Raw genomic sequence first — 272,717 nt, 5'->3', positions numbered from 1 at the left:
ACAACGATGCTTTTCACCAAATGCGGCTTGTGTTATTGACCTTAAACCTAGTTTTCACTCAGGGAAGCGCTTTTCCAATTCTCACCAACTTATTGATCATAACCCCAAACAACGATGCTTTTCACCAATTGCGGCTTGTGTTATTGGCCATAAACCTAGTTTTCATTCAGCGAAGCGCTTTTCCAATTCTCACCAACTTATTGGTCATAAACCCAAATAAGAATACTTTTTTCCAATTGCGGCTTGCTTTATTGGCCTTAACCCTCAGGGAAGCGTTTTTCGATACCTCGACAGCTCAAATGGTCTTAACCCTAGCCCTAAGTAACTTTTTCGAGATGGGACGAACATTTTTTCAGATAGAAAAAAAGAAATTTCCTCCTACACGTGGCCCTATGGAACTTTTAGTAGTTAAAGTAACAATAACATCACAATCAAAAGTCAGATTGCCAAAAAGTGATCATATTTGCAAACTTAAAACCGCCACGATAGCACATTCGAATATTGAGTAGGAACGAAAAGAAAATGAAACACAATTCGATTATACGAATGTTTAAATGACTTCAAATGTCTTCATTTCTTCTGTTTTTGGGTACCACGCACGTCTGTCCCCTCGTCCGCCATCACTTCAGCTCGGGCATTATCACACTGCAAACAACAAGCAGGTTATAAAGGATAGTCGCACAAACCACAGTAAAAGAGAAAACAAAACTGTTCCGCTGTACATTTCTCGTCCATGGACGTGGCATCCAGTGTTTTACTTACTTCGTTACATCCTTTAACTGGCATCACTTTCTGGGTGCGACTGCGAAGCAGGCATGTCTCCTTGTCCGCCACCACTTCAGCTGGGGCATTATCATACTGCAAACAACAAGCAGGTTATAAAGGATAGTCGCACAAACTACACGAGATGAGAAAACAAACCTGTTCCGCTGTACATTTCTTTTCCAACGTCGCGGCAACCACTGTGTTACTTTCTTCTTTACTTTCTTCAACTGGAATCTCTTTCTGGGTGCAGTCACTCATATTGTCCATGCTTTCAAGTTTGAAATCTTAAAGCTCCAACCCTAGCAAAGGAAATAAAAAATACACGTGTCAGGGTTAAGGCTACAGTGATGCAAGGGATTCCGCTGCTAATATAGCCTTTAACAAACGTAAACTGTCCGGCGTTACAGCTAGTTTTGAGCTATTGATACTCCTATGCGCTATGTTTCGACAGATGTCTTAACCTTTTGTACAATGCTGTACTTGAAACAATTTCTCTTTCCTCTCTAACTATACTCCAATCGTCAAACTTAAACGCTGTTACTTCCACGACTGACTGCCACAAATGAGTGCCATAACATCTCGCGCGAACATCTCGCGCGAACATTTCGCGCCAACATCTCGCGGGAAAAATGGCATAGACATCTTTGGCGCCACGTCACAGACATCTTGTGACAAAGCATTTTTTAAAGGTTATGCGCCCTTAAAATTGAGCGTTAGAAAGGTTAGAAGCTAACATTGCCAAGTTGTTTCCTTTTTAGAACAATGTTTTGGACAATTACAAAGCAATTTCGACCGAAATTCAAGCCGACAATAAATTATGGGGTAAGGCGTTTTCCAACGGTTGGATCTGGAAAATTGTTTCGTTGTCGATAAAAAAAACGACCAAGTCTTAGGGTAAGGATCAGTTAGTATTTCGTAATTAGAAAATGGTCGCATGTTATAATTTCGTAAATATCTCCTTTGTCACGCAATAAAGAGCGGTCAAAGTTTGGCAACCCAGAACACTCGATATCCAGGTTATGTGTACCCAAATACAACTTTCAAACGTAGCACGTTTTTGAGTTTAAAACCGAAATGCAAATATCAAAATTAAAGATTAATTAAACGTCTGCAGCACATTTCCCTTCCGTCACGATGTTTGTCGTCGGTAGAGCTGTTTCTTGAACGCACAAAATCACGTTTACACTCGCACAAACAAAAGGTTAAGCGGAAAAACTGTTCGAAATTCTGCAGGCGTTTACGGAAAAAACTAAAAAACGTAAGCCGCTGAAAGTTTACCTCCACATCAGCGAGCTCCTTCTCCTTCTGTGTCCCGACTTTCGTGGCGATCTGCCTTTGCAATCGCGACATAGATACCTATCTTTAAAACTGCTTCGTAAAAACTCCTTGGTGCAAGGAATACCTCTCCTAATATAGCCTTGAGCAAACGTAAACAGTCCGGCGTTACAGCAATTTTTGAGCTATTGATACTCCTATGCGCTATGTTTCGCCACAGGTCTTAACCTTTTATCCGATGCTGTATTTGAAACAACTTCTTTTTCCTCTCTAACTGTACTCCAATCGTCAAACTGAAACGCTGTTACTTCCACGACTGACTGCCCCAAATGACTGCCCTAACATCTCGCGCGAAAATCTCTCACAAGCATGTCGCGCCAACATCTCGCGGGAAAAAATGGCATAGAAATCATTGGCGCGACGGCATAGACATCTTATGACAAAGCATTTCTTGGAGTTAGGGTGAATGCGCCCTTAAAATTGAGCGTTAGAAACGTTAGAAGCTAATATTGACAAGTTTTTTCCGTTGTGGTACAATGTTTTGGACAATTGCAAAGCTATTTCGACCGAAAACAAGCCGACAATTATTTCTGGGGTAAGGCGTTTTCCAAACGACTAAGTCTCAGGGTAAGGATCAGTTAGTATTTCGTAATTAGAAAATGCTACATTTCGCGCCAACACCTCGTGGGAAAAAAATGGCATAGAAATCTTTGTCGCGACGGCATAGACATCTTATGACAAAACATTTTTTAAGGGTTAGGGTGAATGCGCCGTTAAATTGGAGCGTTAGAAACGTTAGAAGTTAATATTGGTAAGTTGTTTCCGTTGTGGTACAATGTTTTGGACAATTACAAAGCTATTTCGACCGAAAAACAAGCTGACAATAATTTCTGGGGTAGGGCGTTTTCGAACGGTTGGATCTAGAAATTTGTTTCGTTGCCGATAAAAAAACGACTAAGTCTTAGGGTAAGGATCAGTTAGTATTTCGTAATTAGAACATTATACGGTCGAATGTTATAATTTTGTAAATATCTCCTTTGTCACTCGATAAAAAGCGGTCAAAGTTTGGGAAATCGGAACATTCGATATCCAGGTTACGTGTACCCAAATACAACTTTTAAACCTAGCACGTTTTTGAGTTTACAATCGAAATGCAAATATCAAAATTAAAGATAAATTAAACATCTGCAGCACATTTCCGACCCGTCACGATGTTTGTCGTCGGTAGAGATGTTTCTTGAACGCACAAAATCACGTTTACACTCGCACAAACAAAAGTTTAAGCGGAAAAACTGTTCGAAATTCTGCAGGCGTTTACAGACAAAATAAAGAACGTACGCCGCTGAAAGTTGACCTCCACATCAGCGAGCTCCTTTTCCTCCCGTGTCCCGACTTTCGTGGCGATCTGTATTTGCGATCGTGAGTGAGAGACCTATTTGTAACAATGCTTCGTTAAAACTCAAAATGATCTAACCCCAGAAACGCAATTTCAAACAGGTGTAACTCGTCCGTTTTTAAGGAAAAACCACTCAAAATCGAGTATGTTTAAGATGGTAACAGTGTGCGTCTGCAACGCGAGTTTGGTTGAATTTCTTCAAGTAGAATTTGTGTTAGAGCACTTTGGGTTTGAAAAATGCTTTGTCTTGAGAATCGTCTGTGATCTCTACTTGGGTCGACCCGATGTGGATTTGGACAAGTCGTCAAAATTTGAAATCGATTTTTACGCCTTGAAATTAACTACACTTATTCTTACAATAATGTTTGCTACCCGGCCGGAAGGACGTTCCCCTACACCCTAGAATAAGGGAGATATAGACCCCCAAACTTTCAGGGTTAGATCAATACGACCGGTCGCATCTGGAAAAATGGTTCCATATATTTGAGGGGCTAGGGTTAGGGGTAAAGCGCCCTTAAAATTGAGGGCTAGTGTCGTAGGAAAGGTTATCTGGATTAGTTCTTCATCCTGGAACGGTAGGAGATGGGAATTGGGAAACCAATACGATTGAAATCACACAGTCCGCAAGTCTTGGGGTTAGGACATTAGGGTTGGTCAGACCACGAAAAATGCTTCGTTACGTGAGTGCACTTTGTAGAATATCTCCTTATCCTTTACTCAGACGTGGCTCAGAGTTTTGCGAGGATATGTTTTCGATAAGACTGTGTGGTGATTTAGATTTCAACCTCCTATTGCACGCCATTACCAAAAAACGAAACCTGTGCTTTTAAATGACTTTAACCGCTGTCGTCCGACTTTGAAACCCAAAAAAACTCGGCAGACCGAGCGACAACATTGTACGGCTTATAATAAGGAAGTTACGAAGGTTCAAAATATCCACGGCCTTTGAGCGGTCTCGAAAAAAAGTTAAAGTGTTGGGGTAAAGACTTTTCGGGTTTGTCAGACCACGAAAAATGTTTCGTTACGTTCACTTGGTAAATATCTCCTCTGTTACTCGATAAAAAGCGGTCAAAGTTTGGGAACACGGATCACTCAATATCCAGGTTACGTGTACCCAAATACAACTTTCAAACGTAGCAAGCTTTTGAGTTTACAACCGAAAACCAAATATCAAAATTAAAGATTAATTAAACGTCTGCAGCACATTTCTGACCCGTGACGATGTTTGTCGTCGGTAGAGCTGTTTTTTGAACGCACAAAATCACGTTTATATTCGCACAAACAAAAGTTTAAGCGGAAAAACTGTTCGATTTTCTGCTGGTGTTTACGGACAAAATAAAGAACGTACGCCGCTGAAAGTTGACCTCCATATCAGCGAGCTCCTTCTCCTTCCGTGTCCCGACTTTCGTGGCGATCTGTATTTGCGATCGTGAGTGAGAGACCTATTTGTAACAATGCTTCGTTAAAACTCAAAATGATCTAACCCCAGAAACGCAATTTCAAACAGGTGTAACTCGTCCGTTTTTAAGGAAAAACCACTCAAAATCGAGTATGTTTAAGATGGTAACAATGTGCGTCGGCAACGCGAGTTTGGTTGAATTTCTTCAAGTAGAATTTGTGTTAGAGCACTTTGGGTTTGAAAAATGCTTTGTCTTGAGAATCGTCTGTGATCTCTACATGGGTCGACCCGATGTGGATTTGGACAAGTCGTCAAAATTTGAAATCGATTTTTACGCCTTCAAATTAACTACACATATTCTTACAATGATGTTTGCTCCCCGGCCGGAAGGACGTTCCCCTGCACCCTAGAATAAGGGAGATATAGACCCCCAAACTTTTAGGGTTAGATCAATACGACCAGTCGCATCTGGAAAATTGGTTCCATGTAATTGAGGGGCTAGGGTTAGGGGTAAAGCGCCCTTAAAATTGAGGGCTAGTGTTGTAGGAAAGGTTATCAGGATTAGTTCTTCATCCTGGAAGGGTAGGAGAGGGGCATTGGGAAACCAATACGATCGAAATCACACAGTACACAATTGTTGGGGTTAGGACATTAGGGTTTGTCAGACCACGAAAGATGCTTCGTTACGTGCGTGCACTTTGTACAATATTTCCTTATCCTTTGATTAGACGTGATTCAGAATTTGGCGAGGGCAATTTTTCGATGAGGGTGTGTGGTGATTTAGATTTCAACCTCCTATTGCACGCCATTACCAAAAAACGAAACCTGTGCTTTTAAATGACTTTAACCGCTGTCGTCCGACTTTGAAACCCAAAAAAACTCGGCAGACCGAGCGACAACATTGTACGGCTTATAATAAGGAAGTTACGAAGGTTCAAAATATCCACGGCCTTTGAGCGGTCTCGAAAAAAAGTTAAAGTGTTGGGGTAAAGACTTTTCGGGTTTGTCAGACCACGAAAAATGTTTCGTTACGTTCACTTGGTAAATATCTCCTCTGTTACTCGATAAAAAGCGGTCAAAGTTTGGGAACACGGATCACTCAATATCCAGGTTACGTGTACCCAAATACAACTTTCAAACGTAGCAAGCTTTTGAGTTTACAACCGAAAACCAAATATCAAAATTAAAGATTAATTAAACGTCTGCAGCACATTTCTGACCCGTGACGATGTTTGTCGTCGGTAGAGCTGTTTTTTGAACGCACAAAATCACGTTTATATTCGCACAAACAAAAGTTTAAGCGGAAAAACTGTTCGATTTTCTGCTGGTGTTTACGGACAAAATAAAGAACGTACGCCGCTGAAAGTTGACCTCCATATCAGCGAGCTCCTTCTCCTTCCGTGTCCCGACTTTCGTGGCGATCTGTATTTGCGATCGTGAGTGAGAGACCTATTTGTAACAATGCTTCGTTAAAACTCAAAATGATCTAACCCCAGAAACGCAATTTCAAACAGGTGTAACTCGTCCGTTTTTAAGGAAAAACCACTCAAAATCGAGTATGTTTAAGATGGTAACAATGTGCGTCGGCAACGCGAGTTTGGTTGAATTTCTTCAAGTAGAATTTGTGTTAGAGCACTTTGGGTTTGAAAAATGCTTTGTCTTGAGAATCGTCTGTGATCTCTACATGGGTCGACCCGATGTGGATTTGGACAAGTCGTCAAAATTTGAAATCGATTTTTACGCCTTCAAATTAACTACACATATTCTTACAATGATGTTTGCTCCCCGGCCGGAAGGACGTTCCCCTGCACCCTAGAATAAGGGAGATATAGACCCCCAAACTTTTAGGGTTAGATCAATACGACCAGTCGCATCTGGAAAAATGGTTCCATGTAATTGAGGGGCTAGGGTTAGGGGTAAAGCGCCCTTAAAATTGAGGGCTAGTGTTGTAGGAAAGGTTATCAGGATTAGTTCTTCATCCTGGAAGGGTAGGAGAGGGGCATTGGGAAACCAATACGATCGAAATCACACAGTACACAATTGTTGGGGTTAGGACATTAGGGTTTGTCAGACCACGAAAGATGCTTCGTTACGTGCGTGCACTTTGTACAATATTTCCTTATCCTTTGATTAGACGTGATTCAGAATTTGGCGAGGGCAATTTTTCGATGAGGGTGTGTGGTGATTTAGATTTCAACCTCCTATTGCACGCCATTACCAAAAAACGAAACCTGTGCTTTTAAATGACTTTAACCGCTGTCGTCCGACTTTGAAACCCAAAAAAACTCGGCAGACCGAGCGACAACATTGTACGGCTTATAATAAGGAAGTTACGAAGGTTCAAAATATCCACGGCCTTTGAGCGGTCTCGAAAAAAAGTTAAAGTGTTGGGGTAAAGACTTTTCGGGTTTGTCAGACCACGAAAAATGTTTCGTTACGTTCACTTGGTAAATATCTCCTCTGTTACTCGATAAAAAGCGGTCAAAGTTTGGGAACACGGATCACTCAATATCCAGGTTACGTGTACCCAAATACAACTTTCAAACGTAGCAAGCTTTTGAGTTTACAACCGAAAACCAAATATCAAAATTAAAGATTAATTAAACGTCTGCAGCACATTTCTGACCCGTGACGATGTTTGTCGTCGGTAGAGCTGTTTTTTGAACGCACAAAATCACGTTTATATTCGCACAAACAAAAGTTTAAGCGGAAAAACTGTTCGATTTTCTGCTGGTGTTTACGGACAAAATAAAGAACGTACGCCGCTGAAAGTTGACCTCCATATCAGCGAGCTCCTTCTCCTTCCGTGTCCCGACTTTCGTGGCGATCTGTATTTGCGATCGTGAGTGAGAGACCTATTTGTAACAATGCTTCGTTAAAACTCAAAATGATCTAACCCCAGAAACGCAATTTCAAACAGGTGTAACTCGTCCGTTTTTAAGGAAAAACCACTCAAAATCGAGTATGTTTAAGATGGTAACAATGTGCGTCGGCAACGCGAGTTTGGTTGAATTTCTTCAAGTAGAATTTGTGTTAGAGCACTTTGGGTTTGAAAAATGCTTTGTCTTGAGAATCGTCTGTGATCTCTACATGGGTCGACCCGATGTGGATTTGGACAAGTCGTCAAAATTTGAAATCGATTTTTACGCCTTCAAATTAACTACACATATTCTTACAATGATGTTTGCTCCCCGGCCGGAAGGACGTTCCCCTGCACCCTAGAATAAGGGAGATATAGACCCCCAAACTTTTAGGGTTAGATCAATACGACCAGTCGCATCTGGAAAAATGGTTCCATGTAATTGAGGGGCTAGGGTTAGGGGTAAAGCGCCCTTAAAATTGAGGGCTAGTGTTGTAGGAAAGGTTATCAGGATTAGTTCTTCATCCTGGAAGGGTAGGAGAGGGGCATTGGGAAACCAATACGATCGAAATCACACAGTACACAATTGTTGGGGTTAGGACATTAGGGTTTGTCAGACCACGAAAGATGCTTCGTTACGTGCGTGCACTTTGTACAATATTTCCTTATCCTTTGATTAGACGTGATTCAGAATTTGGCGAGGGCAATTTTTCGATGAGGGTGTGTGGTGATTTCCATTTCAACCTCCTATTGTACACCGTTACCGAAAAACGAAACCTGTGCTTTTAAACGAATTTAACCGCTGTCGTACGACTTGGAGACACAAAAAAACCACTACAGAGAAAGCGGCATATTTGTACGACTTATAATAAAAAAGATACAAAGGTTCTAAATTTTTTTCGTTAGTGTTGGGTCTAGGAATTTTACGGTGTGTCAGATCACGAAAAATGTTTCGTTACGTGCACTTTGTCGAATATTTCCTTATCCTTTATTCAGACGCGACTCAGAGTTTGGCAAGGATATTGTTTCGATAAGAGTAAGTGGTGATTTCGATTTTAACCTCCTATTGTACGCCGTTACGAAGAAACGAAACCTGTGCTTTTAAATGAATTTAACCGCCATCGTCCGCCTCAGAGAAGCAAAAAACCTCTGCAGACAAAGCCACGTAATTGTACGCGTTATAATAAGGAAGATACAAAGGTTCAAAATTTCCACAGCAATTAGAGTGGTCTCGAATAAAGTTAAAGTTTTGGGGTAAAGAATTTTACGGTGTGTCAGACCACGAATATCGTTACGTTACGTTCACTTTGTGGAATATTTCCTTAACCTCTATTCAGACGTGACTCTGAGTTTGGCGAGGGTATTTTTTCGATCAAAGTGTGTGGTGATTTCGATTTCAACCTCCTATTGTACGCCGTTACCAAGAAACGAAACCTGAGCTTTTAACTGAATTTAACCGCTATCGGCCGCCTCAGAGAAGCAAAAAACTTCTGCAGACAAAGCCACGTAATTGTACGGGATATATAAAGGAAGATACAAAGGTTCAAAATTTCCACGGCTTTTAAAGTGGTCTCGAATAAAGTTAAAGTGTTGGGGTAATGAATTTTACGGTGTGTCAGACCACGAATATCGTTACGTTATGTTCACTTTGTCGAATACTTCCTTAACCTTTATTCAGACGTGACTCTGAGTTTGGCGAGGGTATTTTTTCGATCAGAGTGTGTGGTGATTTCGATTTCAACCTCCTATTGTACACCGTTAACAAGAATCGAAACCCGAGCTTTTAACTGAATTTAACCGCTATCGGCCGCCTCAGAGAAGCAAAAAACTTCTGCAGACAAAGCCACGTAATTGTACGGTATATAATAAGGAAGATACAAAGGTTCAAAATTTCCACGGCTTTTAAAGTGGTCTCGAATAAAGTTAAAGTGTTGGGGTAATGAATTTTACGGTGTGTCAGACCACGAATATCGTTACGTTACGTGCACTGTGTAGAATATTTCCTAATCCTTTATTCAGACGTGACTCTGAGTTTGGCGAGGGTATTTTTTCGATCAGAGTGTGTGGTGATTTCGATTTCAACCTCCTACTGTACGCCGTTATCCAGGAACAAAAACTGTGCTTTTAAATGAATTTAACCGCTATCGTCCGACAAAGAGAAGCAAAAAACCTCTACAGGCAAAGCGACGTAAATGTACGGGTTATAATGAGGAAGATACATAGGTTCAAAATTTCCACGGCCTTCTGAGTGGTCTCGAATAAGATTAAAGTGTTGGGGTAAAGACTTTTCGGGTTTGTCAGACCACGAAAAATGTTTCGTTACCTTCACTTTGTGCAATATTTCCTTACCATTTATTCAGACGAGACTCTGCGTTTGGCGAGGGTATTTTTTTGATCGGAGTGTGTGGTGATTTCGATTTCAACCTCCTATTGTACGCCGTTATCCAGGAACAAAACCTTTTAAATGCTTCGCGTAGTTTCGGGTTTAGGGCTTTCAGTTCAGTGGCAATAGTAGAAGTGGGTCATTTCAAACGAAAATAACGAAGCAATTTTCCGAATTCCCCTCATAAAAAGTGGTTCCGAGAAGAAAATACACCAACGTAACATTTTCCAAACGCATTTAGAAAAATGTAACCGCTGTGACCCCAGGGTTAAGTCAGTGAAATTTCGAAAAATGCTTCGTGGCAAGTAACATTTTCTAAATAGGACGTATTTTTTTCGAGATGCCAGTAACATTTTCCAGATTTTCTGGAAAATTGTCTCGTAAAAAAAATTTTGGCGCCAGTGGCACGTAACATTTTCGAAATAGGACGTATTTTTTTCGAGATAGGTACGAAGCAATTTTCATCTGCCCATGGCCCTAACCCTAACCCTAACCCTAACCCTAACCCTAACCCTAACCCTAACCCTAACCCTAACCCTAACCCTAACCCTAACCCTAACCCTAACCCTAACCCTAACCCTAACCCTAACCCTAACCCTAACCCTAACCCTAACCCTAACCCTAACCCTAACCCTAACCCTAACCCTAACCCTAACCCTAACCCTAACCCTAACCCTAACCCTAACCCTAACCCTAACCCTAACCCTAACCCTAACCCTAACCCTAACCCTAACCCTAACCCTAACCCTAACCCTTACCCTAACCCTAACCCTAACCCTAACCCTAACCCTAACCCTAACCCTAACCCTAACCCTAACCCAATAAATTAAACAGAATACCGGTTTCCAAATCTTCAGAGTAAGGACTTAAGGACCGGTCGCATCTGGCAAAATGACTCCATTTAATTGAGGGGTTAGGGTTTAGGGGTGAAAGCGCCCTTAAAATTGAGGGTTAGAATCGTAGGAAATGGTGTCTGGACAAGTTGTCCATGGTGGAATTGTACTCTACGTTATAATATAAATACAATACCAGTTTCCAAATCTTCAGGGTTAGGACTTAATGACCGGTCGAATCTGGCAAAATCACTCCATTTAATTGAGGGGTTAGAATTAGGGGTGTAACCCCCTTAAAAATGAGGGTTAGCATCGTAGGAAATGGTGTCTGGACAAGTTCTCTATGGTGGAATTGTTTTCTACAATATAAATTAATAACAATACCGGTTTCCGAATCTTCAGGGTTAGAACTTAATGTCCGGTCGCATCTGGCAAAATGGCTCCATTTAATTGATGGGTGAGGGTTAGGGGTGAAAGCGCGCTTTAAACTTGAGGTTTAGCACCGTAGGAATGTGCGTATGGAAAAGTTGTTCATCGTGGAGCTGTTCTCTACGATCTAAAATAAATGCAATAAAAGATTCTAAAATTATAGCGTTAGAATCTAATGTCCGTTTGCATCTGGCAAAATGACTCCATTTAATTCATGGGTTAGGGTTAGGGGTGAAATCGCTTTTAAAATTGAGGGTTAGCTTCGTAGGAAATGGTGTCTGGACAAGTTCTCTATGGTGGAATTGTTCTCTACCCAATAAATTAAATACAATACTGGTTTCCAAATATTCAGGATTAGGACTTAATGACCGGTCGCATCTGGCAAAATGACTCCATTTAATTGAGGGGTTAGCGTTATGGGTGAAATCGCTTTTAAAATTGAGGGATAGCTTCGTAGGAAATGTTGTCTGGACAAGTTTTCCATGGTGGAATTGTACTCTACGATATAACATAAATACAATACCGGTTTCCAAATATTCAGGATTAGGACTTAATGACCGGTCGCATCTGGCAAAATGACTCCATTTAATTGAGGGGTTAGGGGTGAAAATGCCATTAAAATTGAAGGTAACATCGTAAGAAATGGTGTCTGGACAAGTTCTCTATGGTGGAATTGTACTCTACGTTATAAAATAAATACAATACCAGTTTCCAAATCTTCAGGGTTAGGACTTAATGACCGGTCGCATCTGGAAAAATGACTCCATTTAATTGAGGGGTTAGGGTTAGGAGTGAAAGCCCCTTAAAATTGAGGGTTAGCATCGTAGGAAATGGTGTCTGGACAAGTTCTGCATGGTGGAATTGTACTCTACATTATAATATAAATACAATACCGGTTTCCAAATCTTCAGGGTTAGGACTTAATGACCGGTCGCATCTGGCAAAATGACTCCATTTAATTGAGGGGTTAGGGTTAGGGGTGAAATCGATTTTAAAAATGAAGGTTAGAAACGTAGGAGATGGTGTCTGGTCAAGTTCTCCATGGTGGAATTGTACTCTACGATATAACATAAATACAATACCGGTTTCCAAATATTCAAGGTTAGGACTTAATGACTGGTCGCATCTGGCAAAATCACTCCAATTAATTGAGGGGTTAGGGTTAGGGGTGAAATCGATTTTAAAAATGAAGGTTAGAAACGTAGGAGTTAGTGTCTGGTCAAGTTCTCCATGGTGGAATTGTACTCTACGATATAACATAAGTTCAATACCGGTTTCCAAACATTCAGGGTTAGGAGTTAATGACCGGTCGCATCTGACAAAATGACTCCATTTAATTGAAGGGTTAGGGTTAGGGGTGAAAATGCCATTAAAATTGAAGGTTAGCATCGAAGGAAATGGTGTCTGGACAAGTTCTCCATGGTGGAATTGTACTCTACGTTATAAAATAAATACAATACCAGTTTCCAAATCTTCAGTGTTAGGACTTAATGACCGGTTGCATCTGACAAAATGACTCCATTTAATTGAGGGGTTAGGGTTAGGGGTGAAAACTCCTTAAAATTGAGGGTTAGCATCGTAGGAAATGGTGTCTGGACAAGTTCTCCATGGTGGAATTGCACTCTACATTATAATATAAATACAATACCGGTTTCCAAATCTTCAGGGTTAGGACTTAATGACCGGTCGCATCTGGCAAAATGACTCCATTTAATTGAGGGGTTAGGGTTAGGGGTGAAATCGATTTTAAAAATGAAGGTTAGAAACGTAGGAGATGGTGTCTGGTCAAGTTCTCCTTGGTGGAATTGTACTCTACGATATAACATAAATACAATACCGGTTTCCAAATATTCAGGGTTTGGACTTGATGACCGGTCGCATCTGGCAAAATGACTCTATTTAATTGAGGGGTTAGGGTTAGGGGTGAAAGCCCCTTAAAATTGAGGGTTAGCATCGTAGGAAATGGTGTCTGGACAAGTTCTCCATGGTGGAATTGTACTTTACGATATAATATAAATACAATACCGGTTTCCAAATATTCGGTGTTAAGACTTAATGACCGTCGCAACTGGCAAAATGACTCCATTTAATTGAGGGGTAACGGTTAGGGGTGAAATCGCTTTTAAAATTGAGGGTTAGCATCGTAGGAAACGGTGTCGGGACAAGTTCTCTATGGTGGGATTGTTCTCTACCATATAACATAAATACAATAGCGGTTTCCGAATCTTCAAGGTTAGGACTTAATGACTGGTCGCATCTGGCAAAATCACTCCAATTAATTGAGGGGTTAGGGTTAGGGGTGAAATCGATTTTAAAAATAAAGGTTAGAAACGTAGGAGTTGGTGTCTGGTCAAGTTCTCCATGGTGGAATTGTACTCTACGATATAACATAAATTCAATACCGGTTTCCAAACATTCAGGGTTAGGACTTAATGACCGGTCGCATCTGGCAAAATGACTCCATTTAATTGGGGGGTTAGGGTTAGGGGTGAAAGCCCCTTAAAATTGAGGGTTAGCATCGTAGGAAATGGTGTCTGGACAAGTTCTGCATGGTGGAATTGTACTCTACATTATAATATAAATACAATACCGGTTTCCAAATCTTCAGGGTTAGGACTTAATGACCGGTCGCATCTGGCAAAATGACTCCATTTAATTGAGGGGTTAGGGTTAGGGATGAAAACGATTTTAAAAATGAAGGTTAGAAACGTAGGAGATGGTGTCTGGTCAAGTTCTCCATGGTGGAATTGTACTCTACGATATAACATAAATACAATACCGGTTTCCAAATATTCAAGGTTAGGACTTAATGACTGGTCGCATCTGGCAAAATCACTCCAATTAATTGAGGGGTTAAGGTTAGGGGTGAAATCGATTTTAAAAATAAAGGTTAGAAACGTAGGAGTTGGTGTCCTGTAAAGTTCTCCACGGTGGAATTGTACTCTACGATATAACATAAATTCAATACCGGTTTCCAAACATTCAGGGTTGGGACTTAATGACCGGTCGCATCTGGCAAAATGACTCCATTTAATTGAGGGGTTAGGGTTAGGGGTGAAAATGCCATTAAAATTGAAGGTTAGCATCGTAGGAAATGGTGTCTGGACAAGTTCTCTATGATGGAATTGTACTCTACGTTATGAAATAAATACAATACCAGTTTCCAAATATTCAGGGTTAGGACTTAATGACCGGTCGCATTTGGCAAAATGACTCCATTTAATTGAGGGGTTAGGGTTAGGGGTGATAGCCCCTTATAATTGAGGGTTAGCATCGTAGGAAATGGTGTCTGGACAAGTTCTCTATGGTGGAATTGTTTTCTACAATATAAATTAAATACAAGACCGGTTTCCGAATCTTCAGGGGTAGAACTTAATGACCGGTCGCATCTGGCAAAATGACTCCATTTAATTGATGGGTGAGGGTTAGGGGTGAAAGCGCGCCTTATACTTGATGTTTAGCACCGTAGGAATGTGCGTATGGAAAAGTTATTCATCGTGGAGCTGTTCTCTACGATCTAAAATAAATGCAATAACATTTTCTAAAATTATAGTGTTAGAACCTAATGTCCGTTTGCATCTGGCAATTTAACTCCATTTAATTGAGGGGTTAGGGTTAGGGGTGAAATCGCTTTTAAAATTTGAGGGTTAGCATCGTAGGAAATGGTATCTGGACAAGTTCTACATGGTGGAGCTGTTATCTACCATATATATTAAATACAATACCGGTTTCCAAATATTCAGGGTTAGGACTTAATGACCGGTCGAATCTGGCAAAATTACTCCATTTAATTGAGGGGTTAGGGTTAGGGAAGAAAGTGCCCTTAAAATTGAGGGTTAGCATCGTAGGAAATGGTGTCTGGAAAAGTTCTCTATGGTGGAGCTGTTATCTACCATATATATTAAATACAATACCGGTTTCCAAATATTCCGGGTTAGGACTTAATGACCGGTCGAATCTGGCAAAATGACTCCATTTAATTGAGGGGTTAGGGTTAGGGGTGAAATCACCCTTAAATTTGAGGGTTAGCATCGTAGGAAATGGTGTCGGGACAAGTTCTCTATGGTGGAATTGTTCTCAACCATATAAATTAAATACAATACCGGTTTCCAAATATTCCGGGTAAGGACTTAATGACCTGTCGTATCTGGCAAAATGACTCCATTTAATTGGGGGGTCAGGGTTAGGAGTGAAATCGCTTTTAAAATTGAGGGTTAGAAACGTAGGAGATGGTGTCTGGACAACTTCTACATGGTGGAATTGTACTCTGCGATATAATATAAATACAATACCGGTTTCCGAATCTTCAGTGGTAGAACTTAATGACCGGTCGCATCTGGCAAAATGACTCCATTTAATTGGGGGGGTGAGGGTTAGGGGTGAAAGCGCGCCTTAAACTTGAGGTTTAGCACCGTAGGAATGCGCGTATGGAAAAGTTGTTCATCGTGGAGCTGTTCTCTACGATCTAAAATAAATGAAGTAACGGTTTCTAAAATTATAGTGTTAGAACCTAATGTCCGTTTGCATCTGGCAAAATGACTTCATTTAATTGAGGGGTTAGGGTTAGGGGTGAAATCGCTTTTAAAATTTGAGGGTTAGCATCGTAGGAAATGGTGTCTGGACAAGTTCTGTATGGTGGAATTGTTCTCTACCAAATAAACTAAATACAATACCGGTTTCTAAATCTTCAGGGTTAGGACTTATTGACCAGCGGCATCTGGCAAAATGACTCCATTTCATAGAGGGGTTAGGTTTAGGGTGAAAGCGCGCATTAAAGTTGAGGTTTTGCATCGTAGGAAGGAGCGTATGGAAAAGTTTTTCATCGTGGAGCTGTTCTTTACGATCTAAAATAAATACAATACCTGTTTCTAAATTTGTAGGGTTAGAACCTAATGTCCGGTCGAATCTGGCAAAATCACTCCATTTAATTGAGAGGTTAGGGTTAGGGGTGAAATCGCTTTTAAAATTGACAGTTATCATCGTAGGAAATGGTGTCTGGACAAGTTCTCTATGGTGGAATTGTTCTCTACCAAATAAATTAAATACAATACCGGTTTCTAAATCTTCAGGGTTAGGACTTATTGACCAGCAGCATCTGGCAAAATGACTCCAATTCATAGAGGGGTTAGGTTTAGGGTAAAAGCGCGCATTAAAGTTAAGGTTTTGCATCGTAGGAAGGAGCGTATGGAAAAGTTTTTCATCGTGGAGCTGTTCTTTACGATCTAAAATAAATACAATACCGGTTTCTAAATTTGTAAGGTTAGAACCTAATGTCCGTTTGCATCTGGCAAAATGACTCCATTTAATTGAGGGGTTAGGGTTAGGGGAGAAATCGCTTTTAAAATTGACGGTTAGCATCGTAGGAAATGGTGTCTTGACAAGTTCTCTATGGTGGAATTGTTTTCTACCAAATAAATTAAATATAACACCGGTTTCTAAATTTTCAGGGTTAGGACTTAATGACCGGTCGCATCTGGCAAAATGACTCCATTTAATGGAGGGGTGAGGGTTAGGGGTGAAAGCGCGCCTTAAACTTGAGGTTTAGCACCGTAGGAATGTGCGTATGGAAAAATTGTCAACGTGGAGCTGTTCTCTACGATCTAAAATAAATGCAATAACAGTTTCTAAAATTATAGTGTTAGAACCTAATGTCCGTTTGCATCTGGCAAAATGACTCCATTTAATTGAGGGCTTAGGGTTTGGGTGAAATCGCTTTTAAAATTTGATGGTTAGCATCGTAGGAAATGGTGTCTAGACAAGTTCTCTATGGTGGAATTGTTCGCTACCCAATAAGTTAAATAGAATACCGGTTTCCAAATCTTCAGAGTAAGGACTTAATGACCGGTCGCATCTGGCAAAATGACTCCATTTAATTGAGGGGTTAGGGTTAGGGGTGAAAGCGCCCTTAAAATTGAGGGTTAGAATCGTAGGAAATGGTGTCTGGACAAGTTGTCCATGGTGGAATTGTACTCTACGTTATAATATAAATACAATACCAGTTTCCAAATCTTCAGGGTTAGGACTTAATGACCGGTCGCATCTGGCAAAATCACTCCATTTAATTGAGGGGTTAGAATTAGGGTTGTAACCCCCTTAAAAATGAGGGTTAGCATCGTAGGAAATGGTGTCTGGACAAGTTTTCTATGGTGGAATTGTTTTCTACAATATAAATTAATAACAATACCGGTTTCCGAATCTTCAGGGGTAGAACTTAATGTCCGGTCGCATCTGGCAAAATGGCTCCATTTATTTGATGGGTGAGGGTTAGGGGTGAAAGCGCGCCTTAAACTTGAAGTTTAGCACCGTAGGAATGTGCGTATGGAAAAGTTGTTCATCGTGGAGCTGTTCTCTACGATCTAAAATAAATGCAATAAAAGATTCTAAAATTATAGTGTTAGAATCTAATGTCCGTTTGCATCTGGCAAAATGACTCCATTTAATTGATTGGTTAGGGTTAGGGGTGAAATCGCCCTTAAAATTGAAGGTAACATCGTAGGAAATGGTGTCTGGACAAGTTCTCCATGGTGGAATTGTACTCTACGATATAACATAAATTCAATACCGGTTTCCAAACATTCAGGGTTAGGACTTAATGACCGGTCGCATCTGACAAAATGACTCCATTTAATTGAGGGGTTAGGGTTAGGGGTGAAAACTCCTTAAAATTGAGGGTTAGCATCGTAGGAAATGGTGTCTGGACAAGTTCTGCATGGTGGAATTGTACTCTACATTATAATATAAATACAATACCGGTTTCCAAATCTTCAGGGTTAGGACTTAATGACCGGTCGCATCTGGCAAAATGACTCCATTTAATTGAGGGGTTAGGGTTAGGGGTGAAATCGATTTTAAAAATGAAGGTTAGAAACGTAGGAGATGGTGTCTGGTCAAGTTCTCCATGGTGGAATTGTACTCTACGATATAACATAAATACAATACCGGTTTCCAAATATTCAAGGTTAGGACTTAATGACTGGTCGCATCTGGCAAAATCACTCCAATTAATTGAGGGGTTAGGGTTAGGGGTGAAATCGATTTTAAAAATGAAGGTTAGAAACGTAGGAGTTAGTGTCTGGTCAAGTTCTCCATGGTGGAATTGTACTCTACGATATAACATAAGTTCAATACCGGTTTCCAAACATTCAGGGTTAGGAGTTAATGACCGGTCGCATCTGACAAAATGACTCCATTTAATTGAAGGGTTAGGGTTAGGGGTGAAAATGCCATTAAAATTGAAGGTTAGCATCGAAGGAAATGGTGTCTGGACAAGTTCTCTATGGTGGAATTGTACTCTACGTTATAAAATAAATACAATACCAGTTTCCAAATCTTCAGTGTTAGGACTTAATGACCGGTTGCATCTGACAAAATGACTCCATTTAATTGAGGGGTTAGGGTTAGGGGTGAAAACTCCTTAAAATTGAGGGTTAGCATCGTAGGAAATGGTGTCTGGACAAGTTCTCCATGGTGGAATTGCACTCTACATTATAATATAAATACAATACCGGTTTCCAAATCTTCAGGGTTAGGACTTAATGACCGGTCGCATCTGGCAAAATGACTCCATTTAATTGAGGGGTTAGGGTTAGGGGTGAAATCGATTTTAAAAATGAAGGTTAGAAACGTAGGAGATGGTGTCTGGTCAAGTTCTCCTTGGTGGAATTGTACTCTACGATATAACATAAATACAATACCGGTTTCCAAATATTCAGGGTTTGGACTTGATGACCGGTCGCATCTGGCAAAATGACTCTATTTAATTGAGGGGTTAGGGTTAGGGGTGAAAGCCCCTTAAAATTGAGGGTTAGCATCGTAGGAAATGGTGTCTGGACAAGTTCTCCATGGTGGAATTGTACTTTACGATATAATATAAATACAATACCGGTTTCCAAATATTCGGTGTTAAGACTTAATGACCGTCGCAACTGGCAAAATGACTCCATTTAATTGAGGGGTAACGGTTAGGGGTGAAATCGCTTTTAAAATTGAGGGTTAGCATCGTAGGAAACGGTGTCGGGACAAGTTCTCTATGGTGGGATTGTTCTCTACCATATAACATAAATACAATAGCGGTTTCCGAATCTTCAAGGTTAGGACTTAATGACTGGTCGCATCTGGCAAAATCACTCCAATTAATTGAGGGGTTAGGGTTAGGGGTGAAATCGATTTTAAAAATAAAGGTTAGAAACGTAGGAGTTGGTGTCTGGTCAAGTTCTCCATGGTGGAATTGTACTCTACGATATAACATAAATTCAATACCGGTTTCCAAACATTCAGGGTTAGGACTTAATGACCGGTCGCATCTGGCAAAATGACTCCATTTAATTGAGGGGTTAGGGTTAGGGGTGAAAGCCCCTTAAAATTGAGGGTTAGCATCGTAGGAAATGGTGTCTGGACAAGTTCTGCATGGTGGAATTGTACTCTACATTATAATATAAATACAATACCGGTTTCCAAATCTTCAGGGTTAGGACTTAATGACCGGTCGCATCTGGCAAAATGACTCCATTTAATTGAGGGGTTAGGGTTAGGGATGAAAACGATTTTAAAAATGAAGGTTAGAAACGTAGGAGATGGTGTCTGGTCAAGTTCTCCATGGTGGAATTGTACTCTACGATATAACATAAATACAATACCGGTTTCCAAATATTCAAGGTTAGGACTTAATGACTGGTCGCATCTGGCAAAATCACTCCAATTAATTGAGGGGTTAAGGTTAGGGGTGAAATCGATTTTAAAAATAAAGGTTAGAAACGTAGGAGTTGGTGTCCTGTAAAGTTCTCCACGGTGGAATTGTACTCTACGATATAACATAAATTCAATACCGGTTTCCAAACATTCAGGGTTGGGACTTAATGACCGGTCGCATCTGGCAAAATGACTCCATTTAATTGAGGGGTTAGGGTTAGGGGTGAAAATGCCATTAAAATTGAAGGTTAGCATCGTAGGAAATGGTGTCTGGACAAGTTCTCTATGATGGAATTGTACTCTACGTTATGAAATAAATACAATACCAGTTTCCAAATATTCAGGGTTAGGACTTAATGACCGGTCGCATTTGGCAAAATGACTCCATTTAATTGAGGGGTTAGGGTTAGGGGTGATAGCCCCTTATAATTGAGGGTTAGCATCGTAGGAAATGGTGTCTGGACAAGTTCTCTATGGTGGAATTGTTTTCTACAATATAAATTAAATACAAGACCGGTTTCCGAATCTTCAGGGGTAGAACTTAATGACCGGTCGCATCTGGCAAAATGACTCCATTTAATTGATGGGTGAGGGTTAGGGGTGAAAGCGCGCCTTATACTTGATGTTTAGCACCGTAGGAATGTGCGTATGGAAAAGTTATTCATCGTGGAGCTGTTCTCTACGATCTAAAATAAATGCAATAACATTTTCTAAAATTATAGTGTTAGAACCTAATGTCCGTTTGCATCTGGCAATTTAACTCCATTTAATTGAGGGGTTAGGGTTAGGGGTGAAATCGCTTTTAAAATTTGAGGGTTAGCATCGTAGGAAATGGTATCTGGACAAGTTCTACATGGTGGAGCTGTTATCTACCATATATATTAAATACAATACCGGTTTCCAAATATTCAGGGTTAGGACTTAATGACCGGTCGAATCTGGCAAAATGACTCCATTTAATTGAGGGGTTAGGGTTAGGGAAGAAAGTGCCCTTAAAATTGAGGGTTAGCATCGTAGGAAATGGTGTCTGGAAAAGTTCTCTATGGTGGAGCTGTTATCTACCATATATATTAAATACAATACCGGTTTCCAAATATTCCGGGTTAGGACTTAATGACCGGTCGAATCTGGCAAAATGACTCCATTTAATTGAGGGGTTAGGGTTAGGGGTGAAATCACCCTTAAATTTGAGGGTTAGCATCGTAGGAAATGGTGTCGGGACAAGTTCTCTATGGTGGAATTGTTCTCAACCATATAAATTAAATACAATACCGGTTTCCAAATATTCAGGGTAAGGACTTAATGACCTGTCGTATCTGGCAAAATGACTCCATTTAATTGGGGGGTCAGGGTTAGGAGTGAAATCGCTTTTAAAATTGAGGGTTAGAAACGTAGGAGATGGTGTCTGGACAACTTCTACATGGTGGAATTGTACTCTGCGATATAATATAAATACAATACCGGTTTCCGAATCTTCAGTGGTAGAACTTAATGACCGGTCGCATCTGGCAAAATGACTCCATTTAATTGGGGGGGTGAGGGTTAGGGGTGAAAGCGCGCCTTAAACTTGAGGTTTAGCACCGTAGGAATGCGCGTATGGAAAAGTTGTTCATCGTGGAGCTGTTCTCTACGATCTAAAATAAATGAAGTAACGGTTTCTAAAATTATAGTGTTAGAACCTAATGTCCGTTTGCATCTGGCAAAATGACTTCATTTAATTGAGGGGTTAGGGTTAGGGGTGAAATCGCTTTTAAAATTTGAGGGTTAGCATCGTAGGAAATGGTGTCTGGACAAGTTCTGTATGGTGGAATTGTTCTCTACCAAATAAACTAAATACAATACCGGTTTCTAAATCTTCAGGGTTAGGACTTATTGACCAGCGGCATCTGGCAAAATGACTCCATTTCATAGAGGGGTTAGGTTTAGGGTGAAAGCGCGCATTAAAGTTGAGGTTTTGCATCGTAGGAAGGAGCGTATGGAAAAGTTTTTCATCGTGGAGCTGTTCTTTACGATCTAAAATAAATACAATACCTGTTTCTAAATTTGTAGGGTTAGAACCTAATGTCCGGTCGAATCTGGCAAAATCACTCCATTTAATTGAGAGGTTAGGGTTAGGGGTGAAATCGCTTTTAAAATTGACAGTTATCATCGTAGGAAATGGTGTCTGGACAAGTTCTCTATGGTGGAATTGTTCTCTACCAAATAAATTAAATACAATACCGGTTTCTAAAATCTTCAGGGTTAGGACTTATTGACCAGCAGCATCTGGCAAAATGACTCCAATTCATAGAGGGGTTAGGTTTAGGGTAAAAGCGCGCATTAAAGTTAAGGTTTTGCATCGTAGGAAGGAGCGTATGGAAAAGTTTTTCATCGTGGAGCTGTTCTTTACGATCTAAAATAAATACAATACCGGTTTCTAAATTTGTAAGGTTAGAACCTAATGTCCGTTTGCATCTGGCAAAATGACTCCATTTAATTGAGGGGTTAGGGTTAGGGGAGAAATCGCTTTTAAAATTGACGGTTAGCATCGTAGGAAATGGTGTCTTGACAAGTTCTCTATGGTGGAATTGTTTTCTACCAAATAAATTAAATATAACACCGGTTTCTAAATTTTCAGGGTTAGGACTTAATGACCGGTCGCATCTGGCAAAATGACTCCATTTAATGGAGGGGTGAGGGTTAGGGGTGAAAGCGCGCCTTAAACTTGAGGTTTAGCACCGTAGGAATGTGCGTATGGAAAAATTGTCAACGTGGAGCTGTTCTCTACGATCTAAAATAAATGCAATAACAATTTCTAAAATTATAGTGTTAGAACCTAATGTCCGTTTGCATCTGGCAAAATGACTCCATTTAATTGAGGGCTTAGGGTTTGGGTGAAATCGCTTTTAAAATTTGATGGTTAGCATCGTAGGAAATGGTGTCTAGACAAGTTCTCTATGGTGGAATTGTTCGCTACCCAATAAGTTAAATAGAATACCGGTTTCCAAATCTTCAGAGTAAGGACTTAATGACCGGTCGCATCTGGCAAAATGACTCCATTTAATTGAGGGGTTAGGGTTAGGGGTGAAAGCGCCCTTAAAATTGAGGGTTAGAATCGTAGGAAATGGTGTCTGGACAAGTTGTCCATGGTGGAATTGTACTCTACGTTATAATATAAATACAATACCAGTTTCCAAATCTTCAGGGTTAGGACTTAATGACCGGTCGCATCTGGCAAAATCACTCCATTTAATTGAGGGGTTAGAATTAGGGTTGTAACCCCCTTAAAAATGAGGGTTAGCATCGTAGGAAATGGTGTCTGGACAAGTTTTCTATGGTGGAATTGTTTTCTACAATATAAATTAATAACAATACCGGTTTCCGAATCTTCAGGGGTAGAACTTAATGTCCGGTCGCATCTGGCAAAATGGCTCCATTTATTTGATGGGTGAGGGTTAGGGGTGAAAGCGCGCCTTAAACTTGAAGTTTAGCACCGTAGGAATGTGCGTATGGAAAAGTTGTTCATCGTGGAGCTGTTCTCTACGATCTAAAATAAATGCAATAAAAGATTCTAAAATTATAGTGTTAGAATCTAATGTCCGTTTGCATCTGGCAAAATGACTCCATTTAATTGATTGGTTAGGGTTAGGGGTGAAATCGCCCTTAAAATTGAAGGTAACATCGTAGGAAATGGTGTCTGGACAAGTTCTCCATGGTGGAATTGTACTCTACGATATAACATAAATTCAATACCGGTTTCCAAACATTCAGGGTTAGGACTTAATGACCGGTCGCATCTGACAAAATGACTCCATTTAATTGAGGGGTTAGGGTTAGGGGTGAAAACTCCTTAAAATTGAGGGTTAGCATCGTAGGAAATGGTGTCTGGACAAAGTCTCCATTGTGGAATTGCACTCTACATTATAATATAAATACAATACCGGTTTCCAAATCTTCAGGGTTAGGACTTAATGACCGGTCGCATCTGGCAAAATGACTCCATTTAATTGAGGGGTTAGGGTTAGGGGTGAAATCGATTTTAAAAATGAAGGTTAGAAACGTAGGAGATGGTGTCTGGTCAAGTTCTCCTTGATGGAATTGTACTCTACGATATAACATAAATACAATACCGGTTTCCAAATATTCAGGGTTAGGACTTAATGACCTGTCGCATCTGGCAAAATCACTCCAATTAATTGAAGGGTTAGGGTTAGGGGTGAAATCGATTTTAAAAATGAAGGTTAGAAACGAAGGAATTAGTGTCTGGTCAAGTTCTCCATGGTGGAATTGTACTCTACGATATAACATAAATTCAATACCGGTTTCCAAACATTCAGGGTTAGGACTTAATGAGCGGTCGCATCTGACAAAATGACTCCATTTAATTGAAGGGTTAGGGTTAGGGGTGAAAATGCCATTAAAATTGAAGGCTAGCATCGAAGGAAATGGTGTCTGGACAAGTTCTCCATGGTGGAATTGTACTGTACGTTATAAAATAAATACAATACCAGTTTCCAAATCTTCAAGGTTAGGACTTAATGACCGGTCGCATCTGGCAAAATGACTCCATTTAATTGAGGGGTTAGGGTTAGGGGTGAAAACTCCTTAAAATTGAGGGTTAGCATCGTAGGAAATGGTGTCTGGACAAAGTCTCCATGGTGGAATTGCACTCTACATTATAATATAAATAAAATACCGGTTTCCAATTCTTCAGGGTTAGGACTTAATGACCGGTCGCATCAGGCAAAATGACTCCATTTAATTGAGGGGTTAGGGTTAGGGGTGAAATCGATTTTAAAAATGAAGGTTAGAAACGTAGGAGATGGTGTCTGGTCAAGTTCTCCTTGGTGAAATTGTTCTCTACCCAATAAATTAAATACAATACCGGTTTCCAAATATTCAGGGTTTGGACTTAATGACCGGTCGCATCTAGCAAAATGACTCCATTTAATTGAGGGGTTAGGGTTAGGGGTGAAAGCCTCTTAAAATTGAGGGTTAGCATCGTAGGAAATGGTGTCTGGACAAGTTCTCCATGGTGGAATTGTACTTAACGATATAATATAAATACAATACCGGTTTCCAAATATTCGGTGTTAAGACTTAATGACCGTCGCAACTGGCAAAATGACTCCATTTAATTGAGGGGTTAGGGTTAGGGGTGAAATCGATTTTAAAAATAAAGGTTAGAAACGTAGGAGTTGGTGTCCAGTAAAGTTCTCCATGGTGGAATTGTACTCTACGATATAACATAAATTCAATACCGGTTTCCAAACATTCAGGGTTGGGACTTAATGACCGGTCGCATCTGGCAAAATGACTCCATTTAATTGAGGGGTTAGGGTTAGGGGTGAAAATGCCATTAAAATTGAAGGTTAGCATTGTAGGAAATGGTGTCTGGACAAGTTCTCTATGGTGGAATTGTACTCTACGTTATGAAATAAATACAATACCAGTTTCCAAATATTCAGGGTTAGGACTTAATGACCGGTCGCATTTGGCAAAATGACTCCATTTAATTGAGGGGTTAGGGTTAGGGGTGACAGCTCCTTAAAATTGAGGGTTAGCATCGTAGGAAATGGTGTCTGGACAAGTTCTCTATGGTGGAATTGTACTCTACAATATAAATTAAATACAATACCGGTTTCCGAATCTTCAGGGGTAGAACTTAATGACCAGTCGCATCTGGCAAAATGACTCCATTTAATTGATGGGTGAGGGTTAGGGGTGAAAGCGCGCCTTAAACTTGAGGTTTAGCACCGTAGGAATGTGCGTATGGAAAAGTTATTCATCGTGGAGCTGTTCGCTACGATCTAAAATAAATGCAATAACATTTTCTAAAATTATAGTGTTAGAACCTAATGTCCGTTTGCATCTGGCAATTTGACTCCATTTAATTAAGGGGTTAGGGTTAGGGGTGAAATCGCTTTTAAAATTTGAAGGTTAGCATCGTAGGAAATGGTATCTGGACAAGTCCTCTATGGTGGAATTGTTCTCTACCAAATAAATTAAATAAAATACCGGTTTCCAAATCTTCAGGGTAAGGACTTAATGACCGGTCGCATCTGGCAAAATGACTGCATTTAAATGAGAGTTAGGGTTAGGGGTGAAAGCGCCCTTAAAATTGAGGCTTAGTATCGTAGAAATTGGTGTCTGGACAAGTTCTCCATGGTGGAATTGTACTCTACGATGTAATATAAATACAATAACGGTTTCCAAATATTCGGGGTTAGGACTTAATGACCCGTCGCAACTGGCAAAATGACTCCATTTAATTGAGGGGTTAGGGTTAGTGGTGAAATCGCTTTTAAAATTGAGGGTTAGCATCGTAGGAAATGGTGTCTGGACAAGTTCTCTATGGTGGAATTGTTCTCTACCCAATAAATTAAATACAATACCGGTTTCCAAACATTCAGGGTTAAGACTTAATGACAGGTCGAATCTGGCAAAATGACTCCATTTAATTGAGAGGTTAGGGTTAGGGAAAAAAGTGCCCTTAAAATTGAGGGTTAGCATCGTAGGAAATGGTGTCTGGAAAAGTTCTCTATGGTGGAGCTGTTATCTACCATATATATTAAATACAATACCGGTTTCCAAATATTCAGGGGTAGGACTTAATGACAGGTCGAATCTGGCAAAATGACTCCATTTAATTGAAGGGTTAGGGTTAGGGGTAAAATCGCCCTTAAATTTGAGGGTTAGCATCGTAGGAAATGGTGTCTGGACAAGTTCTCCATGGTGGAATTGTTCTCTACCCAATAAATTAAATACAATACCGGTTTCCAAACATTCAGGGTTAAGACTTAATGACAGGTCGAATCTGGCAAAATGACTCCATTTAATTGAGAGGTTAGGGTTAGGGAAAAAAGTGCCCTTAAAATTGAGGGTTAGCATCGTAGGAAATGGTGTCTGGACAAGTTCTCTATGGTGGAGCTGTTATCTACCATATATATTAAATACAATACCGGTTTCCAAATATTCAGGGGTAGGACTTAATGACAGGTCGAATCTGGCAAAATGACTCCATTTAATTGAGGGGTTAGGGTTAGGGGTAAAATCGCCCTTAAATTTGAGGGTTAGCATCGTAGGAAATGTTGTCTGGACAAGTTTTGCAAGGTGGAATTGTACTCTACGATATAACATAAATACAATACCGGTTTCCAAATAATCAGGATTAGGACTTAATGACCGGTCGCATCTGGCAAAATGACTCCATTTAATTGAGGGGTTAGGGTTAGGGGTGAAAATGCCATTAAAATTGAAGGTAACATCGTAGGAAATGGTGTTTGGACAAGTTCTCCATGGTGGAATTGTACTCTACGATATAACATAAATACAATACCGGTTTCCAAATAATCAGGATTAGGACTTAATGACCGGTCGCATCTGGCAAAATGACTCCATTTAATTGATGGGTGAGGGTTAGGGGTGAAAGCGCGCCTTATACTTGATGTTTAGCACCGTAGGAATGTGCGTATGGAAAAGTTATTCATCGTGGAGCTGTTCTCTACGATCTAAAATAAATGCAATAACATTTTCTAAAATTATAGTGTTAGAACCTAATGTCCGTTTGCATCTGGCAATTTAACTCCATTTAATTGAGGGGTTAGGGTTAGGGGTGAAATCGCTTTTAAAATTTGAGGGTTACCATCGTAGGAAATGGTATCTGGACAAGTTCTACATGGTGGAGCTGTTATCTACCATATATATTAAATACAATACCGGTTTCCAAATATTCAGGGTTAGGACTTAATGACCGGTCGAATCTGGCAAAATGACTCCATTTAATTGAGGGGTTAGAGTTAGGGAAGAAAGTGCCCTTAAAATTGAGGGTTAGCATCGTAGGAAATGGTGTCTGGAAAAGTACTCTATGGTGGAGCTGTTATCTACCATATATATTAAATACAATACCGGTTTCCAAATATTCCGGGTTAGGACTTAATGACCGGTCGAATCTGGCAAAATGACTCCATTTAATTGAAGGGTTAAGGTTAGGGGTGAAAATGCCATTAAAATTGAAGGTTAGCATCGAAGGAAATGGTGTCTGGACAAGTTCTCCATGGTGGAATTGTACTCTACGTTATAAAATAAATACAATACCAGTTTCCAAATCTTCAGTGTTAGGACTTAATGACCGGTTGCATCTGACAAAATGACTCCATTTAATTGAGGGGTTAGGGTTAGGGGTGAAAACTCCTTAAAATTGAGGGTTAGCATCGTAGGAAATGGTGTCTGGACAAGTTCTCCATGGTGGAATTGCACTCTACATTATAATATAAATACAATACCGGTTTCCAAATCTTCAGGGTTAGGACTTAATGACCGGTCGCATCTGGCAAAATGACTCCATTTAATTGAGGGGTTAGGGTTAGGGGTGAAATCGATTTTAAAAATGAAGGTTAGAAACGTAGGAGATGGTGTCTGGTCAAGTTCTCCTTGGTGGAATTGTACTCTACGATATAACATAAATACAATACCGGTTTCCAAATATTCAGGGTTTGGACTTGATGACCGGTCGCATCTGGCAAAATGACTCTATTTAATTGAGGGGTTAGGGTTAGGGGTGAAAGCCCCTTAAAATTGAGGGTTAGCATCGTAGGAAATGGTGTCTGGACAAGTTCTCCATGGTGGAATTGTACTTTACGATATAATATAAATACAATACCGGTTTCCAAATATTCGGTGTTAAGACTTAATGACCGTCGCAACTGGCAAAATGACTCCATTTAATTGAGGGGTAACGGTTAGGGGTGAAATCGCTTTTAAAATTGAGGGTTAGCATCGTAGGAAACGGTGTCGGGACAAGTTCTCTATGGTGGGATTGTTCTCTACCATATAACATAAATACAATAGCGGTTTCCGAATCTTCAAGGTTAGGACTTAATGACTGGTCGCATCTGGCAAAATCACTCCAATTAATTGATTGGTTAGGGTTAGGGGTGAAATCGATTTTAAAAATAAAGGTTAGAAACGTAGGAGTTGGTGTCTGGTCAAGTTCTCCATGGTGGAATTGTACTCTACGATATAACATAAATTCAATACCGGTTTCCAAACATTCAGGGTTAGGACTTAATGACCGGTCGCATCTGGCAAAATGACTCCATTTAATTGAGGGGTTAGGGTTAGGGGTGAAAGCCCCTTAAAATTGAGGGTTAGCATCGTAGGAAATGGTGTCTGGACAAGTTCTGCATGGTGGAATAGTACTCTACATTATAATATAAATACAATACCGGTTTCCAAATCTTCAGGGTTAGGACTTAATGACCGGTCGCATCTGGCAAAATGACTCCATTTAATTGAGGGGTTAGGGTTAGGGATGAAAACGATTTTAAAAATGAAGGTTAGAAACGTAGGAGATGGTGTCTGGTCAAGTTCTCCATGGTGGAATTGTACTCTACGATATAACATAAATACAATACCGGTTTCCAAATATTCAAGGTTAGGACTTAATGACTGGTCGCATCTGGCAAAATCACTCCAATTAATTGAGGGGTTAAGGTTAGGGGTGAAATCGATTTTAAAAATAAAGGTTAGAAACGTAGGAGTTGGTGTCCTGTAAAGTTCTCCACGGTGGAATTGTACTCTACGATATAACATAAATTCAATACCGGTTTCCAAACATTCAGGGTTGGGACTTAATGACCGGTCGCATCTGGCAAAATGACTCCATTTAATTGAGGGGTTAGGGTTAGGGGTGAAAATGCCATTAAAATTGAAGGTTAGCATCGTAGGAAATGGTGTCTGGACAAGTTCTCTATGATGGAATTGTACTCTACGTTATGAAATAAATACAATACCAGTTTCCAAATATTCAGGGTTAGGACTTAATGACCGGTCGCATTTGGCAAAATGACTCCATTTAATTGAGGGGTTAGGGTTAGGGGTGATAGCCCCTTAAAATTGAGGGTTAGCATCGTAGGAAATGGTGTCTGGACAAGTTCTCTATGGTGGAATTGTTTTCTACAATATAAATTAAATACAAGACCGGTTTCCGAATCTTCAGGGGTAGAACTTAATGACCGGTCGCATCTGGCAAAATGACTCCATTTAATTGATGGGTGAGGGTTAGGGGTGAAAGCGCGCCTTATACTTGATGTTTAGCACCGTAGGAATGTGCGTATGGAAAAGTTATTCATCGTGGAGCTGTTCTCTACGATCTAAAATAAATGCAATTACATTTTCTAAAATTATAGTGTTAGAACCTAATGTCCGTTTGCATCTGGCAATTTAACTCCATTTAATTGAGGGGTTAGGGTTAGGGGTGAAATCGCTTTTAAAATTTGAGGGTTAGCATCGTAGGAAATGGTATCTGGACAAGTTCTACATGGTGGAGCTGTTATCTACCATATATATTAAATACAATACCGGTTTCCAAATATTCAGGGTTAGGACTTAATGACCGGTCGAATCTGGCAAAATGACTCCATTTAATTGAGGGGTTAGGGTTAGGGAAGAAAGTGCCCTTAAAATTGAGGGTTAGCATCGTAGGAAATGGTGTCTGGAAAAGTTCTCTATGGTGGAGCTGTTATCTACCATATATATTAAATACAATACCGGTTTCCAAATATTCCGGGTTAGGACTTAATGACCTGTCGAATCTGGCAAAATGACTCCATTTAATTGAGGGATTAGGGTTAGGGGTGAAATCACCCTTAAATTTGAGGGTTAGCATCGTAGGAAATGGTGTCGGGACAAGTTCTCTATGGTGGAATTGTTCTCAACCATATAAATTAAATACAATACCGGTTTCCAAATATTCAGGGTAAGGACTTAATGACCTGTCGTATCTGGCAAAATGACTCCATTTAATTGGGGGGTCAGGGTTAGGAGTGAAATCGCTTTTAAAATTGAGGGTTAGAAACGTAGGAGATGGTGTCTGGTCAAGTTCTCCTTGGTGGAATTGTACTCTACGATATAACATAAATACAATACCGGTTTCCAAATATTCAGGGTTTGGACTTGATGACCGGTCGCATCTGGCAAAATGACTCTATTTAATTGAGGGGTTAGGGTTAGGGGTGAAAGCCCCTTAAAATTGAGGGTTTGCATCGTAGGAAATGGTGTCTGGACAAGTTCTCCATGGTGGAATTGTACTTTACGATATAATATAAATACAATACCGGTTTCCAAATATTCGGTGTTAAGACTTAATGACCGTCGCAACTGGCAAAATGACTCCATTTAATTGAGGGGTAACGGTTAGGGGTGAAATCGCTTTTAAAATTGAGGGTTAGCATCGTAGGAAACGGTGTCGGGACAAGTTCTCTATGGTGGGATTGTTCTCTACCATATAACATAAATACAATAGCGGTTTCCGAATCTTCAAGGTTAGGACTTAATTACTGGTCGCATCTGGCAAAATCACTCCAATTAATTGAGGGGTTAGGGTTAGGGGTGAAATCGATTTTAAAAATAAAGGTTAGAAACGTAGGAGTTGGTGTCTGGTCAAGTTCTCCATGGTGGAATTGTACTCTACGATATAACATAAATTCAATACCGGTTTCCAAACATTCAGGGTTAGGACTTAATGACCGGTCGCATCTGGCAAAATGACTCCATTTAATTGAGGGGTTAGGGTTAGGGGTGAAAGCCCCTTAAAATTGAGGGTTAGCATCGTAGGAAATGGTGTCTGGACAAGTTCTGCATGGTGGAATTGTACTCTACATTATAATATAAATACAATACCGGTTTCCAAATCTTCAGGGTTAGGACTTAATGACCGGTCGCATCTGGCAAAATGACTCCATTTAATTGAGGGGTTAGGGTTAGGGATGAAAACGATTTTAAAAATGAAGGTTAGAAACGTAGGAGATGGTGTCTGGTCAAGTTCTCCATGGTGGAATTGTACTCTACGATATAACATAAATACAATACCGGTTTCCAAATATTCAAGGTTAGGACTTAATGACTGGTCGCATCTGGCAAAATCACTCCAATTAATTGAGGGGTTAAGGTTAGGGGTGAAATCGATTTTAAAAATAAAGGTTAGAAACGTAGGAGTTGGTGTCCTGTAAAGTTCTCCACGGTGGAATTGTACTCTACGATATAACATAAATTCAATACCGGTTTCCAAACATTCAGGGTTGGGACTTAATGACCGGTCGCATCTGGCAAAATGACTCCATTTAATTGAGGGGTTAGGGTTAGGGGTGAATTTGCCATTAAAATTGAAGGTTAGCATCGTAGGAAATGGTGTCTGGACAAGTCCTCTATGATGGAATTGTACTCTACGTTATGAAATAAATACAATACCAGTTTCCAAATATTCAGGGTTAGGACTTAATGACCGGTCGCATTTGGCAAAATGACTCCATTTAATTGAGGGGTTAGGGTTAGGGGTGATAGCCCCTTAAAATTGAGGGTTAGCATCGTAGGAAATGGTGTCTGGACAAGTTCTCTATGGTGGACTTGTTTTCTACAATATAAATTAAATACAAGACCGGTTTCCGAATCTTCAGGGGTAGAACTTAATGACCGGTCGCATCTGGCAAAATGACTCCATTTAATTGATGGGTGAGGGTTAGGGGTGAAAGCGCGCCTTATACTTGATGTTTAGCACCGTAGGAATGTGCATATGGAAAAGTTATTCATCGTGGAGCTGTTCTCTACGATCTAAAATAAATGCAATTACATTTTCTAAAATTATAGTGTTAGAACCTAATGTCCGTTTGCATCTGGCAATTTAACTCCATTTAATTGAGGGGTTAAGGTTAGGGGTGAAATCGCTTTTAAAATTTGAGGGTTAGCATCGTAGGAAATGGTATCTGGACAAGTTCTACATGGTGGAGCTGTTATCTACCATATATATTAAAAACAATACCGGTTTCCAAATATTCAGGGTTAGGACTTAATGACCGGTCGAATCTGGCAAAATGACTCCATTTAATTGAGGGGTTAGGGTTAGGGAAGAAAGTGCCCTTAAAATTGAGGGTTAGCATCGTAGGAAATGGTGTCTGGAAAAGTTCTCTATGGTGGAGCTGTTATCTACCATATATATTAAATACAATACCGGTTTCCAAATATTCCGGGTTAGGACTTAATGACCGGTCGAATCTGGCAAAATGACTCCATTTAATTGAGGGGTTAGGGTTAGGGGTGAAATCACCCTTAAAATTGAGGGTTAGCATCGTAGGAAATGGTGTCGGGACAAGTTCTCTATGGTGGAATTGTTCTCAACCATATAAATTAAATACAATACCGGTTTCCAAATATTCAGGGTAAGGACTTAATGACCTGTCGTATCTGGCAAAATGACTCCATTTAATTGGGGGGTCAGGGTTAGGAGTGAAATCGCTTTTAAAATTGAGGGTTAGAAACATAGGAGATGGTGTCTGGACAACTTCTACATGGTGGAATTGTACTCTGCGATATAATATAAATACAATACCGGTTTCCGAATCTTCAGTGGTAGAACTTAATGACCGGTCGCATCTGGCAAAATGACTCCATTTAATTGGGGGGGTGAGGGTTAGGGGTGAAAGCGCGCCTTAAACTTGAGGTTTAGCACCGTAGGAATGCGCGTATGGAAAAGTTGTTCATCGTGGAGCTGTTCTCTACGATCTAAAATAAATGAAGTAACGGTTTCTAAAATTATAGTGTTAGAACCTAATGTCCGTTTGCATCTGGCAAAATGACTTCATTTAATTGAGGGGTTAGGGTTAGGGGTGAAATCGCTTTTAAAATTTGAGGGTTAGCATCGTAGGAAATGGTGTCTGGACAAGTTCTGTATGGTGGAATTGTTCTCTACCAAATAAACTAAATACAATACCGGTTTCTAAATCTTCAGGGTTAGGACTTATTGACCAGCGGCATCTGGAAAAATGACTCCATTTCATAGAGGGGTTAGGTTTAGGGTGAAAGCGCGCATTAAAGTTGAGGTTTTGCATCGTAGGAAGGAGCGTATGGAAAAGTTTTTCATCGTGGAGCTGTTCTTTACGATCTAAAATAAATACAATACCTGTTTCTAAATTTGTAGGGTTAGAACCTAATGTCCGGTCGAATCTGGCAAAATCACTCCATTTAATTGAGGGGTTAGGGTTAGGGGTGAAATCGCTTTTAAAATTGACAGTTATCATCGTAGGAAATGGTGTCTGGACAAGTTCTCTATGGTGGAATTGTTCTCTACCAAATAAATTAAATACAATACCGGTTTCTAAATCTTCAGGGTTAGGACTTATTGACCAGCAGCATCTGGCAAAATGACTCCAATTCATAGAGGGGTTAGGTTTAGGGTAAAAGCGCGCATTAAAGTTAAGGTTTTGCATCGTAGGAAGGAGCGTATGGAAAAGTTTTTCATCGTGGAGCTGTTCTTTACGATCTAAAATAAATACAATACCGGTTTCTAAATTTGTAAGGTTAGAACCTAATGTCCGTTTGCATCTGGCAAAATGACTCCATTTAATTGAGGGGTTAGGGTTAGGGGAGAAATCGCTTTTAAAATTGACGGTTAGCATCGTAGGAAATGGTGTCTTGACAAGTTCTCTATGGTGGAATTGTTTTCTACCAAATAAATTAAATATAACACCGGTTTCTAAATTTTCAGGGTTAGGACTTAATGACCGGTCGCATCTGGCAAAATGACTCCATTTAATGGAGGGGTGAGGGTTAGGGGTGAAAGCGCGCCTTAAACTTGAGGTTTAGCACCGTAGGAATGTGCGTATGGAAAAATTGTCAACGTGGAGCTGTTCTCTACGATCTAAAATAAATGCAATAACAGTTTCTAAAATTATAGTGTTAGAACCTAATGTCCGTTTGCATCTGGCAAAATGACTCCATTTAATTGAGGGCTTAGGGTTTGGGTGAAATCGCTTTTAAAATTTGATGGTTAGCATCGTAGGAAATGGTGTCTAGACAAGTTCTCTATGGTGGAATTGTTCGCTACCCAATAAGTTAAATAGAATACCGGTTTCCAAATCTTCAGAGTAAGGACTTAATGACCGGTCGCATCTGGCAAAATGACTCCATTTAATTGAGGGGTTAGGGTTAGGGGTGAAAGCGCCCTTAAAATTGAGGGTTAGAATCGTAGGAAATGGTGTCTGGACAAGTTGTCCATGGTGGAATTGTACTCTACGTTATAATATAAATACAATACCAGTTTCCAAATCTTCAGGGTTAGGACTTAATGACCGGTCGCATCTGGCAAAATCACTCCATTTAATTGAGGGGTTAGAATTAGGGTTGTAACCCCCTTAAAAATGAGGGTTAGCATCGTAGGAAATGGTGTCTGGACAAGTTTTCTATGGTGGAATTGTTTTCTACAATATAAATTAATAACAATACCGGTTTCCGAATCTTCAGGGGTAGAACTTAATGTCCGGTCGCATCTGGCAAAATGGCTCCATTTATTTGATGGGTGAGGGTTAGGGGTGAAAGCGCGCCTTAAACTTGAGGTTTAGCACCGTAGGAATGTGCGTATGGAAAAGTTGTTCATCGTGGAGCTGTTCTCTACGATCTAAAACAAATGCAATAAAAGATTTTAAAATTATAGTGTTAGAATCTAATGTCCGTTTGCATCTGGCAAAATGACTCCATTTAATTGATTGGTTAGGGTTAGGGGTGAAATCGCTTTTAAAATTGAAGGTAACATCGTAGGAAATGGTGTCTGGACAAGTTCTCCATGGTGGAATTGTACTCTACGATATAACATAAATTCAATACCGGTTTCCAAACATTCAGGGTTAGGACTTAATGACCGGTCGCATCTGACAAAATGACTCCATTTAATTGAGGGGTTAGGGTTAGGGGTGAAAACTCCTTAAAATTGAGGGTTAGCATCGTAGGAAATGGTGTCTGGACAAAGTCTCCATTGTGGAATTGCACTCTACATTATAATATAAATACAATACCGGTTTCCAAATCTTCAGGGTTAGGACTTAATGACCGGTCGCATCTGGCAAAATGACTCCATTTAATTGAGGGGTTAGGGTTAGGGGTGAAATCGATTTTAAAAATGAAGGTTAGAAACGTAGGAGATGGTGTCTGGTCAAGTTCTCCTTGGTGGAATTGTACTCTACGATATAACATAAATACAATACCGGTTTCCAAATATTCAGGGTTAGGACTTAATGACCTGTCGCATCTGGCAAAATCACTCCAATTAATTGAAGGGTTAGGGTTAGGGGTGAAATCGATTTTAAAAATGAAGGTTAGAAACGAAGGAATTAGTGTCTGGTCAAGTTCTCCATGGTGGAATTGTACTCTACGTTATAAAATAAATACAATACCAGTTTCCAAATCTTCAAGGTTAGGACTTAATGACCGGTCGCATCTGGCAAAATGACTCCATTTAATTGAGGGGTTAGGGTTAGGGGTGAAAACTCCTTAAAATTGAGGGTTAGCATCGTAGGAAATGGTGTCTGGACAAAGTCTCCATGGTGGAATTGCACTCTACATTATAATATAAATAAAATACCGGTTTCCAATTCTTCAGGGTTAGGACTTAATGACCGGTCGCATCAGGCAAAATGACTCCATTTAATTGAGGGGTTAGGGTTAGGGGTGAAATCGATTTTTAAAATGAAGGTTAGAAACGTAGGAGATGGTGTCTGGTCAAGTTCTCCTTGGTGAAATTGTTCTCTACCCAATAAATTAAATACAATACCGGTTTCCAAATATTCAGGGTTTGGACTTAATGACCGGTCGCATCTAGCAAAATGACTCCATTTAATTGAGGGGTTAGGGTTAGGGGTGAAAGCCCCTTAAAATTGAGGGTTAGCATCGTAGGAAATGGTGTCTGGACAAGTTCTCCATGGTGGAATTGTACTTAACGATATAATATAAATACAATACCGGTTTCCAAATATTCGGTGTTAAGACTTAATGACCGTCGCAACTGGCAAAATGACTCCATTTAATTGAGGGGTTAGGGTTAGGGGTGAAATCGATTTTAAAAATAAAGGTTAGAAACGTAGGAGTTGGTGTCCAGTAAAGTTCTCCATGGTGGAATTGTACTCTACGATATAACATAAATTCAATACCGGTTTCCAAACATTCAGGGTTGGGACTTAATGACCGGTCGCATCTGGCAAAATGACTCCATTTAATTGAGGGGTTAGGGTTAGGGGTGAAAATGCCATTAAAATTGAAGGTTAGCATTGTAGGAAATGGTGTCTGGACAAGTTCTCTATGGTGGAATTGTACTCTACGTTATGAAATAAATACAATACCAGTTTCCAAATATTCAGGGTTAGGACTTAATGACCGGTCGCATTTGGCAAAATGACTCCATTTAATTGAGGGGTTAGGGTTAGGGGTGACAGCTCCTTAAAATTGAGGGTTAGCATCGTAGGAAATGGTGTCTGGACAAGTTCTCTATGGTGGAATTGTACTCTACAATATAAATTAAATACAATACCGGTTTCCGAATCTTCAGGGGTAGAACTTAATGACCAGTCGCATCTGGCAAAATGACTCCATTTAATTGATGGGTGAGGGTTAGGGGTGAAAGCGCGCCTTAAACTTGAGGTTTAGCACCGTAGGAATGTGCGTATGGAAAAGTTATTCATCGTGGAGCTGTTCTCTACGATCTAAAATAAATGCAATAACATTTTCTAAAATTATAGTGTTAGAACCTAATGTCCGTTTGCATCTGGCAATTTGACTCCATTTAATTAAGGGGTTAGGGTTAGGGGTGAAATCGCTTTTAAAATTTGAAGGTTAGCATCGTAGGAAATGGTATCTGGACAAGTCCTCTATGGTGGAATTGTTCTCTACCAAATAAATTAAATAAAATACCGGTTTCCAAATCTTCAGGGTAAGGACTTAATGACCGGTCGCATCTGGCAAAATGACTGCATTTAAATGAGGGTTAGGGTTAGGGGTGAAAGCGCCCTTAAAATTGAGGCTTAGTATCGTAGAAATTGGTGTCTGGACAAGTTCTCCATGGTGGAATTGTACTCTTCGATATAATATAAATACAATAACGGTTTCCAAATATTCGGGGTTAGGACTTAATGACCCGTCGCAACTGGCAAAATGACTCCATTTAATTGAGGGGTTAGGGTTAGTGGTGAAATCGCTTTTAAAATTGAGGGTTAGCATCGTAGGAAATGGTGTCTGGACAAGTTCTCTATGGTGGAATTGTTCTCTACCCAATAAATTAAATACAATACCGGTTTCCAAACATTCAGGGTTAAGACTTAATGACAGGTCGAATCTGGCAAAATGACTCCATTTAATTGAGAGGTTAGGGTTAGGGAAAAAAGTGCCCTTAAAATTGAGGGTTAGCATCGTAGGAAATGGTGTCTGGAAAAGTTCTCTATGGTGGAGCTGTTATCTACCATATATATTAAATACAATACCGGTTTCCAAATATTCAGGGGTAGGACTTAATGACAGGTCGAATCTGGCAAAATGACTCCATTTAATTGAGGGGTTAGGGTTAGGGGTAAAATCGCCCTTAAATTTGAGGGTTAGCATCGTAGGAAATGGTGTCTGGACAAGTTCTCCATGGTGGAATTGTTCTCTACCCAATAAATTAAATACAATACCGGTTTCCAAACATTCAGGGTTAAGACTTAATGACAAGTCGAATCTGGCAAAATGACTCCATTTAATTGAGAGGTTAGGGTTAGGGAAAAAAGTGCCCTTAAAATTGAGGGTTAGCATCGTAGGAAATGGTGTCTGGACAAGTTCTCTATGGTGGAGCTGTTATCTACCATATATATTAAATACAATACCGGTTTCCAAATATTCAGGGGTAGGACTTAATGACAGGTCGAATCTGGCAAAATGACTCCATTTAATTGAGGGGTTAGGGTTAGGGGTAAAATCGCCCTTAAATTTGAGGGTTAGCATCGTAGGAAATGTTGTCTGGACAAGTTTTCCAAGGTGGAATTGTACTCTACGATATAACATAAATACAATACCGGTTTCCAAATAATCAGGATTAGGACTTAATGACCGGTCGCATCTGGCAAAATGACTCCATTTAATTGAGGGGTTAGGGTTAGGGGTGAAAATGCCATTAAAATTGAAGGTAACATCGTAGGAAATGGTGTTTGGACAAGTTCTCCATGGTGGAATTGTACTCTACGATATAACATAAATACAATACCGGTTTCCAAATAATCAGGATTAGGACTTAATGACCGGTCGCATCTGGCAAAATGACTCCATTTAATTGATGGGTGAGGGTTAGGGGTGAAAGCGCGCCTTATACTTGATGTTTAGCACCGTAGGAATGTGCGTATGGAAAAGTTATTCATCGTGGAGCTGTTCTCTACGATCTAAAATAAATGCAATAACATTTTCTAAAATTATAGTGTTAGAACCTAATGTCCGTTTGCATCTGGCAATTTAACTCCATTTAATTGAGGGGTTAGGGTTAGGGGTGAAATCGCTTTTAAAATTTGAGGGTTAGCATCGTAGGAAATGGTATCTGGACAAGTTCTACATGGTGGAGCTGTTATCTACCATATATATTAAATACAATACCGGTTTCCAAATATTCAGGGTTAGGACTTAATGACCGGTCGAATCTGGCAAAATGACTCCATTTAATTGCGGGGTTAGGGTTAGGGAAGAAAGTGCCCTTAAAATTGAGGGTTAGCATCGTAGGAAATGGTGTCTGGAAAAGTTCTCTATGGTGGAGCTGTTATCTACCATATATATTAAATACAATACCGGTTTCCAAATATTCCGGGTTAGGACTTAATGACCGGTCGAATCTGGCAAAATGACTCCATTTAATTGAGGGGTTAGGGTTAGGGGTGAAATCACCCTTAAATTTGAGGGTTAGCATCGTAGGAAATGGTGTCGGGACAAGTTCTCTATGGTGGAATTGTTCTCAACCATATAAATTAAATACAATACCGGTTTCCAAATATTCAGGGTAAGGACTTAATGACCGGTCGTATCTGGCAAAATGACTCCATTTAATTGGGGGGTCAGGGTTAGGAGTGAAATCGCTTTTAAAATTGAGGGTTAGAAACGTAGGAGATGGTGTCTGGACAAGTTCTACATGGTGGAATTGTACTCTGCGATATAATATAAATACAATACCGGTTTCCGAATCTTCAGTGGTAGAACTTAATGACCGGTCGCATCTGGCAAAATGACTCCATTTAATTGGGGGGGTGAGGGTTAGGGGTGAAAGCGCGCCTTAAACTTGAGGTTTAGCACCGTAGGAATGCGCGTATGGAAAAGTTGTTCATCGTGGAGCTGTTCTCTACGATCTAAAATAAATGAAGTAACGGTTTCTAAAATTATAGTGTTAGAACCTAATGTCCGTTTGCATCTGGCAAAATGACTTCATTTAATTGAGGGGTTAGGGTTAGGGGTGAAATCGCTTTTAAAATTTGAGGGTTAGCATCGTAGGAAATGGTGTCTGGACAAGTTCTCTATGGTGGAATTGTTCTCTACCAAATAAATTAAATACAATACCGGTTTCCAAAGGTTTAGGTTTAGGACTTAATAACCGGTCGCATCTGGCAAAATGACTCCATTTAATTGAGTGGTTAGGGTTAGGGGAGAAAGCCCCCTAAAGTTGAGGGTTAGCATCGTAGGAAATGGTGTCTTGACAAATTCTCCATGGTGGAATTGTACTCTACGATCTAATATAAATACAATACCGGTTATCGAATCTTCAGGGGTAGAACTTAATGACCGGTCGCATCTGGCAAAATGTCTCCATTTAATTGATGGGTGAGGGTTAGGGGTGACAGCCTCTTAAAATTGAGAGTTAGCATCGTGGGAAATGGTGTCTGGACAAGTTCTCTATGGTGGAATTGTTTTCTACAATATAAATTAAATACAATACCGGTTTCCGAATCTTCAGGGGTAGACCTTAATGACCGGTCGCATCTGGCAAAATGACTCCATTTAATTGATGGGTGAGGGTTAGGGGTGAAAGCGCGCCTTAAACTTGAGGTTTAGCACCGTAGGAATGTGCGTATGGAAAAGTTGTTCATCGTGGAGCTGTTCTCTACGAACTAAAATAAATGCAATAGCAGTTTCTAAAATTATAATGTTAGAACCTAATGTCCGTTTGCATCTGGTAATTTGACTCCATTTAATTGAGAGGTTAGGGTTAGGGGTGAAATCGCTTTTAAAATTTGAGGGTTAGCATCGTAGGAAATAGTGTCTTGACAAATTCTCCATGGTGGAATTGTACTCTACGATCTAATATAAATACAATACCGGTTATCGAATCTTCAGGGGTAGAACTTAATGACCGGTCGCATCTGGCAAAATGTCTCCATTTAATTGATGGGTGAGGGTTAGGGGTGACAGCCTCTTAAAATTGAGAGTTAGCATCGTGGGAAATGGTGTCTGGACAAGTTCTATATGGTGGAATTGTTTTCTACAATATAAATTAAATACAATACCGGTTTCCGAATCTTCAGGGGTAGAACTTAATGACCGGTCGCATCTGGCAAAATGACTCCATTTAATTGATGGGTGAGGGTTAGGGGTGAAAGCGCGCCTTAAACTTGAGGTTTAGCACCGTAGGAATGTGCGTATGGAAAAGTTGTTCATCGTGGAGCTGTTCTCTACGAACTAAAATAAATGCAATAGCAGTTTCTAAAATTATAATGTTAGAACCTAATGTCCGTTTGCATCTGGTAATTTGACTCCATTTAATTGAGAGGTTAGGGTTAGGGGTGAAATCGCTTTTAAAATTTGAGGGTTAGCATCGTAGGAAATAGTATCTGGACAAGTTCTCTATGGTGGAATTGTTCTCTACCAAATAAATTAAATACAATACCGGTTTCCAAATCTTCAGGGTAAGGACTTAATAACCGGTCGCATCTGGCAAAATGACTGCATTTAAATGAGGGGTTAGGGTTAGGGGTGAAAGCGCCCTTAAAATTGAGGCTTAGTATCGTAGGAAATGGTGTCTGGACAAGTTCTCCATGGTGGAATTGTACTCTACGATATAATATAAATACAATACCGGTTTCCAAATCTTTGGGGTTAGGACTTAATGACCGGTCGAATATGTCAAAATGACTCCATTTAATTGAGGGGTTAGGGTTAGGTGTGAAATCGCTTTTAAAATTGAGGGTTAGCATCGTAGGAAACGGTGTTTCGACAATTTCTACATGGTGGAATTGTTCTTTACCCAATAAATTAAATACAATACTGGTTTCCAAATATTCAGGGTTAGGACTTAATGACCGGTCGAATCTGGCAAAATGACTCCATTTAATTAAAGGGTTAGGGTTAGGGGTGAAAGCGCCCTTAAAGTTGAGGGTTAGCATCGTAGGAAGTGGTGTCTGGACAAGTTCTCTTTGGTGGAATTGTTCTCTACCATATAAATTAAATACAATACCGGTTTCCGAATATTCAGGGTTAGGACTTAATGACCGGTCGAATCTGGCAAAATGACTCCATTTAATTGAGGGGTTAGGGTTAGGGGAGAAATCGCTTTTAAAATTGAGGGTTAGCATCGTAGGAAATGGTGTCTGGAAAAGTTCTATATAGTGGAATTGTTCTCTACCAAATAAATTAAATACAATACCGGTTTCCAAAGATTTAGGTTTAGGACTTAATAACCGGTCGCATCTGGCAAAATGACTCCATTTAATTGAGTGGTTAGGGTTAGGGGAGAAAGCCCCCTAAAGTTGAGGGTTAGCATCGTAGGAAATGGTGTCTTGACAAATTCTCCATGGTGGAATTGTACTCTACGATCTAATATAAATACAATACCGGTTATCGAATCTTCAGGGGTAGAACTTAATGACCGGTCGCATCTGGCAAAATGTCTCCATTTAATTGATGGGTGAGGGTTAGGGGTGACAGCCCCTTAAAATTGAGGGTTAGTATCGTAGGAAATGGTGTCTGGACAAGTTCTCTATGGTGGAATTGTTCTCTACAATATAAATTAAATACAATACCGGTTTCCGAATCTTCAGGGGTAGAACTTAATGACCGGTCGCATCTGGCAAAATGACTCCATTTAATTGAGGGGTTAGGGTTAGGGGTGAAAGCGCGCCTTTAACTTGAATTTTAGCACCGTAGGAATGTACGTATGGAAAAGTTGTTCATTGTGGAGCTGTTCTCTTCGATCTAAAATAAATGCATTAACAGTTTCTAAAATTATAGTGTTAGAACCTAATTTCCGTTTGCATCTGGCAATATGACTCCATTTAATTGAGGGGTTAGGGTTAGGGGTGAAAGCGCCCTTAAAATTGAGGCTTAGTATCGTAGGAAATGGTGTCTGGACAAGTTCTCCATGGTGGAATTGTACTCTACGATATAATATAAATACAATACCGGTTTCCAAATCTTTGGGGTTAGGACTTAATGACCGGTCGAATATGTCAAAATGACTCCATTTAATTGAGGGGTTAGGGTTAGGTGTGAAATCGCTTTTAAAATTGAGGGTTAGCATCGTAGGAAACGGTGTTTCGACAATTTCTACATGGTGGAATTGTTCTCTACCCAATAAATTAAATACAATACTGGTTTCCAAATATTCAGGGTTAGGACTTAATGACCGGTCGAATCTGGCAAAATGACTCCATTTAATTAAAGGGTTAGGGTTAGGGGTGAAAGCGCCCTTAAAGTTGAGGGTTAGCATCGTAGGAAGTGGTGTCTGGACAAGTTCTCTTTGGTGGAATTGTTCTCAACCATATAAATTAAATACAATACCGGTTTCCAAATATTCAGGGTAAAGACTTAATGACCGGTCGTATCTGGCAAAATGACTCCATTTAATTGTGGGGTCAGGGTTAGGAGTGAAATCGCTTTTAAAATTGAGGGTTAGAAACGTAGGAGATGGTGTCTGGACAAGTTCTCCATGGTGGAATTGTACTCTACGATATAATATAAATACAATACCGGTTTCCGAATCTTCAGTGGTAGAACTTAATGACCGGTCGCATCTGGCAAAATGACTCCATTTAATTGGGGGGTGAGGGTTATGGGTGAAAGCACGCCTTAAACTTGAGGTTTAGCACCGTAGGAATGCGCGTATGGAAAAGTTGTTCATCGTGGAGCTGTTCTCTACGATCTAAAATAAATGAAGTAACGGTTTCTAAAATTATAGTGTTAGAACCTAATGTCCGTTTGCATCTGGCAATTTAACTCCATTTAATTGAGGGGTTAGGGTTAGGGGTGAAATCGCTTTTAAAATTTGAGGGTTAGCATCGTAGGAAATGGTGTCTTGACAAATTCTCCATGGTGGAATTGTACTCTACGATCTAATATAAATACAATACCGGTTATCGAATCTTCAGGGGTAGAACTTAATGACCGGTCGCATCTGGCAAAATGTCTCCATTTAATTGATGGGTGAGGGTTAGGGGTGACAGCCTCTTAAAATTGAGAGTTAGCATCGTGGGAAATGGTGTCTGGACAAGTTCTATATGGTGGAATTGTTTTCTACAATATAAATTAAATACAATACCGGTTTCCGAATCTTCAGGGGTAGAACTTAATGACCGGTCGCATCTGGCAAAATGACTCCATTTAATTGATGGGTGAGGGTTAGGGGTGAAAGCGCGCCTTAAACTTGAGGTTTAGCACCGTAGGAATGTGCGTATGGAAAAGTTGTTCATCGTGGAGCTGTTCTCTACGAACTAAAATAAATGCAATAGCAGTTTCTAAAATTATAATGTTAGAACCTAATGTCCGTTTGCATCTGGTAATTTGACTCCATTTAATTGAGAGGTTAGGGTTAGGGGTGAAATCGCTTTTAAAATTTGAGGGTTAGCATCGTAGGAAATAGTATCTGGACAAGTTCTCTATGGTGGAATTGTTCTCTACCAAATAAATTAAATACAATACTGGTTTCCAAATATTCAGGGTTAGGACTTAATGACCGGTCGAATCTGGCAAAATGACTCCATTTAATTAAAGGGTTAGGGTTAGGGGTGAAAGCGCCCTTAAAGTTGAGGGTTAGCATCGTAGGAAGTGGTGTCTGGACAAGTTCTCTTTGGTGGAATTGTTCTCTACCATATAAATTAAATACAATACCGGTTTCCGAATATTCAGGGTTAGGACTTAATGACCGGTCGAATCTGGCAAAATGACTCCATTTAATTGAGGGGTTAGGGTTAGGGGAGAAATCGCTTTTAAAATTGAGGGTTAGCATCGTAGGAAATGGTGTCTGGAAAAGTTCTATATAGTGGAATTGTTCTCTACCAAATAAATTAAATACAATACCGGTTTCCAAAGATTTAGGTTTAGGACTTAATAACCGGTCGCATCTGGCAAAATGACTCCATTTAATTGAGTGGTTAGGGTTAGGGGAGAAAGCCCCCTAAAGTTGAGGGTTAGCATCGTAGGAAATGGTGTCTTGACAAATTCTCCATGGTGGAATTGTACTCTACGATCTAATATAAATACAATACCGGTTATCGAATCTTCAGGGGTAGAACTTAATGACCGGTCGCATCTGGCAAAATGTCTCCATTTAATTGATGGGTGAGGGTTAGGGGTGACAGCCCCTTAAAATTGAGGGTTAGTATCGTAGGAAATGGTGTCTGGACAAGTTCTCTATGGTGGAATTGTTCTCTACAATATAAATTAAATACAATACCGGTTTCCGAATCTTCAGGGGTAGAACTTAATGACCGGTCGCATCTGGCAAAATGACTCCATTTAATTGAGGGGTTAGGGTTAGGGGTGAAAGCGCGCCTTTAACTTGAATTTTAGCACCGTAGGAATGTACGTATGGAAAAGTTGTTCATTGTGGAGCTGTTCTCTTCGATCTAAAATAAATGCATTAACAGTTTCTAAAATTATAGTGTTAGAACCTAATTTCCGTTTGCATCTGGCAATATGACTCCATTTAATTGAGGGGTTAGGGTTAGGGGTGAAAGCGCCCTTAAAATTGAGGCTTAGTATCGTAGGAAATGGTGTCTGGACAAGTTCTCCATGGTGGAATTGTACTCTACGATATAATATAAATACAATACCGGTTTCCAAATCTTTGGGGTTAGGACTTAATGACCGGTCGAATATGTCAAAATGACTCCATTTAATTGAGGGGTTAGGGTTAGGTGTGAAATCGCTTTTAAAATTGAGGGTTAGCATCGTAGGAAACGGTGTTTCGACAATTTCTACATGGTGGAATTGTTCTCTACCCAATAAATTAAATACAATACTGGTTTCCAAATATTCAGGGTTAGGACTTAATGACCGGTCGAATCTGGCAAAATGACTCCATTTAATTAAAGGGTTAGGGTTAGGGGTGAAAGCGCCCTTAAAGTTGAGGGTTAGCATCGTAGGAAGTGGTGTCTGGACAAGTTCTCTTTGGTGGAATTGTTCTCAACCATATAAATTAAATACAATACCGGTTTCCAAATATTCAGGGTAAAGACTTAATGACCGGTCGTATCTGGCAAAATGACTCCATTTAATTGTGGGGTCAGGGTTAGGAGTGAAATCGCTTTTAAAATTGAGGGTTAGAAACGTAGGAGATGGTGTCTGGACAAGTTCTCCATGGTGGAATTGTACTCTACGATATAATATAAATACAATACCGGGTTCCGAATCTTCAGTGGTAGAACTTAATGACCGGTCGCATCTGGCAAAATGACTCCATTTAATTGGGGGGTGAGGGTTATGGGTGAAAGCACGCCTTAAACTTGAGGTTTAGCACCGTAGGAATGCGCGTATGGAAAAGTTGTTCATCGTGGAGCTGTTCTCTACGATCTAAAATAAATGAAGTAACGGTTTCTAAAATTATAGTGTTAGAACCTAATGTCCGTTTGCATCTGGCAATTTAACTCCATTTAATTGAGGGGTTAGGGTTAGGGGTGAAATCGCTTTTAAAATTTGAGGGTTAGCATCGTAGGAAATGGTGTCTTGACAAATTCTCCATGGTGGAATTGTACTCTACGATCTAATATAAATACAATACCGGTTATCGAATCTTCAGGGGTAGAACTTAATGACCGGTCGCATCTGGCAAAATGTCTCCATTTAATTGATGGGTGAGGGTTAGGGGTGACAGCCTCTTAAAATTGAGAGTTAGCATCGTGGGAAATGGTGTCTGGACAAGTTCTATATGGTGGAATTGTTTTCTACAATATAAATTAAATACAATACCGGTTTCCGAATCTTCAGGGGTAGAACTTAATGACCGGTCGCATCTGGCAAAATGACTCCATTTAATTGATGGGTGAGGGTTAGGGGTGAAAGCGCGCCTTAAACTTGAGGTTTAGCACCGTAGGAATGTGCGTATGGAAAAGTTGTTCATCGTGGAGCTGTTCTCTACGAACTAAAATAAATGCAATAGCAGTTTCTAAAATTATAATGTTAGAACCTAATGTCCGTTTGCATCTGGTAATTTGACTCCATTTAATTGAGAGGTTAGGGTTAGGGGTGAAATCGCTTTTAAAATTTGAGGGTTAGCATCGTAGGAAATAGTATCTGGACAAGTTCTCTATGGTGGAATTGTTCTCTACCAAATAAATTAAATACAATACTGGTTTCCAAATATTCAGGGTTAGGACTTAATGACCGGTCGAATCTGGCAAAATGACTCCATTTAATTAAAGGGTTAGGGTTAGGGGTGAAAGCGCCCTTAAAGTTGAGGGTTAGCATCGTAGGAAGTGGTGTCTGGACAAGTTCTCTTTGGTGGAATTGTTCTCTACCATATAAATTAAATACAATACCGGTTTCCGAATATTCAGGGTTAGGACTTAATGACCGGTCGAATCTGGCAAAATGACTCCATTTAATTGAGGGGTTAGGGTTAGGGGAGAAATCGCTTTTAAAATTGAGGGTTAGCATCGTAGGAAATGGTGTCTGGAAAAGTTCTATATAGTGGAATTGTTCTCTACCAAATAAATTAAATACAATACCGGTTTCCAAAGATTTAGGTTTAGGACTTAATAACCGGTCGCATCTGGCAAAATGACTCCATTTAATTGAGTGGTTAGGGTTAGGGGAGAAAGCCCCCTAAAGTTGAGGGTTAGCATCGTAGGAAATGGTGTCTTGACAAATTCTCCATGGTGGAATTGTACTCTACGATCTAATATAAATACAATACCGGTTATCGAATCTTCAGGGGTAGAACTTAATGACCGGTCGCATCTGGCAAAATGTCTCCATTTAATTGATGGGTGAGGGTTAGGGGTGACAGCCCCTTAAAATTGAGGGTTAGTATCGTAGGAAATGGTGTCTGGACAAGTTCTCTATGGTGGAATTGTTCTCTACAATATAAATTAAATACAATACCGGTTTCCGAATCTTCAGGGGTAGAACTTAATGACCGGTCGCATCTGGCAAAATGACTCCATTTAATTGAGGGGTTAGGGTTAGGGGTGAAAGCGCGCCTTTAACTTGAATTTTAGCACCGTAGGAATGTACGTATGGAAAAGTTGTTCATTGTGGAGCTGTTCTCTTCGATCTAAAATAAATGCATTAACAGTTTCTAAAATTATAGTGTTAGAACCTAATTTCCGTTTGCATCTGGCAATATGACTCCATTTAATTGAGGGGTTAGGGTTAGGGGTGAAAGCGCCCTTAAAATTGAGGCTTAGTATCGTAGGAAATGGTGTCTGGACAAGTTCTCCATGGTGGAATTGTACTCTACGATATAATATAAATACAATACCGGTTTCCAAATCTTTGGGGTTAGGACTTAATGACCGGTCGAATATGTCAAAATGACTCCATTTAATTGAGGGGTTAGGGTTAGGTGTGAAATCGCTTTTAAAATTGAGGGTTAGCATCGTAGGAAACGGTGTTTCGACAATTTCTACATGGTGGAATTGTTCTCTACCCAATAAATTAAATACAATACTGGTTTCCAAATATTCAGGGTTAGGACTTAATGACCGGTCGAATCTGGCAAAATGACTCCATTTAATTAAAGGGTTAGGGTTAGGGGTGAAAGCGCCCTTAAAGTTGAGGGTTAGCATCGTAGGAAGTGGTGTCTGGACAAGTTCTCTTTGGTGGAATTGTTCTCAACCATATAAATTAAATACAATACCGGTTTCCAAATATTCAGGGTAAAGACTTAATGACCGGTCGTATCTGGCAAAATGACTCCATTTAATTGTGGGGTCAGGGTTAGGAGTGAAATCGCTTTTAAAATTGAGGGTTAGAAACGTAGGAGATGGTGTCTGGACAAGTTCTCCATGGTGGAATTGTACTCTACGATATAATATAAATACAATACCGGTTTCCGAATCTTCAGTGGTAGAACTTAATGACCGGTCGCATCTGGCAAAATGACTCCATTTAATTGGGGGGTGAGGGTTATGGGTGAAAGCACGCCTTAAACTTGAGGTTTAGCACCGTAGGAATGCGCGTATGGAAAAGTTGTTCATCGTGGAGCTGTTCTCTACGATCTAAAATAAATGAAGTAACGGTTTCTAAAATTATAGTGTTAGAACCTAATGTCCGTTTGCATCTGGCAATTTAACTCCATTTAATTGAGGGGTTAGGGTTAGGGGTGAAATCGCTTTTAAAATTTGAGGGTTAGCATCGTAGGAAATGGTGTCTTGACAAATTCTCCATGGTGGAATTGTACTCTACGATCTAATATAAATACAATACCGGTTATCGAATCTTCAGGGGTAGAACTTAATGACCGGTCGCATCTGGCAAAATGTCTCCATTTAATTGATGGGTGAGGGTTAGGGGTGACAGCCTCTTAAAATTGAGAGTTAGCATCGTGGGAAATGGTGTCTGGACAAGTTCTATATGGTGGAATTGTTTTCTACAATATAAATTAAATACAATACCGGTTTCCGAATCTTCAGGGGTAGAACTTAATGACCGGTCGCATCTGGCAAAATGACTCCATTTAATTGATGGGTGAGGGTTAGGGGTGAAAGCGCGCCTTAAACTTGAGGTTTAGCACCGTAGGAATGTGCGTATGGAAAAGTTGTTCATCGTGGAGCTGTTCTCTACGAACTAAAATAAATGCAATAGCAGTTTCTAAAATTATAATGTTAGAACCTAATGTCCGTTTGCATCTGGTAATTTGACTCCATTTAATTGAGAGGTTAGGGTTAGGGGTGAAATCGCTTTTAAAATTTGAGGGTTAGCATCGTAGGAAATAGTATCTGGACAAGTTCTCTATGGTGGAATTGTTCTCTACCAAATAAATTAAATACAATACCGGTTTCCAAATCTTCAGGGTAAGGACTTAATAACCGGTCGCATCTGGCAAAATGACTGCATTTAAATGAGGGGTTAGGGTTAGGGGTGAAAGCGCCCTTAAAATTGAGGCTTAGTATCGTAGGAAATGGTGTCTGGACAAGTTCTCCATGGTGGAATTGTACTCTACGATATAATATAAATACAATACCGGTTTCCAAATCTTTGGGGTTAGGACTTAATGACCGGTCGAATATGTCAAAATGACTCCATTTAATTGAGGGGTTAGGGTTAGGTGTGAAATCGCTTTTAAAATTGAGGGTTAGCATCGTAGGAAACGGTGTTTCGACAATTTCTACATGGTGGAATTGTTCTCTACCCAATAAATTAAATACAATACTGGTTTCCAAATATTCAGGGTTAGGACTTAATGACCGGTCGAAACTGGCAAAATGACTCCATTTAATTAAAGGGTTAGGGTTAGGGGTGAAAGCGCCCTTAAAGTTGAGGGTTAGCATCGTAGGAAGTGGTGTCTGGACAAGTTCTCTTTGGTGGAATTGTTCTCTACCATATAAATTAAATACAATACCGGTTTCCGAATATTCAGGGTTAGGACTTAATGACCGGTCGAATCTGGCAAAATGACTCCATTTAATTGAGGGGTTAGGGTTAGGGGAGAAATCGCTTTTAAAATTGAGGGTTAGCATCGTAGGAAATGGTGTCTGGAAAAGTTCTATATAGTGGAATTGTTCTCTACCAAATAAATTAAATACAATACCGGTTTCCAAAGATTTAGGTTTAGGACTTAATAACCGGTCGCATCTGGCAAAATGACTCCATTTAATTGAGTGGTTAGGGTTAGGGGAGAAAGCCCCCTAAAGTTGAGGGTTAGCATCGTAGGAAATGGTGTCTTGACAAATTCTCCATGGTGGAATTGTACTCTACGATCTAATATAAATACAATACCGGTTATCGAATCTTCAGGGGTAGAACTTAATGACCGGTCGCATCTGGCAAAATGTCTCCATTTAATTGATGGGTGAGGGTTAGGGGTGACAGCCCCTTAAAATTGAGGGTTAGTATCGTAGGAAATGGTGTCTGGACAAGTTCTCTATGGTGGAATTGTTTTCTACAATATAAATTAAATACAATACCGGTTTCCGAATCTTCAGGGGTAGAACTTAATGACCGGTCGCATCTGGCAAAATGACTCCATTTAATTGAGGGGTTAGGGTTAGGGGTGAAAGCGCGCCTTTAACTTGAATTTTAGCACCGTAGGAATGTACGTATGGAAAAGTTGTTCATTGTGGAGCTGTTCTCTTCGATCTAAAATAAATGCATTAACAGTTTCTAAAATTATAGTGTTAGAACCTAATTTCCGTTTGCATCTGGCAATATGACTCCATTTAATTGAGGGGTTAGGGTTAGGGGTGAAAGTGCCCTTAAAATTGAGGGTTAGCATCGTAGGAAATGGTGTCTGGACAAGTTCTCTATGGTGGAATTGTTCTCTACCATATAAATTAAATACAATACCGGTTTCCAAATATTCAGGGTTAGGACTTAATTACCGGTCGAATCTGGCAAAATTACTCCATTTAATTGATGGGTGAGGGTTAGGGGTGAAAGCGCGCCTTAAACTTGAGGTTTAGCACCGTAGGAATGTGCGTATGGAAAAGTTGTTCATCGTGGAGCTGTTCTCTACGATCTAAAATAATCGCAATAACAGTTTCTAAAATTATAATGTTAGAACCTAATGTCCGCTTGCATCTGGTAAATTGACTCCATTTAATTGAGAGGTTAGGGTTAGGGGTGAAATCGCTTTTAAAATTTGAGGGTTAGCATCGCAGGAAATGGTATCTGGACAAGTTCTCTATGGTGGAATTGTTCTTTACCAAATAAATTAAATACAATACCGGTTTCCAAATCTTCAGGGTAAGGACTTAATGACCGGTCGCATCTGGCAAAATGACTGCATTTAAATGAGGGGTTAGGGTTAGAAGTGAAAGCGCCCTTAAAATTGAGGCTTAGTATCGTAGGAAATGGTGTCTGGACAAGTTCTCCATGGTGGAATTGTACTCTACGATATAATATAAATACAAACCGGTTTCCAAATCTTCGGGGTTAGGACTTAATGACCGGTCGAATATGTCAAAATGACTCCATTTAATTGAGGGGTTAGGGTTAGGGGTGAAATCGCTTTTAAAATTGAGGGTTAGCATCGTAGGAAACGGTGTCTCGACAATTTCTACATGGTGGAATTGTTCTCTACCCAATAAATTAAATACAATACTGGTTTCCAAATATTCAGGGTTAGGACTTAATGACCGGTCGAATCTGGCAAAATGACTCCATTTAATTGAAGGGTTAGGGTTAGGGGTGAAAGCGCCCTTAAAGTTGAGGGTTAGCATCGTAGGAAGTGGTGTCTGGACAAGTTCTCTTTGGTGGAATTGTTCTCTACCATATAAATTAAATACAATACCGGTTTCCAAATATTCAGGGTTAGGACTTAATGACCGGTCGAATCTGGCAAAATGACTCCATTTAATTGAGGGGTTAGGGTTAGGGGTGAAATCGCTTTTAAAATTGAAGGTTAGCATCGTAGGAAATGGTGTCTTGACAAATTCTCCATGGTGGAATTGTACTCTACGATCTAATATAAATACAATACCGGTTATCGAATCTTCAGGGGTAGAACTTAATGACCGGTCGCATCTGGCAAAATGTTTCCATTTAATTGATGGGTGAGGGTTAGGGTTGACAGCCCCTTAAAATTGAGGGTTAGTATCGTAGGAAATGGTGTCTGGACAAGTTCTCTATGGTGGAATTGTTTTCTACAATATAAATTAAATACAATACCGGTTTCCGAATCTTCAGGGGTAGAACTTAATGACCGGTCGCATCTGGCAAAATGACTCCATTTAATTGAGGGGTTAAGGTTAGGGGTGAAAGCGCGCCTTTAACTTGAATTTTAGCACCGTAGGAATGTACGTATGGAAAAGTTGTTCATTGTGGAGCTGTTCTCTACGATCTAAAATAAATGCAATAACAGTTTCTAAAATTATAGTGTTAGAACCTAATTTCCGTTTGCATCTGGCAATATGACTCCATTTAATTGAGGGGTTAGGGTTAGGGGTGAAAGTGCCCTTAAAATTGAGGGTTAGCATCGTAGGAAATGGTGTCTGGACAAGTTCTCTATGATGGAATTGTTCTCTACCATATAAATTAAATACAATACCGGTTTCCAAATATTCAGGGTTAGGACTTAATAACCGGTCGAATCTGGCAAAATGACTCCATTTAATTGAGGGGTTAGGGTTAGGGGTGAAATCGTTTTTAAAATTGAGGGTTAGCATCGTAGGAAATGGTGTCTGGACAAGTTCTCCATGGTGGAATTGTTCTCTACCATATAAATTAAATACAATACCGGTTTCCAAATAATCAGGGTTAGGACTTAATGACCGGTCGAATCTGGCAAAATGACTCCATTTAATTGAGGGGTTAGGGTTAGGGGTGAAATCGCTTTTAAAATTGAAGGTTAGCATCGTAGGAAATGGTGTCTGGAAAAGTTCTATATAGTGGAATTGTTCTCTACCAAATAAATTAAATACAATACCGGTTTTCAATTATTTAGGGTTAGGACTTAATAACCGGTCGAATCTGGCAAAATGACTCCATTTAATTGAGGGGTTAGGGTTAGGGGTGAAAATGCCATTAAAATTGAAGGTTAGCATCGTAGGAAATGGTGTCTGGACAAGTTCTCTATGGTGGAATTGTACTCTACGTTATGAAATAAATACAATACCAGTTTCCAAATTTTCAGGGTTAGGACTTAATGACCGGTCGCATTTGGCAAAATGACTCCATTTAATTGAGGGGTTAGGGTTAGGGGTGACAGCCCCTTAAAATTGAGGGTTAGCATCGTAGGAAATGGTGTCTGGACAAGTTCTCTATGGTGGAATTGTTTTCTACAATATAAATTAAATACAATACCGGTTTCCGAATCTTCAGGGGTAGAACTTAATGACCAGTCGCATCTGGCAAAATGACTCCATTTAATTGATGGGTGAGGGTTAGGGGTGAAAGCGCGCCTTAAACTTGAGGTTTAGCACCGTAGGAATGTGCGTATGGAAAAGTTATTCATCGTGGAGCTGTTCTCTACGATCTAAAATAAATGCAATAACATTTTCTAAAATTATAGTGTTAGAACCTAATGTCCGTTTGCATCTGGCAATTTGACTCCATTTAATTAAGGGGTTAGGGTTAGGGGTGAAATCGCTTTTAAAATTTGAGGGTTAGCATCGTAGGAAATGGTATCTGGACAAGTCCTCTATGTTGGAATTGTTCTCTACCAAATAAATTAAATACAATACCGGTTTCCAAATCTTCAGGGTAAGGACTTAATGACCGGTCGCATCTGGCAAAATGACTGCATTTAAATGAGGGTTAGGGTTAGGGGTGAAAGCGCCCTTAAAATTGAGGCTTAGTATCGTAGGAATTGGTGTCTGGACAAGTTCTCTATGGTGGAATTGTACTCTACGATGTAATATAAATACAATAACGGTTTCCAAATATTCGGGGTTAGGACTTAATGACCCGTCGCATCTGGCAAAATGACTCCATTTAATTGAGGGGTTAGGGTTAGTGGTGAAATCGCTTTTAAAATTGAGGGTTAGCATCGTAGGAAATGGTGTCTGGACAAGTTCTCTATGTTGGAATTGTTCTCTACCCAATAAATTAAATACAATACCGGTTTCCAAACATTCAGGGTTAAGACTTAATGACAGGTCGAATCTGGCAAAATGACTCCATTTAATTGAGAGGTTAGGGTTAGGGAAGAAAGTGCCCTTAAAATTGAGGGTTAGCATCGTAGGAAATGGTGTCGGGACAAGTTCTCTATGGTGGAATTGTTCTCAACCATATAAATTAAATACAATACCGGTTTCCAAATATTCAGGGTAAAGACTTAATGACCGGTCGTATCTGGCAAAATGACTCCATTTAATTGTGGGGTCAGGGTTAGGAGTGAAATCGCTTTTAAAATTGAGGGTTAGAAACGTAGGAGATGGTGTCTGGACAAGTTCTCCATGGTGGAATTGTACTCTACGATATAATATAAATACAATACCGGTTTCCGAATCTTCAGTGGTAGAACTTAATGACCGGTCGCATCTGGCAAAATGACTCCATTTAATTGGGGGGTGAGGGTTATGGGTGAAAGCACGCCTTAAACTTGAGGTTTAGCACCGTAGGAATGCGCGTATGGAAAAGTTGTTCATCGTGGAGCTGTTCTCTACGATCTAAAATGAATGAAGTAACGGTTTCTAAAATTATAGTGTTAGAACCTAATGTCCGTTTGCTTCTGGCAAAATGACTTCATTTAATTGAAGGGTTAGGGTTAGGGGTGAAATTGCTTTTAAAATTTGAGGGTTAGCATCGTAGGAAATGGTGTCTGGACAAGTTCTCTATGGTGGAATTGTTCTCTACCAAATAAATTAAATACAATACCGGTTTCCAAAGGTTTAGGTTTAGGACTTAATAACCGGTCGCATCTGGCAAAATGACTCCATTTAATTGAGGGGTTAGGGTTAGGGGAGAAAGCCCCCTAAAGTTGAGGGTTAGCATCGTAGGAAATGGTGTCTTGACAAATTCTCCATGGTGGAATTGTACTCTACGATCTAATATAAATACAATACCGGTTATCGAATCTTCAGGGGTAGAACTTAATGACCGGTCGCATCTGGCAAAATGTCTCCATTTAATTGATGGGTGAGGGTTAGGGGTGACAGCCTCTTAAAATTGAGAGTTAGCATCGTGGGAAATGGTGTCTGGACAAGTTCTCTATGGTGGAATTGTTTTCTACAATATAAATTAAATACAATACCGGTTTCCGAATCTTCAGGGGTAGAACTTAATGACCGGTCGCATCTGGCAAAATGACTCCATTTAATTGATGGGTGAGGGTTAGGGGTGAAAGCGCGCCTTAAACTTGAGGTTTAGCACCGTAGGAATGTGCGTATGGAAAAGTTGTTCATCGTGGAGCTGTTCTCTACGAACTAAAATAAATGCAATAGCAGTTTCTAAAATTATAATGTTAGAACCTAATGTCCGTTTGCATCTGGTAATTTGACTCCATTTAATTGAGAGGTTAGGGTTAGGGGTGAAATCGCTTTTAAAATTTGAGGGTTAGCATCGTAGGAAATGGTATCTGGACAAGTTCTCTATGGTGGAATTGTTCTCTACCAAATAAATTAAATACAATACCGGTTTCCAAATCTTCAGGGTAAGGACTTAATAACCGGTCGCATCTGGCAAAATGACTGCATTTAAATGAGGGGTTAGGGTTAGGGGTGAAAGCGCCCTTAAAATTGAGGCTTAGTATCGTAGGAAATGGTGTCTGGACAAGTTCTCCATGGTGGAATTGTACTCTACGATATAATATAAATACAATACCGGTTTCCAAATCTTTGGGGTTAGGACTTAATGACCGGTCGAATATGTCAAAATGACTCCATTTAATTGAGGGGTTAGGGTTAGGTGTGAAATCGCTTTTAAAATTGAGGGTTAGCATCGTAGGAAACGGTGTTTCGACAATTTCTACATGGTGGAATTGTTCTCTACCCAATAAATTAAATACAATACTGGTTTCCAAATATTCAGGGTTAGGACTTAATGACCGGTCGAATCTGGCAAAATGACTCCATTTAATTAAAGGGTTAGGGTTAGGGGTGAAAGCGCCCTTAAAGTTGAGGGTTAGCATCGTAGGAAGTGGTGTCTGGACAAGTTCTCTTTGGTGGAATTGTTCTCTACCATATAAATTAAATACAATACCGGTTTCCGAATATTCAGGGTTAGGACTTAATAACCGGTCGCATCTGGCAAAATGACTCCATTTAATTGAGTGGTTAGGGTTAGGGGAGAAAGCCCCCTAAAGTTGAGGGTTAGCATCGTAGGAAATGGTGTCTGGACAAGTTCTCTATGGTGGAATTGTTCTCTACAATATAAATTAAATACAATACCGGTTTCCGAATCTTCAGGGGTAGAACTTAATGACCGGTCGCATCTGGCAAAATGACTCCATTTAATTGAGGGGTTAGGGTTAGGGGTGAAAGCGCGCCTTTAACTTGAATTTTAGCACCGTAGGAATGTACGTATGGAAAAGTTGTTCATTGTGGAGCTGTTCTCTTCGATCTAAAATAAATGCATTAACAGTTTCTAAAATTATAGTGTTAGAACCTAATTTCCGTTTGCATCTGGCAATATGACTCCATTTAATTGAGGGGTTAGGGTTAGGGGTGAAAGTGCCCTTAAAATTGAGGGTTAGCATCGTAGGAAATGGTGTCTGGACAAGTACTCTATGGTGGAATTGTTCTCTACCATATAAATTAAATACAATACCGGTTTCCAAATATTCAGGGTTAAGACTTAATTACCGGTCGAATCTGGCAAAATTACTCCATTTAATTGATGGGTGAGGGTTAGGGGTGAAAGCGCGCCTTAAACTTGAGGTTTAGCACCGTAGGAATGTGCGTATGGAAAAGTTGTTCATCGTGGAGCTGTTCTCTACGATCTAAAATAATCGCAATAACAGTTTCTAAAATTATAATGTTAGAACCTAATGTCCGCTTGCATCTGGTAAATTGACTCCATTTAATTGAGAGGTTAGGGTTAGGGGTGAAATCGCTTTTAAAATTTGAGGGTTAGCATCGCAGGAAATGGTATCTGGACAAGTTCTCTATGGTGGAATTGTTCTTTACCAAATAAATTAAATACAATACCGGTTTCCAAATCTTCAGGGTAAGGACTTAATGACCGGTCGCATCTGGCAAAATGACTGCATTTAAATGAGGGGTTAGGGTTAGAAGTGAAAGCGCCCTTAAAATTGAGGCTTAGTATCGTAGGAAATGGTGTCTGGACAAGTTCTCCATGGTGGAATTGTACTCTACGATATAATATAAATACAAACCGGTTTCCAAATCTTCGGGGTTAGGACTTAATGACCGGTCGAATATGTCAAAATGACTCCATTTAATTGAGGGGTTAAGGTTAGGGGTGAAATCGCTTTTAAAATTGAGGGTTAGCATCGTAGGAAACGGTGTCTCGACAATTTCTACATGGTGGAATTGTTCTCTACCCAATAAATTAAATACAATACTGGTTTCCAAATATTCAGGGTTAGGACTTAATGACCGGTCGAATCTGGCAAAATGACTCCATTTAATTGAAGGGTTAGGGTTAGGGGTGAAAGCGCCCTTAAAGTTGAGGGTTAGCATCGTAGGAAGTGGTGTCTGGACAAGTTCTCTTTGGTGGAATTGTTCTCTACCATATAAATTAAATACAATACCGGTTTCCAAATATTCAGGGTTAGGACTTAATGACCGGTCGAATCTGGCAAAATGACTCCATTTAATTGAGGGGTTAGGGTTAGGGGTGAAATCGCTTTTAAAATTGAGGGTTAGCATCGTAGGAAATGGTGTCTTGACAAATTCTCCATGGTGGAATTGTACTCTACGATCTAATATAAATACAATACCGGTTATCGAATCTTCAGGGGTAGAACTTAATGACCGGTCGCATCTGGCAAAATGACTCCATTTAATTGATGGGTGAGGGTTAGGGTTGACAGCCCCTTAAAATTGAGGGTTAGTATCGTAGGAAATGGTGTCTGGACAAGTTCTCTATGGTGGAATTGTTTTCTACAATATAAATTAAATACAATACCGGTTTCCGAATCTTCAGGGGTAGAACTTAATGACCGGTCGCATCTGGCAAAATGACTCCATTTAATTGAGGGGTTAAGGTTAGGGGTGAAAGCGCGCCTTTAACTTGAATTTTAGCACCGTAGGAATGTACGTATGGAAAAGTTGTTCATTGTGGAGCTGTTCTCTACGATCTAAAATAAATGCAATAACAGTTTCTAAAATTATAGTGTTAGAACCTAATTTCCGTTTGCATCTGGCAATATGACTCCATTTAATTGAGGGGTTAGGGTTAGGGGTGAAAGTGCCCTTAAAATTGAGGGTTAGCATCGTAGGAAATGGTGTCTGGACAAGTTCTCTATGATGGAATTGTTCTCTACCATATAAATTAAATACAATACCGGTTTCCAAATATTCAGGGTTAGGACTTAATAACCGGTCGAATCTGGCAAAATGACTCCATTTAATTGAGGGGTTAGGGTTAGGGGTGAAATCGTTTTTAAAATTGAGGGTTAGCATCGTAGGAAATGGTGTCTGGACAAGTTCTCCATGGTGGAATTGTTCTCTACCATATAAATTAAATACAATACCGGTTTCCAAATAATCAGGGTTAGGACTTAATGACCGGTCGAATCTGGCAAAATGACTCCATTTAATTGAGGGATTAGGGTTAGGGGTGAAATCGCTTTTAAAATTGAAGGTTAGCATCGTAGGAAATGGTGTCTGGAAAAGTTCTCTATAGTGGAATTGTTCTCTACCAAATAAATTAAATACAATACCGGTTTTCAATTATTTAGGGTTAGGACTTAATAACCGGTCGAATCTGGCAAAAAGACTCCATTTCATTGATGGGTTAGGGTTAGGGGAGAAATCGATTTTAAAAATGAGGGTTAGAAGCGTAGGAAATGGTGTCTGGATAAGTTCTCCATGGTGGAATTGTACTCTACGATCTAATATAAATACAATACCGGTTGTCGAATCTTCAGGGGTAGAACTTAATGACCGGTCGCATCTGGCAAAATGTCTCCATTTAATTGATGGGTGAGGGTTAGGTGTGACAGCCCCTTAAAATTGAGGGTTAGTATCGTAGGAAATGTTGTCTGGACAAGTTCTCTATGGTGGAATTGTTTTCTACAATATAAATTAAATACAATACGGGTTTCCGAATCTTCAGGGGTAGAACTTAATGACCGGTCGCATCTGGCAAAATGTCTCCAATTAATTTATGGGTGAGGGTTAGGGGTGAAAGCGCGCCTTAATCTTGAGATTTAGCACCGTAGGAATGCGCGAATGGAAAAGTTGTTTATCGTGGAGCTGTTCTCTACGATCTAAAATAAATGAAGTAACGGTTTCTAAATTTATAATGTTAGAACCTAATGTCCGTTTGCATCTGGCAAAATGACTCCATTTAATTGAGGGGTTAGGGTTAGGGGTGAAACGTCAGCCTACCAATAAAATTCAACAAATTTTCTGCTCCACCACCCCATCCCTGGTGGTTTAACGTAGCCATTTGACAATTAGGTAGTAATTTGTTAATTCTCACTGACAAAAAATTGCATAACTTACAAATGTCTACGGAGTTACAAATTGTAAAATGTATCTGACAATGTGCACGGGTAGCCATTTGTCAAAAAGTATGGTCTCTGGCAAATTGCTACGAATTTTGCAGCCAATTGTAAAATACAAGTAGCCATTTGGCAGACCCTAATTATCAAATGACTACACAAGCTTAGAAATTTGGCTGGGCAATTCACAAATGGCTACATAATTGACAAAGTGCTACCGTAGCAGATTGTTATTTGTCAAAAGGTATGGTCTCTAACAAATGGCTACGAATTTTGTAGCCAATTGTGAAATACAAGTAACCATTTGGCAAATCCTAATTATCAAATGACTACACAATCTTAGAAACTTGGCTGGGCAATTAAAAAATGGCTACAGAATTGACAAAGTGGTACCGTAGCAGATTGTCATTTGTCAAAAGGTGTGGTCTTTAACAAATTGCTACGAATTTTGTAGCCAATTGTGAAATACAAATTGCCATTTGACAAGCTCTAATTATCAAATGACTACACAAGCTTAGAAATTTGGCTGGGCAATTCACAAATGGCAAAATGACTCCATTTAATATTACTCATTTACGCACTAATAAAATTACTAACTATTCTCTTTCGTTCTCTACTCAACGTCAGCTGGTTTTCCGCACAGTGGGGGCGCGGTGTAACAAGAAAAATTTCTAGAAATGTGTCAATGCGTAATAAATGAATTGCAGCTGCGTTATACTGCAGTAATTGGCACTGATCGCATAAAACGCACAAAAGTTATAGCTTCAGGGTAGTTGTATTGTAGAGTATTTCGATACCAAACCATTCAACAAATATTGTATATAGCTGTGTCATGGAAGCGTCTTTATTTTTTTCTTCATTTACTTTAGTGAGCAATTCACTTTATCTGCTAAACTTTTCTGCAGCATTCTGTTCTACAAGATGGACGTAATTGTACAGAAGTAAAAGCGACTATGAAGCTGCCACGGCACGGTTAAAACGAACGAAGTACTGTTTATTGTTTCATAACCTAGTGATAGGAATTGCGAACCTCTGTCCGAATTAAGCGGATAATTATCCAAATTAACGGGTGTTTTTTACGTTCAATTTTTACTTTTGTTCCGTTCCCGAGCATTTTGGCCGAATAAAGCTGTTTTCCGGGTTATCCGGTTTCCGAATTAAGCGGATTCGTGTAAAAACATAAAATAGGATAAAATATACTTCTAATCAACGTTATTTGCGACATCAGCCAGGCTACAAGTTTTTGCTTTTTATAAAAATCCTAGACTTGTTGGTTATGCTAACCTAACACTTATAGCACAATTGTATTTCTATTCATGTTTTAGACTTAGTGCTCTGCCACTTTTTTCTGCCTACGGATCGCTGTGAGCATGTTCTTTGTTCCACCATACGTCCTACTTTTAGTTCTGTGAAGCTTACGGCAAAAATGAACGAAATTCTTATACGCATTATTCAATCATTAATTATATATTATCTATTCTTTATTTATCTTTCGTTTTTCATTTTATTTGCATCAAAAAAACGAAATAGATCTAACAAAATTAGCAGCAACGATTACTGAATATACTTCTATTTGACACATAATAATTAATCAAAAACGTTAAAATTTTCAACCATGCAGTTGAGTAAAGTATATAGCCTGTGCTTTTCCGCACCCTTTTCTAGGTTTGCAGTCGTTATCCTCTTTAAACGGTTCGCATGCGTCGTCCCAAGGTTAATTTTGGTCATTATGTTTGTCTGTACAGACAGACACCAGAGAATGGAAAACACTTCCAACAAAGTATATACAGTCGAATCCGGTTAATTGTGCTACACTTGTTTTGCCCTGTATCTGTTACGTTTGTCCCTTGCGGCCGATTGCGCGTTTCCATGGTTAATTAAGTACATGTGTCTTTTTATCGACGTGTGTCCGACAAGTAGTTGACAGTTTTGTAGTGGTGGTCCTGAGATGAGCTGTGTGAAGACAAACTTAACTTAACTGCTTTTAAATAAAACATATGCCTGGAATTCTAAGAGTGAGATAAGCAAAACATAACAATTGCATAGTCAATTTTCCAAGCCTTTTTATGCGATTAAACGAATTATGCGTTTATGAGAAGTGCAAATTCCACTAATTTTCTTACTTGACGTGCGACGCTGGTCACGTGTAAAGACGTCAACACGCAAAACACTAACTTTTATTGTGTGTAGCGATCATTCATTCATTCAAGCACGCAAAAGATGAAAACATGCTTTCTTGCATTTGTGTTTTTAAGCGCACAAATGTGGCCATGTCCGCCCCTTCAAACTGTAGTCGTTGGCGAATTGTATGAAGTGCATGCAGAACTTCTTTATTTTTTTGGTGTTGTCACAGCGATTGCGTCAGCAGAGCTTTCTTTATTATTGTCGTCTTTTTCAACTTGTTTGTTTCGTAAACTTCTTCACATATTACGGCATCATCTTAACGCAACGCTTAGCCTTAAATGAAACTAAAACAGTGCAAATGTTAATGTCTGTGTATTGACAGCCACGTGTTAATGCTTAAATTGAGAATGGTTGGTTTCATTGTTTTGTAACAAAGCGCAGTACAAGTCACAAAGCTTACGCATTGCGTGTGCGCTGCCAGAACGAAAAATTAAAATTGTCTTCGAAGCAGTGCAAAAGTTAAGTTTCGTTCTAAGCCAATTTCAACCTGGTTTATATGAAAGTTTAACAAACTGCAACATTTAAGCAAAAGTTTATTGAACTCAATGTAGGATGAAGTACAATACATTTGTGAACTTCATTTTGTCGAAGTTTTACTCAGATGAAGTAAAACACTAAAAATTCAACAATTTAGTTTCGTTACAACTCTGATATATTCCGGTATTGAACCATTAGGCCGTAAATTTGCAAAAAACTATTAATGGACTCCCCTATTCCCCCCCTTTATTCCATTGGCTTCATAGTCTTGCATGATAATTTTCCTAATCTCTGATCATAACAGAATATGAAACCATTAATATAGCTTTAGTCATTCATGATTGAAACTTAATGGTTAAAACATTTAAAGTTAGAAAAAATATATAATGCAATGCTTTTGAGCAGGTTTGGTCAATTTTTTTTCTAAACTTCCAGTGAAATTCTCTGAAAATATTTAGAGCAGAGGTAACATTTCGTTCGGGGACGCGCCGGATGTGACGATTTTATTTCGAGAACGAAACGTCGCATGTTCTCTTACAGAAATCGCGTGCTGGTGCACTTTATTACTTAATTTAAGCAATCTCCCCGTAATAGCTCTTTTCCCACGACCTCAAGGAGCAGCGAAGTTATCCCTGGGCGCGAAAACGATCGCTCGCGTGTTTGGTGGGAAAATTCGACATAAATCTGGAAACGCGCGAAGGGTAAACCTTCGCGGACCCATAATGCAGCCGTTGCCGATTCGGATGTTTCCATTGATTCTGTAGCTTCGCATCCATTCTGGAAACAGTATAAAGGTAACTATTGATTTGTTACTTTCCAACTGCGCTGAGGTCGTGAGGTCGTCACACGTCGCCAACTCCATTGTGCGGCATGACAGACCACGTGCGGCATCACGCATGACAGACCACAATGAAGTTACAAAGAAGACGCGAATATTGCAGTTATATTGACCGGGGAAGGCGTGATTGGCCACGGTCGCAGTACGTGGAACAGTTGCACTTTCAAAACGGAGAAACTCGAAATTTTTTTTCAGTTTGAAAACTTGTCTTGGCTGAGTTAGTTGTGAGTTAGTTAGTTAATTTATGCCCCACTCTAAGTTTTCTCTTCAATTAACCTTATCCTAACCAGACTCGAGTTTACTAAAATTTACTAAAAAACTAGGCTAAAAAACTAGGACCCCGTACACACACTTTCAATCGTAAATTATTAGAAAACTATGCGTCGTAAACTGATCGGATTTTTACAGGTTAGTAGAAAAATCAATTAGCTTCCTGTGTACATCATAATTGTAATACTAAAGAAAGTGCATTTCGTGTAAATTAAGTATTTCTTCAAGTGATACATTTCTAGAAGTTTTTCTTTGTTACGCCGCCTTCCCGCTATGCTTAATTGCCTGTAAAATCAGCTGACTTCGAGAAGAGAACACATCCATAGCAAAAAAAAAAGTTTTCTTGGCGGCGGGAACTCCATAAATAGCATTTTTAAGTTGCTAAATTTTTTTTGTTTTAGATCATACGTGTCAAACTCCCGGCCCGCGGGCCACATCCGGCCCGCTTTACATTAAAACTTGGCCCACAATGCTATTTTATACATAGAACTATTTCTGGCCCGCGAGATCATTGTATAGTAAAACTTACTTTTTTCAAGCAAGAAACAAGATTATAACAAATCGTAAAATACAGCAGCACAGCAGTTGCCCCACAATACGACAGAATAAATCGATTTATTCCAACGCTTGTAATCTGGGCTGCTTTTTTCTTTATTGTTTGTTAATTCTTTAATGCTTTTGCAAAGAGAAAAATGAAACATACCGATGTAAGAGAAGAATAATCAAAAATAGCCCAGTCAAAAATCGTCAAAAACATCAAAAATTTGGTGTTGTTTCGCTGCCTGTTCCAACTCATGTTTCTTGTCACGAAATGTTCAATCAAGTTTTATCCTTGACCGGCCCGCGGCGTTAAATAAGTTTTGAGTTTTGGCTTCTGGTGCGATTGAGTTTGACAACCCTGTTTTAGATTGTTTTCAGTAAACTGATTTAAGTTAATCTTAAAATGCGGAAAGTGTTGAAATTTTTTGATTAGAATGTTTGATGTGAAAGACTGTCTTTGTAACTTACACAATCCCTTGGAAGACTTTTTTCTCGTATCGAAGTGAGTGAAAAAGTCCATTTACAAGACAAGACTATGCCTGAAACGTAAGGAATATACAAATTTATTATTAATATTTTTTTTATTATCAAATCGGCCGTCGTTGTTCACCTCTCGAGCGATGATTACTGAGCTAGACGGTGTGCTTGTTTGGATTGACACAAACATTTTTATTTATTTTTTGGAAGGTCGTAATTTTACCTTAAGAGTGGAAAACTTACCTTTTTACAATGCAATTGTATCGGGCAAACAAACACATTTGTCGCCGCGTCAATATTGACATTTGCTTTATATATCGCAATATAACCCAAAACTGATCCTACTTTCTACGCAGGACAATCAAGCAGCAGATTTCTTGTCCAGAGCTATCACACCAGTAATATCGCGCATCCTGGTACTCGCGCCTCAATCAAGCTCATTGAGGAACGTTTTCTTGACAATACAGCAAAGCAGAAACACCCGTTAACTATGTTACAAATTAACCATTTTCGACAATGGTGTAAAATAAATGTCAATTACAGCCTGGTCGTTTTCAAGCGATCAACTTTTTAAACTATGAATTCAGAAAGCATAGATGAAATATTGGTTTCGACGAGACATATTGGCTTTTCACTGTGTGCTTTACCCTTGTTCCATTTAGGCAACATATGTTTGTGACACATTAGCCTGTGATCGACTGTGTTCAGTGTTAGGCAAGAAGTAACTATTACCAAATATATCTCGCATCGTATACGGGTATCAAATTGCCAAAAAGTATGGTATCTGGAAAATGGCTACGCATTTTGTAGCCATTTCCAGATTAACTTGCAAATCACTACTCCAAATTAGAAATTTAACTGGACAACTCGCAAAAGGCTATTGTATTGCACAGCGTTTAACTTTTGCAATTTTAATTTTGTGGATAGTAAAGAAACAAATTGCAATAATTTTGATTAAAAAAGTGTTTTAGGTAAAGAACCACAAGATGAAGCCAGACAAGTCTATTTTTTGAATTTCGATTCATCTGCGTCAAATGGTGAAAGCGTTTTATTGCAGTAAAATATTGTGTTTACTGTTTCAAATTCGTAACGCGTAAAAAGGCTGTGTGTTAGTGATTGTTGGTAGGCCCAACGTCGAATCGTGTAAGATTGTAGTTAGCGCGCCAACCTAGGTCCGACGAAGATTTTATGTTGCAATTTGATACCCATATACGTTGCGAGATACATTTGGTAATTGTTACTTCGTGCAATTTGATACCCGTATAAGTTGCGAGATACATTTGGTAATTGTTACTTCGTGCAATTTGATACCCGTATAAGTTGCAAGATACATTTGGTAATTGTTACTTCGTGCAATTTGATACCCGTATAGATTGCGAGATACATTTGGTAATTGTTACTTCGTGCAATTTGATACCCGTATACGTTGCGAGATACATTTGGTATTTGTTACTTCGTGCAAATTAATACCCGTATAAGTTGCGAGATACATTTGGTAATTGTTACTTCGTGCAATTTGATACTCGTATAAGTTGCGAGATACATTTGGTAATTGTTACTTCGTGCAATTTGATACCCGTATACGTTGCGAGATACATTTGGTAATTGTTACTTCGTGCAATTTGATACCCGTATACGTTGCGAGATACATTTGGTAATTGTTACTTCGTGCAATTTGATACCCGTATAAATTGCGAGATACATTTGGTAATTGTTACTTCGTGCAATTTGATACCCGTATACGTTGCGAGATACATTTGGTACTAATTACTTCGTGCAAATTAATACCCGTATAAGTTGCGAGATACATTTGGTAATTGTTACTTCGTGCAATTTGATACCAGTATAAGTTGCGAGATACATTTGGTATTTGTTACTTCGTGCAAATTGATACCCGTATACGTTGCGAGATACATTTGGTAATTGTTACTTCGTGCAATTTGATACCCGTATACGTTGCGAGATACATTTGGTAATTGTTACTTCGTGCAATTTGATACCCGTATAAGTTGCGAGATACATTTGGTAATTGTTACTTCGTGCAATTTGATACCCGTATACGTTGCGAGATACATTTGGTAATTGTTACTTCGTGCAATTTGATATCCGTATACGTTGCGAGATACATTTGGTAATTGTTACTTCGTGCAATTTGATACCCGTATACGTTGCGAGATACATTTGGTACTAGTTACTTCGTGCAAATTAATACCCGTATAAGTTGCGAGATACATTTGGTAATTGTTACTTCGTACAATTTGATACCCGTATAGATTGCTAGATACATTTGGTACTAGTTACTTCGTGCAAATTAATACCCGTATAAGTTGCGAGATACATTTGGTAATTGTTACTTCGTGCCATTTGATACCCGTAAAAGTTGCGAGATACATTTGATAATTGTTACTTCGTGCAATTTGATACCCGTATAAGTTGCGAGATACATTTGGTAATTTTTACATCGTGCAACTTAATACCAGTATACGTTGCGAGATACATTTGGTAATTGTTACTTCGTGCAATTTGATACCCGTATAAGTTGCGAGATACATTTGGTAATTGTTACTTCGTGCAACTTGATACCCGTATAAGTTGCAAGATACATTTGGTAATTGTTACTTCGTGCAATTTGATACCCGTATAGGTTGCGAGATACATTTGGTAATTGTTACTTCGTGCAATTTGATACCCGTATAAGTTGCGAGATACATTTGGTAATTTTTACATCGTGCAACTTAAAACCAGTATACGTTGCGAGATACATTTGGTAATTGTTACTTCGTGCAATTTGATACCCGTATAAGTTGCGAGATACATTTGGTAATTGTTACTTCGTGCAATTTGATACCCGTATAAGTTGCAAGATACATTTAGTAATTATTACTTTGTGCAATTTGATACCCGTATAAGTTTCGAGATACATTTGGTAATTGTTACTTCGTGCAATTTGATACCCGTATACGTTGCGAGATACATTTAGTACTAGTTACTTCGTGCATATTTGCACCCATGCGAATTATAACTTACAAAACTTACGTTTTACCCGTGCGAATTATACAAATACGCACGAAGTAACTATTACCAAATGTATATCGCAACGTTGCGGGTATTAAATTGCACGAAGTAACAATTACCAAATGTATCTCGCAACGTAGACGGGTATCAAATTGCACGAAGTAAAAATTACCAAATGTATCTTGCATCGTATACGGGTATCAAATTGCCAAAAAGTATGTTATGTGGAAAATGGCTACGCATTTTGTAGCCATTTCCAGATTAACTTGCAAATCACTACTCCAAATTAGAAATTTAACTGAGCAACTCGAGATAGGCTATTGTATTGCACAGCGTTTAACTTTTGCAATTTTAATTTTGTGGATAGTAAAGAAACAAATTGCAATAATTTTGATTAAAAAAGTGTTTTAGGTAAAGAACCGTAAGATGAAGCCAGACAAGTCTATTTTTTGAATTTCGATTCACCTGCGTCAAGTGGTGAAAGCGTTTTATTGCAGTAAAATATTGTGTTTGCTGTTTCAAATTTGTGAAAATTTATCTTTTTCTCAAGCGCGTAAAAACGCTGTGTGTTAGTGATTGTTTGTAGGCCCAGCGTCGAATCGTGTAAGATTGTAGTTAGCGCGCCAACCTAGGTCCGACGAATATTTTTTGTTGCAATTTGATATCCGTATACGTTGCGAGATACATTTGGTAATTGTTACTTCGTGCAATTTGATACCCGTATAAGTTGTGAGATACATTTGGTAATTATTACTACAGTACGTGAAATTTGATACCGGTATATGTTGCGAGATACATTTGGTAATTTTTACTTCGTGCAATTTGATACCCGTATACGTTGCGAGATACATTTGGTAATAGTTACTTCGTGCATACTTGTACCCGTGCGAATTATAACTTACAAAACTTACGTTTGTACCCGTGGGAATTATACAAATATGCACGAAGTAACTATTACCAATTGATTTGCAATTTGATACCCGTATACGTTGCGAGATACATTTGGTAATTGTTACTTCGTGCAATTTGATACCCGTATAAGTTGCAAGATACATTTGGTAATGTTTATATCGTGCAACTTAATACCCGTATACGTTGCGAGATACATTTGGTAATTGTTACTTCGTGCATATTTGTACCCGTGCGAATTATAACTTACAAAAATTACGAACGCAATGCGAATGAAATTAATGTTTTGCTTTGGTACCTCAAGACACTTACTGTAGATATATTATTATATATAACAAATATTATTATTATATAAAAGAAATCTATGGCTATACTTTGCTGTTTCTGCAGATTATACGTAGAAATTATACATCGAAAAACTAAACCTTGATATTAGGTAATTTAGTGCAGATAATGTTTGTAGTCGTGCGTAGTCGTGCGTAGTCGTGCGTAGTCGTGCGTAGTCGTGCGTAGTCGTGCGTAGTCGTGCGTAGTCGTGCGTAGTCGTGCGTAGTTGAGCGTAGTCGAGCGTACGCGAGCAAAGCCGAGTTGAGCATTGTCGAGCGTACGCGGGCAAAGCCCAACAGATTTGTAGTCTGTCGCCTTAACCACTCGACCGCGACAATTTTGCTTAATGTGCAATGCAAATAGACAAAATCTATTGTCTAGTCGAGCGTAGTCGAGCGTAGTCTAGCGTAGTGGAGCGTAGTAGAGCGTAGTAGAGCGTAGTAGAGCGTAGTGGAGCGTAGTGGAGCGTAGTGGAGCGTAGTGGAGCGTAGTGGAGCGTAGTAGAGCGTAGTGGAGCGTAGTGGAGCGAAGTGGTGCGAAGTGGAGCGAAGTGGAGCGTAGTCTAGCGAAGTAGAGCGTAGTCTAGCGTAGTCTAGCGTAGTCTAGCGTAGTCTAGCGTAATCTAGCGTAGTAGAGCGTAGTAGAGCGTAGTCTAGCGTAGTAGAGCGTAGTAGAGCGTAGTAGAGCGTAGTAGAGCGTAGTAGAGCGTAGTAGAGCGTAGTTAAGCGTAGTTAAGCATAGTTAAGCGTAGTCTAGCGTAGTCTACTGTGGTGGAGCGTTCAGATGCCATCTGACCTGTGTGACGGAATGCTTTCGGTTTGAGGTCGCGGTAAATTTTTCGCCACCTCCGGCCAACTTCAACCCTCGCTGCATCCATTTTTCCGCAAACTACTTTGCTCATTTATGGGGAAAATTATTTCAAATTTCTTTTCCGTTGAACCGGACAAGGTTGTCCAGCCCTTCGATTCATCTGCGTCAAGTGGTGAAAGCGTTTTATTGCAGTAAAATATTGTGTTTGCTGTTTCAAATTCGTAACGCGTAAAAACGCTGTGTGTTAGTGATTGTTGGTAGGCCCAACGTCGAATCGTGTAAGATTGTAGTTAGCGCGCCAACCTAGGTCCGACGAAGATTTTATGTTGCAATTTGATACCCGTATACGTTGCGAGATACATTTGGTAATTGTTACTTCGTGCAATTTGATACCCGTATAAGTTGCGATATACATTTGGTAATTGTTACTTCGTGCAATTTGATACCCGTACAAGTTGCGAGATACATTTGGTAATTGTTACTTCGTGCAATTTGATACCCGTATAAGTTGCGATATACATTTGGTAATTGTTACTTAGTGCAATTTGATACCGTTTTATTGCAGTAAAATATTGTGTTTGCTGTTTCAAATTCGTAACGCGTAAAACGCTATGTGTTAGCGTTTGTTGGTAGGCCCAACGTCGAATCGTGTAAGATTGTAGTTAGCGTTACTTCATGCAATTTGATACCCGTATAAGTTGCGATATAAATTTAATAGATTTAAATAAATTAAACGTAGTCGCGCGTAGTGGAGCGTAGTAACAATTACCAAATGAAGTAACAATTACGAAGTAACAATTACGAAGTAACAATTACCAAATGTATCTCGCATCGTATACGGATATCAAATTGCCAAAAAGTATGGTATCTAGAAAATGGCTACGCATTTTGTAGTCATTTCCAGATTAACTTGCAAATCACTACTCCAAATTAGAAATTTAACTGGGCAACTCGAAAAAGGCTATTGTATTGCACAGCGTTTAACTTTTGCAATTTTAATTTTGTTGATAGTAAAGAAACAAATTGCAATAATTTTGATTAAAAAAGTGTTTTAGGTAAAGAACCGCAAGATGAAGCCAGACAAGTGCACGACAATTTTGCTTAATGTGCAATGCAAAGAGACAAAATCTATTGTCTAGTTTAGCGTAGTCGGGCGTAGTCGGGCGTAGTCGAGCGTAGTCGAGCGTAGTCGTGCGTAGTCGTGCGTAGTCGTGCGTAGTCGTGCGTAGTAGGGCGTAGTCGTGCGTAGTCGCGCGTAGTCGCGCGTAGTAGAGCGTAGTAGAGCGTAGTAGAGCGTAGTAACGAAGTAACAGTTAACAAATGTATCTCGCAACGTTGCGGGTATTAAATTGCACGAAGTAAAAATTACCAAATGTATCTCGCAACGTATACGGGTATCAAATTTCACGGAGTAAAAATTACCAAATGTATCTCGCATCGTATGCATCGTAGGAAATGGTGTGTGGACAAGTTCTTTATGGTGGAATTGATCTCTACCAAATAAATTAAAAACAATACCGGTTCCTAAATGTTCAGGGTTAGGACTTATTGACCATCGGCATCTGGCAAAATTGGTAACTTTTAACTTGGTAACTTTAACTGGTAACAACAATTTATAACTTGTAAATCAACAGAATTTACAGAACGCATAGCTACGCACCCTTTTTGGCAACTTTGTAGGACTGATTATGTCCACGTCGTCATCAGATGACGACTTTTGTGACAGAATGCTTTCAGTTTGAGGTCGCGGTAACTTTTTCGCCAACTCCGGCCACCTCCGGCCAACTTCAACCCTCGCTGCATCCTTTTTTCAGCAAACTACTTTGCTCATTTATGGGGAAAATTATTTCAAATTTCTTTTCCGTTGAACCGGACAAGGTTGTCCAGCCCTTCCTTCAACCAGCCAGGCATAACAATTGTTGCATCCCCATATTTTGCGAATGTTTTGTGATCTTGCACTTGCATTAAAAACATCCCTTTTTTAATAGTTTTCTACATGAAAGGAGAATGTGGTGACTTACCCGAATAATCCAACGTCCTTTCCTGGTCCGGCAGCCATGGTTAAGTTCTTCCACGAGCATGTTGCGGACCGCACTTGGCCGCTGCGAGTTTTTGGTTATCTGATAGGCCATGAGGATTTCCCCATGGTCCTTCTCACCTCCGCTCCGGGATCGTTTTCCCAGACTACATGTTTGTAGAATATAGTGAGTTACTGTATCAACGAAAAATGAAACAATCAATATTAGAACTGAACAGTACCTCACTCCACGTGCGTTGCTGAGAAGTGAAGGTCAGTCTGAGAAGTGAACTGGGTTGATTGCATTTCATGCTTGAGTGATCACATGCGAATTTATGATTTGCAAAGGGAATTATCTACACAGCATACCATGCAAAATTTAAAAGTGCTTGCCTGCCATAATTTTCCAAAAACAACAAATACAATTTTACGTATAGCAGCGATAGAAACGCAAGATAGAAATGGCCACGCAGATTTTTACAAGATCATAGTTCGTTGTTTCTTCTACGAATCAATTTAAATTTTGTTTTAATTTCATCATTCATTTTTATTTCAAAGGCAAATTTATTAAGATTCGATTTTAATTAAAGCAAATTTAAACTGTTAAAGATTTATACTTATCGTCCCATCTTGGTTTACCACGGTCATCCAAGATGGGACAAAAAGGGCCCAGCAGACTTCTAGTCTCTCGTCTTAACCACTCGGCCACGACAACTGTGCTTAATGTTCAATGCAAATAGATAAAATCGCACTTTTCTCGAATCACTTATGGAAGCGTGATTTTAATTCCACGTTGTCGGCGGGATTCGAACCTACGCTGGCAAGGCCCAACAGATTAAAAGTCTGTCGCCTTAACCACTCGGCCACGACAACTGTGCTTATTGTTTAATGCAATTAGATAAAATCGCACTTTCCGCAAATCACTTATGGAAGCATGATTTCAATTCCGCGGGCAGAGCCAAACAGATTTCGAATCTGTCGCCTTAACCACTCGGCCACGACAACTGTGATTAATGTGCAATGCAAATAGACAAAATCTATTGTCTAGTCGAGCGTAGTCGAGCGTAGGTAAGCATAGTCTAGCGTGGTGGAGCGTTCTGACGTCAGCTTTCAGCTCCGTCATGCAAATCGACAGCTCAGACGATCAGAAAAAGCCGAGCACCATTAAAAAGGTTCGCGTACTATTTCGGTTGATATGGCATTGTTAATAAAAATAATAACCAAAAATACAGTTTCACGATTGAGAACTTATCCAGACACCATTTCCTACGATACTAACCCTCACTTTTAAGGGCGCTTTCACCCCTAACCCTAACCCCTCTATGAAATGGAGTCATTTTGCCAGATGCCGCTGGTCAATAAGTCCTAACCCTGAACATTTAGGAACCGGTATTGTTTTTAATTTATTTGGTAGAGATCAATTCCACCATAAAGAACTTGTCCAGACACCATTTCCTACGATGCTAACCCTCAATTTTAAAAGCGATTTCACCCCTAACCCTTCAATTAAATGGAATCATTTTGCCAGATGCGACCAGTCATTAATTCCTTACCCTGAAAATTTGGAAATCTGTATTTTCTTTAATTTATTTGGTAGAGATCAATTCCACCATAGAGAACTTGTCCAGACACCATTTCCTACGATGCTAACCCTAATGGAAAAAGGCTTTACTGTAAACCCGCTTTACGGGTTTTGCGTCACACTACTTACGTTGCATGTCTTGAAGGCATCTCATAACATATCTTGAATGAAGCACTTTGTTAACATCGTCGGTCCGAATTGCGTTCCTTCTATCGCTCTCCCAGATTTCGTGGCGTCCACAAATATTTTCGGCAACATCAAAGTTTGAACAAAACTTTAAACAAACCAATAACATACCGCTCCTGGTGACGTCTCCGGTGAAACTCGTTCCACTGCTTGATCCGTGTCATGGTTGGTTGATAATCAAAGCTGCATTCTGCCGCATACCTCATAGTTAAGAATTTTATGAATGCAACTATTGCGGCATTGTGCGCAATGAAGGTTGAAGGCTTGCACTTGCCTTCCTCAAGCAACTGCCAATGTAGTCTGTATTAAACGCAACAAATCACAAATATAGCAAATTCTACGCAGGTACTTACTTTAACGTGCTTTTCTATGTATGTGTCCAAGCTGAAAGCGTGCAAATCCTCAAAACTGCAGTTAGAAACTATTCTTTGCAGAATATATTTCTGCTTTTCCGCATCGGCCAAGCGTTTTCCCCTCCGTCGACGGATTGCAAATAAAGCGAGAAATTTCTGAAGCAGGCAGTCCAGGAAAAACGGACTGTTCGGTTCAGGCGACTGAACGGACAATAAGTGTTATAACTAGGGCCATATTGATTTTGACCTAAAAAAAATTTTTTTGACTTTATTTTTATCAAATTTTTAACCTAACGAAATTGCTTTTTTGTAGAGGCCACAGTTCTTCCTCCAGTTACCCAAACTTAATATTTTGTCAATTTCAGACCCAAACGTAATATTTTGTCGAAAAGTCAAGGTGTTTTATGGATTATAAAAAGTGTGTCGTGTTTTTTGGCGATAGATTTAGGTAGCTTGTGTTATTTTGTCCTTGTGAAAAGGGCACTGTGCCTCGATTTTCTCCGCATGGTAAATTCTAATAAACAGCAAATTAAACAGGAAATGCTTGTTGTTGCTCCAATCCAGCTTGATGAGCGAAGAAGAGCGTAGTAGAGCGTAGTAGAGCGTAGTAGAGCGTAGTAGAGCGTAGGTAAGCATAGTCTAGCGTGGTGGAGCGTTCTGACGTCAGCTTTCAGCTCCGTCATGCAAATCGACAGCTCAGACGATCAGAAAAAGCCGAGCACCATTAAAAAGGTTCGCGTACTATTTCGGTTGATATGGCATTGTTAATAAAAATAATAACCAAAAATACAGTTTCACGATTGAGAACTTATCCAGACACCATTTCCTACGATACTAACCCTCAATTTTAAGGGCGCTTTCACCCCTAACCCTAACCCCTCTATGAAATGGAGTCATTTTGCCAGATGCCGCTGGTCAATAAGTCCTAACTCTGAACATTTAGGAACCGGTATTGTATTTAATTTATTTGGTAGAGATCAATTCCACCATAAAGAACTTGTCCAGACACCATTTCCTACGATGCTAACCCTCAATTTTAAAAGCGATTTCACCCTAAACCCTAACCCCTCAATTAAATGGAGTCATTTTGCCAGATGCGACCGGTCACTAATTCCTAACCCTGAAAATTTGGAAACCAGTACTGTCTTTAATTTATTTGGTAGAGAACAATTCCACCATAGAGAACTTGTCCAGACACCATTTCCTACGATGCTAACCCTAATGGAAAAAGGCTTTACTGTAAACCCGCTTTACGGGTTTTGCGTCACACTACTTACGTTGCATGTCTTGAAGGTATCTCATAACATATCTTGAATGAAGCACTTTGTTAACATCGTCGGTCCGAATTGCGTTCGTTCTATCGCTCTCCCTGATTTCGTGGCCTCTACAAATATTTTCGGCAAGATCAAAGTTTGAACAAAACTTTAAACAAACCAATAACATACCGCTCCTGTTGACGTTTCCGGTAAAACTCGTTCCACTGCTTGATACGTATAGTCGAACGTAGTCGATCGTAGTCGAGCGTAGTCGAGCGTAGTAGAGCGTAGTAGAGCGTAGTAGAGCGTAGTAGAGCGTAGTCGAGCGTAGTCGAGCGTAGTCTAGCGTAGTGGAGCGTAGTAGAGCGTAGGTAAGCATAGTCTAGCGTGGTGGAGCGTTCTGACGTCAGCTTTCATCTCCGTCATGCAAATCGACAACTCAGACGATCAGAAAAAGCCGAGCACCATTAAAAAGGTTCGCGTACTATTTCGGTCGATATGGCATTGTTAATAACCAAAAATACAGTTTTACGATTGAGAACTTATCCAGACACCATTTCCTACGATACTAACCCTCACTTTTAAGGGCGTTTTCACCCCTAACCCCTCTATGAAATGGAGTCATTTTGCCAGATGCCGATGGTCAATAAGTCCTAACCCTGAACATTTAGGAACCGGTATTGTTTTTAATTTATTTGGTAGAGATCAATTCCACCATAAAGAACTTGTCCACACACCATTTCCTACGATGCATACGATGCGAGATACATTTGGTAATTTTTACTCCGTGAAATTTGATACCCGTATACGTTGCGAGATACATTTGGTAATTTTTACTTCGTGCAATTTAATACCCGCAACGTTGCGAGATACATTTGTTAACTGTTACTTCGTTACTACGCTCTACTACGCTCTACTACGCTCTACTACGCGCGACTACGCGCGACTACGCACGACTACGCCCTACTACGCACGACTACGCTCGACTACGCTCGACTACGCCCGACTACGCCCGACTACGCTAAACTAGACAATAGATTTTGTTTCTTTGCATTGCACATTAAGCAAAATTGTCGTGCACTTGTCTGGCTTCATCTTGCGGTTCTTTACCTAAAACACTTTTTTAATCAAAATTATTGCAATTTGTTTCTTTACTATCAACAAAATTAAAATTGCAAAAGTTAAACGCTGTGCAATACAATAGCCTTTTTCGAGTTGCCCAGTTAAATTTCTAATTGGGAGTAGTGATTTGCAAGTTAATCTGGAAATGACTACAAAATGCGTAGCCATTTTCTAGATACCATACTTTTTGGCAATTTGATATCCGTATACGATGCGAGATACATTTGGTAATTGTTACTTCGTAATTGTTACTTCGTAATTGTTACTTCGTAATTGTTACTTCATTTGGTAATTGTTACTACGCTCCACTACGCGCGACTACGTTTAATTTATTTAAATCTATTAAATTTATATCGCAACTTATACGGGTATCAAATTGCATGAAGTAACAATTACCAAATGTATCTCGCAACTTATACGGGTATCAAATTGCACGAAGTAACGCTAACTACAATCTTACACGATTCGACGTTGGGCCTACCAACAAACGCTAACACATAGCGTTTTACGCGTTACGAATTTGAAACAGCAAACACAATATTTTACTGCAATAAAACGGTATCAAATTGCACTAAGTAACAATTACCAAATGTATATCGCAACTTATACGGGTATCAAATTGCACGAAGTAACAATTACCAAATGTATCTCGCAACTTGTACGGGTATCAAATTGCACGAAGTAACAATTACCAAATGTATATCGCAACTTATACGGGTATCAAATTGCACGAAGTAACAATTACCAAATGTATCTCGCAACGTATACGGGTATCAAATTGCAACATAAAATCTTCGTCGGACCTAGGTTGGCGCGCTAACTACAATCTTACACGATTCGACGTTGGGCCTACCAACAATCACTAACACACAGCGTTTTTACGCGTTACGAATTTGAAACAGCAAACACAATATTTTACTGCAATAAAACGCTTTCACCACTTGACGCAGATGAATCGAAGGGCTGGACAACCTTGTCCGGTTCAACGGAAAAGAAATTTGAAATAATTTTCCCCATAAATGAGCAAAGTAGTTTGCGGAAAAATGGATGCAGCGAGGGTTGAAGTTGGCCGGAGGTGGCGAAAAATTTACCGCGACCTCAAACCGAAAGCATTCCGTCACACAGGTCGTCATCTAATGAAGACATGGACACGATCATCAGTCCTACAAAGTTGCCAAAAAGGGTGCGTAGCTATGCGTTCTGTAAATTCTGTTGATTTACAAGTTATAAATTGTTGTCGTTTTATTTGTAGCTTATTAAATGAAAAAAAAAAGAAAATTCCGAAGAACTTTAAGGATTTAACTTTTTTATGTATAGAAACCGATATTGAGTTGCATTTTTATTTTTTTTAATATTTTTTACATTAATTGGTAAGTTGTTCCATGTCTGCTGTTTTAAGAGCCTCGCCGACTCAACGTCCGAAGTCGTGGCTGCCCAAGAAATAGTGGCGTCAGTAATGCTAGAACGCATCGACAGTTAGTCTGTGAGTAACATGGCTTGAACTTATGCGAGATTTAAAAAATTACCATGCTCTATGTAAACTGTGATGACTTAAAATGCTTTGTTTTATGATGAAAGCGAAAAGAAAAGTATCGAACGGGAATCAGAAGAAGAGAAGGAAGAGGCAGCAGGGCAAGAAGTGTCGGAGAGAAAAGAAGACGAGATGGTGGTGGATGAAAGGGAATCTCACGGGTTAGAAGGTGAAGCGGAGCATAGTGGTGCAGAGGAGGTGCCGGGGAAGAAGCGTCACCACAGAAGAAAGGCAAAATACTGCAGGTATGGTTTTTATTTAGCTGCCCTGAAAACATTATTTCCTAGTTTATTTTGTGACTTTTATGTTTTTAAGCATATGCGAAAAAATGGTGATGAATGTTGGTCGTCATTGCAGAGACATTCATAAAATATCATAAAATGAGCTGTCTGGTGAAGGGAAGAAAAAGTGCCCCTTATGTGATAAATATGTAAAGCATCTGGTGAAACACCTGAAAGGTGCGAAACATGATAAGGATGACACACAAGTGAAGGAGCTAGTAATGTCACTTGATAAACGGCGACGTGATAATACAGCAAAGGTAATTGCTTGTCTAGATATGTATGTAGCAATATTTAAAGAGAAGAAGTGCTTCACAAACATGCTGCGCTTTTAGTTGTATTTGTATTGTTATAACACTTATTGTCTGTTCAGTCGCCTGAACCGAACAGTCCGTTTTTCCTGGACTGCCTGCTTCAGAAATTTCTCGCTTTTTTTGCAATCCGTCTACGGAGGGGAAAAACGCTTGGCCGATGCGGAAAAGCAGAAATATATTCTGCAAAGAATAGTTTCTAACTGCAGTTTTGAGGATTTGCACGCTTTCAGCTTGGACACATACATAGAAAAGCACGTTAAAGTAAGTACCTGCGTAGAATTTGCTATATTTGTGATTTGTTGCGTTTAATACAGACTACATTGGCAGTTGCTTGAGGAAGGCAAGTGCAAGCCTTCAACCTTCATTGCGCACAATGCCGCAATAGTTGCATTCATAAAATTCTTAACTATGAGGCATGCGGCAGAATGCAGCTTTGATTATCAACCAATCAATCAATTTTTCGCCACCTCCGGCCAACTTCAACCCTCACTGCATCTATTTTTCCGCAAACTACTTTGCTCATTTATGGGGAAAATTATTTCAAATTTCTTTTCCGTTGAACCGGACAAGATTGTCCAGCCCTTCGATTCATCTGCGTCAAGTGGTGAAAGCATTTTATTGGAGTAAAATATTGTGTTTGCTGTTTCAAATTCGTAACGCGTAAAAACGCTGTGTGTTAGTGATTGTTGGTAGGCCCAACGTCGAATCGTGTAAGATTGTAGTTAGCGCGCCAACCTAGGTCCGACGAAGATTTTATGTTGCAATTTGATACCCGTATACGTTGCGAGATACATTTGGTAATTGTTACTTCGTGCAATTTGATACCCGTATAAGTTGCGATATACATTTGGTAATTATTACTTCGTGCAATTTGATACCCGTACAAGTTGCGAGATACATTTGGTAATTGTTACTTCGTGCAATTTGATACCCGTATAAGTTTCGATATACATTTGGTAATTGTTACTTAGTGCAATTTGATACCCGTATAAGTTGCGAGATACATTTGGTAATTGTTACTTCATGCAATTTGATACCCGTATAAGTTGCGATATAAATTTAATAGATTTAAATAAATTAAACGTAGTCGCGCGTAGCAGAGCGTAGTCGCGCGTAGTGGAGCGTAGTAGAGCGTAGTCTTGGGTAGTCTTGCGTAGTAGAGCGTAGTCTTGCGTAGTAGAGCGTAGTAGAGCGTAGTAGAGCGTAGTAGAGCGTAGTAGAGCGTAGTAGAGCGTAGTAGAGCGTAGTAGAGCGTAGTAGAGCGTAGTAGAGCGTAGTAGAGCGTAGTAGAGCGTAGTAGAGCGTAGTCGAGCGTAGTCGAGCGTAGTCGAGCGTAGTGGAGCGTAGTAGAGCGTAGTTAAGCATAGTCTTGCGTAGTGGAGCGTTCAGACGTCAGCTTTCAGCTTTCAGCTCCATCATGCAAATCGACAGCTCAGACGATCAGAAAAAGCCGAGCACCATTAAAAAGGTTCGCGTACCATTTCGGTCCATATGGCATTGCTAATAACCAGAAATACAGTTTCACGATGGACAAGCTACAAATAAAACGACAACAATATATAACTTGTAAATCAACAGAATTTACAGAACGCATAGCTACGCACCCTTTTTAGCATTTTTGAAGGACTGATGATCGTGTCCATGTCTTCATCAGATGACGACCTGTGTGACGGAATGCTTTCGGTTTGAGGTCGCGGTAAATTTTTCGCCACCTCCGGCCAACTTCAACCCTCGCTGCATCCATTTTTCCGCAAACTACTTTGCTCATTTATGGGGAAAATTATTTCAAATTTCTTTTCCGTTGAACCGGACAAGGTTGTCCAGCCCTTCGATTCATCTGCGTCAAGTGGTGAAAGCGTTTTATTGCAGTAAAATATTGTGTTTGCTGTTTCAAATTCGTAACGCGTAAAACGCTGTGTGTTAGCGTTTGTTGGTAGGCCCAACGTCGAATCGTGTAAGATTGTAGTTAGCGTTACTTCGTGCAATTTGATACCCGTATAAGTTGCAAGATACATTTGGTAATTGTTACTTCATGCAATTTGATACCCGTATACGTTGCGAGATACTTTTGGTAATTGTTACTTCGTGCAATTTGATACCCGTATACGTTGCGAGATACATTTGGTAATTGTTACTTCTTGCAATTTGATACCCGTATAGGTTGCGAGATACATTTGGTAATTGTTACTTCGTGCAATTTGATACCAGTATAAGTTGCGAGATACATTTGGTAATTTTTACTTCGTGCCTATTTGTACCCGTGCGAATTATAACTTACAAAACTTACGTTTGTACCCATGCGAATTATACAAATATGCACGAAGTAACTATTACCAAATATATCTCGCAACGTATACAAGTATCAAACTGCACGACGTAAAAATTACCAAATGTATCTCGCAACGTATACGGGTATCAAATTGAACGAAGTAACAATTACCAAATGTATCTCGCATCGTTTACGGATATCAAATTGCCAAAAAGTATGGTATCTAGTAAATGGCTACGCATTTTGTAGTCATTTCCAGATTAACTTGCAAATCACTACTCCAAATTAGAAATTTAACTGGGCAACTCGAAAAAGGCTATTGTATTGCACAGCGTTTAACTTTTGCAATTTTAATTTTGTTGATAGTAAAGAAACAAATTGCAATAATTTTGATTAAAAAAGTGTTTTAGGTAAAGAACCGCAAGATGAAGCCAGACAAGTGCACGACAATTTTGCTTAATGTGCAATGCAAATAGACAAAATCTATTGTCTAGTTTAGCGTAGTCGGGCGTAATCGGGCGTAGTCGGGCGTAGTCGTGCGTAGTCGTGCGTAGTCGTGCGTAGTCGTGCGTAGTCGTGCGTAGTCGTGCGTAGTCGTGCGTATTCGTGCGTAGTAGGGCGTAGTAGAGAGTAGTAGAGCGTAGTAGGGCGTAGTAGAGCGTAGTAGAGCGTAGTAGAGCGTAGTAGAGCGTAGTAGAGCGTAGTAGAGCGTAGTAGAGCGTAGTCATGCGTAGTCATGCGTAGTCATGCGTAGTCATGCGTAGTCTTGCGTAGTCTTGCGTAGTCTTGCGTAGTCTTGCGTAGTAGAGCGTAGTAGAGCGTAGTCGAGCGTAGTCGAGCGTAGTAGAGCGTAGTCGAGCGTAGTAGAGCGTATTCGAGCGTAGTCGAGCGTAGTGGAGCGTAGTAGAGCGTAGGTAAGCATAGTCTAGCGTTGTGGAGCGTTCTGACGTCAGCTTTCATCTCCGTCATGCAAATCGACAACTCAGACGATCAGAAAAAGCCGAGCACCATTAAAAAGGTTCGCGTACTATTTCGGTCGATATGGCATTGTTAATAACCAAAAATACAGTTTCACGATTGAGAACTTATCCAGACACCATTTCCTACGATACTAACCCTCACTTTTAAGGGCGCTTTCAACCCTAACCCTAACCCTTCTATGAAATGGAGTCATTTTGCCAGATGCGACCGGTCATTAATTCCTTACCCTGAAAATTTGGAAACCGGTATTTTCTTTAATTTATTTGGTAGAGATCAATTCCACCATAGAGAACTTGTCCAGACACCATTTCCTACGATGCTAACCCTAATGGAAAAAGGCTTTACTGTAAACCCGCTCTACGGGTTTTGCGTCACACTACTTACGTTGCATGTCTTGAAGGCATCTCATAACATATCTTGAATGAAGCACTTTGTTAACATCGTCGGTCCGAATTGCGTTCCTTCTATCGTTCTCCCAGATTTCGTGGCCTCTACAAATATTTTCGGCAACATCAAAGTTTGAACAAAACTTTAAACAAACCAATAACATACCGCTCCTGGTGACGTTTCCGGTAAAACTCGTTCCACTGCTTGATCCGTGTCATGGTTGGTTGATAATCAAAGCTGCACTCTGCCGCATGCCTCATAGTTAAAAATTTTATGGATGCAATTATTGCGGCATTGTGCGCAATGAAGGTTGAAGGCTTGCACTTGCCTTCCTCAAGCAACTGCCAATGTAGTCTGTATTAAACGCAACAAATCACAAATATAGCAAATTCTACACAGGTACTTACTTTAACGTGCTTTTCTATGTATGTATCCAAGCTGAAAGCGTGCAAATCCTCAAAACTGCAGATAGAAACTATTCTTTGCAGAATAGATTTCTGCTTTTCCGCATAGGCCAAGCGTTTTTCCCCTCCGTAGACGGATTGCAAATAAAGCGAGAAATTTCTGAAGCAGGCAGTCCAGGAAAAACGGACTGTTCGGTTCAGGCGACTGAACAGACAATAAGTGTTATAACAATACAAATACAACTAAAAGCGCAGCATGTTTGTGAAGCACTTCTTCTCTTTAAATATTGCTACATACATATCTAGACAAGCAATTACCTTTGCTGTATTATCACGTCGCCGTTTATCAAGTGACATTACTAGCTCCTTCACTTGTGTGTCATCCTTATCATGTTTCGCACCTTTCCGGTGTTTCACCAGATGCTTTACATATTTATCGCATAAGGGGCACTTTTTCTTCCCTTCACCAGACAACACATTGTATGATATTTTATGAATGTCTCTGCAATGACGACCAACATTCATCACCATTTTTTCGCATATGCTTAAAAACATAAAAGTCACAAAATAAACTAGGAAATAATGTTTTCAGGGCAGCTAAATAAAAACCATACCTGCAGTATTTTGCCTTTCTTCTGTGGTGACGCTTCTTCCCCGGCACCTCCTCTGCACCACTATGCTCCGCTTCACCTTCTAACCCGTCAGATTCCCTTTCATCCACCACCATCTCGTCTTCTTTTCTCTCCGACACTTCTTGCCCTGCTGCCTCTTCCATCTCTTCTTCTGATTCCCGTTCGATACTTTTCTTTTCGCTTTCATCATAAAACAAAGCATTTTAAGTCATCACAGTTTGCATAGAGCATGGTAATTTTTAAAATCTCGCATAAGTTCAAGCCATGTTACTCACAGACTAACTGTCGATGCGTTCTAGCATTACTGACGCCACTATTTCTTGGGCAGCCACGACTTCGGACGTTGAGTCGGCGAGGCTCCTAAAACAGCAGACATGGAACAACTTACCAATTAATGTAAAAAATATTAAAAAAAATAAAAATGCAACTCAAATTCGGTTTCTATACATAAAAAAAAACAATTTGAATGCTAACATTAAGTGGCTTACTTATAATCAAGAGGTAATTCCTGGCCAACCGCGCCCATACTTTCGATTGTGCTTTAGGCGAAATTAGACCTCTGTAGGTCTTTATCTTTAATTGAATAATTGCGGCCCTCTTGAACTGAGCTGCAAAAGAAACATTTTCACCTTTTTCCGCTACTAACTGGCACACACTTTACGAAAAAATCTTTACGAATTTGTGTCAAGAACAGAGTGAAAGAAAAAGTGAAAACTCTTACCCAAAACCTTGTACTAACGATCTCATTTTCTTCTTTCGAGTTTCAGTATAACCAGGCTCTGCATCCTTAAAGTTCTTCGGAATTTTCTTTTTTTTTTCATTTAATAAGCTACAAATAAAACGACAACAATTTATAACTTGTAAATCAACAGAATTTACAGAACGCATAGCTACGCACCCTTTTTGGCAACTTTGTAGGACTGATTATCGTGTCCACGTCGTCATCAGATGACGACTTTTGTGACAGAATGCTTTCAGTTTGAGGTCGCGGTAACTTTTTCGCCAACTCCGGCCACCTCCGGCCAACTTCAACCCTCGCTGCATCCTTTTTTCAGCAAACTACTTTGCTCATTTATGGGGAAAATTATTTCAAATTTCTTTTCCGTTGAACCGGACAAGGTTGTCCAGCCCTTCCTTCAACCAGCCAGGCATAACAATTGTTGCATCCCCATATTTTGCGAATGTTTTGTGATCTTGCACTTGCATTAAAAACATCCCTTTTTTAATAGTTTTCTACATGAAAGGAGAATGTGGTGACTTACCCGAATAATCCAACGTCCTTTCCTGGTCCGGCAGCCATGGTTAAGTTCTTCCACGAGCATGTTGCGGACCGCACTTGGCCGCTGCGAGTTTTTGGTTATCTGATAGGCCATGAGGATTTCCCCATGGTCCTTCTCACCTCCGCTCCGGGATCGTTTTCCCAGACTACATGTTTGTAGAATATAGTGAGTTACTGTATCAACGAAAAATGAAACAATCAATATTAGAACTGAACAGTACCTCACTCCACGTGCGTTGCTGAGAAGTGAAGGTCAGTCTGAGAAGTGAACTGGGTTGATTGCATTTCATGCTTGAGTGATCACATGCGAATTTATGATTTGCAAAGGGAATTATCTACACAGCATACCATGCAAAATTTAAAAGTGCTTGCCTGCCATAATTTTCCAAAAACAACAAATACAATTTTACGTATAGCAGCGATAGAAACGCAAGATAGAAATGGCCACGCAGATTTTTACAAGATCATAGTTCGTTGTTTCTTCTACGAATCAATTTAAATTTTGTTTTAATTTCATCATTCATTTTTATTTCAAAGGCAAATTTATTAAGATTCGATTTTAATTAAAGCAAATTTAAACTGTTAAAGATTTATACTTATCGTCCCATCTTGGTTTACCACGGTCATCCAAGATGGGACAAAAAGGGCCCAGCAGACTTCTAGTCTCTCGTCTTAACCACTCGGCCACGACAACTGTGCTTAATGTTCAATGCAAATAGATAAAATCGCACTTTTCTCGAATCACTTATGGAAGCGTGATTTTAATTCCACGTTGTCGGCGGGATTCGAACCTACGCTGGCAAGGCCCAACAGATTAAAAGTCTGTCGCCTTAACCACTCGGCCACGACAACTGTGCTTATTGTTTAATGCAATTAGATAAAATCGCACTTTCCGCAAATCACTTATGGAAGCATGATTTCAATTCCGCGGGCAGAGCCAAACAGATTTCGAATCTGTCGCCTTAACCACTCGGCCACGACAACTGTGATTAATGTGCAATGCAAATAGACAAAATCTATTGTCTAGTCGAGCGTAGTCGAGCGTAGTCGAGCGTAGGTAAGCATAGTCTAGCGTGGTGGAGCGTTCTGACGTCAGCTTTCAGCTCCGTCATGCAAATCGACAGCTCAGACGATCAGAAAAAGCCGAGCACCATTAAAAAGGTTCGCGTACTATTTCGGTTGATATGGCATTGTTAATAAAAATAATAACCAAAAATACAGTTTCACGATTGAGAACTTATCCAGACACCATTTCCTACGATACTAACCCTCACTTTTAAGGGCGCTTTCACCCCTAACCCTAACCCCTCTATGAAATGGAGTCATTTTGCCAGATGCCGCTGGTCAATAAGTCCTAACCCTGAACATTTAGGAACCGGTATTGTTTTTAATTTATTTGGTAGAGATCAATTCCACCATAAAGAACTTGTCCAGACACCATTTCCTACGATGCTAACCCTCAATTTTAAAAGCGATTTCACCCCTAACCCTTCAATTAAATGGAATCATTTTGCCAGATGCGACCAGTCATTAATTCCTTACCCTGAAAATTTGGAAATCTGTATTTTCTTTAATTTATTTGGTAGAGATCAATTCCACCATAGAGAACTTGTCCAGACACCATTTCCTACGATGCTAACCCTAATGGAAAAAGGCTTTACTGTAAACCCGCTTTACGGGTTTTGCGTCACACTACTTACGTTGCATGTCTTGAAGGCATCTCATAACATATCTTGAATGAAGCACTTTGTTAACATCGTCGGTCCGAATTGCGTTCCTTCTATCGCTCTCCCTGATTTCGTGGCGTCTACAAATATTTTCGGCAACATCAAAGTTTGAACAAAACTTTAAACAAACCAATAACTAGGGCCATTTTTATATGACGTTAAAAAATCAATAATATGACTTTATTTTTTGGAGAATATGACTTTATATGACTTTATGTGAAAATCGTGTATTTTTACATGCGAACAATGTCACTCACGTAACTAAAGAGTAAAACATACGCAACATAACAGTAATACACATCCATTTCTATTTTAAACCGCTGTTGTAGTACAGTTTCATGTAGTGTGGAATGTTAGAGTCTTTGAAGTTACGATTTGGACGTAAAAATGACTTTAGTAATGAAAATGAGCGCTCCACAGACGCTGATGTGGGTTGACACTTCTGCAGTTTTGCATAAAGCGCTGGTGAAATGTCTTGTAGCTCCATAATTTGTTTCACATCGTTTTTGTCCAATCGCTTCTTAATGTAATTTTTGAGCTCAAGCGGATCTTTTCCGAAATCAAGGGCATTTAGATCAGCATGGGCCTCTTTGATGGTGTACGTACAACTTTCCATTTTGAGTATTAAGTTTGAAATATTGTTTTAGTGGAGGCATATTTCTGTTAACTGACTAGTCAACTTCGGATCGTTGACTGAATTTTTGACGCTCTTTACAATAACTCCTTCACCTTCCCATGCATTGACTATTTCTATTGACTATTAGGGGAGATTGTGAAGTCCTTAAATTCATTTACAATCGCTTTGACTTTCGCTGCATTTGATTCTTTCACTTTTGGCATGCTGAACCAGATATTCTCTCTATGTCTAAGTCTCTGTATATATTTAACTGTTATATTCTTCAGTTTGCTACTAGTTGTACTGTATTTGTATAATTATAAGTAGACCAAGGTTGAGCTTTTTAGCTTGCCTACCCGCTGACTGAACTTCACATGACGTCCCACTTCAATGCACAGATGTAGAACAGATTGTGTTGCAACACAATGCAATGTGTGACCTCATAAAATATAGGTCTGTGACTGTAAGTGTTATGTAGGCTAATCCTACAGTTTGCCTTCGTTCAATCTGAAATTGCCTTACTTTCTTAGTACTTAATTGCTTCACCGCTTAAATTGGTACTTTTTATTTAAAGTATACAACGATATGACTTTATAACTAAAAAATATGACTATATAACTTAAAAAGCTGATTTATGACCTAACCAGGAAAATATGACTTCATAACTTTCTTAATATACCTCATAGGGATGCGGTTTTTGCGTTAAAATTGATTTCACGACTTACTGATGCATAGAAAAAAATATGACTTTAATGACTTTAAATGGCCTTAATAATGACGAGTTATTCGTCCTAAACTGTTTGGTTTTCCGATTTAAAGCTGTACGCTCCACAATTTGCCAATAACACTCAATGCTACAGCACGGCTATGTTTTAGAAAACGAAGTATCATAATAAACAAAAAAAACACTTACGCTTAGGTCTACTTTTACCGACCATGGCTACGTTATAGCCAAATATTTTGCATTAATTTAAGTTTAAATGAAACGTTTTGTATTTTTTGAATGCTACTTTCGTAATTTGGATACTGTTTTTCTTTCATCCCATTTGCTTCTAAAACTTATAACCTATGTGTGTCTTTTTTAGGTGTTTTTCAGCACACTGTTCTTAAACACACCCTTCTATTGGACGAGCTATTTCACAAGTTTTGGCCGGCTGTAGAGACTGGGAAGGGGGAAGAAATGAAAGACGAAGTGAATTCAGTGATTCTGGTGGAAGCACTGAACCTGTGTCTTCAGAGTCTTCCCCAGAAGATACCACTCGGTTGGACACAGCCTGACAGACAGCTTTGAGGAACAATTCTGTGCATGCTATTTTCATTTCACATTCCATGACATTTTCATTTTAATAAACGCTTTATTTTGATCTTTAAACGCAGTGCTGTTTTGATAAAACAAATTTGAAAGGTGTAATCTGGTTTGACCTGTTGCCATACGCCAGGTAGCCTATTTATCCAGTGCGTTTCATTGGCATTTATCTTAGGGCCAGCTTGGTGAACTTGGGCATCTATATCTGGCCGGTTAACTTTACAAACATAAGCCAGATATATATCTAGGACGTTTCATTGGCATTTATCTTAGGACCTAACTTGGACCTATGATAAATTATCTATGGCAAATGAAAATTTTTATGACTGAGTTGGACTCATTTTGAAACAATTGAACCGTTTAAATCAGCTTAAACTAGTTTGCTAATACTTGGAAACATTTTGACCTATTTGGACAAATTCGGAAATATTTAAACCGGTTTGGAAATATTTTTGACAAATTTGGACACATTAGGAAATATTTAAACCGGTTTGATCTTGTTTGGAAATATTCGGAAACAATTTGATATATTTGGACAAGTTTGGAAACATTTGGACAAAGTTGGACACATTTAAACTGGTTTGGAGACATTTGGAAACAGTTTGAGATAATCAAACTTGTTTGTAATCATTTCGAAACATTTGAACCAATTTAAACTGGTTTGCAAATACTTTGCGGAGGTTACTGCTGTCAGTCTTAACTTATGTTATTCGGACTTAATTTACCTGCCGAATTAATGATCTGACTCCGTGGTTGCGTGCGGTTAGAAATCTCTAACCTTAACGTGTTACTACTGTTACTAGCCGAAAGCTATTACGATTAACAGATACAGTTTATCAGAAACAATCCTTTATTGTAGGAACTGTACAGGTTCCGATTATTATGACCCAAGCACAAACTTAGCATTCACCAATTAAAACAAGTCTAACAAATTACATTCTAACACGACTGACGTAATACGTTCGTACGATTCGGTATCTCTCTGTCTGGGCGCCTACACGCACAGAAGTTTAAGCTTATAACAGCGTAGAGCGCTTGTGAACGGAAATATTCAACACAAAATACACGCATATTTCAGAATGTGTGAACGATAAAAGCAAAGCGTTGGCAAATGGGAATTATTTACAGTTAAAACTCGGATGTTATGAATCACCTGGTAACGTACTAAACGGCGCTTTCACATAAAGTTATTTAGTGCAAGTTTCCAAATATTGCATAACGATTGCAGTTTGTAAAGTTGTGACTGCAGCCGAATTGCATCTGCATTGCAAATATTAAATGCTAGCTGTAGGTTTATCAATGAACAATGTTTAAATGGCGCATATGTTTCCACAATTGGTATAATGGTATTGGATGTGGCTCCCAAGCCACTACATTCCTCCCCCGCTACGGAAGGCAAAAAAATTGGCAATTAAAAACTAACATCCTGATTACGCGGGTAGCACAAAAATAACACAATGATTATGTACAGATAACAGAGTAATTACAGTTTTGCAGTTTTGCCGTTTTGCAACCACCCTCTGCTACCAGTTGGTGGGTGTCTCACACATCAATCGGTGTTTCAGATAACTTTTGAACTGTTCGTAAGCCTGGGTTCCAAGTGGCGTTGTGTTTCTCAGGTGGAGGAAAAACCGTAGCAAGTCGGTTGCCTGGACAGCAGCTGTGGCTCCTATCATTGTGAAGATTTTTGTCTCGCAACTAATCTGTGGAACGAGATCGAACATTGTTTCCAGTCGTTGGAACCAAAGCTCCAGGTCTTCTGCCGAAGTGGTTGGTGGTGATGGAAGTGCTAGGACCTTTGCTGAAATGTCTGAATGTTTGGTTAAATGTGAAATGTCTGGTGCCAATATCTCATAATATTTGTAAATCGGATGATGTACTGTTTGTTTCAAAAACGCCATCTCCCGCCGCCCAGGAAGGGGGTAATTCGAGCCTTGTTCTCCCGGTCTGATGATCGACGGTTGTGGAGCGGGGGCCGGCTGTTCATCCGGTGAGTCTGGTGAATCAGGAATCGGTGGGTCGTGCATCGCGAGGCTCTGTAGATTTTCGTATTCCACGCTGGCTAGCGCAATTGCGACGTCTGGTGGTAACGCTTTGAGAAATTTTGCACGAATTAGTTTAACCACTGGCGGAGTAAGATTCTCTTGACCTACTGCACTCATCAATTCCCGCATTAGATGTTTGGGTGACTGACCATGCAGCGTGAGGTCAGCCAACAAAAAATCCAAATGATCCTCACGTTTATCAAAGTTCCTCAAAATTTCGTTGATCAAGATATCGTAGCAGTCCTGAGCCGACGCGGAAGGCAAACGAAGTAATGCGAGGTCTGTAGCCGGTATTGCTTCTACTGCTAGCAAGTAACGGTTTGTTTGCGAAGCGATGCGATACAGAGAAAATTTGTGTTCCAGGTGGGAGATCCATGCTTCGGGATTGAATTTCCAAAAGGTAGGAAGCTTGACGTGTGAAAACAAATCGTTCCTCGAGGTAGTGTCCTGTGTCCGCACACTTATCAGTTCTTTCCTGTCAGCCCCCAGACCAGAGGATCCGGCCGCCTCATTGCTGGAGGGCTCTGCCGATCGTTCTTCGTTTTCGCTTGACATGGTCGTATCCTGAATTGACTCGACGGGCCGTGTGGTTAATCGTGTGCTAATGTGATACTCTGACTTAGCTTTGCCAGTGAAGAACGGGGCTGTAGGGATTGTTGAAACACGTCGTGTCCACGTCGGTTGTCACCAAAATGCGGAGGTTACTGCTGTCAGTCTTAACTTATGTTATTCGGACTTAATTTACCTGCCGAATTAATGATCTGACTCCGTGGTTGCGTGCGGTTAGAAATCTCTAACCTTAACGTGTTACTACTGTTACTAGCCGAAAGCTATTACGATTAACAGATACAGTTTATCAGAAACAATCCTTTATTGTAGGAACTGTACAGGTTCCGATTATTATGACCCAAGCACAAACTTAGCATTCACCAATTAAAACAAGTCTAACAAATTACATTCTAACACGACTGACGTAATACGTTCGTACGATTCGGTATCTCTCTGTCTGGGCGCCTACACGCACAGAAGTTTAAGCTTATAACAGCGTAGAGCGCTTGTGAACGGAAATATTCAACACAAAATACACGCATATTTCAGAATGTGTGAACGATAAAAGCAAAGCGTTGGCAAATGGGAATTATTTACAGTTAAAACTCGGATGTTATGAATCACCTGGTAACGTACTAAACGGCGCTTTCACATAAAGTTATTTAGTGCAAGTTTCCAAATATTGCATAACGATTGCAGTTTGTAAAGTTGTGACTGCAGCCGAATTGCATCTGCATTGCAAATATTAAATGCTAGCTGTAGGTTTATCAATGAACAATGTTTAAATGGTGCATATGTTTCCACAATTGGTATAATGGTATTGGATGTGGCTCCCAAGCCACTACAACTTCACACATTTTGACAGGTTTGGAGACATTTGGAAATATTTGAGCACGTGATACGGTTACATCACTGACCTGGCCTGGTCACGACTTAGCAGACCTACGCCTTTAGACGAAGTGTCAGATGTGGAGAAAGATCGCGAACTGTTTAGGGGCTCCTACCCCACGACTATGCTGAGAAGAAGAAGTAGGTTTCGAAATGAAAGAGAGAGAGAAATTTGTGCGTATCAATGAAAAATTTCATTTCGTATCTTACCGAAAAGCGCAAAGCACGAAAAACAAGACATTTGTTTTTTATTTAAACTGGTCACAAAGAAATGATCAAAAATTCGCAATTAAGCGTCGAATTCGTTGTCATCGTTTCCCATCGTGACGGAATCCTAAAAAAACAATCATTTTTCGAACTCATTTCTACTTTGAGTGGAGACAAATTTTATACCTGGCTGTAGATGATCGGGTTTGTGAAGCCTCCTGTTGCCTGCCTCGAGGATCCGGAGGAAAACGGAACTTTGATGTCCGGCACTTTCATGTCCCCGCGCCTGTAGAAGTAGAAAGCGACACCGCCCCCGACAACAATGAACAAGACGGCGATGACGATCCCCGCGATCGCGCCCCCGTCCAATCCGCCGCCACCCCCGCCTATTTAATGACCACGTCACAAGAACGCAACAAGAGCTAACTTGAACAACGGCTTAAAAGCTTGAAACTGACCTGGCTGGTTTATGATGGTCGGGCCATTGGTTGTTGTCGTGACCACAACGGGCGGAGTGGTCGTCGTTTCCCCGTGTCCGGAGGTGGTCGTCGTCCCAGGCTTCACAGTTGTTGTTGTCGGAAAGTCAGGGGGGAGAGTCGGAGGGTTCACTTCAAAAACATCATTGTACAGTCGTAACAATGTGATTGTTAACGTCCCAACTAAGTGTTGCACCAACCAACGCAGCATCTTCGATCTGTCGGTCCACCACATTTGCCGGACTCGTAGCTCCCGGAGGCGCAGTAATTGCTGTCGTACTGGCACGTCCCGTAGCCCCCCGCCTCGCATTGCTCGTCGCCCGTCTCCCACTCAGTCACTTGATCGTTACCTGACCAGCGTGGAGTATTATTACGTCATAGATTGTGACCAAACGGCAAACAATAACAAACTTACAGACGTCATCATCGGATGCGCAGGAGAAGCAGCATTGGCTCTCGGCGCCGCCGCTGCAAAGATTCGTCTCGTAGCCGAGCTCGCACGACACGTAGCGATAATCCTTGCACGTTCCACCCTTCTCGATGCAGGCCGAGTCAGCTACGAAGAACGGGCATCACTAAATATGACGAAATACATACGTCACAAACGCTGACCTCAAGTTACCTTTGGAATAAAAGCAAGGGTGAGGTCCTGACCCCGCCTCGTCCCAGCAGCAACCACGTGAAATGCACTCATATTCACTTATTCCGTCATAACCGCAATCGTCACGTTGATCGATGGGGTAAGCACAGGTCGAGTATGCTGAAATAACAACCGTGGAATTTCGCGAATGGCCTAAGTCTTATTCGGCGTCATATCAGAGAACAAAGAATACTTTTGTGTTTCTTGCAGATGAAGCCCCTCGTCGTGGAGCAAAACGCGTCATTCCAGCCCCCGTTTGTATAAAGCTCGACGCAAGCTTCGCCGGTTTCACCGGAATCGCTGGGTTCGCCCTCCGCCCATTTGGTGAAGTCGAGCGGGGTCTTATCGATCCAATCCCATCCTCCTGCAGCAGAGGAGACCATTATCCCGCAACAAACACATAATTACCATGACAACCCACCCCATCCGTTCCTTTGCAATCCAATCCAGACGTTCTTCTGGTCGGTCCAGCTGACGAACGCTTTGTTCTCGATGTCGCTGTGTATGCTGGCCAGGTATCCCATCCTGTTCTGGCATTCCTTGTCTGCGTCACCCCACGACCTGAGGTCGATTGAGTTGTGACCTGAGGTCAAGTTCAACGCTGTTAGTGACCGGCCACTTTTAGACAAACCTTTGACATATATCGCGCACAAACGTTGGACTTGCCTGGTGTAACTAGGTAACAATAATCACCCAGGGCCGCCCAGTGTTCCTCGCACGTCCCGGCACCGGGGTCTTGAACAGGGATTGTCACTGAAACAACGACATCATATCAACAACAGATCTTACAACAGGGCAACTGGAGCAATGGTGCGAGGCCTACAACGCTTTCCCGAAGATCAATCTCCATTAACTTTATCGGCGCGCAAGGCACGTGGCGAGCACCAAGCACTCTACGACGAGCGGGCTCGTGCCCCTGGTTGCGGCACCAACGCAGCCAGAACATTGTCGATGGGAAGCCAATAACTAAAACCCACATGTTTCGTGTTTGCAGATGAATGGAAACCTCATCGACTGACACTCGCTCTCTGACATCATCATCCACGTGCCGTGAGTATCCATGACAACGCAACCAGTGGTCGATGCGGGGATCTGGGGCTCGTTAGTGCCCCACCTAGTGTAGAATGTAGGTGATTGGTCAGACCATTTGAACGAATTCTCTCCGGTTGTCGTATTCTGCAAAAACAACCCATTGTTAGGTCATCGTGGTTGAACAAAGGCATTGTCTGGTATAATATTTAACAAACCAGTTCGTAATACATCCCCAGGTAAATGTACTGGAAAGCTGCGTCGGTTTGTGGCCAGAAGAAAGTCTGCAGGAAGTTGTTTTCGTAGACGTTCCACACACTCGCCAGGTCCATTGTGAATCCTGAGCAACATTTAAGCCGTTAAAGTAGAATGAAACCCGAGAAAGTTGCTCGACCAAGCATCGAGGGTCACCTGACACCTGCCCCTCAGCCCGGCACTTGTCTCTGGCATCCTTCCAACTCATCTGGTCAATGCTCAACGAATAGACTTTGTAACACCCGGTATCCCATTGGACGAAATCGTGGCCTGACGGACACTTCGAATTATCACCCTGGTATTCTAAAAAGCATAAGATGTTGATGTGATCACGTGATGATTGTTTGCAGGAATCGGGGAAGAACCTGGAGAGAAGTCGGTGCTCTTTTCTCTGGAGCAGAAGAAGGGAAGAGTCTCCTTGCATCTGTAATCATTCCACTGCCCAGCATCCTTCGCCTCCCACCGCAACTCAGCGCACTCTTCTCCCTGTATGACGTCATCACATGTCATAAAGCTCTCGTAAGCAACGTCATCGAACTCACCCCTTCAGAATTGTTGGGTTCTCCGGGTGCCCAGTTCGTGTATTGCACGTCAGAGTTGTCGGACCATTTAAACTGGAGGTCGGACCCCCGTGAGTTCAGACCAATCCAAATGTTGGACGGACAAGCAAACAATTGTGACGTCAGGAAAGCTGAAAATAGGATATTATGACGTAATAAATATGTTAATTAATACTTCCGCTTTGAAGTGTGTTACTCACCGCTGTAATATTCGTTGGTAATAGAAGCGAGGAAGCCGTTGTTGCTCTCACAATAGGCCTCAGAGTCTTCCCAATTGCTCCTCAAGCTCTGATCAGTGAATCCAACCTCCAAGAAACATTTGCTTCCATACGGAAGCCAGTTCTGAAGGAAAGATAAAGAGCATCGATGAATAACCATCCAGCCATGGCGGAGGTCAATTGTCGTTGACCTCGCTAGATGATGAGTTTCAACAACACCATCAACATCATACTCACGTAAGGGCAACCCCCTGGCAATACGGGGGTCGGGTCAGGGGTCATAGGTTGCGCACCAACGAACTTTTGGCAAATAAAACCAAAGGTCAATCCACAGTTTGAGTCAGACCAAAGACCTGCAGCAGCAACACGAGTTAGCTGGGAGTGATATTGAATGACAAAGCAGCTTCGTTTATAACCTACCATTGCTCGCCGCCGCCTCGACGCACAATTCCTGGCCAAAGTTGTCATTGGGTTGCCCGCCGGCCTGCCAGTTTTCAAAGACCACTGGGGAACCATCCACCCAAAGAAAAGGACCATTCATGGTGTCTTGAACCAAACCAATCCATAAGTTGGTGACACCAGTCTTGCTTGCCTAAATGACGAAACCATAAGTTATAATTACTTTCATATAACAAGAAATGGGCTGGGAATGAACCACTGGTAGAAAGGTGCACGAGCTTGAGAAAAGGGGTTGATGACGTAAATAAAGCAAAACGAATGCTTCTGGGAACATCCACCACATAACAATGGGATATTAAATCATTTTAAACTAACCTTGATTTTGTAAAGGTTTATAAATTTTAAACGGCTCTGACGACTTACTCGACCGGTTATGAATTGCTGCTCATCTAATGACGTAATTGACACAAGGCTGCCACCAAGCGACTGGCAGTAAGTATTGGATTGATGCCAGCTCTGTACTGGGGAGTTGCCAAAATAATAACACTTCTGTTGGCCAGAAGGGTTGGTGTAAGCAACCCAGTCTACGTCACTTCCGCAAATCTGAGGAGCTGGAAAACACAAGTGCACGAATAAACTTCTATCTGACGTCATAATGGCAGTCGCAATGAAACGAGGAGCAATCAAGTGGCCATTTCGTCGAATAAGTTTTACTTACACAAAGTTCCAGCTGGAAAGGTGGCGGGTGTGACAAGATCTTTGCCTGTAAAAGTAAAAATAAAACCTGAGCATAGTGATCAGTGAATCGAGATTTTGTGAAACAAAGCAAACCTCTTTCCACTTTGCACACCCAATTCCTCACAGAGTCACAGTTTAGATCATTCCAGTAAATGTTTCCTGGGTAAAACGTAGCTTCGACACAATCTTCTCTGCCATTGTGATTGTTTGGTTCATCATCACCCTGAAAATATTTCCAACTTTCATTTATACGCGCAATACCAAACAAACCCATGTAATGAAAAGACTGAATTGAGATCAGATCTTCAAATATTAATTTTGTTGAGTTGTCAAGATGCTGTCACCCAATTTGTGTAAGCGAGCGGTGTCTTGTCGGACCAGCCGTATGTGCCGTCCATCTCCCTCTTTAAGCCAATCCAGACCGCGTAGTTCCCGTTCAAACCCCTGAAACATTGAGTTAAAACAATCACAGGCAAGTGGTGAAGGGGCAAAAGTGAGCTTGGCAGAGTCCGAATTTTGCGGACTCACTGTATGGCTGAGGCGATAATCGCTTCTTCCTGTGGACTGTGGATGCTGGCCAGCACTGATCCTTGCGACTCGCAATGAAGCTTCGCTTGCTCCCAACTCAGTTGATCAGCGACATCTATAAGTTCGTTGATCTTTGACAAAATGATGAAATGTTAGACAGAAATAAAGAGCAGAAGCCGTAGGTGGGTAGAAATGTCACCTGGTAACAGAACGTGCCGTTGTTGTAACCGTACCAGCCGAATGGACAGTTTCCATTGGGGCTCGGTGTGGTGGGCCCTTGGGGGGTTGTGTAACCCTCTCGAGGAATCTCACACACCCTGAAAAATTAACAACAAAATCGAGTTAAAAGGCGAATGAGTTATATGATGTTGCTGTGAAGACAATCTCGCCGAACCTGTACTCAGGTGACCCACATCCCACTGGGTCGGCTTGCGACCATAAACCGTTGTCTTTGTTGAGCACAATGCAGCCAACCTGGCCACTCTCTACGCCCTCGCATGGGACAGGGTGGTTGGTGTAAACTGCGTCAGCGGAACACCACGGACCTCCTGCAACAATGAAAATCGTTGCTAATGTGCCCAGTGATGTGGAGATTTAATGAAATCTCGAACTTGCAACAACTCAAGCTTTTGACTTCAACGTGCACGAAAGTATGACGTCATAACAAGACAAATAAAGAGACTTAAATCTGAACAAAATCTCTTTGCCGTTACAGTGTTGGCTACGACGACTGGGGTACAGGTCTTATGTATATTTGGCATGAATCCATTCATATGTGGATTCGTGGATTAATTGTTCAAAAAGTAGTGAACCGTAGCCAATACACTCGCGCCATAAGTGTTGGTTAAATAAATATGCCAAAGGATTATGTTTGTGTGAGCCTGGCACTATAAGGACTATAGCAAACGCACAAAGAAATGCCGGTTGCAAATAATGGGACAGGAGAGAGTTTGAATCAAAATAACTGGTTGTATTTGATTTAATTAACAAGCATCGCACTGTGTAGATTATCTGCTACGTGATTCTGTCGGTTTTTCTCGTTTAATGACGTTTTGATTTTTGTGTTTTTTTTTCCTGCAGTTTCCGGGGTTAAGTGTCAAACAGGGTCAGCACGTCGGGCGCCGACTGTGGAAACGACTAACTTTGTAGCGATTGTAGTGAAAATTACGAAGCAATATAAATCTTTCAGCTGATATGAAACAAGCTCTCTGGCCATCACATGCTTTGTGTTTATTTGCGCAGACGTTTACATTTGGGCAGATCTGAGAGTGAAAACTGTCGAGGTTCGGGTTCTGCACTTCCCTGATATTGTCACTCTGGTAACTATTGCGTGAAAACTAGACTCACCGATCAGCTCATAGGGTCTCCCCTTCGAAATGCAGGTGTAGTACTCAACCCCCTCATAGAGAAATGGAAAGACACATTTGTGAAGGATGTCTGCAAATACGAGATGTTTTATTCGTTCATGACTAATTATCCACTCAGCAAGAACATCAACATCTTACATGGTTGGTCTCTATCCCAAGCAGTAAAGGTCACAAGCTCCCCTGAAGACCATCTAAACACCAGGGAACCACTTGGTTCAACGAATGCTCCAAGCCCGATGTAGAAGTTTTGATCAATATCTGGGTGGGAGGTCTGCGCGGCTTGACTTGCCACAAACATTTGTTCATGGTAGCTCGTGATTGCAGCAAGATGGCCGCCCTGGTCCCTGATAAAGTGCAAGGACATGAAGATATTTATCCCGAGAGCAAGATCCTCTCAGCACCTCTAGAACTTACGAGCAAAAGTCCTCCGCATTGGTCCACACAGAAGCAGAGATATCAAATAAATAACAAGAAGCTTCATAAGCAACCCATCCATTGGGGCAGCCATCCACTGCGCTCTGTTGCTGGTTGACAGGAATTTTATCCATTTTGCACATGAAGTTCATCTCAGCGTCGCAGCTTTTGTCATTCCAGAAACCACTAACAAGGAACGGATTTGATATGAAAATATTTCTGACGGTCTTTATATGAAGTAGAGTCAAGGATACCTGATGGAATACATCTGGACGCAATGCTCCCTGTCTCCTCCGTTCGGTTCATTGAAGTTCCACATGGTGTAGGTGACGTCAGTACCATCTTCCCACTTGAAGTAGTTGGTTCGTTCAAAGTCCGTCATTCCGATCCACAAATCATCAGGGATCATCACTAAGCATAGAAAGAGCAGTGAGAGCCGCCAGCGAGAGGTCACCGCATAAAAACATCCCGGATACTTACATCCATAAATATTGTGGCTCACAACGAAGTCCTGTTCAGCTTGACTGTGGATACTGGCCAGGTCTCCACCATATGATTGGCAGATGTCCCGGGCAGTGCTGTAATCAACCATTGACGTTCTTCTAGTGACGTAGTAACACCAATCCTGCCAACCAGTCCAACCAGTTGGACAACCAAGATGGTCGCCTAGCCAAGAAATTAAGTATTTGGTTTAACCATCTTGATGACTTTGCAACATTGATTGCAATATCTGATTCGAAATCGATGTCAACCACGAAAATAACCTTGAAATGTGATGGAGCCCGGCCACGACTCATAATCCAGGGACGTGATTCCGTGCTGTTTGGAGCCTTTATATGATGATTGGCCCGCCACCTTTTTAACTGTAACTGTACCACCATGGCTTGCTGGAAAGCAAATATTGCAGAGTTTATTGTGAAGTTATGTGACGTGGCTTGAAAATCTTGTCACAAACATACAACTTACCGACGTATCTCCCATCATGGATGGCGGCAGCGCAAATGTATGAGTCGTCGGTGTAAACTCCGGTTCCCCAAACTTTGTCGGCAACTTTATCGCAACCTCCAGGACAATCGATGATGAAAGAACTGTCAGTGTAATCCAAAGCTTTGTCTGTGCAGTCAGCCCGATCTAAAACACCAACAGGTTTCATATCATTGTGGGGTGAGTAAAATATACTGTAAAAAGGTTTGAATTCAAGTAATGATTTTGATGTCTTTGCAAATCACCAAAGTTAAACTATCGCGCTTGACATAAGCAAGAAGCGAAGAGGGGAAGGAAGTTTGAACTTTTCACCACATTCTGCTCTTTTGCTGTTTAAAACAATAAAGAACTTGGCCCAAACTTGTTTGCAGGAATCGTATTCACGAAAATAAAGAAAATAGTTGATATATTCAGATTGTGTTTCAGATTCCCAGATGTCAATCTGATCTTTCTATTGCTGCCTTTAAATTAAAAGTCTGACAAAAGGTTTCTGCTCTTCATAAAACTCTTACAGCACTCAACCTTGATGGATGGACTTCTTCACTCAGTATGTTTGAAATGGACAAAATTCCTGACTTAACGGTCTCGTGAGGACTTCTTTACCAGGCCAACAGTCAAATTGATTTAAGCCCATCCCAGATTATCAACAAAAATTATTGCTGAAACTGTCAAAGATTTCTACACGAGATTTGCACATGTGCATATACTCTCACTACAGAGCGCGCTATAAGAACAGAGAGCAAAGTGGCACTGACCCTGAACGTTGCATCCAAGGATGTCCATCCGAAGAGCGATGTTATTGTTCCACGACTGAGGCTTGATGCGGATGTATCGACTAGAGATCGGCTCACGCAGGTATCCTTCTACGGGTGTGTTGCGGTTCGCGCTCCCCGGGAATATCTGAAGGAAAATTTATATTTTCTCTCATTGCATAAAACGCAGACAAAATGCCGAGCAGCATGGGAAATCACCTTAAGCAAAACTAACCTGTTCCTGGCCATCTGGACTTCGGTAAGTTTCAAAATCTTGGCCTTCATCGCTGAATAAAATATGGTATCCTGTCACTCTATCTTCTGACGAGGGATCCCCCTGAACCGCAACTCCTGATATCTGAAAATGCATGAATTCATTCTGATATAAATGAGCAAAACAAAGAGAAATCCCGTATTCTACCTTTCTTATGGCTCCCAGATCAACTTGAATCCATTCATTTCTGCTGCTGGAAGTTGGTTTCCAGCTTTTTGTATTGACAGCTAAATGGAAAAAGGTTTTAAAAACATGAAATCTTTACCGTTTGAAGGAGTTGCCGATTTAAGGTTCAAGCATAGCTATGAGCAAATAGAGCTAGTCGTAATTGAGAACTTTTTGTAACGTAAGTATTGCCCAAAAATATTAAGTTATTACAAAACGATGATGCTGTTTAGCGGAAAGCTTATATTCGCAAGGTGAACTGATTATACTTACCACGTAGCACACTAACTAAAAGAAATGTTTTGATCATTCTAATTTACATTCAGTCTGCCTTACATGTCTTCAGCCAATTGTTTGCTTAACTTAACCTTATGTCTTTAGTAATGAATTGTTCTGCCTTCTGTGAATGAAAGTGTCTTCGATTTTTGGTAATCGCCATAACCACTGATAATTTCGAAGCCTACCAACATACTTACATTCATTCATTCAGCCCACAAGACTACTTTGTTAAAAAGTGACAAAACACAAAAATTCCTAAACAGGGCGTTCTGACAATTATTACGTAATTAACTAATTACGTGATAGTGACCATAAGCGATGACTCGTAGTTATTTAGTTTCTGAAATTACGACAAGCTCTGGTCTTTTGATAACACTTACGGCAGCAAAACACATTTCCTTTTAAATCGCAGGTTTTCTGTGTGTTCCAGGGAGGGCAGGAACCAGTGGTGATGCCCCAAGAAGGAGGGGCATAATATTCATTGTGACGATAACAAACACGGCCCCTCCCGTCATCAGCATTATCATTGCCAAGTTCAACCCAGTCATTGTAACCATCTCTACAAAGAATTGAAGCAACCTGGTAATAATCAGTCAGGTCAGATAATAATCCATAATTTTACCTTATTGGAGCCCATTGGTCACCAGCCTGAATTCCTATCAGGGTTGGTTCGCCATTGACGCAAATTTCACTTTTTAAGCACAAATCAGCTCCATTGCTGATGCAATGCGCCCTGGCCGTGTCATACGTCATTGTTGCGTCATCAAGCAGGTAATTCTGGATGGTTGTAGCATCTGTTGCACGCAAAACATTGAAATACGAGCTAGAAATCCAAGTCAAAATGGAAAGAAGCGATAGATAGATGCTCACTTCCTTCTGAATAATCCAGTCTGGCGTTGAACGGCTCAAACCCGGCTTGCTGTGAAGAGGCAGAGAACATCTCGTTTCCAAGGACTGGGAACTCAGAAGCGAGGTCGATGGAGTTTGTGGAGACACCAAGTGAGTTGAGACATCTGGCAAAAATGAGGTTTTTTCTCGCAAGAAATGATACTTACAGATTCATTGAAGATATAGGGTCAGTTATATACTCAATTTTTTGGATTCGAAGAATATAACTTCATAAAGCAAATAAGGTATAAGATGTCTATGACTTACGATGGTGGGCACCCAACCAGTTCAACTCTCATCGCACATTTCTTCCGACACGATGTGGGGAAAATCTTGATTGCTGTCGTAACGACAGGCCGAGGAAATATGTTGGTGACCTGGTCATCCTGGTCGTAGTTGCCATCAAATATCTGAGAACAATCACATAAGTTTCAGCGACATAAATCACCAATGAAAAGTCTTAAAACTACCAACTTCATATCAAATATGTTCCAACAGCATCTTACCAAAACCGATCCATCCACATCCGTGTAATCTTCAAATTCAGAGGTGACAGGATTTATCATATACTGCACACTGTATTGCTTCACCCAGTCGTTTTGATTGTTAGGCTGGCTTAATCCATTTCGACCCTAACAGTTAAAGAAAGCAAAAGACTGCACTTGTTGATATTCACGATATAAACACGTTTGGACTTTACCTGGCTCACAATGCCTCTTATCTCGTACCAGGCAAGTAAATCAACCTTAAGCCAAGGTTTCGAGTCGGTGTCAGCAGCGACCCACGCCCCGCGACCAGGTCCCACATCTAGCAGGGGACTGCAAGGTTTCATGAAAATGTTGCTCTCATAAAAATTAGTTTGATTTTTAAAGTTAGCAGCACATGAATAAATTAATCAATCGCACTCAAACAGCTGTTATTCTCACACAAATTGCTGTCATGCTCACACATATTGATCCAAAGTGTTTAATCGGCCACGTTCAGCTCCAGAATATTGGTCAAGTTGCGACGACGCCGAGAGCTGGCTGTCATCCATCGAACCGCCTTTCTCAAAGCCAACGTGACGAAAGCAACAATCAGCAGATGTGCAGTCAGCCGGACTTTCAACGCTGCACAAGCAACATGATTTTATTACATTTTGAGTTCAAGGATTCTAGAGAAAAATAAAACTGAAATTTTGTAGTCAAAGAATGTTTTAAGAAAGGCTGAAACAATTTTCATTAAGATCAGGCTTATACTTAATTCAATAATCTTGAACTCAATGGAAATAAAACGTTTTTATCAAAACCTGACTGTAAATCATTCTTCCAACCTAACACCACAATTTGAAATATATTTGATAATTATAATATATAATCTAATATGTTATTTCACAAATTGAAATATGAACAATAATAATTCATCAAAAGAGTGCACTTTCTAGGCTTAAGAAATTGAAATTTTAAGAAAGGTTTTTGGTTTAATGATACTGAATCAAATGATTAGCACAGAAATCCGTGAATTTCTAAATGTTGAGGTCCCAACTATGATGCTTCAGCAAAGACATGCAAATGAAGTCATACTTGCCACATCATCCAGTAAAAGACCAACGAGTCGACCAAGAACCAGGTGATATAATTACATAACTGACCTGGCTTAGACATGATAAGATATCTCTTTAGCCGAAATGGCAGATTTGGAGGCAAGCAATAACTATTTATGGGGTTCTTAAGGCTGCTGCCCCACAACCTTCTTGAGACGATACAGGAGTACAGAGGAAGAATAATTCAGAAGGTTTACCGAAGAATTACCAACATTCACAGACGTCATCGTCCAGCATACGAGAGGTTGACAAATTATAACCATAATAGTGAACAAAACTTTTATGTACAAATATTTGTACAAACTCCACAAAGTTTTGTCGACAATAAAGTTAAACGTACTGTTCAGGGTCTTCTTTTTCACAAACATATCCATAAGGGTTGGTGCAGGTTATATCATTCCACAACCCTGTACCTGTGTACATCTCTACACAATCTTCATCACCTTGGGTATTTGGTTCACCTAAAGCCACATGAACTCACGCTCACCACCTCGCTACAAGTTATGCCAAACGATACTCATAATATGATGTTTATGGATACCTGCATTCCAGTTGACAAAGTTGAAAGGTGAATCGTCGCTCCATTGCCAACCTCCATCAAATGAATTTTGCACAACGTCAGGTAAACCATCTGGGCCATTGTATTGATCGATACCTCCTATCCACACGGAGCCCACACTTAGATAGGAGAGATGAACTTAGAAAAACAAAAACACCACCAGCTAATTGTAGCTATATAATTTGTGTGTTCCACGTAGTATTTATGCCTTCCAAAAGCATTGAAGCAAATCTGTGCCTGTGTAATAATGCCTCACAGAACAACCTTCCCATGGAATTGTGTCTGAATGTACGTACAAGCAGCGTATTTGTGCAGGAATAGTCATCGCTATTTAAAAATTACTGCAGTAGAATTTGAACCAAAGTTGTAACGTTCACGTGGCATTATGGCTTTGCATTTACGAAAGTTTATTAAAGCAGTCCATGCATGGTCAAGTTGGTTATTATGCAATTGCCAGATATATGGCAATACAACTTTCGGAAAAAAAAGCCTCAGAAAAAACTAATGATGATCTTAAAAGCACAATTATACATGTGAATAACCACATGAGGGCGTAATCACATTTGGTCATAACCATATGAGGGCGCAATCACATGTGGACATAACCACAGGATGGCGCAATCACATGTGGGCATAACCACATGAGGGCGCAATTACATGTGGGCATAACCACATGAGGGCGTAATCACATTTGGGCATAACCACATGAGGGCGCAATCACATGTGAGCATAACCACAGGATGGCGCAATAACATGTGGGCATAACCACATGAGGGCGCAATTACATGTGGACATAACCACATGAGGGCGTAATCACATTTGGGCATAACCACATGAGGGCGCAATCACATGTGGGCATAACCACAGGATGGCGCAATCACATGTGGGCATAACCACATGAGGGCGCAATTACATGTGGGCATAACCACATGAGGGCGTAATCACATTTGGGCATAACCACATGAGGGCGCAATCACATGTGGGCATAACCACAGGATGGCGCAATCACATGTGGGCATAACCACATGAGGGCGCAATTACATGTGGACATAACCACATGAGGGCGTAATCACATTTGGGCATAACCACATGAGGGCGCAATCACATGTGGGCATAACCACATGAGGGCGCAATTACATGTGGGCATAACCACATGAGGGCGCAATTACATGTAGGCATAACCACATGAGGGCGTAATTGCATGTGGAAAATAACCACAGGAGGGCACAATCACATTTGGGCATAACCACATGAGGGCGTAATTACATGTGGGCATAACCACAGGAGGGCGCAATTACATATGATCATAACCACAGGATGGCGCAATTACATGTGGGCATAACCACATGAGGGCGCAATTACATGTGGGCATAACCACATGAGGGCGCAATTACATGTGATCATAACCACAGGAGGGCGCAATTACATGTGATCATAACCACAGGAGGGCTCAATTACACGTGGGCATAACCACAGGAGGGCTCAATTACATGTGGGCATAACCACATGAGGGCGCAATTACATGTGGGCATAACCACACAAGGGCGCAATTACATGAGGGCATAATCACACAAGGGCGCAAATGCATGTGGCGATGAATGCATGCGCATAACATTGTGACAAACTGAAATACTATGAGCAAACTACGTTAAGTAAAATGCCTTATAAAAGAACCCACATTCCAGGAAAGATTGCTCCTCAGGCGAATTGATGCTCACAAGATCTCCACCATCCTGCTGGCAGTGAAGTCTCGCATCTGCCCAAGATCTGCATCCAAAAGAGTTGTTATGCATTGGAATAACACACAAATTTGTGATTAGACAACTTGACGCCTTCCCATGACATAGCAACGCACCTTTCATAATCAGACACAATTTTGTAGCATTTGTGAGTTCCCGAATTATGATAATAACCAGTCCCACACAGGCCTTCATTTGGGTCGGCTGAAAACAAAATAACCTTAAAAATTGTTCTCACTATTTCAGATTAAAATATTTTTATAACAACACCACTCACTGTCAACTGTAGGTGTATAAGGACTCGTAGGCTCTAAAACAAAAGAAAAATTTAAAAAAATATTGATTAATCCTACAATTATGACTGAATAAACTTATTACAATCCATTTGCATGCTGTATATACAAATGTACTCAGGTCATTCACAATCACATGAATTAGATCTCATAATTTGTGGGGAATTAAACCCGCTAGGATTTTACATATCAGTGAACCGGCCTCTGTGCAAGCACGATCATTGAACCGGCCCAAGCATTGTCACCGTCAACACCAATCATTCTTATGCAGTCACCATCAGCTCTAGGCTGACCAAGTTTCCAGTTAAAGCAATTTTTAAAGAGGTCTCAACGTCTCAATCATATAACTCAGGCAATTAGGGTTGAAATTTACAAAAAGTCACTAGAAAATAAACCGGAGAACTCAGTGACATAACACGCATGTAGGTTGTTGTTCAGTATTACAAACATTGAAATTTTATGAGAATTAACGGCCAATCTCATGCAAAAGGACCCGAGGACCAAAATAACATCTATCAAGATCCATCCTTCTTCTAATCTCACTTGCAATCACAGAACCAATCAATAAACATCAAATTGTTTTCTTTACAATTTTATCTTTGGCATTTGACAACAAAAGAAGCATATCACGGCACAAGACTGTTAAGTTTGTGGCTCATGTGCTTCTAACTTTCATGCATGTCTTGTGTCAGTACAGAATCGTTTGCTTTACGATTATATGAAATAGTTTATGTTTGCACAGGAGACAGCAAAGTTTTCAGTTAGTCAAACAACAGCGCCTGTGAACACTAGGCCTGTAGGGATGCAAATTTTTAAAAGCAAAATTTTGTAAACACATTGCAAAGTTAGCAGTCTGGTCATGGTAATGGGCCTAACTAAAAAGTGAATTCAATAAAAGATCACGGCTACATGCTGATAACTCGATTTTAACACACGCATTAGGCTGCCATGTTATAATCATTATAATTTGCAAGTTTCAAGGAACCAACCAATGATTCACGAAACATGCACGGGAAAATGAGAAAGCAAGTCTTAGTGAAATATCACCGTGCATACAAGCTCATATCATGCAAAACATCAAAATGAAAAGAAGTTGCATCACCAACCAGCAGGGATTTTGCAGATTGTGTAATCTGTGTTGGTGCAAGGCTGATCATTGAACTGCCCCCACGCGTTGTCATCGTCAATCCCAATCATCCTGACACAATCTCCATCCGAGTTGGGCTGCTTCAATTTCCAGTTAAAGTAATCCTTTGCAAAGGTAAGCAGTAACGTTAAAACACTATCCACAACATAATGGTGCAAGCCACTATGGTAGGAATGGAGCAATGTAGTCGATAAGAGCAGCAGTTGCCACAGGCTGCAAGCTTTGAAGGGTTTCGCTGCTGTTTATTCTGACCCTTCACATAGGACGTGACACATTTGGTAATAAATAGATCTGTCAGCAACGTTTACTCAAGGACAACAGCACTCATGGACTTCATAGTGCAAGGCACCTTTTATACAAATATGTCTACACAATCAACCACAGGAGGTGAAGCAACTAATCGCAAAAGTAATCATTACCCATGGAAATAGCTGACAACCACAATAAACCATGATCACCAGTCAGTACCACGACCACTATTGACTCAATGCAGTCAAAGATTTCAAAATTTAAAAGTAGCAAGAGCAACAGCTTAGTAAAGGGCAAAAGGTCAATGAAAGCTATAAATAACTGCAGATGAGTTAATAAAACAATAAATAGGTCGGTAAAGTCAACACTTGTACACGGTCACCAAAAATCTCTTCAAATTTATCTGAATGATTTACTCCTTCTAGTCCACAAAGTAGTTTTGAGAATTTGGCCAATTCCTTACAGACTACAGTAGGTATGTACATGAAGAATTGTTATTACTTACAGCTGGGGAACCATCGATCCAAATAAAAGTACCTTCCGTTACCCTGTCAGTCATTCCAATCCACGACTGTCCCTTCAAGTTCCCTGGTAAATTGCAAGTTTATAACAAAGCCCTAAACAACCATTAAATGAGACCGAATGAAATAAAATCCATTTTTTTTCGGGAGATTTTACCGGCAAAAAAAGAGTTTTCATCCTCATCCAAAACGCTGGCCAGATGACCAAACTTGTTGTCAGGCGAAGAACAAAATGCTTCCGCTTCATCAAAATTCCTTTTTGTTCCGTCAAAAAGGTAGCAATGATCCTTGAACAACCTCCAACCATTCTCACATTTGTATTGAACTGAAAATCATTTCACAGAATTCACGGAAACGCTATTTTATGATTTATTTTTACAGCAGAAAGCAGAGTTCTAGTCAAGCACGAAAATAAATAAGAATTACTCACGAACAGGCTTCGAGATTGGGGACAAACTGATTCCTTCTCTGATTTGACAAATAAATGCTTGAAGAGAGAAGCAATCTCCAAGTTCCCAATTATTTTTTTCTGGATAAAACAAAAGCTGCAAAGAAGCTACATTGTGATGCAATCTTTATCTTCAGATGGAATTTTTGCACAAATTGCTCGATGGTGATTCTGCATCACTTGAGCCTCGGTTACGAAGCTTGCAAGTTTGGATTTCCCAGTGGATCATGGGCCATTGCTACTTGTTTGATAAGTTTTGAGTGGCTTAGCATTCAATTTGAACTTAAACCACAGCAAATGAACAGAAGCAACTGTCATTAATGCATTCACAAGGGATCTCTGTGATCAGACACTGCCACCTAGTGTCGATCCCGGATCACATGACCAGATTTTAGTTTACTAGAATAAAGTTAAACGTAAAGAAACTGCACCACAAACAACATTCTTTTGGCTTACCTTTTCCAGTATACAACCAACCACAGTCATCCACCCCTGGGTGTCTAATCTCTGATGGGTCAGTATCCCACTGTGTGTAGGATATGATGCTTCCATCCGACCAACGAAAGTAATCGTCCATCTGCAAATCTGAAATATCCTCGCATCATTATTTCAATATCTCATACCTTTTCAGGTATTCACATTTAATTAAGTCATTATAATACCGGCATATTCTTTGGACACATTGTGTTCAATACATTCCATTTCTGTCCGATATTGATCAATAAGAGTGCAAATAATTTGAAATAGTCACAGTTAAAATAATTGTGCATTCTTGCAAAAATATTGAGTATTAGACTCGAAAAAATTATGATTGCAACGACCGCCACCGCATAACACAAGATGTGGAAAGCAGACGTTAACATGGTCTACTTGCAAACCTGAAATTCCCAACCACACTTGAAGAATTCCGTCTTCTCGCCATTGTGAGAAATAACTTGCAATGTATTGTTGCTCGTCAGCTCTGTAAAACAAACATCAACATCATATTGTACAAATGGTGACAATCAAACTGGTAATAATCATCTGCAACAAAGCTTACGATTCAATTTTGAGCAAATCAGAATTTTGCTCCTGACAAAAGTCTCTTGCTCTGGACCACGTAGTAAAGTAGTTGTCATTGAGATAAAAATTATAACATTTTCCGTTAAAATAATTCCAACCATCGGGACATGTCTCTGTAAAACATCATTTGACTCTGTAAAAGTTAAAAATTTTAAATGCAATTGTACAAGAGTTATTTTTATGCGGTTTCAGCCAATTTTTTCAAACTTTCAGATCACCCTTTCAGACTTTATTAATATCTACTGATTGGTCGAAAACAGAAAATTTAGGTCAGTTTCGTAGTTTTTCTGCGCCAAGTACTCTTTGAGAAATGTTGTTCAAATGTTCGTTTTTCTTCAAAATTTATTAACAGCTTATCTTTATGTTAAAATGTTTATAGATTTTCTTTTTGGTACGATAGAAAATGAAAGCAAGAACAGTGGTGGCAATCAGTGCTTTCTTTCAACACTGTGAAATACAGTCAACTCTCGATTTAATGGACTTCGATTTAACGGACTTCGGATTTAACGGACTCAATATGCACAGATCTATGAGTAAAAGAATGTACCAAAAGAACGGTTTTTACTGTTTTGGAATTCGCCAGGCTACTTGCATGAATGCGTGAAACGATTAGAAAGCTGTCTCTCACAACGTCACAATACCAGCGTATTGTGATCTATCAGCGTACTCTGTCAGCGTACTCTGTACTCTGTTAGCAAGAGCCTTCATTCGGTCTGCGCAGTATAAACATGTTTGGTACGCGTAATACATCTCTCCATCAAACTACTGTAGTGTTTTATCGTAGGCGTGTTTTCCAAGCAAAAGCTAGAATTTGCGGTGACAGATGGTCTACGCCAGGGCTTCCCAAACTTTTTTGCTCGCGACCCCTTTCAAACTTCTGAAGTTTTCTGCGACCCTTCACGTTTAAATTGATAAGCAGTGCGAAATATACATTAGTCATTAGTGACATTTATTGAGATGCAAAGACTGAATTCAAGCCACCAGTACTCAAAGCCTACTTACTACTTTACACATATGTAGGCTACTGCAAACAAAAAAGCACACACATTTATTCAGTGTGATTGGTCCGACTGCTTTCTGCTACAAAGCAAGTCCAGCCGTGGCTCAATATCTGTTAATGCTGCTCTCAAGGCGGTTTCTATGTTTATTAGGCTGGAAGTATATTTTGTTTTGATTGTATTTTGTACTTCGTGTAAAATTGGTATACGCTCTGCGACCCCTGAAGTTCGTTACGCGACCCCTTGCGGGGTCGCGACCCCCAGTTTGGGAAGCCCTGGTCTACGCTATAGCAGAGTACTTGACTGTATACTGTACAGTAGTGGGAGTACGGTATTTTCGATTAACGGACTTTTTCCAGCAACGGACTGCTGCTGGTCCGCATTTGTCCGTTAAATCGAGGGTTGACTGTATATTAATTTTGAGATTAAAAATTTAGTATGAGGCGATTACCTTTTTAACGCTCTATGCTGCTGACCTATAAGCAACAAACTCAGTATTTAAGTTTAGGAACTCACTGAAAACAGCAAACGTTAAGACTCAACTATGAAAATTGTATTACATCGAATTATACTCTACGAAAACGCGTTTTTGGTATGATTAAAAGTCGCAAAAGGCTTTCATACGCAATTGAATCAGCAAACCAACATACATGATTCTTTAAATTAAATTACACAAGTACACACGTAATTACCCATGTAAAATTTCATCGTTTTATTTGTACAACTGCCTTAAATTTTTTCTTAAATAAAGTTGGTTGTGATGTCATTTATGACGTTTGCTATAAATGCAATATCTCTGTTCAAAATTATTGTCTGTCACTTTATGAAGATAACAGCGAAAGCATGTAAATTCCCAATTTGGGCCATTTCACTTTACAAACCATAATGGACTAAATCAAATACATATATTGTGAATAAATAGATTATAATTTTGCATATACTACATGGGCCTACAAATATTTTGCAATTTGGAAAGGAAACACTGATTGCTTTCATTTTCCATTTTCGTCCCCTCCTTTATGCAAGTTTTTTAAAGGTAAATATTTTATAAACAAAATTAAACAGCAGCAAACTTTTTACGCGATAAAAAAAATTTGAAAATAAACTGAATACAAACCGAATTATTACATTCAAACACACCACAGATAACACGCAAACCCTTAGGAACTTTATGCCGCTTTTTACGCTGACCACGTAACAAATCTTCGCATCAAACTAGTCTATTGCCTATAGGAATCAAACCACTGTAAAATAACAACTAGGCAACATATTTTCAATTTTTTTATCGCTTAGAAGAATTCATACGCAACTCACCAGAGCGAAATCTTTACGAAAATGGCCAGAACATTTGTAATTTTTAAAAAAATTTATGTGGGTTGACAATTTCCATTGTAAGTAGGCCTATAGGCGATCGACAAAAATCTTGCCACCAAGACAGTAACTCGAAAGAGGCCTAGTTGAAACACATTAGAGTCTTTAACAACAGGCTGTGTAACCGGCTACTTACAGTGAAACAGTCCCTCCCACTATCGTTAACTATAAACAGTTGTATTCCAACGATGGAACTCATGCATGGGAACCAAACCTAAGCATATTTTCGTTCTACTTCGCTCTATGAAGGCAAGCACCTTCTCACTGTCCACCATCAACGGCGACAATCAACCAATACGATAGGTCAGATTGGAATGTAAGTTTTTTGTGCCCCGGACAGTGTAATTTTCAAAGACTGGTGTGCACCAGAAGGTTACAATAAGTGTGCACGAGATGATCCGGTGCTCAACACTTTCTTTCAATACGGGACGACGGGCCACAGTTGAAAGTTAAAACTACACTATTACGGCACTAACGGCAGCTTACCTGACAATCCCTTCTTGCACACAAACATTTTTTCTTCGCTACAGCGAGCGGCATTCCACTGATCGTTCAAAGTTGAGTTAGTTTTCACACAGGTGCTTCCCCTATTTCTAAATAGATATAGGCTTGTGAAATCACAGAAATTTGATATAGTTGATATGTTTAGTTGATATGGTTGAATTGTTTAGCAGAGTTTGATTAGGATTCAGTTTATAGTTTTAAACACTGTAGTGAAATAACGATATGGTAAAACAAATTGAAATTAATCTTTGTAATGAAAAAGTTTTTTAGGACTTACGTAATAGATGGCCGCTGGCCCCCCACCCAGTTTTCATACAATGCAAGTGTATCGTGGCCGTTAACCCATGAAAAAGAACCTGGCGTTTCCTTCAAAAAGAATTAGGCAATGTTTTTAGAATATTTTTCGTGGACATTTGCAACAACTTACTGTTTTCATGAAAGCTTTTTAAGCCTTAATGAACTAAAAACGACCTTATACAAAACGTCCAAAAGATTAAATTTAATTAAACTAGGATCGTGCATTTTCTCCAGATATAAAAAAATGATCTAGCGGCACTCACAGTGTCTGAAAGCCCAATCCAGAGGTCCAGGTCAGACAAACCAGCGATGTAAGCTTGCTCGGTCGATGAAATGATCGAAGTGAGGTAGGAGTCGAAATTTTTTAGACAGTAGTCGTTTGCCTAAATATAGTAGGAACAATGAGCAAAGGATCCAGTGAATGCGTGTACGATATATCCATGATATATTATGATATTACATGTGATATATTCACGTTGCACTGTACCCAACGAGTTTAAGAAACCCTGTGATATTCGAAAAAAAACATTTCAACATTAATTAGGCCTACTTTTATCGCTTACGTCATGCCAGGACATTTCGAGTTGAACGAAGTTGAAGCAATTTGAGCCCTGCTGGATGAAACCTCTGTCTGTGTCACATTGCTCACCACATACGTCATAAACTATCAAGAAATCTCATTAATACGAAACACACAAATACATTATCTAAGTTTACCTTACAACTTCCGTGTTGGTTTGACTGCTAAGATCACCAAAATCTTTGTATAAATTGTTCCCGAACGAAATACACAAAATATTATTATTTTTCTCAATAATTTGAAAATATAAGGACAACAAATTCGAAATAAATTTTAACTGAAAAGCTCCAAAACAAAAAAGACAAAGCTTCAACTCACCAGACAAGAGAAGAATAAATCCTGCGACTTGCGCTGCGCGTGACGTCATAACTACTTAAAACCAGAAACTTAAAATTTATTAATCCAAACTTTTGAAATGGATTCTACAAACAACATTCTTAAAAAGATTTCTCGCAAACTGACCAGCTTTTTCTTTGAGTTAGCTCGCTCGCTTGAATAAGTCAAACAAACTTAAAAGACGTGAGTAAAAAACTTCTATGTGGATCCAATCAAAAAATCGTGAATTAACCGAACTTTTAAGCAAAAGGCAGACGACAGCGAAAGAGTTGGGATAAATTTGCTTCGGATGTTTCTCAAATGTCTCTTCACAAAACAATCACTGTCTTTGAAAGCGAACTGCATGAATTTGCGGCTGTCTAATATCAAGCTTCGCGAGGTGACACGGTCATTTATTAACCGCGCCAGCACAGTAATGCGCTTTGTTTGTTCATATCTGATTATAATCAATAGCATAAGTCGAGCTACCGGATATTTGAGCGAAATATCTGTAAAATATTTCTAGAGTTTTTGAAAGATGCATGTCCATTTGCATCACGCGATTATAATGAAAGCAATACAACCGGTCAATGAAAGATTATGCATCACTCGTTTTACTTTTTGACGTAACAACGTAGGCTACTAAATAATTACATTATCCTGAAGCTGGCAAAGAGCTGGGACGGGGTTCGTACGGTTTCATTTTTTTAACTCTCATGAAATTTTTCCTTTATAAATCACAGCTTCAACTTGCATCAAAACGAGAGTTTGAACCAATCAAAATTCGACAAAGCAACAAATCGCTTATGTTAAATATTGAAGTTATTGCCAGCTGCATTGGTTAAATATTTGTATTTCCTGCTGAGGGTCATAATTGGGTATTTATTACGTAACAATTGCCTTCGTTGCGTAGTTGCTTAATACGAAATCGCAGCTGAGTTGCTGCATTCAAGAATGAGGCAAAAGCTCGAAGACAATAATTTCTTGTTTGTTATTTGTGACGAAAGTAGAAAAAAATAGAAACAGAAACAGTGCACGAACAAAAAATACAACAATTCTAAAGAATTACACGAAAATACGAGTTCTCGGCTGTCAACTGAAACATCCACGCGATTTTCACTCTGTGCAAAGCGATAACACAACTGATGCATTTTTTACGTAATCTCAGCAAAATCTTTTATGTTCCAACGAACACCAGCGAAAAGTGAAACGTTCAAGTCAACAAAATCCACGAAAAAACGTAGAAGGCAAGTGATAGAAAGAACAAGGTCTCTCCACCGGATCCTTTTGTTCTGCTACTTACAATGCGCCAGTCCACAAAAGACAGGTTTGGTCGCTGGATGTGGTCGCGAAAGTCTGACCAGCAGGATGCCATCTGCATTGAATCACTTTGTCCTTGTGAGCTTTGCATAGGACCACATGCTTGGACAGGTCTTGCACATCTGGAAAAAAATAGTTGAAAGCTTAATTAGATCGGGATCGCGCGTGAATGTGACGAAGGGCGGCAACAACGACCCAGACTATATCGCGTCGACACCAAGCGATGAAACTTAATCAACATGTTGTTCAATTTCGTCCATGACGTCACGCTAAATTTTTTATTTTGATTTGAAACTTATGATTAAACGGGGACTGATACCCTAGATGAGATGAGACCTACCTCCTGTTAAGCAGGCCTGGACATCAGACACAGCAGCTGTCCCATCGTACGAGGATGATAAAAGCCTTCTGCCGCCTTCTATTGGGTTGAAGCGGACACTCCTGACCTCGTCTGAGTGAACCTTCAAGTCCTGTCAGTTTAAAACGGAGAATGTCGAAATATAGTCTCTTATTTTACGGCAAAAACCTCAACTTTAGTCGAACCTTGACCGTCTTTCCCGCCTTTAGATCGTACATAGAAATCACACCATCCTCGAGCCCGACAGCCATCATCTGCCCTCTAGTGTCGACGCACACACTGGTCGGGAGTTTCGGGCAATCAGCAGCGAGGCCAAACCCAAGAACACTCACACATCTTCGGAAGCAGCAACCAGGCATGAGAGAGCCGCAATACAAGAAATTATTTCAATCAAACAAACCTGGACGACCTGAGATCCCAGAGTCGGACTGATCTATCCTGAGATGCGGATGCCAACATCCCACTCCTCCAGGAGTAAAGCGACAAGATCTGGTCTAAACAGGAGCCAAGCAATCAGTTACTAGTTAGTTTTAACGTCACGTGCAAATTGCTACGCAACATTTAAAGGATAAATGGGCAAACACCGATCAAGCTGACTTTAAACCGAAAAGATGACGCGGTTCCTTAATCCAAAATCCGAAATAAAAACATGACAAAAACTCTTCAGCAATTTCAAGACTAACCCCAGTGCTAAGCTAAATTCTCAAAATTATCCGAAAAAATTGAAAATATCGACAAGTTTTCATTTTTAGCAGTCTCTTGTGTGGTGGGATTATTCCGGCGAAGATACATCGATGCGTCGCTTGTAAGCGAATGTACCAGAGAAATGATGTTTCAATATTATGTGAGCTTAAGCAGCAATTGCCAAACATGCATCGCAAATTTGCTGTTATTTAACGAAGGACAGTGTATAGTGGCGGCGACGATGACGCCACAATGCCACACCAATATGTTTGATGGCAGGCGCAGTAGCGTTTGAATAAAGTAGGGATGTATTGGTGGGAGTTTTGACGAAATACGACCTCACATGTCAGCGATTAGTGGCAGCTGATGTTCATTTTCAGCATAGATACATCACAGGCGGCAGTGCACGTGTCACTGTAGCATTCATGATCTACGCCAACACATAAGACTAAGCTCAGTAAGCTCCAGCTAAGCATCTTTATCTTCACAAATACACCGACCATAAGCTACGTCACGCTCACCCAACGCAAGATATCACGCAGCTAAATACGCTCTCATCACGTCTATATTTCGTGGCTTGCAACTACGGTATGTTCGATTCCTACTTGATCCAAACAGCGCCATGCTAATGTACTGCAGATTGTGATGCCATAAAAGTTTTGAGGGGCAAGTCTAAAAACAACTTGGCAGAGGTGGGCAGTACCGCGGCACTTTTTCAGTACCGATACCGGTACCGTCAGTTTATCTAAAAGTACCGAATTACTTTTTTCAAGAAATATAAGTCGGTCCCGATACTCGGTACTTTTAAAATGGTTTCTTCAAGGTTTTGAGTGGTTTGCTTTTCAAACCTTCATCTTAATTAACATTTAATTCCAATTTAGCGCTTTTCGTTCTTTTTTAATCTACAAATGTCCAACGAAGTCGAAAACAGAGAGTTCACATATTTTTTGACTTAAAGTAACCTTTAGCGAGGTCAAAATAGGGGCAAAAACCGCACTTGCAACAGGACCGGCTGTAAAAAGTGCAAGTACCAAGTACAGGTAAAGTATCGAACTACATTTTTTGAAATAGTACCGACACCGAAACCGCTACCGACGGTGCTTTTAAAGTACCCAGCGCCCACCTCTGAAAACTGACCTTGAATCAAAGGGTAGTTGCCAGAAAACATGCGGGTAAAGGATTTTTAATAATATGCAGTGGTCAAGCAGTTATTGCCAATATTGTATCAAATCAAATTTGGTCTCCATTATGACAAAAATGGCGGTCATTATGACGTTACCGGTAACGGATTAGGCTAGAGCCAACAGCCAAGACTGAGCTGTAGGTTGGCATTGACATTAACCAGTACAAATACATCGACGGTGAGCTAGTTTAGGCTTATTTAACGCAAAATATTCCTGTTATACACCGAAGTACGCTAACATTATAACTATTACTCTATAATTGTCTATTCATACTTGATTCAATACCTGAGTGATCCCTATTGTTTCTGTTATTATGGCGTAATAAGAACCGCCAGCTTCGTCATAATTAAGCGACAAAGTTGCGTTTTTCTTATTTATTGAAATAATTACCACAACATATTAGAGAAAATCCTGTATATTTATTGGTAACTACTCTTTGATTTAAGGCCGACTCTGCACTTTACCCTCATTTTAAGGTCGACTTGTTTTATCACTTCCCGTCACTTTAAGCATTCCCAGTTCAACCTTGTACCTGAGTGCCCAGAGAGTTGATGCAAGATTGTGTCAATTTCGCAGTCGTAAGTGTACACCACGCAGTCAGTTCCACCTCCACTGGCCAACACGGAACCCGATCCGTATCCAGGCAAAAACATCAGGTCGCGTATTGCACCATCATGATGACTCAGCACTTTAAGAGGTCCTTTGAACAAAAAATTGCAAGTTAACAAAATGCCCGGTGAGATGAAGATCAAAGGACCCACCAGCCAGTGCCTTTGTTTGGTCATCAAACGTGAACAGCTTGATCTGTCTGTCGTTGGAGCATGTGGCAAGGAGATTCCCATGATCTGAACCAAACTTGCTCGATGATAAAAAATGTACCACAACATGAAGACCACATACAATAAACAAACACAGAAGTTATGGCAGCACATACACAGCACTGACCATTCCAGGCAAGAGCATAAATGGAACCCTTGTGCACATGAGATCTCTTTATCAAAATGTCCAACCAACCAACTGATCTTTCAAAAACTTCATCAGTCTTACTCCTAAGATGGGTATCGGTAAGTTGCGGTTCTACTTCACGGACAATATACAGGGGATTTACTCACAGGTGAGGTGGAGGAGTCCGGCACAGCTTGAGGAGTCTTGAATTAGAGCCAACTGCCAAGATTTGCTCTCGAGGATGAAAAGCTACCGCTCGTACTACGGCGGAGTCATCAGTTTTCATGAAAGGAACATAGGCGGTCATCTTTGAAATGTCGCCATCCAGTTGTCGTTGGGACTCTACTGAAGAAAACTTAAAATGTGATGAGTTGGACGTAAACTGCCACTCCTCCATCAGATGTTTTCCAACTTTTTCAGAACTTGGCATGCAATCAAAGCTCTTTAATTGACTTGAATAAGGTTAGAACTACTTTGGTTTTACCATGACCTACCTCTTCCATCGTCCAATAGTGACCTCATAATCGCCTCTTTTTCCTCCTCCAAGGTTCCCAACTTCCTAATCAACTCATTACTTTGCTCTCGAGCCTCTCTCTGTTCCTCCAGGAATGCGGAGTATGAGTCCTGTGAAGAGTCATTGTTGAGAAACAAGCAACCCAATTTTACCCCGAGGTTGAAGTTTTACCTGAACATGGGGAATGCCCCCATCTTCGTCATTTATCCCCAGGCTGGAGTTAAGAAACCCGACCTTCTGCACATTGGATGCCGTCAAACATATTGTTTCGTTTTCGTCTGTCAGCAATTTTTGAGGCGGCCGTGGCTCAACCACAGGTGAGGTGGAAAATAACTGGTGACCCGCACATATTGTGGTTTGCTCCGCAATGTTATCGTTCAAACCAGGGTTAATCTTCCCTGATATCGCGTCACCAACTGGCTTTGATGGATTCGAACATCTGTGAGTGAAAGCATTTCAATGAAAACTAAGAAATAGAGCAGAAAAGCAGAAAAATTAAAAACCTGTCGTGTGACTGATCTTCACAACTACACCAAGCGACATTTTCCTGTGAATCGATTTCAACTTTTTTCTCACTGATCTGAAATTTAAACAATATTTAATAAACGTGACAGAAAATCGCCACAAACTAAAATAATTAATTCATCACCAATTCCTACTTTCAAGTCAGAGTCTGTGAAGTTTTTGTTAATAATGTTGTCATCTAAACCTCGAATCCAGTAATACAACCAAGCATTCGTGTTGGAAATGTTGCTACTTGCAATCTTGGAACTGGCTTCAATCTCCAAAGCTTCTCCGAGACCTGCAGGAAGCGATGAAGAAAGTGTGAATGATAAAATATTTACCGAATATGAACATCAAATGAATTGATTTTTACCTGGCAAAGAGCTAACTCCAAGGGATCTTTCACAGCAATATCCTTCACATTCATCATAAAGAATCCCTTTAACAAGAAGAGAAACCAATCTGGAAAGAGAGAAACCATTGGTCAGGATCAAAGTGACTTGAACAAACCGCATCAATTACTACTTGCGCATTCATAGATGAATTGTATCTTAAATATAAACGAATAAAACCTCACAATGAGCTTAAAAAGATTAACTAAGCCTTTAAAACATTCTGAAGGAATACACTCAAGTAGATTTTGACGGTGATGAAATGATACTATTTTCATGGACATAACTATAGCAAACTAAACAGAATATTTATATTTATTCAACAGAAAAAAATTCAAAAAATATTCACGTTGAGAAGATACTCCCGTAAATCTTCAAAACGCTGTAAGCTAAGTGGGTGAGTTTATATGTCAAAAGTGATCCCACACAGAGCATTGCGATAGTGAACACTTTTTCAGTAATTACGGTCCACTGGCCTCACGTCACAAGAAAGTAACGAAACTGGGAACATGCTTTTCTACCACTCACAACATTTCCAGGTGAAAAAATTGAAGATGGTGAAAAAAACATTTGTTATTTTACACTGCGCAGTTATGAAAAACTCAAAAATCAAAATTTTTTAGAGGGAAACACAACAGAGGTTTCAATAAGTTATTAGTTAATTCAAACAGAACAGTGATCTAAGTAACTAAACACTGAGGTGGTGAAAACTAACAACACAGTCACATAGTGAGTAGTTGACATTTCTTGCCACACAACTATGCAAGTGACTGGATGATGTCATCTTCATGCTGATAGAAACCACTGAAGCATGACAAACAGTTTGCAACATCAAAGTTCACTGAACCACGACCAGTGTTCCCGCCAAGGAAGAAACAAACAGAAAAATAAACATCTGTCATTAACATTCTGAAATGGGGCAAATGATGTCCATCAAGCAACAGACATGCAGATCTTTCTGGAGTTTCTAAAAAGAATTGTGAGGGGATTTCCCAGTTCACTGTTCAAATTTGACGTGCATTTAATTAACAGGGTGTAAGAAATTTCTAAACAAACAAAAAAGGAAAGTCCTTCAAAGTATGCCAAACAATTTGCAAAAGTTATTATATTGCCATTAAAAAATCTCTTGTTCATTTACCGACAAAATAAAGAAATATATATTTCCATAGATAATGTCTTCCATTGTTATGAAATAAGTGGTTATATTATACACCCCCCACTACACTTCATTAAAATGAAATTGTGAAAGTGATGAAATAATTTTAAAATAGCCTAAAGTATTGCTTTTAGACAATGGACATCAGCAAATTAAGTCAGTGGGTTTTAACACAGCTTAAGAAGGATTAAGGTGCATTATACAAGTGATTGCAATAAGAACTAAAAGGTTGTATGTTTGAAGATTTTATTCATCTAAAAAGCTAAAACGTTTCCTCATCATCAGAGCAAAAAAAAACTAAACTTAAAACTAAGGCTTCACAATAAATTATTGACTTTAAAGGCTGTAAGAATGTCAAAGAAGCAAATGACAACCGATGGTGACAAGGTTAAGATGGAAATGACGCAAATGATCTTTCACTCCAAAGTTATAAAGTTCGAAGTCATGAGAAAGTTTTGGGCTTTTTCAGCTGAGCAAGGTTCAAACCAGCTATTTCAGCTTCAACCAAGCAAGTAACATTTTGTTGAGCTTCACAAATTCATTGAAACCACTTTAAGCAGAGTTCAATAAACTCATCGTTTAGAAAGTAAATGAATGTTGTGACTCAGCAACTAACACAAACGTACCAACAGCATTTAAATAAGCTTAAGTTGTTTTTCATCTTGAGTGACAATTGCAGTTACGACACTTCCTCTATTAAGCAATGCTGCTTTTTTAGCGCCGGCAACCCACTTCCACAGGTATTTTACACACATAAGAGTACAATCATCCTTCATTTTGAAACATATAAATACCGATCATCCTGGCAATAAATGCTTCCACCAATAGATGTAAGAATTGGCTCCAAAACTTTGACAATATCCTGGAATGTTTCAGACCTTGTGATTAGCTGCAAGGCTACCATTGACGGAAACATTTCTCTCTGAAATGATGAGCACAGCTACTTTAAAATTACTAAACATTTAAAAATTAAAACAAATAATTTTTAAAATATACCAAAATTTTTATACCTTGTTTTTAAAATATTTCGTTGTTTTCCGTTTCATTTCCTCATACTGCTGCTCGGTGCAAACTGAGCGAATTTCATCAACTACATCCTGTAAAAAAGACAGAGTTTAGCATTACAAGCTTCCAGAGTCTCAGCAACCAATCACAATTCACAACCTTCAGGCTGCTTTCAACATCTAGGCATTCTCCAGCAAAGAAAAGTTCACAAAAACGTTGCCTTAGCAGCAAAAAGAGAATTTCCTTCAAATTAAAACTGTCTGCAAAAAATTAAGAAAAATAAAAAAACTACATGAAAACACCACTTCATCCAGCTTCAAAGACATTAACCACCTTTATAGAGGTTGGCAAATGGCTGCACATAGCTGCGTACTTCACTCCAACTCCCATCAAAGCAATATTTCTGCAAAGTTTTGATTGGATCGGGCAAGCTATCACCAGTAGAGATCTATGAAACACACAATATGAATATCTCCTGCAGTCTCGGCATATTCCCAATATAACAAACCAACTCCTAATTGATTAGGTGATAATTGTCCACTGGTTTGACCAACTTATATTTAGTTGATAGGTCTTCTTGATATAAGACAACCTCTTTTAAATCATTTTGAAAACTTACCCCAGTTTCCAAAGCCAAAGAATTTGCAGTGAGGTAAAGTTTTCGTGAATGCAAAAATTCAAAAATAATTTTTAAGATATCTGTGTCATCAATCTTTACATGCATTTTAAGCTCAGTCATAAACCTGAGACTAATTGCTGCAAAGAAAGATTATTTCAAAATTTCAGGAAATAAATTTGAATCAAACAATAACTGAATTATGATTAAGATTGATCAGTATCATAAGAGTTTTTGGTATTGCTTTTTTTCCATAATTCAGGCTCCATATATGTAAGTGGCAATACTGACACCAGTCATGGAATGTACAGCATGAGTGGAATTACCAAGGACAGAAACTCGTTATGTGCGCTTAATGATAACATAGTAACAACGTATATATACTTGCTTACAGAAGATAAGTTGTTCAAATTCGTGCAAACATACTAAATGAAAACAAGTGAAAATGAGCATCTCTTGGAAACGAACACATTAAAATCTAGTGCTGTTAAGTTTTAACTTTGTGGTAGAAATGAGGTTTGAAAGGATTCTAGGCATAAACAGTTGGTATAATTAACATCTTTGGTATATTCATAAAGAATACCAATCTGACCTTCGGTTTACGCATTGCATGGAATGCAGCCAGACCATTTACTGTGCAGGGCAAAAATTACAATGCTAACTGTTGTAGTTATAGCACAATAAAACACATGCTCACAAACAAAGAACGAGCAGAAAAAAGTGGCAATGCCCAAGGGCTTAAAACATGCAAAATAGCAATAACAGAATTGTGCTATAAGATGGTACGTTAGCATGGCCACCAAACTTTCAAAATAATTTCTAATTTTAACAAATTTGAAACCAAAATAACACGAACAATGAAACAACAATACTGAAGCAAATAACGAGGTCTCACTAAAATCCTGAAAAGCCTCAAAGGATGAGGAGACTCCAGAGTTTGGCATCTAGGCTCATACGCGCACTCAATACTGCCTTTTATGAGATTTCAGTGCCACACTTAAGGTGCGTTATTTTGCGTTTAATGACTTGGACACTACTTGTCTTTTCGTCTGCACTCAATTTTCGATTCATTTAAGATTGAATAATTCAAACTGCGTCCATGACTGTTCAATTGTGCACCTAAGTGCGTACTTTCATTGCGTCTGAGCATTTTTGCGCACCGCACTTGTCGTTTTCATTGTTTGGTGCACACAAGATCTTGCTGAAGACGGCCATACTCAGCAGTCCGGATTGTAGATAACTAGGCTATATAGGCCTATGCTGATGACTGGTGAGTGTTCGAATCAACTGTGGACAACAGATTGCTTTATGCGCTGTACGCACAAAATCGGTAAGTACAACTGTCCTGTAGGTCCAAACAAATATTATAAGTGAGTTGAGTCAGCAAACAGCCTGCAGTAAAAAGCTGAATTCCCACTCTCTAACTTCACCAATTTGAAATCTTAATCAAAACTTTGTTTGCCAGTTGCTTGGTTTCATATAAAAGATGTCTATGTGATGATATTTCACGGAGCAAAATAATTTGCATTATCTAACTTTCATAGCGAATAATCTAGATTCTAGATTATGAACAACAACAACAAGGTGAACTGCTTTGTGAAAGCGATAATATTTTATGTAACCTTAATATAATAAAATATTATCGCTTTATGTAATCAAATAAAGTTGCTTCCCATAATCTAATTTGGTTGTCAACAGCAATAACGGTTAGCATTACAATTTTGGCAAATGGCGAAAAATATATGATAACTAAGACCACCCGATTCGTCTGCTTTCCGCCCATTGAAATGGGTGAGAATGCGGTAATATTTTCCCATTCCAATGGCAGGAAGTATGCCTTTCTTTCCCTAGAGTAAGAAATATGCATTTGGAATGGGGAGATGTTTACTTCGGCAGAAATATGGTTTGTGGGAAACCCCATTGCTGAAAGCAGGTCCATTTTAATGGGCGGAAAAATAAACGAATGGGGTTCACAAACCATACTTGTGCCGAAGTAAAATTCTCCCCATTCCAAAGGTATATATCTTACTCTAGGGTAAGAAAGGCATACTTTCAACCATTGGAATGAGAAAAAATTCCCGTACTCTTGACCATTTTAATGGGCGGAAAGTAGACGAATGGGGTGCTAAGACATAATACTAAACAATGCAAGAATAACATTGCTGACGTCATAATTTATGAAAACCTTACGTCATAGATATTTTCATGTTACTGTGGAAGGATATGGGCTAAGTTGAGTATAGATAAGTAGGCTACAGTCTATGCCTACCGAGTACAGCAATACTTCAGAACTTAAACAAGTTTGCCGGGAAAATTCTGTGGCCGCACTCCACCGGAAATTAACATGTAACTGTAAAGGTAACAGTTATTGCTTACAAAATTATTTACGCTCGGGTAAATTTTGTTTGAAGCCGGTTTTTAAAAGTCTTTTACTAAACGCTCTATCTCCGCGGTAGCCTATTTACGAAGGACCGCATCTCTGTCTTGACGCCTAGTTTTGAAGGAGTTAACATAAGATGTAGTATTCGCTTTGACCACTTTAACATGCCGGGCTATTAACCTTGACGGTAAAACTAATAAAACAACTGGAATTTAGCATTTGTTTATTTGATGTATGCAAGTCATTCCTAAGACCATTACTAAATTTTACTCTCGCCTTAAGATGAGATTCGTCAATATTTAGGAATAGTCGCAAAACAGCATTAACTTCACTGTTTATCTCGCTCAGTTAAGGAATAATCAGAGACGCCAAAACGCAACAACATCAATGGATGTTACTGTTAGGCTATAGGTTATGTCCAGTAGCGCAGTATAGTCTACATCTTAAAACGATACAAACGTCATTCGAAACAGTGTTAGATCAATGTTTTCACCAGAAGTATATATAGTTTTCAGTATTTATTGCATTTTTGGAAACAGTTTTAATGCGGTATTGAGAATCCTAAAACGTTTATGTTCCTTCTAGTTTGCTATGTTAACGTTTATAATTTTTTGCAGTTGGTGCAGTAGGCTACTTTTATGGTGTGGGAAGAAAATTAATGATCTTGGTACTGATCTTTCCTGTGAAAAATTTGCTTTTGAATTCTGAAATTTTAAAAATGAAACGAGCAGGAACAAATAAATTTTGAGTTTGGAAATAAGACAAAGGTCGGATAAAAACCTGCTTAGTGCTTAGTTAAAAAAACTTTGCAAAAGTTTCGGAAATTCACTTTGGAGCCACACTTTGACTCAATGCCTATTTCCTTGCGTTTATTGCAAAATTTAGCAATAACTGCAAGGAGAGCCAAGAAAAAGTCGCAAAAATAATTAAAAGTTCCTCAAAGCTAATGCTAATCGAGAGGACCAACTTGCCCCGTTGAGGGGCAGACTTCTGTGGCCTTAATGTGGCCCTTCTGTGAGTCAAACCTTAATGTGGCCCTTCATTCTCAATAGATTCTTTATGTCAATAGATATGTTGGACCAATAGATATCTTTCATATAACAACTACATATCCAAATACCTTGCGCTTGTGCTTTAAGAAGTGATAAGTTTGCTTAGCAACTCAATCACTTACCTATCTCAGTTAAATGTAAATGGAGTTCCACCCTTATAACACTGAAGGAAAACATTTGTTATTGGATTCATCCTTGCTTCATTCTCTGTACCAAATTTGCCATTTGGCGACTCTTAGCACGGCCACAAGATTCTTTTCAGTATCTTCTCACATAAAAAAATGTCTCAAGATAAACTAGAACTTAAATTTGCATGTATTAGAGGCAAAAATGGATTTAATAATAATCCAGGTACCTGAGCCTAATAAGGCCCGGTCCCTAATAAGGCCCATTGCTCATATTTCGCAAACCCGTGGAAATAAATGAAAAATTTCAACCCTATATAAAAACTAATATAAATTCATGATGGTTTACCAGATTTCATCCTTGTCACGTGATCAACCGATTCGCTAGAGCAGGGCTTCTCAAACTTTTTTGTTCTGCGACCCCATTTTGAAAAAGGTATTTCTATGCGACCCCATTATGGGGACATTCACGTTAATGACATTAAAACGGGGTTAGTTCTTTTGTCTATTAAGACTAGGGTTAAATAGGATATCAATAATTTTTACTATCTGGATAACGGATATATCCGGATATTTCCATTTAGTTAACCGGTTAACCAGCTAATTACCGCTAAACAAAACAGACCCAATTTGTTTCGGTTATTTTTGACTTTATAATTCAATTGCCGAAGTAGCAAAACAATATCGAAAGGAACATGAAAACAACAACAATGAAACATGAAATAAAGCAACGAATGAAAACAAGAAATAACAAACGAATAATCCGAACCTAATTAAGACTATAACATTGACATTGTTACCACATGAATCTACGAAGCCTAACCACTGATCCATACTAAATTAATGTTGTAAGTGCTTTAAACTTTAGCCTAGGTTCCTTCAGAAACTAGTTACTCGGCTACTCTGAAATCGTAATGCGAGCGGTAAGGTTACTTTTGGTCAGCACGTTACAGCAATCATAGCGTAACAATGCATCAATTGTTACGATTGGTTATATTTTATCTTTCGACATTTCACACCAACGGTTGCGGTCAATCCTTAAAAAACACATTTCTTGGAAATGGATAGCCTATTAACATGACAATAAAAATATTTAATAGACCCCAAAATTTCATTACGCGACCCCATTTGGGGTCGCGACCTATAGTTTGAGAAGCCCTGCGCTAGAGCACAACAAAAACTTGATATTTGCAGTTAAGGTGGTTTTGTTAATTTAGAAAAAAAGTAAGTGAGAATTTGGCCGGTTAAATGAACTGTTGTCAGCCGGCTGAAGTTTTCATGTAACAACCAACTTAGTATTGAAAAGGATAATGCACTTTTTTTTGCTAAAATTTTTCTGATAATAAAAATGTGACATTTTTTTCGTGGATGCCACATGCGCCTAATAAGGCCCATGCTAGATGCTTGGTTAATAATTGATTTCCAGACTTCAAGAGTGGTTCCAGTCATCCGTTGGCAAGTTGTTGCAGTTACTTTTTTTTTTCAACCCACGTTTGTTGGTCGTTGTCTTACACAAATTGGTGGTTGCTGTCTTGTTTTATTTGCTTAATGCGATTTTTCAGCTATGTTTTGAATCAAAATACTCACAAAATTGGTGGGCCTTATTAGGAGCCTATGCTCCTAATAAGGCCCATTTTTTGGAATTTTTAATTTCTTTATAAAAACTTTTTGGGGGGTTGTCAGGTATTGTGGTTTTAATATGTTGTAGTCATATACCCTTACTAATAGAATACGATTTTTCAGTCTATTCTCATTTGTGGTTCTTGAGTTATTTTCAAAAAAGTTTTAGGTGGGCCTTAATTGGTACAGGTACCTCAAATGTAATACGGTTTAAGTCAAATCTCAAAAAACCTTTGCTTAAAAATGCCATAACAAGTTCTAAATACGCAAACTGCATGACATTTGAAAAGTCATGTTGTCCAGTTTTTTCATTAAAGTGGAGCAAAACTAGAGCACCTTTAACAAATCATCGTCCCATGATTGACAAGGCTGAAGATGAGGCTAAGATAAAGGCTTTGTGCTTAATCCTGGAATCATAACTTAGAAGCTCTCAGAATACCAAGATGCTATACTTGGATACATTTCAGGCTACTTGGTCAGAAACCTGACCGATAGAATCACTTATTCATATTGTGCTGAAGCACTTATAGCCTACAACAAAAGAGTTCTGGAGATGACCACAATTACAGTACAAAAGATGTCTACCATACCTGGCATTAATTCAAGTCAAAGACAGAGGCGGTTTAATTACCCCATCAGCAGGTGTTGTAACTGTGGTCAGACAGGCAGAGAAGCTCTTTCTAACTGCTATTTGTGGATTTATTTCACTAAATCCTAAAATTTCCATCAAGGATCATCTCAGTAGGGATGGGCCGATACGAACCCAAACCCGAATAGATTCGCCGAATATCGCCTTTATGGAAGATTCGGGCGAACACGAATACCAATAATGGCGAACCCGATTACAATATTACTTGTAAATTTACTGACTTTCGTAAAAAATGATGATCTAGTTTCCCAACAATGCTAAACTAGAGTCAGCAGTACTTACATTAAAGGTCGATTTCCTAACAATTTTGCTTTTCAATCGTTTTTTAAACACCATTTTTCGTAAGAAAGCGATTTGTCTATCGATTACGTCATTTTAGAAGCAAGTTTTGACAACTTTTGGAGAGAATTTATTGTTTGGTTCTGATACGAATAGATTCGGAATTTGTTCGTGTCAACCTGATGATATGACATGATTTTCGGGTTCGCACAAACCCGAATAATCTTCCTCGCGGCACATCCCTACATCTCAGTCAAAACCTGTCTGTATCAATTTATGAAAAAGTTAAAAACTATGATTAATTTCCATCTTTTAGAAACCATGATGACGATTTTGAGATTGGATGTAAAGATCTTCATTCTTTACAATTAATAAAGAAAATTATTAAAGAATTTATTATAAAATTGCTTGCAAATCGAATGCCGCATAGAATACGGAAATTGGCAAAGCAAAGCATTGCGTTACGTGTCGCCTATGCATGACTTCCTGTGTATCGTTATAAACCGTGACGTGAGTTATTCTTTCATTTATAGCTATTCATTGCGTCACAGTCTACTAAGTTAACCCTAGAAAGTGGTCGACTTTATTATGTAGCTGTCCCAATGTCTTATTTAATGTAATCGTTTGAACAAGAAACAATATAATCAGTTTATACAGTTGTCATGGTGTACAATTAATTCTAAGATTAAGAAAAGCGAAACAACGACCTGAGACTCATTTATCATCGAGGACAACAATTCAACAGACAGACTTTGTAATTGAAGTGGTCGCCCTTACAGGATAAGGAACGATAAACAATCTTTTCATTACAAATTTTTCACCATCAGGTTTTTGACCTATGGTCAGCATTATACAAAAACTGTGATACAAAAACACGAAATTGGTTACCGGCAGCAATCAAACAAACTTGTTTTATTTAGAAATGTCTAATTCATTAGCCTACTCATAATGATTACTTTCGTAGAACATCCGAATATGTTTGAAAGGTATCGTATATATTAGATATGGTTTGTATTAGGTTTCATCATAGCCTATTTCTTTTTGTGTCTTTCACATTAATTTTTTTCACGTTAACACCTGATTTTGTAAAAAATATGCATCAGTCACTTGCTTTGAATCATGCAACTCTTACGAGAATGAAGGGCTACTCTATTCCCTTATCCTATACGGTACCGGTAGACAATTGGCCTAGGCAAGTTCATTCATCAATACCGCTAAAACAGAAATATTTACAAAAACAGTCAGTGATACAGTAGAACAAACACCTCGACCTTTCGAAAAGCTTCCATTGAATTAGGCCTATACAGAACTACTCCAATTTACAATTGGCTAAAAGCCTTTGCCTCACTCTCTCCCAACGCTTTTGGGCGCATGTGTCATCGCAGATTTGCTTCACTTTTCAGGGGGAGTTGGATATGTGTAGTTGTTATATATAAGATATCTATGGTTGGACCACACTGGACTGTGGCAAATTTTGCCCTTTAGCGCGTCTGTACTTAGTGTGGTGATAAAATGACATCAAAAATAATTCTACTTCGCGTTTTGATTTGGCAAAAGTTTTACGGTTTAAGACTTGGTTGATGAGCTTGGCTAAAAATCGGGAATTGTGCGATATTTGAAATTTTCTTTATGGCAGTTTTAGGGAGTTTGCGAAAAAGATGGGTTCTTGGCGCTATATTTTGCACTTCGTTGATTTACTTTGTTTATAACACAATTGGTTTTCGAGTACTTAAAGATGTTTCATCGAAGGAATCACATCTGTTAAAGGTTTGTAAGTTTTCTGATAAGTTCCTGAAATAGCTACTATGTCTATAGCCTCCTACCGAGGTTAAATGTTAAATTCCATTTTGGAAAGTTTAAAATAAGCCTGAACTAGCCTAGCTTACCGTTGGGCGTTGGTGTATTCGTATCGGTAAATGTTAATGTACAGTACAGCTCAGTTTTGGCTCTAGCCTACTCCGGTACCGGTAACTGTGTTAAAAGCAAGAATGCTTTATCAGTTTTTGTATTTTCATCTGTAACATTCCTATGCTGAAAATAAACATTACCTGCTCAGTTGCTACTAGGCTAATCACGTATCTATGATGACTTTCAGGTGGTTCCATCCAAAACGTGTCAGCTAGCCTACCACTACTACCATGTAGCCTACCTAGTTATATTCCAGTCATCGGGCGTATTGTTATTACATTGTGACATCATAAAAGGAGGCCGAATTTATAATACAATTTTAGCAATAGCTGCTTGACCATTACATATACATTAAACATCCTTTCACCAGTATGTTTATGCAACTACTTTTAAATTTAAAGGCAAACTTATGTTTGGACTTGACCTTCAATTTAGCTGCTTTAGCAGTCGTCAACTCAACATGAGCAGTTTTTGTATGTTGTCAAACTCTGTCATAATACACTGATCCCGCCTGTTATTATCACCTGTGGACCAGACCCTTTCGCCGATTGGTTAATATCCGAACGGTTGCTGTGATCATGGTTACTGGCCCAAAACTGCTGCTGTACCGTTTAACCACAACAGGATGGATACAGTTAAACACAAGATGACAAAAAATTTTCGAATTCATCATTTATCTCATCGACATTAAACAGCAACATCGAAGTCAATGTCTGGAAGAAATTTTCTAAATTGAGTGTTAGGTTGAGAACAATTGGATAATGACGGCAGCTGTTATGTGGTGCGATTTGGAATATGCGTTGCTGTCACATTGTACAATTGACTCCGAAAAAAATTGATAGAAAAATTTGAAACAGATGGAAATATAAGTCAAAGAATTTTATACGGCAAAATTTGTGACCTTACCAAAATGGTCATATATAGTGGGTGGTCATTATAAGCAGATTCTACTATATACATATTTATATATAGGCCTATACAGTATATATAGAGTTGAAATTGTAACAACTTTCTTCACTGTTTCATGTAAAAGTGATTTGATTTCTTCCAATACATTGACATTACTTCAAATATCGGACCAACTTCGGTCGAAAGTTTTAACTTTCATCTGAATTCATTTTGTTTCTCAGCTGACAAATGTGCTTTAGATTGCCAGGAGTCGAGAGAAATTAGAAGGTGTTCTGCGCCGGCTGAAGTGGCAGCCCAGTGTTTCCATCGATGAAAATGATGTGGAAAAAAGTGAACAATTCCCACACATTTTGTGCAGAAACTCACTGCAGGCGAGTGCAATATTGTTCAAAGAAGCTTCAGGCCTGATTAGTTACGTTGTTCTTGTGAGTACGCCATGGCAGTCGTTTAATGTTGTAGTTATTACAGGGCAAGGAAATAATTGTGGATGACAAGGGTTTTGTTTGTGACCGAACTAGCTTGAAGCCGTCTGGATGCTGTGACACTTTCCACAGCTCAAGGTAATTAACCAAGTGCCTTCTTCTGTCAGGCTCTGGCTTTATTCTCACTTACTTCTTCTAGATACGTCTGTGAAAGTTGTCTTCATAATAATTGTTGTTCAGTTTATGAGCACTGTGTGTCATGTTGCTTGGAACCAGACAATCGCTCATTGCTTGAGAAAATAATTCTAGAAACTTCAAACAACTTGCAACAGGTAAAAAGTTTTGTAATAATGAGAAAATAAGATTTAAAAGAAAATTCTTTTCCAATTTTAATCTGATGTTCTGTTTCAGATGATTCTTTCAACCATTGACGACCAGTTTGATTTGTGCCTTTCACGGTGCAGGACGTCGTCATTGAGCGTGCAGCATGAGAACGTGTACAGAGATCCTTCCGTAAAATTTTGCTTCGGGAGAAACATTCCTGACTTGAAAATTGTCTGACAGATGTTGCTAAGCAACCGCATATGTCATCGATGAAGGAGGAAAGATATTGTCGCGTGTCAATGCAACCCGGCCTCAGACATTCTTGGTCAGCGTTACGTGGCGTCATGCTTAAACGCAATTGAGCAAGCAACGGCTTATATTTGATCCAGGCGCGCGCGCTTCAGGTTGACGCTGTCAGCGAATGCAGCGATGCGTGATCGCTTGTCGATCAACGAACGAGAAAAGAAGTTCTCAGACGTTACGTTGAAGAAGGTAAATTTCAGCCGTGGCACAAGACCATGCATTGGTTGTGTTCTTACTTGGAGCATTTTGTGGCTTGGCCAGTTGTTTATTAGATTTAAGTTTAGCGCAAAGTTGTCAATATATCGCAAAATAAAGCTGACTCAGAAAAAAACACGAATTGTTGGTTTCATTCTATTCGCACTTGAAACAACGCTCCAGGCGATAGAATGCGCAATATAAGAATTTTTTAGCGCAGAGATTCTTAAATAAACTACGAATTTTAGGAAAGGCATTCACCGGCGTTGAAGGAATTAAACTTGGTGGGTTGAAGGATCAAAGAAGGGAGTAGGTTAAGCCCAGACAAAACTACGTCACACCAGCAGGTGGTGTGCGGTCCTAGGCCCTGGGCATTTGAATTCTTGCAGAAGTTCCGGGAAAGTCTCTGCGCAAGGTTGAGTTGAATCAGACCGCACGTTGATTCAGCGAAAGCATGGGAAACCAGGCCGATGACGTCATTGAAGAAGACTTAAATGATAAGGTAGAAATTACATGGTTCTGCAGATATTACCAAACCGCCCAATCACATCATTTTACGTAGAATTTGCCCCCGTCAAGTGATGATGACGTCAGTTCCCCCGATGGCGGTTGGGGCTGGGTCATAGTTCTGGCCGCTTTCCTCGTCTATGCCATCGTCTTTGGAACTCTCCGGTAAACTATCTTGTGATGTCATAAAGCATAACCGTGATTACCCTTAACTATCTTTAAACAGATGCCAGAGCGTTCTGTTTGTCCCCATAATGGAAAGCTTCGAAACCGACTTTTCGAGTGTTGGATGGGTGGCTGCGATTGCGTCATCAGGAATAGCGGTGGCAGGTACTTGGCACCTTACGTAGCTTTCGATGACGTCACAAAAATAACCTGTGGCGTTCTGAAGGGATTCTCTCGGCGCCGATGATGACCCGGTTCGGGCACCGACCCACGATAATGGCGGGAGGTTTGATGGCGGCTGTCGCATCGATTTCCGCCTCGTTTGCTCCCAATATGATCCTGCTTGACGTCACAGCTGGTCTTCTCACAGGTTTCCGCGCAAATTTAATTCAAACGTTTCCCCAATTTAGCCTAATTTATACTTTAAAGTTCAGGTGTAGGACTAGGGATGTCTTTTGTTGCGTCACCGGTCGTCATCGGCTTCTATTTCAAGAAGAGGCGCGCTCTTGCGACCAATCTCGCTAGCATGGGTAATTACGTCATCTCAAATTCTATAATGTCGTCATTTAAATTAAACCAACGTTATTTTTGTTCAGGTGCATCTGTCGGAACTTTCGCTCTCTGCCCTTTGAACGCTCACCTCATCAAGGAATTTGCTCTTCCGGGCCACTTCCTCATCTTTGGAGCAATTTATCTCAATTTGTGCGTATGTGGCGCCCTCATGCGTCCACTTTCACTCGAAAACTCAAAGCGTGATCACATGAATGGAGAAGGGATAGAAGCGGATTCGAGAAAAGTCTTGTGGTCGTCGCTTTTCAGACATAAAGCTTTCATTGTCTATTGTCTCTCCCAGGTCGTGTTTGTCGCCGGATTTCTGGTTGGTCAGCTCTACATCGTCCCGTTCGCAGAACAGGAAGTGCGTCATTACTTGATCATTTTATCGCGGCCGCTTGTTTAACTAGCCCCATTTTTTTAGTTGGGCATCTCCAAGCTAAAGGCACCTTTGGTCGTTTCCATCATGGCTGGCACAGAACTTTTTTCGAGAATTATTTTTGGATTTCTTGGAGATTTCAAAAGGTCAGTCCACAATACTGACGACACAGAGCTTGCTTAATTACGTCACAACATAAGATGACTTCATGCAGAACTTTTCTTTCCAGAATAAACCGTTTGTTGATGTTCGCTTCAGTGCTTCTGCTTCTCGCTGTTTGCGGCTTAATCATCCCTTTCACCGACTCCTTTGCAAGTTTAGCCGCGGTCGCAGCTGTCACCGGGTTGTTTCAGGTGATAGACATCATATTACACTTTCCCACGACTTGTACTCACGTGTTTGGTGTCTATGTCGTCACACAGTAACGTTGTATATTTCAGGGCGGGTTTTCGGGAATTTCTATTGTTGTTCTCGCTGACATAGTCGGGATGAAGATGTATGGGACGGCGCTTGGTATCAGCACCTTGTTCAACGGGATCGGCACCTTGGTGACCCCACCTCTCGTGGGTAGGTTTCCCACTGATTTCTCCTGCTCAAGATTACGCGGGCATAAATTATGATTATGACGTAACACAGGTATCGCGGTGGACACGACTGGGCGACCGAGCATCGCGCTCTTCATAAGTTGCGGACTCCTCTTCCTCGGAGCGATCTTGACCTTCGCCATCCACGTGAGTGAACTTCGCTCGCTGTTGATCGAGCAAAAACTATGACGTCATTGTTTTACAGGTCGTGATGAAACTACAACGGGAACGTCCAAATTGATGACGTCATTACATTTATTAAAACAAGCAAAAAGGGCATCAAGCGGTTATATTGAAAATAAAATGTAAACACAAGTGGTCGTAAGCAATCTTAGTTGAACGTAATCAGCATATAAATAAAGTTTGATTATGACAACGCAAACAGAGAAGGTACAAGACGATTGCACGAATATATTTGCTGACGGCTAGACATATGACGTCATGGTTGAAAGCGGTTGAGCTGGAACATCATAATGCTCTTAAAGATGTTGAGCAAATCGTCCAAAGTCCTACGCAGAAAGTAGATTAAGGAAATGCAACCACAATAACTCACAAACGCGCTGGCCACAACGCAAATACCTTCGTTCAGAATTATTTGACAGTCTAGGGACGGCGTTGAGCGCTTCTTCAAAGCTTTTCCTGAACAAACTTGGCAAGTTTTTAATGAGGCAATTTTATTAGGACAGGTTTGAACGCTACTTACTGTGATTGCGGTGATTTGAATATAGACGTCACTTGCTCCATCGCTTCAATGTCCACCCGACACTGCATGGCGCCATTCGCGCTGATCTGGTCGATGCATTGGACCAAACGGAGCAACTCATCCGCTACCGACTCAACAACACTCGTCAAAATCCGAGAAACCATCCCCGAGCAAACCGCAAACACCTGAGACACCAACCGTGTCATGGTGACGTCACACGGATGATAGTTTGATTCTTACTTACCTCTGCATGAATCGTTATGATTTTCATCAGGGCACATTTAATGTACGGCCTCACCCCTGAAATATTAGCACAAGCTTACAACGCACAGAGCTTTGCATTTCAACCCAAGTCACGACACACAAAGCTACCTGTTGGTTTCAGGCAATCGTTCCAGTCGAAGCCCCCGACGTACATTCCCTGTTCCAAGCCACTGATCAAAGGTTCGAGTCGATGCTCAAGGTAAGCACTTAAGAGCTTTTCATCGAGTTCGACGAATGCTTCCTCGCACACCTGAGCATTCAGACGTCATAAACGTTGTCAGATGCGAGCAAAGAACACCACAAACCTGTCGGCATTTTTCAACGTTGGGAAATCCGAGCTGTTGGAATTGCTCTAGATGAGTCAGCACAAATGTGGTCCAGCTGAAGGACAGGTTGCTCATCCCCACCAGGAGGCGTTTCTCCTAAACAACTTCAATAGTTACCAAGACAAAGCGATTATGGAAATTTACAGGTCATACCAATGGGGGAAGTCCCTCTGGAAGGGCGTCGGACTCGGTCTCCTCAAAGAATGAAGTCTCTTCGAAACACGTGACACAAGCCTGAAGAGTCAGTTTGAAAATTGTACACATTAGACCACTGACACTTGCATTTCAGCAAACCTAATCAATGACCGACTACATAAGAAAGCAAAGTCACAAAAATGAAACCGACCACAAACAAGTCGGTGAGGAGTTGGGTGATTTTGCTCTGGACGGCGACTCTGGCAAAGATCGACTCCTCACCGGGCAGTGACATGAGCACGTGTCGGACCACGACCACCAGCTCAGTGAGGACGGTACTGAGCTGAGATGGCTGCGAAGGCAAGGTTTGTCACGTCACAAACATCTTTCAGATTGTTACATCACAAAGCTTCACTCACCAGCTTGGTGATTCCTTTGTTGTTGACATTCCACGTCTCTTTTAAACGAAGCGATCTTATTTCTAAACAAGCTCGAATCAAACAGACTGCCTTAATTACCATACAAGCAAAACCATCGCAACCAACCCTGGGTCGCTTCAAGTAGGAAGGAGTTAAGGGAAAGTACCCTCATGTCATGGATGATGTCATGCAATGACGTCAAAGTCCCATGCGGCAAGTTGAGTTGAGATAAGCCACTTAAAGCTTGCCTGAGAAAGCAATGAACGGTATTAGATGAACCCGCGGTGAGAGGTCAAATCTAAGGTCACCTGATGACGTGGACACAGTCGGATGATATCTGGGCAGGTAGTGGCTCCTCATTGGGCCAAACCCCATAAGACTGTCGCTCTGTGACGTCATCATCGTCATCCACGCAGAGGGTGGCAGGCAGGAAGACTGCGCGGAGAAGATTAACGAATAATATGACCGTGTCCCGCAGCAAACCCTTCAAAAGGAAATGGTTGGACTTGTGTCGCTCGTTAAGTTACGACGCACACACACACAATGCGTGGCGTTGTACGTTAGAGAATCCGTGCAAGCGATCGAGTAACACCGATTAGGGCTCATTCCCACCTTCATCTGCTTTGAATGCTTCGAGGCAACCTGCTTAAGCTTTTCAACGTCGGATATTTTTTCACCCGTTTCGCTTAAAATCACACCGGTTGAGTAATGCTGCCATAAGTTCCAGTGCTCTGGAACCTGACTCACTGCAATCCGAGTCAATTCCTGCAGAAATGTAAAGCCAGTGCTGATAACGACAACATATTGAAATATTTAAGACAAGGTCAAGGACAGTTCAAACTTGTCTCAAGTAAAAAAGAAAAACAATGAAGTCATTACAAAGCCGACCTCGAGATAATCCTGGTTGACCTTCACTCTGCTCTGGTCATCGCCTTGTTCAGCAAATTTTATTGCTAAAAATACAAGATGTTGATGAATTATGTGTTGAGTGAGATTATTTGCAATGCAAGGAACCTCTCTTAAGATGCTGATCCTTGCACCGCATCATGCACTCCTGGATCCACTGATGCTGGTGGGCAAGACAATCCCAAGCAGGATCGCTGGCATCACCAAGTCCGAGAAGATATCGGATCAACATTTTCTGTCTATGGAGGGGAGAGGGAAGCTCTTTGACCTCTCGCTTCAACTGCTCACGAAAATCTGAGACCCTCCGCTCAACCTCGTCATAAACTTTACATAGAAATCTTATTAAGTCTGGGTTCGTTAACCACAGTTGAATGGTGTTAAAAGATGAAACCTTTCTTGAAGACGGAGACATCAGTGTCAGAAAACAATGATTTTGCCTTTTCATAGTCATTGATGACGACGCCGTAATCTCCACGTTGGATGTTCCTCTCAATGTTCAACGGGAGGTTGAAGAGGAACTGAAGCAAAGACTTCACTAAAATTCAATCTTCAAACATGGATTGAAATTGACGAAACGAACCTTAAATCTTTGCAGGACGTTCAATGTATTTCTTATAGAGTCTGCTCTGTCCTTACAGCTGAGCACGGTATCAAACAGTTTATTGGCTCGGCCGCTTGCTTCTGCATACATTGATAACATGTCAAGACTCTTCACAAAAGAAAACTTTAAAATGAGATTTTCGTAGGAACAATCACAATCCTGTGTTGCAAAGTATTTCACCGTTTAATGTTTCTTCGAGTCTCTCGGTGACGTTTCCCTCATCTGACCCGAGATCATCTTTGACCATCCGGTGGTGGATTCCTTCAAACATCAACAAAGTGTAATTTTTCAACAAATTAAGAACTAAAATAGAAAAAAATACAGTTAAAGTTGCATCAGTAAAAATCTGAAGACTGTAATGAATTACTTCAGGTTTCAGTTTTGACATCCTGTTGACACCTTAGCAAGAATTTAAAACCTTAATGTTAAAAGTTCGCAAGTGGCCGATTCCAACCTTGTATTAACGTCATTCGTCACATTCTAACCAAGGAATAAAATATGCATTATTGATGACTTCTACAGCACAATTGAGAAATAGAAGCCAGGAGCTTCAGACTTTTATATCACTGCATCAAAACTTTTCAGGGTTTCCAACTAACAAATAACATCTACAGAGACACATCGGTTGCAATCTATCATGTGGTAACTATGCTTCAAAGAAGACAGGTAAATATAAAAATTAGTTAGGATGTCAGCAACATGATTCTTGACATGATGAGTGAAGTTAAATGTGAGGCGATGAGTGTTGCTCAAGCCTGGGACTGACACCAACAACATCACAAGTTAAGTGAGATGAGTTACTTTAAGTTGAGCTTCATCCTGTGCCACAGATCATTGTTATGTAAAATTTTGTAGAATGTCCTACCAGATAATGTTTCATGAACCTCGAAGAAAACAGGCAGACTATCCTTGACATGATTGAGTGGAGCGTTGTTCGTGTTCCTGTTTGCCCTTCTCTTCATGTAAGCGTGACCGTCCTAACAAACAACAACTCGCAAATTTGAACAACATTTGTGGGAGCTGAGTCATTCAAGTGCCATAGACACATCATATTTTAAGTTAAGGTAAGAAAAGTTACAAACTCTCATAAACCTCATCATTCAAAACATCAAGATTCTATCTTGCTTAAATGGTAGACATGCACTGATGCCGATTTTTACTGATACCGATGTATCAGCCTGTCTCAACATCGGTCGATGTTTGTGACCTTTCACAAAAGCAAAATTTAATGGGATGTGGTATTTTTCTTGTGCTGCACCACATATTATACGATTTTTTAATTTTCCAAAACCTTGTCAGGTAACTTGCCACATTTGCAGTTGTAAGCCCGAGTTTGTACGTGCGCAGTGTTTTGGATACCAAAACGGTCTCTTAAAATTCTTCAATGGTCTCTCGAAAATTTAAATTTCTGCAACTATCGCAAAAAATTAGCGGTTACCGGTTAATTTTTAATAGGTTGCAGTTTTTTGAAATTTCTTAGAGATTGCCAAAGCAAAACTGATGAAAACCCCTGATCGGATGATAACACCTGCTTGGAATGATGTGTAAGCAGCCTATATCGTAGCATACTTATGAATGCAGACAGTTAATTAGTGCTTTCTTTGTCATTTTAATTACTTCTGTGGAAGAAACAATAAATGCATGTCATGTATAGTCCTTTTTCGTTTTAAAGTTTAAGAAATTTATTTCGATAGGAGTTAACGTTCTTTGTTAAGAAAGTTAATAAAAGGTGGAAAAGCAGTTCCAGGAAAAAGTGAAAGGTTATATAAATATGCATAACATGGACTGCAAAGAGACAGCGCATTGGTAAAGTGGCTGATAGATATTTAACATCGGCATCAGTACATTATACGCTAAACTATCTTAGTTTAGGCCCAATTTTTTTAATTCAGGTTAAAACCTGGCAAACTGTGACAATTTACAACATTAATTTCACCTTTAACTTAGAGAACGGCGTAGTTGCGTGCCGCTCCACAAGGTACCACGAGGGAACAAAATTCTCATCAGTTGGGTCGGGACTTCCCCTCACAAACAACTCTGCCAACTGCATTCGGGTTTGTGTTTTATTGCTGAAACAAGAGGTGACTTAAAAGGAGAAACGACAGTTTTCTGCAAGAAGTTGGGTGATGTCGATGTCCCATGCTCACCCAGCTTCTTCTGAGTTGAGTCCAAGGGGGTCAGTTCTGAGGGAAAGAACCTTCGATTTTTGAGCCCGTCCCAGCCTTTGATCGACGTACTCTGTCTCATCAACCCATATCGGGCAACTTTCCAACGGACCTGATAAATAAACATCTTATAACCACTACGGACGACACAATTTTATGGAATATACTGCTGAATGTATTGAATTGAAATGGTTTGAACAGAACCAAATTTAACATTAAAAACAACATAAATGTAATTACTAACCAACTTTTTTAAGCTCAATTCCTGTGAAGTGAACCGTGGATGTGCCAGTTCCACCAGACCGAGTCATGACAATAATATCTCCTTTGCCTACACCAGTTGAGGTCCGACAAACTATTTTCGAAGAAGAAATCCAATCGGCTGTCATCGAACAATTCTTATTACAAATTGCCACACCTGCAAAGACAATCATCACATCTGGATGACAACATTGCTTCATCAATGTCAAGCCTAATGAGTGCAGGAAACAGCAGCATGCAAATCTATTGCTGTTGGTAATTAGGATCAGTTATGTAAGTTCACAAGCATCATGTCAGACAGCTCCTCGAGTTGATCACAGGGCAACGTTAACATTTTTTTGTTACTTGATTTCAAGCCATTCAGTGGTCAAAAATGCTTTTGCCCATAACTCGAAAACCGCTCATCTGATTTTCACCATTCACCTTGAACGGCTGGTTGAGGCAAATGAAGAATGGGGTGGTTGCAAAAGTTGAATTTTTTATTTCTATTATAATGAAATCACTCAACAGAGAAAGAAAGTTATTGTCCCTTTTTTAGAGAGATCACACTTCGCCCGGTGTGCAAATCTTTTGACCAACAAATCTCAGTTGTGCTTCTGCGATACTCTGTAGTCTGGATGGGAACTTACAACCTTGTCAGGTGCATTGCAACAGTGGCATCACTGGGTAACACACACTCATAATGGAACGTGTGGCAACTGCACGCCGAATGTTTTACTCATCATATCATTTTATAATATATAAAAAAAGAAAAGCTAATTGTCTAAATTTATAATAAAGAATTGAATTTTTAGAGCACAACATCCCTCCAAAATTTGAATCGTTGCACAAACGATTTCTTGTCGAAAGCTGCCGCAATTTCCAGTTGAGTCAAACGCCGGCCGCATTATTACAAGCCCAGCACTCTAACAACTCGGCTATCAAACTGACAATGACATGACAAGGTTGTAAGTTCCCATTCAGACTACAGAGTATGGCAAGTACACATCTGAAATTTTTCTTCTAAAATGGCAAACCAAACCAGGGAAAACCGGTGTCTCCAAAGAAAGGAGGCAATAATTATTGCCCCGATTTATTTTGTAAAATTAGTGTTTTAAACCGATTTACAGTCGACTTCGCTTAATTCGGACACTTTGGTTCAGCTCACTTTTGGCTGAATTAAGCGGAGAAACGGCTTCGTCCGAATTAAGCAGAAAATCTATTGTTCGTTTCATGGTCATGCGCAAAGGCAGATAACGCATTTAAAGTACTGTAGTGTTGCATAATAAATGAATTGCAGCTGCGCTATACTGCAGTAATTGGCGCTGATCGCATAAAACGTCTTTGTTTACCTTAGTGAGCAATTTCACTTTTTCTGCTATACTTTTTTGCACCATTCTTTTCTACAAGATGGATGCAATTGTACCGAAGTAAAAGCGACAATGAAGCTGGCACGGCCTTATATGAGTTCATCGTCGATTGTTACTGCATGAATCGTCATTGTTTCACCATAATCACTCATAATGCAGTTGCATCTTGTGTTAAAAGAACAAAGTACTGTTTATTGTGTCATAACCTAACGATAGGTATTGCGAATCTGTGTCCGAATTAAGCAAAGAATTTTCCAAATGAACGGGAGTTTTTTACGTTCAATTTTTACTTTTGTTCCGTTCCCGAGCATTTTGGCCAAAAAATTCGGTTGTCCAGGTTATCCGGTGGCCATATTAAGCGGATTCGACTGTATTTAAAAAAAAAAATGGGAAATAGTGATTTTTTCACCAATTTCTATCGTATAGCACCGCACCATATCTGCACAAGCGCCAGGCAGCCTTGGACCACGAGTCCCAGTGCACACAAGCTGCTTCCTTGCACACCGGTATTTTGCTTCTACACACTAGAGATCTCGGAAAAAACTGCCATATTCTGCAGCTGGTTTGCAGTGAGACAACACATATTCCAACTTAAACAGAAGAATCAACTAAATTTTTAACTACAGTGTAGACCTGTCAGTCTGTATTGTTTTAAGTAACTCACCAAGAATGTCGCTTTGACTTTGTCCGAGATTCTCACCTCGAATGGTCACTTTTGTGCCAGGAGTCCCCTCTTTGGGTGATATTCCGGTTACAACGGGTGCAGGCATTTCGAATATCTCATTCGCTTGCCCGTTACCTGGTGATCCAGATAGCTTACAACCTATAGCTCAATAGCCTAGGCGTACAGTTGAATCGCTAAAAAGAAGGCCTATATAGTCTATAGCTTGGGCTTAAAGTGCACAATCATTTAAAAGTTAATAAACCATTATGTCCTCATCATGTCAATGTATTGTGTGAGATAAAAAAAGGAGAACTGGCAAAAACTGCCAAAAAATCACTAATTTCGAATATACCGCACCTCATCAACTTCTGCCATACGCCAGGGAAATCGGTTCTGAAATATGCCTGCAGGCCTAGCATAGAAGGAAACAATGAAACAGACGATTTTTGGAAAATCGAGTTGTTAGGCCTAATAAGTACCCTACTTCTTGACATTCCATATGCTGTACTCATTTCTGTGATTTACTCAGTCAGTGTGAGTCAAAAACCAGAAAAGCCTTTTAAAGGCTTGGTCTAGAGAGGGTAACACTAATTTTAGGAAATCGAGGAAATGCCGGAAATTGAACAAATACATTTAAACAAAACATTGGCACATCAACAGCATAAAGACGTCCATGTTACAGCATTTACTTTTGTAAACTGTATACATTGAACAACTGTGAATACTAATAATACACGCACGATGCAGGCACCACGTTTATGTTACGAATTAAAACGGAAAACAGGAAGTCCTCGGACCTCGGTAAGCAATGTTATCTATCATTAACGTCTTGTTTCGTAAAGCAGAAGTTTGAAAAAAATAATTCTATATTGTATCCGATTTGTATATTATAATATCCCTTTATCATCATATATACTATATATATATTATATTATATAGTTAGTGATAGCTCGTAAGTCGGCGTTTCGTGCTATTATGGGGGATGCTCCCGGAACGATTTCACTTTTTTTCTTTGGTCATTGCGTTTCCTCCTTCGAAATAAAACATATTGCACTTACCCGTTCAATGCGCCCGCCCACTATGCCACTATGTTTATCCTTAGCTGTGATTCGATCACCAGACCTTTACCCAACAGACGTGTTTGTTCAAAAATAATATAGTGGTTGAGAGAAAATTGAAGTACTGTATACCCAGCTGTTTCCTGGCATGATTTAACAACATACCAGTCTACGAACTTCCTTGTGTACTGCAACCTACTGCGCTCTGCAGCTGCGACGTGCACGAAGCGTAGCGTGTGATGCAGCACGCACATCACCCTCTTTAGGAAGTAGCCTGTAGTTGACTATCCGGTAATCTGGCATTCGAACGACCTTATTAAACGATATTACCCCAAAAATTTGAAATTAATATTAAAGTTTAAGAATCTGTGTTGCCATAAATTGCGCTAATTTCTTTGTTTTAATTGATGTTGTAGTGAAATTAGTTAAACCAAGTGTTCAAAAAAACGCATAGGGCTACCTGCAAAAGGTTTTGCGTTTTTAGTCTATAGCTTCATGAAATCCTGACAAAACCACTTGGGCCTATTTCAAATTCATACAAGGCCTCGAAAAACTTATGACTTAAATTTCATGTGAAAAAACCTACCTTTTGCGCAAACGTGAAATATTTTTGTGGAGTGTGCAGAAATGTTGGGAACCCAAATTGTAATTGTTGTGGCACTTACAGGCTACCGTACTTTTGTAATATTTCAAATATATTTTATCCAATTTAAACGCATCAGACCTGAAAATTTTTAACGCGCCGTCTGTGAGAGTTATGACAAATTAATTTTGTTCGTTTATATCAGTGTTTCTCAAACTTTTTGCGATCGCGTACCACTCATTCGTTTTTTTTACTACACTGCGTACCACCTGGCTCCTGAATGACTTATTTTACTCAAATGTACCGGTATTTATTAGTTATTACCGTTATTACTATACCATAACACCAATGAATAGCAAGAAAACACAATTTAATTTGATAGATGCAACTGTTTCTTCTGCACAAGCTTGTCTATCCGGGGCTGCACATTACTCACAGCACATCGAAAATCATGTTCAGCGGTACGCGGTACCACTTAAAACGCTCTCGCGTACCGCTAGTGGTACGCGTACCACAGTTTGAGAACCAGTGGTTTATATGTATTACTCGTGTGAAGTATTACACAGTAAACATATTCGCCATAAAGACCGCGTACACTGGCGGTAATTGTTACAGTATGAGCGAGGACGATTGATAATTGGTTTTACTTCTGCTTCGATGATATGAGAACTCATTCCTCAAACGGCGTGACTATGCTGTTAGTTGCTTAATTCTGTTTATACAAATTTCTAAATGATAAAATTCCCATTTTTATTTATTATGACACAAAGGCTTCCACCTTCGGGCACAGCTTAGTGAATGTTACATTGCGAAGTAGTAACCAGTGAAATCGATCACGTAAAAAAGGGCCGGTTTCAAACAACACAAGAGTATATATAGGGCACACCAGTTCAAGCGAGGTAAATTATCTGACGTCATTAAGGAGAATTCAAGTCCAGTCAACAACCGAATTACAAAGTTTTATTACTAAACAATTCATGACGTAACCGTCACAGGGTAATTCCCAGACTGAAAAACAGCACCAGTCTAATTGAGGGGATTTTTACGGCATGATGCAGCAAAGGTGATCTTAGATCCGGAGCCGACACCGATCGGAAGATGTATATTTTACCGGAGTTGAACATATAGACGTGCTCATTGGGTAGATATATTGACGAACCATGGCTGCTGATGACATAAGGCTTTACTATTTCATATAACTGCTATGTGCTTTTATTTTAATTTTAAAAAACTTTTTTGCTGGAGACAGAATTTCGGTTTTCTTGCAAGATTCCGCAGCAACTTCATCTGAGCTTGAATCTAAAAACCTCGACTCCGATCGTGACATAGATACCAATATTTTACCAAAATCGCAATATTCTGTGTTTGTCGGACGCTTAATTGTACGTTGCTTTATCTTGATTTGAGGAACATTTCTGCGTACTAATTATATAAAAAATAAATAAGTCAAGCGCAAATATGTCTTGTGATTAGGACAAAAAAATTTGCAGCAAAGTTGTTTTACTGATGAGATGGCCTCTACAAGCGGTGTAAAGGTTACAGCTTCAGGATATCGGCGACTACACGCAAAATGCGACATCTGCTGGAAATGTGACAAGGAAAATATAAAATAAGCAACAGAAATCTCAAATAAAAAATCAAGCAGAATAAAGAGCGGAGTCTTGATGTGAAAACTTTTACACAACTGGCATTATCTGTTAATTTTTAAATTCCAGAATTTCAACAACCCAGAAAAGTTCTTATTGCAATAAATCTCGTGTAAAAGTTAACACTACCACAACTAACATAGCTGGTGGAGCAGCAGCTGAACTACAGTAAAACAATTACAGACAAAATCATAGAAAAACCTAAAAGGGATTTCTACACAAAGTGCAATTGCTGATTGCTACCCTTAACAAGATTATGGACATCAAGGCACAAAAGCATCAAGAGAATGTGGTCAGTGCGGACGTGCGGTCACCTCTGTGGTCAGTGTGCGGGAGACACTCTTCACTTCCTCACGGTTCTGATAATCCTTCAATCTTTTATGTTCTGCCGAATAACCATTTCCAATTCTTGCATGCGCCTTCACGAGGACACCACCGTTCAATATATCTCGTATGTGCTGGACGATTAAGTTTATGGCGACTAAATAACATAAAAAAGTTAGTCACTAAATACTGTTTGTAGGGAACAAATTCATAAACCAAACCATACAAATTGAATATTTCATGAGAATCTTAATCCTATTCTACAAATAGACTCGTGTTCATGTGTAAGAGCAGTGCCCAAGTCAATTAATGTGCAATAAATTCCACTGTGACATAACAATGATGGTGGAACTCAGTGAAGAACATCAGCTCGACTTCAACCTTCACTACTGACAAACAATTGGATGAAGTGCGTCACATGACAAGTCAAAATTACCTGTGTTTTCAGCTCCACGGGGAATGACCACGTCCGCATATTTCTTCGTCTGTAAGAAAAATAAACAATTAAACAAAATTATGAAATATAATTCTACTGCCACCAAGTGGTCCCTATGTTATGTTAATTTTGCTTCGGATTCAAAGAAATTAAAGTTTAGTTTAGTTTGAACGAACCAGAAACAAAGACGAAAAATTCTAATCCACTACAAGTAGAAGTACTGCTGTTTAAAAGTTCTCAAGTATGGAGCGGAACATTTTAAACTACTCAGGTAAGAAGCAGTTTTCAATCTAAAATATGAGGTTGTGAAAGCACAAGTGACTAAGAGCTTGCTAAAAGTAATACAACTGCAGGAAAATACAAAATTTTATGAGTTTAAATAGTTTCAGACATATTTTTGTCCTTTGTCAAAGCACTATTACATGAAATGCGTAAAAATCAAGTTGTACACTGTAGACGGTTTTGTGCGGATGTGAAAATTACTGCAACTTATCTTCGAACTAAAACACTGACTACTTTCTTCTTCAGCATTTGGTAACATACTCATGCACGTTACGTTGGCCTAAAAGCTCAAATACCCAAGAACAAAACAAAACTACTTAAGTAAGCATCCAAAGCAGAAGAAATCTGCTTAAGTAAAACTATTTGGTCACTGACCCCAGCTGAGTATGATGTCATATATGCTGACTCTTACCGGCAAACCAAACTCTTCAAAGGCTGGTTTAACGAACGACGTGTATTGTTGCAAGACGGACTCAAGAGTTCTTCCTCTCTCTGTGATGTCACGAAGAACTGAAAAAGAAAAAGGCTTAAAATTGAGGCAAGATATTGATGAACAAATCTGCAAACCTCTTCGAGATAATCTTGTATCCGCATCACAGTCAACAAACAACTTCATGTTGAAAAGATTTCGAATTTCTTTGTGATAAAAGACTAGAATCCCCTCAAAGAGTATGACATCACAATGGGGAAGCTTCACAAAAACATTTTCCCGTCTAGTTGTAAACAAAAGTTTAAGAAATTGAGATTTTCTGCGACAATGTTCATGATAAAGAATGCTTAAAACCTTTTGTGTGTTTTGAAATCATATTCTGGAATTTGAACTGTTTTTCCATCGACAATGTCAAGTATGGTTTGTTTCATCAGTTCAGTGTCAAAAGCATCTGAAAAAAATCACGACTGATATCGATAAAACGCTACCAGCGTCATAATCACCAACATGACGTAGCAAAAACACCAAATGACCAGGATGGTCGAAGTTGTACTGGGCCTTGTGGGCCAAAGCAATCTCATCTTTCGAGAGATTTTTGTAGAAGTTGTCTTGACTAATGATGACTACTTTCCGCAAGCCATTCCACTCTGAGCCTGCTCCGAGCTTTTCGATTATCTTCTGACAAACTGACGTCTAAAATCAACAAAGTAATGTAAGAATTGTCAACCAAGCTGAGCATATTACATTCATCACAGACACTCCACCGTATTTCGTAGTACGTCCACATTGTACAATAAATGGCTGCTTATGTTTTGGTTTATTAAACGATTCTTAATACATTGTTAAGGCACGTTTAATAAAAGAGAGAAAAAAAGAAAATGATCGTATAAACAGGGGACACAGAAAAACTAAACACGAGTACTTCGATGTTCGGAATAGACGCAAATTACAGTAAGGCAATGCATTTCGTGGGTTTGAACCAGGATTCGTTCTAGAACTGGAAACACATAGAGGTTTACAATCTTTAGTTTACAGTGACATTAAGGTGTTCGGTATTTGGTTCGTAAGTCATTTCACATCCTTTGCACTGGAACGACTTAAGTCTGTTGTTGATTCGTATTACGGCGAATGAGGTACAGGCACATCGCATAAAGGCTGCCGTACAACCTTTACAGTAGTTCGGTTCTTTAAAATTCGGGATTGTTCTTGATGAGCTCTTGTTTCTCCGGATTCGGTTGTGCTGTCCGCATGAGCAGGGGATCATGCGTGTTAGGTTCTGTGGGAGATCGGAAGCATCGTATGGAATTTGTCCGTCCATAAATCCCTGTGCTTCGGGTTCTTCTGGTTGTTCGTCTGATTCTCCCTTTCTATTCTTTCTTTTGTTTCCACGGCTATCACTTTGGTCTCGCTCCAAGGGTCGTTCCGAGGATCGCTCATCGGGGTCTAACTGCGGGCTTTCTTCCAGTGGGGTTTCCGCTCCCGCTCGGCTCTTCTCCGTATCCTTGGTGTACTTTCCTCGTAGTAGTTCGATTGTTCCTGCCAAGGCAGAAAATATTTTTTTACTATCGCTGGGGGGTGGTGGTGATCCCTCCCCGTCGGCTTTTACTGTCTGAGCGGTCGTCATCGGGATATCTCGTTCGTTTCGTTCGTCTTCTCGCCTTCTCTTTGGGCACTCCTTGAATTTATGTCCTTGTTCTGTACAGAAGGAGCATGTTTGAATTTGTCCGAAATAGCTTACCGCACATCTGATTTTTCCCAGGTACAGGTACGATGGGAGTTGGTGTCGTTCCAACGTTTTCTTGTTCACTTTGTAGATCCTCCTTCCATCTTTGATGCCGTATTTATCGACGCCCAAACGTGCTGGGCCTTGAATCTCATATTCTGCAAGGATTGCATCGATGTGTTTCTGTGGGTAGTGGATCGGTACCCATCTGATCGTGAGGTCTATCCTTTCGTCTCCGTGGGCTATGGCATACTTTACTTCCGGCCTCTTTCGAAGTAATTCTGCAAGTCTTATAGCATTGTTTTTTCGGTCTAACGTAATATTTACCATGTTTCCCGGTTTCTGAATTATTCCTTCGATGTAATCAAGCGATATCTTGGTTTCTTTTAGCATCTTGTAGATGTCTTCCCTCTTGCTATCATTTGTCAATTGGATGGTCACCTCGCAATGGTTGCTGTATTCTTCAGCCACATCATTGTTCCATTGTCTTTTAACTCTGTCTGCGTAGGTGAGGGTTTCGGCCATTCTTCACCTATGCTTCCCAGAGATCTAATTCTTCACTTTTTCTTTGCACCTTTCTTCACTTCTTGACGGCTTTCTTATTTCCTTTGCTGGAAACCATTTTCTTGTTATTGCTGTTGTGCGTGATGGCTGCCTGGCTGTCTAATGGTCTAAATTTAGTACTTTACCTTCTAATTGGCTATTTATTCATGTATTATATAAGTGTAAAATACGACTTTGCATTTGTGGTGTCTAGTAAAGTCACAATGCTTTCTATAAAAAACAAAGTAAGGACATAACCATATCAGGCAAGAAGTCCCAAGAAAACTTTGCAAAATGTATCGAAGCATGACAAATGAACATGGACTGTGTTTATACATTCAGCCGAATTTCCAATAGCAGTTATGAGCATATGCTAAAATTTTCTTGTGAGGACACCAATTGCAGCTGTATTTGAGTAGCACCCTGCAATTGACTGCATACAAAGGCATCCTGTGACTGTGCACTTGTCTACTAGACCCGAACACAGAACAAAAGCCATATTTTTGCAAGGCCAGCACTCAAACAACTTAGCTATACCATTATTTAAGATTAGAAACATCTTAATCAAGCGTTTACAAAACACTATGAAGGGTATTTATCATTCCTCGCCAATAGGATTTTTAGCTGGGGTCATATAAAGTGGAAACCACTGCACTATAATTCGAGTCCAGTTTAATTCTTAGTTTAATGAATGGAGCCGATTGGACAGCCAGGTCTAGGCTATAGTACTAGTACAAAACCAGATAACGTCACAAATTGAGTAGCTGGTGTCCAGTATACAAATGTATCCTGTAGTTGTGCACTTCTGCACAACAACCCAGTGGTGCGATACCATTGTAATGTCCTTAACCCTAAGGCGTTGACGATACTCTCCAGTCAGATTTAAGCAGTAGCCAAGCCTACAAGGCAACGCCAGAGGTAATGATGACGAAATAAGGTTATTTTTACCTTTCCAGAAGAAGTTCCACCAGATACACCAATAATAAACGGTCGTCTGTTCTCAATACAACGTTCATATGGCATCGTCGGATCTTCGGCCGTCAACATCTCCTTCTACTAACGGTTTTAAATTTATAACAAAACAAACTTGGCAACGTGGAAAGCCATCGCCCCCCCATGCATTTACTTGCTACCACGGTGAACAAAGATCATAGAGATCACATAATGAATAACCAAAAAAGTTTTTTCTCAAACTGTGAAATCAATGATAGGTGAAATACAGTAAAATTTATTAGCAACTATTATTAGTTATTACTATTAGTAAATAAAAAATTAGGTTAAAAATACTAGAATAAAAATAGATTTTTCAGTATACTCCTAGAATCGATCGAACTTTAGCCGTTTCGACATATATTATATAATCATGTTGAGTTTTGGTTGGTGTGACCGATTATGTCGGTAATAATGTGCTAAAACTTAATTTAGTTTTACTTAAATTCCTTTTTTTAATTTTGCGTCACAAATCAAACTTCTTCTGTCGTTTTGGTAAATTGAATTGTGTTTTAAAGTTTAACAGTTTACGTTATTTGCTTAAGCAACGAATGTTTCGCTATTTCGTTCTGCTTTGCTTGTGTGTTCAGCATTTTATGGTTATATTCTTTCTAGTTTCATGATCTTGCAAGAACGAAGATGAAGGCGATCCGCAAGCAATTTAGTTCCAGGTGCGGGCTATGGTGCATTTGTCTTGTTTTACCATTGGCATTTAAAGTGTCATGTTGCAGACACTTGCCGGCCCTGGAGTATTTCAGTCATGCACACGAGTACGAGGCAAAGATTGCCGTGTCAGTGTCTTCTTGATATTTCAACTGTGGCTTCATACTAAAGTTTGTTGTTATATTGATTGCGTAACAATAATATTATTCATTATCCCAAAAGCGTCACAGCCCATTACCACTAATCTTGTGACTGTGACACTGCTACAATCAACTACTCTCATTCTGGAAGAATCATAGCGCCCTTAAGTTAAGGCGTGCTTCCAATAAAAAAAAACTAAAAATGCCTGACTCAACTGGTCAATAAAATTCGAATGTTTTGCTGAAGATTTAGCAGAGATGTCGTATTTTTTTAGGTTTTAATATGAAAGAAATTTCATCAAGGTAAATATATTTCGTGAACATGAATTAATATAATTAGTTTGAAATTGGTTTGGTTCGACAAGACTAGAAAGAAACGTTGTGATGATGGACGCATATTATAACTTACAGATAGAATGCAGCGTGGATTTCCTGTCGTCGCAAACCTGCTTAGCGAGGTATTGTGTTGCCTAGTCAATAATTTCCTGTTTACCGTTTTAAGTCGTGACATGAATATCGTGCCTGTCTATTCTGTGTATTAGTACAGTATTGCTATTCACAGTTGTTCATTTAATCGTGTACTGTCCTAAGATATAATAGCTGCAACATGGTTGCAGCAACAGCTTCATGCTGTTGCTGTGCTACATATTTGTGAAAATGTATTTGTTCAAAGAAGCTTCAATATAATCAGTACAGGTATAAACAATTGTCATTCCTATGTAACCATTGTTGAATTCAATTTGAAGAAGTTCAGAGTCAAGTTAGACAATTTTGTTTTCATCTTCACAAGACAATAATTCGTTAAGGTGAACAATTAAGTCCGAGGTTGAGAAAGGCATCCAATGACCTTATGGGACTCATATATCATCACCCGCAATAAACATTTCAACTCGCAAACATTGTAGTGAAGTGGATCAACCTGTCAAGTTCAGGTACCATATAGCCTGTAATGAAATGATTGTATGTCGTACCTTAGCCTGTAAGGGCGACCACTTCAATTACAAAGTTTGTCTGTTGAATAGTTTAGGCCTATTGTCCTCGAAGTGAATGAGTCTCAAGGTCGTTGTCTGCTTTTCTTAATCTTAGAATTAATTGTACACCTCGACAACTATATATTCTGATTATATTAAAGGTTCTTTGAACGAATAAATCAAAATAGAACATTGTGACAGCAACAGCATAAAGACATGTTGCGGCTTTGAACATACGACTGATAAGTGATAAGTGAAGACTCGTAATGCACGCACAGTAACAGGGAAGCAATCGATTACGTCACGCAGTGTTATGCTTCACTGATTCGATAGATGAGAATTCTATGTCGTACACAATTTTATATTACATTAATTGATATATTTATCACAAGCCTACCACCATTTCATTACAACGTAATAAATTGTCATTCCAGATGAAAATTCACATATTTTTTGGTTCAAGCCTTTGCTACAAATTCCATGCGGTTGTAAGTTACCTTTTATATGGGAAAGTTCGTGGTGGTTACATAACCAACGTTACACGAGGAAGAATTGATTGAGTGGCAGTTATGTGTAGGACGTTGACTATGACATGGTACACTCAAACATGGAACGTTTTCGATAGATTTTCTTTTACGTTAAATTTACGCCGACTCATACAAGTATAACAGTAGTATAACATTATAAAAAGTATAACAGTTGCAGGAACCACCAAAATTTAAAGCAATAAACGTCCAGCTACCTTAAATATCGATGTCCAAGTTAAAATGACAAAACAGCTTCATGAAGTCGAAAGCGACCACATCAGCAGAGGTGAAGGAGGCAAACGTTGGAAGGATCTAGTCTGTCCGTTTAAAACAAAAATGTCCAGTCCCTTAATTTCTATTGTAAAAATGCCAGTGGAAGATGCAGTGAGCCAAAATAATAGCGTGTGAAGAAAGGGGACGTTGAACATGGCGGAGAAGAAAGAACAAGAAAAAAAGTTATGACTTACATAATTTTGAATTAATAATCAGGTCTATCATAGCTCATCACAGCATATTTGCAATTTGACTTCAACTGTTCTGGAACTTTAGATGAAATTTCGTCACGAGCAATGTAGTTGTTATCAGAAATTAAACGAAGGATTTTGCATTGCTTGCCTGGTTATAATAAAGAGTTTTGATTGCAGTGTTGTGCTGTGTAAAATGTTACAAAGAAAGTCGACAGATATACGTGAGCTGTTGCCACCGCAGAAGATGTTGTCACTGAGATGAAATGTTTAAGGCAAAATGCTGAGCACAAATTTAATCGTTTGTAAACTTCAGCACAAGATGGCCTACCGCCCAAAAGCACTATAAAATTTGGGAAATGCCTCGACCTGCTTCAAGGCAAACTAACAGATGCAATATGATGATAGCCTACCAACAGATGCTTCTGCCACCAATGAAGATTATCATTGACCTAAAATGTTCATACAGTAAAATACAGACAGTAAAATATTCATTCCGTTTTTATTGCTAATTTTATGTCTAGATTCACTGCCCACAAGTCTATCACCGGTTAGTTGCAGTGTTTAACTCCGGCTGAACCAACCCTCGGGTAGTCCATCAACAAATCGAAAGCTTTCAAGTTTTGGGGGAAATCTCATGAAAATGATTTAACGAAATCTTCGGAAGAATTAGTTCCTGAATTAAAATTATGATACAGAAAACTTATAGTTGGTTGAACGACACCGAAAGAGCTGACGATGCAGTCGTCCACTTAAAAACACACGCAGTACTGATGCTTTTGCAAATATTTTGTATATTACTTAAAATTTTTGTAACTCTTCTGGTAACAACGTGTATTATCGACCGGTCTTTTTTTACATTACGCAGACTAACAACACATTTGTTGAGTACGAGGAGTGACATCCGAATGAATGGACTCGCATTGTTGAAAACCTCCGGGAGAGAATGTTAATAGGTTAATTGAAACATCGAACAAGGGTTCAAGCATGAATTTGTAAAAATATAACCTGGAGTGTTTAAATGTTTTGTTTCAGTGACGTGTGAATGCTGTTCTGTGGTTTTCTCTTTGCATGTCCTTTCTACATAGAAACAACATTTATCAAAGTCTGTTATTACATGATCTTATGCAAACCCACCCATGAACATTTTCTGCCTACGCCACTGGTCCAAATTGTAAAAAAGGACACGCGGCACAATCATTTCGCGAGTTGCTATTGGCAATTAGCATTTTAAAGATAATGTCCTGAACAAGATTGCTGATTTGGAAAATAGTTAAAAAAAATATGCACGTAGCTGTAATGACTAGCTGCAGGAGCCCCTGGACCGAATTTATAGAAGGGGGACCCCAGTTTCTTGGCCAGCTACATTGTGTCACAAATGAATAAAAAAAAACTGACGTATTAGGCAAAAATATTCACCAAATATAAAGTTTTGCGTAAATTTAATCTTTACTTTTCCCAACATTTAAATTGCATTACCTCCTTGACGTCAATATTAGTTTTCGTTTCATGACCTTTGCACTCTGTGTGTTTCACCCATAGATATCGTATATATAATAACTAGATATCTAACTCCAGCCGAAAAGTGAAGCAAGCCTGCGATTACACATGCGCCCAAAAGCGTTGGGAGAGAGTGAGAGAAAGGCTAAAAGCCAAATGTGAATTGGAGTAGTTCTGTATAGGCCTAATTCTCTGGAAGTTTTTTGAAAGGCCGAGGTGTTTGCATTGCACTATCACTGACTGTTTTTTGTAAATATTTGTATTTTAGCTGTATCAATGAATAAGCTTGCCTATAGGCTAATTGCCTACCGGTACCGTGTAGGCCTAGCATAAGTCAATGGGGTAGCCCTTCAATCGAGTAAGAGTTGCATGATTCAAAGCAAATGATTGATATACTTATATTTTTTACAAAATCAGGTGTTAACTTGAAAGAAATAAATGTGAAAGACACGAAATGAAATATGATGAAACCTAATACAAACCATATCTAATATATAGGCTTACCATACTTTTCAAACATACTCGATATGTCTAACGAAACGAAAACTAACGAAATACAACTAACGTCTAACTAACGAAATTAATCATTATGAGTAATGACTTAGACATTGCTAAATAAAACAAGTTTGTTTGATTGCTGCCGGTAACCAATTTTGTGTTTTTGTATCACAGTTTTGGTGTAATGCTGGCCATAGGTCAAAAACCTGATCGTGAAAAATTCTTTAATAATTTTCTTTATTAATTGTACAGAATGAAGATCTTCATATCCAATCTCAAAATCATCATCATGGTTTCTTAGCGATGGAAATAAATCATAGCTTATAACTTTTTCATAAATTGATTCACACAGGTTTTGACTGAGATGATCCTTGATGGAAATTTTAGGATTTAGTGAATTAAATCCACAAACAGCAGCTCGAAAGAGCTTCTCTGCCTGTCTGACCACAGTTACAACACCTGCTGATGGGGTAATTAAGCCGCCTCGGTCTTTGACTTGAATTAATGCTAGGTATGGTAGACTTTTTTTTATGCTGTAATTGTGGTCATCTCGAGAAATCTTCTCTTGTATAAGTGCTTCAGCACAATATGAGCAAGTGATTCTATCGGTCAGTTTTCTGACCAAGTAGCCTGAAATGTATCCAAGTATAGCATCTTGGTATTCTGAGAGGTTATATGATTCCAGGTTTAAGCACAACGCTTTTATCTCAGCATCATCTTCCGCTTTGTCGATCATTGGACGATGATTTATTAAAGGTGCTCTAGTTTTGCTCCACTTTAAAGAAAAAATTGGACTACATGACTCCTCAAATGTCATGCAGTTTGCATATTTAGAACTTGTTATGGCATTTTTAAGCAAAAGTTTTCTTAGAGTGGACTTAAACTGTATTACATTTGGATTATTATTAAATCCGTTTTTGCCTCTGATACATGCAAATAGAAGCTCTAGATGATCTTGAGACATTTTATATGTTAGAAGATACTGAAGTGAATTTTGTGGTCGTGCTAGGAGCTGCATGGCAATTTTACGTACAGAAGATAAAGCAAGGATGAATCCCACAACAAATGTTTTCCTTCGGTGTGCTAAGAGAGGAACTCCATTTACAGTTAACTGAGATAGGTAGGTGATTGAGTTGCTAAGCACACTTTCCCATCTCATTCTGTCAGAAAGCTTCAAAGGTTTCTTGAAACCTTTTCCATATGGGTTTCTAATATTTAAAACATCAAACAATTGGTCAATGACCCTGATAAAATGGATCGTTCCACTGGCGTCTTTAAATTGACCATATTTCATGACCATATTTCATCAAAAATTCAATAGCATCAGCAACCGAACTACTAATTGTCTGGGCTGCAAATTTCACCTTCATTTTGTGTTTTTGAAATTCAATGTGGCTGACTGATAATGAATTGCCAAATTTAAGGCCTTCTTCCTGCTGAATTTTGTGTAAATTGCTGATATGCTTCCATTTTATAGGCTGTTTTTCTCCATCATGGATGATGCCCAAGTCAGCCAAAGCATTTCGAGCCAGTTTGAGCATATGGCAAGGATCTGGCATAAAGTAAATGGGGTCTTCTTTGCTTGGATGTCTAAAAGCGCCATCAATTTCTGCCACAGATTGCCCTATCTTGCAACCAGCTTGACACATAGCTTGCAAATTTACACTGCAACCATCACAGGTAACGGAAACAATATTTAAGCCATTTGATGATGCTATTTCAATTGCTTTGAAAATGAGCAACTTTAAATCAGTTGCTGTCATCTTGTTACATAAAACATATCCAACTGGATATTTCCAGCAGCCTTGTAGTCCAACTAGCATGAAAACCAGTGCTTCACTTGCAACAGCTTCCGTATCAAAAGGAAGTATGCCTTCCCCATAGTTTACAAAACCTTCATATTTTCCAGTAAACTTGTTAAAAGGTGTATGTGACCTGATGTGCATTGCGTCGCACATTAGTGCACAGTCCGAGTATGTTTTGTCAGTATTGGCCTTTTTTTGCAGGTGACTGAAAACATCAATAAAAAAACCAGGTTCACAATTGACTGATGATGCCCAGTCTGCCAAAGAGCTTGGTGCTGGCAAAGAAAATGATCGTCTTAAGTAATCATAAGCTTTTGGAGAATAGAAGTGAAGTGTGGAAGCAAATTTTTTGATTTCATCATTGTAACGGTGACCTTTGGAATTACGTCCATTGTTAATCAATTGAGATCTAAACAGTTCTTTTGTGATGCCGGAAAAGTTGTTGGCTAGCATTGTGCTTGCTTCTTCTGATATGTAACCGCTAGATTTCAGATTGTCAATAACTGCTTTTAGTGATTGTACCTTCTTGTCAGAACGTCGTATTTTTTGCCTTAAAATTTTAATTTTCTTGCGCAAGTGAGATTTTGTTGGTGTCAGTACTACCGATGCTGAGTAATTGTGTTCCTGTGCAACACAACTGGACGTAACTGCTTGCATGCTTTTTTTGTCTTCTGATGCCTTGCTTTTTTTCATTGAGCTAATAACAATGCTAGCCCTTTGTTTTCTTTTACGGGATAAATGTGGTGGGGCACAGAGATGGGATGGGAAACAAAAAACAGAAGGTACTGCATCGTTTTTTAGACATTGTCGTTCACGCTGATGATTGCGTTTATTTGCTCCTTCAAGAAAATCACTTGCCTTGAAATGATTTCCACAAAGTACACTGATTTTTGTTGGCTTAAATTTGTCTCTCTTCATTGCGACTATCCATTTTTTGCAAAGATCTTGGTTTGATAGCGGAAATGTATGGAATGATATCTTATCAATATTTGTTTTTCCAGATCGATTAGTACAGTTATATGCTGAACAAGTAACCATTATGAAACAAATATTTCTAAAATCAGATGAATAATTAGTACTTACACTACACAAATTTTTGCAAATTGCCGGTAGCCTAGAAATCTAGGTCTAGCCTAGGTTCCACTATCTAGGCTATTTCAACGTTAAACACCCTTTAAATACGCAATTGAGCTTTAGGAATATTGCTTAGCATCGTCTGCATCATAAAAAACGTCTTTCCATTTTATTACTATTTGCCAATCTCACATAATCCTTTCATATGTTCCATTCCACACATATGCGCAAGAGCGTTTCTGGTCGCATATGTTGACAAAATGGCGGACCCATACTGGCTTCACTTCTTAAAGCGCAAGCGCAAGGTAGTTAGATATCTAGTTATTATATATACGATATCTATGGTTTCATCACTCAGTCATTTTTATTTTTTTTGTTGGAAACACGTCAAAACTTACGGGCACTATGATTCTGTTAGGATTCTGCCAGACTGACGCAGGCAGCAATCATGCATACATTAATTTATTGTTCAAATTGCCAAAAATTGAATTTAAAGTGGCAACTTGTGTCGAAAGTTTTTATGATACACCGGAAATGTTCGGGAAGGAGTAAATTGCAAGTCAAAAGCTTTCTAGGTCTTGTATGCAAGTGCACGACCACGGGATGCCTTTGTATACTAGACCCCAGCTATAGGCTGTAAAGGGTAGCGAAGATGTGATGAAATAAAAGCAACCGACATCTTTTATTTTCTTTTCTCGACTGAGTCTCAAACTTCAGAACTTCTTATGGAAAGCCAATAAGTTGTTTAGCTGCTAAGCCTGTAAGTTATTCCCCAGAATGCAAAGTATGGCACGCCCGAGATTTTTTGGTCAAAACGATATAAAAGCGTTCTCTTTAATAAGGAAACATTACTTTTTTCTCAGTTTTGTATTATAAAACGCTGTACCTTGCCTACCACAAACGCCGCACGTGCCTGGCAGCCTGCAAGGCCACGAGTCACAGTCGGTCTGTATATTTCATGGTAGGATTCTTTGAGATCTTGGGTGTGCTGATGTGCAACAACTAGCCAAGTGTTCACCCATTCAATCTTTATCCAGTGCATTTCTAGTCTAATACCAGCAACTATAGGTTCAGTAACGACATATCTGTGAGCCGGATAAATTTTCAACGACTCTAATGGAAATTTGGCTAATTGTTATGTCTTATTTGTAAGGCTTTGATGATCTTAACCTAAACATTTTCTCTGCTATGAATAAGTTTTTGCTTCGTGCAATGTGTTGTGGTGGTTGTACACGCTTGCCAAAACTACTCATAGTTGACTATATAATGATAACAAGTGTAGACTTTGCGTTTGTGGTCCCTTCTTCAAGTGATAGTGGTAAGCAAGTCGCTGCATTAAAGCAGCACCTCCCATTGGTAGGTACCTCAAATTAAAAAGTCCATATATTATATATCACTTGAACAAACTTTTGTGTTAAAATTTAAACCTTTCACTCATCAGGCAGCTGTGTATATACTTAAAATTTAATGAAATATATGATACGGACCAGAGTCACGGTGAACACTGAAATTTTGCTTCTACACTCCCAAAATCTTGGCGAAAAGTATCAAATTATGCAGTCTGACATATTCCAGAAATTTCTTGTATCTTTAAATGTCATATGTGTATCTATATTCACTTGCATCTTGTTTTGTTTTAAATATTTTGATGATTTAGCATTTTAGCCCAAGCCAACAGGATAATTTTACCATTTCATCTGTGTTTTTGATAAAAATGAGTAATGCGTTGGCAAGAATAGAAGAAAAATTGGCAAAAAGTAAAAGTTCTTGCAACTTTTATGAAGCCCACCAGCTTTACACCACTTTGTATCACAGATACAATGCAAAGAAAAGGTTCCAGGATGCACGTGACCTGGTCAGGTCTGGAGCAATCTTTTTGTTTGAGAATTCTGAATTTGGAAGTGCATCTCAATTGTGCATGTTGTTTGTTGAATCATTGGAAAAGTTTTCCAGTGATGTTGCAAATGATGACATAATTGAGACTCTTGGTGAAATGCATGTCTTGCTTCCCAATGATATGGTGGAAAAGGAATCATTTGAAAAACGCGCCGTCGCCTGGTCAGCAACTTGTGCTGATGCACCAAAAACTGGCAACAAGCAACTGCGGCAAAAGTTTGCTGTGAATTATTGGAAAAGCAAAATGTTTGCTGAAGCAAGACGGCATTTTCTCTATTCCGGCGATGGTGCTAATTTTGGGAAGATGCTTCAAGACTATTCATTACATCATGGTTTGGCTGGTGAAGTGGATTTGTTTCCTGTGCAAGCCATTTTACAACTTCTTTGTACAAAATGTGATGAGGCTGCTAACAACGTCTTCATTTCTTACACAACGTCCCATCCACTGATTGGTTCGGGGCCTCCATATAAATATCCTCTTATCAACTTTATTTATTTTCTTCTGGTTTCTGTGAAAGATTGTCAGTTGCCGATGTTCACTGTTTTGTGTGAACTTTACCAACCCTCTCTCCAAAGAGACATTCTCTACTTTAATTACTTGGAGAAAATTGCTCAACATTATTTTGGATTGGTCACAACAAACGAAAAACCTCAAGGTTTTTTTGAAAATTTAATGAAAAGTTTCTTTGATGATGAGAGTGACAAGGGCAATGACAAGTCTGCCTCCCTCACTGTTGAGGACTTGGATTGATGAATTTTTTTCTGAAATATTGGCCAATCTCTGTATATTTTTCTCTGCTGCAAAAATGTTTGATACAATGTGTAAATTTTCTACTCCGCTCACCACATATTTTGGTGAGATGATGGCTTATGTGGTTTGCTTGCTGTAATCATCTGAAGACATTTGTGTGCTTGTGATGTTTTATTTATAACTGTAGATCATCAACATATTTGAACATTTAATTCTCAGTAAGAGTTCTGTTTGTTATTATTTTGCAGTTATGTGGTGTTGAGTTTCCAGTCCTCAATCGTTGGCTGGCCTGGTCAAACACTTTAAATAATTTTTTGAATGGTTTTGCATAAGCATTATGAGATATATAAATGTTGCAATGAATCTAAATTTGGTTTCTTGCCAGATTAACTTGAAATCATGTTAGGAGATAGCTTGCTGATTGTATTTATTTCGGTTGTAACTGCTTTACTTGCAGAGGGTAAGTGAAGAATTCCAACCAGACCAAATTGATTTAATCTTTAGTTGCTATTTTTTTGCTTTTAGTTTAAATTGCACTGATGCATTGAAGTAAAACTTTCCAACATTCTGCACAGGTCTTACTTGGCTCATGGTTTATAGAACGGAGAAATATCAAAAACTCAAGAATGAAGTCGACAAGCAAAGCAAGAAACGTAAGCAGCAACTGATAGTTAATGGTTTGGTAATTTCACTGATGGTGGGGTTGCCGTTTCAGTGGAAAAGCGGAAAGAAGCTCTGGGTGAATCAGCAGCTAGTAAGAACCAGAAACGAAGACTGAATCTTGAGGAAGAAAAGCTGAAAAACCACAATAGAGATCTCTCTGCAGTTCGGATGAAGTCGATGTTTGCGATCGGTTTCTGCTTCACTGCTCTCCTGGGCACATTGAACTCTGTGTAAGTGATCGAGAATATTAGGCTGCAGCTGCAGCCACCATCAATATTCTGACTTTTGACCAGGTTTGAGGGCCGCATCGTTGCAAAATTGCCTTTCGTTCCACTTGGCTTGTTCCAAGGCATCTCGCATCGTGGATTGCCGGGAAGTGACTTCACGGATTGTTCCTTCATCTTCCTCTATATCCTCTGCACGATGTCCATCAGACAGGTGAGATCCTCATCATTGTGTTCATCAGGATCACTTCAAAATTTTCTCATTTCTTCCAGAATATCCAGAAACTTCTCGGATTTGCTCCATCAAGAGCTGCTGCTAAACAAGGAGGAGGTCTCTTCCAACCTCCACAAGCCACAAATAAATAAAATGAAGACGATTTTAAGTCGTGTTATATTTTTACCTTTTTTGTCCCATAGATATCATAATTGAATATAACATTTACCAACCACCCTTCTCTTTTAAATTACAAATTTACTCGGACCATGTAACACACAAGTGCAAAAATAATTCCCACAGCTGGACTGCTGCTCAAATGCAAGATATAAAGCAGCGTGCATATATTGCAATGTACAAAAAATAAAATTGCTATTGAAGATTTGTCATGGATATCAAATAATTTCATTCTCGAGCAGTGGCCTGTTTTCAATTATTCTCATGAAAGAGAAAGGTTCCAACTCTGCTCGTTCCCCATCTTTGATCCCATTCACAATTTGTTCCGCTAAAGCCCTCGATGCCGCTTGAGCTTGTTGGATCCCGTGACCACTGCAACGAGAACAGTCAGGCGGCTTGACCTCGCAATTTTTACAGAAAATTGCCAACTATTGGTTTTTTATTATCAAATGAGTTTGAACGTGCTACCTGAAACCAGTGAGAAATGCCATATTACTGTAGTAAGGATGCTGCCCTATGACTGCGTTTTGGTCATAAGCGTTGTAATCATAAAAACCTGCCCAGGCTGATGTGACCTGCATAAAGAAAAATTTCTAAAAAATCCATTTCTTGAAGTAATTTATCAAAATAGAAATTGATTATCATCGACAGCGATAAAACGTTTAACACTTTTGGACAAGGAATAACCTTTAATTTCTCAAACACAGGGACTCTGTAGGCCAGTTTGGGCCAAATCGCTTCATAGAAATAATCATAATTAACTTCCAAATCTTTCGTGTCAGGTTCCTCATCCTAAACATAGACATCTAGTTATGCTTTTAATGTTTCAACACAAATTATGGCAATCTCCATAAAGTCTGACCTCTGGTGGTGAGCTCCCACAAATATACTTCCCCCCCAAACCCTCTCGTCTGACATAGACCCCTGATGGGTCGATGATCATAGGGCAGTCAAACATGGGTCCATCGGGGCAGTGGAATACATAGACATAACGTTTCCTCCTCTCAACAGGAAGCTGCCATAGAAATATAACTAGAAATCAATAAAATTGGGGCGGATGACACAACAACAACCTTGTGCTTGAGAATGGGATGTGATTGGTCGGTTCCGATGCCGGCAAGCTGAGCAAGTTGCCCAGACTCAGCCCCTGCGCAGTTGAACATCATGTGACACTTGATGTAGACCGGCTTTTCATGTTCCGGCATTTTCAGCTGCAGCAACAGTATGAAATATACACACCATAGACATCCAATAGGCCATGGGTTCTCAACCTATGGGTCGTTACCAAACTTAGGTCACCATGCATTGTCTGTTGGGTCACTTAATCTTTTCGTTGTGGCCCATATTTAAGTTGTCAGGCATTTCTTTCATGGCTACAGTTTTGTTTTTGATTTAGAATACTTGAAACTGCATATAAACGTTTCTTATTCATCAACCATAACCATTGTTAAATAATCTGTGATATTTTTTGTGTTTGTTGTGTCATATTACGTTTTATGACAAAAACAGCAAAGAAACAAAGTGCTCTTTCTTGAGCATGCTTGTAGGATAGATATGTCGTTATTACTTATTAGATATTAGCGTCCGATGTTCTTATTGCAATTTATTACGGTGTCGTCGTCCTTTAGTAGGATTTAGTGCCAAGAAAAAAATTAGAATTTCTGAGTGTTAAGGGACCGTGGTTAATTACAATTAATTAGTGATATGGTAGAACAAAAGGCCAAGAACATCCAAATTGAAAAGAAACTTTTGTCATGTTAAAAAAAGGTTGAGAACCGCACGCTGGGTCACCAATGAAAGCATTCTGGGATAATTCTTTCAGATAAATAAAATCTCACATAAACCCCATCAATCCTCTCATCAACGTTTATAATTCTGCCTTCATTTGAATGGGTGACAGGCAAAGAGACGTCGCTACGATCTTTTAAGATTTCTTTCTTAAATCCGACAACCTCTCCTTTGAGCTGGTTTACGCAAAATGACAAATTTTTGTGCTGAAAGGTAAACACTGGTGTGAAACGAGTGACCATGGTGCAATTATTTTCTGCTAACACGAAGAAACGAGATCATGTGACCATTCCAAAATTCTGTTGATATTTAAGTCAAATTCTGATTGAAATGGAACTATCTGTACTAATAACTGGGTTACTTTGCTGGTTTCCTGGGATTAGGGTTGCCATACCGTCCGGAAAATTCCGGACATGTCCGGAATGTAGGGTTAAATTTTGCGTCCGGGAGGAATTTTAAAAAATGCTCAAATGTCCGGAATTTTATGATGGGCGTTTTGGGGGAATTAGAATTGCGGGAATAATCCTGTAAATCAGGGGTGTCCAACACGTGGCACGCGACGTGTCTGACCTAGACCCTAGCCTAGAGATCACCAGAGGTCAAATCAGAAATAGCTCAATAGCCTAGTGAATTCACGACACTATGTTCAAAAACCCACTCCGGTATACAATGGATTGCTACTGTGACGTCATATTGACAGACAATGTGTTCATACCTCATTTTTAAAAACCGCTAATGGGCACTAAAGAGTGTCCGGATTTTAGGCCACGAAAATATGGTAACCCTACCTGGGATGGCATCATGTAAAGAATGGATAATTATTGAACACTGACATGTATTCTTTGATTAAAGGTTTACTTATATTAGCTTTGTCCAACACATATAATTCCACTTTGTATTGCTTAACTTTGACCTTGCATAAAATGTGCCACATATCGTTAGAATATTACAAGTTATTTTCTTTATGCTTCTGCTTTTAAATGGTGGGCAAAAGCTGTTCCATATGCGCTTGGATCAAAGTTATGTGAAAGGATTGTCACGGTCACATGATCTCACTTTCATTTCCTGCTTCACTGAAATGGCGCTATCTCACCTTATACGCAGCAGCAAGTGACGATGGATCAAACCAGCCCTCATTTTCGAGTCCATAGGTGGCAAGCTCGATCCCTTCCACGTTCATCCATGGAAATGTATCTTTCAGGTGTTGTTGAGTGAAAAGCATAATTTTTGCCCCACATTCACTGCAAAACGCTGTCATTAAAATTAAAGCCTGTCTTCATTGCAACAAGATGCCATTTACATTTGTGTGTTGTAATTTTTCATCAGCTGTTCAGCCCCAGCTGCTGTTGCCATCATGAGATAGCCTTGAGGGTTGTATTGAACATCAGGGTTCGGTTGACGTACGGTGCTCAGGTGCTGAATGAACACATTAAAATAAACTCTCTTCAAGAAGCGGATTATAATTATACATGAGAAAGGTAGTTATAATCTGTGAAAACCAGTTCATTAATTTGACAGCAATATTAATGCTTTACGCTAGGCCAACCGACTTACCAGCTTTATTTTCCTCAAAAAATTTGCAGATTCCATCGACAATTTAACATTTGATGGATGTGAAAATTGGGACCGTATCCCACCCACTGATAATGCTGTAGCAGAATTTGCCAGCTGTGCACAATGAGCAAGTAGACTTGTTGCAATTCAAAAAATATAAAACCATCTATACCAGTTAATCAACAAACTGAATGCTCGCTGCAATTTTATATTATTATTGAAACAACAACGCAACTCTAAAATCTCCATATTCATAAAGCAGCGAGTCAGTACCGATGGTTCCTTCTCCACAATAGCTATGGTGCATGACATGTGCTTTGTCGCTTTCATTGGAGACGTTCTTTCAATAAATTTCCAAAGATTGTATGCCAGAGCCTGCCCCATAATGCCACCACCAATTATAAGGTAGTCCGCAGTATTGCCTGCAATGAACAAAATCCTGTTCATATTTCTTCAATTATGAATGTGTTTCATACATAAATAAACCTACTTCAGAAAAATTTTTGTAAATAAGCAAACATTGCGATTAACAAAATGCTGTCAAGTTCATTCATTTTCTTTTCGCCATAACCGTGCAGGAAAAAGTCGTTTCCAACATAGCATCAGGTCTAAAAGCAAACCTAAACGATTGAAAAATCACAATCTATATGCAGCGAGTTGTTACGGTAGGCGTGGCCTCGTCTGCAAAGTACAGCAGTTTATGACGAGAAAATGTGCGTACATTGTACTCATCAACAAGTGAACAAAATTTTGCCGCATAGGCCTAGCCTGCATCATGGTTTATAACAAAGGACTAAGTTATAGCAGAACACGCTAAAATTTTAAACTTTGCAAACACGATTTCTCGTCAAAACCACCAAAATCTCTTCTCAGGAGAAGAAAGAGCATGCACCTGGCAAAATGACTGGACCGTCCCTGGCATCCGGGTTCTCTCGGTGCCCGTCAAAAACTTCGTGATCTTTGAACGGAGCTTTCATGTGCTCGCATGAAATTGAACGCAGGGGTTGAAAGTATCTCGGCAGAAAATTGGTCGTGGTTTGAAAATAATCAAACGACTCAATACATGGAAGGAGTTTAATAGCTTTTTTCATCAACATAGCTAGTATTGTTGCAGTTCTGCCTTTTAAATTAATTTACAATTAAATAAAACTATTGCACATAGGTCTAGCCAAGATTATCTCTTTATTGCACAGTCATTACAGATACACAGAGACACAGACTCAGTCATAGCCTATATCTGACATCAGTCAATCTAGCGAACAGCGGATGGCGAACACTGTTCGCTAGCTATGCAAGCGTAAAGTGGTATTTTTTCATATTTTCGCTTGATCGTTGGTGGTCGCCGTTTAATTTGATCCTCACCCCCCATCGAAATTGGTAGTTTTGTTTTTGTGACATCATCTTAGTGATGTTTTAAAGTGAATAGACTAGGTATGGTGGTGTACAAGTATTTGGAAATGGTCAGCGAACATGCATTCGGCAGTCTATGTTCAAAAAGAGCGTGATAACCTGTACATATTTGCTATTTTTTGATTATACAGCGTAAACGATGTTTAAAAGGCTACAAAAAGTAGGCTTGTGATTGTAGTTGATGGTAACATTTTAAAACACATGCAAATTTACGATGATATTTTATTTTTTTGTTGCTTCGAGCAGAACATTACAAAGTCCACCACCAAAACATTTTATTGTCTGTTCAATATCGTTCTACGAAACTTATCACATACTTTTTGCATACGGTACGCTTTGTCAAGGTATTTTGTCCATGACACCAAACAGAAATACAGTAGCGTTAGTGAGAATCTGCTAAACTTGATTATTGCAACAAGATGTCTATGAAATGACAGCAAGAAATTCATCTGGAATTCTTACCAGTATTTTGACAAATTTCTAGATTCTTGTCCCCTGACAAGTTGGTAACTGTGGTTGACTTCAGCGTTATTGTTATCAAATTTATCTCTGCCTGGTATTGTAATAGAATGGATTCTGATTTTTCTTTAGGTGCTTCAACAAAGTCACGACCAAAGAAAGGTAGAAGAGCTCGAGCTAATGAGAGTCCAGGTTTGTAGTTTCTACAGTGTGGCGTGTATTCGGCTGGTTTTCATAGCTCTGCCAGTCGACAGCTTCTATTTCACCGGCTGCTGGTTACCGATTTTGGAAATAGGTACTTTGGTAGACGGCGGATGGTGAAGTAGACACTTATATTACCGGCGCCGTTTACCGAAGTAAGAAATTACGAATACGGTAAACGGCAATTACGCTAGCCAGTGAATCGAAATGTATGCGAATTTACAACGAAAAACGACGTACTAATGTATTCAAAGGTTTTATTAACCTAAAACTAATCCCTTCTGACCTAAACTCTCACTTCTCTTGCTAGGCTGCAAATTGAAATAAACGGCATTTTTCAACTTAAAATCACATTTTTTCCCCAAAGTCTAGATTAATTTAAAACTGATCCCCTCCGACCCAAACTCTCACCTCTCATGACTAAATTAGATAAAAAATAAATTTAAATAAATAAAAAAAATTGAAACAATAGCAAGATTCGAACCCGAGGCCTCCAGCATATGAGCCCCATTGTTAACCACTACACCACAGAATCTTCTGTCCGTATAAAACAAGAGTGATAAACCCATCACTGAATATCTGCCAGTCACCGTATTGTGATCCAGCAACTTCGATTAACGGACACTTGTGAAATAGTCACTTCGCTGGTATTCTGATCTAGATGTTTTCTACATGTAAAGGTATTGGTATGCACGTTTTTAGATGTATTGGCTTAGTGATGAAGCTGTTTGAAACTGTGGTTTGTAAAAAATCTAAAACGTATCTGACTTCCCAGTTGCACTACCATTGTATAGTATGGAATGATGATGATGTCCCGGGACTGATGAAAGTCTTTTTCATGAGTTAAACCCGGTGATGATTCCTCATCGATCCAGCCCAGGTTACCGAGCTTGTCTTTTTGCAACTTCCAAATGTCACACATTTTTTTATTTTGGCTTTTGACTGTTTTATAGTATTACCCGCATTTAGAACTGCCCACCAGATCTACTGAGTAGGCTGACAAGTGGACTGAGCAAGTTTCATTAGCGCGTTACCCAAGGGCACAGCACCATCTGCATTGAAATCGGAATCTGAGCCTCATTTATTGCGAGGCCAGCCCTCGAACCACTCGGCTACCGAGCCGACATGTATTGTGATGTAATGCAACATATTGTGATGTAACGCCCTCTTCAGCAAGGTATAAAACACGCTTCTGTTCAATGACTCAAGTGATCAGGTGAACAGTTCCAAATTTGTGTAATATAAAAATATCAAAAAATAGATAAAAAAATGTATATGCTATCCAACAGCCATACTCGAAACTGTAGCAGCTGCACACACGAGATTTATTTACGTGCACATCAATTTTTTATTTTCGCACCGATTTATCATAAGCAAACAAAGAAAAGCTGGTTGTTTGACAGTCAGTTTATTAGAAACAAAGAATCGAGGCTTCTGTGCACGGCAACTCTTCATTAAAAGCTGCCCTATTTTCCATTCGGGTCCATCAGAACCAGGGCTGGGGAGCCACTGCAAAAAAGCATAGGCTCCGGCTCCAGCTCCGGAGCTATCAAGCATTCATCCACTAGCTCCAGCTCCGGAGCTATAAACTTTTAAACAGCGGCTCCGGCTCCATTAAGAGCGTTTTGTAGCATTTGTCACAGTAGGATGCAATGGTTTAGAAGTCTGCACTGCAGCATGAGGTTTTAAAAATAGCAGCTAAGACAAATTATTAAAGTTTGTTATATTCAATACTGGAGCTGGAGCTGATAAATATTTTGTAGCTCCAGCTCCAGCTCCGGCTCCACAAGAAATGTTTAAAAAGGCTCCAGCTCCGGCTCCCCAGCCCTGATCAGAACTAGAACAAAAGACAAGTAACCGGCACCCTAGCGTAACGGGATCATTGTATTTATAACTTTTGCAAAGATTTCCTCAGTCTGAAGATATTGATTGTAATATTATATGTACACGCTGGCATTTAGTCTTGTCAGAAACTTATGATAGACTCCAGTCTGCTTACTTCAAAAGGATTTACGGTTGTATTCTTACATTCCTGAGGGCAGAACTTAATGTGGATCTTGACCCCCAAGAAGATGATGTTGCCATGAATACAGATGAAGGGTTATCAGAAAAGCCAAGAAGTGCAGTAATGAGGCCACCTCGGCGCCAGATGGGCTGGAATACAAGCAAGACAAACCAAACCGAAGATATCTTTGACTCAAGACTGATTGCAAATGAAAGCGACAAATCAGATGACGATGAGATGCAGGAGATTCCTGATCTCGATGATCTTAATGATGATGACATGACACAAGAGGTCGCCGTTGCCCCTGAGATTTCGACCAGCATCGCGACTTACAAGTAAGATCAGTTGCCATAAGAATTGTTTTTGATGTGTAGAATTTTAAAACCAAAGAATAAAATAAAACCCTTTCAATCAGATTTATCTAAAATAACAAGTGACAGGCGAGCTAGTGAGCCTGTTCTTGGTGCTGCTGATAACAACCATGCCATGTTTTCTTTCAGTTATCAAAGTTAAATAGATGCTTGATCAGTTTTTTACTAAAGATTAAAAGTTGCGTAGATGTGAAAATCCTTTTTGGTTTAGTAATTTACAAACTTTATCATGGAACTTAAAAAGTTTTTTACAAAACTAACTCGCGATGATTCCAAGACGCTGGAGTTAAGCAAGTTTTAAAGGACACCACATCCAGTTTCATGTCGTCTTGCTCGTATATTTGAAATTAGTTATGTCTTGCTCAAGAGCATTACTTACAACAATAGCACAACTCTGTATCGAACCCGGGTTGTAATCATGAGCATGGTGCTCAAACCTTCAAGTACGTCTTATCATTGCAGGGAACTTGACGTGGATTTGATGAATCGGTCAGCATTCCGGACACTTGATGGCAACATTGATCTTAAGGTTTTAGTGAAGAATTTGTCATCGGAGGCCGAGGTCAGGGAGGAGAAGGACGTTGGATGGGATTGGGGAAGATTATTCGCCGATGTATCAACAGCAATGAAGCCGTCATCTCATGATGGAGACCGCCGTAAATCAAACACGGACAGAGTTGTTTGATGTCTGTTTTATCTTACACTGTGCACATCTTATTGAAGAAACTTGTATTTCTGTTTACCAACCTGCTATGTTAAGACACACGTCCATAATGTGGGGAGTTGTATTATATCAGGAATGAAATGAGTTAGATCTAAAGCAGTAGCGCATCCTGCGGAAAGCATTCATGGATTCTTTCTTTGTTTGGTTGTATCGGTCTAAAGCAGGGGTTCCCAACCTTTTTATGTTCTCGTACCACTTAGCCACCACGGATTGTCAACACGTACCACTATTTTCAAAACAACTAATTTGATCCAATATTCGCACAGCAGCATTGTATTAATAACAATGACAGCAGGGAGCAAGATCGACAAAAGTAGCTTACTGAGTGCAGAGAATTTAGTACGGAAAGAAATAAAAGTGTTGTTCGCATATTTTAGCAACTCAAAATTAAATTGTTATACTACTATACTGTTTATCGCATGCAACGGAGAGCTGCTCGCGTACCACCGGTTGGGAACCCCTGGTCTAAAGTCTAACGAACTTTTACCCAAAAGACGTAACCACTACTAACCAACCATGTTGTAAGTTATATGACATTATTGCATTTATGTCAGACTGAACGACCATCGATGTGTCGTCAGTTAGCTGCAATAACGTGAATACCCGTTTCATTTTCTCATTGTGACGTAGTTTCATATATTTATATCACAGCAAGTAAAACTCCATACCATGCAAGAGGTTTTAACAACACGTTATCATAAGCAGGTGGATAAATATTGGTAGCCACCCCGGGGTCAGGGCATTAAATTAAACACCACATCACGACGAGAAGAAACAAGTTACACAATCATCAGTTTTATTAATCAACGTCCATCTCTACGTCATCAGAAAATTGGTTGCACTGCCGGGCAATCACCGGACCACCACCATATTTGGAATGCAAGTAGTTCCATGCCTCCCTTGTTATCACACCATAATCGCCATCTATGACGTCATAAAATCAGTAAAAGCGACAACATGGGGCGACTTATACATCTTACCAGTACGCAAGGTGATAATTCCATCCCTGCTAGCCGCGATCGGACCGTTGTCTATTTCATCGGGCGGATCTGAAAATGCAGGGATACCAAGGTAAGTGTGACGTCATAATAACATAATTATCACATGACAAACCTTCGTCTGATTGGATAAAGCTCTGCCACTTGCGGAACCAAGCCATGCTTATGTAGTTGGTGGCGGAGCCGTATTTGTTACGGAGCTGAAAGAATGAAATCGAGTTACACCCAAGGTGCTTGCTATACAATAACTGACGTCACCAACCTCATTGTACGTCGCACATTCTGTTTCCCGCCTTTTACGTAAAATCTCGCTCTCCTGGATACAAGTCACGCATGGCTGGAGATGGGATACAGAGGGGCCTCCCCCAAATCGCTCATGCATGACATGCCACACTTGTTCTGTGACGCAACAAACCCTGTCACCAATGTCCGCGAACAGATCAGGCTTCACATCTGCCGAAACATATTACGTTATAAGTCTAACGAAATCGGAGTAATTACGTCACAATGGCCGACCTCCGTGCGGGCAAACGAAGTAATCGTTGTTGATTGGTCCAGGTTCGGCGAATGTTTGAAACTTGACCATCCACTGCAGAGAGACGTAAAATCTCATTAGCGCCGGCCGATCGGCTGACCGCTGGAGGGCGACCACGTTCTCCCGACCTTGGATGACCTCTGTGCTGGTCACTTTGCTGTTAAAGTTTAAAGGTCAGCGCATAGCGTGAGGGGGCAAGTGAGCCATGACATCACAACAAACCTATAAAAGAGAACGTAAGCCTCTGCGCTGGCTACTGCGCTTGCGTCGACCTGTGTGACGTATTGATCGTCGAACTCGTACCAGTTTCCGTTCCGGGGATTTTTGCAGTAGGAAATGTAATGACCACCTGCGCAGAGAAATGCGTTGCAGTGTGTGCGAGTGAAGACGTGACAATGAGGAATTACCTCCTGCGCTTCCTTGGTGGACAATCACTGACGAGAGATCGTAGACTCTTTGCCGGGACGCGCAGTCCGGGGCCGCGTATTGGCTCAGGTCAAGCCCCTGCAAAGATGACGTCAGTGGTTACACAATTGGTCGCAGCAGTCGTTAGAAATATACGTTGGCCACGACAACCATCCCCATATCACGCTACGTCACTAGCACCTGGAGCGGGAAAACAACAGACGAAGATATCTTGGTGGAGTATGAGGTGAGGTACTCGTGACGAAATCTTTTCAAATGAACGCAGAGGACTTCGGGTAGCTCCAACAAGCGGCAATATTTCACACCATTGCGAAGTCTGAAGAATAAATCACAGTCTCAAAATATCCTGTAGAAACTCGGCGGCGTTTTAACGCAGCAGTGAGTGTACTTTTTACACTTGTCACAGCTGTACATATTCTCCCCTTTCAGCTCATCAGCAGAGAAGAAGGCGGAAAGGCAATCAACCAACGTCACTTCCGGTCCCCAGATCCAACTGCGCAATATATAATGTCACCATGGCAACGATTAATGTCAAGCATGGATTTATACTCAATACCGCACACAGCAATGTTGAACTATTTATAGCTCAAATCACAGCAACTTCTTAAAGTCGAGTTGCATTGTTGGCAAATTCCTTCTGCACATAGACATATTATTATGTTTTGAAGTTCCCAAATTTTTCAATCCGAGCTTATCATGGGTCAGGAAGGAAATAATTTGATCAAGTTTAATTTTGACAAACACTGAATTAGTCGGCTCCTGCACCGTTCACCCCACCATGACACTTTATGCCAAAATCCTACTTTGCATCCTCATTTTATTTCTATTATAGAAATGCGACCTCATAAATGACATCATAATTAAGAAAGGGTTGGTCCCCGGATGACAATCACAAGTAACCTCTGACCTTTTCAACCAGTCCCAGACCTTGAATAGACCGCTTCCGTACCCCTCGGAGTCAGCACATGGGCCACTAGAGGACGCCGTAGTAACAAGATGGAGGGGTGCTTGTGAGAATCCGTGGAGTCGTGCCGTGTCATCTTTGCCCGGGATCGGAAGAGAAAGATCCTGCATGAGCAAATATGATGTCGATTACCAAGATGTTGTCATTAAAACATTACGAGTGATGGTCCGATGCTGGTATGAGAGAACCTTGCAGTGAGATCATGCGGTAGACGTGTCATGCCATGATGTGTCACGCCATGATGTGTCACGCGTGTGATAAATGCAGATGAAAGTTGGTGAGTTTGATGTTGTTTGTTCTCTTTCATGATCTCACTCTATTCTTAATCTGATTGGTTACCTCGGTGCCAATCATTTAGTTATGAAGGCAATCATAAGATTGAGGCGTTAGTTTGACAATAGTCGACTAACAATAGAAACGACAAAAAAACTAATCGCACCCGTCTAGTACAGTGGTTCCCAAACTTTATCTACTCGCGTACCATTTTTTTGGTTCATGCAGCGTTCTCGTACCACCTACATTGTAGGTGATCCGACAAAACTCCAGAATTCAAAAATAAAAAATGATAGGCAAAATGTTTACTAAAGGCTCGTGAATATTAAACAAAAATTAGTCGAACTTTTACCGCCCTCGCTACAGTGCTACAGCATAACTAAGGTATTACAAAAACTGACTTCAAGGATTTGCTACGTAGTAATTAATGACGTTCTATTTCGTTACAAAGAAACCCTGTTTTACAATCCAATGCGTCAATACCCTAAGGAATTAGTATTCAGTAGAGAATATAGCATGAAATTTCACGCTCTACCTAATTTATTTGAATTAAAATAATGCCGACGACAATAAAAGATCTTTTGTGATCGTTTGGTGTGAACTTGATAACTTGCTCGCGTACCACCTGGAAGACCTTCGTGTACCACTAGTGGTACGCGTACCATAGTTTGGGAACCATTGGTCTAGTAATATTATGTGTAATTGATAATCAACTGCTGCTACACGTCCTTGAAATAAACAACTATTGCGGTATCAGCATTTTTACCTGGAATGTCTCCCTCGTGTGGGAGACGGACAGGCAGGTTCTGCAGTGGACGGAGCTCCTCAGGGTTCCGTCAAATATGTCTGAGATCACACTGCTGTACTCCACGCTCTTCTGTAGCTCTCTTCTGTCTAAAGAGCATGGTCAAAGGATCAAAGGTTGTCAATCTCTACACAATGTCCGCTCCTCACCTTCCTCATCCTCCATCTCCTTCCTGCGGGGGGTAGGGGATCGCGATGAGATTGTCCGTTTCCTCACCCTCCCTTCACCAATGTCCTCATCCACAAACTTCGAGATTGATGGCAGCGATGAGCTCCGGAACAATGGTGACCCCGATGCATGCAGTTGATCAAGTTCCTAATGAAGTCCGGAAGTTAATAGGAGGCGGGAAATAGAGAAAATGGATCCTCACCTTTGAGTATTGGTTCATCGCAGCACGGCTTTCTGAAGACAACCTGAGTGAGGAATATTTTATTGATGAGAATAAGGTAACCATAGTAATGGAAGTTGCATCCTTTAAATTGCACCAATCAACAAATAAGAGATGTTATAATTACATTTTATTGACATCATCTTCACTTGTTGAAATTGGACTTTCATTCGATGAAGAAGATTTCAAAGTCAACGAGATGGCTTCGTCACTCAACTTCTGATTGATCATGTGAGACGAAGTCAACAAACCACTCTGTGACAAAACAAAGAAATTTTATGTAAAAATAGGAAATGTCATCTTGACTCGTGGGTTCAACAAATCAACAAATCACCCCGGCATCTCCAGCCCCCTTCATTGGATGGGAGTCATGGATGGGATGCTTCATCTCCTCGTGAAGACAATCCATGAAACATCGAAGGAACTCCTGAGTGTCCTGGAGCAAGAGGGAAAATGTCAAGAACACAGGAAAATCTTATAAACATCAGAGCTCAGTACCTGCTGCTGGTGACCCCGAAATGAAGGGTTGATTGCTTTAAGAGTTGAACTGACCATGGATGGGGTGACGCTGGCACAAGCCGAGCCGCGCCACATTTGCATTATGAGCTGAGATTGTGAAAAATATGCCGCATGTTTAAAGTTACCACAAATAAAAGCTAAATTTAATAACAGGGTCTAGTCCAGGGCGCCTGAACTTTCAGTAGCAAAAGTCCTTAGCAGTTTAAAAAATGGCCACGATTTGCAACAAATATGTTGTAGCATATGGTAGCCTAGTTTCAGTGGAGGTGAAAAGATGACGCGATGAGGTCTTAAAGATAATTAAAATTAACCATTCCCGATGCGAGTGCAGCTAGATAACCCTTAACCTTAAGAAAGATCGCAAATATTTGACTCAATCCCTTTTTATGGTAATTCCCCAAACATGATATTAAAGCACGTTAGCATACTTTGTAATAGCTACGTGTCATCATCTTCTTGGGGTTGCTTGCGTGGTACTTGGCCAGGGTCAAGAAGTAGAGGGTGAGGTGGGGGCTGCAAATAAAAAGGTCATGTGGCCCAATTCCGTACGTGCATGTGTCAGGTTTGTGCCTCTCACCAGTTGGAGAGACTTTGCAGGGCAGCATTCATGTAACACGTGTTGCCGAGGTTACGAAGGCCAGTCAGTCCTTGGTTCAAGTCATTTATCACTGAGTCATCCATCGAGTCCCACGCGAGGTCAAGAGATTGCAGGGATGTGAACTCTATTGCAGCCAAGTCTTCACAACGAGATATTAAAGATTCTTTCGCCTCGTCTTCTCTCGTTTCTGGGAACATTTTAATCATAAAAACTCAACACAAACGAGCCAAAATCTTACTGAAAAACAAATCTGGTTGGTTCTTGTTGAAACCAGTCGCAAACCTTCTGCTGCCGCTGCACTTTCCCTCACAAGCCCATCAGCTTTCAACGCTCTAAGTTTTTTCTAAAACAAACAAGCAGGCCTTAAAATACAAACTAATAAAAACTTCCAACCGTGCACGTACCATTTCAACAGCTTGGAAGTATTCTGGGATTTTTCCTTCCTTTTGACAAATGTAGCACCAGATGCGGAACGACTTTAAGTTAACAGCAACTGAATGACCTTCTTTCTGTGAATTCAATCAAAACGATCAAGGTTCTGATATAGCCACCAAGATCTTGAACGAAACCAAGCAGACAAAATCACAAAACTTACTTCAAAATGAGTTGAGCTGTGGTTGGAAGCAGACACTGGGCAACCAACAAAATTACAACCGACCTATGAAAATTTCTTTGATAATGACAACTTATATTTCACACAAGGCACTGAAATAAGTTCAATCAATTCACATTGAAACGGTTTAACAACAAAAAATGTCCAAAGCAACCTGCAAGCATGCCCAGTTATTAGGTCCTGTCCTCTGACAAACTTGACAACTTTCCTGTCAATAAAAATATTTATGAAGGCAGAAATCTCAAAGTTCATCAAAACTTTTCTTCAAAGACGTCACATAGAAATTAGAAACAAAAAATAATTTTTGCATTTCTCATTGCTGTGGTTACCATTGAACAAAGCAACATGAGTACAAATATGTTTCAAGTACAAGCCACTGTACATTTAAATTGCTGAATACAAAATATCAGGCACACTCATAAACACTATTAAGAGTGCAAAGTTTCAGAAGAATGATATTTGCAAAGTTAGCAGTCTGGCACAAACATACCTCGGACTTCCTCAAAAGATCACTTTTTGACTTGTCCCAAACCTCAGGTAAATGCAGACAAGCCATCAAAGTCTCAACTAAAAAGTTGATCTTATAATTACTGAATTATTGTGCTAAAAATCTGCTGCAATTTCAAGACAAATATTGAACAGTCTAGCCTACCAAGCCGAACGCGACAGATAGGCTTATAGGTGGGGCAAGCAGCCTAGGTGTTGACGCACGAGCTACGCACTTGCTTCTAATATAAAATCCTATTCCTAGATCCTACGCTATAATTCTAATTTGCGTGGCCTCAGTACATGGTCCTATATTCAAGCCATACCGGCAGTATGCCAGTCTATTGGCCAAGGCTAAGACAAGATTGAAGCAAATCGACAAGGAATTATTGGAAAATAATTACGACCGGTGTTTCCAGCAAAAACCTTAAAAAGTCACAATACCAATGACAGCAATTTAAAAGTTATTGCAGAATTTTAATAGTCTGTATGAATATTTCAAAAATCAAAAGTAACTTTCTTACAACAATTTTTGTTTAATTATGGTAATTATGACGCATTCTATGATTAATTGGTTTGAGTTGTATATAACTTTATACGTCGTTTAGCCCTGCACCAGTCACAACTCACAATCATGATCAGTTGATTTTACTCTGCTACCCACTGCGACTAATAGACTTTAAAACACAGTCTTGATCCATTGTAGCGTTCACCACCATCTCCGCTAGATAGCGGCAGAACACCACGTTTATTTGCGCAAAGAATTATTGTTTTTCCTCTTTATTGCCTGTACGCGTCTTCGAGTCAGACGTCTTTTAGACTAGAAAGCACACAGACGATCTTTTGAGACGTTTATCCTCGTCAAGTTATGCCTGTGCTTCGGCAAAACAAAATAATATCAAGTGGCAGTGGTGGATCAGGAACAGTTCAATGCCACACATATCTAGCGTAATGTCTTTCATTGCGCTGTAGCTTCCCGAAGGTGAAAGTTGAAATATCGAAAATTTTTCAAAGACAGGAGGATGGGAAGATTCTTTTTAAACATTTTTGCAGCGCATAGGCTATAACTGTAGTTTTATACGATACGTGTACAAATGCCATATTGCCAAATACAGAATTTACAGTTATTAATTTTCCATTTAAACCCTATATTTTAAGACAACTCTTACACTGTTTAGCAGATGTTATACGCATAAACATCCCACATTGCATCAATCATTTTAATGTGACGTATTTTGCTGCTAAACTAGAAATCTACACTAAATTTACATGCACTAAAACGCTGAAAGTTGCCAGCTGCAAGCTCAAAGCTGGATCAATTGACTTCATTTTGAAGGTATTTCTAAGCGGCTTTTAGTTAACTACGAGCTAAACGTAAATACTCAAAGTTTAACAAACTTTGCATTTTCAAAGTTTGCGCTTTCTACAAATTGAAGATTGGGGTATCCCGTAGGTCTACAACCAGCTAACAGTGAGATAGCTTCAAGTATCACAGGTACTCTACAATAGACATCATCATGTTCAAGGAATATATTTCGGTGGTTGGTAAACGACTTCGTCGATCGGCGGCTTCCTGCCCAGGCGTTTGTAGTAGAAGCCACGAATCTCCTTGTTCAGCCAAACTTCACTGATCATCGCAAAGATCGCTTCGATTGCAATTGCCGCGCAGTAGACAATCTATCAAAGTGGTTTTGCTTGATCAATAATTTCCAACTTCACAAAATGAACAAAAGAGGGAAGAAAATACCTGGACTGTTTCCATGGGGAGTGAGAGCCGATAGAGGATTGAAAATGACGCTCCTACGCTCAGGGTGTTGAATAGACAGGAGAAGCCGAACAACCAGATCAATGTTTCCAGCCTAGCAAGAGGAAAATTTTTTCTTCTACTGATTGTTTCTCAATTGTGAATGAGAGATCAGGTTGAAAATACCTCAACGCGTGCGCTGGATTCAACTTCTCCTGGACTTTGTTAAAGAACATCACTGCATGGATAAACAAGAGGAAAGAAACCACCGAGATGATGACGCAGCAGGTCCAGGATGGAAGCGTCACTTCGAAGCTGAAGATCTCCTCGCAAGATAGATGATATTCCTGTTCCTCGTAATCATAGAGAAGCTGGACCAGGAGAGGCGATGTTGCCGTCATGATGGTGAGGCCCCACCCAACCATATTGTAGCTGCTCCGGAATCTGAAACAAACGACTCAGCATTTCCCGAAGAGAAGAGAACTGAGGTCAAAGTTCAACTCACTCCTTTTGATTGACGTTTTTTGCTTGGCTGATGACGTCAATCATGCGAAACGCATGCCATACACAGCACACCGCGCATGCGTAGCTTAGACATAACGCAACAATTGCACACGTCATCGTGTTGCTGGTCCAAAAGTGGAAAATAACTTGCATCATCGCGTGTCGTAACAAAGCTGTTCACAAGAAAGACAACGCAAAGTTTGTACAATGATGATTTTTTGTGGAGCGAGTTACCTGCAACGATGACGTTGAACGAGAGAAACGTCAGCCTCGTGGTCGACGTCTGCGCGAATGAAACCAGCGCAAGTGCCAGCAGGAGGATGGCGATCGAGAGGTAACCGACGTTCTCCACCAACGAACTGGAAATAAGCCGTGACGTAAAACTTTATATTTTTAACAAACAAAAATCTTATAATTGATTGTTACATGAAGTTCGTCATGACTAATCCCTGTCTGACGTCATCGTCTATCACGTCATGGCTAAGAAGAGCAAACGTAGTAAGGTGACGACATTCACAGACGGTTGAGTTGCGTCTGATCTTGAATACCTTGCACCCATCATCGTTAAAGACTCCGACTTGAGAGTGAAGATCAACAAACACGCACAGAGGGTTTCTGCTTTCCCTGCGGCCAACACAACTTTTAATTTCTGCAGACTTCAATCGATTTTTTTCTTTACCCACCTTTTGTGATAAAACGTGACGTAGATAGGGTTGTCAAGGTGGTGACGTAGTTTCCCATCAACGAGCATCTGAACACCAATCAGAGCACTGTTCAGGGTTCTACCGTCGAAGCTGGGAGCGCCATTTACAAGTGACGTTGTCGGAAGTGACGTCATCAAGTCGAAATTGTTGTTGAACTTGAGAAGGGAGAGCTGCACCGTATTGTTGTCTGGGGTCTCTATGACGTTGCTCGGTATTTCCACAAATGATCCGTCTTTGCTAATAACAACAACGACGAAGAGAATTTTATGCTAAAAAGTTTAATCGACACTAAAAATTTTCATTTTAAATTCTATTGTTTTTAATCAAGTACCTGTACTCCGGGTCACCGTGTTGTGGATACTTTACAATTTCTCTCCATCCAGATTTGGCGACAAGGAGCATGTTTAAATCCGGGCTGGTTGCGGTCCGGTAATTTGCATAAGAGCCACTCTCCAAGTTACTCATTGCTCCAAGTGACGCGTCGTCGAGGATTGAGAGAAGTTGCTGAGAAGTGGAGAACGTCACTCGATGACTGGGAAAGGCAGCAGAGTGGACCTACCTTCAATGACCGCTGCAAAGTTGAAATGTTCATCCCTGACCAGAGATGACTGTGATCCGGTCGCAGGAGTTGCTCCATCGATGACGTAAAGAGGTTGATGAAGTCAAGCCTCTCACTTCTTGAGGCGTCCTCGAAGAGAAAGGGATTCCAAACCAGCAGCTCTTTCAATATTTCTGAATGAAAGCTCCGACTAAGAACTTCTGACATTACTTTATACAAAAGTCAACAACAATTACAAAATTTATTGAACATTTTTTACTTTCGATCGCGTTTAGATCTCCGTGAGTTTGAAGCTGGGATTCCGCGACATTCCTCAAGAAAATATTGTTCACGCTCGTTTCTATTTCTTTGAACGCGACTTTCCCAGGAATGCTTGACTCCAAATACTTCAAAACTTTCTGCACCATTAAAATTCAATGAGATGGACTCAAGACTCAAGTTCTTTTCACCGACTTACACTGATTGGAGGAATGACGCAATCAAATAGTTCCTCCGACAACCATTTCCTGTTCTGAGAACACTTCCTGTACGCCATTCCCACGGTGCCCACAGGACACGATTGATTTTGCGTTGACCCAGTGTACCCAGGTTCCCATCGTAGCCGAGTGTCAGAACTGATAACCCCCGGGCACTGAGGAATACTGCTCTCCGATCTGTGGTACCTGCAGCATCCAATACAGGGATAAGCATAAATACAGGAGCGTTATTACTTCACAACTGGTCAAACCTGTTTTGGGGGCAGACACGACGTGTGCATTCTCTCTGCTGATACCGCAGCCCCTCACATGGGTCGCCGTGTAAAGAAGGTGGAGGGTCATCACACATCCGGGCACGAAATTGCACCCCTCCACCACAACTAACAGAACATGGGGTCCAAGCTGCCCAGGTTCCCCAAACCCCTGAAAATATAGCGAACATTGTCTCTACATCGATGTCATGACTTAAATTTAATCGTTCAACTTTCCCACCGTGTTGGGGGCAGCGTGTGGGCCCGCAGCGGAATACTTCCGTTTCTACTTCCGGGCACTCGTGCGAATTTAAATATTCCTTCTGTGTCCATTCACACCGACGCTCTCTGGCGCGTTTAGCTGACTCACCGCAAGTCACGTGGCATGCCGAGAAGGGGAACCAGTTACCCCAGAAATAGTCCCCGGGGCATGGATCCCTCCCTTCACACTTTTTCACTTCCGTTTCCTGCGGAAACGACACAACAATAACAGGATGCAGGGCAGGTATTCTTATATCATCTTACCTTTAGCGCCTGACCACAGTGAGATGTTGGACAACTTTTTCCCCCGTAAGTGGGCGCCGGTAAGTCACAGGAACGCGTCCTGGTCGAGTTTCGAATTCCGCATAAAACAATGCAGGGTTCCCATGACGACCAACCTCCCCACTCTCCGTCGACCGGGCACTGCAGCAGCAAAAGGTTCGCTCCGGTCACGTGCTCTAAACATTTTCTGAAATTTTTGTTAAAAACTTACGGGGTCATTTCCACAAGGTGCCTCCTTTTCCTCACTGCCCTCACACACGGGCGCTATCTTTGAACTTGACCTTGGCAGGCACGAGCGGGTCAGGTGGAGTGTGCCGTTGCCACAGGAACGAGTGCAAGGTCGGAAGGCGGACCAGGGCGACCAGATACCGGGATCCGCGCAAAGATGTCCGGAACAACTCAGCAAATCAACCTGGACACAATTAACCCATGACGTCCAGTTAGAAGAAACCATAAAAGCTAAAGTTCTGTCCTTGCCTGTTCAGTAATGTTCAAAGATGTCCACTTTATATGAGGGGGTGTCATTGTGACGTCATACACAACAACGCTTCTTTCGCTGTTTTTCTTGTTTTCCTCCCGCGATTGGGAGAAATCCTCCAAGCATGACACTTCAGTTCGTTCTGGTGTTTCGTCACAGCAATTTCTGTTTGAGCCAAAATCAGAGAAATTCGATCGAACATCGAGTGAAATGACGTCACTAGCAAGATATTCATGTAAACAGATGATGGAGAAAGTGTAGAGGGTTCCCCCAACTAGGTTGGACGCCGTGTACTTGAGCGAGTTGGACAAAACCGACGATAAAGTCGGAAAGCTCGACCCGCACTCCGTCAAAGAAACCTGAACACATACGTCATCAATCCAACTATGACGTTAAGCTATTGTTAATTTGTGAGATCTCACCTGATACCTATCGACAAGCTCAGCGGGGTCCGGCCGATCCCAACCGAACTCGAGGTGATTCGAACTGGATGAGAGCAGAATAAGACCGGTCACTGGACTAATCGGTTTCGGATTCAAAAAATAACTGATCAGTTCGAAGTTGGGTTCGATAAGTTCGTCAGAGGCGTAGTGGGAGACAGAGAAACGATATCGGCAACCTTGGCAAGAAATATTGAAATGACGTCATAGTGGAAGCATCGAGTAAGATATCACATACCTGTCTGAGGAAGCGTGACGTTTGTCGCCATTGTCATCGAAAATTCTCGAATGTATTGATTGCAATATACAATGACGGGTTCAATGGCGCCTACGTCATCGCACTGTGATTGGTCGAACGCATCGTTGATCGGAGAAATGGCGTCGGCTCCCAGCAGGTAGCGCTCGCAAGTCGGGAAAACCTCCCAGCGGAAGAGAACGGTTTGATGATCGACCCTGTCAAGCAGGAGGCTGAACGGTACGTGGTTGTCCAGGCTAGCTAGTATCCACTCACCTTTCTACTCCAAAGAAATATTTCACTGAAGATCCGGTTGTGACGTAATAAGGTTCAGACTCGCTGTACTTATCTCCAAAGTGGCACGTGACCGTGACAGTGTAATTGGTTTCAGGTTCAAGTTTGTCCAGTTGGAAGCTTGTGACGGAAGAATGGAATTCGTGGCTGATTGACGAGCCGTCGTCTTCTGAAGTTCAAAAGTTCATCATCACTCACTACGTGTACACGATGACGTCATGCAACAAACAACGACGTCACTTACTTTTTACCGCGGTTATGACATAGAAACTGGAGAACTGTGGGTGATTTTGTTCCCAGACGACCGCCATGGAGACTTCGCCGAATATCCTGGTGGAGAGTGCTCTGACGTTGGTGATCACGGGGGGCGTGGGCTGGGTGTTTCCCCTATAGTAGACGGGCGCCCCCTCCACTCCATGATACCGGCCACTGACCTCGACTAAGTAAGGCTGCCCGGGCACCAAGTGGTCGCTTGATGATGCGTCTGCAAAAGCATAGCGACGTCATACTTAGAGCACGGTAACCTGGAAATGTTGATTTGCCAAACCTATGACGTAAGCGGTGAATTCCCCAACATTTTCCTCACTAAGGAGGGTTCTGGTGACATCATCGACATGGTAAAGCTTAACAATGAACTCATCGCTGTTTCCATTCAAAGAGGGGGTCCACGATATGACGTCAGAACCCACAACAGGCTTATCCTCAAGAATTGGTCTGCAGAAAGATTACGTCACTTTGGGTTATTATGCAAAATCTAGAAAACCAGAAATACTTTTACCCCAAGTTTGTTACGATGTCTGGCTTGCTGTGGTAGTCACGTGTCACTGATAACTCCCTCGTGTGGTGGGTTTCTAAATTTCCACTATTGACCACCGCTTGAAAGCGATAGAGAGCACTATATTCGGGGTTGCTCAAAGTTTTCTTGATCTTAGTTTGTTCCTGGCTGAGTGGAAAGCTTGCTGATGAAATGAACTGCGCGGTGCTGAAAGCATGAAATGGTGTGTTTGTAAATTAGTACAAACGGGCTTAATGCGAACAATTATGCGATAATTCTAAGGACTCAGAATAAGTGAAAAAAAGAACCTTTTTTCTTCCTTGATGACCAGGTCGTAGGAAACATTCAGCGACAAAGTTTCGACCCCAATGCTTTGAAGCATGTCGGCGTTCACTGGCTCGAAGCTGATTATGACGTCAATATCACGGTCTGCTTGATCGAAGTTTATGTTTATGTCGACAGTGAACTGATTTGAATATTCAAAACAGGGATCAATGTTCCACAGTCGCGTCACAAAGCCAAAAACATTGAATGATTGTGACGCAAAAATGTTGTCGCTCCCCCCGCAATTGAAAGCGAGATTCTCGATATCTGACGCCGACATAAGGTCACGTGATCCATAAATGAAACCCAATGACCCCACGAACTGAGGTAGGGGGAACACTTCCTGGTCTCGTTTCTCGTCTTCTGAACGGACGTGCTCAACCATAGAGGACGTGCCGTTTCTATACGTCACAATGGGAACGAATGCGTCACTTGACCCGATGACGAAGTGACCAGACTTACCCTCCATCGTGCAATTTCGCCCACTAGATGTCTCAACTTCAAGAAAACCATCGATGTAGAGCTGGCAAACTGTTGAAGCCAGGTGTGGTACCGCCACATGCAACGTCACACAAATCTGATGCCACGTCCCGTCATATAGTCTCGAGGTGTCAAATGCTGAAGCGGATGTGTCGGGCGTTAAAAATACCCCCGAGGTCAGGTTGTCATAGAGCGCAAAGTAGGGGGAAAGTCCCTCCTCAGCGGCGTAGAAGAGCGTCCCGAGTTCTTCGGGTCTCACCCAGACACAGATGTTGTTGAAGTCGGTGTGAGTGAGGGAGACGAAGGTGGGGTTGTGCTCGCCATCGATTGTGACGACTTCATTGTTAAGATCTCTCCTCACTCCTCCCTGGAAGTCCATGCTTCGGTGCTCTGTGGCGCACACCGCGGTTAGAGTAGCAGTCGACTTTCTATTGTCGTCCCAGCATGACCAATACGTCCGAGCTCCGCCGCCGAACGCGCTCCTGCATTTCAAAAGTTAAGTTTCACGATTTTGTATTGACGCGATATTGTGATGAAATAACCAAGTTTTCTTGAATACTTTTTAACAACTTTTCAGCAATTTATTTATTTAATTTAAATTTCAAAGAAGATCTTGCCTTGGGCTTGCATCACTGACGTCACTTGCAAAACAGCCAACCAGGGGCAAGAACCAAGGACACCTGATCCACATTACGTCATATCCGGTTTTGACAACAGTTCTGGTGTGGATTGTTTCAGCGATTACCTGACAGCCGGCCACCCCTGAAATGAATGTTGTTAGGTTTCTATAGTGACGTTACAGTCACCCAATACCAGCGCGCGCTTTAAGCAAGTTGACCTTGCGTAAGAAATCCGCTCCCCCTTCCCGGCCCATATATGACACATCCATGGTTATCTGTGACGTCAACTCCCCTGCAGTGCTCGTTCGCGCATCGGCAGTCGTAGACGCTCTCTCCATCCATGCACGACACGACAACATCAACCGATGTGAGATTACTCCAACGCAGCGTTGACACCGCGGCAATGTTCGAAGTGTTTCTTGCGTCACAGAAGGAGACGTCGCAAGATTCAAATCTGCAAAAAAATGGGTTGTTCGGATGACGTAGTAGCACTATGTAGAAAGAATTTTCACCTCATATCTTCGTCTTGTGTGAAGCAGAACGGGGCGAAATAATCCTCATGACCCCGGCAATAACTATGATTTTCAGCGGGATATGTGGAAAGATCTTCCGGGGAAAGACTCGACCAGCTTCGGCAGGGAAAACCTGATCTGGTTGTGTTAGCCTGAATATATTTTATTAATGAAACAAACCATTCTAAATCGTCAGAGTAGATCACACGCACAAACACACAGGCACACAAACACGCACAAACACACAGGCACACAAACACGCACACACACACATACACACACATACACGCACAAACACACAGGCACACAAACATGTACACAGTAGTGAAAATTGCGGGAGGTTGGTTCAATATATTCAACCTTTCCGCTGTAGTCGACATGTGTGTTCCTGTAGCAGTCTTTGACTTGGCAGATCGACGGAAGGTTCGTGTCGCAGCTCTCCTGCAACCATTCGCCATCTTGGTTGATGGAGACGCACTGAAGCGCATCGGTGTTGTTCATCGCTCCGCCCTGCCACCTTTCCAGGACCTGATCGACTTCACCATCAGACCACAGAGCGACGTCGTGAAAAGTGGTGAGACCAATCCAAGCCCTGCATGAGAACTGGGATAAGAGCTCGGAGGGAAATTGAGTAAGACTGGATCCGTCTCGAACCACATTGACGCGGAATCTTTGGCGATTAACTCAAACTATAACGAGGTGTGGATTGTTTTGTATCAAAGCTTGAAATATCGATAAGGTCTTGGTCACAACCCGCGCAGATGAACACGAAAGCCAAACCATCGAAAATTTAAAAACAAATTTGTTTGCAGTTGCAGCCCAAGTAATATAACTTTGTTTAAAGAGTGAATGTTTAAGAAAAAATGCAGCAACATAAGCAAAGCTGAACAGTTTAATTTTAAAAAACTTTTTTGAATAGAAAATTGTCTCATTTTGAGCGGAATGAGGAGAATTCAGTGTTTCAACAGTTTCCAAAAAGCGACGAAAGCTTAAGTGTTGCTATTTTACAAGGAAGGTTCCACAGACCTGAGTAAGCTTTAAAGTTAATTTGCGCAATTTGAGGTCGGCTTTTGCTTGACTAACTTAATGCAAACTTCAAAATTTCTTGCCCGGAGTAAATTGAGTAATTGGATAAACTTGCCTTCATCTCACCAAGTGATAGGTGACTAAACATTTTACTCATGTTGAGAAGTGTGCATAGATCTACTTCATTAATCTACTCAGCACACGTCCCAACATTCTCACGTATTTCCGGGATTCCCCTACACCGTGCACACACAACCTAAATCTCATAAATCACCACAAACCTATCAAATGATTTCAACAGGAATAACGTCATGGCTGACGTCAACAAGTCGTGAACTTCGAAAGTGTGATAAGACATCAGCACGTTTCCATGGCAACCTGAGCCCCACGAAGCTGATTGATCGTCTAACCCAAAGCAGCTGGGTTGGTCGGGGTGGGAAAGGTACCCCGGGGGGCAATGGGAAGGGTCCAGCAAGGTCTGGGACTCAACGAGTCGTTCCATGAGGTCTCCTCTATCTTCCCAAACCTAATCAAGGAAGAGATTCTACAAATCGCGGTTTTTATTTCTTCACACCCGATTAGCAGGGGAATCACCTGTTGTGAGGGCCGGGCCTGGCAAATGAAGGGGAGGGGGGTCGTCCGTTCGTAAAATTTGACTCCGCTTTCCATCGCATTTCTCTGGTCGACCTGAAACGCGGCACATTCTCCTATCTTCGCCTCTGTGACGTTTGAATCGACAACGTCGTCAGAATCTTTTGAAAGAATGACGTCATTTTTAAAAAGAAGAACAAAATCGAAAGAGGAAGAGAAAAATCAACCTCCAGCGCAGGTTCCGGTCCATGCTTCAGTCCCATCCTCGTATCTGAGCAGGATGTAGATGAGAGCGGCACTGACGTCATCCTCCGACGCAAGAACGAGGTCGCCGTACAACTCGCACGTTCTTTGCGCAACCACCCACGTCGCTACGTTCTTAACGTAATAATAGCATTGTGACGAGCTCAGCAAAGTGTACCCTGGAGGGCAGTAGTAAACTGGCGAGGTTGTGGCCCATTCCGCGGTAGGTTGAACTGCGTCACAAGTAATGGAATATGACGTCACAAAAGTTGAATGTTGTGAAAATCTTCACAAGTTGAATCTTGTTTAGTTTACTTAGACAGGATGCGACTTACTGGCCTGGCACAGTGGACTGGCTGCCTCTTCGCAGCTTCCCCATTGTAGTGATGGCAGCGGGTCGAAGGCGGCCATCGCGCATCTGGGACCGATTCTTCCATTCCCGCTGTGGAAGTTGGGAAAACCGTCTTCTATGTTGACGTTTTCACCCACATTGACCCAAAGCTAAACACGACAGTATAACATTATACACATATAACATATAACAGAGTTACAACTAATGGAATGAACCCGACCTTCCTATCAGCAACTTTAAAGAAATACATTCTCTCCACGAGCCGGGAGTAGAAGTGAAAGGTGTCTATCGACTGCATCGGGTTGATGTTTTGATGACAAATCTCTTGCGCCTCTGTGAAGTTTCCTTCTTCGACGGGGAACCAAATTATCTCTCCTTGGTAGTGGAACAGTTCATCAACTCCTGCAAAGGCGGAAGGTTTCAACTTTCAAAATCTAAAATAGAAGTTTCCGTTCGATTCAACTTCAGGAAATTTCTAAACTTGCCTTCCACGGTTGGGGGGTGTTGGCAGATAAATTTTCCAACAAACTCATCGCAGTCGACCGTGAGGCCACTTCCACTGGCTTCCATGTCAAGCGCCACGCATCCGCTCTTATCGGGGTAACCTTCCCCCCATTTGCTAAAACCTCTCGAGTAGAGGTCGCCGTTGCCGAAGTGCAGTCCAAGCTCCGGATCCCATAAAACGTCTGCGTCACAAACGGAATATGACGTTGATTAATGCGCAGAACATTTGCGTTGCCTCTGCACAGCGCGTCGTCTTCAACGCAGTCACATGACCAAGTAGTAAGCAAGTCACCAACCCGCCGGTTCCTTGCACTGACATCAAAATACGACCCGCAAAGATTCACTTAAAATCAGAATTTTGCGATAAAATCCCTGAAATGAACCTGTCAAATAGACGTGGTTGTAGTTGAATAGATTGGCCGCGTATCGATACAAGACCGGGAAGGGAGAAAGAGCCAACATCCTCCCATTCGGATGATCTCTGGCGCACACAGCGGCAGCAGATTGACGACTTCTTTCCAAGTTGTAGAACTTGATCCAGTTCCCGCCGAAGAAAAAGTGTTGCCCTGGTTACGGGGAAAAGATCAACCCCAGGATGAGTCAACTCTTTTTGAAATAAGACGATGTTACCTGTCTGACAAACAAACTTCTTTGTTTCATCACAATCGACAACGTTGAGGACATTTTCTGACGTAATCTCTACGCATCCAGAACCAGTCAGGTTTAAGTAATCATGTCGTAGATCGAAGATGACGTCATACATCATATAACTCCAAGGCTGGTTTGGCGACGACCGGAAAAATCCTTCAATCAGAGCAAAAGTGCGATGAGAATTTAATTGGCGGGAAAAAATTACGAGCGAAAACTTAAATAAATCAACAAACCGGTCCAAAATATATCGCCCCTAAGTGGCAGCAAGTCTAACATTCTTGAAAAGGTAAGGCTATCCCATGGCGCCGCCACATTTCCATCCATGGCCTGGCATATTGTCTGAGCTTCTTCGAACAAGGTTTTTAGTGGCATCACTGTATACGCCGCGCCAGAAAATTTGTGAAACTTCAATTCTGCAAACGTTTCATTGAACTGATTGTCCTGTGACGTCATATCAACATAATATACTTACCGCTAAACAGCAGTAAAGAGCAGTTCTTATCCAAAAAGAATTTGTTTCCTGACTTCACTTCAAAGCTCGCTTTGAGCACTCCTTTCTCAATCGTTGTGAAGTTAACCGTCTGCGATATTGAGGTCAAGGTTTTCGCGAACCATTGGTTTCATAAAAAAGCGTTTTGTGCTTATGACGTCAAAAAAATTATTTCTTAATTCATTCGGAAACTTCAAAGAAGCTACTTGTTGCTTGTTATCGAGAATTTAAAATAAATCAATAGAAATTTTAACTCTATTATTCTTCATTGTGACGCAATAATAAGTTACCCGAGCCATCACATCTGATTTGTTTGAAGATTTCACCAAAGACCACGAATCGTTGACGCCGACAACAACTAAATGTCGAGAATCTTCAAATTTGGGACTTTCTTCAATAAACTCTGAATTGTGTTCATCGAAACGATATAAACCTTTGATAGTTTTAAGCGGACAGCTCGGTGCATCCCCCAACATCAACAGTCTCCAAGATTCTGGTGATGTCTGGAAACCTGCGATGAAATATCGAAGATTTTGGCAAATTTAAGCTAAATACAAACAACAACTGGTGAAAAACAGACTTCATTCAACCTTAATTCAACTTTAACAACAAAGCTCTGTTTTTCACCCGTTGTGGCTTATATTTGATGATTATTATGCCTGGTAGCAACCATAGGCGGCTATATTTAAAGATAAATTGTCCAGAACCCACCTTCGAGGATTTCCCCCCGAGCGGCTTGATACATCTGCAAATTAAGTTTATCTTGAAAATTGAAAATATAAATTGATGTAATTAGACACAAATAACACAATTTATACAATATTAACGCAACAAATTATGTTTAAAGAAAGCAAACTCACCAGAATTAACATGAAAAAATTCCCACTCATCTTTCTTGGGAGTATTTCATGGTTGTGACCAACATAAACTCTTGTTCAAAAAATTCAAATAATCATCAATAATTCAGAAGGAAACCCTGTTATTAAGAGCAAACAACGCAATCGTATGAATTGAAAAAGAACGAAACTCTTTGTGCCAGTATTGTGACGTCATAGAGTTTTCTTTCACGCGAAAATAGATTCTAATAAAATATGGTGGAGAAATAGGTTATAACTTATAAGGTTGAATAAAGTTGTGTCCTGGACGAACATTGGCTGCTTTGACTTCTTTCATGAATAATTCTTTGGTGAGAAATGATCTGCTTCGCTTACATAGGCCGCCATGTTGCGAAACTTCTTTGTCGCCATTTCGTTTATGTTTACCGACAGTGTCATTAGCACATAATAAGCAAAATGGTGAACAGATTGTTTCATCACATCACAAGTTACCACTGAAGATGAATTGGTCGGGGGGGGGGGGGGGTGGGGGGCGGTCCTAACCGATCAATATTTTGCACAGAAAATTGAGACGAATTGGGTAAAACCACCTAAATTCTATTTTCAGGCGAATTCGTTTTCAGGTTCGTCCGAATATTTTGAACAGTTCTAAAAATCTGCGTGACAATTCTGTCATTGCAGAGGAAACACAACAATAGCGGATATAATTGTTGTTGCACACAAAAAGAAATTTATGGAACTCATTTCATTTACGTACTTTGCAAGTTACAGCAAAGCACGCGTCAGTTCAGTTGTTTTCATTCCTTATTATGCTGCAGAAGCCGATGTTACGACACGAATATTTGCAAAACCAGATTGTAGGATTCGGCAGAAAAAAAATTCCGACCGAATCCAAAAAAACACGATTCTGTACAATCTCAGTCCCCCTTAATGATGATGACGTCAAAAACGCTGAGTAGCCAAAGACAAGACAAAATAATTTGGATGATTAATTTTATTGCGCTTGATATAGACATCTCAAAATTAAAAGTAATTCGTTTTTTGCATCATAATGTTTTATTATTGCAACAATGACGTAAAGGAATCAGGCACGAAGGGAACACGCGGCTACTGCTGAAAGTGTTTCGCTGCAAGCGCGGGGACAGGGCACCCGGTGGGGATTCCCGGAAATGCCCCCTCCGACCCGGCGATGTCCAGGTGGGTGTACTTGAGCGGCTTCGATGAGTCGATCCCGTGCTAAGACACAGTAAAGATTATTACGTCACTACGGCACAGTTTTAAAGTCTCCAAACCAAACCTTATCCAGTCCTGACGTCATAATAAGAAAGGCGCTGGGTCCTTGGTGGCCCCTGGGGGTGCGGCTGGAAGGAAAGTTGTTGCTTTGGAGGACATCTTCGTATTCGGACTTTCCTGGAGGACAGAGCACGTCATCAGACGATCTTGACCCGGTCTACAAATAACACCTCACCTTTGTGGAACTCATAATCCTCTCGTCGAATCGTTGAAATTTCAAACATGTCACCGATGTTCTCTCCTGCTTTGCGTAACAATTGAGCATTGTTTACGTCACGAGCCGGTCCATTGTCCATCGCGATCTGTCCGCGACAAAAAAGCAAATTTCAGCCCCACAACTCACAACAAACGCCTGGTACAGTGGCTGCCAACTTTTAAGAATTCTTTAACCCGTGAATTATTGACAAATTTTTGCGGCTCATTACTCAATTAATCGTAGATGACATTGATCACGTGTTTGCAAGAACATCCAGGACAGGCAACCATTGTAGGCCCACGACGTGTTCTAGATGATTTCTATGTTCTATACCATAATTTATGTCATTACTGACTACGATTAATCAACATCTCTGGTAAAACACGCGCAACTTTTAGAACGATTCTAGCAAACACGCGATTGCTGTTTCCTTTCAAAATGATTGTTTCGGGATCGACAGCGCCCTCCATCAGGCTCAATGACAATATTTGGTCGATTGCAGAGAAGGGTCAGAACGCAAAATGCATTTTTCCCGCTGCTTGTAATTTTGATTCATGTATTCAATAACCACTGGGTTACTTCCCTTAAAATTGTCACTTTGCACTTACCCTAGCCCCAGATTAAGAATTAACCCCAGATTAAGAATTAACCCCAGATTAAGAATTAACCCTAAGCCCAGATTAAGAATTAACCCTAACCCCAGATTAAGAACTAACCCTAACCCCAGATTAAGAACTAACCCTAACCCCAGATTAAGAATTAACCCTAACCCCAGATTAAGAATTAACCCTAACCCCAGATTAAGAATTAACCCTAACCCCAGATTAAGAATTAACCCCAACCCCAGATTACAATGACTCAGCAAAGTCCTCACCGAATATCCGGGGCCCATAGCGATGATGGCGTGGCCGGTGAGTGTGGCGATGGTGTAAAGCTGCGGGTTGACTTCTCCGACCGCGACCTCCTTCGCCTCACACAGACAATCCACCATCGCCATCCGGCCCTCCGCGTCAGTGTTGCCGACACGAACCTGGAGGAGAAGAAGAAGTTACGAAGACGGGGCTAGATTGATTGCAACAACATAAAGTTCGCAAATTTTGCACGAGGCCTCACCCTAACACCAGAGCGCGCTGTTATTATCTCGTCAGCAACGTAACAATTTGCCCCGATGCTGTTCCTCACCATAGACATCGTACCACGGACTTTCAAATGCTTCGGACGAAGTTTGTCGAGAGCCTTCAATCATAAACCACTCTCAAGCACGACGTCATTTCAATAAAAAGTACTATTATGACATCACAAACCTCAAAGAATCCTGCGACTGCCGATGCACCCCCTTTATCCCGGTGCATTCCCGCCATGATCCCCCCGGCCTTGACGTCAGCCCCACCAGTGTCATACGTGACCCCCTTCCCAACAAGAAAGATGGTTTCTGTGATTGGACCTTCCCCCTCGTATGAAAGCTTAACAACCCTCGCATTATGACGTGGTATCACTGTGACATAATAGAGGGAATAGTCAGATGACAATGAACAATATGATGATTATGATGATTATGAGAGAGTATTTCACATTACGTTTGGCGCATCGGTTCACTGCTCCCAAACAAGGATAATTCTTCTCAATGACGTCACAATCAGAGATGACCTCAACCTGGTCATAAAAGTAATTTTAGGGAATCCACGTAACAAAAGAATGACGTCATCACTGCATGCCCACCTCAACCGAAGAATCTTTAAAATGCTTCGTAACATGCTCAGCAACACGAGGTGGCGCCATTCGCTCTGGGTCTGACCCCTGAATATCCCGAACGAGTGATCTGGAATTTTTGCTATTCTGTGAACCTCTGCTCTTATCATTAACACATCGCAGTTATGACGCACCTTGCACCCTCGTAAGCTTCAACCTTCTTCTCAAAGTCACCAGATGTGTTCTTAGAAAAAATCCACAGTATCTTGATCTGAGAGAATAAAACAAATTCGTCAACTTATTCTGATATAAAACAAGTTATTTAGATATATTTTAATCAAAAAATCGTCTTCCTTTAGTTTAAGCCACACAGGCTCTACATAGATATATTATAATTCTTGAAAATATGAACCTTACCTGAAACAACAAAAGCAAACGATGATCTTCATACACACGAGACTTAACATAAATTCTATAAATAAGCTTGAACCCGAGTAAGATTTTGCTACTTTCGGTTAAGACCATGAACCCAATTAACCTTCAGGGTGAGACCCAACTTGTCCAATCGCGAAGTAATTGCCAGAAATTATACTGGTGAATGGATTTTACTAATACCTAGTAGTTTGTTAGTTATTTCTAAAAGTTTATCCCAATTTTGGCCATCTATTATGACGGAGAGGGCGGTCATTATGACGTCACGATAAAAAAGTAATATGCCTGATGACTGGGATTTGTACAGTATTAGGTATGGTAGCAGTGCTAGGCTGATGTGTTTTAGATGGAATATGTCTCCATAGGCACATGATTAGTAGCAGGTAATGTTTATTTTCAGCATAGGAATGTCACAAGTGATAGCACATAAACTGGTAAAGCATTCTTGCTTTTACCGCAGCTACCGTACTAGCCTAGAGCCAGCAGCAAAGACTGAGCTGTAGCTTAGCATCCACATTCACCAACGTTTAGCTGACTTGGGCTTATTTAATGCAACAAACCGCTGCTGCACATGTAAGCTCGTTTTAATTAAACCTGTTACTTCTCAACCATATGATCCAAATACCTGGGTCATGCACATTGTTTGCTTCGTGGTGACCGAATAAGAACCGCCGTCTCCATCATAATCATGCGATGAATTCGCGTTTTCTGGCACTTATTTATCATATAACAATAACACTACATATAATCACTACATACAAGTACAAGTCCTTTCACCAGTGTATTTTCGGACAATTATTCTTTGATTTAAGGCAAATTTTTGTTCAACTTGCCCTTCACTTTATGCAAAAACAGTTCAAAATAAGAGAGAATACCTTTTTCTCCCCCTCAGGTCGACTTTCCCGAATCTCGAGCGGAACGTAAACTCCCTCCAATGCGCCCAAAACTGATGCAAATTCTGCCTCAGGAAACCTGATTTAAGGGAACAAAGTCATGTGAATTGAGAAGGAAATCTGCTGTGGACCAACTAAAAACAATCTTTTCTTATTTCTGAACTCATCGAAGCACCTTTTGTTGCCGATGGTAACCAGCAGAGGAGTTTCACATCCGGCTTTCACGGCTCTCTTCAACCCGACCCGCGCGGCATCGGCAAATCTTCGGACATCGTCGTAATCTCGATTCAACGGACCCGTGCTGGAGAAAATCTGACCCAGCAAAATAAAGTAAGTTGTTGCATTGAACCGGGAAGAAATCAAAGAGATGCGGAACCTACCACCCTCTTCATCGGAGCTGGCATTGGCACGATGGTGACACCGGTCCCTACTGAAGCGTCTGCCTGCCATTCAACAAATATAAGAAATAATCTCAATATTTTCTCCACCAGAAACTCAAGTTTAAATCTAATCACTGCAACAACCAACCTCCTTCATGGCTGCAAGGGGACCCTGGAAAACTGCCAATTCATCCTTCAAATTCTGCAAGTCATCAGTAACTATGACAACACCATCATAGGCATCATCTTGCAATTTATCTGTCACTTTAACTTGACACGGTAACCTTAGGAGTTGACAAGATCATGTTTTAAGATAAAAATCTTACAAACTAGTGAACGATAGCAACCAACTCACCCCATCTTGAAGCAAATGCAGGCGACGTTAATATTCTACTCGAACAATGTTAAGTGCCAGTCAGCAATTACTCTATTAATAAGTAACTACACAACCTGGTACAATGCACACAAGTGAATAGGCAAGCTAACACAATATAGTAAGAATACAACCAATTCATAGACAACAAACACAAATATGTAACAAAAACTTCTACATGCACACGTAGAGGAAAGCTGATCCAATAAAATGGGCTAGTACAACTGAAATAAAAACTATTATTTCTGAACCTATCAATATTTGTTTGATAAAAGCTTCGACTAAAAGTTGTCATTTCAGTTTAATCCAATAAAAATAAGCGACATAATTAATGAGACAAGTAACATTATTTCAGCCCATGTTTTTGCGATTGCCAGCCCCTCTACGATGGGTGTCCTTCCAATCGTCAAAGTCCCTCTGCTTCTTGACTTTTTCATCATCTTCATCATCATCAGAGTCTTTTTCTTCACCAACTTTAATCTGGTCTTGTCCCCGGGCAGACATGCGACCGGCCGCCAACTCCCTTTCATAGAACTCATCCAGGGTGACGGTGGGTAAACTGGGGTAGCCAGCACCAAACACAGATGCCTGGAGTCTATCTTTAGTGAGAATAAAAGGTTTACCAGCAGAAGGTTTCTTGCAACTTTTCTTTTCATTGAGCTCAGCACGAGGGATATCCTTCATCTTGGTGAGCATCTCCAACTCAAACCTGGCACTTGTCACTTCATCGATGGTTTTGCCGATCCATTTGTTGATTTGCAGGAGCCAATATTTTCTTAAAATCTCCTCATCCTGGAGTTTTCCTTCCAGATCTTTCATCAACGCAGCTTGTTCCTTTTCTTTTCGATATTTTGCAATTTTTGTTTCTCTTGCTGCGTTCATCGCAGCTAGGTCGGGGTTTCCCCCAATTTTCTCTTCTGAGTTGCTCCGACCAGATATAATTCTCTCAAGTTGGGAGGCGGGGCCAAGTCCATAATTACTGCAGAGTTTCAAAAAACTGACGAAGTGCTCGAGCGACTCCTTCAAGATGTCGCCTCTTCCATTGATGTCAGTTTGTTTCTTCTGGATGAGAGTGGCCTTGAGAGCCGGGAGAACAAAGTAACGAAGATCAGATGTTGCAACTTCTTCAAAGTCCTCGTTATCACTGAACATTGACAACTCTCGCACAGTTTGAGAAAGAAAATTGAGAGTTTGCAAACATTTCTTCACGGAATTCTGATATTTTTCCGATAATGTCAACTCTACAGAGTTGTCAATCTCGTGATACAATGCCCACAGGTCGTTGAATACATCGACTAACTTCCTGCCATTAGACAAATCCTCCATGACTGCAATTGTGATGTCAGTAGTAAATGCACCAGTTACTGTTGTCCACGGGGCCCAAGTTACCAGTCAGCAGCAAAATGATGTCAACAAACCACCACACACCAACGCCACCCAGTGTTAAAAGTTTTCCAACTGCTGTGCCAGTAAGTCCAAGTGAAAACCGGTCAACCCCCAAGCAACCAAGGAAAACAGATTGCAAGAAGATTGTGATGAAACAATACCCAGTGTAGCTGAATAGAAAGGAATGGCAACAAAAGTGTCAGTCTTGGTTTTAAGCAATAAAAATCTCATAAACACTCATCTCACCGCACACAAGGAAAGCCGCTCTTTGTAAAGTTCCTGTCGCCCGCACAAGAAATTGAGTCGTCTACAACGTGACACCACACCGACACATGCGACACGTTCTCGTAGCGATACTTTTTTTCTTTCTTAAATATTCGCAAAATGTTAAACTAAACAATGATAAAACAAACATATCCTGAAAACACAAGTCCAGTATAACAGCTGCTCACCTGTTCTGGGCAAATGAACTCCGACGTTGTCGAGTTAGCTTGGTCAGGAGCAAACAGTGGTTCGTTACAAACAATAAATTCAGGGGGTCTAAAAAGATGAAAGTAAATTGTACATGCTGTATCACGCATGGATGCTTCATGACGACTGATCAAACGAAACCGTTTAAATTATGGTAAAATATATTAAGTTTTAGCGGCAAAGATATCAATATACACTAAGCTATAAAGTATAAATAAAATCTGAATCAGTCAGCATGATTTCAAAGTTAAAACATAAATACACATTTCAAGAAGAATCGGTAACTTCAGTTTTTGTGTACAAACAAAACTTTGCAAATGGCAAAAAGCATATTGCCAATTTGCAAACACAAATATTAAAAACTTATAAATTGTAAAACGTAAAACAAACATACATAGGCAAAATGGTAACAAACTAAATTAGGAGTTAAAGTTAAGAACTTACAGCAAAGAACATAGAATTTTAGGCGAATATGGGTTGACTTCTTCAACCGAAATGTTCTCAGTTAAATTTTTTGACAGTGCTAGCGTCGAAAACAGGATTCCAACAACAGACATAAAATAAAATTTAAAACAAATTTCGAACAGTTCCATCAGCGCATTGCTCAACCATCATCTCAACAAACTTCCACACAAATCAAATTCATTCAACGAAATACGGCAGACAGGGTATCCGCTTAAATGTTTGTGCGCTATATTTTTTCGCGTTGGTCGAGATTGTGACGAAAGTTGACGTTCTGTGACGATGGTTGTATATATTCGCTACTATGTCTATATACCTGTTTCAAAATCTTCCGATGAGGTAGAACTGGTCAAGTGAAGCACAGGGTGACTTCTCACAAAGACATTTGTTACATCATGTTTTTTCTAACACAGCACTGTAGTTTGAGATATAAGCAAGACGCTAGAAAATATTTAAAGGCAAAAACAGCAACAAAAAGAAATTATAAAAATTTAAAAAAATGTTTTTACAGCAGACAAAACATGACTGCTGACACAGCATGAATGGCTCAAAATATTCATCCTTGGAATGCACAATATAATTTTTTGACTTTGTAGCTTTGAGAGACAAATATAGACTACGCACTCCAATTTCACTGAAGGCTAGAACACGTCACAAAGCAGATTAACAATACGTTCAAACGAAACACCAAGCCGTATTAATTAAAAGATTCAAGTTAGATAGAAGGGGATGAATCGTGTTAAATCTATGCATAGAAGGTATACATTGCAAACAGAAGGAAGGTTAGTGTTTATCTCCTTTGGTCAAAGTGCAATGAAAAGATATTAGGCTATATAAGTATTGATTATTTTTGAGTTGTTGCTGGTCCGCAATGCCGAAGCACGGACATAACTTGACATGGAGAAAAGTTTCTAAAATACGTGTGTGCGCCTTTGTGACGTAACACTCACAGTGATTGCTTTGTTTACATTACGGTGTCGGTATTTGGTTGCAAATCTTAGTACTTACATAATATTTACTCCACGGGCAAGTTGTGTTTAAAATCAGTTTTACAAGTCTTTTGCTATAACACTATGTCTCCGAAGTAGGACCGTATCTCTGTCTCAAGACACACCTTGTGTTTTCAACTGAAAACTGAGGATGTAGTGATCGCATTGACCATTTTAAAATGTCGAGCTATAACCTTTCGACGGTCGAACAAATAAAACAACTGGCAATTATTATGAGTTTATCTGACTATATGCAAGCCATTCCTAGGACAGTAACTAATCAGCAATAATCACGTCATGCGATGAGATTAGTCAGTATCAAGGAATATCCGTAAAACAGCATCGACTTTACAATCCATCTCGCTCGACTAACGAATGACAGAAGAAATCGGTCCTGTAACATTGACGGATGTTGTTGCAATATGTCAAGTAATGTAGAGCACACCTCGAAGTGCTACACCTCCTTGTCCAAAAGTTGACTATTACATATGACAAACTGTAAAAATTGAAGAACGCAATGAGTTTTAAGCAAATGAAAGTTTTGCCTTGTCGTTATCTAGCGGATAATTTCTGGAACGCTACCTAATAAAGTCGCGTTTGCGAGGGGATCACGCATGGGATCAAAAGTTTTTGTACGACTTAAACCTGTTGGTAATTTTCGATTATCTTTCCAACCAAATAAAATTTTTACTTTAATGCTTCATCTTGTTGTTTGGTTGAGTTTCTACGTCAGACTAAAATACAAATGATTCCTCAAGTTCAACGGTAAAATTATGAAGTTCAATGCAAAACATTTGCCAAGTTCAAAACTTTTAAACACCTTTCTCAGTCCGAGATTAAGTATGTTGCCACACTAAATACATTTTATAAGATATCTTAGGTCATAGGAAGTGACATGGCGTAAGAAATCGCATGATATGCTATATACAGTAGGTTATATTGTACAGTATCTCCATTCGACACTGGCCAGCTTAAACTTATTTCAACAAGTTGTTTAAAAGAACAAGTTTGGGGAAAATGGTTTCCAAAACTACGGGGAATTTGTGAAAACAAAAGCTGCTGTTGACAAAACCCTTGCAGGGATGTGGTTGAACAAAGTCCACGGGAATTGGCTTACACTTATTCGGAAATAATTTCCATTTTAAGCAAAACCAAATAAATAAGAGGCAGAAAGTGGGCGTGCTTCTAAAACGAAGAGAATTTGATAAATCACAATATTTATGGTAACAACAAACCAGATCATGAGTTCCTGGTAAATCTCGTCATAAAATTAACGATCAGGCCGAGTTTGGAAGTCGAACAAACAAAAGTTGAGCTAAAGCAAATATGCTCTGTGGCAACCAATTTGTTGGAACATCATTGATAGGATTTTACGATTTCATCCAGTCCTTTTATTCTGATCAAATTAAACATCTAATGTCATGTAACGCAGGAAACTTGATGTTAACTTTATTTTTAACCCAGTAAGAGGAGCCGTGTACTCATTTTCCTCAGTTAGCTTCAGACGAAGAATCAGTTGGAAGTTGTCGCGCTTTGTTCTACATTGTGATGCAACAATAACTCGATTAGCCTCTGGTTCTCACAAGCAGTTGATATTGAAGAGTTACCAGGTCTTCATGACGAGCAACAGTTCCGCCCAAGATCACGTGGACCCCTCACATCAGGTGATCGGCTCCGCAGTGACCTTGACCATAAGCTTAGTGGTAAATGGGGTCGTGGTTTACGGCTTACTCACCCTCCGCCCTAGGTACAGGTTCCCCAGGTCCGAGCGCATTCTCCTGCTCTCACTCGCTATAAGCGGGGTCGGGGTCGGTTTTTTTGGGGCTTTCCCGACCCTCCTAGCAGCTTCAATCAAGCCCGACTCCCTGCAAGCCGGAGGGTGCCCATACCAGGTGAGGTAGTTGATTAAACACTGGACTACATGTTTGTTATGTTCGAATATTTTGTTCATCTGATCCAGCTGCACCACTGCTGTGTGGTGCCTTAGATGAGCACCTCTCCAACAAAGTCAAAATTTTCTCTTTTTGCAGAAAACAGACGACTTGTGTCAGGTCTTCGGCATGCTCGGCATCATATTCATGACGTCATCGTCATGGTTCGCTGCTCTTCTATCTCTGAATCGTTACGTCATAATCACCAGAGTGTTCCAGCCGCATTTTATTCGATCTTATAAGCGGTTGTCAGCGATAACAGGGACGATCTTGCTCATCATCGTCACATTCTACGTCATCCTCTGGTTGATGGTAAACGAAGGGGTGGGAGTTAATGACGTGTCACAATTTGATTGGATGAAATACTCGAATGAGAGCTACGTGGAATGTGCGGAGGTGCCAAGTATCGAGTTCTTAGCATACGATCGGGTCTCAGCTATAACTTGTGGACCGAACTGGAGAATCCTTCCCAACTACTTGCTAGCTGCCATGGTCGTCTTCTTCGTCGCGCCCCTGTTCTGCGTGCTCGTGTCCTACGCCCTCATCACCAGGGTTGCCTACAAGCAAATTGGACAGATTAGGAAGGATGCCGTGCAGCACCCAGCGGACAATGATGAAAGGAGAATAAGCCACTCGGTGGTGACAAACCAAGCTTCTTCACCGGATCCAACGCACAGAAAATCCTCTGTCAGGAGGGGATCTACATCACAAACGACTAATAATGACGTAAATTACCGCGTGAGATCACGGATGGCTTCGGACAGTTCAGTGGGGAGGAGGAAAGCGAATTTCAGCTTCTTCATTGTCATTTTTGCTTTTCTGGTCACGTGGGCTCCGTACATCGCATATTTCCTGGTTGAGAGTGAGACATTCTACGATTACTTCCAAGAACAACTAAACAACCAATCAGGTTCAAACTGGACCTCCAGCTTTCAACCACCTATTGCGTATATGATGACGTGGTCGGGCCTGTTTGGTCGGTCCTGGTCAGTGTTGGTTTACGCAATTTTGAACAGGAAGTTACGTCACGCAATCGAGAAAAAATTAAAAAATTTGAGTCCACGTAACCTCAAGAGGGTGATTTACATGAAGCTGGGCATCAGGGGCAACAAAATATCCCCAACTAGTGCCCGGGGTAAGACCGGAAGCATACTCACATTATCACAAATACTGAACCAGCGTGAAGATAAACGAGAAAGCTCCAGTGAATTGACAACGTCAAGGGCATTTGCGTGTGACGTGTCAGCGCCACCTAACGTTGCTTCCGCGAGACGGTGGAAGGGAAAAAAAGTTTCAAATTATTGGAGAAAATGTGAAATTATTTATGAACTTTAACTGTTTTCATTAATTAAAAATAAAGGTTTATAAAAACTACAATGTCTAAATTTTTAAGTCTCAGCAGGATTCTTTTGATGACATCGTGTTACGCATGATTTAGTACAGGCTAAAACATTTATGACGAATTAACTGTCAATCAAGTCGTGTTAAAACAGGGCTGGAAGCAAGTGGACTAGGGGTGCACATCCTAACCTAAAGAACCGAATCTCAAAACATTTTCGTATTTTTCCCAAATCTTAAGGTACCGGTTTAATTTTTAAGATTGAAGGTTTTTATTGGCGCGTACACGGGATGTTGTCAATTGTTATTTCACATTCCAATACTATGTTAATCGCCATCAATTAAACCTGGTGTTACCCCAATTGCGAACTTGTTTGAACCATAATAATTTTGTGAGCCTGCTGCAAATTCCAAACAAAAGCACTGCGGGTGCTTAACATTTTAACCTTTGCGCTATGCTAGAATAGGATTCCAACAAAAGCACTGCTGGTCAGTGACGTAGTCAAAATTTTTTTTTGGGGGGGTTGGCAAATATTTTGACTTTTAAGCGATTACTTTGTTTGGGGCATTCGGTAAGCTGCGATGACGTTCAAGGACGAACCCAAGATCGTTTCCTTTTCCCGCTTCGTATGTTTGTTGACGCCCGGGAGTACAAGCACCAACATTAGCTGTAATCGATGTTTCGGCGGCTGCATATCTTGAAAGTTAGTAGGAAGAAAGCGATCCATTTTGCTTGTGTAGGTTTTGCCATTCCAGTAAACTACCACGTCTTTAGCGCTCGTTCATGAAGTCTCGTAATGACGACGTTGTCCGGGTCGCATTTTTAGTCAGGTTCAACCCGACACTGCAAAAACCGATATCACAGCATTTCCTCCACCTACCGGGTTCGAGCAATGAATAAAAAACGCCAACGCACTAACTACCTCACAATTCTGCTTCAGGTATATGGTCAGCTTCGGTCGAACCCTGTTCAACATCGACCTTCTCGATGGAAAGAATTCACAAAACTTTACATTTTCATGGTTTATTCAAGAATGGCGGGTTTTTTGCACAAGTCACCTGCGCTGAGGCTCATTCATCTGGGCATTCAAGCTCGCCATCGTCGATCATCTCGATTATCGCATGAGGGGGTTTCCCATCCACTGTGCATCCGACGCTTTGTGCAGTGCCAAGGATTTCCTAAACGCGAGAATTTCTTACTAGATTATAATCGTCAAATTTGCAAACTATGCGACTCGGGCGATGCAAAAATAAGTTTATCTTCAAACAACTATGCTGTTAGAAAATAATGTAATTTTTAAAATTATCTGTTTAAGCGAATCACTTGAAGCTCCTGTGTGGATTGTTTCGCCAATATTGACAATTTAAACTTACATATAGCACTATTATTTTTCCAACAATGCATCATACATTTTAAGCCTCAGGTTTAATTGTAGCTTCCGGTAAAATAGATAAGTGAGCTGAGAAATGAAGTAAATAGACGTCATAAACACCATACTCACTTTGCAAGTCCCGGAGAAGAATCGAGCCATTGATCTCTCCCTCATTGTTCGAGCGATGTTGAAAATGTCGTCGACTGTGATGTTGCCGTTGTGTTTGACTAAGCATCGAATCAGCAATTAATAGTTAAAAACCACAGACATCAAATATACACGCTTTGATGACGATGTCTGCTCACCGACGGCGTTTATATTCACTGCACGCTGGCAGTGTGGATGGGTTGCCAACCCCGACCATATGAAGCCGGCCACTGCATGGAACACATCAGCGAGGGCCAGGGGTCGTGTTCCAGGCAGTGACGAGCTACTTACTGTTCTTGACCTTCTTCTTATCTCGCGGAGGTTCCTTCAACGCTTTGATGATGAGGGAGGAAGCAGTCGGCACAACCGTCACTGTCGCTTGTCTAAATCAATGAAAAATTATTCAAAACAAATCCAAATTACATGATTTCGATGCCTACGATGATGCAGGCCCATCAGTGGTCGGTTAAATAGATCATTGAAAAAACTTCAACATCATTTATCCGTTAAAAAAATGACAAAATATGCTTTTATGTATTTAGAGAATTTTATCTGAAATTTAAATTGATTAACTGATGGATAAACAAAGTTGAAGCTTTGTCTCACTGCGCCGTACTTTTCATCATCTGGGAATTGAATGAAGAAATTCAAAAAACTTGCGCTCATTTTTATTGTGTGAAAAACATGTCAGTTTGTCAGAAAATTATTTGCACAGCAACTAAACCATGGACATGTGCAAAATATCAATCGTGCTTTTATTTGCCCACATATAAGACTGCAAGAATGGAAAAATTTCATATGCAATTTGTAAAGCGTGACACGTTTGTATTGCTACTAACCAGTCCCGAGTGATTCACATTGTGCATATAAACTTAATTATTTCCATAAACATAGAAATCGACCTGTTCTGGATCCTGAGTTGGACGGTGATCTTGAGCCCCTTCCAGTCCTGCGTGGCTTTTGCGATGTCATCTCCAACTTTCTTTGGACTGAGACCTAAAGGACCAATCTTGGGAGCCAGAGACGCAGTTGCACCAACTTCACCACCAGTCACTCGAAGGTAAACTAAAATTAAAAACCATGATTAGTGATTGTACTAATTCTAATTTCTTTGAAAACTTGCGCTTACTTCTGTGCACACCTGAGATAAACTTAAAACTTTATTGCTGGAATCTTTGAACTGCTTAATATAAACTTATACAAAACGGCAATGGACTGTTAAACTGTACAAGCATGAGTCGAAGTGCTGCACACCAACAGTCTGGTGTGTAATGATGTAAGACCACTTCTGACAAGCACACACTTGTCCATTCAAAAGTAAATTTGATCTTTGCTGCTACGCATCACGAGGCAAAAAAGTAAGATCTACTGCGTGCGATTCCTGTGCGTATGATTTAAATTTATTCCTACACAGCATTGTACGGTACAATGTCATTTGATAAACTTTACTCATTGCATTTTTTGTTCCACTCAATGTTACAATATTTCGTAGACTTTGAAACACATTGTAGGACATCTAGATAAATTATAACCAAAAACATTCAGATTTTGATAGGAAAGCATTCTTGAATACCGGTTTTAGACATACTTGGGCATAAAAACCGGGCGAGACATTACAGCATTCAAATTGATTTCAAAGTTACAATAAAATTACTGACATCACTTACCAAATAATATCGCATTTGGATCAAACTTGGGCGGCATGATTCACACAGATTAAACAAATCAACTCAAACACTTCGGCTTCGGAAAGAGGAAGATTTTTCTTCCAAATGCTGACAGGTCGATTAAATGTGGTACCCTGCCCTTAAATATTTATTATAAATTGTCAGGAAAAATTTTATCAAGCATAAAAATAGATACAAAGTGTTGGTACTGACTTACAGTATCCAAACAATAAGTCATATCAATTAAAAAAAATTTTAAATAATAATTTGAAAACATAATTCCTGGAAATTGTTATTTATTATTTAATATCAAGGTATTTTTCCTCCGTCTTCAGCCTGTAACTTCCCCCGTTTTGAAACTAATAAAAATCGTATATTTAGCAAAGCTACTACCAAGCAAGGCTGCCACTCGTAGGGATTTTACCCTACGGTAGGGTTTTTTGGCCCCTTGTAGGGTGTAGGGTGACCCTACGGGTTTTTCACCTTTATTCATAGATTTCCTTTTGTTTAAAGTAAAATGAAAATAAATTCAAATAATAAATTTACTGAATAATGACAAAAACATAGTCTAAGCCAGGGGTGGCCAAACTGCGGCTCTTTAATGAATTAGCATTGTTGAATTAGACATGCATTTTCCCGGTCTAGACGAGTTGTTTGATCAGATTATGAAACAATGCGTTCTATCTCATGTAGTAACAATGGACTCATTGTTGTAACAATGGACACTTTAGTTAAGTAAATTGTCAGATTGAAGCTGTACGTCAGGGCTGACCTAGTTTTAAGTCTTGGTTATGGTTATACTAATAATTGTAAATTGCAAAAAGAGTTGGAGAAGCCCAGCAGGTGGAGACTGGAGAGTGAGACTGTGAGACAGCAGATGAGCAGAATCAGCAGATTGAACAGACAGGATTACAGGAATCAAGTGATCTTGTTTTGATCAAGTCAAGTGATCTTGAATACGATACTTTTATCATTAAATTACAATAATTCTGGTTGTTGACAAGTTGACAACGGTAATGCCCAAAGAGGTGAGATCCAAAAATTCTAGGTTTCGATCGCAAAGCTTCAGAAAAGAATGGGAAAAGGAAAACTGGGCACAAGGATGGTTAAAAGTTTCGTCTCAGGGAGCATCAAAAGCATTTTTTCAATTTTGTGACAAGACATTTCTTGCTGGGAAATCAGAACTAATGAGGCATGCAAAAACTGCTCAACATTGTCAAAATGCTGCACAAGTTCTTGGAAGCACATCGTTGGAGCAATATGTCACAAGTAGTCAAGGCTGCATCAAAGCTGAATTAAATACTGTGGCCTTAATTGCAAGACGCAATATTTCTTTCAATTTCATGTCATACATGGTACCAACCCTGAAGCATATTGCTAGTGATTCCAAAGCAATAAAAGATATGACCTCTGGTCGGACAAAAACAACATATCTACTAACAGAATGTCTAGCTGTTGATGCTCATGAAAGGTTAATTCAAGAGCTACAAGAAGCTAAAGGCTTTTCAATTCTCTGTGATAAAGCATCAGATATATCAATGAATAAAATCTTTTGTATAAACGTCCGCTACTTATACAATGGATCACCAAGAACACAGTTATACCAACTCATTAGGCTAAAAAGGGAAACACAATTAGTGGAAACACAAACGTCAGTAAATGTTGAACTACTTTAGTTCTGGTGCTTTTGAACTGAAACTAAAGTAGTTATAAAGTGCCATAAAACTGCCAAAATTTCTTTTTTTTTTTGTTCAAACTGCGTAGGGAGATGTAGGTTTTTTTTAGGTGTGCTGGTAGGGTTAATTTCTTTTTTTGAGTGGCAACACTGCTACCAAGGAAGAATGTTCTCACTGGCAAGTGGCAATGGACAGACCGACGTTTATTTGTTGGCAAGTTTAGTCAAGAAATAAAATTATCAAGGGTTTGAAATGATTTTTTGGAATAGCTCAGTATTTGTTTGGAATAGCATGATTCAAGGGGCAATTGTGAAAATTTGAAGCTGACCATAGGTGGTCATTGCTCCTTAGTGCTATGCCCACCAGAAACCGGGCTCTTGCCAGGATTGGGGTTTCTTTTCCCATCCACTGATGTACAGCATTCAAGCAACTTTCATTCATCAGTTGCTTGAACACACCAACTGCTCGTCTGCTTAATTTTCGATTTTTAAACTTGTGTTTTATGGATTTAACTAATTATAGGTTTAGTGGCCGTGCTAATTGTCACCAGCAAATATTAACGTTATTTCTCTTGAACACGTTTTGAAACCTTCTCGGCTTTGTCACTTTTTATGTTTATTGGCGCGTGTTTGTAATAACTGGCTTGATTTATCGTTTCGCCTTTGACGAAAAATAAATTGATTGATTGTGCAAAATACAGAAACATGGATGTGACAATCCCTAGCTGATTTGGTGTAGCGAGCTCTTACTGCTTTTAAGGTGAAAGAAAAAGTGCAGTAGTTTCGATAGAATTGCTGGTGGTGAGAAGCTCAGTGGCCGCTGTGACCAGGATTTGACATCGTCGAGTTTTAAGTCGTGCAAAAACTGGAAGTTTTTTCTCAGACCAAGAATAAAGATTAGATTTTGATAGAATGATGGCACACTATTATTTTGCAGATGAGTTTTTGCCCTGATACTTGACTACATTCTGACATTCCAGTATTCACACAAAGACGTTAGATAATTATTTTATCCTTCTGCTATTAGAGCTGAAAGTTTGAGGCTTATGTAATGGTTAAAGTTGCCATATGTGGTGGGGGCGTTATCGGAACATGTGTGGCACATTATCTTTTGGAAAATGGAATCAACTCCACAATAATAGAAGGAAGTAGCACTGCTTGTGCGGCATCTGGTAAAGCGGGAGGATTTCTTGCCCGTGATTGGTGCTGTGGTTCAGCTCTAGAACAATTTGCCAAAATAAGTTTTAACTTGCACCGGGAACTTGCTATAAAATTAGATGGGAAATCAAAATACGATTATCGACCTCTTGAAGCGTATTCATTAAATCTATGTGAAGGTGCCAGCAGTGGTAACTCCTGTCATGAATGGCTTAATGGTTCTAATGTTGTTGCTGACAGCTTGAAGTTGATCGGATCCACTGACACCATAGCTCAGCTTCACCCTTTTAAATTTGTAGAAACTTTGTTGAACTATAATGTTAGTCAAGGTTTGAACGTGATGGAAGGGGCTGCTGTGTCCGGAATCCTCCAGAGCAATAACAAACTCACTGGTCTCACTTTATCATCCGGAGACACACTTGAATGTGATGCTGCGGTGTTAACTATGGGACCATGGACTGGAATTGCTGCAGACTGGGCATCTGGTCTTCCTTCAATTTATGGACAAAAAGCTCATTCCATTACCATCAAGCCCTACAAAGAAATTCCAGCTGAAGCTATCTTCACGGAATTTGGTGAATATTCACCAGAAATTTACCCCAGACCCGATGGGGAGGTTTATATTTGTGGGATGGCGGAAAACCGAAAACCCTCGTCTGCTCTTCCTCCCCCTCAGTCTGTCGTTCCCACGGAGGGGTCATGTCAAAAAATTAAAGAAATGTCGAATTCAGTTTCAAGTTTCCTCAAAGATGGAGAGGTAAGTTGTGGTCAGGCGTGCTACCTTCCACTTACCCATGATGGTCTTCCGCTTATAGGGAGGGTCCCTGGAGTTAGGGGGCTTTTTTCTGGGGCAGGTCATGGGTGTTGGGGGATTCTTAGCGCCCCTGCAACAGGGAAGGCCTTAGCTGAATTAATTGCTGGAAAAGAAACAGACATTGATATCATCGCCTTTCGACTTGATAGATTTTGATGTGAATTTTATGAAATAAAATGTCAGCTGCTTTGTAGATTCCAACATTTATGTTTGCATATTTTCACACCGCACTCAAGGAACTATCCTGACAGCTGCTATAATCACACCTTACTTCTTGCCATCTCTAAGTTCTACAAATTTGTTAAACACAAAGCATAAACTGTTAATTCATTTTAATATACAATATTGTGAGAATTATATCGATCAAGAACTTTGTTGTAAGGATATGTACAGAAATGTACGAATCATTGGCGCATTCATCAAACAAAAAACATTAAACACCATTCAATAAACTTGCAGATCATTTAAAATAATAATAAAGTTCACACAAAGCACCCAGAGTAGCCCGAAGTGAAGTGTTCAGAAGTTTTAAATAAATTGCACACCCCAAAATTTGAAGTAGTGTTAAACAGAGCTGCAATATGAAAAAAAAACATTAAAGATATTTGAAAATCCAACAATGTGAGAAAAATATGGGAAAATTTCTTCAATGCTTGAACAGAAGTTCATGGTTGTATTAATGTCAGCAGATAGCTACATGTCACTATAAAATAGAAAATTTCAAACCAGACTCTCTCTATGACATTCAGGCGACAGAAGCCACGTCAGAAATGAAACCACTCACAATGGTAATAGAAGGAAAACACTCAATAATTATCGTCACACATGAGAGACACAAAAATTTTCAAGCACAGACTTCCACACACAAAACTTCAACTCCCTACAAACTGACAACCACCACATTTCACTTTGTCAAGCAAGAATTATTTCAAAGAACAAAACACAAAGATTATACCCCTCCTTCTATCCACTGCTGTCCAACTGCATTAGAAGAAAACAGGTTAGTTGTCAAGATTTCATATTTAAATTGGCGTTTTATAAACGACTCTACACTCATGGCCTGTCATCAGTCAATGCAATATCAAAACCTCTTTGGCATATTGTAAGCACACTTAGATAAACTGTTTTGGCAAATTGTGATAACGTTGTGTTGTGAAAATTGCAACATACTTGAGCAATATCTGTGCGATGTGTAGTTAAGATGACTTTCCACAGAATCCAACCAAGTTGGCAAAACAAAGGTAAGTTTAAAGCTTTTGAAACCTTAGAACGAGTTGTTTTGTTGCTGTCATTTGCATGAAACAGTGAATTTCAAGCACAGCGTGTTGCACAAAACATTTTATCAGAGACAATGTTTTATGTGAACACGAAATGTTTAGCAAGGAATGCAGACACTAATACTTGATGCTAATGTCGAAATTATTGGAGCATTATGACAGCAAAAAAATGATTTTAACCAGGGATAAAAATATCCCCGAGGAAGGAAAGTGAAGAATACTGCAGCAAATGAACTAACAACGAGCAAATGTAGTGAGAGCCATAAAAGTTAAATGCAACGAGTCTAATCTGGCATCTGAGCGTCATTATATTCGTCCATATCTGTGCTCGTTACACTCGTTCTACTTTCTGAACTGTCCAGCTGAGGAAATGACAAGATATTAGAGCTGTAATCTACATAGACACCATATTGACATAGTCGTGAGTGTAAACAACCTTCGAGGAGTTAGTGTTAAACTACGTGTAAAATATTGAAAGTCCATCGACATCTCACCTCGTCCATTTCTCGCTTGGAGAAAAACTTTGGAAGAACAAAGTAGCGAAGTGGAACAGTCATGACCAGAGCAAACGGGAAAGCGATTTGTGCCGCCGTTGACTTCACTACCCAGAGCATAGCGAGGCAAATTATTTCAATGAAGGTGAAAATGTGGATTCGCCATGGACGGACCTTTACATAGAAATTGCAAGAAAGCTCATTCCTTCCCACATGGCATAGAAATCATCATCGACGTGCTCTCACCACTTTGACGTAGCTGAAGTCGGGATAGTGCTTGGACGGCATGAACATCATCTCGATACGATCAACGAACTGCACCCCGGTGAGGGAGGTGACGCCCATGTAGAGGAAGACGCCAAACAAGACGGCGATCGGGATCTCAGCAAGCACCGGCTGCATCAGAATTGATAAACCTGCAAATCAGCAAAATGACGTCATAAAAGCATTAGTCGGCACAAACGAAACAAAAGTGCGTACCAAGACAAGCGTTTACGATGAAAACTGTCACCCTCTGCTCATGTACGCCCTCTATCTTCGGTTTGTCTCCCGGGGCCTGAGTCTTGCTCATGATGGTCAAGCTGAGAAAGGAGATTGTTGGTCAATTTCACCACAACTCTACCACTGACTCTCATCCACTCAGGAACCTGTTTGTGTGGGTGATGGAGCGAATGGCAGCCGCGCACACCCACGGCATTCCAACGATGGAGAGACCGACATTGAGCACTCCAAGCACGAGCAAGTTCAGGTGGAAACCGGTTCCTTTCTTCAGGTTTCTCTCCTTGTTGCTGACGATCATCCTGCAAGCAACATCTCGTCATCGCAACAATCACAACCATTATGATGTAATAGATCTCACTCTGTGATGTGGGACTCCATGAAGATGAGAATGAAGACAAGGAAGGCGGGGAGGATGGCAGCAAACATCATCCACACAGGAAGGGGATTTTCTGGGGGTCCAAGTGGGTTGATCAGCCAACCCCTCTTGCTCACGTCGGTTGGAGATATTCCCTCAGGCACGTTGAGTTTCTGAAAACAACCTGCAATGAGAAGGCGGCACACCAGGATTAACGCACAGGATTGCAAGGTACCTGGGTATAGACATCATCTACAGCGAGATCAATGGCAACCATCGCAACAATCGCGATCGGAACCCCAAAATCTCCAATGGTTCGACGGACGGAACTTCGAAGGAATTTGCTATTCCTGGAAAGAAATAAGATGTGAGCGGTGACATGATGAGATGTTGGCAGCTTCTTACTTGAACTGTCGGAGGAAGTAGGCGATGATGAACGTCCCGAACATGAGCAGCGTTGAGAGCAAGGCCGTGTTGGGGTGCGCCACGCTGACATCGCCTGGACATTGACTGAGTTAACATGAGAGCCGTGGAAAGGATAAATAAAAATCTTACCTTGATCGGTCAAATTTCCAAACGTGTTGTTACTGGTCATGTTGCTGGAGCAATTTCCCAGGGCCGAGACCATCTCCGGTGTGTAGTAGGATCCTTGCAAAGGGTTTGCGTCATAAATCTGCAAAAGAAATCCTTCAACTGATAATCTGTGCTAAATGTGAATTTCACAACGGACATGAACTCAATCCCGGCCCACCCTTGAAAGCTTGAGGAATGTCTCGTAGATGAAGATGATTGAGATGAGGACAGAGAATATTTCCTGAGTGAAACGAGAGATGAATCTGACGAGGAACGACCCCTCGAACCCGACAACAACAATGCTGATGATGGCGATCCACGCACCGATCCATGTACGACTCGCAAGATAGGGCAGGCCGCTCGAGATGCAAAACTACAACACAATGAGTTGAGTTTCGGTCGTGAGCGTCTTCAACGAACTCACCACCCACCTTGTAAACCGCCTCCTCAAACACGAGCAGGGGGCCGGTGGATCCGATGATAAGGAACGGTTGCCCCCCAAACAACCCAAACGTGCAACCAGCTATACAGCACCCCAATATCATCTCCGACACACCCATCCAATTATCTGTCTTCTCACCTAACAAAGTCAATTGTTAAGTCACAAATTCTGGTTTAGCAGGATAAGATTAATCAAAATAAATCGGCTGCTTCAGAGATATTTGTACCGAGTAATCCTCCGAATGTAATCGCAGGGGAAAGGGCAGCGAAATAAATGAATATGATTGAAGCCAAGCACTGAAAATTGAAAGCATCAGTGATGTCACTCAGGTACTTGGGGTATCGTCGTTTCACGTCACGTATGAGCCCACCAAAGCATTTCTTGGTTCTCTGGAGTGGATCGTCCTCTTCAGGAGCAGACAAAGCAAACTCCTTTTCTGAGGAGAAAAATAAAAGTCATTGAAATTATTTTTCAAGGTTTACTTAAACGTTGACTCCCATAACATAGAAAAGTGGTTTGAATGCCTCCAGTGATCTTCCCTCCTGCTCCCGGATCTCCTGCATCCACTTCTAACTTCTTCCTTTTCTTCTTCCTCTCAAGTTTCATCTGATAATTGGAGATGTTCTTCAACAGATCTGGGTTCTCCATCTGGCCAGGAGGAAGAACAATGGAGTCATCGAGGAACTCGTTGATCGCACGAAGAAGATCAACTCGATTGTCGGCAGCATACGCCATCAGCCGGAACTCCTGAGCAACAAGCAGAGGAGGAGTTAAGTCGTGGGATGCGAGGATGGCACTGGTAGGTCCCGGAACAAACCTGGTCTGCCATGAGCGTGGAGACTGATCGGCCGATCTCGTGGTAGTCAAAGTCAGGTCGACTCGGACCGAGAAGGACGAAGAGAAATCGGAGAGGGATCGGGAGTGCAACAACATCCCCGAGGTTCGTTCCCTGAGCGAGTCTCACGAACGCCATGGTTGGCTGCTCCAGGTATTCAACTTTGCCTGCAAAATACAACGTCTATGTGAGGCTGTAGCAATACACGCACTTGCAGTAGATCGTATTTCTGACAAAATAAACGTGGGATGACATCATCAACAGCACAGAGGGTGAATCGATGCGACTGACCGACTAGTACAGCAGTTGCTTCTGCTCCTTCCGGTATCTTCCTCATGATCTTCAGCTCCTTGGTGGATGGTGCACTCGTGATGGTGATGCTCGGGATCTCGGGATTCCCCTTCATATCCCCCATCTGGGGAGGAAACGATCAATCAATGAAATCACAAAATTCCTCCATCTCCGACTCACGTACCTCCACATCATCACCACTCAGCAGGGGCTTTGTTCCTTCCACCTCTGTAGTGCTTTGAACTTGATTGAGTCGAGATGCGTAGCTGGGAGAGCCGAAGAAACTCCCGAAGCTCTGGCGGGAGTAGTTGTACGGGAAGGCAGCTTCGGGGGTGATGTGCCTGTCGTCAAATGATCAGTTAAAACATGACAAGCAACAATATGTCCGAGGGAGGATCGGTGAAGTGACGATGCTCAATGACATCACAAACATGCAACACAAATGAAGGATGTTCGTTCATTTTATCTCGCAACTTGCAATACAACGCAAGACACTTGTCGAGTGACACTCAGTGCAGGGAACGATATTGACCAATGAAATGGCAGGAAGACGGTGAGTGGAAAGCATTGAGATTTGAGAGAATGAAATTTGCCGCCAAAGATGAATTTAAAATCGACTTCATTGATTACAAGTTCTCATTTCAAGACCAAACATTGTCTTCAATATCGTCTTATGCTTGGACCATGCTCTCGTACAACAGCATTCACTTAAAATGCTTCTATCATCATATCAAAGAAGCACTCATGCATAACAAGGATCAGGCGGTCAAGCACGACCACTTTTGAGTGGATAGCTTGAAAAATCCCGGCCAACCAACAAGTGAGTTTTTCTGGTTTATTTTAAAACTTTTACTTGAAAATGAGCAAAATATGTTTGCATAAGAAAATATATTTTTGAGATTGTTGATGAGATTTTTATGACAAAAGGAAGTGATGCAAGATCAGCAAACAACGATGACATATGTCAGCATGCTGTTACCTTCGTGTGTGCCGGGTTGAAACAGCGGTGCTGCTACACATAAGTTGGTTATAAAATAAACTAACCACAATATCACTTTATTGTTCAATGTACCCTCCAAATGCTAATTGTCATGGACCGCAGTCACAGGTGATGACTATGTCTATGACATCACAATTATTCAGTAGGTCGCCACCATGAACGTACATTAGCAATTATATGCAGGTGAAGACAAGATGAATATATAAGCACTACATATTGACCCCTCTCCCAGCCTGTGCTCTTACAAGACAATGTGGCAGCAACTAATATTGCACGAAGCTGTTAGTGACAAACTGCAGCCAAGCCGAAAATGAAATTCCTGGCAAATCCAACCAGGGCTATTATGTCACTGTGCAACGATTGTTTACTAAGAACAGTAACTTGTGATACAAGCATATTACCATGGCAACAACCATGTGCAATGTGTTTCTATGAAGCGTAAATGGGTAAAGAATTGGCAGCGAATTGGATAAAACAGACCATAAAATAAGTCATTTTCATTTGTTGTGGTTGCAAAAGTTTCAAAATTATTATCAGAAACGAGCAAGACTAGAAAGTGCCACATGTGGAGAACAAAGCAGCCGACTCACTTGTGCTTGGACAACAAGACTTTAAGGACTGTTCCCTGGTCCTCTGCACGGATCTGACCTGTCTTCACCATCTCCGTGACAACCGAGTTTGCAACATCTGTCAAATTTTCTGTGTTCTCTAAATCCAGCATCACCGCTCCTGACAATAAACGCTGATTCATCAACAGTTCCTGCTGAGGTCAGCAAGATCAACCCACATGAACATCTTATACCTCTCTCGATGGTCTTTCGCAACTCGAGCAAACTATGGAAGGAAAGGGATGCCACCCGGGGTTTCCCCCACTTCTGAGACTCTTCCACGTCTTCTTCAAACTTGATCCACCTCGCCGTCTCCTTCCACTCGCCAGAGATCAGCTCGTCCAGCTCGACAAAAACCTGCAACATCCGACGTGAGTGACCACATTACTACATCACACCAACTGTGACATCATAGTGACCTCATGAGGCTGTCTGTCGAAAATCTTCTTCTCATGGATCTGAGTCCGGATCTTTCTCTTCTTCACGGGTCGATGAAGAAGATGTTTCCTGACTCCGGCAGCATCCTCGAAGCGATGACCTGGTCAAGCATGTTCGAGTCATGACTTTAATCTCGTCGCAGATCATTAAAAAGTCAGCTTGATGCAAGGGAAGACGATGATCACGAGAACTTACTTCTGACGTCCTCCACATTGATCTCATCTCCGCAGTCATCATCAACCAGACTCGTCAACCTCTTCGACAACTTCTGATCCTCCATCTCCTGCAGATGAAAATTTGGTCTTAACCATCAGACGACTTTGCATTGACTCAACAACTTGCCTTGAGTTCGAGTCCAGATCTTCTCCTGGGTAATCCCATCCCATGCTTCTTATTCCGATGATGATGATGATGATGATGCTTCTTCTGCTTCTTCGGACCAGACTTCACATCCGGCAATCTTCAGGATAAAGTAATAAGTGAAATGAGTGAATGCACTTATCGCCCGGGGCCGGAAATATCTGACCTTTTGACTTTGTCCTTCTTCTCTGCCTCGGACACAGAGGAGCTGCTGTAGGATGAAGAAGCGCTTCGAACTGATGAGAAGCTGCCCGGCTGCTCTAGTGGAGGAACCAGTGATCCGGACTTGGCTGAAATTCAAGTTCATGGTCAAGGAAGTGAAAACAAAGATGATCTTCCAATGAGTGGACTTACCTGGGGATGATCCCACCCCAGCCTTGGACGCCTCCTCAGTGCCAAGAGTGAAGAGGACCTGCTCAGGAGGAGGAAGAGGAGTTAATTTTGATCTTTTGCAGATAATGAGTGAGGTTGCAAACTCACTGAAGCATCTTTGTTGGCGGGCTTCCCATCAGCTCGTTCGTCCACAATCACAACCATCCCTTCCATATGTCCATCGACATCTTCCTGTGTACAACAAACGAGCTCGGTGAGCACATTTACTCTTATTACTCTCATTTAATTGTGATGTCACAAATGGATGCTCTCACCTCCCGGGCATCGTCTCCCCCATCCGATCCATCTTCACTCTCGACGTCATCTTTACTGCGGCAAAATGGAGCAAAGTTATTTCTGGAAATCAACTCAGCAACGTCCCACCCAAGAATGAACTTCATGAAATATCTCTCACCGCTCCTCCTCCTCCTCCTCCTCTTCACTCTCCTCCTCGTCCTCCTCAGGGATCCCTGTCGTCTGATCTCGGATCTTTGCAGTCAGAGATTTCCTCTTGCTCTGAAGTACGACACCAACTCGATATTTCAAGTTTCACTTGCATCAGGTCAGATAGAAATCATAACCTACTTTCTTTTCCTTCTTTTCCTTTTTCTTCTTCGACTTCTCGGATCGATGAGAATTGCTCGTTGAGTTCGAGGAAGACGACGAGGAAGATCTTTGACGACGTCGTTTGCTAAAATAACAAAATTACATCAATAGAAATCACATTTCACATAAATCAAACTTCACAGGAACTAAAGTAGCTGCACCTTGTAGAAACAACATTAGATGATTGGATGGTTTTCATGTCATGTGACGAGAGACGAGTTGCCATTGGTTGGGACATGTGGACAACGTTGCGTCGATGAGCTGAAAGGTCACATTTACATAATCACAATAGAGCTGAACATACGCATGTAACATATAACTTAGAAAGATTTAAAGTCGATTTAAAGTTGATTTTAAGCACCGAGCCGCTGCCAATATGACAACTAACACAGAAAGGCAAACAATGCATTTGCTTGCAGGAGAAAAAGCAGTCAACTAGTTTCGGACTAATTAGTGATTTTCCTGCAACTCACAGGTGAAGTCTCCCTCGTCAAATCTATTGGAAGAGATGTTGTGAGCCTCACTCGCTGCAGACGGGTTCGAAAAATCCATCTTGAGTTGAAATGCAACATCGTCATCTGATAAGGATCAAACAAGAACGAAAAAAGTTAATTTCACTCAAAAGTTTTTATCTTTCAGATTTTTGCTTCTTCGACTTTGATTAAAGAAAATACAAACCCTGGGTGCTCTGAAATTTTCTTTTAACTAATGTCATGAACATGCACCAACATATGATTTAACGACAACCACTCATTGTTGACGACACATTTATAGACATGTTACCACAAATCATAAATTGAATCTGAAGATGGCAATAAGTCTACCTTCATCAAACACCTTTCCCATTTCTTCAGCCAACGAAGAGTCCGTATGCAACGAAGGGTTGTAAGTGTCTGGATATAAAGCGCCCCGAGTGTCCAAAATGACATCTGTGTCCGGAGGGACGTTTCCACGGTAACCAAATACAACATCATCCTAATGACAACAAAATTAATAAACCTCAAGATGAAAGGAGGGATCTGCATTGTGAAGCAGTCAAAACAGGATTTCCGTTAAACAATCTCAAAATTCCGAGCCATTTTTTGTAATTTTTCATCTATTGTAAGTCGCTGCTTCATTTAATGTTTTGAGACTTGAACAAAAACGACATCATTTTAAGCTCCTGTGATTCCCAACAACGGGGTGCATCAGTGAACTGTTTAATTTCTATGAAGGACGGGTCTTGTCAAAACCTGATCTTAAATGATGATTTTAGCGACTGTGACATTCTTTTTGCGATATTTTGAGAATCAAGCCATTGGCAAAGTTGCTCATGACTATGTTTTATGACTAAGGCCTCCGCTATTGCACCACAACCTCGAACGGATTTTCTCACAACAAAGGAGCAACCATTGTTTGCTCACTAAATACTTTTATTACATCATTAGGAGGATAAAAAGGGAATTCCCGGCTTAAAAAACAAAAATATTTTCGTGGTGGCTTAATGGACAGAAGTGGATAAAAACAGATATTTCCAGCATCAGGCAAAATGTGTTGATCGTCAACTCAAGCAACATTCACATAAATGGCAGAAATATCAAGCCCAGTTGCGATGACGTCAGCTCTAAATGTTACTTGGTAGTAAACATGCTACAATGTTCATCTCATACACACAAGCCATGAGTTACGATTATACCTCGTAAGACATAAAAATTTTATACTTAATATGAAGTTTAAATGCTGCTGATGACGCCTCAACTAAAAGTTTGAGCTGACAAAATTATTAAGACAAACAAAAAGTCAATCAAGTTGTTTTGAAGAGAAACAGTATCTAGGTGGTGAGTGATGACATCACTAGGTGGTGAGTGATGACATCACCAGGTGGTGAGTGATGACATCACCGCTTGTCATGAGGCCAGGAAACAAGCAATAATAACTCGGCAAACATTTACTGACTGCTAAGGGTTAGGCAGCCAAGGAACCAGCATTATCTCAATAGCATGGAAAATATGTGCTGTGTGCACAACTCACATTACACAGTTTGGTCGTTCAACACAAAACAGGGAAAGGTTTAAAAAAATGACACACCATAAGAAACTGGTGTCGTCAACATCAACAGTTGCTGTGTTGTTCTGAATCTTGTGGCCACTCATCCAGACCGGCACAAGCAACATCAACCACATGCATGCAGATGTGCAGTGATATAGAAATAACATCCATGTCCATTGTGGAGCCAGTATTATTAAGTATTTTTGACAAATATTTTCAGTGTTAATTGATGTAAGCATATTTGTGGAAACTTTGTTACTTTAAACGTTTTAAAATATTGATCTTCTAGAACTGTCAATCAACAAAGTAACTACTTTAACCAAGAACCACTTTATTGTTTTGATGTTTAATGGTTCCTCAATGATTAAAAAAATAAACGTAAAGAAATTGGTCTATAAACAGAAATAACTTCAGAGCGATTAAAACTGTGCTGGTTTGGAATAAACCGAAAGAAGCTCGTTGAGTGAAATGGAAGAATGTGGCAAGTAATTGCAATATCATGGTCATAAAGCTTTTCTTTCAAAACTGCTCAGCATGAACAGTTGAACACACAGCTGGTGAAAGTTCACATAAAATATGGCAAGTATGGAGTTGGTAGTTCTTGGTGAAGAAGTCTAAATTTCTCGCAACCATATATACGCGGTGATGTTATTGACATCTTAGGGTGAATGTATTACATCAAACTTTAGCACCAACATTTTGGTTCTGTGACCAAACTATTGCTTAATGTTGCCAGAAATAGTTGGGAGCTTCAACCAAATTCCACCAGAAAATGAAAAGCAAATGAAGTTAAATAGTTCGAGCGTTACTTTTGAGAGTTTCGTGAGAGTGACAATGCTGTCCTCTAACTAAATTCGATTTGTTTGCGTAGAGATGGAATGTGTCGGCTTGACAACATTTCAATTTAAGCATGACCGGGTGAGCAAACATGAGCTACAAAGCAAACGTAGTAAAACTACGCAGGAGAAATAATAGAAGTGTTATCACGGTGACACATTATTTGCATCACAATGGCGTTAATTATTAAATTTTAAAGAACATTCCAGAAGCAAACAAAAAGCCAGCAACATGACAACTATGAAGTTGCTGGGCATCACAGATAATTAACCACATGGCAACTGCATAATAAGAAGTAATAGAACTAATTAAACAAGAGTGGTCATTGGGTCAAAGGAGCTTCCCTTTAACATAAAATTAAGGACAGATTAAGGTGCTTATGACCTTTGTCAAATTACAACATTGAATGAATAACAATTGTCTGCTCGGTAAAGATTTAAATTAGTGAAAAATTTGCATAAAGCGAGCCACTTACCCTTCGACCGGCAGCAGGTTTAGTGTTGTGGTGCATCAGGTTTGCAAAACTGAGATGGCTGCTTTCAGTTGGTCTCTCACTTTCCTTTGTTTCAGTGTGCTGCGAACCCATATGACCTGCAATAGAACGTTTCCTCAAATGACCACTCGAAGCAGACAAGCAACAAAAGTTGAATGACAAAAGCAGATATATCAGCCTCGATAAAAAGGTCAATCTCCAGCACTGAACAAATGAATGCTGTCAACCAACCATTGCAGCCATTATGTTCAATTGCATAACTCGCCATTGTAGTGCACTAAACAATAACATTTAAGTAACTCATATGGATGAAATGTATCAAAGTACATGGGCAGTGCATCAATCTCACATCTAACTATGGCAAAGGGGGGTTGGTGAAGAACCAGGAAATCCAAGTTTTGACCAAGGTTGCAGCCAGGGGGCTGCCGTGTTGCTCCAAAAATATGACCAAGAAACCAAGTATTTAATCAAAGCCTCAAACTATAGAGCAACAAGCACCACCCTGGCATCCTCCCCGATTTATTTGCTTAAATCAAAGCAAAAGCACAATTTTATAAATTGAATGAAACCTTTTCAAATTTTATGACAGAGTAAAACAAACAAACAATAACTGCACTACTTGATCTCGATCTTCCAAAAAATAGGTCTTAGAACGCTTTTAAGAATCCAAAATTTACAAAAGTTAGTATTTTAAGAGAATCGCGGCATATAAACATAAAGACGGAGAAATTACCTTGTTCTTGGATGTCAGATGCAGAGATACTGTCTGGGAGGGGAGTTGCCAAACAAGTTTCTAAAGAATCTGAGGCATCTTGTTTATCAGGATTGCTTTGTCCAGTAACTGCAGTGGATAATTCCAGATTCCCTGGACCTAGCAAGCAAAGATGTTAGTTACAATACAATCATTAAATAAAATTGATATTAAATAAAATGTGAATCCACACTTGACTGTACTTTAACTGGTTTTATTAACTTGTATTTTGACTCAACACAATAAAGTGAGCTTTATGCAGTCATAGAAAATGCAGCTGCAAACAGCTCAAGTGCCAAGTGACGGAAACAAACAACACTCAAATTACAGAGCAGTGCACCACAGCTGGTGACAAACAAGCCACAGATATGTTGCCGATAAAAACCACATCATCGGACTCAAAAACTACAAATGGAAGCTTAAAGCAACAGACACCAACACTGCATACTTTGATGTGTTTATGGACAGTAACACCCAGAAAGAAACAACGGATCATTAGTTATAAAAACAAAACAAGCTTCATGCTTAGCCTTAAAGCACATACCAGAGCCTAAGAGATAAGTAGATGCCACAACTCACCGTCAATTCCACTAGCCATTCTCTATGTCTTCAAAGTAGTGCTGGGGACCTGAGCAGACAAGATAGTTCCAATTTGACAACGATAACTGACGCAGAGACGTGGTGGCAGCCCAGATAGTCAGACAATCTAAAACAAAATAGATCACAGAGTGATAATTTCACTCCACCGATAATACAAGAATGACTGACTCCACACCAACATAAAACTGCAAACAAGCATATTATTGTCTCAACATTTCTGCACTATCCAACAACTACACTGATGAAATATGGGAATCATCCTCCAACAATCTGAACCAAACAAAGCAATGCCCACACACCTTTCAGTGAAGGATTCTTATAGGCCACTGATGGGTATAGGCACAGCATTAAGACTAAATAGAACTGGCCGGCGCTTTGCGTCGTCTTCAATGAAAGAAGTCTTTTTGCAAAGAACAATTAAAAAATGACATGTACACTAGCAAGGTCGGATTTAACTTGCCAACCAAGGATATTGACTCAAGCTGAAATGTATCACAGCAATATTGTAAATAAATTCAAATCACCAGCAACCAGATCCTTGTTAAAGGAGGAATGTTAGATCATATAATTGGCAATAATTGCACAGTTTAAAGGTCACCAATAAGTCAAAAAATATTTTTACTGAAAATTAGTTATTCATTTTCAAACACTCAAACCTCTAAATAACATTCAAACATGGCAGCAATGATAACACATTAGCATAAAGCAACTAGATTATTATATCAAGTTTTTATTGTTTGTGTTTTTCCTCCACGTGAAACCGTTTGAAAATTTTAATCAGACTTGGGCAACAAACAAGCGCCCATAAGCACACTTCCGGTTTGTGAGTAGATTATTGACCAATCACATGATGTGAAGGAAACTCACGCAGGAGATGGCATTTCAAAGGGCACCTTGTAAAGGGAAGAAATGCAGCAAGGCAGTTATTACCAAGTAGCAGCAAGCAACTAAATGACTAATCCCACATCATCATAGCTACTACAGCAGCCATGTCAGCAGACACAAAATAGCTTACACTGCTAAAATGATTTGTAAAGTTTAATTTAGTGTCCAGTAAAATGCCCTCAAAAAACAAACTTGAAAAGCTGTGAGAGAACGCAAACCTCCAGCAACTGAAGGAAAAAGGCAACTGAATACTTCTGTGTTACATTTGCCACAATGCAGCATTTCTTCACCACACAATCTTATTACGCTGCTCAACTCACACTTGTTTCAACATACGCCTTGTAGCATAAAATCTTAAGGCAGCTTTGACAGGTCAGTTATTAAAAGCATAAAGAAATACCAGATTATGTATGAACCATGTATCAAGGGACAACACAGGTCACATTTCTTTCGAAATTAAAACTTTCACATTAATTAGCAGCTACTTACTTTTCAGCCAGCTTAAAAAAAGGATTTTAATATCTTGTCTAGTCTTCCAGCATTTTACCATGTTGTCTTGCTCTGTATACTTTACTCAATTGTGGGTTACCCCTCACTTACAAAATGCAATCCTGCCAAATGTTCATGCTATGATTTGGTTACTGTCAGTAATGACATTTCTGACTACTACAACTACATCCCTAACCCTGTTATGTTTGAATCATGTGACAACCTAAGCTGGGCAAATTATTGCAAAATTTTGTCATTTGGTGCTGATACAGATCGATCCAGGATTCATTTTGTCAACCAACGTGATATTTATGTCTATACAGACCCAAGTAATTATCCGTGTTGCACAGAATTCTTGAGCTTACCGATGCCATTTTAGAAAAATCAAGTAAAAGTAAGACTAAAACCACAAACCAAACAATATCCTTGAACAATATCGCAAACTTAACCCCATACATGACAAGGCGCTTGCTTCAAACAAAGCTTGTGAATGCCTCTTAAATTAACACATAAAAACCTTAGAAAGTATCACAAACTCAATTCCAAGCAAGCTGCTTTTCATATATGCAATATACTTGACTGTACTTAGATGATAAATATATATATAGGTTATAACACATAATCATTGTCAGCACGTTCAAAGATTATCAGATTATGATGGGCAATAATAAATAAAACAAAATTACTTAAAATCGAAATATCTTTAAATGAACAATCTTTGGAACAACAATTGAAGCAAATTTAATACAACTAAACCCTTTCTGAGTTACAGCCGTAAAATGCACAAACGTTTGTGTGGTATCTGCGGTGCGTGTGAATGTAATAATTCGGTTTGCATTTACTTTTAGTTGATCATTTTAAACTTAGCTTGAAATGCCAAACAAAATTAGCTTATGTAATGCGCCGCAGATAACATGCAAATTTTTACAAATAGTCATATCCAGCAAGTCCAGTGCGTAGGATTAGATCAGACAGTGCGTAAAATAAGAACCAGGCAATACATTTTTAATTTTTTTTATTTCGTAAAGAAATTCCTATGCATCGCACCTGAGCAAAACCTTTACAATCCAATGCATAAAACATTTGCAATTTAAGAAGAAATCAAAGTGGGGCAACGATTTCCATGGACAAATATATATAGCCCATCGAAATTATCTTGCCACCCAGACGGTAATTTGGAAAGGTTCTATTTAAGCTAACCACTCAATGAATTGTGTTAAGATTTAGAATACAAGCGCACAACCACAGGATGCCTTTGTATACTAGACCGAGCTACTCAAATTTTGACGTCAGTTGGTTGTGCACTGGTATATTAAACCCTTGTTTCACACAATAGCGGGACTTCAATTCAAGAAAGTAGAATATTTTCTCAATAAAAGATTTAAAAGAAAAATCTATAGGCCTATAAACTCCATAATAAACAGGGAATATTCTTAAATTTTTTTTGAGGAGATGACCACTAGCATCCAAGGTCTTAAAAATAGGATGCTGCTGACAATAATTTCTTGTTTATGTATTATAAATCAAAGGTGAACCGGTAAAATTTCGGCGTTCACGCCAATATTTCAATCATCACGCCGGTTTCTAATAAACAGAGAAAAACCGGTTGTTTGGACATCAAATTGTGGGCTAATAAATAAACTAAGAATATAAGTTTTAGTGTAGGTGATCATGCCAAAAGACAAAAGCTGCGTGTTTGTAAACACAATTTGTGGCGAAAACTGACGTACTTTCGAGTCCGGTGCAAGCTTGTGCCACACTTTTGATCATGGTGATCAGCAAAGTGCATCCAGTATAAACTTGCCTACTACCGTTCTGCAAACCCAGAGCCTATAGCAGTGATTCCCAAACTGTGTGCCGCGGCACATTAGTGTGCCGCTACAGATTCTCAGGTGTGCCGCGAATCTTTTTGGAACTTTTGAAAAGAATTGTATAAATATTTAAATTAAGGCATGCAGACAAGCATATGCGACCTAAAAGCTTTCTAACTGCTTCAATAGCTGATAAATAAGCACATGTGACGATGAAACCAATTATGGCATTGCCGATAGAGTAGGGTAATTTTTTAAAGCAACTTTCCTGCTCTTGTAAGTGTGCCGCGAGCGTTTTATAATTTTTCTAGTGTGCCACAAGCTGAAAAAGTTTAGGAACCACTGGCCTATAGGGTAGTATAGGTCTATAGACCTTAAGGCCTATACAAAGCGACCAGTCGACCACTAACAACAGACCAATGTTGACGAACTAGGCTACGGCTCCTATATTGCTTGATACAATAATATCGGTGGGCCTAGCCCAAGCCAACATACTAACCTACTTGTATAACTGTCGGGTTTCGTAACCAAGTACTTCATCAGTTTTCTTGAACAGCAACCTCTTCTAACCAAGTATATTCGGTTATAAAGTGTAGGCCTATCTGTAGTTTAGGCCTTTCTCTTTACGGATTTGGCTTGACTGATGATCTATCTCAAAAATATTAGGCCTACAGTTTAATGAAAAACAACGTCATTTAAGTTAGTATCGTCAGAAGCACTTCTTCAATAACTTATAACTAAAGTTGGGCCTATCTATGGCAACATCCATTTTCCGTCACCAGCAACCCAATTAATCCGAGCTTCTTCCTACTAACAAAGAGAGATTAAGTAAGGCTGACATATCTTCAGCACTCGAAAGGAGAACAAGTTCCGCTGCGAGACGCTTGCACATCGGCGTATTTACTGTTGCGTTGACAGTGACGAGATGGGATTAACCGCTGTCCGCTGGATCTTAACTTTATATCTATTCTCATATAGGCCTATATACGTAACTTACAATAGCGGCAATTTTGAACTTGAAAAATTTTCAAACGCTATATAAAGCAATTTCGAAATGGTTTCGATTTTGAAATACCGTACACCAGCCTACTATTTGATTTTCTAATTTCCTAGATCAGCGTGGTCCAACTGAAGGCCCGCGGGCCAAAGTTGGCCCGCGAGCACCGATTTTTTGGCCCGCGAACTGATAGTCAGCTTTGATAGTCGCTATTGTCGTCTTGTCGAGGAAGAACCTCGACCGCAGATGTCACATTGATCAACATTTAATAGCTAAATTTTGAACTATTCTAATTTCAGTTCCAATATCAATGTCACATTGTTTTTCAGTTTTAATTTCATATTTCTTCAGTAATCAGTTCTAATTTAAAAACATTGGCCCGCAAAATAAAAAAATTTTATGATTTTGGCCCGCGATGAAAAGAAGTTGGACCACGCTGTCCTAGATTATAGAGATAAGGAAACACCAACCGGAAAATGTGGTGAGTGGTGTACAAAAACGAATGATGACGTAAAAGTCTGCGAGTGCGCTTGCTGCATTCAATGCCCCCAAGGGTATTTTAGCTGGACCAAACTGTTTTTATATTCTTGACTGCGAAAAAGCCAGAAAAAGATGAACGATGGTTTTGTAATTCCTGAAGACAAGTTAGATCAGCGGCAATTACTAAAAATTTTAATACGGAAAATATTTAACTTTTTTTCCATATATTCGATTTATTAGATTAACAGCAGTAAAACTCACGCAAGATAGACAGGCGCGATATTTATGTCACGACTAAAATAGAAAACAGAAAGTTATCGGTACAATATTATCTATCAATGACGTCATGTTTCGTAAAGCAGAAGTTTGAAAATAAGAGTTCTATATTCTATTCGATTTGTATACTCTGATATCCCTTCATCATCACATGATAATTATCGACAAGAGAAACTCGCAAAATATCTCAGTTTTTGGCCTTCTTTGTGAAGTAAAACAAGGTTCTTGCTATTAGATCAGTCAAGTTGCTTGACAACATGCTGCTACTTACTTAGCGCTGTAGTCAACTGAAGTCAGAAGTGTAGGTCATTGGAGTTTAGCCTATGTTCAATTAGGCGTCATGTGAAGAAAGTAGTGACGTGAAGCATTGTAAATTTGTAGTTGAATAAATTACGGTTGTTTTAAACATGAAAAATTTGGTCGCCTAATCATTTGCATCCGTGAAGTTACGGTATCTTTTGGACCGCGGAGTAAAGCAGTTTAACCACATATCAATTACAGTTACACAGACCACTATCATGCGTAATATCTACGGTCGAACTCATCTCGTCTCCAATACAGAATAAACGTATTAAGTTGGGCACTCTTGAATGTTGCAAATAACACCCCGATCGGGAACCACCGCTTTACCCATGTGCTTTGATTGTCATGGTCATAGATGCATTGTGTCGTCACAATCAGCGCTTCCCTTGCAAATTGCTTCGGTGTAAACTTAAGTTTTATGCTTGACTGCTGCAGCCTACTCGTCTGATGTCATATTTGCAAGCGCTGGAGGCAAAACGTGGATTAACATTCATCAGAGAAAAGAATTTTAAACATCGAAACAGGAAAAGATGTCAACACGGAGACTGAGTTTCATCACTTCGCCGAGAGATACGTCCGGGTGCCGTCTGCATACATCTGTAATAATAATAAATTCCTACAACTGACATAAATTGAGCTTCATGTGACATCGCGCACTTTTACTGAATGGTGATGACGTCTGAGAAAAGTTTCTTCAATTCAAGGGCTGTTAGGTTACGTCATATCAGGATTTATACGAGTTGTGGCCATGGCGATATCCAATCAATGTTTCTATGAAACGGAATTACGTCATCAAACCAGATCAACAACAAGCGAGTTAGACCGCGAGAGTCGAAAGCGGAAGTAATTGAAGGATCCTACCTCGGTGAAAGCGACTTAGCATTGTCCACCGCGGTTTCTCGCAAGCGCGGTCTCCACGCCTGACAATAACAACTTAAGCTTCCTGCTTCCTGCTGGTCTGATCAGCGCTGAGTTCGAAAATAGTATTTCTGAGTCGAGGCAACTGGCGACGAACGCTTCTGCAAAGTTTTAGGTTAAAACTTCGTATAAAGTCGGCTTCTCACAGACAATTTTACCAGCAGTTTATTTGACTTGACCAAATCGCATAATCATTAGTTTAATTTAAACAAATCTAAAGCTGGCCTAGTCTGGGCAAACTGCGAAGAAATTAAAACTAGGCTGGAAAGAGACCAAGAGTGACGTCATCATCGTGCTGTGTTTGAAGTTGTTTTAAACGTGTCGAGGAATCATGCACAACGTCATACTCATGCTTGTTGACGTAATACTTTCCAGTGTCGCCACAATAATAAGTATCTGGCAATATTGCTTAAACTGAGAAGCAAGTCCAAAAACAAGTTGTTCTTAAATTAAAGGATAGTTGTCAGTAAGTATAGAACGGAGAATGGAATTTCAATAACATTGAACTAATTATTGCCGAAGATCTATCGCAAAAAGCGCAAATATTTAACGCTAATTAATTTAAGAGGCAAAAAGCGGCGACCATGACGTCACAATGTGAAACCAACACGCTGCATGGCTGGCGCTTGCAAGTATGGAGAAGATAGGGCAAACCTGGCTGACAGGTTTAGGTGGGCGATTATTTGCAGATGAGATTTAGTTTCAGCGGTGAACATGAAACGCTCTCTCTATAGTTACTCTATACGAACCTCACCGCCATGAGCATGCATTGTGACGTCATCATTGCCGAACTGTATTTCAGGAAAGTTCTAATAAATAAATTAATTTTAAAATAAAAAGGTTTTCATGGAGATATCTCCACAAGAGGCGCAGTTGGCGCAAAGACTGAAGGATGTTTGTGACCAGAGAGGACGAGAGATTGAAGTTGAACAATCTGCTCCTGTTTTCCACAAACTCGGACTTTTCTACAGAAAACTGAGTCCAGACAAGATAAGTCTCATTCAAAGTTCTGTTTTGTTGGTGGCCGCTTGCATAAGACAACCTGATAACGATGATTTTAAAAGAGATCTCAGAGAACTTTGCGCTCACGTTGTAACTCTGGCGAGCAGTCCGAGAAAAAGTCAAGGTTTGGAGCAAATTGCACTTGATTTGGCCGATAAGTTAAAACGCATGAGAGAAGAAGCCGAGAAATCTCTTGCAGGGCTGGAAATTATTCCCTACTCTGTGGCTGATGAGCAGCTTCAAAAATTATACGACGCAAAAATCCGAGACGTCGGACTCATCCAAAACAAAATAGCTCAATCCTATGCAGAGAGCATGGCCTACGTCTCAACCCGATGCATTGACATATTGGGAAACCCCCCGTGTCGATATGCGCTTGTCGGGATGGGCTCGTTGGCGAGAAAAGAAATTTCTCCTTATTCTGATTTTGAACACGTCATTGTGTTGGAAGATAAGATAAAGCAGGACACCCAGTATGAGAAGATGGTGGAGTACTTCCGATGGTTCACCGTCATCTTTCAAATCATCCTCGTCAATTTGGGAGAAACCATTATTCCTAGTGTTGCTATCCCTAGCCTAAATGACGTTACAGTTCCAGGTGGAGATTGGTTTTTTGACGCGACAACCAAACGTGGCGTTTCGTTTGACGGCTTGATGCCACATGCATGCAAGATGCCACTAGGCAGGACAAAAAAGACAACAAAGAAGCCATGGACGACAGAGCTTATCAAGACAGTCAGCGACATGCTGCAATATTTAGACTCGGCAGAAATCCTTAAAAACGGATACCACCTTGGCGACATTCTCACCCGAGTCTGCTTCGTGTCAGGGGACGAGCGGTTGTACCGCGACTTCAGCGACGGAGTGCAACTGTCTTTGCATAAAAACCAAACCTCTAACGCGGTGGAGATGATGACGCAATTGAACGACGACTTGAAAAATTTCGACACTTTTGTGAGTCTGTCCGGTTTGCAAGGCTCTGGCACCTGCAATGTGAAGCGCGTTGTCTACAGAAGCACGACGCTTTTCATCGCCGCGCTCGGAAGGATTTATGACGTAAATAATGCCTCATGCTTTGACATCGTTGAGGTTCTGTATGAACGAAATATGACGAATGAATACACAGCGCGTCATCTTAATCTCGCTGTGGCACTCGCCTGTGAAGTTAGGCTAAAGGTTTACATGAGGAAGCGATGCCAAGACGACTGCGTGGGGAGGGAGGGCTACTATAGCTCGAGCGACAACAAAATAATAAATGATCTCGTCTCCGTCATCGGGAAGAGATGCTTGGTCGATTATTTCGTCACAGCACATCTTCTGCAAATGTCCTTGAGGAGCAGTGACCCACTGAGAGAGCTGGATGACAAACTCTGCCGCTCAACGTCGGTGAAGTTTAACATCCTCCACTACCTCGGCTTTGACTCTGAGATGCTGGCAGAGTGGGAACAGATGGGAAATCTTCCTCAACAAACTCCTCCTGACGACGAGCACTCCATCCGCTTCTTCGTCGCCAAGATTTACGAGAAAAATAGAGAATTGGATAAAGCTCTCCCCATGTTAGAGTGGTTGGACCAACAGGAAAACATCGATGACGACACCAAAGTTCACGTCATAATCAGCAGGGCGTGGGCGTACCGCGACACCGGTCGCTACGAGGAAGGTATGAAGTACGTGAAAGAATCAAAAAATACGATCGAAAACTTGAAGATATCGGAGGCGAAAAAGAAAATCGAGCTGGCTTGGCTCGCCAATACGCTTGCCAGCTGCCACTGCCATCTGGAAAATTTCGAACTAGCGCTTGACATCTACAAACGCGAATTGCTCTATTATGACGATGATCGAATCTCTTATAGAGATCGTAGGAGAGCTAGATGTCTTCTCGACACCGCGAAATGTGCCTTAAAGCTTGGATTATTTGACGAAGCTATTCGATCGGCAAATGAATCGAAGCGAACGAATCGAAGAATTGAAATTCGAACGAAGGAGAAGAATTCTGTATCTTCGATTTGCGACTGTCGTGCTCTGCTGGGAAAATGTTATGAGAAACAAGGAAATTATGCGGAAGCAGCAGCACAGTTTAGTGCAGAGTTCGAAATGAGAAGCGAATACGTTCCAGCTGGCCTTAACGAGAACGATAACGCAATCAAACAGGCACAGGAGAATTTCAAAGCAGCTAAAGAAAAAATCGAAAACGTACCAGTTGTTTAAAAACAGGAAAGTTTTGGTTATTTTTTGCCGGTGTAAATGACGATATTTGGATGTTGTCATCTTTTCTTGCTTAAAGTTAATTGATGTTGTTCCTTTTACATAACGCCATGCTTTATCCTACAATCATTTAGGCATCATTTCTTCGTTTTTATTGCAACACTTTAAGTTTAGGATCGCCCAACTTGAACCTGGACTTGATGGGCGCTTCAGCATCGCGACATTGGAAAAACGTGTTCGTCTACGGGCAAAACTTGAACACTGCTCTACTCGGTTACCTACGTAAAGTGGCGTACCCCGTTCCCGTACGTTTTCCAAATCGCGCCCATTCGGATACATGTGTACATGCGCAATTTTCCGTGTTAGTGTTAGTTAGTAAAAGTCAAAATCATTTCCTGTTATTGACAAACGCATTGCGCTTCAAATTGAAATTTCTGTTTCTTTGTTTATCTCATTCAGGGTATAAATGTATCGTTGCATGCTATGATTTTATTAGTTTTAATATTGGTATTAGTATTAGTACTAATCTTTAATGTTGAGTTCTTCAATATCCAGTTTAGAGTTTTAAAAGTTCAATAAATGAGAAGAAATAGATCGTAATAACTTTGTGAACGAATTCCTTAAGTCATCGTGGAATGTAGAGTGATGCGCTTTGATTGCTAATGGGTTCTTAAAATCCTTTTTATATGAATAATAATATTGTTGTGATTTTTAGTTTTGTTTGAAGTAATAATGAAGAGTATTAAAACCGATATTAATCAGATTATCAGTGTTTAAAAATTATACAAACTATTCAACTGAAGTTTAGGAGTTTCTAGACAGGATTCGCAACCTTCTAATCGTTCTTAAGAGTCAGATTGCAATATATTAAATATCCATAGCATGGTATATATTGTATAACACAGTAACCACCACACGTCACGTGGAATTTATTTTGTCGAGCTGGTTTGTCAGGTGTTGAGAGCTGGAAATATTCGTTTTTTTGGGCCTCAAATGATGTTTATACTGGCTGATGTTTCTTAGGCATTTTCGGATCTATAGAGATAATTTTGAGCTGTTTATTACATCTTCACTTACTTTCAACTTTTTACTTAAAAATGTAAAATTTGATAAGAGCTTCCATAATACACCGCACTGTACAGATTGTAAGAGGAAGGAATTGTATTGTGCCACCTAGTATGCAATGTAGGCTACTTGGGTTGGTTGTTATTAATTACACTGGTCAACAAAAATTTTGTTGCATTTCTACCAACACTTGTTCTTACTTAATTTGGGGGCGCTGAATCCGAATCTGACCTTAGTTTTTTTCTGCAAGGTGTAGATTTTTTGCAAAATGAGATTTTTTCTTTTTTCTTTACTAAATTCAAAATTTCTGAAAATTACATGATTTGGCAGATGACGTTCTTGCTTATAGTCGAATAACCAACCTCAAAACAAAAATAGGTTGCTAGAAATTATTGTGTTACCACTAGCATTTGTATTTACAGACAATTAGGCACCAAATGTTTGATAAAATGTAACAAAGATCATTTTTGCTGGTAAAATACATATAATAAGCAACTTTTTTGCAAAATGACATTGAAAAGAATGATGGAAATCCAATAACTGAATAACTTCTTCGTTTGTACGCTTTTGAGTTTGCTGCTTTAATTTTATCATATGACAAAGCAGGGAAAGTGTAAAGAAGATGATGAAAGGATTCATTGTCAGGATTTAGAGCTTTAAAAAACGGTGTTATTAGACAGTTTGATGTGCAGGGGCGGAAAAACAATTTTGTCTCTGCTTACGATTGGATTGAGGGTTACATTAGGCATGCCAACTTAAAATGTTTCACGTAAGAGCCGCTCCTTTTGTGTCCAATGTTATTCACGTGCTCTGTTATCCCACATGCATAGATAACATAGAAGTTTAGTGTATCCTTTTTGCTGACCTAGCAGAAAACTAACCATTTTGAGGTTAACACAAATGATCCAGTTGTGCTCATGTTATCTGAGCAAATCCATAACAATTCTGAAGTCATCATGCCATTCCTTTAAGACAGTGGAGTGACCAACTGGAACAGCTTCATAAACATTTCCATTGTGTAAAAGGACACACTTGAGACTGCGCTTAGAACTGTCCAAAAACAATCGCCATTGTTCTGGATCATACGAGGAGATACCCAATTGTTCGAGAAGACCAGGTATATCGTTGCAATATACCAGCATATTTTCCTCTGAAAAGTAGGGAAGAAAGAGCTCTTCTCTTTTTCGAAAAAAGGAAACCTTTACAGATTGATCTAGAACCTGTTTTTCCTTGAGTCTGGAGGCTATGAGCTGAGCTTCTTGCTTGGACAAATCTAAATCACGTACTAAGTCATTCAGTTCTTATTGATTAAACTGCTGAACAGCTACTCTGGTTTCACCAGAAGAGTGTTCAGATTCTGTATCTGTTCTTTTATACTCCATTTCCATAACCTCTTCCCTTTCCGATTCAGTTTCCTCATCTTCAGAAAATATAAAACCACTAAAGACTGGAGGAGGGAATCTATCAGAGTGCGGAACAGGTCGTATAGCTGATGGTATACTTGGATAAGAAGGCATTAGTCGGTTCTTCCTGCCAACACCTGTCATATTTACCATGCAAAAGTAGCAGTCAGTCGTGTGATCTTGGGGTTCACGCCACACCATTGGAATGCAAAAAGGCAGACTCTTCCGCTTTCCTTTTGTTCAGTCTCTGAGCATTTCTTCGCAGTTATGGCACACAATATGTGGAGACCATTTCTTATCTTGATCGCCAAGATGTAAGCTTTGAAGGCAGGCTTCACGAACGATGTTATATTTCATCTTTGACGAAAGAAGCGTATACACACCACTCATATAACAAAATGAATCAGGTTTATTTTTGCATTTACGAGTGTAAAATAGAGCTTATAACCTCTCCTACAGCATCTATCCGCAATACCTCACTATAATCAAACTGCTTAGCTTCTTCAAACGCCTTAAACAGCAGTAGGCTACAACGTAAAAGAGCTGAAAGCTTCTATCTGAAACACTGGTACTGTACCATACAGACTGCGTACACTAAATATGAGCCAGAAACGAAAAAATTTAAATTTTCGATTGCATAAAAACTAGAGCATGCATAAAAAAAACTGATTGCAGATTTGAAATCAGCATCCCATGATTGTGTGGAATCAGTTAAAAAATCTCATGCAACAAAAAATAAAAAAAAATTTGTTGACCAGTGAATTATTGCTTAATCGTTTGTTCGTTAGTCTGACTCCATTGATTGCGCGTTTATTAACCACTGACAGCCTAGTTGAGCATCACAGTACCAGATCCAAACTGTCAATGTTTTGAATACTTACATATTATTATTGATTCTCAACGAACGGTTACTGTTTTCAGAGCACAGAATAAAGCTGTGTCCACGAGTTCTGACATAATTAATCAGTTAAAGGATTCACCAATGCAATGCCACAATAAAATAAATATTACATTATTACTAACTTTTGTAGGCCTACCCTAAAAACAAAACATTTGTATGCTCATTCATTAGCTTTATAATATGTCACCCTTCCACCGATATAGCTCGTTTACGCTACTTTATTATTCGTACTGTGATAAGGTTTGAAATGTAATAGATTCATGAATATAAATTGGTTGTGGTTGTAGTAAAATGTCTTTTTTAGGCTTTTATGACTAAAACCCTTGAGAACCATCGACAACAGAGTCTTACTTTTTACGATATCCATGCTCTGGATCTTCAAAATGAAATCGTTGCTCATTACTAAGCTTAGTTCCTTTTCTTTTCTTTCCATCTACAAAATGACAGCTGCAGACACAATCCTGTGCATAATTTGGTTTATTATCTTTTCGTCTGTTAAAAGCACAACCCACCGTAAACATTAACTTTGGTAGAAAGGTCGCTCCATATGAAGTATCTTAGATGCTTCAGTTATTGGCACCGACCAAATTTGTGAAAATGTAGTGTAGTTGTTGTAGCTGGAGGGTACCGCCACCGGTATACTTAAAACCTTAACTTTTACCAACTAATTTTATGACATCTGACGTAGAACGACTCTAAGTGTAAAACAAACACAACTACTACCGTTTTTGATTATTGTATTATCCGGTTCTGGTACTGCGTTAATAGACTTGCAATAGACTAGACTTCCTTAGGAAAGCGAGCACTCGCCGTCGTAGCACAACGGCATGTCAGAAAAGCTGTATGTACCAGTCGCTATTGGCAACCAAGTTATTTTGGCGGTCTATGGACCCTTTCCGAGTTACCGCTGCCATTTCGTTTGGGTGGCAAGATTTTTTCGATCGCTGATACTTAACTATGGAAATCGTCGACCTACTTTGATTCTTTGTTAAATTACAAGCATTCTGCCCATTGGATTGTAGATTTCGCTCAGGTGAGTGGCATATGAATTCCTTTACGCGATAAAAAGAATTTGAAAATATTTTGCCCAGTTACGTAGTTCTTATTTTACAGCGCTTTGAATCTTACGCACTGGGCTTGTCCGATATGACGTTTAGGTTCATGGTCAACGAAAAATGTGGCATAAAATGCGTAAGAGTTTGCGTGTAATCTATGGCGCATTACACAACCTAATTTTGCTCGGCATGTCAAGCAAAGTTTAAAATAATCAACTAAAAGTAAATACAAACCGAATTATTACACTCAAACGAGCCGCAGATACCACGCAAATTCGTACGCATTTCACGTCGCATCCTAAGCTGACCACGTAACGTGACTTTGTGTTGAACCAGTCCAGTGCGTAGCATTCAAAGCACTGTAAAATAAGAACTAGGTAACATATTTTCAAAAGTTTTTTATCGCGTAATGGGAAGCGAAAATTAATATGATAATCGTTCTAGTTATAGCACAATAAAACACATGCTCATGAACAATTAATTAGCAGGATTATGGTCTTGTCAGCCGTCTGTTGTCAGTATTCTGCATGTACAGATGTGAGGGTTACGCATTGTTGTAAGTTCGCATCGCGGGTAAGTACGCAAAATTTATTAAAAGTGTTGGATTCATGTTTATCGGTACGTTTTTAGGCATAAACATCAAACCAGATAAAATAATCAACAAAATAAACTGATAAGGCAGAAAATTATCTTTGCTTCCCTCTACCGGGTACTAGCGATGAAGAATCATTGCCAAATTTTGATTGCACAATTTCCTTCAGTCCAACGATAAAGAGTTCGATAGCACGCCAAGTAAGAAGAAGCACCGTGTTCAAAGCGATGAAGTGAACAAACGCACAGTGTCTTAACCCTTATCCAAACCGGGCTCGCGACTTTACCATTTTCCACTAGGTGTGGCCGACACTGCACACACATTTTCAATCGTTAATTACTCCAAAACTATACGTCGTAAACTGATCGGGTTTTTACAGGTTAGTAGCAAAAACATCTGGCTTCCTGTATACATCATAATTGTAAAACTAAAGAAAGTGAATTTAGTGTAAATTAAGTATTTCTAAAAGTGATACATTTCTAGAAATTTTTCTTGTGACGCCGCGTTCCCGCTGTGCGGAAAACCAGCTGACCGCGAGAAGAGAAGACAAGAGAATAGTTAGTCGAGTTAGTGGTGCGTAAATGAGTAAACGAAAACGATACGCTTCAATGTGGAGAGAGAGCAAAATTTTGAAAATATGACAATATCTCAAAAATTAAAAAATCCAACTTTATAAAATAAACATGGACAGATAGCTGAACATTTTTTAGGAAAAGTCACCAAATTTCAAGTTTCTAGAGCAAACAATGCAACTGTACGCAACGTTTTGCTGTGACTGTGTGCAGGAGAAGCCACACCTAGTGAAAATAGGGTTAACGTAAAGCAAATTTATTCCTGTAGTCATAAAGCTTTCTCATTTGCTGTCAGTACAAAATGTAAGTTTTTTTTGTGCACCGGACAGCGTAATTTCAAAGACTGGTGTGCCACAATAAGCAACAGAAAGTGTGCACCGGTATGCGCGATTGTGCACCAGGTGTCTCTGTTTGGATTTACTTGCAAAAGTCGAATTGACCCATTTTTTTGCACCGGACATGCCCAAATTGAAGGCAGATAAAATCTTTCAATTATTATCATCCCACATTGAAATTGACTGCTAGAGTGGCAGAAACACAAAAGAGTGACGTAATGAATACTTTATTTTCAAATCAACTTTTCTGATTGTATTGACATCGACGAGTTTTTAAGTTTGATCAGCAGTAATAATTATATAGCTATGCTAAATATGTTATTGAATAAAATAATTTACCATTTGAAACTAAAGAATAAGTGGTTGCAGTTTTAAATCTGAGTTGGTTGCTTTGCTGGGATTGAATTTTATGCAAAAAGATATCAAAGAGTTGAATGCACTGAAAAGTGGTCGCTTAAATGGGGAGGGCGCATTGCTGGGTGGTTGTCTTAGACCAAGTTGCCGCTGTAGATCCTACACAATTTATTGAGATATAGACTATGAAGATTTGAGTTATTTTAGCCTTATTTTGACTTGAGCTGTCTGGGTGTGCGCTAAATTTTACTATTTGTGCTGATTAAAATGGGAAGAAAGACAGTTTTGGCGGTGACCAGCCGCAATTTGCAGTGTTGCCGAGTTGCAATTCTAAATTTTGAGACTTCAGTAGCCAGAAGTTATTCAACTAATTAACTAATTACTGTTTTCATACTTAAGTGAGCAATAGCCTGTTAAACAGCAAACTTTGTATCGGCTGCTGGTTATCAATTCAAGAAAATAGCAAGTGCAAAGCTGGCCAGCTGCTTATAACGCAAGTAGCTTTTTAGTTTAACAAATGACTGGTGGTGAAAGAGAAACTACAGAGTTGGATCGACTTGTTTGCTTTGTACATTTGCTGGTTAATGGTGATAAGTTGGTTGTGAATTTGTGAGGTCACATACTGAGAATGAGCTGCAGAAAACGCAAGAACATTCCTCTCGTACCCGTGGTTGGTTTCGAAGTTCGATTTGAAGAAGGCTGGCCGAGTCAAGCACCCTCCTGTTACCATGGTAACCATGAAAATATCTCAGTGCGTGATCCTATGGTTAGATTGTCATGGGTTGTTTGATCCCATCTAACCAGTAGTTTGCTAAACTTCGTGGCCGTGCTAGATGTTATGAACAACATGTTACATTATTATCTTTGTGTATGTTTTAAGTCTTTTCGACTCTGTCGCTTTTTTCCGTCTTTTAGCACATACTGATAGCAACTAACTTTATTTTTTCCTGCCCACTGTGCCATTGATGAAAAATTAAATTGATCGATTGATAATGTTGCTATTGGTGAAAAATAGACTTTTATTTAATGCGATTTTGTGTTCTGCTTTGTTTTTGCCAGGCAGGCAAAATGTTCATCGAAATCGAAGTGATCATTTGTTTACATGTCTTAACAGGTCCAATGCTTTTATTTGACAAGTACGTCGATGGTAGAAAGGTGGAAACATTTTATGCGTGCTCTGCTCAGAGGGAAGGAAAGAATTGCTCCAGTAAGACCCAGGTGCTTGCCTTGTTTCTTGATCAGATATTTATTCCATTTTCAAGTGATGAAATATTTTATCTCTGCTTCATTCAGATGCCATGGAACCATGAAATGATGTCATATGATGATGTCATAGCAATTCACCCAACCAAGCGGAAATTTTGCTGTCAATGCCAGAAGGTTTGTGCAAATTATTCCATGTACTTTAGTCCACCTCTTACACATTGCCGTCAACAGTTCATTAGGGAAGATGACTCAGCAACTCACATAAAACATGAGAAAAAGACGGGGATAACAAATGCTGACCTCATCACACCATCACTTTTGTTTTTGACCCCAAAAGAAAACACGAAGACGAATGCGGTACATCTTCTGCTTTGTCACCAATTCTCTCACTGTGGTTGTTCTTTAATATTTTTGGATTTGATTTCAGCAATATTTCTTGAGTCACAATACAATTTCATTCCTGCATTCAACGCTGAAGAGATTACAAATAAGCCACGTTGTTAACATTGGGATGCCGCGACTGCACGAACACATCCAACATGAAATTGATGGCACTATGACAAGCATTTTGTTGGACATCGATGAGAGATTTGTAGGTTGTTGTGATTCACAGTTTATTTTTAACTCATAGACATCACATCATTTACACCTGCCCCGTGATAGAGCATGTTCTGGCCGAGGGAAAAATTCCTCCAATTCAACATGTTCAACCAACATTTCTTCCATGATGGAAGCGAAGAAATCTTTGATGAATTTTTACAGAATCGATCAAAAAGAAAAAATATTGCTGTTGTGTTAGACCCCCCGTTTGGTGGGTTGGTGGACTGCATTGTGCAAAGTGGGTTGTGATGAAGTTGATAATAAGAATTGAAAATGGCGCACCAAATTAAGCTGTTGTACTTTTCAATATACCTTGGTTAAGAACCTTACAGAGCTCTCCATAGGTGATTGTGTGTTGAAATAATTCACTTGATTTAAGCAATAAAATGGATGAGCTCAAGGACAATGGATGAGGTGAATGAAAGCAAGAAATTCTCTATCTTCTGGATCTTCCCATATTTTATGGAGAAGCGCATCACCGATAATTTTCCATTCATGTCGATGTTGGACTTCCAAGTTGATTACGACAATCACAAGAAGTTTAAAAACGCTTTGACGGGCAGAAAGGCGTCTCCTGTAAGAATATTCACAAATGTTGAAAATGAAAGAATAGTTCTGCCCGGGGAGAGATACAGGTTTGTGATACATTTTGGTTGGATGGTGACATTTTGTTTTGGTATCGACATCATCCAGCTCATTATACATGTCTTGCTCAGGTTTTGTGTTCCTTGTCGCCGCTATGTGAGTGTTGACAACGATCACTGTAAGTTATGCAACAGCTGCCCATCCAAGGTAAGTCCCATGCTTGTTTCTATGCTCTCCGCTTGTCTCATGGCTGTTCACGCAGGATGGAAGAAAGTGCAGACATTGTGAGAAATGCAAGAAATGCGTCAAATCAAGTAACTACATTCTTTTATTTGACTTTTGTTGTTCAATTGAAAATGGTTAAAACATTTGGATTAAAAGCTACAATGCATTAAATGGCATAAAAATGTCTCGAGTTGTGTTAAGTTGCCCAACTGCAAAAGTTCTATTTAGACATATTCATGCACTTCAAAATTTTGAGTTGTTTGACTTTAGAACGACTAATGATTGCTACGACTCCTTACTATTCAGGTAAACTTCACTGCGATTCATGCAAACGATGTCAAATTCCGTCCCATACCTGTCGAATTGATGACGTCACTACCTGTCACCTGTGCGGCGAAGGAAGCCACAGAAGAAAGCATTGTCCCTCCCTTGGTGCACCGCCCCTTTTCAAATAAATTATTTTTCTACGTCACTTTGTGGTTCTTGCATTACGTCATAGTGTAATCTAGCTTATAAGTTAGGGGAAACCCCGTTTCACTTTTTTAGCTTCATGATAATCGAGTTTGTGACGTATCATAAGAAGAATAGCCGCAGGTGATTGTGACGAGGCGTTTGTCTCGATAGAAGGCAGGCATCAGTTAGTGAGCGAGCAGTGAAGTTAGAATGAAAACTCGAGTGTTTGTCCTCACCGCTCTGCTGTTGAACGCGGTTCAACTGAGCATCTACTCGGTACGGCAACTCCACCTGCGAGCTGCAATCCAGACCACTCAGCGTAAGATGACGTCAATGAAAGGTAGCAATGACGTGTTTAACTCGAGTGTCAGCGACATTTCTCGCCGGCACCAGTCGATTAGAAAGCAGCTCAGTGGACGATATGGGGCAGTGCGAGCTCTTATGGAGGATTCTAGAAGGAACTTCATCAGAATTAAAGGCGTTCAGGAGAAAAAAGATGAAAACCTCGACGAAAAGGTAAAACTCGATCGAATCCTTCCCGTTTTGCTGTACAATTGCATTTAACTTTTGTGATGTCATAATAGGTCGTCGAACTCGCACAGTTTCTTGACGTTCACCTGACAGTTGATGACGTAGAGAGAGCGAATCGGATCGGCGAAAGGAAGAAGAAAAAACCGCGGACCATCGTTGCGCAACTCTCTTCTTACAAGGTGACGTCAACCTGTGTCACATGATGTCTATGAGAATTACGTTTTCGACTCTGTGTTTCCTTGGCAACAACTTCTTGTGACGTTCTAACGCGGTTGATATTCCTCAGTTGAAGCAGAAGTTGATCCGTAAAGCCACGAACTATGAAGGAATAATGGAATTCACCATTCAGGATGACGTATCCAATTACGTAGCCCCGATTGCGCCGGTCCCGCAGGAATCAACGTCACATGCAAAAGGTTGTCCCCATATAATGCGTCATTATTGTTTCTTTCTTATCGCATAATTCGTCTTCATGCGCAGGATGTGGAAGAATTCTCTCCATCGGGGCTCCGGTCACTCAGGTCCGGTCGAACGTCAAGTTCGGTGCCTGGCTTCGCGACCCGGTCCCCACTTCCTCTGCTAAACCCATCTGGGTCTTGCCCCACTTTTGGGAGAATGACGTCATAGAAGAGTACTCCAGTCTTCGAGATTTATCGCGTCATCGTCCACGAGTGACGTATAAGCTTCCTTATCAGTGGGCAGGTTGATTGGATAATGTATGCGCTTGAGATAGACATCTTATATCAGCTTTAGCTTGAGTTCCAACTCTTGATTTCGATTTATTTTTTCAAAGTTTAATAATTTGACCTTTCACCTTTTACATTCTGTCGTTGTTTCAGGGACAGGTCACGTGGTGTACAACGGTTCCTTGTATTTCAACAAACACAATTCCTCGTTGTTGGTGAAATATGATTTCTATACTCAGTCGGTTGCAATTGAAAAGCCGTTAGATGGCGCCGGATTTGAAAATGTCTCTCCCTATCAAGTAGGTTATTCGCCCTCTAGTGTTCAGTTGCGCGAATTTTACGTTGACCAGATTTATTGCTCTTAGTGGTCTGGTTCGACCGACATCGACTTTGCCGCCGACGAAACCGGCTTGTGGGTAATTTACGCGACCGTAGACAACGCTCTTGACATTGTCCTCAGCAAACTGGACCCGGGAACTCTCGAGGTGGGTCATTGTGCAGACTCAGGTCTGGTGGGAGCGAGCCCTTGGCGCCCAAAAGTTCGCTGTTTGTCAACTTCAGTAACTTTGTCGTGATTGGTAGATCGAGGGAACCTGGAACACGAACTGGAGGAAGCATTGGTGCGGGAACGCCTTCATGGCCTGTGGAGTGTTGTACACGCTCAAGAAATTCAATGAATACGAAACTAGTTTGAGTTATTCTTATGACACCAGCACCAAAACCTTCAAGCACATTAACGTGAGCGCATCATCTCTTAGGAAGTTTTTAAATTTGTTTTATTAATTGTTTCAACTTCACAAATTGCAGATTCCTTATCTGAACAAGTACCAATACAACTCGATGCTCTCCTACAACCACCTTGAGAAACAGCTCTACGCCTGGGATCGAGGCAACCTCGTCAATTATAACGTCACTTTTAATGTGACATCACCGTGATCGTAACTTCTACTTAAAGAAGTGTTGTCTTAAAATGTCAATTGTGACCTCATACATTAACATTCTATGACGTATGGATGTCCAAGAGTTGGTTACCGTTGCACTTTGCTGACATTTGCTCAACGGTGTTTGTTTGCATCGGTGCTAAAATTTATCTGTTCAAATGAAATCGCTTAAACTGTTGCTTTGATTCCTTGATTAAGACTTAGTCGGTCGAATTTCGGCGCAGAAAGGAGCAGTCGCCTCATCCTTTATGCTCTTTGGTGTTGCTTGACAAAGCGTCCAACGGATGACAGGTTATTATTGCTGACATAAACTAATTTCCGAAGCACCGAAGCCAACCGCAGAATCACTGCCAAGTTCATGACTGCATCAGATATCTGTCTCCTTCTGTTGGAGTTGCCTGTCTCTTAAGTGAGACTAGCTCTGGTGGGCCATTGAGATAGTTGTTAAGATCGTCGTTAACTTTTCCAATCTTCTCTCTTTAACCTAACTCGTGAGGTCTTTATTCTGTAATAGCTATTCTTTTATTACAAGGTCTTGGTTTATGAAGTCCGTCACATGAATAAAATTAATCCAAATTAGGCTACAATCTGTCATGCCAAGAAATGGAACACTCGATCCAGATAAGTCAAATGAGACACCGGTCCCAGCAAAAGTTTTCCGTTCTTGGTGCTTGGCAAGCAAGATTGGAGCATTTTTAGATAACATTTGGTAATCTGATTGATAAGTAATACTTTTGTTTGAAACAATCATGATAAATTGCAGCAAACGATGTCTTTTTCAAATAATTGCTGCTTCGTCGAATGATGAAGAAACGACAAAGTTGTCTACCCATGATTGCACAGGCAGAACCACATTATAAAATGTTGGAACAACATTATAAAATGCAACTTTGGCAGAAAAATTTTGTTTCCATTTCTGAAGGTTTGGGCTCTGGGGGTTTCATATAATGACCCTAATTAGCAACCTTGGTTTGGGTTTGTATATTATTTAGAACAGCAAAGGGCAACAATTTTTTTTGTAAAAATAAGTAAATAACCACCATTGAAATTTATAGACATTATTTTTCATTAATTTGTTTTATTTTGTATGCATTCATTCCCATCTTAAGGTTTTACCTTGAGTAATTGACGGAGAGTCTGAGATAAACTCAGTTAATTAAAAGAAACTTTGTTGACACCGTGCTTATGCACCCTTGCAAACAATGCACGGCAGTATTCAAGAAACACGTATACTCTCAAGTACTCGAGCAAAAGCCAGAGAAGGACAGATCAGGAACGGGTTAAAAGTTTGAAACCAGGCTTAGGAGCTTAAGAAGTTGGGACCCGTATACAAGTGCACAACCGGATGACGTCACAATTTGAGTAGCTGAGGTCTAGTATACAAAGGCATCCTTTGGCCCTGCAATATCGTATTTGAAGGGAGTGTAGAGGCATAATTTCCTAAAAACATTATTATACTTTTTATTTGATTTGTACTGTATATCTTTTAGTGCACTTGTGGGCCTCAATATTGTGCCTCTCTTGGCCACAGAAACGAGATTCGGGTCCTTAGCATTGAGTTTCATTTGTGCGGTTTTATATAACCATCCATTTGTTGTGCACTTAAGATATTCACTGTCATTTTAATCTAACCATGTCACTTCATATATTTATTTCGGGTGTTAATATCCTTGTTTTTAATGTTAAGGAACTTGTCCTCTACGTCTTCCAATGGTGTAGTTGTTTGTGTTGTATTCTCCCTAAATTCATTAAACTTAGGAATTATTTTGTGGGTTTGGTGGCCATGCTAACCTACCATCTTATAGCGCAAATCTATTATTGCTATCTTGCATGTTTAAGCCCTTAGGCATTGCCACTTATTCCTGCTCGTTAATTGTTCATGAGCATGTATTTTATTGTGCTATAACTAGGTTAGTAGTTACAGTTAATGGCGAAAAATAAGCAATACAGTACTTGTATAGGCCTATACTAAACCCAACTGCCCGAACAAACAACCATGACGAATTAGACCTACAGAATTAGTGCTTAAAAACCAGCTTATAATAAATAAGGCAGCTTCTATTTCATTGTCTGGTGCTTACCAGATTTGGAAAAGGTTATTCCGGTAAATGGCCAATTACGCAATTGGTATTTTCGTACTTCGGTAAATGACGGCCGGTTAAGTATAGACACTTATTTTACTGCATGTCGTTACCGAAGTAGACAATTAGGCTAGTCTAACTCTAACATGAAACAACTTATTAATTTTCCCAAAGTGTAAATTAGACTAAAACTAATCGCTTCTGACCCAAACAGACAAACCCGCCATGTATTTCATGGTCACTGCACATCCGAGATAAGTTTTAAGTAAACATTTTGTATCTCACTTTGTAACGTTCATAGTCACCTAATGGGTGAATAGTCTAAATTTACCTTAACACAAAAGTTTATTCGAATGAGATATAACCTTACATGGCCATTTTTCATTAGTAGTACCTAACAAAAGGTAACGCTACTTCACTGCAGCAACTTGCTTCCGACTGTCACTTAAAGAAGGGACCATAATCGCAGTCTACACAGCGTGTTATGATTTTTAGGCCTGCACTTTCCACTAGAAAGTTTGTTTTCAATGCTCCAATTAATATAATGCCAACATTTGCACCACACAAACATATTATTTATCATAGGGTGTATGGGGAACAGCCAATTCTGCCAGAAAATATGCACAGAAACCAATTTTGTGCGCCAAATTAATTCATTTGAGCTTACAAACTTGCCAAATATCCTGCATGCTGTTGTGCTAAAGTTTGTGTCTTTAAAATTTAATTTATCATCGAAAACTGCCATATTTTTCAGTTGGGTTTCCATGTGGGGGAGGTAGGAAATGATGCTTGAATGTTATATTATAACAAGCTTGCTTATTTTTTACAATTTGTTGCATGCTTAAAATGTTCTTGGTCTGTTTTGCCAGACATGCCTGTTGCTGTTACCTAGGTTATTGATACTTCTGGCTTTCGGTATAGCTTTAGAGTATGCCGCCACCGGGGAGGTTGGTTGGAAAAACACTTTGACAGTTTGACGAAATTCAGTCATTAGCTGTGTCCAGCGTTCTGCAGAGTTGGGCAAATGAAGATACTTAGGGAGCATAATTGTGCTCATCCAAGTATGAATATTCGCTTTGTGGGTTTTATAAACGTCAATCCAATTGTGGAGATATCTTGTTTTCATTTACATGTTAAGCAAACAATCTCTACACAAGCATAATTGAGCACCAAGTTGGGTGAAGGCGATTAAAAGAGGCATAAAATTAAACTGCAACATCAAACCTTGACTGGTATTAAAATTGTTCTGCACCTCACGTTACATGCTGGTGCAGAAAGTGGGAAATGTTGCAGACAAAGTTGCTATTGCTAAGGAGTGCAAAAAATGAAGTCAATAAAGTTAAAACGATTAGCAATCTATCTTTTGACCTTTATTCTAATCACATTTCACACTGCACAAAACTGAGTGTGTTGACAGATTTCTGATGTAATTGCTGTGCAACTATAATAAGTCATGCAAGTTCAGTGAGTTCTCTATTAACTTGGTCATTTATTTGTTGGAGCCTTGTTTGGAGTTTACTAGTTTTGACCAAAACCAGGTTAAGTTTAATAAAGATTATAATGTGTCTAAATCTCTGATAGAAGTCCAGAAATGTGAGTGATATCGATGAATTTAAATTTAAAATATAACTGTGCTTTACGCTGAAGCAGGAAATTGTCACTGAACTTTTGAGTGTAGTAAGTTATGTCGATTTCCTTCGATTGAGCAGAAGTTTTGAATGATGTCAGCCGACGATGGAAAAGAACCTTACTTTGATGGTGAAAACATTGTTGTCGTCTATTCTGCTACTTTAAAGGAAAGATTATGAAATGTGTGCTTGTTGAAATGTTGTGTTGTTGCATGCAGGACCACACTTGTCACCAACTGGCTCCAGATCTCCTTCAACTGGACTCTATGATAAAAGGTGAAATTCTTTGTCTTAAAACATTGAAATTATTTTTCTTTACCTTGTTGCTGCGAGTGCAAAGTAATTTAGTGTTTTTAAAATAAACTCTTGTAGATCTTTTCATCATTTCATTTGTTTTTAGCAATCATGTGGTTAATTACAGTGCTCTGTTTAGCTTCCCTCACAGGCAGCAAAGTTTTGAACCTTATGTCGTTGCTTCTCGACCACAACCTCTGCAGAATTTTGCAGCCGGGTCATCAAGTGATGAAGTGGATCCTCGTTATGGTCATCAGCCACCTCCTGCTCTTGAGTTGCATCAAATCAACGGCTTGCAACCTGCCTCCGGTAAGTGATCTGCTCTTCCCAGTTTACTTCTGCAGGTTCCCGGCTACTGAAGCGTGACACTCTAAGCTCAACCTTCTTTGTACTTTGAAGGTTCAAGCAACTTGGAGGGTGGAGATGTAGCGACTATGTTTGAAGGTGGTCACCATCCCATCATGCGTCCACCTGCACACCAGGCCACTGTGAACCATGAACAACCATCATCACCACCACATCAGGCATCAGCGACAGTAAACCATTATCCTTCGTTACTTGTCCCCAGACAGCATGAAAGTAGATTTGTCGGAGTCGCATCGATGCTAGAAAATGTAAAAAATTTAATTCAACTTATCTTGCTCCAGGTTGCTTCCAACTCTTCATCATTAGACCTCAAATTCTTTATGTGAATGTCGTCAAATTATTGAGATTGTTGGACTTGGTCCAAATTGTTAACCATTGATGCCATGACTTGACAGAATGAAGCGGCCGGATGCAGCCAGCACTTTGGTTCTTACATGAACATCGCCAACAGTGTTGATCCTCATCAGCCTCGCACGACAAACTCCATCCTACAAGTGGGTGAGATGGGGCTGCCTAGTGGCTTCAGTGAGGAGGAGGCGTTTAACCCACCTGTCGAATTTTGTGTCGACCCCATTCACCCCACCCAGGATCTTCATCAGGGATTTCAAGCGTTTGCCGAGCGGAGAGACTACGACGACATCTTACACTCCCAGGTATTAACTGCTATGCGCCAGGAACTTATCTTTTGAGTTATCTCCTGGTTAAAGTATTTAAGTGACATGGAGCCATGCTTTATAGGGCACCTGGTCTCCCACGACTTACGCCACAACTTCATCCGACTATATTACACAGAACTCCTCAGCGCAAGGTGGGATTTTGCATCAACATGTCACCATGCCATTGTTAATATTCTGTGTGGTTTTAAAGGTGGGGATCTCCCTCCAGCTATACCCACAGCAGATGGATATTTTTCGGGGGATCAGGTGGCAAGTTCCTCTCCTGTCGTTGATGGAAATCTTTTAAATGAAGAAATAGAAGAATTAAATTTTGCCGATAAATCTGAACCAAACCAGGTGGAAAGTGCTCAGGCACAAGTGAGACCTGATAACGACCTTAAAAGTTTATGAGATTGAATTTATAAAGTTCCCTTGATATGTTTGTGGTTTGTGGTGAGAGTTGACGTTACTGTGTATGAAGGTCGCCACGAATGAAGTTAGTTTGTCTCCTCCACTTGATGTTGATCTTCCCCTCGATGTTCAACCTCACGACCTCCTCGATACCCCGACAGCTGGGATGCAGGTATGAAATCGTGGTTTGATATCTATGGTTTTTTCCTGTAAAACAGAGAAGTTATTATTTTCCATCTGCGTTGACAGAGCAACATCGATAGAAGTGAGGAGGTGGGCCAGCAAGCTTATACTTCGAGCCTTCATCCTTATTCAGGTAGAAATCATGAACGACTCGCTGATGTCTCTGTGCAGAACAGTTTTAGAGTCTCACACAACCCAAACATGCCACGCTTGCTTTAGTTCCAGCTGACCAATCAGACACGAGCAGCAAGGTGATGAGTGAATCGCTTTCGTCTCTCTCGTCCGTCTTTGCGAGTGATCCTGTGACAGCCGCTCATTCGAAATGTGTTCCTTCGTCTCATGCATTGCCCTCATCACTTCCTTCTACATCATCTATTCCAGCATCAGCTGAAAAAGACATTTCAACGAAATCGCATCCGGCCACCCAAGAACCGACAGCTCCCACTAGTGGCCACCCAGTTGACGTACTTTCTACTTCGACGTTTCCTTCAATAAATGACCAAGCAAACGATGGCACGAGAGCATTTTTTGTGGCTGGTCCGCCCCCAGCTAACCCTGTTGTGTCACTAGCTCCCTCAGGTGGTCTTGCTTCAAATACGAAGGAGATCGTCGGCACTGCGACGGGTTTGTTTAAATTTTGTTTTCTAAGTAAAGTGCATGACGTACGTTCTTTTATTGAAGTTGCGCTGACGAGTAAATTGGCCGACTGCTGGTTCATCTGCTCTCATGCAGGTAACGCTTCATTATACGGCAATGGAATACGGTATTTTCACTCATTTTCAACACTATGAGATATTTGTTGAAGTCACATAGTTGACATCCGCCTGACGGAAACTTCAAAGCTTGAAAATGATAACCAACACTTTTATTGACACATTCTGCTAAGTTCAACATGATAGTTCTGTTTGTTATTAAATTGGATGGTTTATAAGCTGTGTGCTCGATCAATTTTTCAACTGATTACTACAGCACCAAAAGCTGATACTGTTGAATCGGTAAAATGGTCACTTAGGCCAAGGGTCCGCAAATACTTTTTGGCGCAGCCCTTAAAAAGTAGTTCTAAATTTTCGCGACCCAAGCAATTTGTGAGCATATAATTTTGTGGAAAATACTATGTAATTAAATATCGATGTTAAGACAATTATTGACAGTAGCTATTCTCTTGCATGACCTTGCAGACTAGAAGGTCTCGCGACCCAAATTTGGGTCGCGACCCACTATTTGCGGAGCCTTGACTTAGGCCGATGGTCAGTTGGTGCAATTTTAATATTTCTGTCGTAATAATCCGTTAAAACGAATAAGAATTGTGATGCAGCAGCGCTGAAGCTTAAATGCGATTTCTTGAGCTTCTTTTAAGGAGGTGAGCGTCAATGTTGTGTCTATGATTACAGATCCTGAGGTGACGCAGTCCTCATATGTTAGTGTAGAGCCACAACCAGGTGGCGCTGAAGAGCCACCAGCTGCCCATCTTTCATTAACTGGAAGCAGCCGACTTGTGCCGACAAACTTCCCCCCCTCATCCCAACCCCTGCATAGTCAGATGTTTGTTGGGAATCGAAGCACATCGGAAGATGGACCAATCACATCTCACCAAAATCACTCGGATATGACATCATCTAGTCAAACAGGATACAGCGACATGCATGCCACGTCATCCAACTCGCAACATCGCCATAGCGACCGAGATGAAGTCAAAGAAGACAAGCCGCATCAGGAGAGAGATATTGCGACTTTGTCCCAACGAGAACAGGTGAGCTCATCTCAGTATGGGAGCTGCAACTTCCAACTCAGGCGACCCGAGTGGTTGAATACTTGATCTGATGCAAACAACTTACCCAGGTGCAGATGCTAGACTTTGGTGAAGTAAAAGCATCTGTCCTGGGTCATCAGCATTGTTCATTATCTCGAACCAAATCTCATATTGGTGGTTTTCAACCTTTCTATAATCGTGGCTCACTTGAGTCATGCTCTGTGAAATATTTTTTAACCCACTTCTTAAAGTTTCGCATGAATAAGTTATGGAATTGTTAATTATAATGGATTACGTCACCAGTAAATTTACCAACCCTTACTTTCTAACCTTTGGTCTGTCTCAGTTTAAATGCTAAAACAAGACTAAAATCCTGAAATATATTATAACATCTGAAATAGAAAAATGGACTGAGATTGGATAAAAGCTCATTGACCCATCTCAAACTGGTCTATGGCCCACTGGTTGCAGTCCGCTGATTAAATGTGGCTTCACAAAGTGTTCACAGTCGTAATGCCGTAATTTGATCAGCGTAATAATCACAGATAATTGCTTCTAATTTGAACAAATTTGTAGCTTTGCATGAACTTTAAACTTTAATTGGTTGTAACCTGTCCAGAGTGAATTCAAAAAGATCAAATTTGGCAATTTATCACTGACGTCCCGAGCCAAAGATGTGATGCCGCGGCAGTCAACTCATTAATAATTAATCTTCAACTATTTCTTCAGTCACTAGTTCCACCTCTGACATGTTTATTTTGTTCAATCTTGACAGGAGCAAAAATCTTTCGTTAAACCTTCTCCTCATAACTCGGATATCACCCCAATTATTTCATCTCTGCCCCCTGGCCCCCTACAAGCCATAAACCCACCTCCTTCAGGTCCCCCCTTTGCCTTGACTCATTCTGAGCCCCACCCGCATAACCCTGTCCCCCGTCAAACCCAACCCTCTGTTGTGTCTCATGGGCCACCTATCAAGAATGTTGTTGCCCCTCGTACCCACCTCATCGTGGGTCCTGAAAGCAACCCCAATCCCACGATTTCAACCCAGGCCACCTCTGAGCATTCGGGGCATCCCCCACCTAGGATTACCCATGAGCAAGACACGAAGATCTCTGCTTACCCGAGCCGTGGAATTTCGTACCGAGGTGAATATTAACCACAGTCGTCATGTTACGCGGTGAGTGTTGAATTATGCGGAGCAGGTTATAAGTTTTTATTGATTTTAAGGAAATTCACCCACTCAACAGCATGACTCATCAAATTATGCGCAACGTCATGAACACGAGCAGCAGTGGGAGGACAGACGGACAGACAACATGTTAGTGGATTATTTTCTTCATACACTTATTATGACATAACAGTTATGAGTTTATGATGTCACTTAGAGCTCCACCAAGGCCAAGTTCACGGTCTAGTGCAGCTGGTTCTGAATCACATCATCCATCATATAATATGGGCACCGAATCATATAATCGATCATATCATGATCACACTTCAGCTCACGGAGGCCACTATCAACATCAAATGAGGTACTCACTATTATGTCATCACCACACGTGCTATGATGTCATAATGCCTTGTACTGATGCAAATGTAACATGTTGCAGGCGGAGTTATTGGTCTGATCAACAACCTTATAATCAGCGCCATGGCAACCGATGGGCGGGTGACCAGTGGAGTAGCTACGACCCCTATTACAGGGATCAACCTTCCTCGTATAGGGGTGATGGGTACGGAAGACATTATGGGTACAACAACCCAGGTAGGGTATTTCCCAGGTGAAGTCCAGCAGTCAGGGCTTTGACTGTAAAGGTGATGTCTATGTTCAGAATATTACGATTACTATCGGCGCTCGTACTACGACCGGGGCTACTACAGCCGGGGAGAGGTGGGTTATGGCGCTGAATACCGAGGACAACCTGCTCACTATGGGTGAGTTTTTGTGGTGATTATTTCTTTAACTTTGTTGTGATCTCACTCACGCTTCACAGACCCTCCCAGTATGAGCAAGTTCACCAGAACTACCCGTCGCAGGGTCAGGCATATACCGGGGCAAGCTCTCGTCATTATGAGGAGGAGGATAATAGGAGCGTCTACAGCGACAGATCTTACCATGAGAGATATGATCCTAATTATAACAGGAGGTAACTTGTGACGCCCAGAAATAGAATTTCTTGCTTAAAGATGGGTCAAGTTGATCAAAGTAGTTTCATCATCAACTTCATCCAACTCGTCCTCACTCTAAAATTCAACGGCGAAAGAAATTTATACAAACCAGGTCATAGAACATTTTTACGATGTGATTTTTATTACGAATATGATTTAAGTTACCGACCAGATGGATCCCGGTATGTGGAGGATCCCAGTCTGAGCCACTCCTATTACTCTGGCTACCCGGAGGAGGATTCTTGGCATCAGCTCCCGGCTCCTCAAGGTAGCAACTTTCATGTTATAGATCGAGGTCTCCTTCTAATGATCAGTTAAAATTTAGTTCAAAGTCGGCAGACTCCAAGGAAATTCACTGCGGTTCACCCAGTAGCCCGGTTTGGGGCGGGGGGTCATTTGATCCTCGTTTTACCCCAGCGGTTGGTTGAAAGCAGATCTTCTGCTGTCGAGATCCACAGCGTTGAAGTGAGTATTACTTCATAGTGCTTGCAATAATGACTGGAATCTGTTCAGAATTGATAGAGTTTGATTTTGCTGCAGACCTTGCTGCACAAATGTCCTGAAGCAGAAGCACTCCGGCTGTTTCCTGGACCGTTGTCGAGGTATTTTGCTTCGGTTCACGTCCACTTGCAGATTATTATTATAACAAATTTTGAAGATTTTTTTAGGATCTACAACATATTTTTTATGTTTTCTTCCTGCAGAGACGAGACTCATAAGAACGACGTGGCTCGATTCATCGCTGCTCGATCAAGATCGTCTTCTCTCAACACGGAGTTGATTGACCGACTATCTACTGCTCTCGTGTGGGATTTTCTGGGCCTGCTTGTTCGTCAGAATGGGGTGAACATTCATCACAGTTGAGCAATAACCACTTGAGGGCAGTAGACAAAAAAGTTGTTTGTTTTTAGTCGGTGATGGGGACGGACATCGCGGAACTTCTCATGCAAGGACACTCCGGAGATTTTGCGTTACTTGCTTCACCCAACGACGCTTTGACGCAAGAAAACAAAACAATCTCTCCATCAGGTAAGTTATCATCGAAATCAAATCCAGTTGTTTGTCTCATTTATACTCCATGATAGCTGCCAACAACACCGTGAATGAAAGCACCGTATCACCAGATGAAGCAACTCTGGTCAACACATCACCATCAACTCGATTTCGTGAGCTGCTGCTGTATGGAAGAAAAAAGGTGAAAACCGCTCGTGAGATCACATGAACCATCCTGTGATGATGTGTGTAAATGCATGATAATGATCACGTGAATCATCTGATGATATGAATGTGTGATCCAGGATGCTCTGGAGTGGGCGATGAAATCAGATTTGTGGGGACACGCGCTCCTCCTTGCAAGCAAGATGGATGCGAGAACCCACGCCACGGTGATGCTCAGATTCGCCAACTCGCTCCCCATCAACGATCCTCTGCAGACTTTGTACCAGCTCATGTCCGGCCGGCAGCCCGCCTCCACCACCGTGCGTTGAACCGTGTCCTTGTTATTCTCACATAGACGTGTAATAAAGCGCAGATTGTTCTGAAATAATTCTCGTTGTTGCCGCAGTGCGTCGCTGAGGAAGGATGGGGCGACTGGCGCCCTCACCTGGCCATGATATTATCCAACGAGACGTCAAACATATCGCTCCACACGCGGGTTGCCATGACGATGGGTGACACGTTGATGACTCAAGGTTTGATCGATGCGGCTCACTTTTGCTATCTGATGACGTCGACGCCGCTGGGTTATTACACGAGGAAATCGAGCAAGATCGTGCTTCTGGGCTCGAGTCATCTGTATGTTGCGTGATGCTTCTGTCACTCGTACAATACCACTTTATTGATTTTGTTCTATTTTAGGCGATCGTTTAATGACTTTGCATCGAGTGATGCGATAGAGAGGACTGAGACGTACGAATACGCGATCTCTCTCTCCGCATCGACGCAGCAGCAGCGTCCTGGCTCTCTCTCACTTCCGTCGCTGCAGCTTTATAAGTTCCTCTACGCTTGCAGGCTCCGAGATTATGGGATGACAGCAAAGGTTCTTTGCATCGTGCACTTCTGCTTTCCAATCTCTCCTTTATTTTGACCTTCATCTATCTGTGGCAGGCTTTCCACTACTGCGAGAATATTTCAAAGTTGATCATCCAGACACCCCATGCATACTCAGTTACGTTGGTGAGTCAGCTCTCGAATATGGTCGAGTCACTCCGATATCATGACTCGAGAGCAAAAGCTGGGACTCTGCACGATTCTGACTTGCACTGGATCGAAGCTCTTCACAACATCTGCGGACGGATGCAGGTGATGTTCTGTGCATGATCATCATGATATAGTCCATGCTGTTGTTGTAATTGCTCTTCAATGTCCAGGGAGGATCCATTGCTCCCAACACCGCCTCTTTCACTCACTCCAGCGCACCATCTATGACGTCATCAGATCACTCGGATCCACACGACGAAGTATGACAATGAGATTTTTATGTACTTTGATGCTTGCGTGAAGGCAAATGTTTGTCACATGCCTGAAACAAGATTTGAAATTTGTTTAGAGTGATGATGATGGTGATAGCGTGGAGCAGGAACCATACAACGAACCACATTTTCACCATCAGCAACCATCCCAGTGTGAAGTGGTTGGACCAATTACGAGCCAGCAAGGTAATTTTGTCTCGGGTTTCTTTAGTAGCAGCTGGGTTCAATTTGTGATCTCTTGTGTCAGCCCCAGGTATTTTTCCCCCAGATGTTACCCTGCACCCCCCAGCCAGTGTCAATCACGTCAACTTCTACGACCCCAACCACTTTCAAGCGGAGCCGAGCCACAACATGATGCCCCAACACTCCCAGGTAGCTGAATAATCCCATATTAGAGAAGTTGTTGAGCTGAAGCAGCTGAATTTCCACAACTTCCTGCAGAGAGTTCTCACACCCACACCAGGCTCATGTGCGCTTCATGTTTCAGGTGAACGAGGCGCTGTCACAAGCCAGCATGCCCACATTACCCGCCCCCCGCGAACACCAACCACAAACCACAGACAATTTGCAACCAATGCAGCCACCACTGAGTGACGAGCAGCATAATCAGCGAAATGTTGATTTCTATGGACAGCTGTCGAGTGTGGTGGGTCCGCGTTGAACAAGTTAAAAATATTTTGGTTACTTAAATAATTGTGATGTCATAAATAACCAGCAAATGTCAAATTTTCAGCCACAAGTGCTGCAGACGAGAGAGCGCACCGTGTCACAGACATCTCATGGTTCACGACGATCTCGGAGGTCACGCAAGTCATCGGGGAGGAGGTCACGCACGACCTCGGAGAATTCAAGAAGGAGTCGGAGCGCCAGTGATGAGAGTGAGAAGCCTCAGAAGAAGCAGGAGGTTGAAGCTCTTCCACTTCTTTACAAATTTAGAGAATTTAATTGTTAATTAATTTTTTTTAAATTTAATTAATTAATTTAGGGAATTAATTTTAGAGATTTACAAAGTCTGTTCTTGCAGAAACCCGCCAAGCGATGGTCGTTGATAAGCTGGCTACGAGGGAGTGAGAAGCCACAAACAAACCGGATGCATCTTCCCGACGACTCCAACAAACAGGTTGGAAATTTTCAAAGTGTTGACTCTTCATCAGATCAACTTCTTCTTGGCTTGCAGATAACCTGGGATCCGGACAGGAAGCGTTGGGTCGATGTGGATGGAACTGAAGAAAAAGAAACCCCTCTGGCGCCACCTCCCGTTCTCAACCCGACTGACCCTGCAGCGCCATCTGCATCTGGTGGTAGGCATAACATGTGATTTCTATGATGGCTGCATAGTGCATATGCATCGAAGCACAGGTTTCACCAACTCGCTTCATTTCAGATGGATCCAGTCCACCCACCATGACCAGCAACAGGTTTTCACTGAAGAATTTAAGTAAGTTTGACAACCCGAAGGTTTCAGAACATGAGACAGTCTGGTCCTGTGTAAAAGGCTGAAGAGTGTTGTTTGCATTCCGAGGTTTAAACCTGGTTCCTTTTGCAGATAGTCGTACCATGTACAAGGATGCGTTTGGTGGCGTCAAAACTTCAACTCCGAAGCACACACCGCCACCTAGTGTCTTCCCTGCTCCGGTTCAGGGGAATCCTGCTATGTTCACCCCTGAAGTGACCCCAGGTTACCTCAGAGCGAAGGTTTTTGGTATCACACGCAGTATGGGCATAGATATCTTATATTATTTCCTCCTGATTTCCAGAATCGTCAGTGACCCCACCTGACCTTGCAAGGTCGTTGGTTCCTGGAGAGGTTGCAGCCCCGGGTAATCCCCAACCCACACAAAGTCTACAACCAAACCCCCCGATGATGGCAAACTCCACACACCCCCAGGTAGGTCAAGGGTTTGTGCGAAATCTTTCAGTTTCAAACAACTTGATCAATCTTTTGATGCAGCCTGCCCAGCATGTTCCTCAGCAACAAGCACCATATCAACAGCAACCATTTCAACCACCAATACAACAGCAACCATTTCAACCACCAATACAACAGCAACCAACGTCGTTTCAACAACCAAATCAACAGCAACCATTTCAACAACCAAATCAACAGCAACCATTTCAACCACCAAATCAACAGCAACCAGCACCCTATCAACAATCGCAACTGCTTCAACCAGGGCAACAAGCAGAACCAGCAAAAAGTGCTGCCACACAGGTGAGTGCAACCGATGTCATAGATGAGAATGTTTCCTCATAATCAAGCCAAGCAAAAGATGAGCCACTTATTATTCTGCAATTGCTCATTTGTGATGAGAGATTTATTTCCGCAGCCAACCCCACCTCAAGCAAGCGCAACTACCAACCCATCAGCGCCTGCTGTGGCCCTGTTTTACAACCCGGCTCAATTTACCGCAAGCTCAAACCCCTTTTCTCAACCCCCCATGCGGGGAAGAGCTCGTGGCAGAGGGGGTTACCCAAGGCCAAAGCAATGAGTTTTCGTTAAAGTGCAATGTTTTAATTTAAATCATAATTTAATGGCTTTTCACGGAAATCGTCATTCAAGTTGGGATATTATCACATGGACAGTGGCAACATCTGGTGTTGGATAGAATCTTCTTGAACAATATCCCGTGCAACTTTATCTCTCACCTGTACATAGAAGCTTACAAACTTGAAGTTCCTTTATGGCCATCTAGGCTGATGACGTAGTAATTTATGAACCGATGTGTCGCGCAATGTCATCATTGCGGTGTAAATAGTTGAGTCCACCCTGGATTTGTGCCCGGTGTTAGGCAAAAGCGTTCTTAGAAGTATATTCCATGTGCAATGCGGTGATCGTTAGTGTTTTAGTTCTGCGTGTTTGGCTCAAAGTTGACGGTGTGAGTTATGAAATAAAAAGTACGCTGACCTTTGTATTGTGGATGTGGTCACAATTTATTTTTGTTTGCTTTGATTTGGGAAGGTCATCTTGGGGTATTCCTGCCTCAATTTGACAAACAACATGTTATGATGTCATAACGAGTCTGTGTTGAACATGGACATTGGATGTCTATGGTGCTTAATGTTCAATTTTACAAACTGCATTCTTGGTAGAACTGTGGGATTTTGACTAAACTGGCATTTCTTAACACTGTTTTAAGATATTTGCATATTCTGATTGTAATTACTGCAATACAAGACGCTGCACAGATTAAACAACAGGTAGTTAGGTTTAAACTTACACCATGTGATGATTTTACAAGTTCCTACGAAAATGTGAATTTTTTAAAAAATTTAGTCATGACTTTTGGAAGCTTCTTTATTTCTTCGGGCAGTCTGGTTGGTTGTCAGGATGTGATAGCTGGAAGGCAGGATGACCTAGCAAGGCTTCGTTGATGCGAGAAATAGTTGGGAACCTCGACATGCTCACGTTGTATCGGAACATTGCGTTGTACACCTGAGGAACCAAACAAGCATCGGCCATTGTGATGTCATCACCGACGCAATACTTTCCGCTAGATTTTTGCAAAACTTTTTCCAGGCTGTCGAACCCTGATTGGATCCAGTGATGAGCCCACTCCATTTTGTTTGCTTCACCAATCTTTTGCAAAACACTCAAGTTTTGTATCGGTTGGATTCCAGAACAAATTATTTCACAAATTTCTTTCACTTTTGCTCGAAGAGCCAAATCTTTTGGTAAAAGCGAATATCCTTCAAATTTGTTGTCAATGTAATCCATTATTGCCATTGATTGGCTTATTATGACATCGCCATGAACAAATGTAGGGACCTGGGCCATCGGGTTCACATTTCGAAAACTTTCCTACCTCTGTTCCTCATCCTTGAGCAGCTCCACGGGGATGTATTCATGTCTGATCCCCTTCAGCAGAAGACATATCCGCACTCTCCAGCTGCATGAGCTGACCCAGAACGAATGCAATTTCACTACATCGCTCATCGTTACACGTTTTCTATAAAATTCTACCAACTTACTTTGAAATTACCTGAAAATGTGTTTGGCATAATTACATAATTACAATAAGTAAAGCAGCCAAATTTAGTTTGTAAAACATCCCGAGTACAGTAGTTAACGATGGTTTTTACTACAGTGGTTGTCTTGCAAATTATCAACATAGGAAAACCGTCCACCCAGCGCAACATCAACTTCATGTTCCCACAGTGCACAGAATCTGGCAACTTGGAAACGCAGCAACATTATTACCTGGACAATGAACCGCAATTAACTGATATATGGATAAATTTGAAAGTGTCAATATTAAGCAAATTGCATTTTAAATGGTTTCAGAATAAAGCTAAAAGACGACACCAACGAATCAAAATTGGTTGAGGTAGAAATTAACAAAGTGATTGCATCAAGTCATTCTATGATGACTCCTGTAATTGATTCAAAGCACTTGGATTGGACAGTCGGGCTGATTCAATGGATGAGATTTTTTGAACGATGGATTTTCTTCAAGGGAAAGGTAAATTCTTGAAATGACTGAGAATTTATTGAGATCAACGCTGAATCGATCCACTGCGTTGTAAGCTTGTGGCACCAAGCACAAGTCAGCCATTGTGATGTCATCTCCAACACAATACTTCCCACTCGATTTTTGCAGAATTTTCTCCAGAATTTCAAATCCTGAAGCAACGCAGTCATGAGCCCATTTCAACTTTGCGTCCTCACTGGTCATGAGACCAAGAACCTTCCTGTGCTGCAGTGGCTGGATCCCAGAGGTAATCAACCCACAAATCTCACGCACTTTAGCTCTCAATTTCACATCTTTCGGTAAAAGTGGTGGGTTCTTATATTTCTCCTCAATATATTCCAAGATAGCCATGGATTGTGCTACGTCTGCATCCCCATCCACCAGGAACGGGATCTGACCCATCGGATTAATCTCCAAATATTCTGGCTTCTTCTGCTCTCCGCCATCTTTAAAGAGATCGATGGGAAGATATTTGTAATCAACGTTTTTCATCGCAAGGCACGCACGCACCCTCCAGCTGCAAGAACTCCTCCAGAAGTTATACAACTTCAATGGCATTATGTTTTGCGATTAACCTGTGGATTGTAGAATCCTCACTCGAAAGTTTACAACAAACTCCTCAATAAAAATATCTGCAACGTAAGCATGCCTCAATTGTTTGTAGGGATATTCAGTTTCAAATCAAAATATCTCACTCAAATAGAATAATTTTTATTGGATAGTTATTCAGAATTGATACACTTGATTGTTTTTCATGCAAAATACAATAGTTATGGTATAGGTTGTATGATAGGTGCTTTGATCATTGCGATGGTGTCTATACATTGTGCAAAGGTCAAACCTGGTTTGATAACAAACATAATCTACCTCACGTCTTGTTTTTATGTTTTGATTAATATAAAGTTGCAAGGAAATCGAACTTACTCAAAACGCTGATTATTCCACATTTTGTATTTGAAATAATCTAAAATATTGATATATTTGAATAGGAACTTTCTTAATTGTTTGTTATTGCAAGAACAGCTCAGAGACAAATCCCATAAACACTGGATGATATGAAGCCGATCATGAACATAGCTCAACTGACATTAAAAAATAATTGACCCAGTGTTAAAATGTCAGACAGGTCCCGATTTATACTTCAAAACAACCTTAAATTGAGCTAAAACAAAGATGGCCACTGGCCAGTGTAGCACGCAATTTGTAAGAGAGCTGAACAGTGAACATGTTTACTTGCGTCTTTGAAACTGAAAAAAGCAAACTAGAAAAACGTGACTAACTGTTCAAACCACTCAACAATTAAATGCATAGACATTAAACGATACAGTAGCAGCATGATTGGGAACTCATTAGGAAGTGAAACAAAATGTGCGAATGTTGTTTAAGACGTGAAAAACAAAACCTTTCTGGACAAGGTCAGAATTACGCTGCCACACAAGAGTAAAATTTAGTGAGAAAGTTTATCTCTGAAACCTTGAAACAATATTTTTGTGATTAGTTTCGAGAAGTGAATTCAGACACAAATAAAAACACACCAAGAAATATAATCTGCTTTATCCAAAAAAATTATTTTTGAGGACAGTCTGGTTGATTGTCTGGGTGAGCTTTTATGAAAGCAGGTTGTTCAGCTAAAGATTTTTCAATTCTTGAAATGTTGGGATATTTGGACATGTCCACTTTAAAACGATTTGCGTTGTACACCTGAGGAACCAAACAAGCATCGGCCATTGTGATGTCATCACCGACGCAATACTTTCCGCTAGATTTTTGCAAAACTTTTTCCAGGCTGTCGAACCCTGATTGGATCCAGTGATGAGCCCACTCCATTTTGTTTGCTTCACCAATCTTTTGCAAAACGCTCAAGTTTTGTATCGGTTGGATTCCAGAACAAATTATTTCACAAATTTCTTTCACTTTTGCTCGAAGAGCCAAATCTTTTGGTAAAAGCGAATATCCTTCAAATTTGTTGTCAATGTAATCCATTATTGCCATTGATTGGCTTATTATGACATCACCATGAACAAATGTAGGGACCTGGGCCATCGGGTTCACATTTCGAAAACTTTCCTTTCTTTGCTCTCCGCCATCTTTGACAAGATGAATCGGGATGTATTCATATTCTTGCTTCTTGAGCGCAAGACAGACTCTAACTCTCCAGCTACACGAGCTTCTCCAGTACGAGTACAACTTCAATGCCATGATGTTAGTAATAACCTAGTATGTCTGCTCATGAAAACTCAGATTAGAAATGTGCCCACAAGCTCAAAAGACATTATTTGTAAGTAACTGAAGGCACAATAGCGTGGTGTATAGTGCAACAAACTCATGTGAATATGTCGCCCTCCCTTTAAGAACAGAGTTCGAACTTACATCTGTATCATTCCATGTATAATCATTAATCAACCAGGCTTTGTAACCACTAGTCATAGATTTTGATGGTTTGGATATAAGTTGTAGAGCTTCAAAAAACTTGAGATTAAAAAAATATTTTTTTAAATATCTCAAGCTGGTATTGAGTTATTGCGATTTGAAATTTCCACCACTTGAGGGATATTAGGTTGGTGAGCGCTGATCATGCTAAGTGATTTTCTTTAATATCTCTAGTTTTGAAGGTAGAATAATGAAATAAATGTTGTTTTTACCATTGAGGCCAAGGAATTATTTTCAAGTTGACCAGTGGTTACAAAATACCTGAACTGAATTACCTGAACTTGAGAGGTTGACCCACTCCACTACAATAATTACTTGTTGAAATGTTTATCGCGGGTGGTGATATATGAGTCTCTAATTGTTCACCTTGACGGCTTATTGTCATGTGAAGATGACAACAAAGTTGTCTATTTTATCACTGAACTTCTTCAAATTGAATTCAAAAATGGTTGCACAGGAATGACAACTGTAGGTCTATATACTGATTATATTGAAGTTTCTTTGAACAATTACATTTAGACAATTTATTGGCACAGCAACAGCATACATACAGACGTCCTTGTTACAGAGGTTATCTTAGTAGACTGAATGCATTGAACAGCTATGAATAATTTACATAGGATAGGCAGGACATTTACGTCAAGACTTAAAACGGAAAACAGGAAGTCACCCGCACGTAATGCCGTGCTTCGCAAAGCAGATATTCGAAAACGAGAACTCTACACTGTATTCGATCTGTATATTATAATATTCCTTTATTATCACATCTCATCCTCTTGTTTTTTCTATATAGTACATACTGTACTGGGTTTACATGGTGAGACTTTGTTACCGCCACGTGCCATATTCTTATGCGCAAGTGGCGTGTGAGCAAAGTGTTTGTGGCATGTGGTGTCATAAAAAGTGGCGCGTATGGTCTTAAGATTGGATGGCGCGTCGTGGAGTGTACGCAATGCTAATATAGATGTATTAATATCCTTGTGACTTATCTGCAGCTATTGATTTAAATATTGTTTGATTCACAAAAATTTTAATGCAAAACATTTTTTGTAAGCTAATACTTATTTGGTTTGAAATTTATTATTTTCTAGTGAACAGCAGTTCATTCAGTTGAATGCGTGCTTTAAGCAAGATGGGGTAGGGCAGGCAAAGTTCCCAGTTGTCATGCTTCTACTTCTCGTTTGTTGTGCTCTGGATCTTCAGCATTAAAAGTTGTGGTCGTGCGATGAAAGTTATGATTTATGCATTAAAAGGAGGTAGAGCGTAAAATAGCTCACTTACATGACGAGCCATTCAGGCCAAAGGATTTTGTTGCCACTTATCTCATCTTATTTTTAGCTCATGTTAATACAAACGACAAATATTACTTTTAACTTTTACAAATCAATGTTTTATAAATTCAGCTTCATCTCTTTCTTAGTAGGTATATATATGTATGTGTATATATACACATGTGTAGACTATAAATCTTATATTAATGTGTTGGCTACTAACATTACACATGTTAACATTACACTAAGTAGGTTATAACTTCATCATCACACGTAGGCCTATATGCATATTGTTTACAATCACAACGTTTATGATCGTAACAAGCTTTTACTTACACGTGCACTTATAGGTATTTCTATTTATAAAAATACACATAGGCCTATCTGTCTGCCAAATATACTTTTACATTCTTTTCCGTGGAAATTTTATTATCTATGTTACTGTTTGTGTGCAAAGTAGCCTAAGCCTCAACGCCTATCGCACACTGTGCAATAGAAATAGTCACAATCACTATAACACGAAGGAAGGATTCACTGTTATGTTCTTTAATCTTATTAATTCTTCATAAATCCTTTATTTCTTTATAGGCCTACAATTGATAGATTGAACTTGTTAGATTACAAGCATACATTAAGCATAGCTTTTTGATGTAACGTACCATAAGCAACTTACGCACCATACGCGCCACCTATTATGACGTCACACGCAACGTTCGCCATACTCACGTATAACCTTGTGGTTGTAACTATTGTTGAGCACCGTTCAGCCACCATCGACATTTATTTGTTATCTTTAGCGTTTTTAGTGGCGATTTTCTTTTCACAAATTACTTGTGCGGTGGCGCTAGAAGATCGCCATAATAACATCTTTCCCTTGGGCGCGCCTAATTATTTGATCAATGATCACTAATCAGAAGACCCTCCATAAATCCCTTTCTTTAAGGTTTATTGCAGCCTAAATCGTTGAAGTTAAACTAACTTGTGATCAGAATATTCGTATATCTAGGCTTCATCCGGTTACTGATGTAGCTTATAGGCTGGCCTGCAATTTGCACTAGGCTAGGCTACTGTTGGTGTCATGATTATACACCAGGCTATAAGCACGCCTTGCTGTCTACAAGCATACTGTTCTACTGTTGATCGATAGTTCATAGTGCAAAGTATGGCGCGTGCACACAGGAGCTACATTTACGCCAAAATTTTTTATCTAATAAATAAGTTGTTCGTAAAAAGTAACCAACCCTAAAAACGTGAAGGACAGTAAAAGTTCTACCGAAGTTTCCGTTGAATTATTACAGTCAATGCAATGGGCTGTATCAAATCACCAGAAGACAAATTTTTTTTCTCGTTTTTTTTTCTGTTCAATTACCTGAGACTGGTTGTCCAGGTAACTAGTCCAGCTGTTTAGTTGAGAGAGTAATATTGATAGGGTTACGCCTATGCACTTGACCCTTTGAATATTTCTCTGTCCAATGTCATAGCCTATTTTCTTGCACAATAAAGGCTTAGGCTGGCATGTTTCATCTGCACCTTGTCCAAAGATAAGTTGCTGAATGGGAAATTATCGTTTTGAGATTCAAACTCATCAAGATACAGATATAGCACTCTGACTTATAGGACATGCCACTACATATGTCACAGATGCCAAATTATTTTATACAACAAAGTACAACAAGATTTCGGAAAGTAATGCATGCCAGAAATCCCTTCTTTTTGTGCTTGATTTCCACTCAAAACCACCGCCCTTCCCAATTAAGCGATTTAACCTTGCAGTAACCCCTGTCCCTTCAGCTGTTTGATGGACTTATATTGTCACGGGTCACATCACTTGGTCATTTATCTTCCAGATAGAAGTTGTTTTAGTTGTAACTAGTCTTGTTGTTGCTGGTTTTTGGTTATTAGGCACTTTTAAACATGGTAAGTAAAATTCTTTGTCCACTTGTTACCACGTAGTGACTTCTCGTAGCACTGTGTTCTAGTTTATTCTATACGTTGCTATACTTGATTTATTTTGGTGAATTCGGTTTTTTGTTGCATCGTGATCAAAGCTTCTCAAGTAGGCTATTTGCATTGTCTTGGGCTTGATATTTCCTTCATTATGACTCCCCTTATTTTTAGGCATCGGACGAGATCTTAATTGGGTTGGAAAGGTTTTTAACAGAATTTTTTCATCCTTCAACAAATAATCATCGCAAGCATGAAATAGGTAACATTTCTCTATTCACACACTGATTAAGCTTAACAAGGAAATAGTTTGAGGTAAAACTCAAGTGGTGCAGAAAGATAATTGTGAGCTTTGCAACAAACCTGCTACGGCTGTTTTGCATCGAGTAACCCGCCAAGTAAGCTTATGGTTTGTGTTCGCTGCAAGACCTTTTTACTGCTTTTTGACATCGTAATAAAGACACCAGAAGCAATAATAAATCTTAGACTTGGACATTGCTATGCAAAAGCAGCAGTGAGGTTAACAATGACCATTTTGTCACATCACAGAGGAACAGTTGACCAGGTTCGGTAATCAGACCGGTGCGTGGAAGCATTGTTTGCACATCCTTACCCACACAAGGAATGAATATGTCTTGATGTACTGCCTTTCAGTACTGGAGGTAACAACCACTGCTCTTTCAAGCCGTCCGACTTATTCATTTCATGAAATTTTGTGTTTTACAGAATCTTGTCAATAAGATGTGGGTTGGCTGCGATCCAAACTGTAAAGCTGCGATTCGAACGAACCTCAACCAAATTCTTCTCCATCACCACAAAGTGAGAGTGTTTTGCCTCTTTATCTTATTACCACGGTACCACCACCTAGGATGTTAAGGGTTGATAAAATCATTGACTGCCATGCTGTGAGGAGACACCAAGTCCCTGATTTCACCTGTTAACTTTCAATGTATTTTCTCATCATGAACTTGGCAGCATTTGGTTTGTTGACAAATTTATTAATTGCTGTCCAGGAGCTGCCGATGTTCATCTCACACAAACTGGTCAAGGTGATCGTGGACATTGGTCGGGTCGATTGGCCGATGTTTTACCCGACCTTCTTCACCAGCCTGCTGCATCTTGCAAGTGCCGGGACACAGGATCACGGCGATACAAGAGCTCTTGGACTCGCTGCTCTCAGGATTGCATCGGAGGAGTTGGCTGCTCCAAGAGAAGACATCTCGGCTCATCGAAAGGAGGAATTAAAGAAATTGCTCCTGCTCCAAGTTCCTGACATCCTGTCAGTTGTTACAGGTCAGCGCCAACTTCTTTCTCATATCAGCCTCCTCATTGATCCTTGTCATCATCACTTTCATTGTCCAGGTTCACTCAAGGAAGAGTGGAGCAATTCTTTCAAGAATTTTCTTCATCCTTCCATGTCCACTCCTCCACCATCCCCGGGATCAAGTCACACAAACTTGTTTGACATATTCTCCACTCCATCCGAGGAAATGTTGTCATCCTCGTCATCCACATCCATAGAAATCTCACAGAATTCCTCATCGATTATGATCCAAGCACTCGAGTGTCTCTGCCACCTGTTCAGGTAAATTCCTCGCATATCATTAAATTTCAATTCTATTTTCGTTGAAAGAAGTTTGTTCGTGCATTTTTGATTCTATGTTTAAAAGTCATTTTTATTCGATTTACCCTGGTGGTTAAGCGAGGGTTGATTTCCAAATTAAACTCTGACAACACCTCAGTCTTATTTAGTTGGATCCCGCTGTCGACAAATATCTCAAACGACCTGCTCAGCACAATATTCCAGTATGCAAGCCTGGGTACCCACAGCAACCTGACCACACCCGGGTATGTTCATGCGCGCTATCTTCCGTCTGCATGCAATGATATTTCTATTCATCCAGATCAACTTCGCTCTCCACGCTGGGATGCCACGCAATGACGTGCATCAACGAGCTGCTCACCAAGAACTGCATCCCGTCAAACTTTGAGGACTATCTCCTCCGGTGATGCCCGTTCTTCTGTGCATCTCGCATGGAGTCAGTTGTGTGATTACTTTTTGTTGCTTTTCAGGATTTTTCGTCAAACTTTCCACATTCTGCAGCAACTGACCAAGACTGACAACCCTCGTGATACGCTTGAGCGCCTCGATGAAAAGTGAGATCATTTTATTCAAAGTCCACTTATATATGGTCTCTCATATCATGCATTTTATTCACCTCTCATCTTTTGTTACACCCTTGTTACTTTGTGATTTCAGTTATCTCGGGAAATTTATCGAATTTCTTCGCCTGTTCGTCAGTTCCCATTTTAGCCGGATCGAGTCCAATTCAAGTTTTCCCCTGGTCCACTTTTTCACTCTTCTGTTCAAATTTACGTTCAACCAGGTAGGACTCTGCAGTTTGTGGCGTGATGATGTTTGTTGCGTTTATTGAAGTTTTTCACTCTTTACAGCCCTCTCATGAACATTACCTCAATTGCTTGGATATATGGGAAATCTTTGTTGACTACGTTGTTACTAAAGTGGAGCAGAGCAAGGACCATTTGCAGACAAAAGCTCTCCTTGACAGGTGGGTGTAGATATGCATTGGGTCATGGTCAGGGAAGAAATCACGGTTTTGAGTCCAATTTAACTTATTATGCCAGGTATAAGGATGGGCTGATCGTGTATGCGACGGCCATCATACAACATGTCCAGTTCCGCTGCAATCGTGAACACTTGGAAGAGCTCGACAATTCAATGAGCGATGATAACGTGAGACAACAACGTGCGCATGTTTGCATTATGACATCACAAGTACATTTGTTATTTAATCAGGGTCATACGGAATGGCAGAATTATTTGATCGAGAATCTGGAAATTCTTGCCAAGATTTGCAACCTCTTCCCGAAAGAAATGATGAGTGTCCTGGTATGACATAGATTTATTTGTGATTGGTTTTTGTGAAACTTTCTCATTTTTTGTTGATAATCGCAGTATCCGATTCTAGAGGAGACATCGACGGTTTATGTTGAAACAGAGTGGGGTATGGTGTCTCCCTCTAGCGGTGAGCAAGACATCATGAGACTTCACTGTTCGTTGAAGGATCTAGCCACTGTGCTGCAAGTACGTCACTTATAACTGACATAGAACTTTCACGGCATTTTTAAGTTTCTCGGGTTGTAACGGGGCTTGACTTGTTCTTGGCAAAGTGCTGGAGCCTTTTTTTTTCCAGGCATTTGGCAGAGTGTCTGATCTGTTCCTCACAGAGTTTTTTCACGAACGTTTCGACAATGCACTGGCAGTTATTGAGAAGTGAGCTTGTCATTTTGACGTCATAAACATTGAAATGAGAATTTTATTAAACTTTTTATTTGAAGGTTCCTTAACATTGCCTTATATGGAAGCAGGATGAATTTTTATGAGCTCAGTTCAAGACTTCCTTCAACTTTATGTGCCGATGTCACAGAAGTGTAAGTGACATCATAAACACCATACGTGGGCTTCAATAAACTGCTACTGTGACAGACTAATATAAAATTGGTCACATTCTTATTTCCTAACATTACTTTGCACATTCTTACAACTAATCCATCCAACCACCTTCCAGGCATGCTGAGGTGTTGGCAGCCTTGCAGCCCTACACCCACTGGCTGTCTCAGTTGTACAGCGAGGCCCAACATGCCGGCCATTCCCAAGCACAACTCTCCCAACTCCTCAACGCATACGTCGACGCCATTGTACCAGTGTTTAGCAAACAGGTATTATGATGTCATAATTAATTTCTAATATAATAATATTAATAATATTAGATATTAATAATTAATACACATATATGACAAGTGTCAGTGAGTCGACCATTCATGATCGTGTCATGGTTCATGTGAACGTTGTTACATCACAGCTCCCAGACAAAGTGGCTCTATCTGCGGCACATACTCTGTTCTCGGTGGCAACCACGATTCGTGCAACTTTTCTTTCACAATCCACCGTGATCGAGAAATTGTTCAGTGATGTCACGAATGGCTCGTGCAACAAACTACAAACCCGGGTGGGGCGACCTTGGATGAACCCAGTTATATCTCACCTTGCGTAATCATCTGATATAAAAACAATCGCCATGAAATGTTTCCTTAATTGTTGCAACTTACAACGTTTCTAGACCCAGCACCTGATCTTCAAGGCTCTCTCAAATCTTCTTCTTTTTCCGTGGCCGAACACTCCGGAGAGCGAGCAGAAGTGGGAGGCGAGGGAGAAGGGTCACTCCGAGTTCATAAAATCTCTCCTCGTAGATTTCCTCTCTCTCACCGACAATGTTGCTCGTCTTCAGACGGACAAGGACATGAAAGAGAGAGGTGAGCTCCGATATAAGATGTTGATCCTCATCATCTTCTTCATCCTCACTTCTTCTATTTTGAAGCAAAACCTGTGATCCATCGAGCTCTGCTCATCGTTATCGATTTGGTGGAAGCGATTTCGGAGGAAGTTGTGAAGACGAGACAACTTTGTTACAACTCGGTCAAGGAATCCATCACCCTGTCCATGGAGTTGTTTCCAATCTACATCGACCACCCTGGTGAGAGGAGCGGAATGCTTAAGAAGGATCTGCTCCATGCTTGATGTGTTACCGAGCTGACAGCATTGGTCTAGACTCCACTAAATTATCCCATCTCTTCCAGACACGACCGAGGTGGTCATGTCGCTGTTCCTCAGCGTATTTGGGGCTCTGAGACGTCAAATGGGAGTGGACTTGATCGCTCGAACCATTCAGTCGTTCATCAGCAAATTTTCCCACGATCAACTCGAGCAAACGATTCTTCACGAGAACGTGGCCGGAGTGAGGGTTGTGGAGAAGTAAGACATCAACTTGTGATGTCATAAATGATATTATTTAGGGCTTGATGATGTCATAAGATTCCATTCTCTCTGCAGATTGTTGAAAATTCTGAGAATGGTGATTGACGATCCCGGGAATGCTTTTAAGTCTTTTACTCCGAGTATAATTGTCTTCGCGGTTCAACAGATTCATCCAATAGTGAGCCAGGTAACAATATGTGACGTCATAGAGGAACATTTAAAGCAAACTCTTCGCAATAGGAACATCCAATTCGTTTCAGAGACCTTCTCCTGATGTGAAGGGCGCTCTATTTGACTTGCTGCATCATCTGTTGCTACGGCGACATCGTTACTTTTTTCCGAGCCCGGTCCTGGCTTCAATGCTGACCGACGGCACGATGAGTGGCAAGGGGGGGACAATCGCCCACAAACCTCAGTTCCTTGCCATTATGTCTGTGAGTCAAAAATCAATTTCGTCATCACCTTCTTTGTTTCTGGTTATATGATGTCTATGTGATTTCAGGCTTATGGAAATTCGTTCTTGCAGCCGGACATTGCAGTGTTCAAACAAAATCTTGAAGCTTTGGAAGACTTGAACACAAAACAGAAGATATACGTCAAGGTCAATCATTGAGGTATTGTCTCATAAATGCTAAGTTAAATACTTCTCTGTATTTACAGCTTCATCATATTCTCACGCAAGAAGGAGTCTTGTTCCAGTTTGTCAACGTTTTGATTCAAGCCCTGGTCTTAAAAAGTCACGACTTGCTGCAGGTTTGTTTAAAATGGACGGAAACGGACAAGTTCTAAACTTCAATTGTTCTTCATGTTAGTTGGTATAGAATGAAGCCAGGTTCACAAATATCAATCAACTTTATCGCATTTGCACAGGACGATGTTTGCACGGTGGTGTACAACATGTCAAGTGTTGACTTCAACTTCTTCCACTCTCACTTCATTCAGCAATTTCTTCACAATTCTCACGGAGTCACCCAAGACCAGAAAAATACTTTATATCAAGCGTTTAAGCAAGATACAGTGAGTTGTGATTCAGCATGTTTGTGCGTTGTCTCTCAGGTTGAGTTGAAGCATGAAATTGATTGAAATGTTGCGACAACTTGATGATTTGCATCGTTATAAGAGTTTCTTTGCTTCAGGACCTGCCTTCGTTCACAAGCAATCTGAGGAGATTCGTCAACGACCTGAGATATTACAGATTGTGCAATTCTAGCTTACCCGAGGGAACTGTCAATTTCTGACCACGATCATATCCGGGAATCCCCCTGAATGAAGCTATTTATTATGGAGAAGTCACGTGCGAGGCTCTAGGAGTCTAGGAGATAGACAGGAACGTCATGTTGCTGTTCGTGCAACACTGTGACACGCCACGGCTAGTATGAAGCTGCACGTTCCCACTCACTGTTCTATTTTATAACATTGTTCCGCTTCCGCTTGTCTGGCTTAGTACTCCCGCAATATTACACGAGTGACAATTTTGCGAAATGCATAATACAAGACTCGCTTTTTAAACTCGCTGGTTTCATTAAAATGGCCGCTTTCAGCGGGGGTTAGGTTTGAAGTTAAAGCTGCAGAAGCTACTGTGGCTTCCTCACATCGCCCACCGCTGGCACAAGAGCTACCCGCAGAGTAGGCCACATAATGGGCGCCGCCAGATAAGATAGGAACCGCATCCTTGACCCACGTGATACTCTGACATTCTACAAACCCGGTGACGCTGAACCATCGTCGCACTTCGGACCTCCAAAACTGCTGAAAGGCACACAGGACTTCCGGGTTCGAGTCCCGGCAGGGATGATTCGCTTAATGTTTTTAAAATCTTATCACTTAACTGTACATAGTTTCATCCTAAATTGAGCATACCCTTAACATCATCGTCTACGTCTTCCATAAAGTGAAACTAGAATGAAACAACTTGGCCTGGTTCGTTGTATTTATCCTCGATTAAACATCGTTGCATGCATCTGTGAATTTTATACAGCCACGAGGAAAAACAACCGTAATATTAGTGCTAAATTAAGCCTTTTCCTGGTTTTGTGGTAAGTATTATAAGAACGGAGATGAATACAAAACATGGAGGTCAGGATGGCCGAGTGGTCTACGGCGCCAGACTCAAGCAGAGGCTTAGTCGCTTTGTGCGGCTCTAGGGTGTTCTGGTCTCCGAATGGAGGCGTGGGTTCGAATCCCAGTTCTGACAGTAGCTTTGGAAAATTTTACTTCACATATATGCTAACTTTGTGTCGGATTGCATTGAAGCGGATAGTAAAATCAAACATTGAGAAACTTATGTCTTAGTTCAAAAACGGTTCGATAAAGTAATTGTTTCCGACTTTCTAGGCTGGATTGTCTTTCAAAACGTGAAAATGTTAAAGGTTGGTATGAGTTTGTCTGTGTGGCGCAATGGATTAGCGCGCTGGACTTCTAATCCAGATGTTCCGGGCAATGTTCCCTCTAATTTTTTACGAGTCTGAGCACCCTGAGCGGTCCCTTGGACCACTGTGAGCAACATCAGACGTGCGCGTGGTC

General features: G+C 40.3%; 26 protein-coding genes, 4 long non-coding RNA genes, 3 other non-coding genes and 2 pseudogenes across 47 annotated transcripts; 15 read left to right on the top strand and 20 right to left on the bottom strand.

The window, feature by feature from the left end:
- Positions 1–483: 483 nt before the first annotated feature.
- Positions 484–1,062, bottom strand: LOC143469738 (uncharacterized). Its single transcript, XR_013119192.1, has 3 exons — positions 922–1,062; positions 763–858; positions 484–645 (listed from the first exon to the last, which is right to left on the bottom strand). It is a non-coding gene; the product is annotated as an uncharacterized LOC143469738 (long non-coding RNA).
- Positions 1,063–71,865: 70,803 nt separating this feature from the next.
- LOC143469073 (uncharacterized) lies at positions 71,866–72,493 on the bottom strand. The gene is made up of 3 exons (XR_013119058.1): positions 72,378–72,493; positions 72,140–72,302; positions 71,866–72,076 (listed from the first exon to the last, which is right to left on the bottom strand). It is a non-coding gene; the product is annotated as an uncharacterized LOC143469073 (long non-coding RNA).
- Positions 72,494–72,926: 433 nt separating this feature from the next.
- On the bottom strand, positions 72,927–73,008 carry Trnak-uuu (transfer RNA lysine (anticodon UUU)). Its single transcript has one exon. It is a non-coding gene; the product is annotated as a tRNA-Lys (tRNA).
- An 844-nt stretch (positions 73,009–73,852) lies between these two features.
- LOC143469072 (uncharacterized) lies at positions 73,853–86,511 on the bottom strand. Of its 2 annotated transcripts, none has more exons than XM_076966631.1 (11): positions 86,413–86,511; positions 84,934–85,003; positions 84,696–84,858; positions 84,332–84,632; positions 84,155–84,262; positions 83,922–84,041; positions 83,709–83,793; positions 83,416–83,613; positions 83,120–83,345; positions 74,257–74,457; positions 73,853–74,190 (listed from the first exon to the last, which is right to left on the bottom strand). In XM_076966631.1, the coding sequence occupies exons 8-11, from the start codon at positions 83,574–83,576 to the stop codon at positions 73,975–73,977; spliced, it is 804 nt and encodes a 267-aa protein (XP_076822746.1). In that variant the 5' UTR covers positions 83,577–83,613; positions 83,709–83,793; positions 83,922–84,041; positions 84,155–84,262; positions 84,332–84,632; positions 84,696–84,858; positions 84,934–85,003; positions 86,413–86,511; the 3' UTR covers positions 73,853–73,974. The 2 variants fall into 2 exon arrangements, with proteins under 2 accessions (XP_076822746.1, XP_076822745.1); XM_076966630.1 differs by having other exon boundaries at positions 84,934–85,047; positions 86,413–86,507.
- LOC143469695 (uncharacterized) lies at positions 78,027–78,574 on the top strand. The gene is made up of 3 exons (XR_013119186.1): positions 78,027–78,117; positions 78,213–78,410; positions 78,481–78,574. It is a non-coding gene; the product is annotated as an uncharacterized LOC143469695 (long non-coding RNA).
- Positions 85,483–85,564, bottom strand: Trnak-uuu (transfer RNA lysine (anticodon UUU)). Its single transcript has one exon. It is a non-coding gene; the product is annotated as a tRNA-Lys (tRNA).
- Positions 86,512–92,074: 5,563 nt separating the features above from the next.
- On the bottom strand, positions 92,075–113,819 carry LOC143468456 (uncharacterized). The gene is made up of 58 exons (XM_076965678.1): positions 113,685–113,819; positions 113,350–113,450; positions 113,050–113,169; positions 112,767–112,855; positions 112,472–112,578; positions 109,594–109,729; positions 109,433–109,515; positions 109,011–109,139; positions 108,537–108,635; positions 108,264–108,431; positions 108,091–108,173; positions 107,296–107,440; positions 106,174–106,206; positions 106,013–106,100; positions 105,836–105,924; positions 104,140–104,295; positions 103,939–104,059; positions 102,964–103,125; positions 102,717–102,834; positions 102,523–102,648; positions 102,284–102,426; positions 101,999–102,141; positions 101,751–101,922; positions 101,509–101,687; positions 100,832–100,911; positions 100,646–100,768; positions 100,414–100,558; positions 99,641–99,805; positions 99,439–99,561; positions 99,155–99,340; positions 98,929–99,085; positions 98,675–98,860; positions 98,399–98,604; positions 98,241–98,330; positions 97,288–97,441; positions 97,093–97,210; positions 96,894–97,024; positions 96,710–96,809; positions 96,459–96,588; positions 96,346–96,390; positions 96,051–96,238; positions 95,649–95,820; positions 95,466–95,581; positions 95,211–95,352; positions 94,993–95,141; positions 94,816–94,936; positions 94,607–94,753; positions 94,414–94,535; positions 94,144–94,342; positions 93,833–93,919; positions 93,588–93,749; positions 93,360–93,530; positions 93,149–93,286; positions 92,942–93,082; positions 92,727–92,876; positions 92,509–92,658; positions 92,237–92,436; positions 92,075–92,177 (listed from the first exon to the last, which is right to left on the bottom strand). The coding sequence occupies exons 1-58, from the start codon at positions 113,731–113,733 to the stop codon at positions 92,133–92,135; spliced, it is 7,578 nt and encodes a 2,525-aa protein (XP_076821793.1). The 5' UTR covers positions 113,734–113,819; the 3' UTR covers positions 92,075–92,132.
- Positions 113,820–114,648: 829 nt separating this feature from the next.
- Positions 114,649–123,782, bottom strand: LOC143468490 (WD repeat-containing protein 47-like). Of its 4 annotated transcripts, none has more exons than XM_076965742.1 (18): positions 122,363–123,782; positions 122,077–122,191; positions 121,903–122,003; positions 121,749–121,835; positions 121,533–121,660; positions 119,564–119,652; positions 119,346–119,488; positions 119,190–119,266; positions 118,858–119,125; positions 118,667–118,796; positions 118,340–118,517; positions 118,173–118,276; positions 117,989–118,072; positions 117,760–117,927; positions 115,760–115,853; positions 115,545–115,695; positions 115,342–115,471; positions 114,649–115,123 (listed from the first exon to the last, which is right to left on the bottom strand). In XM_076965742.1, the coding sequence occupies exons 1-18, from the start codon at positions 122,480–122,482 to the stop codon at positions 114,981–114,983; spliced, it is 2,310 nt and encodes a 769-aa protein (XP_076821857.1). In that variant the 5' UTR covers positions 122,483–123,782; the 3' UTR covers positions 114,649–114,980. The 4 variants fall into 4 exon arrangements, with proteins under 4 accessions (XP_076821857.1, XP_076821858.1, XP_076821859.1 ...); XM_076965743.1 differs by having other exon boundaries at positions 118,340–118,514; XM_076965744.1 differs by lacking the exon at positions 121,903–122,003.
- Positions 123,783–129,815: 6,033 nt separating this feature from the next.
- LOC143468543 (SREBP regulating gene protein-like) lies at positions 129,816–132,265 on the top strand. The gene is made up of 5 exons (XM_076965845.1): positions 129,816–130,231; positions 131,521–131,652; positions 131,750–131,841; positions 131,903–132,035; positions 132,115–132,265. Exons 1-5 carry the CDS (start codon positions 130,094–130,096, stop codon positions 132,262–132,264), a joined length of 645 nt encoding a protein of 214 aa, XP_076821960.1. The 5' UTR covers positions 129,816–130,093; the 3' UTR covers position 132,265.
- Positions 132,266–132,382: 117 nt separating this feature from the next.
- On the top strand, positions 132,383–135,030 carry LOC143468514 (monocarboxylate transporter 2-like). The gene is made up of 12 exons (XM_076965785.1): positions 132,383–132,519; positions 132,774–133,027; positions 133,088–133,197; positions 133,259–133,362; positions 133,424–133,567; positions 133,632–133,727; positions 133,794–134,113; positions 134,174–134,274; positions 134,358–134,481; positions 134,569–134,695; positions 134,765–134,859; positions 134,918–135,030. The coding sequence occupies exons 2-12, from the start codon at positions 132,980–132,982 to the stop codon at positions 134,951–134,953; spliced, it is 1,305 nt and encodes a 434-aa protein (XP_076821900.1). The 5' UTR covers positions 132,383–132,519; positions 132,774–132,979; the 3' UTR covers positions 134,954–135,030.
- On the bottom strand, positions 134,950–143,397 carry LOC143468484 (exocyst complex component 2-like). 2 transcript variants are annotated; one of them, XM_076965734.1, is made up of 23 exons: positions 142,863–143,397; positions 142,506–142,699; positions 140,476–140,649; positions 140,214–140,343; positions 140,003–140,135; positions 138,932–139,043; positions 138,247–138,327; positions 138,046–138,146; positions 137,857–137,983; positions 137,574–137,789; positions 137,448–137,512; positions 137,172–137,324; positions 136,868–137,043; positions 136,686–136,807; positions 136,560–136,621; positions 136,352–136,492; positions 136,159–136,239; positions 135,985–136,101; positions 135,788–135,929; positions 135,660–135,715; positions 135,416–135,600; positions 135,292–135,351; positions 134,950–135,221 (listed from the first exon to the last, which is right to left on the bottom strand). In XM_076965734.1, exons 2-23 carry the CDS (start codon positions 142,609–142,611, stop codon positions 135,152–135,154), a joined length of 2,610 nt encoding a protein of 869 aa, XP_076821849.1. In that variant the 5' UTR covers positions 142,612–142,699; positions 142,863–143,397; the 3' UTR covers positions 134,950–135,151. The 2 variants fall into 2 exon arrangements, with proteins under 2 accessions (XP_076821849.1, XP_076821850.1); XM_076965735.1 differs by lacking the exon at positions 142,863–143,397 and having other exon boundaries at positions 142,506–142,845.
- Positions 143,398–145,592: 2,195 nt separating this feature from the next.
- Positions 145,593–150,655, bottom strand: LOC143468519 (uridine-cytidine kinase 2-B-like). Of its 2 annotated transcripts, XM_076965793.1 has the most exons (7): positions 150,479–150,655; positions 147,798–147,957; positions 147,619–147,715; positions 147,402–147,547; positions 147,247–147,344; positions 146,553–146,601; positions 145,593–146,273 (listed from the first exon to the last, which is right to left on the bottom strand). In XM_076965793.1, exons 1-7 carry the CDS (start codon positions 150,575–150,577, stop codon positions 146,086–146,088), a joined length of 837 nt encoding a protein of 278 aa, XP_076821908.1. In that variant the 5' UTR covers positions 150,578–150,655; the 3' UTR covers positions 145,593–146,085. The 2 variants fall into 2 exon arrangements, with proteins under 2 accessions (XP_076821908.1, XP_076821907.1); XM_076965792.1 differs by lacking the exons at positions 145,593–146,273; positions 146,553–146,601; positions 147,247–147,344; ... (1 more) ...; positions 147,619–147,715; positions 147,798–147,957 and adding an exon at positions 148,063–149,598 and having other exon boundaries at positions 150,479–150,617.
- Positions 150,656–156,262: 5,607 nt separating this feature from the next.
- On the top strand, positions 156,263–158,070 carry LOC143468567 (uncharacterized). The gene is made up of 3 exons (XR_013118999.1): positions 156,263–156,403; positions 156,761–156,963; positions 157,290–158,070. It is a non-coding gene; the product is annotated as an uncharacterized LOC143468567 (long non-coding RNA).
- Positions 158,071–158,594: 524 nt separating this feature from the next.
- LOC143468533 (Golgi to ER traffic protein 4 homolog) lies at positions 158,595–161,195 on the top strand. Its single transcript, XM_076965819.1, has one exon. It carries the CDS (start codon positions 159,877–159,879, stop codon positions 160,807–160,809), a length of 933 nt encoding a protein of 310 aa, XP_076821934.1. The 5' UTR covers positions 158,595–159,876; the 3' UTR covers positions 160,810–161,195.
- LOC143468556 (calcium load-activated calcium channel-like) lies at positions 161,142–162,292 on the top strand. Its single transcript, XM_076965860.1, has 5 exons — positions 161,142–161,269; positions 161,385–161,462; positions 161,525–161,702; positions 161,766–161,910; positions 161,970–162,292. Exons 1-5 carry the CDS (start codon positions 161,209–161,211, stop codon positions 162,060–162,062), a joined length of 555 nt encoding a protein of 184 aa, XP_076821975.1. The 5' UTR covers positions 161,142–161,208; the 3' UTR covers positions 162,063–162,292.
- LOC143468507 (FAD-dependent oxidoreductase domain-containing protein 1-like) lies at positions 162,149–166,696 on the bottom strand. 2 transcript variants are annotated; one of them, XM_076965775.1, is made up of 11 exons: positions 166,322–166,696; positions 165,703–165,851; positions 165,430–165,543; positions 165,176–165,291; positions 164,969–165,116; positions 163,926–164,081; positions 163,161–163,298; positions 162,950–163,102; positions 162,775–162,879; positions 162,556–162,662; positions 162,149–162,459 (listed from the first exon to the last, which is right to left on the bottom strand). In XM_076965775.1, the coding sequence occupies exons 1-11, from the start codon at positions 166,524–166,526 to the stop codon at positions 162,306–162,308; spliced, it is 1,545 nt and encodes a 514-aa protein (XP_076821890.1). In that variant the 5' UTR covers positions 166,527–166,696; the 3' UTR covers positions 162,149–162,305. The 2 variants fall into 2 exon arrangements, with proteins under 2 accessions (XP_076821890.1, XP_076821891.1); XM_076965776.1 differs by having other exon boundaries at positions 165,665–165,851; positions 166,322–166,694.
- Positions 166,697–167,306: 610 nt separating this feature from the next.
- On the top strand, positions 167,307–170,653 carry LOC143468551 (intraflagellar transport protein 43 homolog A-like). The gene is made up of 3 exons (XM_076965854.1): positions 167,307–167,490; positions 169,542–169,839; positions 170,338–170,653. The coding sequence occupies exons 1-3, from the start codon at positions 167,409–167,411 to the stop codon at positions 170,558–170,560; spliced, it is 603 nt and encodes a 200-aa protein (XP_076821969.1). The 5' UTR covers positions 167,307–167,408; the 3' UTR covers positions 170,561–170,653.
- A 725-nt stretch (positions 170,654–171,378) lies between these two features.
- LOC143468485 (ubiquitin carboxyl-terminal hydrolase 20-like) lies at positions 171,379–177,362 on the bottom strand. The gene is made up of 23 exons (XM_076965736.1): positions 177,209–177,362; positions 176,873–176,926; positions 176,701–176,763; positions 176,510–176,614; positions 176,388–176,448; positions 176,085–176,292; positions 175,936–176,020; positions 175,487–175,594; positions 175,323–175,424; positions 175,116–175,243; positions 174,971–175,013; positions 174,750–174,915; positions 174,562–174,689; positions 173,466–173,626; positions 172,947–173,051; positions 172,739–172,874; positions 172,540–172,636; positions 172,355–172,481; positions 172,114–172,289; positions 171,860–172,050; positions 171,713–171,797; positions 171,580–171,648; positions 171,379–171,523 (listed from the first exon to the last, which is right to left on the bottom strand). The coding sequence occupies exons 1-23, from the start codon at positions 177,272–177,274 to the stop codon at positions 171,399–171,401; spliced, it is 2,589 nt and encodes an 862-aa protein (XP_076821851.1). The 5' UTR covers positions 177,275–177,362; the 3' UTR covers positions 171,379–171,398.
- Positions 177,363–178,440: 1,078 nt separating this feature from the next.
- On the bottom strand, positions 178,441–190,902 carry LOC143468451 (uncharacterized). Its single transcript, XM_076965674.1, has 40 exons — positions 190,861–190,902; positions 190,712–190,745; positions 190,291–190,511; positions 189,983–190,091; positions 189,744–189,923; positions 189,490–189,663; positions 189,243–189,425; positions 188,841–189,041; positions 188,576–188,757; positions 188,339–188,504; positions 187,988–188,236; positions 187,764–187,921; positions 187,451–187,695; positions 186,504–186,735; positions 186,144–186,295; positions 185,850–186,085; positions 185,629–185,773; positions 184,516–185,493; positions 184,211–184,414; positions 183,980–184,146; positions 183,677–183,916; positions 183,415–183,601; positions 183,142–183,356; positions 182,886–183,082; positions 182,463–182,822; positions 182,197–182,397; positions 181,968–182,126; positions 181,684–181,909; positions 181,443–181,614; positions 181,173–181,377; positions 180,975–181,113; positions 180,716–180,888; positions 180,488–180,660; positions 180,136–180,393; positions 179,879–180,076; positions 179,687–179,811; positions 179,454–179,625; positions 179,135–179,392; positions 178,952–179,063; positions 178,441–178,881 (listed from the first exon to the last, which is right to left on the bottom strand). Exons 1-40 carry the CDS (start codon positions 190,888–190,890, stop codon positions 178,726–178,728), a joined length of 8,172 nt encoding a protein of 2,723 aa, XP_076821789.1. The 5' UTR covers positions 190,891–190,902; the 3' UTR covers positions 178,441–178,725.
- Positions 190,903–191,815: 913 nt separating this feature from the next.
- On the bottom strand, positions 191,816–196,230 carry LOC143468508 (putative aminopeptidase W07G4.4). The gene is made up of 14 exons (XM_076965777.1): positions 196,075–196,230; positions 195,868–196,003; positions 195,720–195,782; positions 195,515–195,651; positions 195,322–195,418; positions 194,209–194,285; positions 194,045–194,144; positions 193,903–193,978; positions 193,630–193,820; positions 193,439–193,561; positions 193,200–193,355; positions 192,305–192,431; positions 192,134–192,246; positions 191,816–192,072 (listed from the first exon to the last, which is right to left on the bottom strand). Exons 1-14 carry the CDS (start codon positions 196,077–196,079, stop codon positions 191,944–191,946), a joined length of 1,530 nt encoding a protein of 509 aa, XP_076821892.1. The 5' UTR covers positions 196,080–196,230; the 3' UTR covers positions 191,816–191,943.
- On the bottom strand, positions 196,170–197,418 carry LOC143468528 (immunoglobulin-binding protein 1-like). The gene has a single exon (XM_076965808.1). It carries the CDS (start codon positions 197,416–197,418, stop codon positions 196,444–196,446), a length of 975 nt encoding a protein of 324 aa, XP_076821923.1. The 3' UTR covers positions 196,170–196,443.
- A 16-nt stretch (positions 197,419–197,434) lies between these two features.
- Positions 197,435–198,601, bottom strand: LOC143468555 (TM2 domain-containing protein 2-like). Its single transcript, XM_076965859.1, has 4 exons — positions 198,394–198,601; positions 197,931–198,018; positions 197,725–197,846; positions 197,435–197,648 (listed from the first exon to the last, which is right to left on the bottom strand). Exons 1-4 carry the CDS (start codon positions 198,540–198,542, stop codon positions 197,435–197,437), a joined length of 573 nt encoding a protein of 190 aa, XP_076821974.1. The 5' UTR covers positions 198,543–198,601.
- A 2,124-nt stretch (positions 198,602–200,725) lies between these two features.
- On the top strand, positions 200,726–202,687 carry LOC143468510 (uncharacterized). Its single transcript, XM_076965781.1, has 2 exons — positions 200,726–201,292; positions 201,431–202,687. The coding sequence occupies exons 1-2, from the start codon at positions 201,017–201,019 to the stop codon at positions 202,664–202,666; spliced, it is 1,512 nt and encodes a 503-aa protein (XP_076821896.1). The 5' UTR covers positions 200,726–201,016; the 3' UTR covers positions 202,667–202,687.
- Positions 202,688–203,677: 990 nt separating this feature from the next.
- LOC143468558 (large ribosomal subunit protein uL11-like) lies at positions 203,678–205,997 on the bottom strand. The gene is made up of 5 exons (XM_076965863.1): positions 205,857–205,997; positions 205,092–205,254; positions 204,481–204,572; positions 204,172–204,269; positions 203,678–203,848 (listed from the first exon to the last, which is right to left on the bottom strand). Exons 1-5 carry the CDS (start codon positions 205,891–205,893, stop codon positions 203,741–203,743), a joined length of 498 nt encoding a protein of 165 aa, XP_076821978.1. The 5' UTR covers positions 205,894–205,997; the 3' UTR covers positions 203,678–203,740.
- Positions 205,998–206,252: 255 nt separating this feature from the next.
- Positions 206,253–209,696, top strand: LOC143468523 (uncharacterized). The gene has a single exon (XM_076965803.1). The coding sequence runs from the start codon at positions 208,583–208,585 to the stop codon at positions 209,657–209,659; it is 1,077 nt and encodes a 358-aa protein (XP_076821918.1). The 5' UTR covers positions 206,253–208,582; the 3' UTR covers positions 209,660–209,696.
- A 124-nt stretch (positions 209,697–209,820) lies between these two features.
- Positions 209,821–224,583, bottom strand: LOC143468470 (band 3 anion transport protein-like). 4 transcript variants are annotated; one of them, XM_076965711.1, is made up of 36 exons: positions 223,232–224,553; positions 222,664–222,846; positions 222,344–222,470; positions 221,747–221,884; positions 220,996–221,111; positions 218,480–218,630; positions 218,129–218,233; positions 217,817–217,916; positions 217,635–217,740; positions 217,465–217,565; positions 217,325–217,379; positions 217,158–217,241; positions 217,032–217,089; positions 216,844–216,967; positions 216,660–216,777; positions 216,513–216,600; positions 216,299–216,417; positions 216,074–216,236; positions 215,862–216,000; positions 215,251–215,283; positions 214,456–214,612; positions 214,272–214,395; positions 213,963–214,147; positions 213,670–213,892; positions 213,372–213,581; positions 213,135–213,283; positions 212,882–213,076; positions 212,686–212,803; positions 212,536–212,629; positions 212,366–212,480; positions 212,134–212,303; positions 211,922–212,074; positions 211,755–211,855; positions 211,521–211,690; positions 211,275–211,448; positions 209,821–211,142 (listed from the first exon to the last, which is right to left on the bottom strand). In XM_076965711.1, exons 3-36 carry the CDS (start codon positions 222,360–222,362, stop codon positions 211,065–211,067), a joined length of 4,233 nt encoding a protein of 1,410 aa, XP_076821826.1. In that variant the 5' UTR covers positions 222,363–222,470; positions 222,664–222,846; positions 223,232–224,553; the 3' UTR covers positions 209,821–211,064. The 4 variants fall into 4 exon arrangements, with proteins under 4 accessions (XP_076821826.1, XP_076821829.1, XP_076821827.1 ...); XM_076965714.1 differs by having other exon boundaries at positions 209,821–210,484; positions 222,664–224,583; XM_076965712.1 differs by having other exon boundaries at positions 215,251–215,280; positions 222,664–224,552.
- A 3,943-nt stretch (positions 224,584–228,526) lies between these two features.
- LOC143468488 (uncharacterized) lies at positions 228,527–232,493 on the top strand. Its single transcript, XM_076965740.1, has one exon. It carries the CDS (start codon positions 229,370–229,372, stop codon positions 231,731–231,733), a length of 2,364 nt encoding a protein of 787 aa, XP_076821855.1. The 5' UTR covers positions 228,527–229,369; the 3' UTR covers positions 231,734–232,493.
- Positions 232,494–237,836: 5,343 nt separating this feature from the next.
- LOC143468515 (rRNA N(6)-adenosine-methyltransferase ZCCHC4-like) lies at positions 237,837–241,095 on the top strand. Of its 3 annotated transcripts, none has more exons than XM_076965786.1 (10): positions 237,837–238,758; positions 239,122–239,214; positions 239,301–239,387; positions 239,445–239,570; positions 239,641–239,805; positions 239,877–240,051; positions 240,193–240,448; positions 240,530–240,605; positions 240,661–240,712; positions 240,930–241,095. In XM_076965786.1, exons 1-10 carry the CDS (start codon positions 238,636–238,638, stop codon positions 241,076–241,078), a joined length of 1,302 nt encoding a protein of 433 aa, XP_076821901.1. In that variant the 5' UTR covers positions 237,837–238,635; the 3' UTR covers positions 241,079–241,095. The 3 variants fall into 3 exon arrangements, with proteins under 3 accessions (XP_076821901.1, XP_076821903.1, XP_076821902.1); XM_076965788.1 differs by having other exon boundaries at positions 237,847–238,758; positions 239,122–239,225; XM_076965787.1 differs by having other exon boundaries at positions 237,852–238,738; positions 239,122–239,225.
- A 150-nt stretch (positions 241,096–241,245) lies between these two features.
- On the top strand, positions 241,246–243,412 carry LOC143468513 (noelin-3-like). The gene is made up of 8 exons (XM_076965784.1): positions 241,246–241,592; positions 241,661–241,786; positions 241,894–242,023; positions 242,088–242,309; positions 242,447–242,592; positions 242,659–242,778; positions 242,876–243,031; positions 243,101–243,412. Exons 1-8 carry the CDS (start codon positions 241,287–241,289, stop codon positions 243,227–243,229), a joined length of 1,335 nt encoding a protein of 444 aa, XP_076821899.1. The 5' UTR covers positions 241,246–241,286; the 3' UTR covers positions 243,230–243,412.
- Positions 243,413–244,512: 1,100 nt separating this feature from the next.
- On the top strand, positions 244,513–258,153 carry LOC143468458 (uncharacterized). Of its 3 annotated transcripts, XM_076965684.1 has the most exons (40): positions 244,513–247,073; positions 247,162–247,219; positions 247,377–247,546; positions 247,637–247,851; positions 247,999–248,256; positions 248,342–248,411; positions 248,471–248,637; positions 248,741–248,842; positions 248,920–248,986; positions 249,073–249,477; positions 250,245–250,603; positions 251,379–251,751; positions 251,834–251,924; positions 251,992–252,135; positions 252,214–252,368; positions 252,436–252,538; positions 252,598–252,750; positions 252,934–253,040; positions 253,098–253,237; positions 253,313–253,374; positions 253,477–253,615; positions 253,684–253,801; positions 253,858–253,967; positions 254,071–254,250; positions 254,337–254,566; positions 254,630–254,810; positions 254,879–255,073; positions 255,142–255,231; positions 255,321–255,429; positions 255,491–255,615; positions 255,731–255,889; positions 255,977–256,147; positions 256,268–256,363; positions 256,421–256,544; positions 256,628–256,681; positions 256,790–256,921; positions 257,001–257,131; positions 257,195–257,329; positions 257,384–257,455; positions 257,571–258,153. In XM_076965684.1, exons 1-40 carry the CDS (start codon positions 247,034–247,036, stop codon positions 257,730–257,732), a joined length of 5,952 nt encoding a protein of 1,983 aa, XP_076821799.1. In that variant the 5' UTR covers positions 244,513–247,033; the 3' UTR covers positions 257,733–258,153. The 3 variants fall into 3 exon arrangements, with proteins under 3 accessions (XP_076821799.1, XP_076821798.1, XP_076821797.1); XM_076965683.1 differs by having other exon boundaries at positions 244,514–247,073; positions 255,512–255,615; positions 257,195–257,455; XM_076965682.1 differs by having other exon boundaries at positions 244,514–247,073; positions 257,195–257,455.
- Positions 258,154–258,389: 236 nt separating this feature from the next.
- LOC143468559 (putative maleylacetoacetate isomerase 2 pseudogene) lies at positions 258,390–259,072 on the bottom strand (annotated as a pseudogene).
- A 151-nt stretch (positions 259,073–259,223) lies between these two features.
- Positions 259,224–260,270, bottom strand: LOC143468544 (putative maleylacetoacetate isomerase 2 pseudogene; annotated as a pseudogene).
- A 131-nt stretch (positions 260,271–260,401) lies between these two features.
- On the bottom strand, positions 260,402–262,069 carry LOC143468545 (putative maleylacetoacetate isomerase 2). Its single transcript, XM_076965846.1, has one exon. The coding sequence runs from the start codon at positions 261,909–261,911 to the stop codon at positions 261,279–261,281; it is 633 nt and encodes a 210-aa protein (XP_076821961.1). The 5' UTR covers positions 261,912–262,069; the 3' UTR covers positions 260,402–261,278.
- A 2,270-nt stretch (positions 262,070–264,339) lies between these two features.
- On the top strand, positions 264,340–271,703 carry LOC143468476 (exportin-6-like). The gene is made up of 27 exons (XM_076965724.1): positions 264,340–265,330; positions 265,532–265,619; positions 265,907–266,019; positions 266,084–266,176; positions 266,371–266,650; positions 266,720–266,942; positions 267,110–267,205; positions 267,262–267,363; positions 267,431–267,514; positions 267,618–267,744; positions 267,812–267,927; positions 268,004–268,112; positions 268,176–268,268; positions 268,335–268,463; positions 268,573–268,652; positions 268,718–268,810; positions 268,948–269,098; positions 269,242–269,388; positions 269,500–269,692; positions 269,758–269,913; positions 270,017–270,191; positions 270,270–270,381; positions 270,455–270,628; positions 270,697–270,795; positions 270,855–270,947; positions 271,065–271,211; positions 271,331–271,703. The coding sequence occupies exons 1-27, from the start codon at positions 265,328–265,330 to the stop codon at positions 271,430–271,432; spliced, it is 3,378 nt and encodes a 1,125-aa protein (XP_076821839.1). The 5' UTR covers positions 264,340–265,327; the 3' UTR covers positions 271,433–271,703.
- A 567-nt stretch (positions 271,704–272,270) lies between these two features.
- Positions 272,271–272,388, top strand: Trnal-caa (transfer RNA leucine (anticodon CAA)). The gene is made up of 2 exons: positions 272,271–272,308; positions 272,343–272,388. It is a non-coding gene; the product is annotated as a tRNA-Leu (tRNA).
- The last annotated feature ends 329 nt before the right edge of the window (positions 272,389–272,717 follow it).

The sequence above is a fragment of the Clavelina lepadiformis genome, chromosome 8, assembly GCF_947623445.1.
Source record: "Clavelina lepadiformis chromosome 8, kaClaLepa1.1, whole genome shotgun sequence".
Taxonomy (NCBI): domain Eukaryota; kingdom Metazoa; phylum Chordata; class Ascidiacea; order Aplousobranchia; family Clavelinidae; genus Clavelina; species Clavelina lepadiformis.
This window is presented reverse-complemented; position numbering and strand designations above follow the sequence as displayed.

Excerpts from the sequence above, each read along its gene's own strand:
- LOC143469072 (XM_076966631.1), bottom strand. The coding sequence starts at position 83,576 with ATGGAAGAGGCAGCAGGGCAAGAAGTGTCGGAGAGAAAAGAAGACGAG. Across the intron at positions 74,458-83,119 it reads GACGTGATAATACAGCAAAG|TCGCCTGAACCGAACAGTCC; the intron begins GTAATTGCTTGT and ends TTGTCCGTTCAG. Across the intron at positions 74,191-74,256 it reads ACATAGAAAAGCACGTTAAA|TTGCTTGAGGAAGGCAAGTG; the intron begins GTAAGTACCTGC and ends CTACATTGGCAG.
- LOC143468456 (XM_076965678.1), bottom strand. The coding sequence starts at position 113,733 with ATGACGTCACGCGCAGCGCAAGTCGCAGGATTTATTCTTCTCTTGTCT. Across the intron at positions 104,060-104,139 it reads CTTTGTCAACTGGAATGCAG|GTGAACCAAATACCCAAGGT; the intron begins GTATCCATAAAC and ends ATGTGGCTTTAG. Across the intron at positions 92,437-92,508 it reads GACCATCATAAACCAGCCAG|GCGGGGGTGGCGGCGGATTG; the intron begins GTCAGTTTCAAG and ends GTCATTAAATAG.
- LOC143468490 (XM_076965742.1), bottom strand. The coding sequence starts at position 122,482 with ATGACTGAGCTTAAAATGCATGTAAAGATTGATGACACAGATATCTTA. Across the intron at positions 115,854-117,759 it reads TCAACTCTCTGGGCACTCAG|ACCAGATCTTGTCGCTTTAC; the intron begins GTACAAGGTTGA and ends GCTCCTGTTTAG. Across the intron at positions 115,472-115,544 it reads AGGCGGGAAAGACGGTCAAG|GACTTGAAGGTTCACTCAGA; the intron begins GTTCGACTAAAG and ends TTAAACTGACAG.
- LOC143468543 (XM_076965845.1), top strand. The coding sequence starts at position 130,094 with ATGGCAGTTTTAGGGAGTTTGCGAAAAAGATGGGTTCTTGGCGCTATA. Across the intron at positions 130,232-131,520 it reads AGGAATCACATCTGTTAAAG|ATTGCCAGGAGTCGAGAGAA; the intron begins GTTTGTAAGTTT and ends AATGTGCTTTAG. Across the intron at positions 131,842-131,902 it reads GACACTTTCCACAGCTCAAG|ATACGTCTGTGAAAGTTGTC; the intron begins GTAATTAACCAA and ends TACTTCTTCTAG.
- LOC143468514 (XM_076965785.1), top strand. The coding sequence starts at position 132,980 with ATGGGAAACCAGGCCGATGACGTCATTGAAGAAGACTTAAATGATAAG. Across the intron at positions 133,363-133,423 it reads ATCAGGAATAGCGGTGGCAG|GGATTCTCTCGGCGCCGATG; the intron begins GTACTTGGCACC and ends GGCGTTCTGAAG. Across the intron at positions 134,696-134,764 it reads GGTGACCCCACCTCTCGTGG|GTATCGCGGTGGACACGACT; the intron begins GTAGGTTTCCCA and ends GACGTAACACAG.
- LOC143468484 (XM_076965734.1), bottom strand. The coding sequence starts at position 142,611 with ATGCCTGCACCCGTTGTAACCGGAATATCACCCAAAGAGGGGACTCCT. Across the intron at positions 136,493-136,559 it reads ACAAAGGAATCACCAAGCTG|CCATCTCAGCTCAGTACCGT; the intron begins GTGAGTGAAGCT and ends TTGCCTTCGCAG. Across the intron at positions 135,601-135,659 it reads TCATAACGATTCATGCAGAG|GTGTTTGCGGTTTGCTCGGG; the intron begins GTAAGTAAGAAT and ends TTGGTGTCTCAG.
- LOC143468519 (XM_076965792.1), bottom strand. The coding sequence starts at position 149,512 with ATGGCCGAAACCCTCACCTACGCAGACAGAGTTAAAAGACAATGGAAC.
- LOC143468533 (XM_076965819.1), top strand. The coding sequence starts at position 159,877 with ATGAGTAATGCGTTGGCAAGAATAGAAGAAAAATTGGCAAAAAGTAAA.
- LOC143468556 (XM_076965860.1), top strand. The coding sequence starts at position 161,209 with ATGTTAGGAGATAGCTTGCTGATTGTATTTATTTCGGTTGTAACTGCT. Across the intron at positions 161,463-161,524 it reads CGACAAGCAAAGCAAGAAAC|TGGAAAAGCGGAAAGAAGCT; the intron begins GTAAGCAGCAAC and ends TTGCCGTTTCAG. Across the intron at positions 161,911-161,969 it reads GCACGATGTCCATCAGACAG|AATATCCAGAAACTTCTCGG; the intron begins GTGAGATCCTCA and ends CATTTCTTCCAG.
- LOC143468507 (XM_076965775.1), bottom strand. The coding sequence starts at position 166,526 with ATGTTGATGAAAAAAGCTATTAAACTCCTTCCATGTATTGAGTCGTTT. Across the intron at positions 163,103-163,160 it reads ATCCCATTCTCAAGCACAAG|CTTCCTGTTGAGAGGAGGAA; the intron begins GTTGTTGTTGTG and ends TTTCTATGGCAG. Across the intron at positions 162,880-162,949 it reads GTGGGAGCTCACCACCAGAG|GATGAGGAACCTGACACGAA; the intron begins GTCAGACTTTAT and ends GTCTATGTTTAG.
- LOC143468551 (XM_076965854.1), top strand. The coding sequence starts at position 167,409 with ATGGATTCTGATTTTTCTTTAGGTGCTTCAACAAAGTCACGACCAAAG. Across the intron at positions 167,491-169,541 it reads TCGAGCTAATGAGAGTCCAG|AACTTAATGTGGATCTTGAC; the intron begins GTTTGTAGTTTC and ends TCCTGAGGGCAG. Across the intron at positions 169,840-170,337 it reads ACCAGCATCGCGACTTACAA|GGAACTTGACGTGGATTTGA; the intron begins GTAAGATCAGTT and ends TTATCATTGCAG.
- LOC143468485 (XM_076965736.1), bottom strand. The coding sequence starts at position 177,274 with ATGGCTTGTCTGCATTTACCTGAGGTTTGGGACAAGTCAAAAAGTGAT. Across the intron at positions 175,244-175,322 it reads AGGGGGCTGGAGATGCCGGG|AGTGGTTTGTTGACTTCGTC; the intron begins GTGATTTGTTGA and ends GTTTTGTCACAG. Across the intron at positions 172,637-172,738 it reads CTGTTGTTTTCCCGCTCCAG|GGGCTTGACCTGAGCCAATA; the intron begins GTGCTAGTGACG and ends TCATCTTTGCAG.
- LOC143468451 (XM_076965674.1), bottom strand. The coding sequence starts at position 190,890 with ATGAGTGGGAATTTTTTCATGTTAATTCTG. Across the intron at positions 181,910-181,967 it reads ACTGTGGTCAGGCGCTAAAG|GAAACGGAAGTGAAAAAGTG; the intron begins GTAAGATGATAT and ends TCGTTTCCGCAG. Across the intron at positions 180,394-180,487 it reads CACGGTGACCCGGAGTACAG|CAAAGACGGATCATTTGTGG; the intron begins GTACTTGATTAA and ends TGTTGTTATTAG.
- LOC143468508 (XM_076965777.1), bottom strand. Across the intron at positions 195,419-195,514 it reads GTTACCATCGGCAACAAAAG|GTTTCCTGAGGCAGAATTTG; the intron begins GTGCTTCGATGA and ends CCCTTAAATCAG. Across the intron at positions 193,356-193,438 it reads CAGCGCGCTCTGGTGTTAGG|GTTCGTGTCGGCAACACTGA; the intron begins GTGAGGCCTCGT and ends CTTCTCCTCCAG.
- LOC143468528 (XM_076965808.1), bottom strand. The coding sequence starts at position 197,418 with ATGGAGGATTTGTCTAATGGCAGGAAGTTAGTCGATGTATTCAACGAC.
- LOC143468555 (XM_076965859.1), bottom strand. The coding sequence starts at position 198,542 with ATGGAACTGTTCGAAATTTGTTTTAAATTTTATTTTATGTCTGTTGTT. Across the intron at positions 198,019-198,393 it reads AAAATTCTATGTTCTTTGCT|ACCCCCTGAATTTATTGTTT; the intron begins GTAAGTTCTTAA and ends TCATCTTTTTAG. Across the intron at positions 197,649-197,724 it reads AGCGGCTTTCCTTGTGTGCG|CTACACTGGGTATTGTTTCA; the intron begins GTGAGATGAGTG and ends CTTTCTATTCAG.
- LOC143468510 (XM_076965781.1), top strand. The coding sequence starts at position 201,017 with ATGACGAGCAACAGTTCCGCCCAAGATCACGTGGACCCCTCACATCAG. Across the intron at positions 201,293-201,430 it reads CCGGAGGGTGCCCATACCAG|AAAACAGACGACTTGTGTCA; the intron begins GTGAGGTAGTTG and ends CTCTTTTTGCAG.
- LOC143468558 (XM_076965863.1), bottom strand. The coding sequence starts at position 205,893 with ATGCCGCCCAAGTTTGATCCAAATGCGATATTATTTG. Across the intron at positions 204,573-205,091 it reads CAACTCAGGATCCAGAACAG|ACAAGCGACAGTGACGGTTG; the intron begins GTCGATTTCTAT and ends TCATTGATTTAG. Across the intron at positions 204,270-204,480 it reads TAAGAAGAAGGTCAAGAACA|TCAAACACAACGGCAACATC; the intron begins GTAAGTAGCTCG and ends TTCGATGCTTAG.
- LOC143468523 (XM_076965803.1), top strand. The coding sequence starts at position 208,583 with ATGGTTAAAGTTGCCATATGTGGTGGGGGCGTTATCGGAACATGTGTG.
- LOC143468470 (XM_076965711.1), bottom strand. Across the intron at positions 217,242-217,324 it reads GGGGAGACGATGCCCGGGAG|GAAGATGTCGATGGACATAT; the intron begins GTGAGAGCATCC and ends TGTTGTACACAG. Across the intron at positions 213,077-213,134 it reads TTGAGGAGGCGGTTTACAAG|TTTTGCATCTCGAGCGGCCT; the intron begins GTGGGTGGTGAG and ends ATTGTGTTGTAG.
- LOC143468488 (XM_076965740.1), top strand. The coding sequence starts at position 229,370 with ATGGAGATATCTCCACAAGAGGCGCAGTTGGCGCAAAGACTGAAGGAT.
- LOC143468515 (XM_076965786.1), top strand. The coding sequence starts at position 238,636 with ATGAGCTGCAGAAAACGCAAGAACATTCCTCTCGTACCCGTGGTTGGT. Across the intron at positions 239,388-239,444 it reads TTTGCTGTCAATGCCAGAAG|TTCATTAGGGAAGATGACTC; the intron begins GTTTGTGCAAAT and ends TGCCGTCAACAG. Across the intron at positions 239,806-239,876 it reads TGGACATCGATGAGAGATTT|AGCATGTTCTGGCCGAGGGA; the intron begins GTAGGTTGTTGT and ends GCCCCGTGATAG.
- LOC143468513 (XM_076965784.1), top strand. The coding sequence starts at position 241,287 with ATGAAAACTCGAGTGTTTGTCCTCACCGCTCTGCTGTTGAACGCGGTT. Across the intron at positions 241,593-241,660 it reads ATGAAAACCTCGACGAAAAG|GTCGTCGAACTCGCACAGTT; the intron begins GTAAAACTCGAT and ends ATGTCATAATAG. Across the intron at positions 243,032-243,100 it reads AAACCTTCAAGCACATTAAC|ATTCCTTATCTGAACAAGTA; the intron begins GTGAGCGCATCA and ends CACAAATTGCAG.
- LOC143468458 (XM_076965682.1), top strand. The coding sequence starts at position 247,034 with ATGATGTCAGCCGACGATGGAAAAGAACCTTACTTTGATG. Across the intron at positions 251,925-251,991 it reads GACAGACGGACAGACAACAT|AGCTCCACCAAGGCCAAGTT; the intron begins GTTAGTGGATTA and ends GATGTCACTTAG. Across the intron at positions 252,751-252,933 it reads GATCCTAATTATAACAGGAG|TTACCGACCAGATGGATCCC; the intron begins GTAACTTGTGAC and ends ATATGATTTAAG.
- LOC143468545 (XM_076965846.1), bottom strand. The coding sequence starts at position 261,911 with ATGGCATTGAAGTTGTACTCGTACTGGAGAAGCTCGTGTAGCTGGAGA.
- LOC143468476 (XM_076965724.1), top strand. Across the intron at positions 266,177-266,370 it reads TTCTTCTCCATCACCACAAA|GAGCTGCCGATGTTCATCTC; the intron begins GTGAGAGTGTTT and ends ATTGCTGTCCAG. Across the intron at positions 267,364-267,430 it reads TTTGAGGACTATCTCCTCCG|GATTTTTCGTCAAACTTTCC; the intron begins GTGATGCCCGTT and ends GTTGCTTTTCAG.